Raw genomic sequence first — 288358 nt, 5'->3', positions numbered from 1 at the left:
TAACAAAAATAAAATACAAAATACTGGTTTATTTAATTAAAATACAAGTAATTTGTAATTTGAAAATACAACAGTATATGTAAAATAGTAGTAGTAAAATTGTAGTGGGGACACTAGCAAGTTTGATGCCATTCTGTCTGGAATGTTTTCATTTGATTTTTTTGTAAAAAAAAATCTCGCTGTTTAGCATAACCTTTCACCAGTCGGTTCACCTACGAAGCCGACTCCGTAGCTATAAAAACACCCACATTTAGCTGATAGAAATTCATTTTGTCCTTAGGAATAAAAGTAGCTAATCCGATTTATTGCTAATGAAGTCTTCCATATGTGACAAACCACAAGATGCCACTGCCTGAGCATGCTTGTTGAAATGAACTACAATGCCACTTGCAGGCTAGCAAGTTAATTCGCGAGTTCTAGAGCACAGCAATGCTGCCTGATAATTGCTCTATTTTTCTGTCCTATAATGGCATTCAGTGAACAATATCTGATAGTATGTTTTACTGCATACGTGACCGTATGGCAATTTACACCAAGGACCAAAGCAGATTCTTTTTTCCAGGGATTACTGGTCATGGAAAAATTAAGTTCTCAATGAGTAAGCTAGACCCAAAAGAAGCTGTCATATGATGTACTCGCATCTAGTCAAAGGCAGTGACAGGCTGTATTTAAAAGACTGTAAGACTGTAAGGTGATGAAAGTTCTTAAAATTCAACTCAATTCAATTCCGTTCAGTTTGTATAGCGCAGTTTCACACCATTATATTGTCTGAAGACGCTTTACATTATCCCCGCCCAATGCCCCCTGGGAGCCAGAGGCTACAGTGGCAAGGAAAAACTCCCTAGGAGGAAGAAATCTTGGGAGGAACCAGACTCAATGGGGGAGCCCAACCTCCAGGGGGCAGCAGAGGAAGTCAAAATAGCAAGATGACAAAGTCACACTGTCACAATCAAGATTTAAGTCCCGAAGCGTAGGCCAGGCAGGTGATGGCAGGCAGCAAACAAACAAACATACAGACAAACAAACAAATAAGTAACACAATGCTTTATTAAGTATTTTAAATATATTTAAATAAGGGGTGGCATGGTAGTCAGGACTGTTGCCTCATATCTCTGGGACATGCTCCATGTGTGTGAAGTTTGCATGTTCTCCCTGTGTCATTGTGGGGTTTCCTCCAGCTACTCCGGTTTCCCCTCCTCAGTCCAAAAACACGCTGAGGTTAGTCAGATTGACCAAATTGTCTGTGTGTCCTATGAGGGGTTGGTGCCCCTCAGGAAATTTTCAGCTGAAGAATGTCAAAGCTTAATTTTTAGAACTTCAGTTTTTAAACCTCTTCTGGTTCATCCCCCATCCATCTGCCAGAACCTGCACCTCCATTCCTCTCTGGAGCCATTAGAGGAGTTTTTAACTGTTTAACTTTTTAACTGTGACCAACCTGACCACGGCTATCCTTAACGGGTACATGTGCTTTGGCTGGAGGCCATCTTGTCACTTTCCACACTCTGTTCTCTTCAGAGTGGCACATGGCCCTCATACTAACTGCTAAGTCTCTTCAGGTCAAGAATTCTAGCTCCTGTCATGGGGCAAGAAGAACTTACCCTCTTCCCCTTCATCCATCCTTTTGTGAAAACGATGCTTTATGTTAATGCTGCGTGAGAACAAACAAGGGCTTGCTTTGATGAAGGGATAATTTCAAAGGGTATGGACCTTGACTGAAAATATTAACAACAATAAACACCTTATCTGATCACACTTTACATGTGTGAGATCACAACATGCCATGTACATAAATACACACACACACACACACACACACACACACACACACACACACACACACATACAGAGGATTGTGATTATATCTTTGTGGGGACTCTTTATTTATCTCTATGGGGAAAACTTTAATCCCAACATGACGACCTTAATCCCTACTCAGCCCTAACTGTAGCCATAAGTAACCAAACATAATACAAGTTGTTCGGCATTTTTAGTTTTTTGATTGCATTCACAGATCTTTGTAGGGACCTATAACATCAAAATAACAGGTCTTTATCACATTGTGGGGTACATTTGTAATATAAACATAATCCACACACACACACAGCCTATGGGTTCAAGAGAGGCTTTCTCAATTTGATCATCTTTCTCCTCTTTGCATTGTGGTGAAATTACAGTTTATAAAAGCAGTGTGAGAAAATGCGTGATGATTCAGAACATGTACTTTCTGGCTCTTTATTATTTCTTTTTTTAGGAATACTGAGGGGCAACATTTTGGATTTAATCTCACTTTTGCTTTCCTTTTGGCCAAATCTTATCAGTGTTAGTCTTCTCTTTTGCACATACAAGTTCTCCCCCATGAATAGTTACCATCTTAGAAATATACTATGTGCACATCTCAGTGAACAAAAAAGAGGCCTAAACTATCTCTGAGAGATGGCACTGACCTCAGAAAGGGGGGAACGAGAAGATATAATTATGGAACCCAGTGAAGTATGACAACACTTTCTTTCCCACAGCAGGATGTCAAACAGAATCATAAAACATGTACAAACAGGTGGACACATCTTACGTATCACAACGTACATGTGAAAAATGACACAATGTAAATCTTTTATAACTGCACTTCTAATTAGCAAATTCATATCGGTGTTAGAAGTAAATATGCATGCATATTACTCATTTGGTGTATGCATATTGTTAGGACGCTGTCTTCAGCACCCACAATCCACTGCCACTCCGGCTGACTGACAGGTGGCTGCTCTTCTCCTTCAACCCCTTGGACAGTAGCTACTTCTCAAAACTGCGCCACTCATGCTGTGGACCAAAAATCAAGCACCCTGCACCAAGCCACCTCCTTATATTAACCTACCCGGGGAGCACTAATTGGCCCAGCTGGCTTCACTTTCCCGGTGGCTTGAAGAAGAACAAAAGGCGCAGATTGGGCAGTGCAGTGGAGGACAGTGCCAGACTGCTGCCTAAACCCTGGCTGTAGCAGCACTAAGCTAAATAGGCCCAAATAACTGTTGGCTTCCCTAAGTTAACCAGCACTTAAGCTCTTTATCCTTCCACAGCCCTTCCTGATGTCATTTTCTTTCTCCCCCAGACAACTGAGAGGCAAAACACAGCCCCACCCCTTGGTTGCCTCCCACATCCTAACCCCCCCCCCACCCCTCCAACTGTGTTTCTGCAACTGGGAGAGTGGTTCTTAAGAAGCCTCCGCCTATCGCCTGTGAACTTCTGTGCTTGCTTCCGCAGCCAATATATACGTATGCATCTCTACGACAAAAACAAAACAATTCATTATTCTAATCACTGAACTGCTACCTGGAACTTGAACCCCATCCATCCTTCCATCCATCGATCCATCTTCTACCTGATAATCCTAGTCAGCAGCATAGTGAACTAAAGTTAAACCAGTTTAACCAATTTAAATACCGGTATTATGTACTAAGCTATTAAAAGAGATGAGCCAGATGAGGTGTATTAAGTATTTATAAATAATTAGTAACAAATTCATTTAAGTTAAAACATGTTAACATTGTATTTATTATTGCTGAATGCATTGTGACTTCCAAAAAAGAACATCTCTGACTTTATTGGTGCACCTATGCTAAACTTTAGATCAGCATCAGTTCTTTTGTGCAAGAGGCTTTTTGAATCATGACCACTGCCTGTTGCATTTACCCAGAATCGGTAACACTTCATGCAAATGGTAAAGACAAACATGTTTTTGGAGGGCACTAACAATACAGCCAATCCAAAGTGCCACTTTCTCACTGAAAATATATATGCGATTTGGGGCGGCATGGTGGCGCAGTGGTTAGCACTGTTGCCTCACACCTCTGGGACCCGGGTTCGAGTCTCCGCCTGGGTCACATGTTTGCGGAGTTTGCATGTTCTCCCCATGTCGTCGTGGGGTTTCCTCTGGGTTTCCCCCCACAGTCCAAAAACATGCTGAGGCTAATTGGAGTTGCTAAATTCCCTGTAGGCGCGCATGTGTGCGTGAATGGTGTGTGAGTGTGCCCTGCGATGGGCTGGCCCCCAATCCAGGGTTGTTCCCTGCCTTATGCCCATTGCTTCCGGGATAGGCTCCGGACCCCCCGCGACCCAGTAGGATAAGCGATTTGGAAGATGGATGGATGGATGGATGGAAATAAACCATTTTCATATTCTAAAAAAAAACTATAGGCAACAGTTACCCCAACCCAATTTGAAAGGCTGAATGAGGAACAAGCAACAAAGAGTTAAATAAAAACTCTGCTGTTGGGTCAATTGTGAATTTCTTACTTATGTGTAATGTATGGTCCATTCTGTTAAAGACAATACATTATAGTCATGTGTTAATAAACTATAAAACTATAAAATAGTATTTTAAATGTAGACCCTGAACATGAAGGAATTTGATGATACAACCCAGCTGAAATAAACCTCAATATCTAGAACAAAACAGAATAGGACAGAAAGGACAAACCCTGACATTGTGAGCATTTTTAGGAGATCCAAGCTACAGTATGAATGAGAGAGTCTTTGAACTCACCAGAGCTATTGAAGAAGAAACACGGCTGGAAGAAAGAAAGATGGAGATTGAGAGATCAGAAGATTTTAAGAATTGCATCATCATGCAGTCTCACAAGCATAATATTCCATAAGAGCCTGTGGACTGCAAGTAACAATGCAACTTAGTTGAATGATGCTTGGGCACAATCCATTATTCCAGCGACTTGCAACCACATATCAAGTTCAGGGTCATGGAGTCTATCACAGGTATCCTTGGGCCATGACAGGGAACACACTGGATGGAATAGCAGGCCGACACATGTCACATGCATGACTGCACAACTTAGAAAGACCAGTTAACCTATCTGCCTGTCTTTAAACTCCAAGAGGAAATCAGAGAACCCAGAGGAAACCTGCCTACCGTGGGGAGAACATGCAATCTCCAGGTACAAGGAGCTGAGTTCACCCTTTCGTCTGTGTACTCTTTTATAAACACGTCATAGAAAACCACAACATGTATTACAACAACATAACATTCTCACGACCAAATACCATTCTCACAAATAAAAAGTCATAAAAGTCGTAATAATGAAACTTAGCGCTGAGATGATGATGGATCAGATAACTCTCGAGAAATGCAGACCTCACATTCTGGTCTGTACTTTCCCGTCATATCCATATATGGACATTTTTTGGAACACTATTACATGTTTTTTCACAAATAAACAAGAAAACTGATGTCATATTTTTTTTTGGTAAATTATTACAGATGACAAGTATGAGGCATATCTAAAAGACTGAGTCAAAACCACATCGAACAATATATATATAAAAAATTTTAAATGAGGTTTAATAATAAGGGTTAATAAAACCAGACTCATATGCTGTTGTAACGTCAAGGAAATGATATATGGTTGGTGCTTATTTGTATTTAGGGATTAAGGGAAAAAAATAAAAAATTAAATGGTTTGTATCCTTTTGCAAGCTTTTATGTCAAAAATAATTTAAAGAATTCTGCATGTGCAAAGATGTGTGTGTCACATGCTGCATGGAAGACATCATCTGGTCATGTATAAGAAAAGTGCTGAGATGTTGTAAAAGCCCTCAATGTCCCTATTGTCATTCTCCGACATGTGACAGTGAGGCCAGACTGCCAGGACACAATTTTATTTCAAGCTGCTAAGGTGTGGATACAGTGCCCTGCACAGTGGAGTATTGTCAATGTGTTTGCTTTATAAATGTTCCCAGAGAAACTGCATTCATGAAAGGTGCTTAAAAGCCTTATAGCTACCAGAATGGAGATAGAAGGTGTTTAGTTTCTACACATCTGAGCCATGCGCTGTAAATGTCAAGGTTGTAGTGAAAAGGCCTGGATGTCTTACTGAAGAGGCGTAAGACCTAGGGATTTTGCATTTTTGGGACTGGACAGGAGCAATGAAGGGATTGGAATATATAAATAATATGGAATAATTTTTTAAATAAATTTTAACTTGACAAAGAGCTTACTCGTATCTTGTAATACGAGTATTGTGTATATGCTTTGTCTGCCGAGCGTCACATGACCACAACTGAGCTGGTGGTTGTTCTCTCTCTCTCTTGCTGCGGGATTGTGGGTGATCGTCTCCCATGCTCAGTCTTAGTTGGCGTGCCTCATTCATATAGTCAAAATTTAGCAGAAAAGCACAACCAGAATAAGAGTGTAGCAGTGCAAGCAATGAATCTGTTTAACGACAATGCAGTGTCCACATTTCCGCGAAAAAGATTCCAGAGAGCCAACAGATAGCAGTGATTCGGTTAATTATAGTGAAAGTCGTCCTACAGAATAACCTTCCTCTTCTCCTCTCTCTCGCCTCCCTCACACCATCCTCACATGATTCTTTTGAAAGGTAAAGTGCAGGTTAATTTGTTTTATGAATCTTTACTTTATATTTTGTATGAATCATTTTTATATGAATATTTTTGGGTTGTCGAGCGAACCATCTGAGTTTCCATTAATTCTAATGGGTAAATTTGCTTTGATATATGAGTGCTTTGGATTACGAGTATGTTTCCGCAACGTATTATGCTCGCAGTCCAGGTAATCGGGGAAATGAGGGCTTTATTGTTGGGGAATACATAAAACAAAAGACGGATGGCAAACCAGCACGAAAGACTTCAATGACAGACCTAGGGAAACTAGGACTAAGCAGAAATAACACGAAACAGCTGAACACAATCGGAATTGCACATGTAGTAAATGAGGAGGCGTGGCACTCAGGATCATACAGTACGAGCTGGTCATGACACTGTGTTTCTCCCTCTGTCTCTCACTCTCATGATGTAGCACATGACAGTAATTAAGATGCTGAAAGCCTGTATGGCCGCCATGAAGACTCCTGGGTAATATATTCATCAGGTAATGAAGAAAAGGAGATGTGAACTTGGGCGATGATAGGACTGTAAAATTATTCTTGATGTGGGCAGACTAGAATTAGCAGAAAGTGCCTGTCAAAGTTGAGGGGCTAACATCAACAGAGAACATTTGATTGGGTGTCTTATGAACCGTTGTCAATACCTATCACAAGTGACACTGCAAACATGCACGTCGGCCTTATGAAAACAAGCAAGTTTCAGAACAGCTACATGCATTCATATAAACGGAGTCACTAGCTACTGATAGGGGTGAAACTGAAATCTCAGTGGAAACAGGCTCTGCAGAATTCGAAGGATAAATCTGTTAAAAGGAAGGATGCTAGTGAGAAGAGTCACTATAGGTAGATAACAGATTAGAATTTCCAGATAAATTCCAGAACAAACAATGAAAAATTAAGTACAAAGATAAAGAGAAATATACTCCTTTACTAAAGGTATGATAAAATGCTAGACTTTTGCTAGAAATAATACCCAAAATAAAACAACGTTTGCCTCACCATGACATTTGTAGTAACTACAAGCAATGGGTATTTTTCAGATATCCTTAGCTGATATGGATATAGATGCTATCAGATATCTTTAGTTGACAGGCCTGCCAACTCAAAATGATGAATTGAGAAATAAGGTCTTGAGAGTGACCTGTGTTTTGTATTCTTACAAAGCCAGTTTCTGCTGGAGGGTAGCAGCAGATACCATCGAAGAGCCAAGGAACTGCAGATATTAAAGATGATATACAATTTGTTTTATGCGGGTTAGTTCATTCATATAGAGAAACCTACTACATCATGATATGTGCATGGGAGATTCTATTTGCTGCAGATATGAACTGTTTGCTGGATGGCTAATTCTCTTGATTTCAACATTTTTGCATTAACTTCACAATAGATCTAATATGCTGATACATTAATGAGTGATCACGGCTCTAGCCTTACCATCAGTGACATTGCCAACTCTACACCAAATACGCACATTGTGTACCTGAGCAGTAGCACATGGCCACAGTTGCAAAGTCAGCTTATTATAATCGACTTTGGGCTTGTTTTTCGGTAAAATGGTAGCTGTACACTGGCAAACTTAGCCCAATGCAATCCTACACCGCATAAAAACCATAACTGAAACCATTTATTTTCAAATTATTGCAAGCTTAAATTTTGAAATATTTCTATATCAGACTATAAGCGAGACATTACGACTTTATTCTCTGAATCGTTTAGTATATTATTTTATTTTTATCAATGCCCTAAAATGCGAGAGTGTATCTAAAAACAGAAAGAAAGTGTGTTTATAATTCAACTTGACTCATATGATAATATTAATAAAGACAAAATTTGAACTGACCTGCACACAAATTACCCAAATATTTACAATATTTTTGTTTGACTCACAATCACGGAGCCATCAGGTCACTGTATAAATGAGAATTCTGCGGGCGCCCCTGCTTACCATAAAAATGTCAATCTGTTTTAAGGGAAAGAAAAACCACAAATTATTGTGTTGATATTTTGAATGATATTACTTGGCTTAAATTCCCTGATAAAACGTGACAGAGTGGGCACAGCTGAGGGTAAGACTTGCTACCATATATGACATAAGAACGACATTAGTGGTATTCAAAAATACCACACCGGGTAGCAGCATCTAGCACCAGTCTGAAATAGAGTGGTCACATAGCTGAGACATCCTACTGTAGGCATACGGATTTCAAGGAGATAGAAGTATGTCAAGCTGAAGGTGGACAGATTTCTGAGACAACGCACATCATTTACGAGTGTCAATTTTCAGGTGACTTCCGGGAGAGGTGGGATGTCTGCATACATCCACAAATACTGAGGGTGTGTTCTAAAAATGTGTGCATATCTTCAAGGTGAGACAGGACAGGGGATAGAGAATTACAACAAGCCCGAAAGCATATTTACTATATGTAGAGATAACTGATACATCAATAGGAGCAAGACTAGAGAACAGTCTGTTCTCTGGGATTTGAACAGAACTGCCAATGTCCAGAAGAAAAGCTTGGGGTATTTAATTTGGCTTCAAGTTAAAAACACTTTTAAATACAAATAAATGATATAGGTATTTTTTACCTGAACATAATAATTTACTTCCTAGAAGACTAAATGTAACAAGTAACCTAAGATGCCTGGACAGATCCATTGAAATGCAAAGGAGAGAGACTATAGACATCACCATCTGTCAATCATGAGACACTCGCTCAAGGTCTTCATGGAAATCTCTGAGCATAACCCTTGAAAACTTGGCTATAATTTTGGTTCAGACTCCTTTTCAAAGCTTCTGTGTTTATGGTTTGACCCTATATTTGTCCTAAGCTGTAATCATACCTTTTTCAAATCTTGAAGCATTTTGAGAGAAAAGACTACCCAACAATGGTCCAATTGTATTAGAAGCAGAGAGAGTGAGGGGGAAAAAGAAAAGACTAGTCAAAGTGGAATTAATAGCACGTTTACCTACACAATACCAAAACTCTGCCATATGCTACTTTTATAATGGCATAATACAACTACTTATAATTTAGAATTATACTTAATATTCTTAGTTATTCTAGTCATTCAAAAATAGAACATTAAAATTTATGGAGATATTTTACATAAACTTCTGTTGATGACTAGTAGCATTACAAATGTGAGTTGGAAGATCATGACATCAAAAGCTTCATGGATCTTCCTTGACCTTACAGGATGGACCTTCACACATGGAAGCATTTATACTCTGCTATGTACTGTATAGGGGATTTAAAAAGAAAAATGAAACCAGTGACCTTGAGATTGCCTGGTGACCAGTATAGATGGAATATATGCTTATCCAACTACATTTGGCCCTCACTGTTGGGAGGAACTCCCATCCGGAACATAAATGTCCTCCTTTGAGCCTCCAAACTCTTTCTAAAGCACAGGTATTAGTACAGTTTGGCAGTGAATTGAGAGAATTCATAATACTGCAGAATGTCACACATAATGATCCTGAGACATACCACAACAAACTAGTGCCGAACATACAGAGACCAAATTTACTTTATTCATACACTGAATGGACAATCAGATTCAATTTATTGTAATTTATTCACACAGAAGGTAAACTATCCAAATGATCCTGACTCAGGTCGCACCTGGTCTTGGCAGCAAATGGACCGTATGAAGTGCATCTGTTGCTTCTCTAGGTTACAATCTTTTATATCTGTCTACTTCTGCAGTATTTACTGTCAGTCACAGATACATATCCCAGTATGGCTCTTTTTCTCAAATCAACAAATAGTACAGCAGCATATGGTATGATCTAAATGAACTAAGAGACTAAGAAAGAAAAAAAGCAAATAAAGAGCATAACATTTGTCAGCTGTCACAGCTAACAGAAGGATTCACTTGCATTGTCAGATTTAGCTTTAAAACACTCTAGCAGTTTGCAGAGGAATATTCTGTGATAGGGAGTGTCATCTTAAGGACAATTGGCTTTCATGAAATTACCAGTTGGTGGCAGATGGCAGTATAGTGAAACCATTTTATTACAAGGCAATATTTCTTCTTTAAAATTGAATATTAATCTAATTTTAAAGCGATATATGTCAAAATAAAAACCAGTTTCATTCCCTGGCACTGAACCATTGACAATTGACAACCACTGACAATTACCAGTATCAATGCACTTTCTCCTCTGGTATTGTCATGGTGGATCTCAGTGAAGAGTGAGATTGAAGAACACCCATTGATAACAGTGTGAGGAGCAATGTTTCATAAATGTCATGTCACTTGGCATTAAGAAAATCCTACTGTAGTGTCACTTAATGTTGAAGGATAATGACTGAGCGAGTGGTTCCTGTGTTGAACATCTAAAAGACTGTTGTTTTGGAAAGTTAATGTCAGCCATGAGGAAGATGTCTAATAAAGACCCCAAAACTACCACACACTTTCATTTACAACACTTTTTTCCATTTAATTGATGTCCGTAAGTGACTGGTAGCAACAGTATATATACTGTATCTGTATAGCAAAATACCAATGTAGGTATCCATTTCATTCAGTCCTTAAATAAACAAGTGGGCCAAATGATTTTTTAAAATAGATAGCAGCAGTGTTCATAACTGTTTGCACAATGTATGACACTGCATTTACAGAGAAAAAATAAATGAAAAGAAAGACACGTGATTTTTTTCCCACCATTGTCATCTCTGCTGTTTATACCTGGAACAATCACAGCAAGCCAGGCTAAGGTAAGTATGGAAACTGGGTCACACAGCAGGATTAATATGGAAAGGGTTTGTCCTTCATATTGTTGCTTAGGGAAAAGGAGACAGGAAGTGACCCTTTGTAGGGACCTGCCAGGACAAACAGCTGTTCTCCTGGATGCTTGTTGGCTTCAGCATCTGAGTTTCGTTCTTTTCGCTTTTGCAAAGTTTTATTTGAAAAATCACATGGAAATTTAAGTGCATCTTATAAAAAAATGCTGTTATTAGCATTAAAAAACACTTTAAAAAATGCATTTTCAAATCATATCTGTGACAACTTTGTAAAAAGTTTATGGAAAAAAATTACTAGAAAAAGAAAAGCAAACATACTGTATATATATATATGCATCCAAACATATCCAAAATCCAAAGTTAATTACTGTATGAGAGCAGCACTGTTTGGGATGCTTAGAAATAATTAGTAACATAAACCATGTTATCGTACTGTAAATGGCAGTGAAAGACTACCCTGTCTACAACAGTTGATTATTATAAGCTTTACAACATATTGAAGAATATCTATTACTCATTGCCAAAGTACCAAATGGTCTGAAGATTTAATGAGAAAGGCGACATTTTCATTAAGGTGCAGGAGACTTAAAGGAACTCATTATGAATATTAAAATAATATATTAAATCCTTCTGTGTCTTATAAAGCAAAAATGAATATAACTGATTTTTCGGAAAACTGATAATTATGCTGAATTGATGTGTTTTAAAGAAACACATTTTACAGAGAGCTGCTTTTATAAAATATTTATTGCCAATTTAATACATTAAAAGAATGTCAAACAAGTAGAACTATTACTACACTATGGTATTACTACCATATGAATCTACATAGTCATACGTTAATGTAATAAGATACACAGTCTCTTGTCTTTATCAGTTATTATAAGGAAATTAAGGATCAATCCAGGAAATAATAAGCATGCCATTTGGAGAGGTGTCAGGGGAATGGTCATCTGATCATCTGAACTATAAGGAACTGCCCATTGGCCCAATGACTGAATCCAATTGGACAGCCAAAGCTACTGAATGCCATTTGGAGAGGAGTCAGGGGAAAGGTCATCTGAACTGTAAGGAACCGCCCACTGGCTCAATCACCAGATCCAATTGGACAGCCCAAGCCATTGAAGGCATATAGATCTTTTGTATGCTTTTGAAAAAGTTACTTGGACTTTAAATTATACCAAATTCAATATGACTCCAATTTCAGCTTGCTCACCCTGAACTCTGATGTCACACAGGATTTGTTTTTGGGTGATAAAGCTATATTCATGGATACAATTTGAAACCGGATTGATCTTGATTCAGGAGATGCAGGACAGGTACAAAATAGATGTGCTGCTGCTGGAAATGACAGCATCGTATTTCCTGGACAGCCCTGTTATTTGGTTTGGCTATCTAAGCCGCACTAATCCTATCTCACCAACTTCTACAATTTGAAGTACAATTTCTAGAAAGACTGGATGGATCGCCAGGAAATGCAAAAGTTAATAAATGTGTTTTTAAAATGCTGTTTGTCTTTGTTGTGATATGTAGATCTGAAAGTATACTTATTAATTAATTACACTTTCCACTTATATTTACAGTTTTCAGAATCTTATCTCACCAGTTTGGTAGTTTCTTATACTCCTTTGTGTATGTTTTAATGTCCATGTTTGAAAATTATATTGATATTATTTATATTACTTTTCTTCATACTATATACAATATATTTTATATTATTTATAGTTTTGTTTTATATGTATAGAATATGTGTATTCGCACTTTTTTTGCACTATGACCGAAATTTTTTATCAGAAATGTAACAGATACATTATTGGCAGGGTGAATATTGATGTCTGTTTATGTCTAGAAGCATCTGTGGTTTGGGTTCCATGTAGTGGGCCTCATTTTCAGGAGAAGATCCGGGACGACCTGACTTCTGGGGTCATCGAACAATCTTCCAGTCCATGGGCCTCCCCTGGCATCCTAGCCAAGAAGAAGAATGGCACCAAGTGATCTAACTTGACTACTACTGTCTTAATGTAGTGACTAAGATGAACTCTTATCCCCTGCTGCGTATCGATGATACCTTAGACACCTTTGCCAGCTCACGGTGCTTTAGCTTGCTGCTGTTATTTGCAGGTGGAGCTGACTCTGAAAGTATGGGAGGAGATGGTCTTCACCCTGGGCTAGGGCCTCTGGCATTTCTGGGTTCTTCCCTTCAGGCTCTGCAACGCTCCCAGGACTTTTAAGAAGCTCATTGAGCAGGTGCTGGAGGGGATCCTGGACAGCTGCTGCATCATTTATTTGGACAACTGCACGTGCACGTCTTCGACGACGTATTGACCAACCTGTGGTTAGTGTTCATGGCCATCCAGCAGGCGAATCTCCATCTGAAACTGATGAAGTAGAGCCTCCAACAGAGAGTAGTCAAGTTCCTGGGTCATGTGGTCAATGAGAGGGGCGTTGCAACAGATCCAGACAAGGTAAAGGTCCTGGTGAAGGCCTGAATGGTCCCACGATCAACCTGCAGCAGAGCTTCTTGGGCCTGGACTCCTATTACAGAAGGTTCATCTGTGCCTTTGCAGACACCACTGCCCCTCTGCACCAGCTGACCTGGAAGGAGAATGCCTTCCAGTGGGACCAGGAACAGCAGGCTTCAACCAGCTGCAGGCCACCCTGTGCCAGTCCTGGCCTGCCATACAATGTGGACACGGATGGCAGTAACACTAGCATTGGGACGGGCTGTCATCTTCTTCAGCCACTGTCTCAGTAGGTCTGAAAGGTGGTGGCAGGCCTGACTCATTTGTGTCCGTATGTCTACAGCAGCTGATTCCTCCTGTGGACTGTCCACGACTGGCTCATGGGCCTTTGGGACCCTGAAGTAAAGGTTGCGAGGTGGAGAAGGTGTAATCGTTTCAGATTCGGGTCCAGCACAGGGGCAGGGCCAGTGCCGATGCAGTCCATGTGGCAGCTGTTGGACACAGAGTTGCTCCGAGGAATGCTGCTGGGAATCTATGCTTGGCCCGGTGTTACCAAAATCCTGCACAGGCTCCAGCAGCAGTACTACTGCCTAGGCTGCCTCATTGACATAGAGCTGGTTGTCCACTGCTGTGATGCCTGACCAGCTTGCAAGCATCCCCATGACCATTCAAGGCCTCTCTCCAGCCCATGGGCTTTTGGCAGCCCCATGGTGAGGACATCTGGGGCCCATTCCCAACCACTGCCTTCGGTAATCGATACATCCTCATGACCATCGGCTACTTCACCAAGTGGTCCGGGTCAGATGTGCCACCATGATGGCCAGCAAGCTGGTGGATGAATTCTTCTGCAGGTTCGTGCCACCGAAGAGGTCCACAGCGAGCAGAGGCAAAACGTTGAGTATGCTGTAATGGCAGAGGGCCCATGGAATATCTATGCTTGAAAGCCATGAAAGATGGCAGGTGCAGGCTCCAATTTTGCTGCCCTCTGTCACTGCACTTACAGATTTTGGATTTCTGCTGAATGAGCTTTTATAAGTCTACATTTTCAGGTATAGATTTTCATCCATATAATTTAATGTTTATGTGAAATGGTACTAAATCTGGGGGCGGCATGGTGGTGCAGTGGTTAGCACTGTTACCTCACACCTCTGGGATCCGGGTTCAAGTCTCCGCCTGGGTTACATGTGTGTGGAGTTTGCATGTTCTCCCCATGTCGTCGTGAGGTTTCCTCCGGGTACTCCGGTTTACCCCCACAGTCCAAAAACATGCTGAGGCCAATTGGAGTTGCTAAATTGCCCGTAGGAGTGCATGTGTGAGTGTATGGTGTGTGAGTGTGCCCTGCGATGGGCTGGTCCCCCATCCTGGGTTGTTCCCTGCCTCGTGCCCACTGCTTCCAGGATAGGCTCTGGACCCCCCGCAACCCAGTAGGATAAGTGGTTTGGAAAATGGATGGATGGGTAATAAAATCCATCAAAGATCAAATAAGGTAAGTAGAGTAAATAATGACAAATAGATGGATACTGTTCACAAGGATAAACCTCTAAACGTTTCATGTTTCTCTTTAATGTCACTAGGTGCCATTGCTTCATCTTTCGTGCGATTTGTCTCGAAATTTGAACATCCTCACCCAATACAATGTGCCCACAAAGTTTGAAAAAGATTTTGATATCACTATGCAGTGCTACGTCAGTTTTGGTAACTTGACGGCTTCCAGTTGGTAATCCAAACAACATGCCTGCAAAGTTTGAAAAAGATACATGCAATACTTTTAGAGTTACAGTGTTCACAAGGCGAAGTTTCTTCTAAGGCTGCTGTGTCCTTCCTTTGCCACCATACAGTGCCAATGCTTTATTTTTGGAGCAATATGTCCAAAATCCAAAAAGAAAATTGGCTGTAGATTCTCATTCATGGATTTTTTTGTGAAGCAGTAATAAGATCCATCAAATATTTTTGACTTGTTACATTCAGAATGTCAGTTGTCATCTGCTTCCCTTTGCTGCCATTAAGTGGTGTTGCTTCAGTTTTGGGACATTTTGTCTCAGAATTTAATAACTTCCACTTTGACACCCACACAATTGTTTGAGTTGTCGTCCTAACAGTATCAAATGTCAAAACTGCGCTTTTGTTGCAATCAGTGTGTGGCGCTGCTTCAGTTTCAGTCAGTCCAACTGAAAATGTAATCAGTTGCATTCCAGCTCCCCTACAATGCCTCTGCCAAGTTTGAAAAAGATCCATTAAATTGTTATCAAGTTATCAAGGGATCAAGTGTCAAAACTGCCCTATTTTTGGCTGTCACTGTGCAGTGCTGCTTTAATTTTGGGGTGACCTGTCTCAAAATGCAATAAGTTTTAGTTCCTCATCCATAAAATGCCTATGCAAAGTTTGAAAAAGATCCATCTGGCCTGGGAATAGAACTGGCACAATGCAAGCTTATTTTTGTCCATTCAGTTCAGGGACTCCAGTTTAACTGATTGATTCAGTTCGGAGGCTGTAAAGACATAACGTTTGTTTTATGAGTTTGTCTGATTGACTCAGAGGCTGCATGCAAGTTTATCGGCGTATAATATGATGTATATGCTCACCTACGGTTTACCCATGTCAACCAAGTGAATGGTCAGAAACATAGAGTCATTAGACTGTAATGAAGAATAATGCTACACTAACCAAAACCAAGAAGTAATCGAAATGTAATTTATTTGCTGGGTAGGAACAATGCAGACAATATTCCATTTATTTTGCTGAGGCTTTTACCCAAAACAACATGCATTCCTTTTCAAAAGCAAGGATTGACAGTCTCTGGAGCAATTGGAGGTTAAGATCCTTATTGAAGGGCCCAATGCTGAAACCACTCAGCAACTACAGGGTTTAAATTGGCAACCTTCTGATCACAGGCAAACCATCCCAGTCAACTAAATCACACACTACCCACAACCAGCAATTACACTTTCATCAAAAACACAGCCTACATGGCCACTTAGCCTCGTAACACAACTACTTTACACAAGGTTAAAACAACAGCAAGTAGTCAACGTAGTACATACCCAGCAGAAGGCACATATAGAAATTTTGATAGCTACTGTATACAATAATATATAGGAGCTCTGGCTACAGAGTCTGTACGGATATCTTGTGGATCCTTCCCTACAACTCAAAATGTGATAGTTATTCCCTTTGGAGAGCTTAATTATTGAGTAAAATGTTAGAATTGCCATTTTCCTGAGGATAGGGCAATGGATCAATGGGCAACCAAATCCCAGAACTAACAGTCAGCTGGAAACTTAACAATGGGGTTAAGTTGTTAATGCATAGTAAGTTTTGCAACAAGGCAAGCTTTGCCTAACTTACCATATTTTTATAATGATATGACATACTCTTTTTAGGCTGAGACAATTGTAGCAATTGCACTGAGAAAATTAAAATGAGACTAAACATGAATATGTATATGAATCGCATTTACATTAAATAATGTTTCTCACATTTAAACATTCTCTGTGGATTTATTATTTATTTGTATGACCTAGGACAGGAGACAATTGGTCAAATGGGGAGGGGGAAAGAGGGATTACTTTATGAGCAGAAGGTATTGTGAGAGCCTGCTTGCGGGAGCTGAGATGGTTCAACTCGGTGTGCCAGGGTGAGTGTGTGAGTCCAGTCTAGTTGGAGCTGACTTGACAGTCCCTCCCTCGGGTGAAGCACAGCGCAGAGCCAAAGGAGTACAGGGTCACAGATTCCTATGGGGCCAGCAGTCTTACAAAACATGCACGTAAGAATAGGAAAGAGTTATTAATGTAGATACTTTTCTGGGTTACTCTCTAACAATACAGCTTCCTGCTCATATTTTCTAAGTATCTTGTCTCTTGTATATGGCTGCTCAGGTAAGGCTGGCCTTGTTGAATGAGAAAAGAAGATTAAGTTCTGGGCTGTTTACAGGTCGTTGTAGATGCCTGAAAGTTCACCTCCATGTTTAAGAAAAACGTTCAAAACATCTCAAATGGAATATGAGCAGAAGGACAGCTGATCATATCACACGGCACAACGGAATGTCTGCTTTTAACCATGGTACTCTACTTTGACAGCGGTCTATGGATACAGCGATTACTGCAGGTGACAGTTTTGTAATTATTCTGTCAAACACTTGTCGGTAGATGATGCGCATCTTTCTTGAGTCAATAATTTTTTGCACTCATAAGGACTGAGTCAGTGCTGACCACAGCTGAAGAAGTCCTAGTGGAAGAAGAGAAAAGAAGCATACTGTAAGGCCCTTTTGCCTAATACCGGAAACCTTGGTTACTTCAACATTCCACTAATTATCAACACTTAGTAAATGATGCATGTTTCTGGCCTAAGCGAATGTGTAAATGAGAGATGCTGTCATTAAATCGTAAGTGATAGTCCTCAATGTACCTCAGTGTGTTTAAATGTAATCACATTTTACGAGCTCGCTGCTGCCAGCTGTGCGACTAGCAGTCTTCATTTAGAACGGCAGATCCAAGTCACAATTTCAGCATCAAGCAAAGTGAAAGATTTTGTCTCAAAAATGGTTCAAAAACTGTTGCTGAATAAATTCACAGGTTTTTTCCTTAATAAACTCAGCAAAAAAAGAAACGTCCTCTGACTTTCAACTGTTTTTACTTTCAGTAAACTTAATGTGTAAATAAATTTATTCGTTTGAACACTAAAAGAGTCAACACCATAAGACATAAACTAAAAATGTTTCACAATGTGTCCCTGAATGAAGGGAGGCTCAAAATCAATGGTACCAGTCAGTATCTGGTGTGGCCACCAGCTGCTTGAAGTACTGCAGTGCATCTCCTCCTCCTCCTCATGGACTGGACCAGATTTGTCAGTTCTTGCTGTGAGATGTTACCCCACTCTTCCACCAAGGCACCTGCAAGTTCCTGGACATTTCTGGGGGGAACGGCCCTAGCCCTCACCCTGCGATCCAACAGGTCCCAGACATGCTCAATTGGATTGAGATCCAGGCTCTTCGCTGGCCAGGGCAGAACACTGACATTGCTATCATGCAGAAACTCACGCACAGAACGAGCAGTATGGCTGGTGGCATTGTCCTGCTGGAGGATCATGTCCGGATGAGCATGCATAAAGGGTACCACATGAGGGAGGAGGATGTCTTCCCTGTACCGCAAGGCATTGAGATTGCCTGCAATGACAACAAGCTCAGTCCGATGGTGATGTGAGCACTGATTGTGTGTTCCTGGTGTGACTCGGGCAGTTGTTGTGGCCATCCTGTACCTGTCACGCAGGTGTGATATTCGGATGTACCGATCCTGTGCAGGTGTTGTTACACGTGGTCTTCCACTGCGAGGATGATCAGCTGTCCTTCCTGTCTCCCTGTAGCGCTGTCTTAGGCGTCTCACAGTGCGGACATGGCCCTTATTGCCCTAGCCACATCAGCAGTCCTCATGCCTCCCTGCAGCATGCCTAATGCACGTTCACGCAGATGAGCAGGGACCCTGGGCATCTTTCTTTGGGTGTTTTTCACAGTCGGTAGACAAGTCTCTTTAGTGTCCTGCGTTTTTAGACCTGTGACCTTAAATGCCTACTTTCTGTAAGCTATTAAGGTCTTAATGACCATTCCACAGGTGCATGTTAATTAATTGATTATGGTTAATTGAACATGCATGGAAAACATTGTTTAAACCCTTTACAATGAAGATCTGTAAAGTTATTTGGATTTTTACAAAATTATTGTTGAATTACACAGTCCTGAAAAAGGGATGTTTCTTTTTTTGCTGAGTATATAAAGCAGAACTGCTCTGACAAGACCTGGACTGCAAAGGAAATTATCCTGAACATTAGCAGATACACAATCCTTTCAAGAAACCCTTCATCTATATTCTGAATGTCGTTTAACAAGTTTCCCCCATTAAAAAAATCGTCGTTGCACATATTAGAGATACTCAAGTTAAAATTTCAAAATGTTCCTTTACATTCACCCTGAACTCTCCTTTGAGTTAGTTTCATTTCCTAACATGCATCAGGTACTATATCTACAAACTGTGATAATGAGTTCTGCTCTGCCCTAACAAGACTTTCAGTCAGCCAAGGGATGCCGATTGGCTGCTGCTCAAGCTTTGCCTCATGAACTTTCAGGTTCCTACAGGTTTTCACTACTAATACTGGGTGACGACTTGCTCCTGAAATTGGCTCCTCCTGCATTGTACTATATAACTCAAGGAGAACATCTCAAAAACGTGTTCTGTATATTGGAAAAATACGCACCTACATTTCAGGCATCCATGTTTGATGGATGAGCGAGACACAGATTATTTAAGCAGGAAGTGCAATCATTATGTGTATATATGTGTATTATGTGTCATTGTCATTGTTGACAGACCACAGCACACAATGAAACGTGTCCTCTGCATTTAAGCCATATGTGACACAGCAGCGGGCAGCTAATTCAGCGCCCGGGGAGCAGTGCTTGGGGGCGATACTTTACTCAGGGTACCTCAGTGGTACCTTGCTGGTCAGGGATCTGAACCTGCAGCTTTTTGATTAAAAGCATGCTTCCCTAATTGTAGCGGAGTTTATATTTTCAGTTTTTTTTTACTTTCCTTGGCCGTGGTGTTTCTGTAGGCCTCACACTAACTGGCACCCGATTAGAACAGTGTTTCTCAACCCAGTTCTCGGGGAAGGCCAGGCGGTCCACATTTTTGCTTCCTCCCAGCTGGGAGCAATAACGTGGACTGTCTGGGGGTCCCCGAGGACCCCATCGAGGGTTAGAGGGCAAAGAACTGGTAAAAAGACAAAGTGATGGGGAATTGGCTGCTTTAGTTAGGTTTGTGGGATTTGTAAGGTGCATCCTATGGATTTTGGTCAGCATTTTAAAAATATATCATCTATATTAATAACTAGCCAATCTCAGCTGAGGCGCAGGAGGATAACTGCTCTGATACCATTGTCTACAGATGCAATAGGGCTAGTTCTTTTCGATTCTTTATGCTTGTGTTATGTTTTGGTTGTCCTTCTTACCACAACATACTGTTGCAAACTAAGTGTTCCGCATCCATCGCTGTGACACTAAGATGTGTATTCCCTTGCAAAATCCATTTCATAGTCCATCATATTCAGATACCTAAAGCAAGACATCAGTATTTGCCTCTGTCAACTTTTTTGTCAGAAAAAGGAAAAATGACATAAAATAGATAAGGAAATAGATGAGATAAAAGAGACATAGATTAGTCCTGGTTAGCTGATATCATGTGCTTCACAAAAGTTAAATGTTTATGAATGTTTTCTTAAATAAAGGGACTGCAGCAGGCAACATCAACCATTCTGTAATTCATCAGTTTAATCAGGACACCAAATATCAGGCCTGCAACAGCCAATGTTTCTGTGTTACCCCAGATTGTAGGCCAAGGATAACGTCAACATTATCAGTAGAACAGCGGAGAAGCTATTATTGACAGATAACTGGTTCAAGAAAATGAATTGGTCTCAAATGATAGTGATGACAGTATTCACACCAATAGCCTGATTTCAAAATTGTGAATATTCTTTTTGTAATATCCCAGTAATCCCAGACCTCAGGGATTGGGGGCATTGTGCTGGGAGGTGAAGGGAGAGACGTGCCCCAGTGCAGCCAAAGAGAGACTCAGACATACACAGGGCACAGGACTGGAGATCACATACACTAAAAGGAGAATCTGGCACTCAGGGAAGAACGGGGGAAGTTATTGAACATTTGGTAATTGATTATGGATGCAAGTCCTTGCAATGGACTGAGCGAATTGACTGGGATTTATACACAAAGGAGGATCATGGATAATGCTATGGAAGTGAGCCACAGCTGTCAACATTCAAGAGAGCTGCACTGGTGATTAGGGGCTGTGTTTGTGACTGCAGAGGCGGCTGCAGAAGATGTGCCTTCCACCTTTTAGCAACAGGGTAATGAATCCGTGTCATACTGTTACATTTTAGGCGCTAGAGAAAATTAAGGCTCAGAAGAATATAGATAACCTTACGAATCATCGCACCATCTTTTAAAAGTGACTAACCTCCAAAGGCGAAAGATGGCGATAGGAAAAGTTTCATTTACAATTATTTCAATCAGTCAGAATTTTAATTCGGTAAAATTGTTTCTGGCAAAGGGTGACGCTAAAACTGCAGCTTATCCCAGGAAGCACGGTGCACAAGGTAGAGGAACAATCAGGTTGACATTCCAACACACTGCCGGACACACACAGTTACACACTAAGGATAATTTTAAGACGCCACTACTAGAAACTTACTGTATACAAACATGGGGAAAACTCTACATACACCGTGCAGACATCAAACCCCCAAACCTACACATGTGAGCAAAAGTACTAAAGACTGGGTCATTACGTGACTCTGTGCAACAGTCTCTATAATGCCCATAGTTATTCAATTCAATAAAATTTCACGTGAGTAGTACATTTTCACAACATTACATCGTGTTAGAGATCCGGGTGGGTTTGGTGCGTGGATGTGGCATGATGCAGGCAGATAGGAAGGTGGACAACCCACTTGCGGCTCACCAGACAAAATGAGGTTTATTTAAACAGAAAGACACTATAAATAACTACCAAAACAAAACCAGACCACAAGGGGTCAAAACTGAAAAGGGATAACTAAGGCTAAACGACAAAAGGATTAGGGTTACCAGAAGCAGGTCGACAGGCAGGTAAAGAACTAAACATAAACTACATAATATCTTCGCATAACATACAGACTATGCTGACATCCAATGATCAACAAACCACTTCAGAACAGAAAAGAGGCAGGGACTTAAATACTGAGGGGAAACAAGACTAACAAAGGGCAGGTGAGATTAATCAGAAAGGGTTGGAAAAAACAGGTCGCAGGTGAAACTAACAATTAACTCAAGGAACTAAACAGGGAAACTAAGAACTAACCAAGAAACAGGGAAAACAGAATTTAACATTGGGAATCACAAAAACCGATAACACACAACTAAGGCTCAAAGCAAGGAACCAAAACTGAATACAAAATCACAGGACTAAACTGATACAAAAGAAACACTAGGAACAAAATACAAAAAACAGAGAAAGCAGGATTTGAACACAAGACAGAGAGGCAACAGCATGCTCACTGAGTTCAGCTATGCAGCCAACAAGTAGCAGGTGAAAAAACAAAAACTGACAATAGGAGGGATGGGATGACCAGCAACGCCTGCTGGCCAAACGGGGAAGGGACACAGACTGGAACAACAGGAGCTGACCCTGACACATTGTCTCAAAGTGCTTTACATTTCCTTGCCTAATTCCCCCAGTGAACAAGTCTGAGGTGACAGCAGCAAGGAAAAACTCCCTAGTAGGAAGAAACCTTGGGAGAATTCAGATTCAAAGCGGGACCCATCTTCCAGGGGCCGGCCGAGGAAGTCAAATTCATGCATCCAGTGATTGAATGGCATCTGATGATGGGAGATGCCATGAATTCACCCTGTTGATTTCTGGATTTGTAGAAATATGTATGGTAGATTATTATATTGGAATATGAGAATGTCATGAGGGAAAAGGGTTTTTACCATGGAGTTCACTGACTATGTACAGTAAAAGGGTCTCATAGTGTCATGCAGTCTTTATGGCTTAGATGACCTAGTAAAAGGTGGTTCACAACTTCATTCGTGGCCTGACTCGTCTATTCTGTAAGTGATTCATTAAAAGATCATACCTGTACATAATGAGGCCAAGAAACGATGCATGAAGATTTCAGTGAGGGTAAATCCACTAAGAGTGGAACTCCCAGAAAGGTGAAGATGACTAATTGGGCTGAAACTGCACATTTAGTGCAGTATGTTCGAGTACCTGCAACACAGAAATTATATCACTTCACACAAAAAATAGGACTTATTTTAAAAAAGTCAGTTTGAAAAAGTTTTTATAAGCTGTTAAAATCATCTATCCATCCATCCGTCTTGTAACCACGTATCCTAGTCAGGGTCGTGGGTGTTAAAGAAGTAATACAGTATAACACTTCTGTAATGTACATGATGATTCATTTCAGTAGACTTTCAATAACACTAACACACTGCCTTTTGTTTGGACAATATAACGCAAAGCGTAAACCACAAAGCAGAATTAACAGTTATGGGCGCGTCCAAATCCATTTAGTTATTTTTAAGGCAGAAAAAACAGGCTTTGCATCAACACAAGGTAGAAAAAGGTTGTCCTAACTCTCTTAAATATTCAGAGGTGTGTTTTGGGCGTAACATGCAAGAAACTAATCGGAGTGCTGCGTAGCATCACTTTTAAAAGGCAGTGGCGCATGATTTACTGTTAATTACTATTATAATGGCGTTTGCCTGCCAAGCCAGATCGCTTTGCGGCCAAAGGAAACGGATATGCTGGTGTGCGAAGTGAAAATCTTCTACTGGGAACAGCATTGCTCCACCAAAGCCTTTCGAGGGGAAGCAGGCGTGGGATGAGGTAGCAGAGAGCGTGTTCTTATGTTCTGCTATCACCAGACCATCCTCGCAGTGCTGAAAGCGCTATAATGATGTCAGAAAACGGGGAAGCTCGGTGCTGATCGAGCACAGCGGCTGTGAACTGGGACTTAATTATGCTTGGATGTTGGATTTTATTTGCGGTCTGCAGTTCACAAAATATAAATAAAAGTGCAATCTTTATTCAAACAAAAGACAACCTACAGTTTTAAGGCGTTTTAAAATGTTCAAATAAAATGCAATAGGGCTGTTATTTTTCTACTCTCACAATTTAAATTCCTTACCAGGCTACAGATAATTAACTTCTTCTGCCAGCTGATCCCTCCTTGCCCATGCTGTTGCAGGCGGACTCTCCTATACTGGCATCGGCACATGCAGTTCAGCATCACGCCTACTAAAGTCCTATTACTGTATGTGTACTCATTTATGTCCAACAGACATCCATCACTCGTCGCAATGTTACACAACATGCTAAATGCAACACAAAGTGGTTTTACTAGTTTCTTACCAGCGCATTTCTCATTTTCAGCCCACGTGTTGCATTGCAATTTTCCGCCTGACTTATCTAAATATCTGAAACGCATTTTCAGCAATCCAAATGTCCTTTCAATTACACTACGTGCTTAATTCTGACAATGGATTCAGAAGGATTTTTAAGGTTACGATTTGTTCTTTACTTAATATATATTGCTTTTCATTCGCTGTTTTATTGAACAGTATGATTATGTGAAAAGTCCAATTGTACTCTATAATAAAACATATAGGACAATATATGAGTGCAATTTGAGCACATATCTATATCAATAACGAACGTAAATACCATTTAATAATGCAATACTGACTTGGTTTTTGATGGTCAAATGCGCATGAGACTTTGCTCTGCCCTAAAATAGCAACGCGCTGACAATGCGCCCGGCCCCGCCTCATTTAAAAAAACGCTACTCCTACTATGGAAGATTATAAGCACAAAAATTCAAATGGCAATTCATTTTGCAATTGTCAATTCAATATTCAACCAGAGCATGCATTTGTCATTTCAATATTTAATCTGTGCATGTAATTTGAAAATATATTTTGCAATCGGCAATTCAATGTGCAAAGTGCCTATGAAATCCTTAATTAATTTCATAATGTTTTGAATAAAAAATAGAATGACAATTCACTGAATTGCATTTCGTTTTGCCATGGGCTTTTTGCCTCTTTATTCAAATGGCAATTCATTTGGCAATTGTCAATTCAATATTCAATCAGAGCATGCATTTGTCATTTCAATATTTAATCTGTGCATGTAATTTGAAAATACATTCTGCAATCGGCATTTCAATGTGCAAAGTGCTTATGAAATCCTTAATTCATTTAAAAATATTTTGAATAACAAATAGAATAACAAATCACTGAATTGCATTTCGTATTACCATGGGCTTTTTGCCTCTTTATTCAAATGGCAATGGCGTCCCCGGGAATTGCATTGCATGTTGGGGAGAAAACTCAATTTGCAATTCCCAACTGTCAGACCGCTCATCAAGGTGGACCTTCATTAACGACGTCACTTCCTTGTTTAGGGCCTCGCTACCATTCAACGGATTTGTTCGTTTAGTTAGAATGAGTAAACCCATCAGCAGTAGATGCGTTTGATAGGTTGTTTGTGTTGTCACAGACGGTAGAGGAACTTACAATCTTAACTGGACTTGATACGAGAAGGGTGCAAACTAATGTAGCTCAGGCGTTACATCAAGTCACGCAGTTGGTTACCCTCTGTGACAACACAAACAACCTATCAAACGCATCTACTGCTGATACCCGATTAATTTCCATGTCATCTGCTAAGGCAGAAATATTTACTGCAAGCTCTTCTGCCGCCATTACTCATTCTAACTTTTTTTTTTTTACGTTTTAAAGAACTTTATTTAGAGCAAAACAATTACAAACTCAAACAAACAGTTACTTATAAAAGTCTACATAACAATATATCACACCTCCTGTGGTAAAAGCATGTTATTGCAATGATATAATCAGCATGTTACAATCAAATAAGGAAAAGTGCAACTAGTTATAATTATTACAAATAATAAAAATAATAATAAAAAAAATTAAAAAAAAATAATAAAGAAGATAAAGGGGGTTTACTCATTCTAACTAAACGAACAAATCCGTTGAATGGTAGCGAGGCCCTAAACAAGGAAGTGACGTCGTTAATGAAGGTCCACCTTGATGAGCGGTCTGACAGTTGGGAATTGCAAATTGAGTTTTCTCCCCAGCATGCAATGCAATTCCCGGGGACGCCATTGCCATTTGAATAAAGAGGCAAAAAGCCCATGGTAATACGAAATGCAATTCAGTGATTTGTTATTCTATTTGTTATTCAAAATATTTTTAAATGAATTAAGGATTTCATAAGCACTTTGCACATTGAAATGCCGATTGCAGAATGTATTTTCAAATTACATGCACAGATTAAATATTGAAATGACAAATGCATGCTCTGATTGAATATTGAATTGACAATTGCCAAATGAATTGCCATTTGAATAAAGAGGCAAAAAGCCCATGGCAAAACGAAATGCAATTCAGTGAATTGTCATTCTATTTTTTATTCAAAACATTATGAAATGAATTAAGGATTTCATAGGCACTTTGCACATTGAATTGCCGATTGCAAAATATATTTTCAAATTACATGCACAGATTAAATATTGAAATGACAAATGCATGCTCTGGTTGAATATTGAATTGACAATTGCAAAATGAATTGCCATTTGAATTTTTGTGCTTATAATCTTCCATACTCCTACGGGCGCAGAATCATTTACTATTTTGATGACATGCATGAATGAGGTGAAAATGAGAATGCGATGGTATGAAACTAGCAAAACCACTTTGTGTTGCGTTTTGCGCAGGTGGAAAATGGAGCCCACCATGATTAATGTTTAATGTGCATTGTATGAAATTATTGTTATTCATTAAACAATTTAAAATGGAAATGTTTGCTATATCCGTGTATAAGTTAGTAATGTCATCCTCTGTTTTAATAACATGAATAATATTTCCCCTACTTATCATTTCCATTACCTCAATGTACTAATGCAGTGTAATGTGAAGTAATGGCGAGAAAAAAAATTGCCGTACTCCATGTGACTAGATTGAAAACATCCTGTATATATTGTTCTTTTGTAGGGGTTCTTCAATATTATCTTCATACTTTTTGTACAAAGAGCCATCCATCCATATATACATCCATCCTTCTATCCACACATCCACCCTATTAGCCATCTTCTAACAGCTTATTCTATTTGAGGTAATGGGGGGGGCTGAAGTCTGTCCCAGGGCAGCAGAATAAAGAAGGCCAGAGTTCATCTTGGACTGGGTGAAGCTTTCATGCAATTGATAATCCATATATACAATATTACAAGACTTGTCGACTTACAGTCGTGTTCACTACTGACTCACTGGTCATTTTATTAGCAAAAATCATCATATGTATAGTATACAATCAAATAAAATGATATTATATTTAAGTCATATTGTTTGGTGTTTTTTAACCTTTCCTCACCATTTTAATAGTTCATCGTTGTTATAACTGTGTCCTCTGCGAACAGTAGCCTGAGCACAGGATGAACGGTTGGGTCTCGCAGGGACACTAGTGCTACCAGCAGTTGTGGCAGAAAGTGTCCTACACTCACGCTGGGCAATACTTGCCCTGCCAGATGTAGGACAGTCGTAGCCACATATTTGTAGTCCTGGAAAGGTTGTAAAGTTGAAATAAGTCACATAGGTCATAAGTTGACGACTTACTGTGATGTTATTGCTGAAGCAAAGAACATTTGCTGTGCATGCCAACAAATTGAAATCAAATCGTAAATACTATGAAAAAAAATCACAACTCACATGTAACCATCGCACAGAGCATTACATAATTAATTTATGAACCATAAATGAAAACAAAATATACAGTTACCTCAGGAATATGGGACATGGAGGTCCACATGAGCATACATACATAATAAGACATCAAGTTCTACAAATGATTAATAAAGAAGCTCCTCCGTTGCATGAGAATGTGATGAAGTGGATGACCTGGCTTTACAACATAAACAAAGCTTTAATGTAGCTTGCCAGCTCGATTGTCTTATTTAGTGGCTTTTCATGATCTTTTGACATGTTACCTTTCCACCTCATATGGGGTGATTAAGAACACTAGCCAACTCACAGCTGTGCAAAGCATTCTTATCAAGTGCCATCTGGACAGATATATTTATGTATGCGCTAACTGTTCTCTTTTCACATTAACTTACCGTCCAAAATCACACCACAGATATCTGTAGGAGTCCAATGTTTTATTGTCCATATCATTATTTGAAAAGTGAGATATGCTCATTTATTTTCTTCCTAAAGTTAGAATCCATCTCCTTTGTTTCCTGTGCAATTAGGTCTGGAAAGTTGTTATCCATTAGGCAGGTGCTACATTCTTTCACAATGGAATCAATAATTTTCTTTTATTTAGTGTTATTATCTGAAACTACAATAGTTTATTTAGAGAACTTCTGCAAGAAGCCCATGGCTTGATGACTCGTTAGTGCGCATAGCAAACAGAAACAGAGATAAGGCTGCGCCTTGTCGTCCTCACAAGCAGTATGTGGTGAAAGTTATTGCTTGATTTACCATACATTCTCTGTTGTTTTAGCCTGGGATTTATGCTACCAGTACCCTGCAAACATAGCAAGAAAAACATGTCACTGGAGAGTATATAACACAAGAATCTTGAAAAGAAATCAATATTTATAAAAAAATAACCCTTGCAGGCAAAGCTATCCAAGTTAATCCTGAAATGTGGCACAAACCACATACCATGATATACTACAATATTTAGAAGTAAATCCAAGCTACTAATACTTGAACAGAGATTAATAATAATTTTAATAATTGAGCTGCACAGAAAGTGGGATAAATAGCTCACTACTCGATTTTCTTTGCCAAGTCTGATGGAACAATGGGCGCTTTTGAGGACAAAGATATATGCAGTTTACTCCCCTTGAGTGGTTGCATTTAGCAAGGAGAATTTTATGTTTTTTCTTCTGTTGACTCGTATTCAAAGGCATTCTGAAGCAAAAGCAATGCTGACGCGGAGGAGCACGGAAGCAGAAATAGAGCCATAGTGATTGGCGAGAGGTACATGCGTGGACAGCATGAAATTCAAATGAGGATACGGTTGGTTGCGAGGGAAAGGGCAGATGGGACTGAGGATGGAGAAGAATGAGGAAGCAGCAGACCCTGTGACAGCAGCGCTTCCAGAAAGGCAGCGCCAGCGAGACAGCACCTAAGCCGCCCAACAGGGACGGGTCTGTTACGGGACGAGCGGCGTCCTGCTGTGCCGACGTCCGCTACAGAGGTGGTAGGGGATAGAGCCCCAGGGTCCGAGAGCCTGTTGTTTAGGAGAAGCTGATTATCAGCTCCAAATGGCAACAAATCCGAGGGAGGGAGACATTTGAGAAATGTAGGGTGAAAGGATAGAGAATCAGGCTGGCAGCACAGGTGACAGGGGACTGTCACAATGCTTGGCAAGAAGGCAGGAGACAGTAGTTTGTCAGAATGAAATATGGATGCAAGGAGGCATCACTGGATGAGACAACAATACTGATATTGATCCCCAGTCATCATATTTTGTTGAGTGTTTGGAATTAATCTCACGCCCATATCAAGACTTTTGAGAGGATGGTATTGAAACAGCTTCAACAATACAGACCACCTGGATCCCCTGCAGTTTGTCTACCAGACACACGTAGGTGTGGATGACGCTCTGATCCATTTCACAGAGCCGACTCCCACCTAGACAAAGCTGACAGCACAGTCCGGATCATCTTCTTTGATTTCTCCATTGCCTTTAAAGGGGCAGTTCACTCCAAAAGATAAGTTCAGAAGGGCTTTAGTGCTATCTATCTATCTATCTATCTATCTATCTATCTATCTATCTATCTATCTATCTATCTATCTATCTATCTATCTATCTATCTATCTATCTGTCTATCTGTCTATCTATCTATCTATCTATCTATCTATCTATCTATCTATCTATATCTGCTGGGAATTGCCTAGTTTTAGAGATATCTGCCGTAGAAATGTTGGCCTTCTCTTGAATATAATGGAAGTACATGGCATTCTTTCTGCAGTTATGAAAGTGCCAGAAAAATACATTTGAAAAATCCAACAGCAATGTATCTTACCAGAAATCATGACCCGGTTACTCAAGATGATCCACCAATTTTGTAACGAGTAGATTAATGCACAAACTATTTTCTTCTACCAAACTCCACAAACCAACAGTGCAGAAGATACGAGCAGCTCAGGGACCCTTCCTCCTGTCCCCCTTCCTGTTTACTCTCTAGACAATGGACTCCTGGGACAAGACCAACCCTTGCCATTTACAGACGTTCTCTGCTGACTCCTCCATTTTAGGATTCATTAGGAACACACATGAGTCAGAGTACAGAGGACTAGTAGAGGACTTTGTCTTTCGGTGCAGGGAGAACAAGTACCTGCAAGGACTGCAAGTACCTGGGAATCAACGTGAACAGCAGACTGGACTGTGCAGACAGTGCAGCAGTGCTGTACAAGAAAGGCCAGAGTAGACTCTTCTTTTTGAGAAGACTTGGGTTTGTTAACGTGTAGCAATTTTCGGTGATTGTTTTATCAGTCCATAGTGGACAGCATGCTTTTCTATACCGTGGCCTGCTGGGGATCATGCCATCACTTATCAGTTCAGGTGAAGCCAAACTCCTGAAAACAAACTAATCAGGAAAACCATCTCCATCACAGGACCAACCCTGGACCCTCTGGAGGCAGAAGCAGAAAAATGGATGTCAGCAAAGTAGGACAAAATTATGAACAGTTCTGCCCATCTGCTCCAGGGGGTGCTATCGGGGGGGGGGGGGGGGGTTAACATTAGCCAATGGTTCATTCCACCACAGCGCAGCCAAAAAGCTCTACTAGGGGTTGTTCTGACCAGCTGCCATAAGACACCCCAACACCTCCTTCCCCTAATGTGCTACTACTCATCTACAGCCGCAACACATAAGGAAGCACCCCCATGTTGTTACAGTACAATCCAGTATTTCTAATAATTTGCACATAATAATTATTACTTTTAAATATTTATTTTTAGTATCACATTCTATTTTTCAGAATATTTCATTTATTATCTACACAATTAAATCTGTCTGCACTATATTAACTGTGTTTGCACTATGTGTATTGCCTTTGTACTGTCACTGTTCCCCCCGAGATAAAGTTAATCTTAATATTAATCTCATCACATCTCAAATATCAGTATTAACAGATGATTGACAAGCTTTCCCCCCAAGGTAGGTACATCTCATACAGTATCTCAGCAGCATCATAGACAATATGAATATTTCATCTGACAGAAGCCGTTACCAAGGATTGTCAGCATGTCCACACATGGGCACACTTTAGTAAGACTTGTATGTGTCGGTGGTAAAAAACTGTATAGGTCACATTGTTAAATACCATGCCTGTGGTAAACATTGCATTGTGATCAGAAATCGCCATGTTATTGAACCCTGGAATTTAGTTTTAATTGCAGCTGTTTTGCTAATTATGTAAACATACATAAATTGGCTGAGTGTGTTATTAAGCTGTAATATAACAGGTCAAAGTAAAATAAAGGTTCTCTGGCACGCGTCATTCAAAGGACGTACACCGCAAGCTCTTGCATGAATGTGTAGCCTGTTATCTTTTGAGCCAAGGCCTTCAGTGTGCTGAACACACACTGGAATGAGAGCAAAGTCACCAGCCGCTTTGTAGCATCCCAAAGAGATGCTGCCCTTGTCGTAGAAAAGAGATACAGAAAGCACTGGCAGGAGAGAGTTTTAAAAGGATCCTCGTTTGACCTTTCCTTTGCTGTGCTTTGATTACCTTTTTCCCTTGCACCCCTAGCCTCCCACCTCAAGGATATTCCTCTTTACAGGCCTTCATCAGGCACTCCTCATTATACCAAGGAGGAACATTATTCTAATTTAAATACGCTTCATATTATTGGGGGTTTTCTTTCAAGCCAACTCTGCAATGTAAGGCAATACCCCATGGAGCCCAGTAATAGGATTTTTAGGATCAAAGAGAAAATTATAAGACTGCCAAATTGCTTTCAGTTTTAGACATTGGATTCTTCCTGAAACTGTCCTGGAAACAGAATTTATGCCACTTTGGAGTCTGCATATAATAACAGTAAGCTGCAGAGCGGGACCTTGCTGATGTTCCTCGGCATCTGCACTCACTCACTCCTGTGGGATTGTGTGCTGATCTAGGGCTGATCGAAAAACCGTGCAAGTGTCTAATGGAGTTCATGCTTGAAAGCAATAATTAGCCACATGTACAGTAGAGGAAAGTGGATGTCCATCCAACCACCTTCCAACTGCTTGTTAGATTCAGGGCTAGGAGAAGTTCTGTACACATACAAACACTATAGCCAATTTAGGCATACACTACATGCGATTTAGAGATGCTCATTAACCTAACTGCATGGCTTTGGACTCTGGAAGGAAACTGCGAGTCCCATGAGGAAATCTGCATGTCAAAGTGTGAACATCTTAAGTGTGAACATGCAATTTCCACATGTATGGAGCAGAAGTATGATTTTAGTCCCAACCTTAGAAGCATTGAAGCACCAAGTCACCCTCCTTGAAATAATTATGCATTAATATCCCTACTTTTATGTTAGATCAATATATTATGTACTGTAAGCAAGGAACTTAAGATCTTTCATGTCACTGCTACAGAAGAGCCAAACCTGGTATGTTAGCTGAAAAATTGTGAGAGAACCAGTGTGGAGCAACTTGAACCACCACCACTGTGTAGCACCCAGCTGGATAATGCGACAGCAGCCAATCTGCACCAGTACATTCAGCACAGGGCGGGAGAGAATTCACAGCAAAATGTCTCATCAGAAAGCAGAGCCCTGAGTAAACTCAAAAGAGGGTAACAATAGATGCGAAGGGGTTAATTTGTACACATTCTACAGTAAAATAGCAGGCTACTTTCAGTTATAGATAAATCAGCTCTGCACTCTGATTGTTTTCACCGGTGCTACCCAAGATGCTTTGAAAAAGGAACTTGTTCTAGGTGAATCTTGCAAAAGATGAGCAGGTAGCATTTATTTGTAGCCTGGGTAACGAGACATCCCCAGAATATGGCCTAAGAATTTCTGCTGTAAAACCGCTCAGTGTATCTGAAAACAACATGTCGCAAAGATGTATAAAACAGCCCAACATATGCAATATGTCGAATGCAGCTAATGGGACTGCAGTTTGATGTGCCTGTTATGTCTAAATACAGTGCAAGAAAATTGGTCTTTGACACGCACAGATCAACAAGCCCATTCAACTTAACGCATAAATAATGAATAATAATTTCTCCTGTAAAAACATTGCTTATGCAGTTAAGCACGGTCAAAAGAGAGAGACTTTTTTTCCATCTAGGCTTGAAGTAATTAAAATTCCCACCACAGATTTGATGTGCACATGACGAATCCTTAATGGAATTCAAATTCCTGTTTAAAAATTAGTGGCGTCAATCACTCCTCTGCGCAAAGGTGCAGCTACATTTTTCATGACGTAGAGATCCATCACATACAAGTAGGTGTTATAAAGTCTTAATAGCCAGCAAAATATCTTGTGATTTTTTTGCCATTTGACTGCTGTGCCATATACCACAGGCCTATCTATGCTATATACTGTAGTCAAATTGCTTTGTAATGTAGAAACGTACATATAATCTGGATTACATTATCTGATCGCAAAAATGAAGTACTAGTAATTAAAGCAAATTGCATTTAAAAGTATTTATAGTCAGATTACAGGTAATGCACAGATGGCAGACAAGGTGGAGATTTTACCGCTGGATGTATGGGCATCATTTTACATTCATGGAAGACGAGTCAAAAAACACACTGCTGCAATGCGAGCTTTGTTTTCTGAAAGTCAAAGTGTATTCTACAGAGAAGGATTCAATATCCAGTTTAAAACATGTCTGGAGGTACAGTGCTGTGCAAAAGTCTCAGGCAGTCAAAAGAAGTTTTTGAAGCTGTTGGTCTGGGCAGTAAGTGTACTTTTGTTCAGAACTAAAAACACAATTTACACTAGTAGCCAAAACTGTGGAATCACTTCCAGTTACTTTATTCAACTGTTGTTCCAGTTACTCATGTAATTGTCTAGTGTATGAATTAATCTATCCAAACCAACTAAGACACCTTACATGACATGGGAACACCCCCGACTGGATGGCAGTCTATCACAAAGCATTCATGCCATAACATACACAATCACACACTCACAGCAATTTTGGTCTGGGGATTGGTTAAGTGATGACAGCGCTGATAATATCCAAGGCAATCTCAACCACCATGGCTATCATAGCATACATCAACACCATGCCATTTCATCATGCTTATGGCTGATTGGATAGGATTGGATTCTTCAGCAAGGTAATGACCCGAAACACACCTCAAGAACTGCCTAGTGAAAAAGAGTGATGGACTCAAAGTAATGACCTGGATTTCTCAGCCTCACTACCATAGAACTGTTATTTGACGCACTAGGCTGAAGATGGAAAGCAAAGTAAGCCACAGGCACCGTGCATGACATAATATGTGTCAGCTGATTTCCTGCTGAAACTTAACATAGGATCTCATGTGTGTGACGAACTTATCAAGGCAAATGGCAATTATTTTGAGGAATCAAAGACGTTCCATTTTCTTAAATCCTGCTTTGGTGCTCCTTATGTGTTTTTTTTTTTTTTTACTGTGAAATACAGTATATCTGTATGGTGCAAAATGTTATGAAACAACCTAGTTTTCAGCAAGTGAAAAAATAAATACATAAAAGAATCATTTTGTAATTTACTATGAGCAATGTATTGAAAATCTAGTCCTGTTCAATTGAAATTTATGTTAGCTGTAAGTTATATTGCTTATGTAAGTATATCAATATTGTTACCCAAGCCGCACTGCATAAAAAGACCAGTTACAGTGCGGTTCAGGCTTGCTCTGGTTTTCCACGGCAGAAAGATTGACTTGGTAAGGGCATTGCTGGGTTTGGAAAGGTACAGCGATGTAAAATAGAAGAAATGCTTTCTTGTTCAGACGGTGTACATCGTGATTTACTATGTGCTAATTTCTACTAGCAAGCCTGTGAAAATCTTCTTATTATTATTATTTCTTTACATTATCGTCAAATGCTACTGAAAGTGTTCTCTTTTGTAAATTTGTATTGCGAGTTCATTCCATTCAGCTGTTCTATAGTACTTCTTAAGTAAGTGGTTGGGAATTTTTAAGTTCTGAATTATCGGGAATGCATCAATACATTGCGATGTGCAATGCTACAAATAATGAATAATATACTGAATATGCCTTTCGTTCCTTCAGATAATCCATGCATAACGATGCAGGTCACTGCTATCCCCATGCATTTTGGCAAATAAGATTGTGGTGATGGTTCCAGCTTGAGTGTGATCATGGTTTCAGTCCTGTTTACGGCAGCACAGGTACAACTCAGGTATGTCTCAGTTCTTGGTGGCGGTGGAGAAATCCCATTCGTGCAGTAATCTTGAAGCAGCAACAAAAAAAATCAGTTTTGCAAATGCGTGTGTTGAACCATTTATGCATAGTCCATTGAAGAGATGTGAAACTTAATGTCGTTGTTACGGCATAGTTTGCAAAGCACAGTTGTATTGTGATTTGAAGGTAAAAATATTTTAAAAATATATATATATATATATATATATATATATACATACTTTAGTTGTGACTGTTGATTTTCTATTTTGATAGCTGGCAAACAAGTTATTTTTCCTGAAGAAAATGAACATTGTGGCGATTTTCAAAACAATCAATATGAACTAAAAATGAAGATGGTCGCATCGTGATGATTTTTAAAAATAGATTTTTCCCTCTTGGGAGTTTTTAGATGGCAAGCAGGACTCAGTGGCAAAGTGCTGTGAAGACTTAGGTGGGGGTGCATAGCTGGACCCAAGTGTGGAGTGACCCAGAAATGTGGGGCGGGGGGTTGAAATGGAAGAGAGGAAGCAGGATAAAGCGAAGGATCAACAAACCACTCATCAGGATCCAGGACCTTTGCTTGGAGCAAAGGGCAAAGACAGGAAGCGAGGACTGAGTGGAAAGATAAATCCAGGACCCAGCAAATTAATTTGTTGACCAGCTCTACTGGACTGAAACTTGACACTAGGGAGCACAAAGTTGTGCAGCTGGTGCATTTATATAGGCAGAAGTGCTCATTAACTGCCAGCAGTTTCCCGTCAGGTCAGGGGACACGGTAGACTTCTATCATGATTGAGACCATGCAAATCTGTATTTCCATGCAGAATTGGAAGAGACACAATAACGATGCAATTTAAACATATAAGCCATATAAATGGGAGCCTTTATACTCCAGTGGCCTGCTCAACATATATAAAACGTTAAGGGTTTGTTAAACTGCTCTCTGGTCGTTTTTAAATAGATGCTCATTGTGTAATATGCAAAAAAAAAAAAAACTCAAAATTATGATAATAAATTAATTTGGAAGTAGGAAGAGAAAGATGTGTTAATGCCATGGGGAAAAAAAAGTTAAATGAGTAATACTCTGAAAAACAAAATATTTGAGATGATGTCGACGGTATGAAAAAGACTTCATGGTAGCTGCATAGATTCAAGGAAGTTGTAAAGTGTGAAATGGTGTAAATGTGTGCAGGCAACTATTATACAACATAAGTAGTGACCAAATAAATAAAACCATATGTTGTGAAAGGGTATTATTTTGAGATGAGAGAGAAAATAATGTGCGCACTTAGCAGTAAGGAACAGGTTTATTGTGGAAAGAAAATCCAGGGACCAATGAGAAAACTAGGGAAAAAACAATATTCAAGTAAATAAGAGATTCAGAAATTAAGTATATAACACCTGGCACCTTGGTCGACAGCTTCCTTCAAGTATATATAGTAATATGATCCATCCATCCATCCATTTTCCAAACCGCTTATCCTACTGGGTCGCGGGGGGTCCGGAGCCTATCCCGGAAGCAATGGGCACGAGGCAAGGAACAACCCAGGATGGGGGGCCAGCCCATCGCAGGGCACACTCACACACCATTCACTCTCACATGCACACCTACGGACAATTTAGCAAGTCCGATTAGCCTCGGCATGTTTTTGGACTGTGGGGGGAAACCGGAGTACCCGGAGGAAACCCCACGACAACATGGGGAGAACATGCAAACCCCGGTGGAGACTCGAACCCGGGTCCCAGGTGTCAGGCAACAGTGCTAACCACTAATTGTCACGATCCATGAAAACGAGTGAGGCGAACGGGCAGGTGAGCAGGCAGGAAGCAGGCAGACAGGCGGAATTTGGGGTAAAGTAGGGGTTTATTAAAAGGAGCGGGACAGGCAGGACAGAACAGGAGCACGGACATCTACTAACATCAATGACAGACAAGGGGAACAGGCAAGACCAGGACTTAAATACAACAGGACTAAGCAACGTAATCAGACAGGGCTGGAGACAATCAGGGAAGCACATGTGGGTAATCAGGGGGCGTGGCACACATGAGGAGCCGACGACATGGGGAGAACATGCAAACTCCGCACACATGCGACCCAGACGGAGACTCGAACCCAGAGGTGTGAGGCAACAGTGCTAACCACTGCACCACCATGCCGCCCAGTAATATGATCATCTTTTAAAAATAGATTTTTCTCTCTTGGTTTTACGAAGTTACGATGGACTGATGCAAAGCATCTCAAACAATGCTGGCAATACAATATATCAAAGAGGGAAGACCTGGGGCTGTTCCACAAAGTTAGCTGAGGTAACTCAAGTCATGATTGTCCAATAGGAATGCTTCTTATCTGAGCTCTTATTAGACAATCGTGACTTCTAGATACATTTAAACCAGCTAACTTTGTCGAACAGCCCTTGGAGTAGGATTGGAATTCCCAAATAAGCAATGAGGGGCCAAATCTATTGCTGCATTTTTTGAATATCTGTGCAAAAACTGTATAAATTGTAACCTTGAGGGTTATATTGAACTGTGCTGACTGTGAGTGTGTATCACACTTGCCACTAATTAACAGTCCCTGGGGCTGTGCTCAACAAGACTGCATCTTACCTCACCTGAACGTTTTCCTTGTCTATTCATTTATTTATAAGAAATTATCTAAATGGGAACCTTTATATGGTATTGGTCTTTGCAGAACTGTGTTGGGACTTTTTTTAAGTACCATTAATGGACCTGTCTTCTGACTGGATGGCTAGTTGATGGTGATTAGCATTAGATATTTTGAAATTTAGCCTGTTGCTGATGACCCGAAAAACAACAGTGTTGTCCAAATGCTGTTAGGGGATGTTGCTCCTTCTGCATAGTGAGGAGATGTTCAGTAATTGTAGGACAACATCCAATATATGTGTAGGCAAATTAAATAAGTAATCAAAACTGGTCTTGGGATTTACAGTTTTAGGGGTACTGGGAGAAACAATTAGGTCATATTGGTTTATACATTTTGCAGAGATTGAGAGCCAGATGGATCAAATCAATAGATAAAAAATACTCTTCCTCTTCAGATGGCCACCCAAAACACACATCTCAGACTCTTAGTTATTCTTACTAACTATCTGAAATTGTGCCCTCTCCCTTTATATATTTTATGAAACATGAATGCTTCTGTCATATTTAATTACCTAAAAAATATGAGCTTACTCTTTCCTGGAATAGCCTTGATTAAACAACATTCTAGGTCCTGGCTCTGCTTCTAGGGGATTTGACAACACCTACACTGTACCAAAAGCTTTCAGGTCACTTTGTGTGCCAGGAAAGCCAAGTAATTCAGTTATTTGCTGCTAAGCTTGCAATGCTGAAATAGACAAGTCTTCCCCAATTTAGTTGATCGGCAATGAGACCGTCTCTTGGCAAGGTCTTGAAAAGAAGTCATATTAAAAGGAAATTCAGTTTAACAGCTGTCACCTTAGTCAGTTGCAAAGCTTTTAAGGAGTAGCCAAGATGTGTGCTGTTGGGCTCAGCTGAATTAGAAACATAAGCTTTTACTAAACGTGCTTTTTCTTTTTAAAGTAGGTTTCCTTTTTTTTGGATTCAGCTACTTTGGTACTCATAGTAATGTGACGTCAAGAGAGATGCCATATCTTATAATGAAACCAACAGCTAGCAGGCTGGAAATTATTTAGATGAAACAAAGAAATTCAGTGATATTTAAAGAAACAATTATTGATTTTCCCTTTCCAGCAGTTTTTTTCCCAGGTCAAACATGTGAACCATCACTTTGAAGCTGATGTCAGCAGGAGTTTCATACATCACATGGTGAGGTTTCCTGTTACAACATTCTTGCTTTTTTTACAGTTATGAATCTCATCAAGTTTATGTTCTTGCTAAACATAACTCTTGACTCATCAAATCCTGGTAGACTGAAAACTATATTCTGAAAGAAGTATGGTGGAGTTTATGGGTGTTAATTGGCTAATTTGTGTTATTTGATATAGCATGAACTGAGGAAATGTAACTGACACCAGAGATTCGGAAGCTTTAAATAATAAGAGAACCTTGAAAATGATGAAAGACATTCTTATTGTCGCATTAAGAATACCAATAATTATAACTAGTAAAATCATTATTGTTATTGGTAATTATTTAAGTAAAATAAAGATATTAGTCGACTTTATAGGATTTCATTTTGTAATCTACACTTTCTTGCATCGTGTCTTAAATGGGGGTAAAAACATGATTGGTTTAGTTAGATTAGTTCCCATCATTCCTTTCTGTTTAGTTAGCATCTCCAAAGGACTCAACGATGGCACCTGGTGTCCAAGGTGCACCCCCCTCTGCATTTACTCACCCTATTGGCAGACCTTCAGCTTGGCATCCAGTCAGAATCCTTTCTCTACAGCCAGAGCCAATTGCTGCCTAGTTCAGCCAACTCACATAATGATCTCATAGCTTTTCGGAGGGCCTGTCCTTGGACTCCCATCTTTTTTAGTAGCCTGATGGTAGTCATAGCTACAAATCCTCAGCAGCCGAGCACCACAGGGAGCACCTCTGCCCTCCAGCCCCCCCGTACTGCTTCTGCTGCAAGATCTGAATATTTCATACTCCTGTGGAGAGAGAATGTGAACAATCTGATGCTGCTGGAGTGTTGTTTATAACCTCAACGATGATGGTAACACCTCTAGCATGTTGTACATTAATTATAGCAACAGTATATGGAGTAAGTAAACATGGAGCAGAGCAGACCATCTGTCTCAATTAGTCATGCTGTGAATGTGGAATAGGCTTTACAGAAATTCTGAAGAAACAGTTTTGAGGAATAACATGCTTAACACTTGACATACCTGTATCATTGCATTCATCAGAATGAGTGAAATAAGTTGCAATTTTCAACATTTTGGGAACTCATAATAACGTGCTTCCCCAAGAATTAAGCATTACATATGCTGCAGTTGCAGAACTTGGAAACCCTGTTATTGGTCATTCCCCTGTGATAAAAATGGATTCAATTATGATGTGTTTTCTCACCCGTGAACAATTGTGGAGCTTAAAAGTCTTTAAATTGTTTGTTGGGCAGTATATTTTCACATACTTATTCCGGTCCACCTCTATCAACTGGGGACATGTATGCGGATAGAGAGACTCATTCAGAGGGAATTCAGAAGCCAGTCATTCGCTTCCTTCAAGATATAACAATCATTCATATAGGAAGATTGGATTGTGTGTCTATCAGTGCATAACAGTCTAAGAAAAAAATAAAAATGCATTCTCTTTAGTTCTTGTATGAGTAAAACGGTGTGTAGTAAAGTCAGTGAGGAACATCTAAAAACAGTAAACCAGTCATGGGAAAGAAAATGCTGTCATTGTTACTTTAGATCCACAGCAGTTTGTTCAATTACTCGGTTTACCAGTCGATTACCCGTCATTACTGCTTAACAATGTTATTTCAACTTTTGCCTTCTCATATTTCACAACGAAGCATGAAAAAGCATAAATAAACCACAGAAAATGATCAAGAATTCAATTTAATTCAAGCTAGATCCACTTAGGTGCATCTGAACCAAGATTTTTTTCCCATACATATTTCCGATCACATGTATATAAACACTCACCTAATAAATATTTATTAATCTAGGAACCTCAGCAAACCCATCCACTTTCCTTAACCATTTGTGCTGTGCAGAGAGTTGTGGGGGTCTGGAGCCAATTCCAGAAGCTTTGGGTGCAAGGCAGAGAATAAACCAGGATGGGGGAGCCAACGCATTGCAGGGCACACTCACACACCATTCACACGCACGTTGTTTCACACCTACAGACAGTCTGACAGCTCCAATTCACCTCAGCGTGTTTTTCTACTGTGGGGGGTACACCAGCAACCTGGAGGAAACCCCACGATGACAGAGGGGAGAACATGCAAACTCCACACATGGAAATTTTGGAGACACAAACACAATTTTGTGCAATTACATTGACGTTTGTTGAACGTGAGATTAAGATAAAAATTAATCTTCTAGCACGGTTTATTTTAATGCTGCTTGTGCAATAGAGGGGTGCATGGTGGCTCAGTAGGTAGCACTGCTGTGTCACACCTGCAGGGACTGGGATGTGAGGGTTCCCAGTCTGGTACAGCATTTTCCTCTAAGACTATAAAGAAATGGAGTGTGATTAATTTCTACCTCTAAACTGCACTTGTATGAGTGTGTGTGTTTCTGTATTATGTTTATATCACCAAATGTTCCCCACAATGTAATACAAACCTGTTATTTTGACATTGTGGGGACCATTTTATTTTTTTTTTTTTAAACTAAAAATGCCAAAAGTCTCATATTATGTTTGGTTACTTATGGTTAAGGTTAGGGCTGGGTAGCGGTTAGGGTCATCATGTTGGGATTAGAGTTAGAGAGTCCTCACAAAGATATAATTACAAACCTGTGTGTGTGTGTGTGTGTGTGTGTGTGTGTGTGTGTGTGTGTGTGTGTGTGTGTATGTGTACCTTCTGACAGACTGGCATCCTATCCAGAGTACACCCCTGCTGTGTGACCTACAGTACTTCGAATAGGCTCCAGGACCCCTGGGACCCTGATCAGGATAAGCAGATGGGTGGATGTTTGACACAGGACGTTTGAGGGAAGGGATCAAGCACCAGTCAAATGCTTCATATAATCAAAGGTGGTTTAAGAGGTTAATAAATTGATCTTGGTATACACACTTAAATTTCTTCCTGTGTACTATGAAGGACATTCTTCTAAGGGTATGGCCTGGTTGATAAGCAATGATGTCATATACTGATATGAATATGTATCTGATTACAATATTTATGTTTTGTTTTCTCAAATAATGTGGAATATTAATATTTAAAAATCTGTCTTATACCCTGTATTGTGTCTCTATTTGTGGGAGATGAGTGGAGAGTTGGATCAAAGTATCTTGTAAATAGACTAATTTACTTCTATTTTTTCTCTGTTAGCTGCATTAAAATGTAAATAACTACTCTGCTTAGTAATGCATTAACTTTAGGTAAGTTAAGATTAGCCATGCACCATAGGTTTGAGTAATATAGCTAAATTCCCACAGAAAACAGCCTAATTATTTTCTGCACTATTTTAAACACTAAGGTAATTTCTTAAAATCACATCATCAGTGTTAATATCATCCTGTTCTTAACATGAGGCTCAGATGATGCAAGCGCTCCATCCAGCCCCAGAATCCTTTGCATTCTTCCAAAATGTTTTTGGACTTTCTGAGTGGAAATGTTGTACTCTAGCAAGGTTAATCTGTCATGAAGGATGTTATTCTTAAATTACAAAATGCTAATTAATGTGGAAAGCCTGTCAGCAGTCTTATCCTCTGAAAAATAATAATAATGAATATTAATATTTTATTATTATCCCTGCAAAGAATGTAATGCAAAAAAATTGCCATTAGACCTCAATGGTCCTTAATGGCTCACAAAGAATCCATTGCCTACACATTAAAGCACTTCACATTTTAATATATTTAGGAGCCGTGTTTCTCGGGCCATATATTATACCTCTGGTAACTATTCAGCATAAATATCACATAAGTTATAACATACATTAAAAATAACGAGTCCTGCATTTCAAGCTGATGCCAGATGGCGCCATGCAGTACTAATGGGTTTTTGCTTTTTCACTGCTTAAAGAAAAAAAAATCAGACAGGATATACAGGACATGACACCCTACTTTACTCAAATACTCAAATAACAAGAGGTAGAGTACGAGTCATGAAGAGAATACATGTGATTTCTACTGTGCTATAATTGGGTAATGTCATACAATTATGGTCATTTTAAATATTAGACACTCCAGGCCGGGATTAAAGATTGGTGCTGCTTGGGTGATTCTGCTCATTATCCTACCCATATCCAGCTCACCAGAGAAGATTTGTGAAGGAAATTGCTTTCATTGAAAAAATCCACACACTTCTACTTGATTTGTTGTGCCTCTAAAATGGGGTAACAGACAGGCTTTAGGAGAATCAGACTAATTTCTCAACCAGAGATCAATGCCAGATTTGTATATAAAAATGACAATTTAAAAAAATAAGAAATATTTGAGCAAGTGTTCAAACTGTATACTATATGGACAAAAGTATTGGGACGCGCCTCTTAAGCATGGAATTCAGGTGCTTGATTCAGACCGATTACCATAGATGTATAAAATTAAGCACCATGCAGGCAGACGTGGAAGCATTTTTGAAGGAATGAGTTGTTCTGAAGAGTTCAGTGAATTTAAGCGTGGTATTGTCATAGGATGCCACCTTTACAATAAGTCCGTTGTGAAATTTCTTTCCTGTTAGATATTCCACAGTCAACTGTTAGAGGTATTATTGTAAAGTAGAAGTGTTTAGCAACAAAAGAAACTAAATAAAGTAACAGAGAGGGGTGACCAAGGGCTGAGGTGCATAGTGTGTAAAAGTCCCCAAAGCTCTGTTGACTGAACGGGCACAGAGTTCTAAACCTCCTCTGGCATTAACGCCAAAACAGAAACTGCACTGGGATCTTCATGGAATGGACTTTCATGGCTGAGCAGCTGCATGCAACCCTCACATCACCAAGCGAAATGCCAAGTGTCAGATGGAGTGGTGGTAAAGCACACTGGACTCTGGAGCAGTGGAAACGAGTTCTGTGGAGTAATAGATCACACTTCTCTGTTTGGTAGTCTGATGGATGAGTCTGGGTTTGGTGGATGCCAGGAGATCACTACCAGTCTGACTGCCCTGTACCAACTGAAAAGTTTGGTTGAGGAGGGATAATGGTGTAGGGTTGTTTTTCATGGATTGGGCTAGACCCCTTAGTTCCAATGAAGGAATCTCTTAATGCTTCAGAATACCAAAGCATTTTAGACAATTCTATGCTTCCAACTTTGTGGGAGCAGTTTTGGGAAGGCCTTTTTCTGTTCCAGCATGACTGCGCCCCAGTGCATAAAGCAAGGTCTATAAAGACACGGTTGGGTGAATTTGCTGTGGAAGAATGTGACAAAAATATGAAATTTAGTGAATTTAATATTTTTTTATTTATAAGATTACCTTATATGCCCTTGAAATGTGTCATGTGGTGTGAGAGTGGGAACAGGGGACCCAAATGCAAACCAAATATGTAACTAATACTCTACATGAGATTTAAAGTCGGGGATGGAAGCCAAAGTTGAAAATCGGGGAGTTTGTCCTGGGAGTGAACGGAGAGGCATGTGTAACATCCTGAAAAATGGGAAATGTAAATGAGGTGTAGGAATTATTAGCTCAGGTAAATTTTAATATCTCCACCAATATGTTTTGAAATTAATTAACTTTTAATTATTTAAATTAATTATTATTTAATGCTGATTATTAACCAATTGTTATGCCGAATGGTCGGCTCCTCCAAACTCAATTGCGAATCCCCGTGAGTCTGTTAATGTGAGACTTAAATGCGATTCATTAATAACCAGTATCGCTTAATAACCTGGGTTAGTAGGCTCGTCCAGCGAGCTGCGTCACCAGGTAATGTAAACGATCGGTAGCGAAGCTCCCCTCACGGCCGATGAGAGAGAGTCTCGCGATATTTCAGGCGAGTTTTGAGGTTTCAGAGCGTAGTAGCCAGATCGCACAGAGGCAGGGACTATTGTGAGCACTCAATGACGGAGGCTGAAGTTGTGTAAAAAGACATGCATTTATTCCTACAACTAACATAAGACAGACATTACACCTAACAAACAATAAACATGGAATAACGGAATAGATACAAACGATGTAATCATGAAAATGCAATGACCAGATTTAAAATGATTAACCTAAAAAGGGAAAAACTGTTCTGCAAAGCAAGCAGTTTGTGGAAATACGACCCTAAAGTAATATAGCAGGTGAATAGGACAGTTTAGGTTGTTAGAAAGGAAAGGAAGTTGGTTTACTTGGCTGCAGGAAAAGGGGGGTCTTGGCAGTTGGTTGCAGTGGCTGATGAGCTGATGGGTGATGGCACTCAAGGAGGCGCGGTGTTTGCAGCGGTTGTTGGAGTGGAGCCCTCTGATTCTCTCTCCTGGTGAAGCTTGGGCTGAGTTTCAGTTCTTTGTCCAGTTGGGTCTTCACTGATAGGCTTCAGGAGGGCTGCTTGTGGGCTTCTCTTCTCCTGGGCTGATGGTCTTTGTTTCCTCTCCTCCGCTCTCCTCTGCTCCGCTGATGTTCTACACCTTTCTCTCTCCTTTTCTCCGCTGCTTTGTTCTGAGGTGCCAGGTTTTATAGCATAAGGTTCGTGATTAGGAGTGACCAGGAATTCGAGTCCTGGACCAATGGCTGACCATCCATTTGGCGGGCTTCGGAAGGGGGTCGGTATCAGTCCTTTTGGGATTTATGACCAGACTGACTTCTCTGGTAATGGTGATTTTCATTAGGCTGGTGTAACTTTTGATATGTCCACTTTTGTGGTAACCACCGACCAGTATATATGGTATACAGTATAGGTTACACCTCAACAGATGTATACCCTTTATACAGACATTATATGACATTCTCTTGTCATCAGCACATCTTACACATCTTACACACTCTGCTATCTGTAGGTCATTAAAAGTTTGAGCAATAAAAGTTGGAGTGCTGGCCTCCCTGGTTATCTATGTGTGTGGGGTCACAAACCCCCCTTTGGGGCCTAGGTCGATGTGTGCCTTCTCGTACCAGGGTAGGCCTTGTCTCAGGCCACCTGGAATTTAAGCTTTGTGATATGTGCATGTGTGATCCTACAGAGGACTGTCAGACATGATGCTTCCTCTCTGATCGCGTCACCGATGTATTATTTTCAAAAGTATCTACATAGGTACAAAGTTACACAAAAAAAAAAAAAAATCGGCATTAACTGTCACGGGACGTGCCGGACGGAAGATCGCTCAGGCAGCGCGAGCGATCAGGAACGAGCAGGCAGGCGGGAAACGGGTCAAACGGGGGTTTATTCAACAGACGAAGCACGAACATTCACTAACATCAATGACAGACAAAGGACTCAGGTAAGACACGGACTGAAATACACAGGAATGATCAAAGTAACTAGACACAGCTGGGTACAATCGGGGAAGAACACGTGGGTAAGCAGGGGGCGTGGCACACACGAGGAGCCGACGAGCAGGTCATGACATTAACATTTCTCAGTTTTCTTAAAAAGGGTAAAATCAAATGTGACAGGTAAGTATAAAAATGGTCTATTAACCAATAAACAAACTTAAATAGAAAAGTGAGATTGTACTGAAAATAAATAAAAATATAGAATAAATTTGTCTCTTCATATTACCTATTTCCTGTTGTGGATATTCACTTAAGAAATGAACAGACAGATGAATAAGTAATGAATCACACAAACAAGCACAGCAAAAACCTAATACTGCATATGCATCTTACAGAACTTAACATGAAAAAAACATAGACAATATTTGTTGGACTCATGCTGACCTCATGTCGTTCTGTCCCTGCCATTGGAGGAGAAGTTTTAGCTAGCCAGTTAGCAATATACCGGGGTTAACATCCATTCAATATGTTAATAAAACACAAATTACAGCACAGAAAACATATTCAACATTGTAGACATCAAATGCTCATGCTCTACCTGAAAAAGGGGAAATGTCAATAAGGACTATCAGATACGATGATTTCTCTGCAGTAGTGTCACTGAGAATGAGGCATTGGTCTTAAAGTTTCCCCTTCTGAATTCTGCAGACATAACTAATCAGTCATGAGCAAAAAGGCTCAACAGGTAGATCACGGATTACAGATAGATGAACAACCCAGACAAGTTTCATTTTCATTTTAAAAATTTTAACATTGTCAACCCATTTTTAACATTTTAACCTTTTTGAAGAACTCAGGCATTTTAACCTTTTTAATAACTTCATTTTTATAAGATATTTTACATTTAAATTGTGAATTTATCAACTGTTGATAAATTAACTCCATTTTCTCACAATGACTGTTTTTAAATTGCCATTTTACAGCTTCCTAATAGAATTAGCCTATGACACAGGCACTTGTGCAGAGTCAGGGATAACTTTACAAGCACCAACACTCAGGAGGGGAGCAGGACACATACTTGCTGGGCTGTATGTGAGAACAAGAGGACACTCAGGCACATGGGGAACGGGTTAATCCAGGTAACTAGGCTAGCCAATTAAATACAACGAGAAGCAGGAGTGAGACATAGCTGCATAGTACTTAAAAATGTAATTTAGGATTTAATTTAATTCCTTCCATTTTTGGTTACACCACATGACCATATGACTACACTAAATGATGAGAGGACTGCAGGACATTCAATAATAAATTAATAACAAGACAATAAAGGCATTATCAAATTCTTTATTATTCTATCAATGAGGGCCAAACAAATTTACACAAGAAACACCTTTTAGATTGTAACAGACAAATCAGACAGAATAGTTCAATAGACACACTTAATCATAACTGCAACACATATTAAATACTTAACAGTGAAGGGTAAAGCACAGAAGGCTGATGGAGAACTTTGTGGATTATTACCCATGAATTTCTGAGCTTTATCCAGTCTGGACTACTCAGCTTTAAAAGACTGACTTTTTTTCATAAATGATAAATTGGTTATGAAAGTACAGAAAAACGCAAGGACGTAATATACCCATATGGAATTTGGTTGCATCAAATGATTATATCCACTAGACCTAAATGAAACAAGCACTTGTCCTATTAAAAATTAAATGCAAACAAACACTGAGTGAAAATGGAAGGTATAAACACTGGTCAGTAACTGAAAAAGGCTATGGCATGGTGTGCAAGAGTTTATTAGTCTTGGTTCTCTTACGTCTATGACCATAAACCATAAAAAGGAAAAGGGAAAGAAAGTGAGTCATGAGAAAGATTCACTCTTATTGCAAATAGTTTTGGCCAGTGCAGCATCATTATATTATATCATAATGTCCATCTATCCATCCATTTTCCAAACCGCTTATCCTACTGGGTCACAGGGGGTCCGGAGCCTATCCTGGAAGCTAGGGGCACGAGGAAACAACCCAGGATGGGGGGCCAGCCCATCGCAGGGCAAACACACACAGCATTCACGGACACACGAAATTCTACAGGCAATTTAGTAACTCCAATTAGCCTCAGCATGTTTTTGGACTGTGGGGGGAAACTGGAGTATCCGGAGGAAACCCCACAATGACATAGGAAGAACATGCAAACTTCACCTGTAACCCATCAGTATGTCTTTTTATTGAAACAGACAACTGAAATAAGTACCTTTTAAATATGTTCCTCTGGTTTATATAGGCACTGAGGGATTAAAGAGAAGTAAGAATAAATTTCCTAGGTTACAAAGGAAAGTAGAATGAAAGGCAAGTTCCAATCAGGATAGAGTCACAGGCCATTCTGTTCTGTATTCTGTCTTTCCACAGGTTGCTTTTTCCTGAGACACCGGATCCTTTAGTCTTCCAGTAGTGGAGATTCCATGATACAATGGGATTGTTAAGAAAGGCTTCAGTCCTGATTGCCTCTCATACAGAGGATATAACTAATCCTCTACTCACAACCCCTTCCACCATTCTTCTGAAAATAATTATAAAGTCGCAAATCCAACATGAATACAGTCTTCAGTCACCAGAAGTACTATTACACATAGTCTCTCTCTCGCTCTCTCTCTTTCTCTCACTCTCTCTCTCTCTCACACACACACACACATTTTTCTATCCATATTTTTGTGGGGACTGTCCATTGATTTCTAGGGGCAAAACTCTAATCCCAAAAATACCCCCTACCAAGTCCTAACCTTAACCATGAGTACCCGAACAAAAGAAAAGAAGATTTTTATAAAACTGAGTGGAAACTAAAATAATTATGTCAGAAATTATAGGCTTTAATTAAATTGTGGAGACATTTGGTCCCTACAATGTAATACACTATATTGCCAAAATTATTGGGACACCTGCCTTTAGACACACATGAACTTTAATGACATCCCATTCTTAATACGTAGGCTTTAATATGGAGTTGGCCCACCCTTTGCTGTTTGGCTGTTCACAAGGTTTAGGAGTGTGTTTATGGGAATTTTTCACTATTCTTCCAGAAGAGGATTTGTGTGGTCAGACACTGATATTGGACGAGAAGGCCTAGCTTGAAGTCTCTGCTGTAATTCATCCCAAAGGTGTACTATCAGGTTAAGGTCAGGGCTCTGTGCAGGCCAGTCAAGTTCCTCCACACCAGACTCATCCATGTCCTTATGAACCTTACTTTGTGCACTGGTGCACAGTCATGTTGGAACAGGAAGGGGCCATCCCCAAACTGTCCCCACGAAGCTGGGAGTATGACGTTATCCAAAATGGCTTTGAATGCTGCAGCATTAAAAGTTCCTTCCACTGGGACTAAGGAGCCAATCCCTGAGAAACAACCCCACATCATAATCCACCCTCGACCAAACTTTACTTGCAGTCAGGCAAGTACCGTTCTCCTCGCAACCACCAAATCCAGACTCGTCCATGGGATTGCCAGACAGAGAAGCGTGATTTGTTGCTCCAGAGGATACATTTCCACTGCTCTATAGTCCAGTGGCGGCGTTATTTACACCACTGCATCCAATGCAAAGCATTGGACTTGGTGATGTAAGGCTTGGGTGCAGCTGCTCAGCCATGGAAACACATTCCATGAAGTTCTCTACACACTGTTCTTGAGCTAATCTGAAGGCCACACTAAGTTTGGAGTTCTGTAGCTATTGACTGTGCAGACAGTTGGCGACTTCTGCACACTGTGTGCCTCAGCATGCGTTGTCCCCGCTCTGTGATTTTACGTGGCCTACCACTTCGTGGCTGAGTTGTAATAATGTTTGGTGCTACTTCCAGTAAAAAATATGATAGAATCCCCTACCCTTGTGGGGTGGGGCTGGAACCTATTATAGTTAAAAGGCAGGTACAACCTAGATGGGAGGGCAGTCTATCACAAGACACACAGTCATTCATTTCATTTTATTCTCACAGTTTATTCAGGGCTGGGTCACAGGGGCAGCGGTCAAAGCAGGGAAGCACGGACCTCTCTCATTCCAACCACCTCCTCCAGCTCCTCCGGCAGAATACCAAGATTTTCCCAGGCTAGCTAAAAGATATAATCTCTCCAGAGTGTCCAGGATCAGCCCCAGGGTCACCTCCCAGTTGGACATGCCCAAAACACTTCCCCAGGGAGGTTTCTTTGATAGATGTCTGAACCTCCTTAACTTGCTCCTTTTAATACAGAGGAGCAGTGGCTTTACATTGAGCTCCTTACTGTGTCTCTAAGCCTGAGCCCAGACACCATGCAAAGGGAACTAATTTCTGCTAATTTCTGTCATTTTATCAGTCCCTAGCCAAAACTTGTAACCATAGGTGAGGGTTAGGAACATGGATCAATTGCTCTTTAGTGCAGCAGAACAGTACAGCCTCCACATTACTGCTGATGCTGCATTCATCCACCTCTTGATCTCACTCTTCCTTTTTCCTTCACTTGTGAACAAGCCCCCAGGAAACTTAAAGTCCTCTGCTTGGGGAAACAACCCATCCCCACCCCGGACAGCGCAATCCACCTTTTTCCAGTTGAGAACCATGACCTCAGACTTGGAGGCGCTGATCCTCATCCTGGCTGCTTCATACTCAACTGAAAACTGTACCAGTGCATTCTGTAGGTCACAGCCCAAAGAAGCCAACAGGACCACATCATCTGCCACAAACAAAGATGCAATCCTGAGGACCCCAAATCAAACCCCCTTGCCCACTGGCCACCAGTGGTGGAAAGTAACGAAGTACACTTACTCTGTTACTATACTTGAGTATATTTTTCATATGCCAGCAAATTTACTGTCATATACCTGTATAGTACTTAAGTACATTTCGTCATGGACACTTTTGACTTTTATGTGTTACAGCAAATATTCATACCTCCGACTCTTTTACATTTCAGCCCAGTGTTGCTTAACATTCGTCAATAGAATTGCTGTTTATTTTTAATCAGATGATGGACATTCCGCCCAGTTGTTGTATTCATTCATATATTCAGGCCGGAGCTCATTTTCCTGGCCGAAAAAGACTGCTGGGCCAGAGTTGGGAGCGCGTGACGTCAGGAGGCAGTGTTAGAGTCACTGGAGCGGAAAGCGAAAGTTTACAAAGCAATGTGCAGTGAATAGGAGAAGGCAGCGGTTATCAGGACAACACAGCAAGTTATGAACAGGACTGAAACAATGAAAACGAATAGAGGAAGTCAAAAAGAGAGCTAAATAAAAGCGGTGCTGGCTGCCCTAAAAACAAATATCATGGACTGTTTGGAAACAGACCTTCTAACCAGGGATGAGTTTCCCAAAGCCTTCTTAACACTACGTCACTCGTAAGTTCTATCTATTAACATAGAACTTACGAATGACATAGCATTAAGAAACTCTCCCCAGAAAAGTTCTGTCCGTAAAAGTTGCAAACAGAATTGGTGACAAAGGGCAGCCCTGGTGGAATCCAACACCCACCGGGAACAAGTCTGACTTGTTGCTGGTAATGGGAACCAAACTCTTGCTCCAATTGTACAGGGATCTGATGGCCTGCAACAATGGACCCCGTACCCCAAACTCCTGGAGCACCCCTCACAGGACCCCCCCCCCTCCCCCCAAGGGACACGTTCGTATGATTTTCCAAATCCGCAAAGCACATGTAGACTGTATGGGCAAACTTCCAAAAACACTCTAGTGTCCTTGTCTGGGAAAAAGACGGTCCAGTGTTCCGGCGACCAGAGTGGATTCCACATGATTCCAGGAAGGCTGAAGAGTGTGATCCCCCTAAAATTGGAACACATCCTCTGATCCCCTTTCTTAATGATTGGGACCAGCACCCCAGACTGCCAATCCATGCATCGTCCCCGACATCCATGCAGTGTTGAAGAGGCGCGTCAGCCAAGACAGCCCAGCAACATCAAGAGCTTTCAGGAGCTCGGGGGGAATCTCATCCACCCCCAGAGGCCTATCGCCAAGTCTCATGGGATACAATAACGAGGAATGAGATTTTTCTTAAATGATTTTGAGACTGGTGGATTGTCATAGCATAAGCTGAAGATAGTAAGACATAAAATGCAAAGGCTTTCGGGCCTGTGAGTGACTCAGAGTAAAGAGCTGGAAAAACAAAGAGGGGTAATGAGCGACTTGAGCTGTATAGAGGCTTGTGGCCCCTGTACTGATGTCAGACTTCAGACTTTCCCTGCTCATGTTCTCCAAAGCATTTACTCCAGCTTATCACTGCATCTCAAACATTCACCGAGTCTATAATTCCTACAGAGCCTGGAAACCAAAACTCTTGTTTTTATACTGCCAATTCGCAGCAGCATGTGAAGATTCGCCTTCCATTAGCCATTCTCTTGCCTGACAAACCGTGAAAATCCATTAAAGGTCTGTGGCTGCTCCATACCAGAAATCAGAGTCAAACCACTTCAAAGTGATTCAGTCATTGTATTGCAAGACTGGTTCATTTGTGTTGCTATACAGATGCAGTATGTGCTGAGTCTAATTGAATCAATTTAGCTTTACGCTTCAATATTAATGTTAGCAGGTGGGGAGAAATGGAAAGCAAGCACCTTCTATTACTAATTCCCAACAGGGCTGAGGACTGATTCTCTCCGACAAAATGCCGATAGATTGGGTGGGTATGGGGATTGCGGCAAACAGGATGGACAGAGAGTTCAGGACTGACACTTGAAAAGCTGCTACAGGCAAAGAAAACACTCCGTTAGACTACAGTGCTGTCACTTTGTACCACCACAAAAAACAACATTCAGGTTTTCCTTTGCTGATTTTTTGAATATTATACTCTACTGTTACTGATGCTATAAGAAATATATCTTTCTCTATTCTGCATTCTGAAACATATTGCATGATAATCACAATTACTGACCTCACTATTAATTCTTTAAAAGTGAATTCATCTGTCCATGTCTGTTTGCTTATTTATTTAGTTGTCACATTCCCCCAATCATCAGAACCATTACTGTTTGGTGGCTCTATTTAAAAAAAATATATTTTTGTGTGGGTGTGATTACACCAAGGTTGTGGGTTCAACACCCCTCTCTTGCTCAGTGTGCATCGAAGTAGTGTTTGCATAGTGTCCTTGTGTTCAGCTGGGTATCTTCCAGCTAGTCCAGTATCCTTTCCCAGTCCAAAAACCGTGATTTCAGAAAATTGGCATTTCTAAAATTTTCACTGTGGGCGAATACTTGCCTTCTGACATCCCGTCCATGGTTCTCCTGCCTTGTACCCTGTACTTTCTGGATTAGACTGCAGGCTTGCTGTGGATATCAGAAATAACATCACTGTGTGAAAACCACAAGCACGAGTCACTGTTTTGAAGGTGCTAAAACGTGTGAGAATCACTGCCTCCAAACCAGCCTGGAGCAAAAATGATCGTGACATGGATTTATAAATGAATGAGAATAAATCAGAGAACTCATTACAAGTGTCACGCTCGATCGCGGGCAGAGCGGCGATCGTGCGGGCGAGCAGGCAGAAACGGGCAGACAAGCCGTAATCAGGGCAAACAAGGGGTTTATTACGGATAACGGGGCAGGGAACAGAAGACGCCAACTAACATCAATGACAGACCACGGGTTAGTACAAAACAGGAACTTAAATACATGGAACAAGGCAGCAGGAAACAAGACACGACTGGGCACGATCAGGAAATCACACGTGGGTAATTAGGGGCGTGGCACACACGAGGAGCGGACGGAGCGGGTGTCACAGAACCCCCCCCCAAAGGCGCGCTACACCGGGCGCGCCCAGGAAGGGGGCGACGGACGGGACGAGGGAGAACAGGACCTGAAAAACAAGAACAGAATCAACGCTGGACAGGGAACAGGACTGAGGCACAAAACACAGCGAGGGACAAGACGAAGGACAAAACCTGACAGAGGGTCGGGAAAGCGGAGAGACAGACCAGAAAGGGAGACACAGAGGGAACAGGCGGGACAAAAGGACCGGGAGTGAACGGAGGGAAGCCAGAGGGAGAAGGAGGAACACAAGGAGCAGAGACGGGAGGAACAAAGGAACGAGGAATGGAGAAAGGAGGAGCAAACAAAGGAGGGACCAGGGCAGGAGAGAAGGGAGAGAAGGCGGGGGAACAAAGGGGAGCCCGTGGGAGCCCCAGCGGGCGACGGGAGGCAGCCGGAGGGGCCGCAGGCGGCCGGGAGGCCGGAGCCGGAGGGGACCGAGAAGGGGCAGAGGAGGCAGGGCGAGGGACCCGCGGAGGGGCCAGGGAGGAAGCAGGAGGGAGCACCGGGGAAGGGGACGAGGGAGCAGGAGGGGCCCACGGCGAAGGCCCGGAGGAGGGGGGAGCCGCAGCAGGCGGCGACGTCCGGTGGAGGGCCGGAGGTAGGGGCCCCGCAGGCAACCGAGGAGCCGCCGTCGGGGAGCCCGCAGGCGACCGACCAGGCACCGGAGGGGGGAGCGAGGCAGGGTGACGAGGCATCGGAGGGGGACCCGTAGGCGACAGCCGACCCGGAGGGCCAGGACCTGCAGGCGCCAACCGAGCCAGAGCGCAGGCGAGGGAGGGCGAGCCAGGGGGCAGGGCGGGAGGGACCCCAGTCCGACGTCTGTGTCCCCTCCCTCTGCGGGACACAGACATACCGACCCCCGGTCGGGGTCGATGTCGCCGGGGTGAGGGTGAAGGAGTCACAGGAGCGGGGCCAGGGACAGGAGCGGGGCCAGGGACAGGAGCGGGGCCAGGGACAGGAGCGGGGTCAGCAGGCGGAGGGGGCGCCTCGGGAGCCGCCGCAGCGCGGTCAGGGGGCGCCTCGGGAGCCGCCGCAGCGCGGTCAGGGGGCGCCTCGGGAGCCGCCGCAGCGCGGTCAGGGGGCGCCTCGGGAGCCGCCGCAGCGCGGTCAGGGGCAGGAGCTGGCTGCAGTGGGGGCGCCTGCCCGGGAGCTGCAGCAGATGGCTGCAGTGGGGGCACCTGCCCGGGAGCTGCAGCAGGCGGCTGCAGAGGGGGCGCCTCTGCAGGAACAGGAGCGCGGTCAGGAACAGGAGCACGGTCAGGAACAGGAGCTGGCTGCAGTGGGGGCGCCTGCCCGGGAGCTGCAGCAGGCGGCTGCAGTGGGGGCGCCTGCCCGGGAGCTGCAGCAGGCGGCTGCAGTGGGGGCGCCTGCCCGGGAGCTGCAGCAGGCGGCTGCAGTGGGGGCGCCTGCCCGGGAGCTGCAGCAGGCGGCTGCAGAGGGGGCGCCTCTGCAGGAACAGGAGCGCGGTCAGGAACAGGAGCTGGCTGCAGTGGGGGCGCCTGCCCGGGAGCTGCAGCAGGCGGCTGCAGTGGGGGCGCCTGCCCGGGAGCTGCAGCAGGCGGCTGCAGTGGGGGCGCCTGCCCGGGAGCTGCAGCAGGCGGCTGCAGTGGGGGCGCCTGCCCGGGAGCTGCAGCAGGCGGCTGCAGTGGGGGCGCCTGCCCGGGAGCTGCAGCAGGCTGCAGTGGGGGCGCCTGCCCTGGAGCTGCAGCAGGCTGCAGTGGGGGCGCCTGCCCTGGAGCTGCAGCAGGCGAAGGGGGCTGTGCAGGCAGCGAAGGCGGCTGCGCAGGCAGCGAAGGCGGCTGCGCAGGCGGCTGCACAGGAGCGGGGTCCGCCGGTAATGGCGGCTGCACGGGAGCGGGGTCCGCCGGCAATGGCGGCGGCTGCTCGGGCTGAGCAGGGGCTGCAGGCACAGGAGGCGGCTGCTCGGGCTGAGCAGGGGCTGCAGGCACAGGAGGCGGCTGCTCGGGCTGAGCAGGGGCTGCAGGCACAGGAGGCGGCTGCTCGGGCTGAGCAGGGGCTGCAGGCGGCGGGACCGGCAGGTCCCGTGCGGGCAAGACGGACGTGGTCCCTTTAAGTGTCCGGGGCACACGCGGGATAGCGTCCCGCACCGCGCGGGCCCCCTTGTTGGCCAGCCGCTCCGGCCGGAAGTAGTACCGCTCGAGGGGCGGTAGCAGCTCAGCGGCGGCTGGGTGCTCTCCCCGGACTGGGGAAGCTGCCAGCGCAGGCAGCTTAGCTGCGGTGATGACGTCGAGGTCAGCCGGGGAGTCCTCCAATTCCCCGGTTAGGAGAGAAGCGGGGATGAGCGCGCACGCTCCCAAAACGATTGCAGGGGCGATCGCGTGCTTCTTCTTCTTCTTCCTCCTCTTTGTCACGGTGTCTGCGGGAGGCTGCTCCACGTCCGATAGGACGGACGGCTGGGGAACAACCTCCGGGACGCACCGTGCGTCCAGCCCCAACCTCCGCGCTGTTAGGCGCTGAACCAGCTGGTTGAGGTTGGAGCGCACCTCTCCTAGACGATGCCCGCCCTCCGATGGGGACATCGCCAGCAGGAGATCGCAGCTGTCGGTGGCTAAGTTCAGCGCGACGGGATCCTCCCGTACGTCGGGCTGGTTTAGCCAGTAGTGTACCTCTTGCAGCAGACCGAGACGTTGGCTCTCGGTCTGCTGCTGTGCCTTGTTGAGTTGGTCTGTCATTCTGTCACGCTCGATCGCGGGCAGAGCGGCGATCGTGCGGGCGAGCAGGCAGAAACGGGCAGACAAGCCGTAATCAGGGCAAACAAGGGGTTTATTACGGATAACGGGGCAGGGAACAGAAGACGCCAACTAACATCAATGACAGACCACGGGTTAGTACAAAACAGGAACTTAAATACATGGAACAAGGCAGCAGGAAACAAGACACGACTGGGCACGATCAGGAAATCACACGTGGGTAATTAGGGGCGTGGCACACACGAGGAGCGGACGGAGCGGGTGTCACAACAAGGTCAAATTTGGAATGATAATAGATATGATGAGTTGCAGTTATGTTATGCATAACCTACAAATTTGTCACTTTATTTTATGAAATAACCACACACAATTTTCTAACTCTTAGCTGAGAATTTAATATTGCATAGATGGTAACAGGCAATATTTTAATGACATACTATGGTGCTTCATCGTTAGGGTGGTTAAATATAATTTGCAGATAGAGCTATAAAAGGTCCAGTATAAAATTATTATGTAAAGTGCAAAATTCATTTAATTACAAATTATGTTGCTTATTTACCTTTCGGTTACATAAAAGAATGGATGAAGAGGATCCTTCTGTCATTAGCATTAAACTAAAAAGCAAAATTCTCAAAAAGGTTTGTTGATCCCAGGGGAAATTCATTGAAAAGCAGAGTAACAACATTCAAGGGAGACCAGGATTAGAACCTAGGACCTTTTAAAATATTAATTCTATCAAAATATTAATCATTATTATAATTAAAGCCTTAATAAATATGAAAATAGCAATAAATATAATTACTTATATATGCATGTATGTATATAGTATGTAAATATGTGTGTGTATGGGTGTGTTTGTGTGTGTCCATTCTTAATATTGTAGAATAATTTAAAACCTTAAAACAACATATATGGAAATAATCATTTTTTTGGGGTTGGGGGCTACTCTATGGGGTGGAACTCAGAAGGTTGCCAGTTAAAATCCCATGGTTGGCAGAGGGATCCCACCTGGGATCACTAGGGCCTTGATCAAGGCCCTTAACCCCAATTGTTCCAGGGACTGGTTGACCCTCCTATCTCTTCTACGCCACACATACAAACACACAACAGTAATAGCAGTATGTAAGTTGAATTAGCAGAGCAACTGCACAGTTGTACACAAAATATTGCAATCCACACAACATCTCAGCGTCTCGTTGGCATGTCTGTGACCAGGACAGCAAGTCTTTGTGGTGTGTGGAGAGCCTCTGTATCCAGGGTAATGTCGACATATGACCACAAAGGATGGATTACATCCAACAGCAGTAACTCTGGACACAAGAGAAAGCAGACTGAAATGGATGCCCAAGCACTAACCCAGACTGTATTCAAAAAACATAAAATCACACCTACCCAACTCTCTGCAGAATTAAAGGCACAACTTGACTCTCCTGTTCCCACCAAAACTGTTCATTGGGAGCTCCACAGGATCAATTTTCATGGTCGAGCTACTATAACCAAACCTTTGGTCACTCATGCCAATGCCAAATGTTGGTTTCAATGGTGCCAGTAGCGCAAATCTTGGGCTGTGGACAATGTGAAACATGTATTGTTCTCTAATGAGTCCACCTTCCCTGTCTTTCCCAGATCTGGGAGAGTTACTGTATGGTGTGGAGAAACCTCAAAGAGGCTGACCACCTGGCCTGCTGTATACCCAGAGTGCAGAACGGGGGTGGATCAGTGATGCCAAAGACTACCAAATCATTCTGAAGGACCATGTTCAACCAATGGTTCAAACATTTTACCCTGAAGGTGGTGTTGCATATCGTGATGACAATACACCAGTACACTAGACTGGTGACAGAGTAGTGTGATGACCATGAAAGTGAAGTCGGACATCTCTCATGGTCTGCACAGTCACCAGATCTGAATATTATTGAAACAATTTGGGGTGTTTTGGAGGAGCATGTGATGAAACATGGGTTAAGAAAGGCTAAAAAGTACTTTAATAAGCTTTCTTAAATATATCCATTATTTCATGGACACGTTTGTCCACAGTGACATACAGAAAACAAAGTCAGTCAACGTCCCTGAAACTATAGAATTTAAGAGCCTTGCTCTGCCAACTATGGGATTTGAACCCACATCTTTCTGGACAGGGGTGCGGATACCTAATAAAAATCACCTATATATGCAAAAGAGATCAGTGAAAGATAAGCAATGCTCGAACAATTATAACGGGAGTAAAAAAAGAGAGCTATTTCTGTCTCTTCTCACACCTTTCCTAAAATAGGGACTGAGGAATGACAAAGACCACCACAAACAAGCTAGACGTACTTATGCATTAGGTTGATTAGTCACATTGCCAATTGTTATTCTGCATCGAATGATAACAAGGCAATCCGTGCCAGGATTAATATTCAAACATAAGCAAGCAAGAAATTAAGCCTGCTGGTGAAATGGAAAGTTGGTAATATGTGCAACAAAATGGGGCCTCTAAATATATAGAGAATAAGAGAATAGGTCTTTTTATTGCTAAGATAGTCTAAGAGGAGAAACATTCCGGCACTTTAGGAATAATTAATCCCCAAAGCATTTGTGGCTTTAACCACCCACACAGGTACGCACACAGGTGGCCTGTATTCCAGAAACATCCATCCCTAAGACAAACCAAAAATGCCTCAAGATTTCAGACCTGTAGTATCCCTGTGGAAGGTAATGCATTACTCTGGGGAAACCTCACCTAATGTCCCATGTTTTCCATTCAGAATAAAGCATCGCATTTACAAGCTGTAATGCATTCCAGTATTTAGCATTTTAAACATACTTCCTTCAGGCATTCAGATGTTGCATTTATTTAGGTAAGGGGGCAACATAAAATATTCACTCAATTGAAAATGGTTTCTGAATGCAATGTAATGAATGCCAAAGTGCTTTATTATTTATTTGGTATTCATTCTATGTAATAATACTCAAATTACCCATTCAGTTTTTCATCCTCTGTGTACAGTGTTTGCCTGATATAATAATCACTCTATCTAGAAAAAAAAATCTCATGAAACCAGATAGATAGATAGATAGATAGATAGATAGATAGATATTTTAGATTAGATTAGATTAGATTAGATTAGATTAAACAAACTCAGTGCCTTAAAATTCATCTTCTTCAGTACAGGTTCACAGTGGGCCTGGAGCATATCCCAGCCAGCAAGAGCAGAAGGCAGGAGAACATCCTGGATGGGATGCCAGATCATGACCGATCTCACACACAGACACACAATCACATGCTATGACTACAGAGTGTCTGCCCAGTAAAGACTACACAAAGTGAGCATGCTAATCACACCTACCATGTGGGGGTTCTGGCCACAGAATGTCCCCCTGGCTACCTTGTGTACCCCCCCAAATGTAAAACAAAATGTTAGGCAACTCCTTTAAATATGGTTAAAAAATTGGTCACTACACAGATGTGGTGACTGTTATTTTCCTTCGGGAAATTTGCTTGTATTGCAAGAATGTTATTGTTGGGTGGAGTGAGGTTCAGCTAATCAATCTTCTGTGCCTGTTACCAGGAGGGCGCCTGTCTGAGCCCTGCGTTTGACATAATAATCACATGTCTGTGGGCCCTCAACTCCGAGCTCCAGGGTGCTACACACTGGCTCACCCTGTGCTGTGACCCCAAAGCTTGCTCTCACCTGTATATCGGTCTGTGTTTATCATGGAGAGCAAGATGGAGTTGGCAAGAAGAGAATTTTCCTACATAGATTAATAAAATATCTATAATCCATTTTCTTCTTGAAAGTATACTAATAGGTCATTGGACAGTCAAGGTCCCAAACTAACAGTCAATTTATAATTTTAATGGTGCGATTGTTAAATGTCTTTTTGCACCAATGGGGCAGAACCTTTCAACAAGTCCCTTTCAACAAGTTTACTTATTATATCTTTGTAATTCTATGATACACTGTTTTAAGACTAAAATCATTGATTGTATCACACACAGTATACTACTTAAATGAAATCAAACATAACTGCATTAGCACTACTTAACTTTTCTCCCATTCAGGCATTCTGTGCAAACTTTCCGTGACCTTGGATGGAGCAGATGAGCAGGGAGAGAGAGGGAGAGAGCAGGATGGTTTGTAGGAAGAGTGTCTGAGAGAACCAGCCTGTGGAAATTTCTTAGTCACTAGGGGTTGAGGTGAGATCACCCATTGTGGCAGCATGTTGGTCTGAGCTAAGGCTCGTCAGAATCAGGTTGACAGTCCCCCCCACCAGGGCTGAGAAGTAACACAGGCCTGAAGGAGTACCAGGTCACAGTTACACGTTACAGCATACCATGAAATAACTGTATAAATTCAGCACAAGAAGAGCAGCCTGAGTTTATCTAGCAACATTACAGTATAACAGTTTGACTTTGTGAAGAGTTATTTCAGTATATGAAATCAGCAATGTTGGCCTGGGTTTTATTATAGGCATGAAGAATAAAAAATAACCTGAATTGGGGGGGGGGGGGGCAAACTTCTTAATTTAATACCTTGAGCAATAAATATTCACCAGGTTTACCTCCAAATCATTTCATGTTTCTATACCTGACTGTCAGATTAAATGCCATTAGGTTTCTGCAATATAAAATTCAAGTGAACCATAAATTGTAAAATAATATTTTAGCCTAAAGATATCGTTGTACTCTCACCTGCAGCTGATGATAGATGATGGATTTAATTTACTTTTGGCTAGAAGCCAAACACTCATGGCTCTGGAGCTGAATTGCATGAAACCAAATCACTATGACATTGTTACAGTGCACATCAGACAGAGGTCCCTTTTACCTAAGCAGTTGGTGCCTATCTGACTCATTTAATATGTTTCCTGCTGTTTACAACAAAGACAAAAAAGTTAATTGTTTTTAAAGCTCAAAACAAATTACACAGAGCTGCATGTGGCAGAATACTAAACTTTAGGCTTCTTTCAGTGAAACAACATGTGTACAGAAATAACTACTCCAAGTCATTCTTACAGAAATGTCCAGTGCTGAACAAAACTATGATAATATGTAATATAATCCAACCACCCAACTTCAAGCAGAATATCTTGGTCAAAACGGTAAACATTCCTGTTGTTTTAGAATAATTAATCCCCAAAGCATTTGTGGCTTTGACCACCCACACAAGTCCAAGAATATTCCTCGTCCCTAGTAAAATCCAAGAATGACTCAAGTTTAAGTCCTGTAAAATCCCAGAGGAAGGCAATGCACTACTGTGTGAATGATATCATAGGCTGTAATATCCATCCATCCATCCATCCATTTTCCAAACCGCTTATCCTGCTGAGTCACGGGGGGTCCAGAGCCTATCCCGGAAGTAATGGGCACGAGGCAGGGAACAACCCAGGATGGGAGGCCAGCACATCGTAGGGCACACTACTGCACCATTCACTCACACAGGCACACCTACGGTCAATTTAGCAACTCCAATTAGCCTCAGCATGTTTTTGGACTGTGGGGGGAAACCGGAGTACCCGGTGGAAACCCCACGACAACATGGGGAGAACATGCAAACCCCAGTGGAGACTCGAACCCGGGTCCCAGGTGTCAGGCAACAGTGCTAACCACTAATTGTCACAATCCGTGAAAACGAGTGAGGCGAACGGGCAGGTGAGCAGGCAGGAAGCAGGCAGGAAGCAGGCAGACAGGCGGAATTTGGGGTAAACTAGGGGTTTATTAAAAGGAGCGGGACAGGCAGGACGGGACAGGCAGGACAGAACAGGAGCACGGACATCTACTAACATCAATGACAGACAAGGGGAACAGGCAAGACCAGGACTTAAATACAACAGGACTAAGCAACGTAATCAGACAGGGCTGGAGACAATCAGGGAAGCACATGTGGGTAATCAGGGGGCGTGGCACACATGAGGAGCCGACGAGCAGGTCATGACACTAATTATATTATAATATAATTATAATAATTGTAATTATAATACTAACACTCAGCTTTACCATCACCAATTGAAGATGCATGATATATAAATAAAACCAGTTCCTACACATGCTTAGAAGTATCACATGACTGTATTTGCAAATAGCAACTAGCATGCTTTGAGAGGATTGCTGCTTTCAACTACAATCCTAGCTTTGGCCAGCTCTGGGCGCACAGAAAAGCATTTGTAATGGCCTTTGGGCCAGTTTCTTGTGGAGACAATGAAGCAGTGATGTGTGAAGTCTGACAGTGGAAGTGAACAATGGAGCAAGAGAGGGAACGGGGAAGTCTGAAGTCATGTGACTGGGCCGCTGAGGTGTAGCGAGGGGGTAGGGGGCCCTCTTAAGGCAAGTCACAAGAGCAGAGCAGATTGGAGGAAGAAATGATTATCGGTTTTCAGCACCCATGGGAACCTGCTCAGTGGTCTGGAGCTTATTCGAATGTGTTATGAATAGCATAACTGTAATTACATTGAAATCACTACTTTACTCAGCATAAAATATTTGTAATAAAGAATTTAATTTGAAGCAGCATTACAAAAATAATAACACCATACATTCTGCCTTGAAAACTGTCAGCATGCTGGCAGCCTAGAGTGGAATTTGTAGTGAATTACGATGATTTATAATACATTGTTTAGTACTGCACTGATGTCAAAAGTCACAAAATAGGTTTTGATTTGTGAGCTCATCAAATGGGACTTGTGTGTATTTAAGAATGTATTTTCTGAATGTCATTTTTTCTTTAAAATGAATACTGAAATTATATTTCCTTATAGCCCATTCACTATGTTAGGTGTACTATATTTTCTTATAGGTTTATCTTCTTATTTCTTCTTTATTAGCAATTCAAGAGTTATTGCACATATGGAGCCAATTAAAAAAAAGAGCTAGAAAGAAAAACAAATTTTTGCAAACTTCACTATCAAACATTGCGAGGGCATGAATGCATTGGGGAGGGAGCAGGTTAAGGGATAAGCCCCCCTATCCACCTGTGTTGTAATTTGTTTACCCTTGGATCTGGGGTCTTTAGCACATCTGGTTATCTTACTCCGATCCTCCTCATCTGATCATTGGATGGTTACCCTACCATCATCCTCACCTGGTTATTGTATAGTTACCCTACCCTGATCCTCATATGGTTATTGTATGGTTACCCTACCCCGATCCTCATCTGGTTATTGTATAGTTACCCTACCCCGATCCTCATCTGGTTATTGTATGGTTACCCTACCCCGATCCTCATCTGGTTATTGTATAGTTACCCTACCCCGATCCTCATATGGTTATTGTATAGTTACCCTACCCCGATCCTCATCTGGTTATTGTATAGTTACCCTACCCCGATCCTCATCTGGTTATTGTATAGTTACCCTACCCCGATCCTCATCTGGTTATTGTATAGTTACCCTACCCCGATCCTCATCTGGTTATTGTATGGTTACCCTACCCCGATCCTCATCTGGTTATTGTATGGTTACCCTACCCCGATACTCATCTGGTTATTGTATGGTTACCTTACCCCGATCCTCCTCATCTGATTACTGGATGGTTACCCTACTTTGATTCTCCCCACCTGATTATTAGAGTCACTGCATGAGAGATCACTGTGAGCTGTTGTGCTTTTGCCTGTATACTTAGCATTCCCTCACTGATTTGTTCTGTTTGTTCTGTCTGTGTTTAATGACTTCGTGCCCAATTTCGTGATTTGTTTTTTTCGGATTTCAATTCTGATGTTGTTCTGTCCCTATACAATTTCTCATGGATTGATGATAGATTTTTTTTGGCTTTTTGTGAATAAACCATTACCACATATGTGGAGCTTCACATGATGCCGTATAGTACCTAATTTTGTTAACAGCATATAGATAGCTTTCTGTATATTTGAAGATCAGTGATTCATTGTTGACACCCCACAGTGCACAACAATGAAATGTGTCCTCTGCATTTAACCCATATGTGACATTGTGATATAACAGGGGGCAGCTAATTCAGCATCTGTGGTACCTCAGTGGTACCTTGCAGGTTTGGGATTCGAACCAGCAATCTTTCAATTAAAAGCGCATTTCCCTAACCGCTAGGCCACCACTGCTTCCATTTGCATTGGAGGTAACTGGAAGGAATGGCCTGGTTCTAGTGGTTTGCAAAAGTTAGGCAGAAAAATAGTTCTGTATGTTGCTTGGTTCACATACACAAAATATTATGCGGGTGGAAATAAAATCATGTCATTCCTTTACCATGTTCTGTGGGTCTGGTCTCCATTGAAAAGAAACAGGTTTTTACACTGACATTAGTTTGACTTCAGTGAATATGCATCTTTATGTGTGAGCAGTGAGGTATGCCTGGCAACCATCCTTTAACATAGGTGTGGGAAATTCCTAGAGAGCTGCTGTCATGTATTTTCAGGGGTGCTTCATAATGAGCAACAGAAATGAAACGAAACAGCCAAGAGGCATTCATCCCCCAGCTTTAACAGTGTATTACTGACAGAGGAAACCTGAAATGAAAAAGCATTACTGGAATACTATGCTCTTTACTGTATATTGTTAAGCATGCTTCATCTCAATGTATTGGTATAAGGCATGAACCAAAGCATGAAAACCCAATCCACATTTTCTTACTTTGTTTTTTAATTATGTATTTTGTGCATTGGCTAGAAATTGATTTGTATGTATATATTTTGTACGGCAAACACATTTAGACATCTGCATTAGCAGAAGTGTATCGCTATGCTTGAAGAAGACTGTAATAGAAGCTAATGGATTTTAGTTTCATCTTGACATATCCAATGGGGATATAGGACTTTTTTACATGTATGAGTCATACAGCCTTCTGATGTATTGTTTCAGTTTAACTTTAGATCTTTGAGAATACATCATCAAGAATCAGAAGAACATCAGCCTCCTCCCTTTCTTATGCAGTTATCAGTGGAACCTTCAGCTGCATAACTGCAACATCTTTGATTCAGGTGCACTGCTGTCACTGTGGGGCTTGCAGAGATCCTGGAATGTGTTTGCTTGGACATTAGGTTATTTTAAAAAACACTGGTTCTTAGCAATATGCAGGAAGCAGGAAAGAACATCTGCACCATGAAGACGTGCAACAGACATTGTCCCTGTGTTTCTTTATTTGGGTATGTCCTGCTTTCACATTTTCTTTCAGTAATCCTGTGAATTGGGTTTTGTGTGGACCCATGACATGTGAGCGTGTTGTGTATTAATTTTTTCCCCTGGTATTTTCCAGTATTTTAAATAATATAAACCATTTCCCACAACATTCCACCTATGTAATTTAGTAATGTAACCTAAAGTTTGCCATTTTGCTGACATATTAGAGATTAAATCAAAGTCATACCTTAGAATAAAGAACTGATGCAAAGGAGTTGGCAAAACGGAGAATTAAGACACAAAGCATTCAAGGTTCATCAAACAGGTTCAGCTGTCAGTAGGATGATGGGATGGTAAAAAGAATCAGAATTTGTAATTTTTCTTCATGTGTGCACTTAATGCATAGTTTCTTTGGTCTGTGATTCATCTGTGCACTCCTCTGTTCATATGTATTTTCCCTGGATAATATGACCTCCTTTGTAAGCCTTAAGACATACTAGGGATTGGGGATTGCATGTGAGATTGGAGATTGTGTGTGAGGGTATCACAATGAGATTCTACCTGATTTAACATGAGCACTGTGATGGACTGAAGCACTGTAGACCAGTGTTACGTCCCCTGGCTAGTCTAGGGGGTTGAAGGGACGAACATAAAGATAGATAGTGAAGCAGGAGCCAAGATGGTAAATCTAAAAGGTTTATTTAATGCAGGTGACGAGATTTGGGTTCAGACTGAGGTATAACTTCAGGGAGAGCCAAGGCCAACATAACAAACAAAACATCCCTAATGTAAAAATAAAATAAACCTACCTAACTCCAAAGAAAACAAAACATGCAACCTATAACCATAACCTACCTAACAACACATAAACAGGAGAAAACAGGATGTCAAAACAAAAGGCAGCTCTCCCCTACAAGCAGTACGAACAAGCACATACAAGTCACAAAGGCATACAAGCCAGCACAGGTACGGCAACCAAAATGGCCTGAGGGCTCAGAAACACAGCAACCTAGGCCTTAAGTAGTGCTCTGCTAATTAACAATTAGCTGGACTCCGAGCAGCATCCAATCAGGACAGAGGAGGTGGAGCCTAGACAAAACAAAGTTAGTAGGGAGAAGAGACATCCTCCTGGGGGATGTAACAACCAGGATTCACTGGATTATTTTGTGGGTGGATGCATTTGTCACGTCTGCACACAAGAAGATCGACCGAGAATGCAGCCTGTGCCAGGAAATCCCTCACAGGGAAGGTTTATTGCACTACACAGGGCAGACTGTGGACGTGGACAGGCAAAAATGATAAAACAAGAAGCACAGGACTAAGAGATACTAGTATACATGACTAACAGAGGAGTAAACACAAGGCAGCTGTAGCTGGTTAACTAAGAGGTAAGACTAACAAGCTTCAGGAGCGACTGATTAGAAGCCACGCCCGAGGGAAACGCAGGGATCAGACAAACAGGGTGAAGCTGGACATGACGGCATTGTGCGGGATGTATGTTTATACTGTATATGCAAGCTTAAATTACAAAGCTCTGCGGAACTTAAAAAGTAAGCATTCCTGAAATGGAAAAATAACATTAAATCAATATTCAGGCTTGTAATGACATGGTTATATTTATAGTATTTATAGACCTTAACCTTGATTTGTTTTGCTTTTTTTTTGGTCAAGAGGCAAGTCACGAACAAAGCAAATATTGTTTACAAACTGACTAGCTTGGTGTAAGGAGGATAAATTGCAAACATTTGGCTGTGCAGTTCTGGCAACCAGGATAAGTGGCTGAAAGATTGTTGGATAGATGGATGGATGGATGTCGTTAATATGTATCCTTTCTAATGCAACCCAAGACATACTGAAATAGTATGTTATTCCGGAGGGTATTATCATATATATTTGAATAATACAATGGTGGACTGAGTGAAATAATTGTGTCAGGAATCAATGAGTTAAGAAAGATTATTCGATTAAAAATTCATAGTAAAAAAAAAAACTTTGATATTATGATTTAATGCAAAAAAGCTCTTCCTGATTATACTTTGTGAGGTGATTTTTAAATGTAGAGAACAACACAAATGTCATAAATTAAACACTAACATGATGTTTGGGAAGAGGCAACATGTCTGCAACAGCTGGAGACAGACACTTCAAATCACAGAAGACTTGCCCAGTTAGAAAAATTAACAGAAAAATCTCAAATGTTACCAAGCAGAAAATAAAGTTTTGAAACAAGTCACACACCATAATCAGTGTTTTTATGTGCTTATGAATACATAAATGCGGTTCTTTGATTATTTGACAGTTTCATTTTTATTAAGAAAACTATTATATAGTTTTATATAAACTACTATAATATATGATTTTCCTGGCCAACAAGCTATAGCTTTGGAAAATTTGTATCAGAACAATTTGCACAAGGATTTTCCTTGGGAGTATGAAGCTCACAATGTACTTACTTTCGAGACACTTTATGGCTTGAGTTTAAATATTTATAACTTATTGCATACAGCTGGATATTTCCTGAGGAACATCAGGTTAAGTACATTGCGACCGAGTGGACAGGACTGCGTTACCCATAGAAAGGAATCCTCCAGGGATCTTCATCAGCACTTTTGGAACAAAAACACAAAAGAGCTGCATGAGTTAAACAACACCTGTGTGATTATTTTGTGCTTAAAGCTTCTCTCTCCACCTTAAAAACAGCATAATGCATTTCTCCTTAAAATCAAGATAGCAGTGTTTGCTCACCTTTGAATCCACATTATATAGAAAATAATGATGTGTCTTTAATTTCCTTGTTAATTTACTAATTGTTTAAAAGGAGATTAAGAAATGTCCTCATCCCTACCTTCTCCTTGTTTCAAGCGAAGACCTTTACAAGATACTCCAAATCAACTGGATTCTGTCTGCACAATGGCAACTAATTCTCCCAATGACTTCCTCTCCCCCATCTAAGTCTTTCTCATCAAGACCATCAAATACTCTTTGAGTTATCACATTCACAAGGTCAACTGTTATCTGCAGTCACCCTTCCTTTTGCTGCCATTAAGTGGCATTGCTTCAATTTTGGGACAATTTGTCTACAAATTTGATCAATTCCACATATTCACCTATACATTGTTGACTGCAAAGTGTCTTCAAAAAAGCAGTTTTTGCACTACCAAAGAAGTGTCTGTGGGGGCGACAAACTTGCACTAAAAGCATATGTATTCCCCTTTTATGGAAAACAATTTTAATGAAAATCAGCCTACAATGAGTGGAAAATTCTAATCAAATTAAATGAGTAAGATTTAACATACATGCAGAACTAGCTAGTCTGCATAAGAGAAGCCACAGTATGCATATCTAAAGCATTCTAAAATGATTAATTTGATTGCTTGTTAAAGAACCACAATGAAAACAGTGAAATCAGCAAACAATTTAAACACTACACCTTTTTGTAAATAAATTAGTTAGTTGCTCAAGTTAATTAATAATTTGCGAGTACCAAAATGTCTTCCCCTTGAGAAGTAATAACTGAAGTAGCACTTTCATAGCAAACGTCTGTCATAAATTATTCCACATGTTCAAAGGAGAATGCAGAGGAGTAATGGTGCTTTTAGACCTACTTGAACGCAGGTCTCACACCTTCACTGTAACTGTATATAAAGCTCCAAGAAAAGGGAACAAGAACAAAACCAAAATAAACTTTTAGAATATTAAAAGTTTAAGAATAAGACATGGGGCGGCATGGTGGTGCAGTGGTTAGCACCACTAGGACCCAAGTTTGAGTCTCCGCTTGGGTTACATGTGTGTGGAGTTTGCATGTTCTCCCCATGTCATCGTGGGGTTTCCTCCGGGTACTCCGGTTTCCCCCCACAGTCCAAAGACATGCTGAGGCTAATTGGAGTTGCTAAATTGCCTGTAGGTGTGCATGTGTGAGTGAATGGTGTGTGAGTACGCCCTGCGATGGGCTGACCCCCCATCCTGGGTTGTTCCCTGCCTCGTGCCCATTGCTTCCGGGATAGGCTCCGGACCCCCAGCGACCCTGTAGGATAAGCGGTTTGGAAAATGGATGGATGGAATAAGAAGTATGAATGCCTTTAGGTGACCTAGACCTGACTCGAATCCTATTTAGAAACTTTGGACGGACTGTAAAACTATCGTCTATAAAGTAATGCACAAGCAAGACCACCAGGAAGAATGGCTTTCTGTAGGTGCTCAGAAAAAGGACAGAAACTCCATTTAGTGGAGAGTCACACAGTCATATTTTCAATCTCAGTAATTCCCGAAATGTGTTTCCAGTACTGAATTCTGAATTATTCAGTCAAAACAATGACATAAACATAGGTAGATTGGAGGACATAATGAAGTATATCCAATTTAGAGTCTTCCTTGTAGCCTAGTACAATCCAAGCCTACAGGCATTTTCCTTTGAGCACAATTTATTTAAGACTTGTCAAGAGACAAAGTATATAAACAATTCCATTTGGAGAATAGCATGACTCAAGCAAAGAACACACTTTTTAAAGAGTGAAATAAAAATAACATTAATAAAACTGCCATATAATGTTTTCCAGAGTATGTTTATGGCTTATGGTTACAGTGATGCTTATAGAGACAAATACAAACGTCTCCAAAACTGTCTGTAATGCATACATTGTCAATATTTAAGCAGTTTTCAAAAAGCACATTGATGAATATGGATCTTACACTTTTTTGGAGCAGGACAGCAGAATAAAATTCAGATCATTCTGGCCTCATTCTGCTCCTGGCATTTAGAATGCTTGGCGTGCCCTCTGTAGTGTTGCTGGTATTGATGCCAGTATTTAGGTTTTATAGCTCTAGTAGTGATGAATTAGGGTAAATGCAAACAAGACAAGAGTAGTATTTTTATTGTGTGTTCACAAAAGTTTAATTACACAGAGCGAATCATGATGTGCACATCTTGCCCTTAAAATATAGTCCTCACATTGTAACATATATCTAGGACTTGCCATGAATTATAAAAAAGTGAACTGAAAATTTTTAAGAATAGTTAGAGGAGTCAAATGATTTGCATTCTGTAAATGTGGGATAACTGACATACACACAAATGAAAATCCAGTTTCTGTAACTACGCAAGATTTGAGCACAAGGTATGTAAAAGATTTTATATTTTTGGGAATTGCCTCCATTCCGACTTGTCAAATGAAAGGAGAATTTGTAAATGGGGCAGGGGGGTCCAGGAGCCATAGGGTGAATGTAGTGTGGAGAAGGTCGCTTTATGATAGCAGATGAACATGTTATTGTATATTGGATATGACACCTTTGATTTGGAATTTATTCTACTAAACCCCTTTATAACTACTGAGCACAAATAATGCAGTATTATGCTCTTAATTATGTATTAATTTACTTCAAACTAAGTCTTAATTACATACTGATCTCATGTTAATTCATCATTAATGAATCATGACGGATGTTTTATCCTCAGCAGTTACTATATTTATTACTATATCTGTTAATTCTGTAAACATTTGTGAACTACTGAAGGCACTACTGAAGGAACAAATAATGAATAATGTGAAAGACTGACGTCATGTTCTTTCATCATTAATGAATCATGATGCATCTATAATCTCAAGTAGCCTCTATGTTTGTTCAAGATTTGTACTTCAGTAGTAACTTAGTAAATACTACTGAATACAACTGTATTTGTACCACCCCAAATGATAATTGTTCTTTTTGCTTTCATATCTTTTTTTAGTCTTAGTTCTTGTTCCTAAAAACAGAACCTGAGAATTACATGTATGTTACTAATATTTTTTCATATCAGCAAACAAATATTAGACTAATGCTAACTCGATCAAAATATTTATTCAAGTAAGGACACAATCTCAGTACCCCAATGGGGAAAAAGTAATTTTGTAAGCTGTTTTATCATGACATTGCGATGAGCGCTTTGGGGTGATTCTGTTGTGAAAGGCACTATAGGAAAATAAATTGAATTGAACTGAGTTTCACAACTAACCAAAAAAGACAGGACTATAATCTTTGCAAGGTATATATTTCATCCTCACATTCTGAATGTGCAGCGACTTGGCTACAGTCACTCGCAAAATGATAATAAAAGATTTGGAACACGCTATTAATTTCTCCCCCCCGATTCCTCTATTTCCGACACTCCAGTGCGTAGCCTCCATTCTGTATAACCTATTAGGCAAATTTCTGTAATGCAGACAAACATTAAAACATATGAACTGTATTTAACCATTTGTTTGGATTTAGTTAAGGGGGGGGAGTTTTCAGGCCAGGAGAGCACACATGTTATTAAATCATTTTCTTCACTGCAAATGGCTCCACATCTTTTCATGTAGTGAAGTACTGTAACATCACCCCAGATCGGCACCAGCTTGGGTTCTGTACATGAAAGAGTACTTACCTTCTCATTATTCTCTGATTATTGATCAGGACATAGATTTTCTTGTACAACAGGACTTCTTAATCTTGCATGGTTATGACATATATATTCGTCTAATGTAATGTTAGCTCATAATTTAATAAACTGCAGAGAGCTGACAATTCTGACTTAATCCATTCTTTTAGCTGAGTTTCAGTTGAAAATGTTTCAAAAATATGTCCCCATCAACTGTACTGTAGTCCACCCCCAATATAGGCATATAATATAATCTAATTTAAAGAGTTTTTTGAATAATAATGGATAATATCATTGTCACTATCACTAATTTCCTACCCTGTACTTATGGCTATCTGGTAAAATTCATATTTTCCGCTCAATAATGTCATGGAATTTTTTTAAGAATAAATGTAACCTTGATGCAAATATATGTAAATATTAAGGTCTATGGGTAATTCATTAATTGGAAAGTACATTGCACATAGAATCCTAAATTCCTTAACATATATTTTAATTATACCCTGCTAGATAAATGGATTTTTTTCTCTTTCCAGCTATACATTAATAATTGCAGTGATGGATGCCTTTCTGCTTCCTCCTCATCTCTGTCATCATGAACATCACAAATAAACTCAAGTCCTAAAGAGAATCGACATGTTTGTGTAAATAAAACCCAGCAGAAACATTACAATGTCAACAGAAAACACCCACACAATATTTGGTGAGTAGTGCACTCTTATTACCAACAAAGAAGGAAGAAAAAACATATAATTTTCCTTGAAATATGAAATTTTAAATGCATTCCATACTGTTCCCCAAAGATGAAAATGTAATTGCATTCAGTCGGCTCTCACTGATAAATTCTAGAAAGGGAAATATTTTCCTGTTTCACATTGTAGGGAGAAAATGTTTGCGATTTAAATGCATAGGCTACTGATAAAAGACCTAAATTTCCTTCAGATGTTCGAACAGCCTTTTGCACACAAATACCTTCCTCACAGCCACTGTATCACATGACCAAGATGTTGTTCTGACAGGAAGCTGGTAAGAGTTGTGGCAGTCTGCCAAAACAAACAAAAAAAAACCGTTAGAAAAAAGAAACAGAGAGAATTAAAGAGGCTACCTTGGTCATCCAAATGGATGTCAAAATAAACCTTTCCTGCAACTTTTGCTTACTTATTCCAAATTCTTATATAACACTTTTATACCGATATGAGTGAATTTGCCCACGCAGGTGGCATTAGAGATTCCTCAGAGCTAACTTCCTTTTCTTATTTACTTTTCTCGGCCAATCAAACCGAATGAACTAACCCAAATATGCACATTTACCCAATACCAACAAAAAGAATTCAAGCCCCAAACCAACACTTTCCCTGCCAATAAATTGATGAAACCAGAGGAGCTGCAAAGGAAAACTGAAGTTCATTGCAACACCAGCGAAACGAATCAATCAAGACAGACTTTAATGTGTGTCTCTGTGTTCATCAGTCAAACCTAATGAGCAATAATGTTGCTGATGAGACTGAAGATAGAATTTATCCAGGCAGCACCTCAGCAGTCACTCCCATTTGGGATACACTGGAAATGTGTGAATGCGGGCAATGCCGTCTGTACCTCCATTAAATCTGTGCCACACTGTGACGTTTTCCAGCATGTGGGGACAGAATCTAGATGACTGAGAGGCTTCATCTGCTACCAGGAGAGGAGAGAAAGGCATCATCAGTCTTGAAAGTCCCCCACACATTCATTATTCCTGGAATGTTCTTTATAAAGGTTCTACCTGGTCCAAAACAATCTAAAATATGAATATATTAATATATCATTGACCTGATACATAAAATAGACGTTAAATAAATTATAGTCTTGTAATATAGCCGTGTGACCAAAAGTTTTGCATTAATTCAGTATTCATTAATTAAAGGTTAGTATTAATTGAAAAGCTAAGCAGCATAATGACTTTGTTAAGATAATCAAGTCATTAGTCTGCATTAGCAGCTTGTTTTAATTCCAGGTCATTGTCCATCATTTTTTCAAATCACTTTTTCAGTACAGGGTCAGGGTGAGAATGAAAACTGGAGAAGTCAGAGGAACATTAAGCCCAATTCAGTGTAATTAATCTGTTCCATATACAGTTTGATCAGCCCTCTTGCTTGCTGCTCCCTTTCTAAATCAGTAGCCTGAACATTGGGAGAATATCTGCAGAAAGTCAGCATTATGGAGCTCATATTTCCTTATTTTATCAGAGGGCCTGAATTAGTATCAACATACTCTCTGTGGTCGCTGTGAACAGTTTAATATTACACACTATTCTTAGATTATTTTATACAAAATGTAGAGCTGTCAAAAAATGTATTAATTGCACATTTGCAATGAATTAATCGCAATTAATCATGTTTAAAAACTAATTAAATGTTTTTCTTCTCAAGACTAAAGCTTGTTATGATGCTCATTTAAATGTAAAATCACCAAATTAATGTAGAATAATTACAAAGGATGTATATTTCACACACCATTGTTTAATAGTATATTTAAACACAGAATTATACACAGAACCATGCAGTCTTGTAAGAGCTTGTCTCTGTACAATCTTTTTTCTTTCTGACATATTTTAAACATGCTTACAAACAACGCACAATGAATAACACTGAGATCAGTCTAATGGTTTAATTTGGTTTGTGGCTACAAAACATGGCAGTTCTGCACTATAATGCACTGTGCAATGATGTCAGATGTCTTATAATGCACTGCGCGATGACGTCAGATGTCCCATAATGCACTGCGCGATGACATCAGATGTCCCATAATGCACTGTGCGATGATGTCGGTCGCCAAGCTCTTTAATATTGTTATTATTATTATTATAGCTGCATATTTTGCAGGTGTGCCTCCCAAGCTCAAGAGCACTACAGCAAACAGCATCTGCTACCTCCACACCCCCCATCTGTTAAGGTACCATGTCAAAACGACCATTTCTGCACTTTATCCCCATTTTAGAGGGATAAAGCTTAGGGCTAAAAGTTATGTAAGTTGATAGTAACCTTTATTTTCTTTCAATGGCTCAGTATCTGAGGAAAGCTGTTCAAATGCCCTTTTATGTTATTGAATGCTATTCTACTGTTGGTTATAATGTGGCCGGACTTGGTATATAACATTGGCATCAGCAAACAAATAATGCCTCACATTATAAGAGCCAATAAGGTTTCTAAATTTAACAGTGAGGATTTCATAAAATGTGCTTCGATTTAGTAGTATTAATACTGGTTTGCCTTTGATATTTAACGTGTATACACTCAGTCCAAAGTTTTCACACATCACAGGTTTTTACCACATCCATTTATTTTATAACTGTTTATTCTTGTTAAGCATTGAAAAGTTGAGTGAACAACTATAAATGAAAATATAAATAAAATTAAATGTTTCCTAAATAACACGAGAAGAGTATGTAACAGTGCATGTCTGTCATCCTATTAACTGGTTGTTTGGTGGTGGCATAGTGAAATTCAAGCCTGGCCCTTAATTTTAAATGCACTAATTAACTGTTTCATTCTATGAAACAGTGCAGTATTTAATATCCCTTGTAAAAACAATGCCTCGAATTTTCTCTGCTGGTATAACTGCTAGAGGAGTTTATTTTGATGAATCATAGATATGACATTTTCTTGCTAATAAAGGTACTCAAATTGTGAACATTCTGCAAATTGTTAGCAAAGAATATTGACTGTATTTTTAGTAAATGTTAAGTGAGTAACATGCAAATGTAGAACATCTGTGTGTGATTGGTAGTGTGTATTTCATGGCGGTTAACATTGATTTATTGTGTTAAAGATTTCAGTAATTTTTATTAGTATTTTAATGTTCCATTGTACAAAAATGAAATCTCATCATTTTCATAATTATAAGTAAATCACTCTTTAAGCAGTGATTACATTTATGCCACCAGTTAATCTTCTTATAAATTAGTAGTTACTCAACTTGACTGGAGTTCATATAGACTCAACTCATAGTTTTAATTAAAACAAATGAAGAATAGCTTTACTGTCCTTCTCCTTCAAGCATCAGACTCTCCCAAAACAAAGGAAATTATGTCAGAAAGCTTGTCAGAAAACTAGGTTAAACATGCAAAATTCAATTTATTCATACTGTACTTTTAGAAATGGAACCATACTAATCCATCCATCCTTCTCACATGGGTCCAGAAGCTACCACACTAATCTTATTTTTTAATTTAATAAATGAATGAATCTTTTGAGAGCTACTGCAGCTCCTTGTATGTGGAGTCTCTGTTTTCCTCCTTGTGTCATGCAGGTGTCCTTTGACTTTTCTGATTTCATCCTACAGTAAAAAGACACGCAGTCAGGCTGAATGGAATCCCGAAATTGGCTATAGTGTATGATTGTGAGTGTTTGTGTGACCATGACCAGGCTCCAATCCCCCCCCCCACCCAAGAATCCGATCCATTATTCAAGATTTTTTACTTTCCTCTTGAAAAATCAGTACACAGGCATCCTTACTCCGCCATCCAGTCAGTAACATGTAACAGAATTAGACAAGACAAGACAAGACAAAAGCTCTCACAAAGAGGGTGAATGAATCCTTACTTTTTTATTTATACTAAAGAGGCATCTTATTTTTATATATATACACACACACACTGTGCATTTACTTCACCGGATTTATAGTCAAAAATATTGTACATTGATCTTTTTATCTGTTTATAGAATATTAGTTTGCAATGTAGTTCAGGAGGCTAACATAATTTCAAATCAAGACCTGAACTGTAATAAATGTTTATTTTAAGAATTTAGAAGAAGTTAAAGGATGTTAAAAATTGAGCCTGATGCAGGTGTGTGATGTAAGGCTGGAAGCTGTCTTTACCATGAAACTGACTTTCCCTGAATGTCTGCCTTAGTGGAAATGGCAGTGTGGTGACACCAGCCTTGCTGCTCCTCATGTATAATTCTCTCTGTATTTTCTGATGTAGCGGGTAAACAAAAGAGGGTGACAGCATCCAAATCACATGGAATCACAGTCAATCATTTGCACAATTTACTGAAGACTATGGAATTCATTACCACTCTCAATGAACTGCGGAACAAAACCCAAGGCTAAGATGCTCTCTGTTGTATGTTTATCAATTCATTCACTTTGGTTTTTGTAAGAACTCGTGTGGTGATGTAGACCTAAGGACCATTAGGTCACATGGTTGATGTGGTTGACTTTAGTAATCATTATATTTGGATGGGAAAAGCATATTAAACGTGGAAATATGGTTTTTAAGCAGGATATCAAGATGCTTAAATGAAATGCACCAAAACACAGCATGTTACTGTAGCTTTGGTGAACAAAAACAGGTATGTTTGAGGCATACTGAACATGGCCTGTTCTGGAGGGAAGTAACTAAGATCTTTCCTACGAAAATGAACTGTAATGGCTAAAGAGTGCATTCCATGAAAATTCTATCATATAAAATCTTAATTGACTAAATGCAGCTTATTTGAAATAATAAATGAATGAAAGTACAAGGCCAATTTTGTTTGACCTAAAAGTGTCGAATGCTATGGAGATGGAAAAACTTATTGTCATGAGTCACAGATGAAGGCAAGAAATATATGAAAACAGTAGTGAACATCAAATGAAGGATACCAATGGTGAACAGGATCTTATATAATGGTATGAGGTTGAAGAAAACAACCATAAATGAACTTTTCCCTGTGTGTGTAAATTTCTGTCTGTATTAAGAATGTGTGATGCATTTGTTCTGATTCATTGCTGTTGGGAGCTATAACCAATCCAGCTTTACATCATAAGCTCCTAATTCTGAACTGTTTTTTTTCCTGTCTGGAAAGATTTGTTGCGCAGACATTGATGCAATCCTCTACATCATCAATGATGTATTGGCAGAAAGTAATGACATGCGTGTATAGAAGCGGCACAGTGACTCACAACTCCATGATTAGGGGTTTGAATCACAGCTCCATCCGGTGTGTGTCGAGTTCTCCATGTGTTATGTGGGTTTTTTCCGTGTCCTCTGGTTCTCTCCCTCTTTCGAAATGCATAATGATCACAATGAAATGCGTAATGATCACAAGCGAGTGTATGCGCATTATGTGTGTGCCCTGCAATGGCCTTACTATGTGCAGAGGCTGGAAGACAGAGCTGTCCTTCAGAAAGTGCTCCCCAACCTCTTCCATGCATGCGTTTCTCCTAGCTCCTGAAAATGATTGGGCAAAGACAACACAGGTACAGGTAAGGACACAGGTGTGTGCATCTTGGCCCAGTTCCTTAACCATTCATGCCTGATCTGAGGTGAGGCAGAGGATAAGCTCAGAATCAATCGTGTGCTCAAGCACACAGCTGTAGGTTTGAAGAGGTTAACGCTCTGTAATCTCTCTTTACTCTTTTTACAAGATACAGAACATTGCATGGGACACAGGACAACAACCAAACACTGACATGTATGCATCCTGTATATTATAATTTATGTATATCTACGGACCTTGCAACGTGTGCATTATAGTAGAGAACAACTGGGGAAAATAGCATCCAGACAAGTGTCCATTTCTACAGGTGAGGTTTATGTATCAATAAAATGTAAAGTAATATCCTGTCATCCAAACATGGACTGGTGTAATAGCTACAATTTTCTGTGTTAACTTGAGTTGCTCATACCTTACACCGCTTCACCCTCAGTGAACAGAAACAAATCAAATCACTGCTCTGCCATTCAAAATGTGTGAAAAGGAAAATTAAGATCGTGCAATAAGGACCTCATTAAGCAGCTTTTAGAATTCATAAGAAAACAAAAACATACACGTAGATGTATTTTAATTTCAAAATCCTGAGCATTTTACACTTTACTCCTCAGACTGCTGGGACTGAAGGCTTCAATTCCAACCCCACTTTGTCTGTATGTTCACCATCTGATTCAGGTCCAAAGGGATGTAGTTAGGCAAACTGCCATCTCTAAATTTTCCAGTTTTATAATGGTTACAATGTTTACAATAAGTGAGGCAAGCAATGGGATTACGTTTCTGAAGCACGTATGAGTCTTCTAAGACTGAAATAGAGACCATGCACTTTTGTTAGTTAGTTTATTAAAAAGGAAGTTGACAAGTCAAAAGAAGTTATTTTGTTAACATATAGACAAAATTCTATAACAAACTGGCATCTCGTCCACTCCCTAGCCCGCCTTATGGTGAACGATTCCTGGCAATGGTACGCCTTTTATCTCTAGGAAAAATATCAAGAGTGATATAGTAATATAAAAAGTCATAGAAACTTAAAATATAACAAGGAAAGTAGTGACACTGCTGTTAAAAACATGCTGTGTGTTCTGCTCCATTTAAATGTTGTTAAACAATGTCCCACTGCAAACTAATGAATTTTAATCAGTCTGTAGAAAGTCCCAAAGTTTTGCCACTCCGTGAAAATTCTTTTGAGCGAAGCGTTATTTGCATGAAAGTCTACCAACTACTGGGGCCCCTAAAGTTGTCTTTCACAGCTTTAATGACTCAGTCGTCAAGTGCCTTATACAAGCTGCAGGTAGACTAACAATCACACCAGGTGTGGGAGAGAAAGGCATCAAATGCGAGGGTGTGAATTATCATTATGAAAATGAAGAAAGATCTGGGAAACTGTTATCATTTTCAGTGTTTTTTTTCTTCCTGGTAATATTCCTTCTTACTTATAACATTCTTTTGCAGTAGCATGGAGTGGCAGGATATAAAGGATAAATAAATTTAAACTTCCATTTCCACATGTATTAAACACTAATACTATTTTTTGCATATCTTCACAGAGTTCATACTAACTCACTATTGGCAACTTAGAGCTCATATTCACCACCAACTGAAATCACACCCGGAGGAGAAAATATGCACAGATGCAGTGAGTACATGGACACCACAGAGTGAGAATGAAAATCTAATCTCCAAACTGGAGCTGTGATACTACAGCGCTATCCACTGAGCCCCTGTTCTGAACAATAGACATTTTACATATTCTTTTAGTTTTTGCACACAAAGATACAGCATTTTTTGCCTAATAAAAACATAAAAAATACAATGTTTCAGTGGGAAAACTGCGTTATACACAATGCCAGTGTCACAGGTAACTTATGATAATCTCCATAACACTGAAGCTTGTTTCTTTATCAGATGTTGAAGAAATGTATGCACATACGCCTATGGCACCTGCAAAACAAAAAAACAATTAAAACCATTGGTATAGAGGAAAAGGTGTCCCCTCACTTCCTCACAAACAGAGGTACCTGCACTCAGATCCATACCAAAAGTGCAAATCAATTCCATTAAGAAGTTTGGAGTTAAATATTTAAGGTTACCTGGTACAGTACATGAAATTCAATTCTCTTGATAAATGCCAAAGTAATGGTAGCGAAGTCTAGTGATGTGTGGCTGCACAGGCTACGAGGCCCATGATCTGAAGGTCACTGATCCCAATCCCATGTATGCAAGAATGATGTCACTGCTGGAACCTTGAGCAAAGCCCTTAACCCCGATTGCTCCAGGGATGCTGCCTGATCCCAATCTTTGATCCTCACTTGTATGTCACTCTGGCTAAAAGAATCAGTCCAATAAATGAATGAGAGTGTGTCCTGGAGGCCTGGGATATCATTAATATCTGCTTTTATGATTCATAGGCTCCCTGGAGACTGTAAACGTGTAGCGCAGAATCGCTGCTCAGCCCGATCCCGGCCATAAATAAACAAACAAGCATAAAGAGCATGTGTTCTTATATCTAACACATAGATCTAGTGTGTATACAAACATTTCAGACATTTCTGCCATTAAAATCAAGTTTGAAAAATTCTTTTATATATGTATTATTTGCCATTGAAGTATTATTGTAACACAAACAATATTATAGATGAAATGCACTGTATATAGGGAAGCAATGACAGTGATGGTTTAATGCCATAATGTAAACTGGCATAACTTAATTACTGGAAAGAGTAACAGAATATAGAAGCCAATTACTGTCTGAAGTAAAGGTGCTAGTCTGGAGGAATTTTTTTCCTGTATCATTAATGCATTTGGTAGACATATTTTATTTAACTTAGCTGAAATCCCATATCACACCTGGGTCACTTTCATTTTAATACTGATGACTACTCAATGTGTTTGCATAGCTGGATTGTGAATCACTCCACAGTATGTAAACAGAGTGAAGTCTAAATCACACACAAAGTACTGAGAAAACGAGTACTTCATTTCTTAAAGTATTAGCTTTATCAACACTTTGTGTATGTCACTTCATAATCCAGTTGGCTAAGGCACAGAACATTGCGTATTGGGCTGCCTGTAGCCTCATCCAAACGTCTTTTACTGAGTAAAAATCTATTATGATGTAACAGATAACTCCATATGAAACAATAATTATTTTAGCAAGCAGTGATGTGGACACTGTCAACTGCTTTTCAAATAAAAAAAAGTCACAGGTAGTGACTTCTCATATTCTCCATCCATCCATCCATTTTCCAAACCGCTTATTCTACTGGGTCGCGGGGGGTCCGGAGCCTATCCCGGAAGCAATGGGCACGAGGCAGGGAACAACCCAGGATGGGGGGCCAGCCCATCGCAGGGCACACTCACACACCATTCATGCACACATGCACACCTATGGGCAATTTAACAAGTCCAATTAGCCTCAGCATGTTTTTGGACTGTGGGTGGGAAACCGGAGTATCCGGAGGAAACCCCATGATGACATGGGGAGAAAATGAAAACTCCACACGCATGTGACCCAGGCGGAGACTCAAACCCGGGTCCCGAGAGATGTGAGGCAATAGTGCTAACCACTGCACTACCTTCTCACATTCTCTTCCAAGATAAACTAAAAGTCTTATACTTAAAGTCCATTTACCACTGATGTATTATCATTATGCTAAGAATGGACTAGGCATTAAAATAAACATGTCTGAGACAGCCTATATTTTTAAGATAAATTATCTAATCATTAATGTAAGTTCTTTTTTTGTGCGATTTCATTCTGAGTTTCAAAATTCCTACTGATAAGATGTTTACTTCGTTAATGAACTCCTAAAACTTAAGTCTATGCATATTTCTGCTTTATTCAAAGGTACTCCTTCCCATTGATATAACAAACATTTTATTTAACCTTAAAAATACACAAGTTTTGCTGTTTTAGATGGCTATTTAGTGGCTATTAATGAAATCATATGAATGATTAGATAATATTCAAAAACCACCATTCATTTTGACGTAGAAATATAAATTTAAAAGTACCCTGTAGTGTTACAAAAGGTACAATGTAGTGAAACGTCACTACATTGACAATTGTCTTAACTTGTTACAGTAACTTGAATATGTGAAAATTTCAATTTTATTTTCAATACAAGCTTACTTTCTCAACTGGATGCCTCATAAGCAATACTCTCCCTGCCAAGTTGTTCAGGACATTTCACTCTGATTGGGCAAGCAGCAAATTTGTCATTGCTGCCAACATTTGCTAACCAGCAGGCATTTGACAGATCTTTCAAATATCTAATGAAGTAACCAGCTGAGATCATCTGGCTAACTTAGCTGATGTTACCAGCTAAGTCCATCTAATATGATGTGTCATGGTAATAATGTAGTTCATATAAACACAGGAATCGGCTCACATTTGAAGAGCCTCGTTTAAAGCTCATGAAGATCAAAAGCACCATATTCAGATCTATCCTCCTCGGCCCACCTGCTCTTAGCACATCACCCTGTTCACACACATACATCCTTCAACAGTAGAACCAATATTTTTAAATGCTGATGTTCACGAACCTGCTTACGAGGCCTAATAACGCAATCATTTTAAAGGAACTCCTCCATATGGACAGACTGGTAGAGCAGGACATGTAGGGAACACAGCTGGGGAGGCGGGGCAGCAATGACGTCTCAACAACACCCAGAAGGCAAGCAGCTGGCATTCCTCCTGAAGTGCCACCTGCCAGTGCCAACCATAACACGTCAGGATGCATGCCATCTTTGCAGAAGGAAAAGTCTGGTGCTATCTGTTTGCACCTATTATTGCACATATATCTTCAGTTCATTTCTTTTTTATTTACATTTATTTATTTCCTTAGTATCCTTTTTAGGATGCATTGTTTGTTAACTGTATATTTCCTGTCCAGCTGAACACAATCGACCTGGCTCTCCCCAGCCTTTAAAGAACATTTCCACACTATGGTTTGGAGTCTGTGCTAAGGGACCTACCTGGCTCAATCCATGAGGAGCTGCATGAAAACTCCACACCCCCAACTGACTGATGGGCACTAAGGATGCCACACACAAACACCCCCTTCCTCCCCAACACCCTCACTGTACTACCTGTACTACAATTAAGAACACCTTTCTGGGGACTAAATGGATTCTGTAGTTCCAGCTCCTTATTGCACATGACAGTGCAAAATGCACTATAATTATGTATTTAATCCTACTCGCAATGGGAGAACAACAAATGAATGAAGAGCATTGTCACTTAGCAGCTTAGTTCATAATTATGAAACTTTTCAGTCATGCATCAGAATCGACAGATATAATTAAGAATGTTATTTAAATAGGAAAAAAAAGTGCCTGACTCAGTGAAATGTGGCTGACATCCTGTGGAGCCAGAATAGAACACGATCTCTCTTCTGCATTTTACACATGATTTAATATCTTACTGTATAATCTCTGGTGTGTTTCATTGCCATTACAAGCTACCAGTTCTTAATTACGTAATTACTTTATTATTATTACATTTTTATTGGTGTGATACGCAAGAGGTCCAGCAGATTGCATCTTAGCTAATTTAGGCTTAGTTGCTCTGGGAGTATAGTGCAAACATGGGAGAGATCTGGTTCATGGGCTGCAGAATCACACACCAAGAGAGCTAGGAAACAGATTAGCTTTGGTGGTCCAGAGAAAGAAATAAGGAAAAGGACAGACTGCAACTGAATCAGAGGAGTGAGCCAGTTGTGTTCCCAAGTGTAATTCACTGATCCAAATAAGGGAAATAACGGCATATCAGGGAAATAAAACTGAAAATGGAATAAAAGTGAAAATTGTTTTTTCGGAACACTAGAACATTTGTGAGTTTGCAGTCCCCTATCTGAAACATCAAAATTATTTCATTTCCGTGTTCTATGAAAGGCCAAACCCTCATCTTTTCCAGCTGACACAATCATGAAGATGTGAGTGTGATCTGGAAATGCGGTAATGGAATATTCTGCTGAGTTCCCTCTTGTGTATAATTGCCAAATTTTGAAAGAGTAATATACAGTGCCTTATGCAACATAATGGATGTACTAGCTGTCTGTGTCTGTATCATTTCTAGGAAATGAAGGGTAGGGTTAATGAAGACACTTCTTCTGGCATCTCACTTTATGAAATGAAATTTAAAATTTTATTTAATTATATTTTATTAAAACATTCGGCAACGCTTTACATTAACTGCACATTCATAATGCTTTTATATTGCATTCATAAAACGTTCAGTACACCTTCGTAATGTATTCATTAAGTATTCAGAAATCATTCATAAACATCATGCATGTATACCTTAACATCCTAACATCCATTAACAGCTGTATTATACATTAATAACAAACATTATAATTCTTTAATCATGTAATGTTTGTTATTGATGTATATTAAAGCTGTTAAGGGATGTTAGGATGTTATGGTGTACTTGCATGTTTATGAATGTTCTATGAATGCATTATGAAGGTGCACTGAATGTTCTATGAATGCATTATGAAGGTGCACTGAATGTTCTATGAATGCATTATGAAGGTGCACTGAATGTTCTATGAATGCATTATGTATGCATTATGAGGATGCACTTAATATAAAGCGTTACTAAACTGCCTGTGATCCTGACCAGAATAACTAGTTGGAATGTGTGGATGGATGGATGGATGGATGGATGGATGGATTATTGCAGCTGAAATATTTTCATTGCAATGTATTCAGATGTTTGGGCTCAAAGTTTACCGTATATACCAAAATCTCTAAAAACTTAGCAAAATTGAAATACAGAGTTTTTTTACTTGTTTGTGAAGAAGTTTTTCTATGTGTAGCCTTCTGACAGATGACAGGTTACATTTTTTCTAAATGTTGTCAATAAAATTCAAGCAAAGGTTTTACTTCCTTTTCTGTCCTAAAAAATGTTCCAGTGCAACTTTGGCCTTGTTTGACTCACAGTCTTGCTAAAATGAGACCTTGGGATAGATTCTGCTATGCTTGACTTTCTGATTCTCTTGGCTGGCTCTGAAAAAAGCAAAATGCACGACTTAAAGATGTTCTAATATCACATAATCTGATCACAGGGTCTTTTCCAGGATTTTTAAATACAACTGGAGCTTTTTGTTACTAACATTATATAGGTTTTAATATGATTAATTTTTAGAACTGGTCTTATTTTTCTGGATATTTAAGAAAGTGTATTTTAAATAACTTTATAACAGTTTTTTAAAGGTCCTTAATCTGCTTTTTCAGTTTTTGTTTGAAATTCAGCACTTCAACAAGGAACTTGACAGATGTAAATGTTAAATATGACTGCAGGTTTTTAGTGCTTTTAGCACATATACTGGTTTCATATTTATTGGTTTCATCTGGCTCCTATTCCCACTTTCACTGCCCAGCCCCATATAATTCGCTTCTGTATACTTGTCAAACTGTAGACGGTTTCAAAGAGATTTTATTTATTAATGTTTGAGAATCACTATAAATATATTTTGCTTTTACAAAAGGCAGAAGGTCATATTGACAATACCAAATCATTTCTGTTTTTATAAGACAACAGGAGAAAAAAAATGTGTGCCGATGTCTTCTGGTGATCAAAGCGTAACATTTCTGGTCCATCTTCACACTTACACAGTGCAGTATCAAGGCCAGCTTCGGATTCTCTGCCAGAAAGGAGAAGTTTCCTACCCTTGGAGGTGTGAGACAAGTGTGCTGACATCCCAATGTTAAATTATTCTGAAAAGTTTATGATGCACCTGATACAAAATTTCTATTAATAATAATAATTTTTAAGAAATCACAAAAAGCTTTTCATGTTATGCGTGACTGACCTGAAATTACTTTTGATTACGTTTTTCAGCACCTAAAAATGAGACACTTCACAAGTGAACCAGAAAGTACACAAAGGGTATAATTAACTTGATGTGGGAACTAGTCATGTTGCTGGTGGTTGCTGGAGTTATTCTGCATCGAAGGAGTCAAGTGGCATGTATGAAAAATTATGTGCAGTAAAATGTTCTCAGAATGGCTGTTATTTGTCAGTTTTTATGCTTTTTGGCAGTAATTTTGAACATCTGAATTTCTAAGTCATTCTAATGTTTAAACCTAAGAACCAAAAAGGTCAGATCTTTTATTTATTTTGTGAGTTATTTTTTCACCCTGCTCTCTTCTTTTCTGTTATATTTGCCTTGAATGGAATTATCATTATTACCTTGTATAATTACTCTAAAATGAAAGCCTGACCTTCTGCTTCCTGTGTTTTCTGCATCTATTTGCTGACCTATAAAAACTGCTATTTTCAAAATGGATCTTCTTATATATTATCCATCCATTTTCCAAACCGCTTATCCTACTGGGTCGCGGGGGACCGGAGCCTATCACGGAAGCAATGGGCACAAGGCAGGGAACAACCCTGGATGGGGGGCCAGCCCATCGCAGGGAACACTCACACACCACTCAGTCACACATGCACACCTACGGGCAATTCAGCAACTCCAATTAGCTTCAGCATGTTTTTGGACTGTGGGGGGAAACCGGAGTACCCGGAGGAAACCCCACGACGACATGGAGAGAACATGCAAACTCCACACACATGTAACCCAGGTGGTGGCTCGAACCCGGGTCCCAGAGGTGTGAGGCAACAGTGCTAACCACTGCACCACCATGCTGCCCCTCTTATATGTTATAACAGTCAGTATCACTATATCAGTATAGGCATCACTATAAATCCCAAAGACATGTTGGTAAAACTTGTCTTTGTGGATATATCAATACAAGTTAATACTACAAAAAACAAAAACTTAAGGCATAAGGTCAGGATATGTACCATAGATTGTAGGTAAATATCTAATTAATAAACCCAGAGACAGAAACACAAACTCTATTTGTTAAGCTGCAGGGTGCTTTTATAGCCCTGTAAAATGAATTCAGTTCTATTCAATTACTCCAAGAACTCCACTTGAATCTCTGACATGGGTAAATATTGGTTTGTCTCTTTTTATTTACAAAATCTTCTGAAGGCTGGTGCTTGTACAAAATTGCTGTCTTTGCAGTTAATGTTGTTCTACATAGAGAGACTGACACCGTGTCTCCACTGTGGAATATGCTGCTGCCAGTCTAACGTATCTGTGACAGACTTACTCTTTCACCCCAATTTTCACGAGAAAAACAGACGCATTCGAAAAATTTACTGATTGCTAAAAAGGTTTTCACGGTGCTATTTAAGTAATTTGGTAGCTTGCTAAAGGGTAAGACAGTAACTATCCTACAAGTAATATCCACAACCTCCCGGTCATATTAGTGTTGTATAGTAATTGCTATTTTATGTAAGCACAGCGGGTGAAGACAGGGAGGGGGCAGTCGATGGCATTTTAATAGGCTTCATTTTGTGCATTAAGGCAAGCGGGTCTTACCAAAAAAATAAAAAGTGTCCCCTCAGATATTAGATGACCTCTACATTCATCGTATAGACATTATCCCCACCTGCAGGAACAGGAAAGGATGCTCCATTTCACATACATGCAAGCTGCTATTATTACATTACCTAGATTTGTATTTTTATCCAGTGAAACCTGAACTGAAAGTGTGCAATGCAACTGCAAGATATTTACTGCAGTATGAGGTAATTAAATATCAGAATATTTATTAGGTTAAAGCATTAAGTTGCTTTTTCCAGTACAAAATCCTTCCTGAAAACAATGTCTGGACGTGAAGCACATTACGATGGTGGTATGTGAGTTTTAGAAGTACTTAGTTCACCTATTTTAACCTTTGAGTACCTGCCCCTCAACCTGCACTGTTATTATGCCTTCAGTAAATAAAATAACTTTGTTCTTAAGAAGGAAAACCCTTTATTGTACCAGAATCAGAATTATTGTAATGACCACGCAATGAAGGTCAGGAGGGTTGCCAACTCTCACACATCTGGTGTGACACTCATGATTTCAGACTCTCATGCTCATGCAAGAAGTCTTATTGCAAATCTATGTTATTCCATTAGAAATCTAACATTAGCTACATCAAAAGGGTTGGGGTACAAAACTGAACTCCATAGGAAACCAGAAAAAAAAATGAACCATGAGGAATCAAAATGAAGAAGGTAGAAACCAAACACTAACTCGATATCTAGGGGAACAAGAAGGAAACAAGGCAAGGACCCTCACAGGAAGCACAGCAAAACAGCACAGTGACACAAACACAATGATCAACTGAGGAACGGAGCATGGGCAGGGACTTACAGTAAATGCACACATGATGGGCATCAACGAGAGACAGGTGTGGGCAGTTAACGCTAAGGACCGGGACAACTGAGGAACAATAGGAGGTAATCAATGGAAACAAAAGATTCGAACATCGGGGAAGACTAGATAACATAAGCTACTGAACATTATAGGTGTGACGCCCGCTCCGTCCGCTCCTCGTGTGTGCCACGCCCCCTAATTACCCACGTGTGATTTCCTGATCGTGCCTAGTCGTGTCTTGTTTCCTGCTGCCTTGTTTCATGTATTTAAGTTCCTGATTTGTACTAACCCGTGTCTGTCATTGATGTTTGTTTGCGTGAGATCCCCGGTCCTGTTATTAAATTCCTGGTTTACCCCGACTTCTGCCTGTCCGCCTGCTTCCTGCCCGTTCGATCGCCGCTCTGCCCGCGATCGCAGCGTATCTCCCGTGACAATAGGAAACAGGGAAAACTATACTAAGATGTTTTTTTTAAGACGGGATGTTTTGGTGGGTAGCCCCCTATACTGTAGTGTTGTTTAGAGAGCATCAGCTGAAAGAGGCAGTGAGCAGGGTGTGGGGAGTCACAGATGTCCCCTCCGCCCACCGCCGTTTAATAGTGTGATTGTGATATACTAATTTGACTGATGGGAGGCAGCTTCCAATAATCTTGGATGATTTATTGACAATGCACTAAATTTTCTGGTGTGTGTGACTGGAAGCTACCGTAGCAAACTGCGATGGATGAAGTGAGCATGCTCTCAGTGATGCCTGTATAAGACTGAAGGTGGTGGTTTCGTTTTATTTAGAATTTTTTTGAGCTATGAATTTTTATTGAGTCTCTGTTGGGTATTTTCTGGTAGCATGGTCTGAATTGATGTTTCATTTCAGGGCATGTTCAGTGTCCATGTATTAAAGTCTGGGCTGAGTCGATGAATAAGTGCTGGGTGACTCCTGATGTTGCGTTGTGTGGTGGAAGGCTAAGTTAACAGCATCCTCTACAGATGTGTTGGTTCAGTAAGCAAACTGGTAAGTACCAAGCAGAAGGGTGCTATGGGATTTCAAATAGGAGTGGATGATATGCTCAAATGACTTCATGACCACAGATGTTTAGGCAATTGGACTGTAGTCATTAAGGCAGGAGATCCTAGCTTATTTTGATACAGGGATTATGATTGAGTTCTTGAAACACTGTGGAACTGTACACCGGTGAAGTGAGGTGTCGAAGATATTTGTAAAGATCAGAGCGAGTTGAGCTGCACAGTGGTTTAGCACAACAGGATTGATCCCGTCTGGGCTTGCTGCTTTGCTGTTCATTTTCGTGGATGTGAACTCCTTCTCCTACATTTAAAATGGAAGGGGCGAGTGTGGATAAGGTATGGCTGGAGATTGTTCAGACCTCACAAAGACCTTACTCACTTAGTCTGGGAGGTCAGTATCAATATCTAGTGTGGAGGAGGGACTTTTCCTGTAACTGGTCATGTCCTTCAGTCACAGTATTTCAAGATAATTCTTGTGTTGTTAGATGCAATATGTTGTTCCAGTTTTATGGCATAATTTGTCTTGGCTTTCCTGATTGCAGACGTTAGCTCATATTTGGCAATGGTGTATTGCTCCCTGGCCCTGCTGATAAAAACAGTTCTGTTTCTTAAATAGAACTTGGATGTTTTTGGTGAACCAAGGTTTATTATTACTGCAGTGTTTCAGTGTTTTAATGGGAATGCACAGTTCCGCGTAAACGTTGATGATGTCACAATGTCAGTGAGCTTGTTGAGTCTGTCAGCACCTGCACCAATTATGTCCCAATCAGTGCATTCAAAAAATCCTCTCAGAATTTCAATTCGGTTGTCCAGGTCTTGATGCATTTGAATGACAAATGGTGGCCGTAAGTTTCTGTATGTATTTTGGAATGAGGAGCAGCATGGCATGATCAGACTTCACTAGCGGAACCCATAGGAACAAATGATAAGCTTCGCTATCTGAAACATCGTTGGTTCTCATGTCCCTCTTGCGGGACATGACATCTGTTGTTTATAGTTAGGGAGTTCGGTGGATGGTTTATTATTTATTATATATATCTATGACTCTGCACATTTTCACTTGGGGATGTACTCACTTTTGTTGCCAGCGGTTTAGACATTAATGGCTGTGTGTTTAGTTATTTTGAGGAGTCAGCAAATTCACACTGTTACACAAGCTGTACACTGACTACTTTACATTGTGTCAGTGTCATATCTTCAGTGTTGTCCCATGAAAAGATATAAAAAAATATTTACAAGAATGGGAGGGGTGTACTCACTGTTGTGAGATACTATATATATTGAGTATTCATGTCCAGAACCTTGCTGTTGTACCTTTGTAGTAATCCCTGTTTGAACTGATGTTCTGTACCCTTGTTACTAGGATACTTTGGTGTTTGAACCTTTTGCTATCGGTTGATTGCCCTCATTTGTTCAGTGTTCCTAGTCCTTAGTATTTAATTGCCCACACCTGTTTCTGGTTGAACCTTATCATGTGTGTATTGAAGTGTCTGTCTATGTTCTATTCTTTCGTTGGTCATTGAGTGTGTCTGTGTTCGTTTCTGGTTTGCTGTGTTCCCATGTGAGTTGTTTCCCTTGTGTTCTCTGTATGTCCCCCTTATTGAATCACCCTACCATGTTAGTGTTTTGCTTTTCTACCTGCTTTATTTTGATCCCTTTTGGGCCTTTTGTTTTGTGGTTCTCTTTTGTGTTCGGTTTGTTAAACCACTTCATCACCAAGTCTCGGTCAGGCAGATAGCTGAACAGTTCTTATAGTCCTTGTTGCTTTGGATTAGAAGGAGGAGTTCGATTTTTTTTTTTTTTTTTTTTTTTTTTTTTTTTTTTTTGTTTTTTTTTAGTTTTTTATTTCTGAGAGATAATAGACAGCAGTAGTGCCAGTGAGAAGGGTTTGGCTGAACAGTGGATGACCTCTAGTAGGATGACCTCCACTGTGGAGTGGGACATCACATGATCTCCACTATGGGATGGGAAATCACGTGACCTCTACTAGGAGGATATCCAATGTGGAGTGGGAAATCACATGACCTCCACTCCCTGCCTGGACAATGTACTATGGAAGAGAGCTCAGTAGGCTAGACTAGGCTAGGCTAACTTTAACTCTTTAAAAAACTTTAACATCACATCCAGCACTACTGTACGGTCATGTGATTTCAAACCTCCTGGTGGAGGTATATTCTCAGTTATAGAGAATAATAGGATATAATCATAGTGGAGATAATATCCTTTAATACTTTATCATTGTGATTATATGTTCTTAGTAATAAAAAGACTATATATATATATATATATATATATACACACTGTGTGTGTGTGTAGTATATTATCTACACACGTTATCCATTTATTAAATTATCCTTGTTATTATAATACTACTATTAATACAATAATTTTATCCTATACCCTATAATAATTTCATATCCATTGCTAAATTTGCATGCTGTCATGTCCAAAACAAGTGTGAAAGTCATGAGCTTTCTGGCCTGCAGTGGAGGTCTTCTTAATGATGCCCACCCAGTGTTCCGGAGCCAGGTCGTCTTGGTGCCAGTAGTGGTGGCCACTATGGGCACTTCCTGAACCTGGGGAGAACACCGGCTCCTTACTTTCTCCGGCCAATCTATGCCTCCGGGAGGCTGGGTAGCCAGGTGTGCTGTTCATGACCAGTATTTCCGCAGGTAACATTAAAAAAACTATATGGTTTCAAGACTACGTTCAAATTGTCTGTGTGGGATAAATTCTCCCATCAGGTACGCATGACGACTTAATAACACATAACGTAGACAGAAGTACGAGCGACAAAAGCAAAGCTTGTACTGGGGCAAACCACACAACCCCCATGAGCTGTGGCCACACATTATATCTTATTACATACTGTACATTTTATGTCTTTTTATAATAAGAAATGAGTAATATGGCAACAAGAGTAGTTTACTTAAGGAAAACTTGAATTCCCATTCTCTTCAAGATAAAAATATAGGCAACCCCCCCCCCCCCCCCCCATAATGTGAGAATAATCTCACATTGTACCATAGGTACTGCATCCTGTGGAACAAATCTAAAATAAAAACATTGCTATCCACTCTGATTTATAATAAAGCATATTTAAAATAGATAGCACCATAACTATTTGTAAGGGATGCGTGTGATGGCCGGAGAGAAGGCCAAACAATGGTAGCATGGTGATACCGCTTTGACCTGCATGCTCAAACACAGCTGGCTGAGGCTTTCATCCAGGTTTATGTATATACAGTACATTTATACATTTGTTACATTTCATTATTATTTGGTTTGGTTCTTCATCAGTTTATGTCCATGAAATTCACAAGGCACATCATTTAATCATTTTATTTATCTGGATGTTAATTTAATAACATAAGAATATGTCAGCGTGGTACAGACCACAGTCATGGTACAGAGAAGCCCTGGAGATAAACAAACAGTTTAACCTGGTTCCCAAGACCTGATCAAAGTGGACTCTGGAAGTGAGGGTTTGACCCTGGGTCCGGACTACTTAGGGAGCAGATGCCTGAATGGGCCGTCTTGGTGACGAAGTCCTGTTTCCCTGGAAGTTGCCCTGCACTGGATGCCACCTGAGGCAAGCTACCCCCCCCCCCCCACCTTCACCTATCTGATCTGACACCTTTGCACATCTACACAATAAACTGATGACTATCCAGACTGCCTCCGGTCTCTGTCCCGTACTACAATATGTATCTGTATTTATCTCCATAGGCAGTGAGCAAAATAATTTTTTTTACTGCATACATACTGCTTTTTGTACCCTCATGAAAAAGCTGATCATCTCAATTCAGTATAATGTCATATATTAATGAGTCTTAATAGTTCAGAGGAAATGTTTTATATATTATGTTTCAATAATTAAGAAGCAGACGGGAAAACACAAATATTTGATCAATTTTAATAATATTTGCGAAATTAGAATGGGATTCCTTATGGGATTCCTCTACAGTATGTGACCATGTGAAAAAAAAAACCTTAATTTTGAAGTGTTTGAATCACAATTACAAAAGCAGTTGCAATACTAAGGCTACATCCACACTAATACATGAAAAAAAAAATTAGAGGAGTTTCCGAAAGAAAAGATATGAGTCCACACTACCGTTCAGTAGCCTTGAAAATAACTTCTGCGTTCACACTGCTCCGTGTAAAAGGTATATGATGTACTGTAGCTATAAGAGTGCTTGTTAATGTATATATCTTGAATAATTTATTTTGACTTTGATAAGTAATAAAGTTCACTTGTTATATACACTTGACTGTCGATTAATCTCTTACACGTATGTTTAAAGTAAATGCAAATATTTTATTTAGCAAAAGTGAAACTGTAGCATGACAAAGACAAAGCTGTACATAAAAGGAACTACCACAACAACAACACAGGTATCCAGAAATTTAGTCACTACACGTCTCACTCTCCTCCTCAGTTTCAGTGTACTCTGATGTTCGACGGCTGGATGTCTTTATCATAAGCTAGAGCTGCACATAAACTTGGCTCAGGTACTGCCTTGTTTTGAAACCAAAACAGTTGTAAACAGCATACAATGTACACGAAACACGCTTTAGCTGCATACAAATAAGCAAAACAACATATGCCAGGTAGCGAACGTCCTGTACATCCTCCACGTTCACATGTGGCTTACTTCAAGGAATAGCATTCTTCATTCCCCTGATGAATAACCAATTAAGAAAAGAGACATCAAAACGAAGAAGGCTAATCGGGAAAGGGTAACAAGCTAAGTACGAACCAATCGGAGCTCACTGATGTAGGCATGACAAAACTTTTACAATTATAACCGTCCGCACTAATGCGTTTACAGAAAGTTAGTTGTTGGAGAGCGGGGAAAATTTTCTCCATTTCTGGGAAAAAAGATCCTTGGTAGTGTGGATTGAAGGCTGAATCGGTAGAAAAAATTTGTGTTACTAAACAAAAACATTCTGGTGTGAACTTTATTAGGGTGAAGTCTAATTAACAGTATGTTTTCTTGAAATAACGACATAATTTAGTGGCACAATAAGCTACAGGTTTTAAAAGGACTTGCAGCTTATACTGTATACAGTTTACATTGATATCTGAAGGTTACTCTCTTCTATATGTCCACTGTTATGTAGATGGCAGTGTCAAGCTTAGCATATTTCACTTAGTGGAATAACACCCAAGGATATAAACAATGTATGTATATTTGCATGTGGGTGTGAAGGTTTGTTTCTGATCCACAGTGGAGATCCCCCTAGTAGAAGTTGCCCAGTATTCAGTATTTTTGTTATCATTTTATCTACACATGTTATGTACAGTGATATGGCATGACTGTCCTGTGGCATCACAATATGTTTATTGTTGTAATTATTCCGAGAAAATTATTTCAAAACAAATTTGTTATCTCAAGATAATGAGATAATTATCATGTCATCTCAGGGTACCAGCATTAAAAAAATTGCAAGCATGACTGTTCTTGGCTTCCGTAGTGGACATTTAACAGGATAGTGTAGTATTTTGTGGTAGGATTATATAAAATAAAAAATTGTATGACAGTAACGCCAACTGTTTTGAACAATTAAAAAGATTATAAGAAGTTGAAGTTATTCAGGAAATCGCTATATAAACTCAGTGAGCACTTAATTAGGAAAACCTATGCACCTTCATATTCATGCAATTATCTAATCAGCCAATCATGGGTCAGCTGCACAATTTATAAAATCATGCAGATACAGGTCAGGAGCTTGAGTTAATGTTCACATCAAACACCTGAATCGGGCGAAAATGGTGAAATTGACTGTGGCATGATTATTGGTGCCAGACAGGTTGGTTTTAGTATTTCTGCAACAGGCGCTTAGAATTTACAGAGAAATGGTGCAAAAAAAAAAAAAAAAAACATCCAGTGGCAGTTCTGGATGGAAATTCCTTATTGATGAGGAGGGTCAGAGGAGAATTGCCAGACTGGTTTGAGCTCACAGGAATGCTATGGTAACTGAGAACTGCTTTGTACAACTGTGGTGAGCAGAAAAGCATCACAGAATGCACATTATACGTTGTTTAATTACTCATAAAACTGTTTTCACTGTAGCTAAGCTGATGTGTAAAATTGGGCGTTTTGTCGCGGGGACTGGTGATGAAGCTTACGCATCAGCTTCGACCGCCACCGACAGCGGCAATTAGTTGATTGCTTTAAGAGCGAACAATGATATTTAACAATGGCTGATACACACTAGAAAAAAGCATGGTCTCAAAACCGGTTACAAGACTGAATTAGCATCTCTGTGATGCAACCCAGCAGCTTCCCTTCCCCTGGTGATATGAACTAGCGCTTTCACACCACCGGAACATTTTTCTGGAACCAGAACCTTTTTCTGGGACCTTTTTAACAGGAACATGGTCCAATTGTACAGTTCCTTGGAGGCTGTTCCAGAATCCGTTTTAGCAGGTACTCCAGAGTGGGTATATGTCATTGGAAAACAAACTACTGGAGAGGCACTTACAGCGATAGCCTGCTGATTGGTTGACCACAAGCACGGCTGAACTTGGAGGTTACATGGAAGTGCAGAATAAAACAAAAATTGAGCAGATGGAATTATTTTGTACCCCACTTACGTTCAACGCATCAATTAATACATTTTTTTTCTTGTCTTCATATTTCTGCATCGAAAAATTTGATTGCCTATTAGCACGATAACATTAAATTGTTAATTAATGTTACATTGTTTTTTATGCTGTTGAAAATGAAAGATTGATCTGCAGTCCAGAGACTTGTAAACCGGGACCAGGTTCCGGAATTTCGGTGTGAAAGACCTAATGATGCCTCTATTGCCACAGTGCACACTACAGTATTCATGCAGGGGCGTCATGTCACGGTCTGACCAGCTGGTCCCACTATTGCTCCAGTGGGTCTGGTCAAGGTTTGGTGTGACCTTTAGCAAGTTCTAGTAATAATGCCGGGAACACCTTTGACCATGAAGCCCAGGTGGGAAAGCCAACCAGGATGCCCTCGTGACTGGTGATAGCTGTTAGGCAGCTGGTCCCACAGAACTCTGTAACCCTGAATTTCTTTGGGCCTCCACTGTTTCCCAAATTTCGTATATTAGCTTTTTCAGACATTGTGCAGGCACCCACTCATGCCCCACATCATGTCTGCCAAGTCAGCAATTATCTGGTTTGTGTACATAAACCATAGTCTGTATACTCATTTAAACTCAAAGTATTACCTTGTAAATAGTCTGTAGAGTTTGGAGACTACCCCAGTACTTTTGATGTACAGTACTTTTGAAGTACTGATGTACAGTACTTTTTATTACCCTGCACCTAATTTAAGGTTTATATTGAAATAATAGAAATTTGCCGTAAGATATCTTGCGTGAGCATGAAACTCAGAAAGCGTGATGACTTGGCAACCCTGTTAATCCTAGTGAAGTTTGTTGAGAGGCAATGACTGACCAAGTGTCCAGCATTTCTTTTTTGCATAATAATCTAAGCAAATGTCTTATAATAATAATAATTTGGTTTATGAATCCCCACGTCTAAAATTCTCATTCTAATACATTGCGGACCTTGGTCTCCAAATAAAGACGATTAGAGAGTGTTTGGCTTCCTTGGAGTAAGTATGTTTTAAGAGAGACAGAACATTTGATGAACAGGTTCAGTTTAGGCTTCAGCAGTATGCTGTCTAATTTTTCATGCCATTATACTGTCCAGACATTATACCAGTATACTCTATGGTATTTTCAAAATGAATGATATTGCGGTATTTTGAAATCTTGGTAATAAAATTTGCAGACCAGGGGGTCCCCCACAGTAATTTTGCCTATAAAATACCACAGAATACCATATTACTGTAATATTGCCTAAGCCTAGGTCAGTTGATAAACACACTTTTAAAACACACAACCACCAAGAAAGTAGCACTTGGACTATTAATAATAATAATAATAATAATAATAATAATAATAATGCATTTTATTTATAGATACTATTCAAAGCACTGAAGGATGCCTTCCAAAGACAGTAAAATCAAATGACACACAATAGCAAACAATCAGCAATAAACTGTATCAAGACAATCAAAAGACAAGACATGCAGTAGCAATCAATTATTAAATCAATCAAGGGAAAAATCTGAAACAATAAACTTAAAAAAAGCTATAAAATGCCTGACAGAGTGTAACCAAGTGGAATGACAGGGTTAGTCTGAACATTATCTGGAGTCTTTAAAGTGTGAAGCAGAATCTTGAAGTCAATACGGCATCTAACAGGTGGCCGATGAAGTTGCTGGAGGACAGAAATAATACGTTCTGTGGAAGAGCTGAAGTTTGTAGAAGGGACCAGAAAGGATAGCATTGCAGTAATTGATGTGAGATGTAACCAGAGCATGTACAAGAATAGCAGTGCTCACTGTGTGGACAGCAAGAAATTAAGTGATGCACATGGAAGGAAAAGGTAATGTTACAGTCAGAAATAGTTCTGCTTGTTTAGAAATTAGATTAATGTAAGCTTCAAAAATATAAGCACGCTTTTAAGATATATTTTAAAAGTATCCCACTTAAATTTCATAAAGCAACTGGATTCTAAAACTGTTTTAAAAATGTGAGCTGAATAGAGAATACATCTGACTGCCCAATGACCTATTAGAATATTTTCAAGGAGATCAGAAGGAGATCACAGCCCTGTAATAAAACCAATATCCCCAAGGAAAGCAACAGTCACCACATCTGGGTAGTGACCACTGTACCACATTCAAAGGAGGTATCCATCATTTGGTATGGTATTTAAGGAGGGGTCCACAAGGCAGTCTATAGACAGAACCTCAACATGGTAGATGTGACTGGCCTATTCACCATGTGTAGCCTTTACTGAGGAGACACTCTGTAGCTCCCACATAGTACTGTTTGATGAGCATCTGTAGCCAGACCTCTCTCGCAACTAATGTATATATCTTCAGCTGAGGTATGTACTTTGATTCTGGCTGTTGGTGTATGCAATGTAGTTAATGGTGATGTGGCCACTTAGACTAGTCATGGATGAGGTTGGACTCTGTATTCCATGTGCATTATGATTAGTGGATGTCTTGAAATGTATGTAACTTCTATAACTTGTATAACTAGCAGTTTCTGGCCAGGATTAAATACATACTTGTGTGGAATAAGATAATTGAGCATTACCACCTAACAACTCTAGCTTTCTGAATAATCACTGTTTGGAAGAACCAGCCCAACCATATGGAATGGATTGAGGAGGCTAAAATTGCATTCCAACAGTCCTCACCACTGAATCAGTCCTTCACACCCCAGAGTTCAACCTACCCTTCTGGTTGTAAGTTTTGTAAATATTCTCTTCCAAGACTGTGGGTGTGAGAAACATCCAGTGCTGTATGTTTTCTGGAAGCTTACGCCTGCCAAACAAAGGAATGTCAGTGCCAAGCAGGAGACCCTGGCTATGAAATGGACCGTCCGCATGTTGAGGTGTTACTTCCTTCACCCTCATTACTGGCCACACACTTCTGCAGTAGATGATCAGGGCCAAAGACACCAATGATTCACAATCTCCAGGATTAATTAAATTTCCTTCCATGGTTTCTCCAATCATCAGCTCATCACTGAACCTAAAGTACGCATGGGATTTCCGCCTCCATCAATCAAAGGACTATTTTTGCTGAAAAGTGTTCCAGAATTTTATTACAAACAGTTTAGGAGTTGTACGAAAGCATTACAAGAATGACCAAGTGTTGTGAAGGCCAAGACTGGTCCCATTCCTTATTACTTCCATGATATTGATGCAGTGTTAGATATTTCCATTATTACAGTGTCGTGGTGCGGCATGGCACAGGTGGGAAAAAATGTGATGATCCATTTGTGGTTGTGAGACAGGGGTTTATTAATAAACAGAACTGAACATGAAAGGTGAAACCACAAGCTAACACTACAAGGGAGCAGGACTAGGAACGCTGCAAAGAAACATATGCACAGTAACATGGGGCACAATGGCTAACTAGACAATAGAGCGGAGCAAGCACTTAAATACACACAAGACCTGAAACTGAGGAAACAGAGGGAAATAATATACTAGGAAAATAAACAGGAAAACAAAGTACACAATAAAACCAAAACAGAACACAAGGAGGGCAAACCTAGAACAGGAAACATAAAAGACTGGGAAACAGAAAGTCATTAATACAAAGAAACAGATGAGGCTCATTAGCCAGCATCAAACCCATGACTGGAATGCAGTCCAGGGAGCAGGGGAAACACGCAAGGGTTTGACAGTTAGACAGAATGACCTCTCAATCAGCCAATAACAGTGGGTCCCCACAACTGGAATTGAAAACTAGTTTTATTATTGGCTGATTGAGAGGTCATTCCAAAAACCCGCACACACACTGACCATCCGTGGAACAGGTTCCCCACCCCTGACCTAGTGCACAGGAATTCATAACAGTACCATCAACAAGCACAAATACTGGGCACGATCTTTATTTTTTACCACATACCACTTGCCACAATGGTCAAACCGTACATATTATTCTTCTCTTAGAAGCTTAAAGTAACAATATTTTACTCCAGGTCAATCATTTAATTAAATACTCCATACCCTAAAAGACATATCCTTGTAAATTATTGATTGTAATAACTTTATGTGGTTAACCGTGATTTAATAATATGGTGCACAAACTTCAGAGCGAAATAATGACCCAAATCTATTAACCTCGGGCACCACAGACAAAGGATGATCAAAGAATATTTCTATTTACCTTTAACTGCACTGAAAAGAGAAAAAAGGAAAACTAATTCCTCTAGATATTCGTAAAGCCAAAGCATTTAACCTTTCTATGATGTCTAAAAATCACTGTGGTATTTTGCTAAATCTATTCAAAAGATGATGAGATTCACATAATTGGCTTCAGTGATTGCCGAATAATAGTATTATAATCCATTATCTTCCAATTAATTAATTCTTAGTTATTTAATTGACATTAGCCCCCTCATTATCCTTGTCAAATAAGTCACATGCACGTTTTATTCGATTTTTCTGGGTTTCTAACATGCCTGGTAGCTCTTTCGCACAGTGGATTCTTCCCCTGCCTCTGTCGTCTACTCCTTGCAGCTGCTGAACAGTGGTTAGGTCAGACCATGGATGATTCCAAGGCTTTGAAGGTTTGATATTAGTTGAAACCCATAAGGGAAGTTTTCCTGCCCAGTTGATCAATATGCTTCTTGAAAAACGTTTGCTGTCTGTCTTGGGCAAATGTATTGTTCCCTGGTTGCTCAGTGTTCTCATTGAGGCATTATATTACCTCAGTAATGGTCCGTGTACAAACCTTAATGAAGCAGGAATCTCAGTGCACCGCACCAGTAACAGCAGGCACACATTGATGTGGAGCTGGAGATAGAGATGTAAGGAGAGCACTCGGCAGTGTCTGCCGCTTGGCTACTAAACCAGGGCAGATCTCCATGGGTTTAGCGCTTTGGTGTTCTGGGAAATGTTTTTATTTATTTATTTATTTATTTTTTAGTTCCAGACAATATGACCTGAGGCAAATAAGAAAGTCAAACAATACAGTTCACCTGCTATGAGTATTTATTATAAAGCAGTGGGGTACAAGTTAACACATGCATACTGAGAATGGAACCTTACAGATTTGCCCTGGTAATGGGCTCATGCTCAGCAGATTCAATCATGCCTTTCCTCCCTCCCTGAGAGAAGGTAGACTTAGTCAGTCAGACTTCTATCCTGTCAGGTTTTATCAAACCTCACTCTTGCTTCCCAAATCCCTGTCTCCTAGTTTTATTTTTTGCTGTTTCTGGTGTTTTTCGTTCACTCTGACTGATTAAACAGTTCTGTTTTTTGACAATGATACTCGATTCATTTTTAGTTCAATAAATAACTCAATAAAAAAAATCACATTAAAACTGAAACTGACATTAGACACAAAATGAGTTATTCCTCGGTATGTATTGTCTGGTAGAAGGACCAAACATTTTTGAACAACTAAAACTGAGAATGTTTAATGAAATTATCTGCGCCTGATTCTCATCTCTAGTGTGTATGACTCCATTACTTAGATCACCCTGTTCTGCAGGATACTGTATATCTCTTTGGGTAGAGGCTCGTACAAGATGTAAGAATTTCATAAGTTGTGTTGCTGCAATGGTGTTCAGTGACATGGCACCTCATTCATTTCAAAAGCTCTACCTATTAATTGCCACTGCATGTTTTTTTTGTTTTGTTTGACTGACAGGTAATACTAATCAAATGTGTTTAGTCTGAACATGACATTGGCTGAACACATTCTTCCACTGAGTTTAATTTCAGTAATTTCTTGACCAGCAAACTGGGACTAATTATCAGAGATTGATTTAATTGATCTAATTCAGCCTCCCTTTTATTTTCATGCTAACATTTACCCAGCCTTTATTTAATGGCTACAGTGGTGTGAAAAACAGATAAAAACATGTCCCCTGCTTTTCTGCTGGAAAAATTCATTATTTTGTTTTACTTACCCTATACGTAATATTTATTCAAGGATACAAACAGCTAATAATGCATGGTGCAAAGCTAAATGGCTTCTGTATTTCTGTGCTAAATTATTTTATAATAATTTATAAAAGGTTTTTACACAATTTATACAAGGTTTTTTTTCCTTGTAACCGAACACACACATGCACACATGCAGTCTGATTCATTGTTATTTGATTTGTTGAGTTAATACATAATCTTTGTATCAGTATATGAAAGCTCAGCTTCTTGAATGTGATATTCTGACAGTTCATCCACTCAAGCTCAGATCAAGGCCTTACAGACCTCGTATTCCATACCTTATTATCCTGGAGGAACTCACCAGTCTGGAAATGCTTGAGCTCTTCATAAGTAGTTCTCTTAAACTCCCAATCATATTTTACACACACACACACACACACATACACGCACACACACACACACACACACACAGTGTATATATATAATTTCATATTTAAATGTGAATATGGTGCCAAATATTTAAACACAAGTTATATATATTTTGATATATTATCTGTTACATTTCAATCGAAATGAATGTTCTCCTTTGTAGTCATCACAATTTCATGCAGTTTGTTGTTTTAAAAATAACTGAAATAAGCTATTCATAATGTACAAGACATTATGCAGAAGGTCAATAGCACTCCATGACGTCCTGGTAACCTTTGTTCCTTCAATACTCCTCATAAAATATTCTTGGCATGGCTTTTCTCCCGCAACAACATTCACTCTGCTCCTTTTGAGCCTGACCTTTTTTTCCCCGTCTAATGAAACACATTTCCTGCAGTTTGCTCCATAATATGTTCTTACCAAAACAGCCAGTGAAAGTCTGGCTCCGGGACCTGGATCATCGTGGAATGACAGCAAGCCCTGTTCTTGATCTTACATTCTTTTTAGCAAATTATTTTGCATGAGGCATGTTTGCATTGTCATTTCTATTTTTACCATTTTATACTATTAAATGTTGACGGAATAAATCAATATCATGGGCGGAAGACATTTCAGCTGGGAGTCTGTGATGTCTACTGTACTGTGTCTCGGCAATTCCTAAGTCTGCTACATTACTATATCATATTCTCAAGTGGTATGAAGTTGCTATTTTTGTGTAAAACAGCAAACAAACATCTTCTTATTGACTACTACACATTATTGACTGCTGCCCATTAACATACATCTTGTTCAGGAAGTAAACTACAGACAGTTTTGAGGCAGTATGAGGTGAATCAATGACAAGTTATCCTGAACAATAAAACCCATCTGGCACTGATTGGGCTTATTACCGGAAATGAACTTAAAAGGGCCCACTGGCTGACGTGAGGACGAGAGTTGGATTGCTTCACATATGCAGTGCTTTTAAGCTAATTATTCTTCATATTTTTATCCCTGTATTCAGATATTCGGTTTATCATCCTTAAAGGGAGACCATGTGTTGTGTTTTAATTTTGAGTCCTAATGTTTTTATTTCTTCAATTTTCTATTATGTACATAACAAAATTGAACTTTATCAATAAGCAGTTTTTGTTTAAAAGGAAAAAAAAGATAATATCCCTGTTTCCTTTTACGTTTAGTATTAGTCAATGTTTAATGTCATCATTCTCCTTACATTTATGGTGTAATAACATTTATTGATTTTCTTATGAATCTCCTGTACAATTTACTAAAAGCCAGCTAAATCACAAAGAGAAGTGCTTTAGCCTAAGCGTTGGAGCAATAATACGAGGTTATAAGCAATAATACGAGGTTCACTGTTAAGTGCACGACACATTAATTTAAACATTACTCTGTGTGGTACTCTACAGTTTCCCCTGATAGCTATTTACTGGAGTGTGGCCAGTAAGGTATTTTAATACTGGTTTGAGTACAGAGACAAAAAAAATCTAATGTATCTTCACATATTCAGAGATAACTAATCTAGGCATAAAGGGGAATACCTAAGAAAAGAAAGAATCAGATATTACATCAGGGGTCTCCATCTCCGGTCCTGGAGAGCTACTATCCAGTAGGTTTTCTGTCCCACTTGGCTTCTGTGGAGCCACACTGGTTCCTGGTATTTACCTGAGAGCAGGTGTGGCTCATCAGAAGCCAGGTATGATAGAAAACCTACTGGACGGTAGCCCTCCAGGCAGGGACGGATTATGGGTTGTGTGGGCCCCTGGGCAAAACGTTCGTGAGGCCCCCCCCACCACCACAACCACCACAATTCAAGGGCCCTTGGCAGCCAAAAGCCCTCCCTATAGGGTCAGGGGCCCTTGTAGGCAGAGGATCAAAGAATAAAGCCACTCTAAAATAGACAAACGAAAATACATTGTTGATAAGCGTTGCAAATTGTTTTGGGCTAGGGGCCCCATGGGCCCCCTGCACCCCAAGGGCCCCTGGGCAGCAGCCCCGCTGGCCCGGTCCGTAATCCGTCCCTGCCTCCAGGACCGGAGTTGGAGACCCCTATTCTACGTCATATTTCTGTCATTTTCTTTCCTCCTTATCCACATTTCATATTACGTTTCCATTAGTAAGTTTAAATAAACCGCCGTATGACTGAACCACCAAGACATGAGAAGGATGTTTTAAAAGGGAAACTTTCACGTGGATGAAGCTGTGGTGACTCAGGTGCTCAGAAATGACCAAGGGCTTTTCATGAATACTAAAGCAATTATTCCTCAATGAGATGGGCAGATACTTGACTTATTATAAACGACTTTTTCAAATATTGTAAAGTGTAGGCTGATCAATGTTTTTGAGTAGTATGAAATATTACAGGAAAACAGAATAAATATTGGATGTCTATGGAAAAACGGTGTGTCTGTCACCCATACATTTGATTTCAGTGTGCTACCTGTTAATATGAGCACTATTAAAATACTGAATTCCACCTAGAGACACTCCTTTCCTCTATGTAAACTGCAGAGTAACACATTCCTATTTCCCTTTGCAGTATTACTTTTCTGCAGATATATATCTCTTGTTCGGAGTTTAGCTATTAGGCAATATCCATGACTAAGAGCCCTCCCCCTATACCAAGAATCTTCTCTCAGGCAATATCTACATCTGAGAGACCCCCATCAGCAGGGGCCAATTACACATCAACACTGAGGGCTTTTTTGGTTTTTAATCTCGCCTTTGCCTTCTTCATATGTTCCGCGCAAAGAAGCAGCCGTTCCACTCCTGCACTTCCAGGTGAGCTCCAGAGCCACCTCTACTGTCAAAGGGCTTCAACCTCTCCGTGAAAAATGAACACTGATGCTCTCTCTCTTCAAGAGAGCTGGCAGGAAACTTTCCTTTTTTCCACCATGGCCCAGATCCTTGTATTTGCCTTGCGTCTCTGGAGCACAGAGCGGCCATCCAGAGCAGTGCCTCGCTCTCCGTGCCTCTCGCGGTGATTATCACAGGACTATTATAATTCCGCTCCATTAACAGAGAACACATTCTTAACTTACGTCAAATCCCTTCTTTGCAAATTGCTGAACGAACAGAGACACAAAAGCACCGATCTCTCCTACACCCCCCCGCCCCCCCTCCCTCCCCAGATTCTACCCCTCGGCGCAACTCTGTCCCCTCTCCCTCCCTCCCATACTACCTCCCCTCACAGATATTGAGTGAGAAGCGAGGAGTCATGGGGAGTAGAGGCTGGGGGGGGGGGTGGTATCCAGGAGTTACCATATGATGTCGTTTCTTTGTAATAGTGGGCCAGCCTCGCTTTAAGCCATGTGATACCCCTCTGTTTCCAGCAAGGCTCCGCTGAAGCACACAGACCCTCTACTTCCAAAGGAAACAGAGCTCTGGCATAGCGGCTGCTTTCCAGCAGGAGCAGAATGATCCTTCAGTGAACAGGGTCTCGCTTATGTATGCGGGAGCAGGCGGAGAGACGGAAAGCCTCGCAGTCTCCCCCATAAATCTGGCATGATTTAAAAAAAAAAAAAAAAGGTGAAACTGAGCAGCCTTGTAAATATTAGCCAGTTTACTTACAGAGAAGCGGCGTCAGCTGTGAGATCTCAGCCTGCACGCTGGCAGGATTGGAGACTGAGCAGGGGACAGAGGGAAAGTGAAGAGTTTGCCTCAAACCCCAAATGGAACTTGTGGAATTCCCCATTTAAGAGGAATGGATCTATTTAAGACGATGTGTTAAATGATTTAGATGCACACTATCTGCTTTCCTGCTCCTGGCTGGATTACTCAGGTAAGAGGCTTCAGTCTATGTGGGACTTTTTGTCACATATTATAAGGGGAACAGAAACGCATTCTTACATCTCCCTCAGACTAATACTAAATGGCAAGAACATGCCAAATTTCAAGGACAGGGATCAAGGCAAAGACAACTGATTGTCTTAGTAGAGCAATTAAAGGAGGGAAATGAAGTTACTTTAAATTAAAAAGTAAACGTTTAAAGTCCTAAGAAAGTTATTGTTTCAATTTTTTTTTCCTGTTGAACTACTAATATTCACTGCCTCTTTGACAGCAATTAAAAGATGGATGGATGGATGTTTTTTGTTTCTGAAATTCTGTAAAGAATATAATTAAAATGCATTGTTTTACGTATTACGGAGATTGTTCAGAGTTCATTGCCTATGCCTGGTAATTCATAAGGGCTACAGTGAAAAAAATAAAATTAAACTTTATATAGAATGAAAATTCTCCTACATGCAGTCATGTGCAGAGAGTCGTGAGAACTTGAGACTTGTTTTTTTTTTTTAGACATCTGAGTGACAGATGAGTAAGACTGACCTGCAGGGATTGCAAATCATTAAATGCACATGCACACATGCATACCCTTGCACACATACTTACAGTCGACAACTGTGACAATGTAATACATATTATGTTCAGCAGAAATGCATGCTGCTTGTTTGCAGTGCAACTGCAAGGTGATGAAAGAACACAGTGTTTTTTTTTCACCTAAGTTTCACTAAAGGGAATAGTCCAGTTCTCCGTGCAGGAAAGGCTCAACTGATAAAAAACCATAAAGGTAAAATATAATGAGTTGAGAATAATGATGTGCATTATGTTGCACAATGAATATTCAGTGTATGTTTAATGCTAAGGACGATAAAGCAGGTGATCAGCTTTTTTGGAAAATTAGGTAAAGTGTCATTGTTAATCAAATGCTACTTAATGTTTGCCCTCATTCTTTTACTACGTTGAACTAAAACAAAATCTTTTGCTTCTTTGTGTGTTTTTTTTGCACACAACACCTTTTTATTTGAATTACTGACACAGTCTAGACAGTCTGCTTCCTAATTACAAATAAGACCTGTGAACTAATTTTGTTAGGTGTGAACGTGTAGATGGCATTACCTTTATTTGGAGCCGAATCAGTTGATTACAAAATGAAATGGGGTCTAAGGCATTAGGTGCTGCTGGTGTAACCTTCATTGATAATCATGGTCCTTCTTCGCTGTCATATATGGTATCAAACTCGTACCCTCTAGGTCAGGGGTCACCAACCTTTTTGAAACCGAGAGCTACTTCGCGGGTACTGAGCCATACGAAGGGTTACCAATTTCAAACGCCCTCCTAAACTTATCTAAACTTCATGTACAATAAACATGTTTTAAATTCAGTTTTTTTAGATATTGTCATTTTCAAATCTATATAAATGCAAATGTGATTGAAGAAGAATAGCAACAGGATAAATTTCAATTTTAGACGCTGCTCACTGGTGAGTTGTGCTATTTGTAGAACAGGTCCGCGGGCGACTCATGTGGTCCTTGGGGGCATCCTGGTGCCCGGGGCACCATGTTGGTGACCTCTGCTCTAGGGAGTTTATGCTTCAAAAGCACTAGAAGCTTAGTTGAAGCTGTGGCCAGTGTGACTTTGCTTACTATCTATGGGTGTTGCACCTCAAAGCAGTAGGTGGCTTTATCATAAATATCAGAGATTGTGAGCCCCAGCAAACAAAGTATAATAGTAATGTGCCAAAAACTGCTTTAACTCATTGTATGTATAATATAGTAGTAAAATTTCTCTTGAATGAAATCTGAGTCACAATAACAAAACTAACAATAAATTTCACTATACGTAATTTAATTTTCAACATATGCTGCTCAAATATACTTAGCTGTGTGACATATGTGATCTTATTTGATAATCATTATATCTCATATCAACACCTGTATTTTTTTTTTATATGCAATATCCTTGTTTGCTCGTCGTGTCTCTTTATAAATTCTGACACCACGTTGTCAAGCCTGAGCTCCCCCTATAGAGGGAGAAACTGCGAATGTGTGCTTGTGCTTGTATTGTAGAGCCAGGATATCGCTAAACCTTCCCTGTTCTGGCCCACAGATGTGGTCAGTCATGTCCTGGTTGCTTTGCTTGTGGATTAGTGTGAGCTCATTGCTGATGTGCCATGCCAGTCTGTACGATACACTCCAGCAACACCGCATGACCCGACCAGGAATAAACACCATTCAGATCTTGGGTAAGTGTCAAATTCTCTCATTCTTTTTCTCTCCAGTCAAAGACGTGTGCATCTTCCCAATCTACACAACCACTCCAAAGGCTTGTAATGCTATACCTGCAAGTGCCTCTGCCTTTGTTTTTAAATTATATTTAGCTCCTTTATCAGGGCAGTAGATAAGTTAGACTTTATGCTTCATGACAGTCAGATAACTCCCTGAAAAGACTATGCAAATTGCATGTGATCCAGCAAGATACCAAACTTATTATGTCCCTCAGCCTGACTGGCAGGTCCCCTATTTCTGTTCTCCAGTGCTGTATGTATTTCCAGTCAATCTCCAGAAAGGGATTCAAGCAGATACCCTGTATGTCACTGTTCCACTTCATTGTATAGTATGAACATACTGTATACCTGAACGAATTTCCCCCATGATCAAATCTATCTATCTATCTATCTATCTATCTATCTATCTATCTATCTATCTATCTATCTATCTATCTATCTATCTATCTGGAAATACTTTCTAATAGGTCGCGGGTGCAAAATGGTCATAGTCATTTTGCAACATTCGTGGATGTTTTGTACAAAGCCTGTGTTTTTTAGTTTAATCTGGTGTAAACCTGAAACTAACTCTACAGTCTACTATCTACAGTATACCTTCAGGTGCACCCCAGAAGGTAAAAATGGAAAATAATAATAATAATAATTTCATGTCCTATTAGGAGCATTAGTTTCAGGATTCTTTTCTTAAAATGCAGAGAATCTAAATCTAACTAGCAGCAGATGGGAAGTTAACTGGGTCATGAGTGACAAATCCCTTTGTGATTGCGCCAGCAAGTCAAAGCACCTCCTTAGCTATACTCCTGACCACACATGTGCACACACAGAAATGCCCTCCTAAGCACTAAGTTCAAACAATGTGTGATAGTAACAGAAATGTTTTAAATATGCTCAGAGGTGCATAAAGGTTGTGAATTGTGCTGTGTTCCTGTACAGTGGGTTTATGTGTAATCTGTTAAAAGGGTTATGGGTACAATCAGCATTCATGAAAGAATTCTCCGCTTTTCATTGAACTAGTAAGTCTGAAGTAATCAGATTTAGAATGCCATCTATCTGCTTTTTACTTCAGCAAACAATGCTGATGAACAGCTGTAGAAACTGCAGAAGCTTCGTGATGTATCCCATCCTGATATGACGAGTACGTCTGTCAGTGGAGGCATCGCTACAAAGCTAATATCCACTTTGTAGGAGAAATGCACCTTTCCCAGGATCACTAAAGTAATTGTGCAGTGTTCACCGGTATTGTTGCAGGTACTCACACAATTTTAGATCTGGAAGAAAATAAGCTGGAGGTATTTGAATAAGCTTACATTCAAATGAATCTGCAATACAATATCTGGGATTCACTTGCCATAATGTTGTTTTAGTAGGATGGATTTTTTGTCTCACACAGTACTTTCTAGATGTACATTATTTTAGTTTTATATATCAAAGATCAGACAATGTGATATTATTACATTGTTGTTTTAATAATGCATTTTCCAAAGCTTACTTTTCACACACACACACACACACACACACACACACACACACACACACACACACACTTAATGTATCAAATGTATATGTGTAGGCTGAGTCCCTTTTTCTAACATGGACAAGATGGATAGCATTTCTATTCAGGGCAGCCAATTTGAGTCTTTTACAAAAATAATCTTGCACCCCAGCAAATAGACGCACATTAAGTCCTACTTTGAATACAATAGCCTATTGTCCTGTCTATAGTGCTATTTGGAAGTAGTAGTACAATTTCCAGTTCTTTTTTTAAGCGCCTTTTTTTTCAATTTTACTACATGATAGTGAGACTCACTGACAGTTACTCAAGGGATTTAAACACACTCATACGGCGTTACGTGTAAGGAAAGTGTAACCAGATATGCGGATATGAAAACAGGCAGCCTTGTACTTCATAGCTGCAGTATCTGCTGCAGGGGGAATGGTGCCGTTTCTGGATTGGTAAGTTTATTAAAACGGACAGGTCATGATTTGTGAGCTCCATCAGCTGCATGTAATGGCTCACTGGCCCACTCATTTGAGCTGCCCCCTCCAGACACAAGTTCACAATGGCTGGAATTACTACTGAGAGTTGAGATTACAATGATTTAACGGCTCATAAGGTTATTGGCAGTTTCACAACATACTTTCATTGTATTCCAAAACCTTCACTTTGCTCCAAAAAATTTGCAAAAACTGGGAAGATACACATTAATTTTTACAATAACATGAAATACCTCTTCTCCAAAATACTAAAATGCTACTTCTGAAATGCATAGAAAAAAATGGATATTTATCGTAGCAATAATAACAAGAATAATAATAATAATAATAATAATAATAATAATAATAATAATAATGCCTTTATGGTATCTCATTACATTTATCTACTATTGGGTATCCATGATGCATGCCATGATGCATTTCACTCATTTAATGTGGCATCACATGGACCATTGACCTTTCTTTAGGATAGTATACAATAGTTTTCGTATTTTCTTAAAAAAATATTTCTCATCTAATAATTCTTCCAGTTATGTGTTGTACTACATTTGTTTGCATCTGTGAAATCACAGAAAATCAGATTTCACACAAAATGTTTTCATCACAAGAATCAATTGTTTGTGCAGTATTTTTGAAATGCTCATTTGATGTGCACTAGGGGTGGTGAATCTACTGTCAACAACACAAAATATGGGTTAACTGCAAGACTGCAAGGTTATTCTCCAAGCAAGGTTCATGGCAAAATTGTCTGGACTGCCATGTGGTTGATATCAATGAAAGAAATGTTGTTTATCTGAAGCAAAAAATGGAGACAAAAATGAAAAAAAATGTTGCTTTGGCCTGCAATGAAAACATGAAGCCCCAAAGTTATTTTTACTGTAAGCAGTAGCTTGAATCTTCCTTGCTGTCTTGCTGTCTAGGTTCTCTGTGGTTGATTATATCGATTATATTTTGGCCATTTTGTTGAGTAGAAAATTTTGCTAACAACACAAAGAATGTGGGTTCAAATCCCAGGGAGCACACATCGATAGTATCCCTTCCTTCTGTTGTAAGTCGCTTTGGATAAAAGCATCAGATAAGTGAATGTAATGGAAATGTACCTCTTTTCTATGTTGTTTTCTACAATGTTTGGTATTTTTACTATATCTTCCAATAGGCATATTTATTATTGGCAGATTCTAATACGAGTTTTTGGTTTCATGATGGGGCGGCATGGTGGCGCAGTGGTTAGCACTGTTGCCTCACACCTCTGGGACCCGGGTTTGAGTCTCCGCCTGGGTCACATGTGTGCGGAGTTTGCATGTTCTCCCCATGTCGTCGTGGGGTTTCCTCCGGGTACTCCAGTTTCCCCCCACAGTCCAAAAACATGCTGAGGTTAATTGGACTTGCTAAATTGCCTGTAGGTGTGCATGTGTGCGTGAATGATGTGTGAGTGTGCCCTGCGATGGGCTGCCCCCCCATCCTGGGTTGTTCCCTGCCTCGTGCCCATTGCTTCCGGGATAGGCTCCGGACCCCCCACGACCCAGTAGGATAAGTGGTTTGGAAAATGGATGGATGGATGAGTGGGTTTCATGATGGCCCCCTTTTCTTCTTTTGTGCTACACAGGATCCAGGGTCTATTAAATGCTGCTTTGCGTTATTCACCAGATCATATTACATTGTGGCAAAGCTGCAGAGATTCGTATGTCAGGTTTATCACTTCCAGTTTACGGATTCGATTGTATTTCCTGCCGCAAGTCTTTGATAGCACTGTTAGTTTCATCCTTTGAATCAATAAATAAATAAAATTTATGCTTTAAACTTTGCAATCACATGCTGGTGATTGTTTTCTCAGAGTTGACTCATGTCAGTTGTTCATGACCTACAGCTCGTGATTTTCAGTGTGAGATAGCACATTGTTTCAGTTTATTCTTGTGATTTTTTTCACTTTTATGTCACTTTTATTGTTACGGTTCCTGTTTCTTTCACACGACATGTGTTTTGAAATAATGCTTCACTACCTGGATGATTCTGTTCTGCAGGAGCCCTCGTTAAAATCTATGTTCAAATTTAGCCTAGTGACTTTTTCTAGGCAATTAAGCAATTATAAAGCAATTAAAAATTCTTTCTGAATCTTTGCATTTGTAGGTAACTACAGCCAAAACGTATTCAATTATTTAATAAGTGATTATTCACTTTGGCCAATGCACAAGCAAGCAAATAAAAAAAGTCAAACAGAAAAGTATGTTTTAATGTTAGAGGGGTTAAATGTGTCAGGCAGATGATTGGATTAAAAGAGCTAAAATCCTTTTCCGCTACATGAACACTATTATAGCAATTGATGCCTGGAAGTACATTAAATTTGAGGTAAATTAATGGAAAACAATAACAGAAAAGTGAAATCCCCTTACATGCAAATAAACTAGATGTGCAGTGGCTTCGAAGATTTTTTCATTTAATTATTTTGCAAATGGTAACATGGGTTAAGAAATTGCATGACTATTATGTGAAGTGGTGCTGTATAAACCTAACGTGGTAGCTGAACAGAAATCTCTTCTTTTACCTGTGAAATATGAAAATATCTATATCTGGTTCAAATCCAGAAAATACTAATCGGAAAAAAAAGCAAATTAGGGAAATATTTTTATACATGATTCAATTTAATTTTGTACTTTTCTTTTCCCCAGTGCTGAAAAGCAGGGGTAAACAAGTGAAAGCTGCTCAATTCTTTTCCATCACTCTCAAGGATGATGTGAAGACCTTTCTGATGCAAATCTATTGATTTCAGCCTGTCGTTTCCATACCTGGAACAGCAGCATGCCAGTAAACAGAACTGATATAAAATTATTTCCATTTCTCTGAAAGTGAAAGCCAGACATATAATAAACAATTCAATTCTCACGTTAAATATCAGCGACGTCCCTTGCAGCCAGGTTTTACTGAAATTCCTAATTCAGTTCTACCTGTTCCCCTCTGTCTACAGAATGCCATGGACTTTCAAGAAGAGAGCCTGACAAGCTCTCTCTTCTCAACCACTGTTCAGGGTGGTTTTCACATAAGCAGTGGCCAATATCAGTTGACAGTTATTAGTGCAGTGAAGGAAATTTTAACACATGCTTCACGCTCCCCAACGCTCGCTGGTCCTAAGACTGCTTGAAATGGATCAGATGAAACAATTTGTCATGGATTAGTTCTTGTAAATGCTCTTTGTAATTATTGAGGTTGTGACTGAAGAAGCAGGCAACTGCAATTGGGGAGGGGGGGGGGGGTTCATGGTGAGGATCAACAAAACATTCAGCTCTGTATTGTCCTTTTAATAAGGAATGAACATGACCATCAGGGGATCGCATAATATGCGGCCAAAATGATTTTCCTGTGCATTGTACTTTCAATAAAGTGCTTTCAATTATTTCTAATTGTGATTTTTTGGTTTTCAGAATATATATATATATATATATATATATATATATATATATATATATATATATATATGTATATATACAGAAAGTTTTTTTTTCTCCTTTTGTATTGGCCCCATTATTTAGCCAGACAGTATTAAACCAGGAGCACAGTGTTCAGTGTTTTTTTTCTTGACATGCATTTGCTTTGGCTGTTTCTAAACATTCAACCATCCATCACCATTTACCTGAGATGGGGTCACTATGTGCCCAGAGCCCATCCCTTCTATGGGATTCTAGGTCATCACAGAACTCTATGAACAGTTTATCGGCTGCACCTAAGTACCTAGCACCACGTCGCCCTGCTGCAGGGGAAAAGCATGCAAACATGCTCCATAAAAAGGAAGCAAATCAAACCCATCAGTGTCCAGGCTGAACTACTGCCTTTCTAGATTTATTATTATTTATTTATTTATTTATTTATTTATTTATTTTGGGGGGGGTATTGTAGCTGTTAAAAGTATTTTTTTTTTATTTCAAAATAAAAATAATGCTTCAGTGAGTAGCACTATCATCTCACCCCTCCAAGGCTGGGGGTTCAACTCCCACCTCTGTTCTTTGTGTGTCTGTTTTCTTCCCATAACGTGCACGTTTCCTCCAACAGCCCAGAGACATGCAGTTCAGCTAATTAAGGTCTCTAAATGGGCCACCAAGTGTGTGTGTTGGGTCAAGTCATTATCACATTGTGGGGAGTGTAATGTCCCTACAATGTGATAAAAGTCTGTTCCTTGTGGGGACATTTGTGTATGTATATGTTTATGTCCTTAATGGATTCACATCCAAACCAGGGTGAACTTCAGCCGCGTGACCAGTGCCATGTGGGATACGGATGGAAGATGGATGAATAATAATAATGATATGATTATAAAAACGTATGATAACTTGCATAGATCCCCGGTTGCATCACCATGACTCCAAAGGATATACTTCAATTCTATATTTCTACACCATTTCTATGGTTGTGACTTTTACATAGATGCTTTAAAATTTAATTTCAGCCTTAATGTTTTCTCTCTCTCTCTGTCAGAAATATTTTCTGAAGTAACCATTTTGTTCAAGCAGAACATTTCCTTCCAATTTGTCCTGCTATGGCGTATTTGTGATCCCCAGGCTGTGTTAGATTTCCTGTGTCTCGATTGCTTAGAGGAACATGTGATAACAAGAAGGCTTGCAGCTCTTCCTACTGTGTAATTCAGAGAATGTGCATATATTCAAGCTGAGATATTATATTAGTTCATTTCTTTCTGGCAAAAGAGTATCTGTTTCAGAATGTAAAAGGTGCTCACTGATCACTGGTTTAATGGCTGGGGAAAATGCATATATGGATTTAAGATGCATCGGCTCATTAGCTGTTCATACCAGCTTTCCATTTATAAGACATTTCCCTATTGTGTTAGTCATGGGTAATATATTACTGCTTGGTTCAAGAGAAGATGAAAAATATGGCTCATATTTATTCTCCTTACCTGCCCTGGGACACGGGAAGCTAAAGTTTTTGTAAGAATAGCTTTATTCCTCGAGCGTAGACTTTCAAAGTTATGTGACACTGAAACACACTCATTTTTGTAAATATGTGTCCCATGTTGCACAGGGCAGGAAGCTGAATAGGATGTCAGTCCATCACAGGGCACATCAACATCACAGGCTGAGAGACACCGAATCACCTAAATGAACTGCGGGAGAAATCCACACAAAATGGAGAAAGAATCTGACCCCCCCCCCCCCCCCCCCACACACACACACACACACAAATATAGGTGAGAATCAAACCCCCCAGTGCTGGAGGTGTGAAGTTTCAGTGACACTCACTGAGCCATATAATGTCATTAACAAAGAAGCATGAATGTAATTTCTGCAAATAATAATATGAATGACCGTAATTGAATCTCCAGCTGGAACAATGGGTAGATGAGCACTGCGAAGAAGAAACAGTGTGTTTACGAAGAGTCTCTGCTGTTGCTGTGTCTCTCAGGGCGTGGAATCCATCCACCTTTCCTGACCACTTCAGTCATGGGAGAGTGGGACCAAACCCCCCAGTGCCGCACATGGACACCTCCTGCTTCGGCTGACACTCTGTGTGCTTCAACCTGCCCAAACTGTGCATATGGTGCATGACATGAAAAGAAGAAAAAAAAGGCAGAAAATGAATAAATACAGTGCTCATGTCACATAAGTCAGATCGTTTGGGGGGGGGGGTGGTCAGAAAAAGTGGGGGAAACATACGCAATATTTTGTTACATTAGTCTATGCTGCAGGGATTCTTTGACAATCAAAGGTGTCCTGCTCACTCTTATAGGGCTGTTTGTTTATTCGCTGTCAGGGGCGTTACACACAGTGCGCTGGAGGGTGTCTCTGTTGACTTCCATTATTTTGTTTGTTTGTATGATAGATGCTTTCAAATGAAAAAGGGACAGGTATAGCTTATCATTTTACCGTTTTACCACTAAATGAAATTAAATTTAGCTATTCTGTTTAACTACTCAGATAGGCAACAGCAGTTAATGGTCTGGGATTGTATCCAGTACTTTTATAGCCTCTAGTCTCACTTCAACAGACTTCCCTTGCCCCCCCCCCCCCCCCCCCCCCATGGCACAACACCTCACCCCAAGGGATGCAAATACTCATCCATTTCTAAAATTCCATGGAGACCCCCTTATGTAAATGTAACATCTGGCACTGAAGCTGCAGGGAGGTCTGGATAAACACAGTATCAGCTTTGTCATTGATTTGTTTAAGTGGCATGATGGATAAAAAAATATATATACATATACTGTATATACATACACTCACAGACCCTGGCTAGGTATGCCTGTCTAACTGCTCGACGAAGCACATATCTAATCAGCCAATCATATGTCAGCAGCACTATATATAAAACAATGCATATATAAAACAGGTCAGGAGCTTCAATTAATGCATACATCAAACATCAGAATGGGGTAAAAAGGAGATTTAAATGACTATGAACATGGCATGGTTGTTGGTGCCAGATAAACAGGTACTGTATGAGTATTTCAGAAACTGCTAATCTACTGGGATTTTCACGCACAACCATCTCTAGGGTTTACAGAAAATGGGGCAAAAACCGAAAAACATCCAGTGAGCAGCTGTCCCCTAGACAAAAATACTTTGATAGCAGAGGTCAGAGAACAATGACCAGACTGTTCATGCTGATAGAAAGGCTACAGTAACTCAAATAACCGCTCGTTACAACCAATATATGCCGAAGAGCATCTCTGAATGCACAACACGTCAAACCTTGAAGCAGATGGACTAGAGCAACAGAAGATCACACTGGGTGCCACTCCTCTCAGCTGAGAACAGGTACAGACTCACCAAAATTGGAAAATGGAAGATTGGAAAAACATTGCCTGGTCAAATGAGTCTCTATTTCCGCTGTAACATTCAGATTGGAGGGTTAGTATGAAAGCATGGCTCCATCCTGCCTTGTATGAACAATTCATGCTGCTGCTGCTGGGGGTGTAACGGTGTGGGGGGTATTTTTTGTTGCCGCACTTTCGGCCCCTTAATACCAATTCCCCATTGTTTAAATTCCACAGCCTACCTGAGTCTTGTTGCTGACCGTGTCCATCTTTTATGACCACAGTGTACCCAGCTTCTAACGGCTACTTCCAGCAGAATAACGCAGCAGGTCACAAAGTTCATATCATCTCACACTGGTTTCTTGAACACGAGTTCACTGTACTCAAATGGCCTCCACAGTCACCAGATTCCAATCCAATAGAGCACCTGTGGGATGTGGTGGAACAGGAGATTTGCATCATGAAGGTGCAGCTGACAAATTTGCAGCAACTGTGTGATGCTATAATGTCAACATGGACCTAAGTTTCTGAGGAATATTTCAAGATCCTTGTTGAATCTGTGCCTCAAAGATTTAAGGCAGTTCCGAAGGCAAAAGTGGGTCCAACCTGATACTAGCAAAGCGTACCTAAGAAATTAGCCGTTGAGTGTATATTTGCTGCTTCTTTTAGTTTTGGTGAAATACAAGTTCTGTAATGTATTTCATGGAAATAAAAATCAGCAACACTCTCCAGAAATGGGAAAGTGTTATTGTCACCAAAGGTGTTGTATGAATTCTTCTGGGGTTTGTGGTTTCTGTATGGATGTGTGTGTGTGTGTTTTTTTAGATGACTACATGTCTGACTCCCCCCCCCAACACTCAGCACTACAGACTCTGAAATCATACCATTTCATGGTACATTTTCATTTCAGAGGCAAAGGGCAATGGGATAGTATCTGCTGTGAGCATAGATCTACAGTAAGTGTTGGCCAATATACTGTGGATATCAGTCCTTTTTTCCCACTGAAGGATGCCTGCTATTTGTCACAATTCGCAGAGCTCTGACCAAGCATGGGACTTGGGGCCCTGAGTAGCTGGCTGGGGTTGGTCTGCATCTGTCACTGGCGTGTGCAACAGCATTCCAGGCAAAACAGCCAGACCCCGCAGTTGGACACAGATATGCCAGTGGGCAGATGCTGCACACCTAAATGACCAAAACCCACTGTGCTGCACCAAGTCTGCGAATGGGCATATTTACATCTCTTGAGCAGCTGAGTGCACTCAAGCGGTCCTTAGTACATTCTGCACCTTTGGTTTCACAACTTCGAAACCAACAACGTTTGTTTGTGTACTCTGATGACTCAGTTTAGTTTGCAATCTATGAGGGAAAATAACATGTGTTGCTGTATATCCCATAGTAATCTACAGTGTGGGCTGTGAATTGAGAGATGAGTTTTATATTGATGTAGATGTCTTTCAGTGCATTGCCTACTTGTGAACTTGCAAAAATAGCTCACGATTGCATGCTGAATGTTGTGGGAGTGGGAGTGTGGGGGCAGCTGGGTGGGTGTGAGAGTTTTTTTTTTCCCCAGAATTCATTTGTGTGAAATTTTTCCTGCTCTCCGACTGGAAGCTATTCACTGTCATTTGGTCTCACAAAGATGCTGCTTGTTAAAAAAGTCTAAATTCAATTCTTAAAACCCATTCCCCATTTTCAAGAGCACATAAATTAACATATTCATATCATTATTCCTCTTTAATGCTTTTTGTTAGGGCTGTAACAGTGTTTTCTTTTGTCACAGTAACAAATTCATTTTGTAAGGTTTGAATGAAGGGATATATATATATATATATATATATATATATATATATATATATATATATATATATACAGACACACATACACACACTCACACACACAGACATACATACTATATATACACAGTTAATCTGTGCTGGAAGAATACAGTAATAAAGGTGGCAGGTCTGTCAAGAAGGACAGCAATACTGTCTATATAAAAACCAAGCATAATATCATATGGAACCTCTAGTGAGGCGATATTAAACTTATGTTTGCAAAAACAATATTTTTCACATGCAAAAAACAACGTCACGTTTCACTGAATTTATCTGTAATTACCATCTGATCTTATGCAGGTCTGACTGTTTATCTGTCAGAAAGACTCAGTTCCTTCCCATAGGTTTAAATGCAAGGTGTCGCCTGCTGAAACTTATAAAAGATACATATCATGGTAGAAAGCAAAAAAATTAGATGAGTAAGTCACTGCCCACACCTGCTGGCTGTACTCAATTACAGGTTATAGCAGGTGTATTCACAAAGAAATATACAGTAAGATCTGCAAAAGAACAATGCTGATTAAGAGAGACTCGTAGAGGCAAGAATCTAACAGGAAATGAGCAACAGCCCAGTAAGTATCAGCATATAAATGGAACAGTAGGAGGGTAAAAGGTGACTCACAGACTGACAAAAAAGTTTTCCTGTTCCATGAACAATCGACATAAAGTCTCCTTTAAGGGCACGATACTCCTGCTAAGCTGCAGTGAAGATGCCTCCATTGCCTTGCCCTGGGTTTGCATACAGCACATTGAAGGTGTCCACTGTGTTTTTAGCAGACCTTTAAAACAATACAAATCACAATGAACTCCCCTGATGCACTGTTAATCCACCAAACACAGCGATGTCCCTAGGTTAAGGAATCAACAATAGAATGTTTGATATCATCAGCTTCAGTTATTCATTGTAGTAATGACTTGCATTGCGAATGTGATTTTTCTAATATCATCTTTTCAGTCTTTCAACTTCTATTTTAAAGAATTATCCTGGTTTGAGATCTTTGTTGTGATAACTTAGAAATTATCAGGACTGATAAAAATGGTCATTATTTGATTCTATAACAACAATCAAACTGGCAACTTCGCTTCAGTGAAAATACTGGAATAGTATACAATTAAAAATTAGAAACACACTGAAACATTGTACAATTATCAGTTTTACCCTCTGGAGTCGACGGCATCGTCGGCGATGCTCTGTATCTTTCTCGTGTATTTCAATTCATAACTTGCTGAAATCGTATTGTAGAACCATGAATAAAGACTCAAGGGCTTCTTCTACAGACATACCAGGGAAATTATATTGAACAGAAGTAGCTTTTGAAAGACAGAGAAGGATATTGTCAAAATTGACTTTGTCCTTTTCTATTATTTGAACAAATATTGGGGAAGAGAACAGAGAACATCTTGAATATTTGCCTTTACTGTGAGGTGGATAAACATCCTATAATGTCTTCATTCATTAAGACTAAAAATTACTCCATCAAATTCAAGGTGCTTGTTATTTGACGTGAACAGCTTTCACTGCCTCCAATCAGGCGTATTGCAGACATTTGGTATTAACTGCAATCTGAAAATGGAAATCAAAAATGGACAAGCATCTGTGTAGACATATTATGTTGTTTTGCAAAAAAAAAAGATAATAAAAATTGGTTATAGTTATAAAAATGGTTCTTTTCTGCAACCCATAAAACAAAACCAGTTTTTACCATACAGCAAATATTACTGTTTATCACGAATTATTAACTATTTAAATATTATGTGATGATACATCATTTTAATTTCAAATCATTACAATTAAAAGGTTGACAAACAAGAACACATTAAATTTTCCTATGCTAACAGTCTTGCATACACTAAAAATGGCACTTTGTGTGCGTTAGAGTGTGTGTGTGTTTGTGTATGTGTGTGTGTGTGTGTTTGTAATATTATATTTGCTTTCGTGCTCTGTGGATATTCTTTCTATTTGTAGAAACTGACATAAAATACATTTTGAATTCCTTATATACAAATTTGACTCATCTGTAAATTTCAATTACAGATGTTGCCTTTAGTTCTTACCTTATTTTTAGACTACATTTGACTTTCATATTTCGTCTAGAAATGCTCCAGGATACACCTAAATTCATTTTATATCAGAGCAGTTTCTGAAGTAATAGGACACTGAACATCCTTCAGTGGGGCAGTCAAAGCTGCAAGATAAAGTTTGTGAATGCTTTGAAATTATCTGGTATTTTACATTAACTGGTCATAAAATTTGATCCAAACTTCATCTAGGTTATCATAATGAACAAACAAATGTAATACACCAATTGTTGTATTGTTCTTGTACATATTTAATGCATCATTCAAACATTTACAGTGTTCACAAAATAAGTTAACTCCTGGATTTAACTGGTTGAACCTGCTGTGGTAGCAATAACCTCAAACATGTACTTCCGGCTGCTGTGGATCAGACTTGCAGAACATTCAGCTGGAGTTTATTCTTCCTTACAGAACTGCTTCAGCTCAGCCATATTCTTTGGATGTCGGGTGTGACCAGCTCTCTTGATATCATTCCACATGATCTCTTCTGGGTTTCTGAATGCACTCTGATTCGGCCATTTCCTCTTTGGAAACCACTCTGTAATAGATTGACTTCAATGCTGATGGTCACCATCCAGCTGCATCACCAAGCTTCTGCTGATTTTCCTGTCACATACCTTGATAATCATAGGAATTAACTTTCCCCTTGATGATGACAAGCTGTCTGAGCCCTGGGGCAGCAAAGCAGCCCATAACTCGGTCCTTCCTCCACTGTACTTTACCATTGGGGTGCTGTTTTCATGTTGGTATGAGGTCCCCTTTTACACCATATACGGTGCTGCCTGTTCATCTTGAACTATTCAGTCTGTTTCATCAGTTCACAAAACATTTACTCAGTATCGCTGAGTGCAAATGTTGTCTTTGGCAAACTTCAGACACACAGAATGTTTTTATTTTTCTTCTCCAAAAGTCAGCAGCCTCCAATGTGGTGTCCTGCCATGGAAACCATGCCACATCAATATTCGGCGTATGGTAGACTCATGAACAGAGATGTTAACCAGTTCCAAAGATCCCAAATGCTGTTACTGCAACATTCCTTTTTCCTCATTGAGTATTATATTTTTTTCCTTTTGGAGTCATCGTTGCTAGACACCCAGTTCTAGGGAAAGTAGCCACAGTACTAAATTATCTCCATTTACAGACAATTTGTGTAACTGTGGACTTATGAATATCGTATCTCTTTGAAATTGCTTTGTAACCCTTACCAGCTTTATGCAAATCAGCAATTTTTGATCGCAGGTCTCCTGAGATCTCCTCTCTTTTGGGAGCCATGGTTCATAACAGCAGAAATTAGTGAAATCAAAATGTTTCAGTGATTTTCATAAGTCAGTATAGCTGTCAGCCACACCTCACATCTCATTTCATTGATTGGTGTTCAGGTTTGCTAACAACTGAGTCCATTTAACTTTAGTTGAAGTCATTAGCCTAGGGATGCACAGAAGAACAATGCAGTCATTTGTGCGTTATCAATTAAAACAGGTTGTGTTTGTTGATTATTGTAACATATATGAAGATCAGATTGCATTTTATTACCAATTCGTGCAGAAAACCTGGCAAATCCAAAAGGTTGAAATACTTTTATTCTTGCAGCTGTATACAAAAATAGTCCCTGAGTGATTTTAGATAGCTGGAATGAATCTGTAAGGAAGAATGTATATGAATGTGCATGAACATGTAGCAAGCTGAAAGAGACACAGCTGTAATGGCTGCCAGAGGTGCTCTCACCAAATGGTAAGCTAACTGCTATTTAATCAGTGTAAGGAGCTGCCCACCCAATGGCCCCATGATGGAATCCAATTGGGCAGCTGAAGGCTCTGAATGTATATACAGTAGGTCCCTACTGAAAAGTTACCTAACCTATAAATAAAACCACATTAAATCTGTCTTTAATTTATATAATTAAGGAATTGCTTTAAGATGTTTTAGTTATGATCTCTGGATAATTTAGGTTGTTCCATTTGCTTCAAGGCTTTTCTTACTTTTAACTTAACTTGTTCACTCAAGATTACAAGGTCAAACATGATTTACATTTAACCAATAAAGCATTATCCACAGACACAATATACTGTATAGCCAGTTTGGTGTTTGGTTCAGGGATTGCAGGGTGGCTACAAACTATCAGTGGTTGGTCATTTCGGTGCATGGACTCAGGACTCAGAATAAAGTCAGTGATTGAACCCAGAGGCTTAGCATGTCTTTGAGTTCAGTTCAGCAGCAGGGAAGTTTATCACAGTACAAGGTAGCTGCTTACCTCCAACTATCAAGCAATTAGTCAGAAAACTGGAATGTATAATGCACAGTGCTCTTACACCATGCTGTAGTGTGTACTTAATCAAGGCCAGGAATTATGTTAACTCCATTCCTGGTGGAAGTTACGGTAACACTTTCCTTAAGCTGTCATCTATATTGCATTATAGATACCTTCATAATTATCATCGGTATAGGAATCAATAAAGAATTACAGCATCTTTTACTGACGGTCGTAAGGCATTATCATCTTAATTGTAGTACTTCATAAGCTCCACTGAAGCTCTCATCTATAATGCACTATAAAGACCTTTATAATCCATTTCAATGGTTGTTATAAATATTAAGTATGCTTTGTACTGCATTATGAAGGTATAGTCATGTGAAAAAGAAAGTAACTGACAAGGTGTTATGTATCAGGCCATAATAAAAAACCATCTGGTTCTTATATGTCTTAATATTAGGTAAATACAACATCAGATTAAATGGATAGAACACATATTACACCGTGCCATTATTTTTTTTAACAAAAGCTAAGCCAAAATGTAGAAGCAGTGTGTGAAAAATTAAGTACGCCCTTACTGCTTCTATAGGATTTAAGAGGGTAAGTAGCAGCCAGGTGCTGCAACTCAAATGCATTTGGTTAATTGATCATCAGTTAGTGTGAACACCTCTGGAAAAGCAGAAGTTTGGGCAGTTTGCTGGTCCGGAGCGTTCAGGTGTGTGCTAACACGATGACAAGGAGGAAAGACATCAGCAATGATCTTACAAAAGCAATTGTTGCTGCCCATCAATCCGGAGAGCGTTATAAGGCCATTTCCAAACAATTTGAAGTCCATCATTCTACAGTGAGAAAGACTATTCACAAGTGGAAAATATTCAAGACAGTCGCCAGTCTTCCCAGGAGTGGGTGTTCCAGCAAGGTCAAACTATGCAATGCTCAGAGAAACTGCAAAAAAAATTCTAAGATCTAAGAGCTACATCTTGGATTCTACAGGCCTTGGTTAGCATGTTAAATGTTAAACTTCATGACAGTACAATTAGAAAAAGACTGAACAAGTATGGCTTGTTTGGAGGGATTGGCAGGAGAAAGCATCCCCTTTCTAAAAAGAACGTGTCAGCATGGCTTAGGTTTACGAAGTTGCATCGGAACAAACCACAAGACATCTGGAACAATGTCCTTTGGACAGACAGGATCAATCAAAATTCAAAACCAAGACAGAGACATCAATCATCAATCAACACATAACTGAAGTGGCCAGTTAGTTACCTAATTGCACTATACACATAAAGCACTGCATATCCCAGTGGATAAAAATCCCTAACTTTCTATATTATCCTTTAACTATATACTGTTTCAAGCTTGACACCATTGTACCAGTTGCACTGGGACCATTCAGATGATCCCAAACATGAATATACTGTAGTCATGTCTGTTTGGTTTAGAAAAGTAAAATACAACATTTAGTAAAAAAAAAAAAAAAAAAAAAACTGATGTAATTCAGGCGTTTATTAATAATGATGTTTCGGTTTGCACTGAATTATTTGTGGGTAATTTTTTCACGATTGATCATTACTGCATTCTTAATGACACTCCAAATGTTCCTCCATCCAAGGCGCAAACATTACGAGCAATTTTAAAAAACCAATTACCTCAACTGCATATCTTTAAACTGTAGAAGGAAACCAAAATCCCTTTCTGACAGCAGGAGAGCACAAACAAGCAAAGCAGAGATGGGATTTGAAAGGCAATAATTCCCTCTGAGTCAATATGCCACCTGTGTCATACCTAACTGGTATAAACTCAGTCATTACAGAAGTTGCGACAAATACCTGGAGGCATCACAAGTAGTGCCAGAGATTAATGATGGGTCTGTGATGCAGAGGGGAGCAGGATAGAAGCACCACCACGGCAGGTGAAGGGAGCAAAAACACTGCCGCTTTTCATCATGTGGCATACAGGGGGGTCATTACCGATGCTGGTAGGTATAATGGCAGGTATAGTTGCACTAGCAGTCTTATTTATGGTAGTCTTGACTAAAGGAATATGATTTCCATCTGGATTTAAGTACTGAGACTGGGGCAGCATCTCTCACAAACAATATGCTGACACACTATTCCATAGAGTCCAGTGCCTGACAGCTCTACCACTAAGTCTTTTTATCTATGTCAGGGAATGTCGAGAAGGCCTGCCTTCTCTGAATGAAAGATGTATCCTTCGGGATTGTGCACAGTGATCAGATCAATTAGATAAGCAGGGGCCTGATCCCCGAGTGCCTTGGAAGTAAGAAGAATGATTTAAAAGTTTATCCTGTACTTAACCAGATGGCAGTGACACTGGAATAAGTGTAAGCACCTTCATTTGTGATACTTCTCTTGGGCTTAACGGTTGCACCGCCGGCTGATCTCATGGCCTTAAAGGAATTATCAGTATTGCCCTGTTCTGACATTATTCACAGGGCTGTGACACTCAGTCCAAAAACAGCAATGCTATAACTTTACGTGCTTAAAGAAAAAAAAAGTAAATGAATTAATCAATGTATTTATCAATCAATCTATTTTCTGTAACTGCGTGTCCTATTTAGGCTTGTGGGGGGAGGGTTTGGAGGCAGGGAACAATCCAGGATGGGGCACCAACCCATCACAGGGCCAGACTGTTTATATGGCATGTAAAAGTGGAACATGCAGTTATATGTCACTTTAAATAGATGAATCCCATATGCTGAATACTCCCGTATTCAAACACGCTGCTATTTATTGCTATGCAAAATGCAAATTCCAATCTAAGACAAATTCTCCCTTCACCTATTTGTTAGCCTAGTTACGAGCACATTTACCACTAAAGGGGGTCAAAGCAAACTTTTTTTTTCCCAGAGAATGTTAATTATAATCACTTGTCTTTCTGTGGGACATATGGAAAAGGTCACCAATGGAAATACTGTCCACAGTACATCTTATCTGAGTCAGCAGATATTGTGAAAGCTCACTATGCATGAGAGCAACGCTGTTAGAAATCCATGGGATACCAGTGGATGATTTTTAAAAGATCTTGTGGGGCATCACCATTCAAAGGAAATGTTAGCTCGCAACAGAAAAGGGCGTCCAGCGAGGGGAACAATGACCGATGTTCACAAAGAAAAAGCTGATAGCCAATGTGATTCCATCGCAGTCCATGAGCAGAATGACAGCCTGCAGAAACCTTGTCAAGAGCCAGCCGCTGTATGGGTTATCAGGAGCTGCTATCACACTGAGAAGGCCCATATGAGCTCTGTCACTGATAAAAGAGAGAACAGAGGTGCTACTGAAGTTATTATAGTATTAGGAAACAGGACCATGACTGTAAGGTATGTAGGAAACTGACACTCAACATTTCAAACATAATTTATTAAGCCTTAGAACCTGCTTCTCGCTGTCAAAGCATCATAGCAGGTCCTCATTTAGGCAGCGTATGTGGCGAGGTGAATTGAGTATGTGTGTTTCTGGGAATGCATGTCTAACTTGTGGATGTTCTGACATTTTCAAATTATGAAAAGTACCTTGAGAGCTTATCCATACAAAACGTGTATGATAGAGCTCATCTTTTCCTGCGATGTTTTAATTGGTTCATCTGCATGTTAAACCAGGTGGGGGTTAGGGGAGGATAAGATCCATCCCCCACTTACTTTGCATAAAATATTCCCAACTATAAGATCTTTAATTGCTCTCCTTGAAAAATAAACAGATTATTCATTGATTAACTGATTGGCTTTTTTTTCCTTCTTGAATTTTTATGAATGCCATTTTGCTAGATAAAGTAAATACAAAGGGCTAGTTTGACTTTTGGTGAGACAGCAAAACAGCGAACCTTGACATCAGCTGTTCTCTATTTACATATATCCATCTATTCCTCCACTCAGCCTTCTAGGGGGTCACAGTGTGCCTGTTCTAGTGAGCAGGGTGTGCAAAGTAGGGAAACCCTTAAATCACATATCATTTTACTGCATTTTACTCTCTCACAGATAGATTCTTTCCCTTCTACACTTTAGAAATATTAGTGGATTTACATGTCAGAATGAGGGAACCTTCATATGCTTATCCTTTTACTCTAGGTCTAGTTTCAAACCTGCAATCAATCCTGTAGATTGACAGCAATTATCAATGATTGCCAAATGCAATTGCTATTCTGAATTAATGGTGAAACAAGCTCACTTATACAAAAAAGCAGGAACTCATAGGTTGGAAAACCCTCCAGAATGCTACAAAACTTAACGTTACTTAAGCTCCCAATATATGCAATAAATTTGAGTATCATTTTACATGTTATTTCCACAGATGGTTTGTTTTGCCAGTGAGCTTTACATAGTTACACCGATCAAGACATTTGTTTACAGAGCGAAGGGTATGTCTGTGTGTTTTTCATCACAGTTTGTTCAGAGAGGCACATGCTATTAAACGTAAATGTCATGTAAATATTGGGCTTGGTAAGCAAGGCTGTTCGTGTTCACACATCCTCCTGCCAGATGGTGAGGTTGTACTCACCCATCGCTGTCTTTCTGAAAAACAAGGCATTTCTTCAATAACAGCTTTTAAATCACAGCAGACGTGGCCTATCCTGACCTCACTGCCTCTTCCTCCCTTACTCACCCGGCGCACTCTTGTCTTGTCCTGACTATGTCCTGTTCTGATGGAGCTCAGATTTGTTCACATAGGTTTGTTACCATGGCGCCAGCACAGGGCGTCGGCGGGAGATGCCAGCAGGAGATGCCATAAGGCACCTGGCATGCTTCACGAGGGCTTTGTCCAGGATGGAGGTCAGACTGCTGGGGCTACATTTACATGATGCTATGCAATAGAGCTCATTTCTCACTAGACTACAATGAGTAGGTACATCTGTAATAGCAAACACATTTGGGCCAGTTAAAAACAATAATAATAATAACGTTAAAGTTCTTAACAGAAAATGAATCCAGTATTTTTCGCTGAAGCAGAAGTTATAATTGGAGGTGATTTCCTAAATAGCGTCGTCCCTCGTTCTCTTTTTAAGTATTGTGAAGGAAAATATTAGGAGAGAGAAGAGTGCAGTGGGATGTGAAACCTTCCATTTTATAAGGGTAAAGGTAAAGCAAGCAAGGAATTAATGTTGTCTAAAGTTCGCTTTATCTTGCCATCATAATAACAGATGTGCTTTAATTTGCCGTCATGGTCACAGAATACACATGCTTTAGAAAATATTTCAGAAATCAATCCTTCTGAAGATGTTAGGAAGGCCGTTGTTTGAAGTGAGGAAAAACAGGTGCCTGTACTCCCTTTGTTATTCAGTACCAGGTGCCAGTACTCCTCTTGTTATTCAGTTCCAGGTGCCAGTACTCCTCTTGTTATTCAGTTCCAGGTGCCAGTACTCCTCTTGTTATTCAGTTCCAGGTGCCAGTACTCCTCTTGTTATTCAGTTCCAGGTGCCAGTACTCCTCTTGTTATTCAGTTCCAGGTGCCGGTACTCGCCTTGTTATTCAGTATCAGGTGCATGTACTCCCTTTGTTATTCAGCAGCAGCAGATACCGAGAGGTGTTGGTACTCTGAAGAAAAAAACAAAGAGGTTCTAGTACTGTGTACTGGTGAGTACTGGCCCACATCAAGCACTAAGGCTACTGTGTGTCATGCAATTGAAGCTTTTATGCTACACTGAAAACAAATGTTATATAATATTAGTAGGGCTGTATATCAGTAAATGGTTAAATATGTATGGATATGGTTTGGTGTTAATGGTTCTTTTATCGGTTGCACTATCGGTTTATCGGATAAAATCAGGAACATGTCACCAGTAAAAAGCTGGTTGAGATTTAAACCCTTTCTTTCTTTAAAATATAATGCAATACAGTGTCTGTATTCAAAATTTTTTAGTTGTGTAACATACTATCTAAAGAAGAGATATAAGACAACATACAATCACGCACATATACTTTTTTCTGCTTTTGCTGGTTTGAGGGGCAATAAAACCTATATTTCTTAGTTCCATTATTAATATTGAGATATTTGTCACATTCTCAGTTTCTATAGATGTTGGGTTTGTGCTTTACCCCACTGCCAGTTCAGGAAAACAACTGGGTCTAATCTGGTCCCCCTGTTATAAAAGCTTTGGCTACACCTCTGTTAGGAAGACCATAATGACTTATGTGGCATGGAATTTGGGTGACAGCAGCCATGATTCATTCACATGGTTTCAGTGGTAAGGATAATGTTTGTAGTTATATTTGGCTGTGTGATGTAAAGCAAGCATCCTGGAAAAGTCCAGGATTTAGTTGCAAGATGGATGAGGTACTTCTTGGTCAAGCTGAGGTTTATGTACTTCCGAGGGACCCAGGAAGCAGTTATTTGGTCAAATTTGCAGAATTTCATTTCAGTCTTTCTTACAGTGACAAACAAAGATTGATTCTGTTTATCAAGGTGCTGTGTCAAAATGTCCTGCATTGTTACTGTAAATATCAGGGAATTATAGAATCATAGACAAAAGCTGGAATTTAGCACAAGAGTTAAAGAAAGATGAGGAGGCAAGTAGCCCTGATTGCTACATAAAGCAAAGCTCTTCATAACTTTATGAATTATTGGGTTTGTGAAGATTCCCATGTTATTTATAAAGGTCACCTTACTGACACAGCCTTAAGAAAGAGTTTGGCTTTCTAACCTGAAGACATTAACCACTGTGAAGCAACATGCTACTTTGCCACGGTATATGGAATAAAGTGCCCTCCGTACTCACTCACCGAGTAACATCATCCAAACCATACAAAATTGGCAGCAACAAGTGGCAGATTTCAAGATTGCTGCAAAATTAGCTCCAGTGTTTAAAAAAAGAGTTCATTGTATTTGATGTTGCAGCTTTGGAAACCTACATCATTCAGTTCAATTTGGATTACTGCACTGGCAGCCCGATCCAAGCACTACTGGGCATTTTACTGGGAAGTGGCATGTTTAAGGTCCTCCATAACTAGAGCCTTGACATTCATGCCACTTTCTCTTGGCTCTGGCCTGATGTGACGCTTCAGAAATGTAATTTCCGGCATCACCCTGTGGGAGCAACCATGTGGCTACGAATGATGACGGTAAGGGAAGCTTGGCTTCATTTTGGGATGGTGGTGCCATGGTAACAAACCTATGTGAACTACCAACCACCCTTCATGCTAGTCTGGACTTGGGCATCTTTTTAGATGAAAGTTGCTGCCACCAACACTCTGGCACAAGTTCCATATAACCTCTTAACATTGCCTTCAGGAAGCCATATAGCAAGCTGAAGCTTTGGAGGGCATCCTGGACGACCCTGGTACTGCTGAGATACCACACAGTGCCACACATGCAGCTTCTGATGATGGTGGACAGGTCATTTAAAAGATTGAGATAGTGAGGGATATTTTGAAACACTTTACACAGTTACCAAGGACACTCCAACAAAGAATATAGTCAACCAACTGGTGGACTCTGCACCACCACGAAGAAATCTCCCAGGCCATGAGGGGAACATTCCAGAATGTAAACACTACAAACCAAATACTTCCCAAATGGACCAGGCAAATCTTACAGTACAAAGGGGGTGGATCACAGACTTCTTTGACATCTGCTATACCGTCGGCCTACTACAGCCTGAGGCAATTCCAGATGTAATGGTCTGGCGACAGACTGGTACACAACTGGAGTAAGACTGGGCAGATGGCCTAGATACTTGGTCATCATGTTCTGTTCCTGTGCCATTCAACAATCCCTGTATTTGGCTGACATCACATAAATGATTGTATCATCGCCCTTGGTGAACTCACCAGGCTGGGGGTAGTGACTGACACAGTACAGTGCCAAGTCCCAGCACAAGGACCACCAATAAGAACAGCCTCCCAGGCCCTGCCAGGGGATTAACTACTGCGCCAGCCAACTACTACTTCAGCCTTTTGGCTTCCATTCAGCTGAATAAGGATGGAGTCCTATGGAGCACTGCAAGATGACACTGTGGCACCAGTGAACGCAAGATACAGGCAGTCCCCTGGTTATGAAGCAGATCCGCTCCCTCATTCTGTCCAGTAATAATGCAGTACATAATCATAATAATGCAGCAAAATTTATAATAACTGCATATGGTCCTGTACTGTACCAACAAACTTCTGAGGCCATGAAATGTTTTAATGAGCATCACAGTAGTGCATGCGTTTGTTATTATGAACTATTTAAATCAAATTTTGAATATAATAGGCATCATCACAGTCCAAGTTGTCGGTAAGACGGACGCTCTTAACCTGGGGACTGCCTGTCCATCACTTCCGGTTCGCAGATTTGCCCCACATTAGCAGTTCTGGCTTTCCAACGCACAGCCACTAACATACCACCAGCTGATTAGACTCCTAATAAAAAATCCTGGGGCCTCATTTCTCAACCTTTGCCTAAATATGCTGCAATGGGTATTGCCTTTTCCCAATTTGACCAAAATGGTGCTGTAAATATGCAATTTTTTCCCAACAAGTTTTGTATGATAAATCTAGGATTATACGTAAAAATCTGCATTAGCACATTTTGGGCCTCTTTGATAAATGAGACCCCTGGTCAAGCACCAAGGTCTTTGCCAATGACCTTGACCAGACCCTAAGGCATAAGTGGGAGGGACTCAAACCACAGGAGTAAAATTAGTAGAAGCTATTCTGTTTAAGATTTATCATTCAGCCGGGAGTGTTGCTTGCACAATGTGAAGTGACATTCTCATGGTAAGATGGGAACCCTAGCACCAACACTGAAATGATAAGAGAGTGCCCATCATTTTTACGTGGGCGGGGGGGGGGGGGCATTTAGGACAATTCCAAGGGCCCCCAAATGACAGAAACTTGGAAGATAATTGGAATGGTCTGGGTTAAAGGCCCTAAATCTTCAGAAGTGACCCTGACTGTAACTACAGAACAGCTACTGAAGGGAAGGAATTTCTTACCTGTCAGTCTGAACAGTGATGTCATTTGAGTCCAAAATATTTGGTTGGCTGTACTGTTATCTGTGAAAATCTTTCTGCACCTACAAAATAATGGGGCACTTGGAGACTTAAACTGCACTGTAAAATGGTGGTGTTGCTCATATCTTATTAGCAGGCTGTTTGGGATCTGCATCTTGCCGTTATCTTCCTTTCCTTCTCAACTGCTGTGCAGGGGTCCACAGGGTGCATGATCATTGCCCTTATGATGAAGAGAAAACTCTGGTGGATTTGGTCATGGGATATTCATTGGCAGCCAGGACCAAAATTCACATATACTCTAAAACCACATGGACCTCAATGATCAATGGATCTCATTATGCAGATGATCTTTATTTCTGAAATGTGCTTGTGCTTTCATTACGCATACTCATACTGCTGGTTTCATATTTAACACTCAGTTTATTATTACCTACATAGCCCTGTGATAGCAAAGTTGCTAGTGCAGCAGCGAATAAGTGGAGAGCTTGTTTGCAAACATGGCCAGTTTAAAAAGGAGTCATTTACTCTTGTGGTCAGTGTTTGCATGTACTGTATGAGATGCACTACTTTTCCCACGTGAACATGGAATGCATTATGCAAATAAGAGCTTATTTGTTGATGAATTTTTGTGCTGTGCCCCAGGGCTGTAGTTATTTATGATGTTTCAATCACAGTGAAAAAGTTTATACACTTTATACACCTTATTAATCATTTTAACATGTAGTATTATCTTATGATTTATTTTTTCACTTAAACAAATCAGGCTCTTTGTGTGAATAGTGGTGGGACTGCTCTTATAAATTACCCTAGTGGATAAGAGAGAGAATTAATCCGGGTCTCCGATATGGGCATTTTTTTTTTTGAAGTTTTACAGGTAAATACTGTGTTATTATGATAAGTTTGCATGCACTACTGCCTGTATAATCTACCATCAAACCGCAGCTTCTGATTATGTGTATTTACTCCTGTGCTATAGTATTAAACTTTAACTCGTTTGTGTATGATTTAAACAGACTTCATAGCTGCAGTCTGTTTTGTATTTGTAGAGAAATGAATGTTTGTTCTACATCGATTTATGTTGAAAAATGTTGTAATAATGTTGCCCCTTTAAGAGTGGAGCAGTTTTATAATAAGAAAGTCTTGTACATACAGCCACAGAAAAAAATAAGAGACCACAGCACAGTTTTTTTGTTTTATTTATTTCTCAGTTTATGGGTAAGTCTGTGAGTTGTGTGTGTGGGTGTGTAGCATACACACACACACACACACACACAGTATGTATTGAAAACTGCAGCCTGGTTCTTCTCTGTTTCTCATTAATGAAGATCTTCTTCCAGTCCTGCTTCTGGGAGCATGATATGAATTGGTCTAGCAGTGCACTTCACACCTGCAATTGATGTTTCTCATTCCTTTTGAAGGTCACTTGATGTCATACTGCGATTCATGAGAAACTGTGACATAAGTTAGCAATCATCTCTGGCATTAGAAAGCCACTTCCGCCCTTTACCTGGCTGGTTTCTGGTTATTCCCTGTGTCTCCTGCTTCACCTTATTCTTATGTACTGCTGTCTTAGAAATTTTGAACCTTGATGCATCCTGCTGTTCGGTGTAGCCTTCAGCCAGCACAACCAGTATTGAATCAGGACTTAAAAATGCAAATTTGTTTTAAAGTATAGTGTGATCTCAATTTTTGGCTGTAGTTTGATTATTGGAAAAGGAGGAAATTCTGTTAGGGCTCTCAATTTGCCTTACAGACATTGTTTTGGATAAAATAATTTGTAGGATAAACGTGCAGCGTTGAAAGAACAGATGCGAGTACGGAATGTTATTAAGCCACATCAATACTGCAATCAGAAATTGCTCAAATAAACACATCAATATGTATCATTTACCAGATTGGAACCAAAATAGTATATTCATTGCTCACTGATAATTATTATGTTCACCATACCATTTCAGATTGAAAGTAAAATATAAAATAAAACATAGTTACAGTACTACAACCTTTTGCTCAAATCGCCAACGGATTCACAAGCAACTTTGCTGTACAGAAAACTAAAAAGTAAACATGCAGAAATTTCTAACTCTGCAACTGAAACAAAGACAATGGTAGAAAAACAAAACACTAGAGCCCCCCCCCCCTTTTTATCATAGAGAATGCGTAGGTCAGGCCCCTAGTCAGCTGCAGAGCCACGGTCCATCACAAACACATGTGCTATTTTCATGGCACATCCATGAGTTGCCCCTTCGTATGACATGTCAGGGGTCTGTGTCACACTCTACTTTATGGCCCTTGACCTCCCCGACTACAAGGAGGAGGGGTGGTCAGGATTACAAAATGGCACCTGGGAGAATGTGAGAGCAAAAGTTCCCAGTAAATAACACATGTAATTCCATCCACCACGTGCCCAACTCGACTGTCCAGCCTGTCCACTGCATTATCAGCTCTGCATCTTAACATGATGTCACAAGGAAGGGCTGCCAGTCAAGCTGAGGATGTACAGGCTTGGAGACTCAGGGAGCTGTGACATAAATAACAAGGACACTTCAGCACGCGGAATGCCGTCACTGCTGAGTGCTGAGGAGACAAAGCAATAAGGGATATGTGCTGCTGGGAGTATTCAAATTCAACCATTAAAATACAAAGAGGGAAGGTATTTATCAGCTAACACTGGCCGGAGGTCTGTCACATGGCATGCTACCTGCTAGAGTCACACGCAGAAAAAACACGGATGTTAAAGTAAGCGATGCTGCCCTTTAATATCTTACTTCTTTAAAGCTGTTAAAGAAAACTGTAATATGGTTTTGATAGAGGTGAGGAAAATATACAGTTTCATGAAAATATTGTTTAGACCTGTTTCTTATGCATGTGGCAATATGTATGTACTATACATATACTGTAAATGTATACACATGTTTATTTACATACAGAGAAAATTGTATTGTCTCTGGGGTTCCAAGGATCAACTGGCTGTCCAAATAAATAGACCAGTGAAAAGTTTTATGTTTTTTTGTTTGTTTTTTTGTGTAATGCCGTTTCCTGTCATGCTGTCTGTGGCATGATTTCATTAGCATTCAGATTCACCACTTCAGATGGTTTGTTTTTCCATGAGAATTATGATATATTTTCTATAAGACTTTTACTAAATGAGCCCATACCCACAATGCCAACAAGAGCAGGAAGTAGGACACAGAGACCCAGAGATATAAACCAAAAGACTAAACACTATTAAAATAAACAGCTAGGAATAGGCTTGAGAGAGAACCAAAGCACATGCTCAGGACTGGGAGCTCAATGAGACTGAGCCTCGGAAAAAGCAAACTGCTCAGTCTAAATAAAACATGGAACATTAAGCGTTTGGAAGACAGATGGATGGATTTATAGTATTAATATTGAAGCTTGTGCAGTACATTATATATTATGTAGGCATCTATGCATTCACCTATCAGTTTTTCACAACTGCTTCTCCAGTGCTGGATCATGTGGTCCATCACAAGATGCACTGAGCAAAAGGCAGCCCCTGGATGGAATCGCAGTCCATATACCGTAGTAAAGATATTTTTCACTAAATTGTCATAATCTAATGACATATGATCGATTTTTTGAAGATTTTTGGTATGTATTACCATTATCATACACTTTCAAAAGATACTAACCTCAGTAAGAACTAAAATGATTGCCGCGGGTAGCTGATAAAGATGTCCAGTAAAGGATGAAATGCAGGAGTACATGCTAAAGTACATAAAAGATCACTAACCAAAGACAATCTATAAAAGGCTATATTGTCCTGCTTAGGAAAACATTTAAGTAGCTAACTAGGAAACAAAATGGGAATCTTTGTGTGTGGAAGGCACAGCTTACTTGTTGTTCATTCAATATGCCTTTTATATAAACAGAAACAGAACAGCAGATGTTTACAATCTCATTAACACTCTCAGTGTGTGTTTGCCTTATGTCATGTTCATGTGACAGCACCTGGTCTCAGTTCTGAGTGTATTGTTTTCATTCACTATGATGGCGGCATGGGAAGATGTCATTACAGCATAATTCCTATGCTGCCTCCCATCATCTGTTTCTAATTCCAACCTTCGCCTACATGAATGTGTCATTGTTTTTAGCCGATGCGTTTGCTGTGGAAATGATCACAAATTTGTGGTTGCTCATCGCACCTCATTTTCCAACTGCTTTTCCTGGTGAGGGTTGCGGCGGCACTTCACACTTGGCAGAATGTCCTTACCACTTCGCACTTGGTGTCGAATCACTCAAGTACATGCTGGAGGACATGGCTAGGTCAGGACAAAAGGACGACATCATCTGCAGATAACAGGCTTGTCATTTCTCCCCCCCCCCTTATACTGGATGTCTTTGTAGCCATAGCTACACCTTGATATCCGTTCATGAAAATCGCAACCAGGATCGTGAACTTAGCATGCTGAAGGGGTTTGCATGCCTTAACAATCCACTGACCTATGCGATCTGCTGGTTTGGTTTCTGGTAGGGCTTCCCTTGGTGAACAGCTTTGTGGGGAGAGGCTAGACAAACCATTATACAACAAAAATGTCCAATGAAAAGTAGGGAGAAGATCCAGTGTATCCCGCACAGAATACAGTAATTGGGACCCATCCCTGCAACTCGGTCTGGAGCAAGCATTTTTTTTTCTGATTTTGCCATATGCCTTAAGGTTTTGCCTGCACACTATCTGCCTTTGAGAAGATGTGGCCACAATTCTACAGGGCTTCGAGAATGAGGCCACTTACTTAAGCTAAACATCGTATCACAATGCTCTCCAAAGGAACAGAAAAAGAGTGCTGGTAATTTGTTCCTTGGCCTGTTGTTTGTTACAGTAAATTCATTCTCTGCTTTGCTTCTGTTGTTGAACCATTGTGTGCCACTTTATGGAAGAAAATGGCATTCTCTTGGTCGGATGAGGTATAGACTGCTTTGGTAATGTCAAAGAGCCGCTGATGGATAGTTCAGCCCAAACTTTGTTAGATCCTGGCCAATTCCACAGACGCTTCTGATTATGGCCTGATACAACCTTATAACACAGAATAAACTGTTACATTTGCATCATGTATGTACACTGCAGCTGAATGAAATGATCCAACTGTCAAGACAGAAGTTCTTCGATATGAATGGCCAGTAGAAAAATGGAGAACCTTTTTGGTTGAAACTTAATACTGTGTATGGACAATCAAGTGTTGACCACATTACTTACTTCTAAAGACCACACCAGAATGCATACCGTGTGTTGGACAGTGAACTTGCTTTGTATCCGTTAGGATGTTACCTACAGACCAGGCTGTCACAGCTCCGTTGTTCAGTTTTTCTCTTGTTTTCATTTTGCATATCCAGATGGATAGATGCATTTGTCAAGCAAAAGATTTCGTCCTGCCAAATTTGTCAGTCCTCTGACAATACTTTCAGGCTTTCTCCTGCTCCTATTCAGCCTGTACTACTTCCAGCTGAGACCTGGAGCTACCTGGACCAGCCGTTATGCACTCTCCCGAATAGATTACAGCAAGCAGCCTGAACTTGCTTTTGTGTCTTTGGTCAGCACACAAAAGTGATTGGTTTCCTCGCACCTGTCGTGGGTCAACATGGAAGCTCAAAGTGTTTTGTTATTGATAATGGGTTGCAATTTACTGCTGCTGACTTTTTAAATCTAGGGATATTAAATATGTGCGTACATAAGTTTACCATCCTGTTGCCAATATTGCAACTGAGCAAAGTATTCAATGACTGCAAGACCCAGTTAAACCAGCCACTAATTTTCTCTATGTCTACAATGCAACACCTACTTCAGCCACTGGTGTGTCTCTGTTCGAGTTTCTATCCTCACCTTGGTGTCATACCTCCTTTGCTTGTTTGTGGACAGTAAACATGGACGCACACATCTATTCTCTGATAATTGCAACCAAGTCAACGTCAAACTTTCAAAGCATAACCAAAGTTCCAAGAGCCACTGGGAGTTAAAGAGAAATGGAGAAAAAACAATTACATCCCATCTATTGAAATGAAATGGTACACATGGTATAACTACGTACTACATATTGAGTACAATTGGATCTGCACAGTCAAGTTGCCACAAGTGGCAGCTAATTAGCCTGGGCCAGCATTAGCCTGTGATACATTTTCTAAGGGACTCCAGTGTTAATTGTGGATTGATGTTCTGCTGTTGGGTTGCTTCAGGTCCAGATAACTGTGGATCATTTTTGTGGTCTTTTTTTATCACCATCATACATGTCTTCATCTTAAAAAGTGCTAAAAACAAATGTGTCATCAATACTACTTTTATGTTTATGATTTTAGAGTTTTTGATCTGGTTAGTGCAAGAAGAAGAAAATGAGTTCTGTGCATATATGGATGTACTGCATTACAATGAGTCAATGAGTGTTAAATGGGTGAATTTCCCAGTTCCTTTTTGAACATATATATATGCAAATGGCTTAACTGAACAATAATTAAAATCAATTGTATACTATGTGATTAGTTATATTGTATTTTAGAAAATGAATAGGGATTATTATAATACTGCCTTGCACCCATAGCCTTGAGGATAGGCTCTGGAACCACCCCCCACCCCCCATGACCCTGAATAGGACAAGTGGTTTCAGAAAATGGATGGATGGCTGGTTATTATAATGGTAAAAACAATGAGGACTTACTGCTAAAATAAAGTAATTAGCCACCATGTAGCTCGAGATTTCTATTACATTTCAATTAAAAGATGCTTAGGTCTCTCAGCAAAATAGAAACACTGCAATATATTGTTTTGTGACTTTTTCAGTTATACCTGGACTTTTGTTACTGAATAACAAAAATGACTGCCGTTCTTTCATAATTGGCTCCCCAGCCAGAATATTTCTGAAAGCTACATTTAGTGGGGAAGCACTCAATTAAATAATTAAATACATGTATATTGGTTTAAAAAGTCAGTGATGGATTGACTAGCTGTATGAGGTGTTCTAGAGACCTAGGATGATTTTAGCAGAGGTTCTGAAATGGCTAAGCTGACACACTTTGACAGGCATGATATCATAGTTTTACACCAACATGAGGATAATCTAAACATCATTTTCTTTGCCTGCCTTTGACTGTACCTTTGCACAGTACAGTACATACCCACACAGACACACTCACACAGTCTGTAATTATATCTTTGTGAGGACTTTTGGCATTTTGTAGTTTTGTGGCTACCTGAAAAATAATAGGTTTGTAATTACGATGTGGGGAACATTTCGTATTATATATATATATGTGTGTGTGTGTGTGTGTGTGTGTGTGTATGTGCATTAAAAACATGATCTATTTTTTTATTGATATGATTTATTTCTTTATTACTAAATTTCTTGAAATGTCTCAACTCCATGTTTAGTTATTCTTTCAGTAGAATTTTAGTGGACTTATTTGTTTTTTAAATACCTATATTACAAAATAGGTTACACAACACGGAGCTGAAAAATAGTTGGTAAACGTAAGATATGTTGGCAAATGTACTGTAACACACTTATTCTAAAATGCATCAGTTACAATGACTTTATTTTTTTAAATTCAACAAAACAACCGGGAATAAGGATTTATTTCAACCTTGCATCACTAACAATGTATAATAAAGAAACCCTGTGGTTGTTTAATTAAAATGCACATTCAGCACCGCAGTTTGTGGTGAAGATGTTTATGTGCTAAATTAGTTTCTATTGCCTACAGGTTAAATAATTTCACAGTGCCTGTCACTTGATTTTACCAGCTGTTCACAACATGAGATGTCCAATAAGAAGGTCCCTGTGGCCTTAATAAATGGCCTAGACAAGTCCCAGAATTCCTAGGGCAGTCATCCAAGAGTATCCCTAGGAGACAGCAACTCCAGGTCAGGAGTCTGACACCTTATGGCAGCCAGATGGACATGGATTGGTCCTGTGATAGCAAGACATTTGTTATTCCTTGAAGCAATCAAATTCCTAAAAATATGTGACTAGTCTCCAAATGGCAACAAGTTACAGAACATTATGCATCATTACTTTAGATTTTTTTTTCACTTTTTCCATCTAGTCATGTGCATATCTACATTATGAAAAATCCCTTTTACCGATTGAATGGTAACATAAATATTTATACATTCTTGTGGCTTAGGATGTTCTTAACAAAAAAAACTAAATATAATGCTCTTCATTCATCTTAAATAATATCAAAGTCTGGATTAAGGAAATTTATGTGAAGCTGATGAAATCATTACGGAAAAGTCCGAGAGCTCAGATGCTGCACATCTGCGAAATTTCAGACCGAAAAGGGCAGCGAGACCCTGGATGAAAAGTGCCTGTTGGAGAGAAGACAGGGAGGTCAGTAAGGATTTGGTTTAGGTCATATCAGTATTAACAGACAGTAAGAAAAGACAGGGTGTGAGAGAAGAAAATAACAAGATGATGGAGAAACTGCAGTGAAGTACATGCTAGTCGTGTGTATCAATGAGTCAGCAACTCAGTATGAATGGACTGAATGAGCTAAACAGTAGGCAGAAGGTAGTAGTAACAGTTGTGATAAAACTACTATTCAGCTTAATTCTCCGACTGCTAATTTGGAGGGAAGAATTTAATAAAAAAAGTCTTGAAGGAAGCCAGTGAAATGTGGTAATTGACAAGGCATAATAAAGTGGCAAACAAATTGGAAAAAGTCGGCAGGGTAACACTTTAGTTTAGGGGACATGAAAAATGTAGTAGTGCACGCTTAATTAATGCATTCATTAACCAGTAACTAAGTGTTTAAGTACTGATCCCACGTTCATTCATCATTAACCAATCATGACAGTTCATATATTTAATGGGGAAAAGTATATTAGTTGATTATGTGCTCTTCAGTGGTTAATTAAGCAATTTTTGCCCCCTCAAGTGATATTGCCATTATTAACTAATTAGTTAACTGATAACTAATATACTGTACCTGTATGCCCCTCCAGCACAAAACCATACGGCAGTCACACGGCCCTATTTATTAGATATTTTTTGTGGATTTTTTTGTGCTCTTTCATTTGATACCATAATCCTAATTTCTAATTTTTGACCCAAGTGTACAGTTTTGTGCTGTACACACAATTATGAGGGAAGGTAACCCCAGAGTTCAGCCACACATGCTGTCTAACACAGCGGGGGGGGGGGACGTGCCACCCGTACTGCGCAGAGGGTGGGCGGGGGCACGCGCCAGGAAAGCGTTCCGTGTGCAAGCCGCATGTTCCCCCGTCCGCTAATTACGGATGGTCGTCGCGCGAGGAACCGTACATCTCATAGCGCGAGGCAGCTTCTAGCGCTCGCTGCGCTTTAACGTCACCGTTACCCGTGTGCTCTGCTCGAGAGCAAAGCTCTTTGTGATATTGTGACCCTCCAGCACAAAACTGTACACTTGGGTCAAAATTTTGAAATTAGGATTGTGGTATCAAATGGAAGAGCACAAAGAAATATCTAAAAATACGGCCATGCGACTTCCGTACGGTTTTGTGCTGGAGGGTCACATATAGTGTCATGATTGGCTAATGATGAACAAGCGTGGGATCAGTACATAACTAGCACTTATTGGTTAGTTAATGCATTGTACTACTACATAATTGGTGTCCCCAAAAGTACAGTATGACCTCCAGCAGTAAAAAAGAGCATGATATTGAAAAGTCGAAGCCATCAAAACATGCAATTTATCATGTTGGATGATTGTGAAAATTCTCGCAATTAATGATTTTCCTTGAGCATCCAGAAGTTTGCTCTGATTTCAGAACAGATTAAACTGGTGCATAAAGCGATCCTCTCATTTTTAAATGTGGGCCATAATACCTCAAAAAACATGAGAACTAATGCCAATCAATTTTTCAATCAAATGCCCAGCTAGACTGCTTAAGAATGCAGAGTAAAGAAAACAGGCACCTGAACCCAGAATGAGACATGGCTGAATCAGAACTCCGGACTAGGGGGTGTGGCTGCAATGAAGGGGCGGAGTCCAGCTTCACCTTCCTATAGATGCCTAAGGCTTCAGAGGACGTCCATGAGGTCGGGGTGTTAGCCTGTCTGGATGCTGCTGCTGGCATTTTGCAGTTAACAAATGATCCCAGATATCTATAACTGGTACCCAAAACTGCTGTTCTGTGCCATAACCATCCCAGTCTACCAGGTACTGTAGTCAATCATTAAGGGAGGGAGGCACAGGGAGGTGTGAAACAACAAGTTTTGGGCATATACTGCAAACAAGATAAATTGGTACCAATCTGACTGATTATGAGAACAATAAGAAAGCAAGAACCACCCGATGTCCTGATTGATGCATTTGCACTGTGCTTTGGACTGGGGGTGATATCCTGATGGCAGGTTCAATGTTACTCTCATCCAGAATCTGGCAGAAAACTGGGGTCCCTGATCTCGAACAATATCCTCTGGCATCCAGAAGACATTCTTAAATATGTCAGTGAGCTGCAGAGGCCTGAGGGAAGAATTTGCAGGGTCTTTGATGGGGCGCAGTTTGGGAATGATGAGACATAATTTATAATATCTTCCTCTAAGGAAGCCCACCAGAAACAATGACTCATCTGCTTGGTTGTTCTTTGAATTCCTGGATGCCTGGTGCTCAAGGACACAAATTGAAGCTGGTACATTCTGGCAATTCACAGAAGTAGATGGCAGAGCTTGATCACCTTGTAGTGTATGACTGATATCATCTCGTATGTCCCGTCTTACCGCACGTGGCCCAGTGGACTAAGCCTGTGTGCTTGTAATCAGAAGGTCACCAGTCAAAACCAAGCCTCAGCACGTCTGCAAGTCCTTGAGCAAGGCCCTTAACCCCCCCAGCTCCCTGGGTGCCCCAACAGGTGGCTGCCCTTTGTGGACAGCTTACTGTACAAAGAGCTAGTTGAGGAAGGCGTAAAGACAATTTCCCCACTGGGATTGATAAAGGCCTGGCACCTGCAGGCGTACAGTATGATGAAATAGGACTGATTCCAGTTCTTCCCAGCTGCCAGGGCTGGAAGATGGTCATCTAGCTGTATTTACAGTACAGCTGTATGTATTCATCCAACATATGCAATTCTCCCTTACATGCCATCTCTTTCTGTGGGTCCAAGTTCACCCTTGAGTTTAGATTGTCACTTCCCAGTGAATTCTGAAGCTGGGCACAATTGCTAGTGGAGTTCAAAAAACTGGTTCCCAACGTCTTTTCCTTGGATGGGACGGTCACATCCTTTGTTTGTGTTTCCTACCAACACAGCAAAGAAGCAAACGACAGAGTTGTGTTGATGGTACAATACCGTTGCCCACTCTCGAGCTCTCCCAGTAAGTTACAATTGGTAGCCAGCAGGGATTTGTTATACCGAATAAACAGACTGCACTGCATGAGGAATCCCCTGCAGTGTTTGTCCAAAACAATCGTAATACTCCAGAGTAAGGAAAACAGGAGTCAAGAATTGTAAGGATGATGGCAACTGAGGAGGATTGTGGAGTCAGCACAGGAGAGGAAAAGCAAACACCTATCAAATCCTCCAAACGCTGCTCCAGGTGAGCCAGCATGCTGTTATGCTTTGCTGGATCCATGCTTGTGGGCAAGGTATTCGGCATTATGGATACCTCAGAGACTGGGAATTAAACTGCAGAGCAGACCGACATCAGAGAAAAGACGGAGAAGCTGGGTCAGAAATGTAAACAGAAGCTGGAAAGGCAGGCCAGTCAGTCCTGCACGGGGTGCAGGATAAGTCAAGCACATGTGTAGGCAGGAGTAACCTTGGGTGAATAGGGATGGAACAGCTATCCAATATTCAGGGGATTCGGGGTCTCACTTACACAGAACCACATGTGAGGAGAATCAGGCACTCAGGGGAAAGCAAGGAGCAAGAGAAATGCTCCTGATTGCGCACTGGAACAACAATACCTCGCATTGAGGGAACCATTGGAGTAAGCAAGGCAGTTTGGTGAAACCTGAAACCAGAATGAGATACAGCTGAATCAGTACTCTGGTGAAGGAGAACAAATGAGGGAGTGTGGCTGAGGGTGAATCCACCCTTATAATAGGAAGATTTATTATATTTAAAGGAAGCCCTAGTAAGGCAATGGCAGTGAAGATGTGCCATAAAACTTTTGCATTAAGGCAGGGGTGCACTAGACATTTTATACCCCATGAAAGTATGTCATACTGGGCTCACAAACCAGACTAATCCAATTATGTTCCAGTTTTTTTAGGGCCTCTGTCACCCCCCCCCCCCCCTTTATGGTCCATCTCTATAAAAGGATATTAAAATAAAATATGAACGTTTTACTGAACGTTGTTGTGTTGCGGGTGGAGTTATGCAACAGAAACGGTTCTATTCCCAACTCATGCAACCTAATTGCTGTTGGGAAGATGGTCAATGTTGTCTGTACCTGAAAGTTTCAGGTAAATTTCACGTGTCCCAGAAGAGGGTATTCTACGCTTCCACATCTAACAATCACCAGACCAATAAATGTTAATGCATCGAACAATGCTTATTAGAGTAATAAACATAAAGTAAAAATTGTGTAAATTGTATATTTTCTGTTTGAAGACTGCTATTTTAAGAATATTTATCTTTTCTCAATTAAAACCATAATTTTAGATTGTTTTCCCAATTACATTTGACCTTAAACTGATATCAGTTTAAATGCCATAAAATTATTGTATTCACATTACATGTCATTATACACAAAACCGAGGTGACAGACTATTAATATGTGGGAATAAAGTGCTGACAAAATGCCCTAGAGATTTTGGTCAGTATTGACATGATTGCATCACATAATTGCTGCGGATTTGTCAGCTGTACATTCATGCTGAGTATCTCTATTTCCATCACATCCCAAAGGTGTTCTATTGGATTCAGAGCTGGTGAGGCAATTGCAGCACAATTAACTCTGTCATATTCAAGAAATCAATTTGAGATTTCTTGGACTTTGTACATGTTATCCTACCATTACAAGGTGGGTAAATTGTGGCCATAAAGGGATGCACATTGTCAGGGGCAATATTGAGACAGGCTGTGGTATGTAAATAATGCTCGACTGGTATAAGGCGACCCAGTGTGTGCCAAGAAAACATTCTCCACATCATTGCAGCATCACCACCGCGTTGTATGCGTTATATCAATCAAGCATTATTTACATGCCACAGCCTGTCTCAATAGTGCTGAATATTGAATATGTTCTTATGCAGTTGACACAAGGCAGTTCATGAATTCATGCTGTTTATGCCAAATCCTGACTCTACCATATCCATGTTCCATATGAAATTGAGATTCATCAGGCCTGACAACGATATTCTTCACCTGTACACTTTTGGTGAGCCCACTGTGGCCTCTGTTTCCTCTTCTTAATTTACAAAAAGGATATCCAATGTGGTTTTCTGCTACAAGGTTCTGCTCTGGAACAAGGTTCAAGCTGGTGTGCATTCAGAAATGCTTTTCTGCTCACCGTGGTTGTAAAGATGGTTATTTGAGTTACTGTAGCTTTCCTGTCAGCTTGAACCAGACTGGCCATTCTTCAATCATCAACAGATCTTTCCACCTACAGAGCTGACAATCACTGGATTGTTTTTCACACCATTCTGTGTAAACTGTATATAAGGGCTATTCAAACCATGGTCCTTAAGGGCCAAGCACAGCTGATTTTCCAGCTTTTCCCTACCTGTCAGCCAGGTGTGAAGTCTCTGGCCAATCAGAATCAGTCATTTTTAAACACGGCCTGGAGATTTGAGGAGCACTGCTCTAGAATCTGTTGCATGTGAAAATCCCTGGAGATCAGCAGTTTCTCAACACTTGTCATAGATGTATATTTTCCCTCATTCTGATGTTTGATCAGAACATTGTCTGAACCTCTTTACCCAGGTCTATGTTGTGCTATGCACGGAGCAGCCACCCTGATTGGCTGGTTAGGTATTTGCTTGAACAATGAAGTTGTATGGTTGTGCTTTCAAATATTTTACACTGATTGAAATTCGAGCATCAGGCAATAAAACCGCTGCAGTGGTATTAATCCCCCTTTCATCTATAGTACTAGCTATGCTGGTTTTGTTAGACAATTCCATTTTCTGGGTGGATAACAATACATGCAGGGTATCCTAAAATAAGGTGATTTAATATAGCAAAAAATAAATAAATAAAATAAAAAATAAGCATGAATTGTGTGAATCACTCTCATGGTGTTAACATTCAGGTGAAAGCAGTATTTCCATTTATTAAATTTCCAAAAAATGGAAAAGCAACAAAAAGTGCCCTTTACTACAGTACATTCCAGAGGCACTGGAAATTTATTTTTAATGTTTTTATAAATGGTGCAGAGTTACAGCAAATAGAATCCCCTGTTGTATGTAGTGTGTTTACGTATATTTATGTTGGCAAAACCAAATCACAAAAATACCATACTGTGCAAAACTCAAATGAAATGTTTAAGGCTATTTATCTGGGTAGTAAGTGCACATTTTAATAGAACAAAAAATATATAATTTAACATATGAACATATGAAAATTACAACACAATAAAAACTACTAAAAATGTCTTCTGTTCTCTAATTAATGAACTTAATTAGATAAAAACGAGATATTGAATAGATATATGAGGTAGGGTTAGTGGTCAGGTCACAAAACACACGGGTGTGTTGTACGGTTGTTGGAAATAACAGGGTTATTTTAGCAGAGGTTTTGAAATGGCTAAGCTGACACACTTTGCTAGGCGTAACAGCATAGTTTTACACCAACATGACAGTTATTTAAACATATTTTTTTGGCTGCCTAAGACTTTTGCACAGTACTGTATATAATAATTTCTTATTCTCATTGTTTGGTGTAGGACTGAAATGATAATAATAATAATAATAATAATGTTGCAATTCATATTCTTTTGTAACTAAAAGAAAGGAAATATAACCCTTGTTATACACAAATGAATATGCATTGTGCTGGAAATTAGAAAAATAAGTATAAAAATAAATTACTTGATTTAATTTCAAATACATAGCTTTGTGTGTATAATCGAATATAAATTATTGCAACCAATGGACATTGCAGTTCTTTGGAAATAGGATTTAACAAGGTTTAAATTTAATAGTACAGTTAGGCTTGCTGGGTCAGCGCGGTGGTACAATGATTAGCACTGTTGCCTTGTACTTCAGGTTAAAGTCTCCAGTCAAGGCTCCATGTGTGTGGCATCTGCATGTTCTTCATGGGGTTTCCTCCAGGTACTCCGGTTTCCCCCCACAGTCCAAAGACATGCTGAAGTTAACTGAAGTTACCAAATTGCCCATACAGGTGTGCTTGTGTGACTGTGCCCTACGATTGGTTGGTGATCCATCCTAGGTTGCTTCCTCCCTTGCGCCCATAGGTTCCAGAACCCCGGTGACCCTGAATAAGACAAGTGGTTACAGAAGAAGGATGGGTGGGTGGGTGAATAAATATATGGTTGCCTTTTAACTCTCCACCTGTTGAATGAATGTTCAAAGGCCAAAGATACTTTCAAAGGCTTTTGTAGTCTGTTTTCTACCTCTAAAATAAATTTGCATTTTCATATTGTAGTTGCATTTTAAAATACCTTGGTTTGTTGTCCTGATTTACTTTGCATAGATGCACTGCTTGGGTAGTATCTAATGTTTAATATCTTCCTGGTTAGTATTTTAACAGTATGTTCAGAAGTAATTTGATTATCTTGAATTATGAGATGTTGGTGAGGACCTCTGTTACCTGGTCGGCACATGAGTACCTGTCTTGGATTTGGGGCTCACATTGCCGGTGCACAGTGCCGTTACTTCCGCGGATGATATGGCCTTAATTGCTGTCTTGTTCAAATGAGCACAGAAGCCATTTCGTTTTTGTTATAATTTTTCACAAAAAAAAACTTAAAAACATCCATGGATTCAACGTACCTGCTGATAATATTACTTCACGTACTTGCACTATATATTTTGGAGAAAATTGATTTATCTGACTATCAGGAGAGTCTAACAATTCCTGCATATTTTATCATTGAATGAAATGTAGAACCAGATAATATTGCATAGTATACTGAAATCACGAGGCTGATTAAATATAGCTTGAGTTAATTTTGTTCAGCCGTAAGATGATGTTTTTAAGCTGTCCCCAGAGATGATAACTGTTGCCTTGCTGCTACAACCTACTACATAAATAAAAGAGACTCAAAAGTTACGAGGGCGAGTCATTTCTTTATGCAGAAATACACTTTACAGATCCAGTTAGCAAGCAGTGTATACCAAAGTCACCAGGTCATTGACATAATCATACACTGTTTTGAAGCTCCAATATTGAAAATTAAATTAAATAAACAGTGAGGGTTAGATAAAAACAGCTTCCTTGATGACAATGATCATCTGCATCACGAGGCAGGTCTGCATCACGAGGCAGGATTTCTTGCTTAGCCAAGTAAGTTGTCAGATTTACAGTAGTCAGGGTTAAATGGCCTTCATCTTTGTTCACGTGTATTTATCCCAGACGACCGTAAATCATCCTGTTCCATGAAATGGGCCCCTGCTCCCCATTAAATAATCAGCAGCAGGTCAGTTGTCCAAGGAATCAGCAGGCAGTTGTGAGGTGAGATGCTGGTTGCTCTCCACTGTAACACGCCGACCAGCAGCTCCACATAGCCACTTAGCGAGCTGACAATACAGGTTGCTACATTATTGTTCGCCGTAGACTTTGTCATCACATACTCTACATACAAAGGTACTTTATGCCTATTTCTGTTTTTATAACTTACAATCACTCCGAAAAAGAAGAAAAATAAACACATAAAGACAAGCTTAATAGTTTACTGCCACACTTTACTTGCTGCTTATCACTGTCTCACCAGTCTACCACACAGCTTTTTTTATTGCATATCCCATAATAACCTTCTTCACTCTTATTGGTTAAACAGCTTATTCTTTGTTTTCCACCAACAATATACAGTACAGGACATAATGCTCTTTAACATGAACTGTATTTGATGCATATTATTATATGTAAAGGTACAACCCTTTCCAGTCTGTAGAATGAGAAACGGAAATGGACCTGGCATGGTTTGAGTAGAAGTTCTGTAAAAAGTTCTGAATTATGCCTCCAAACCTCAGTCAAGGCATAATGCTACAACGAACCAAACACAGCAAAGCTAGATAACACCACTGGTGTGTGAAGGTGCCCTGTGATGCCTTGTGCCCATAGCTTCTGGGACTGGAACCCTGAATAGTACATGCGGGTACAGAAAATGGATGGACAGATGAACATCAAAGTTTCAAGTGAGAACATCTCACCGTTGTTGTAGTTGCTGCAGGATGATCAATTCATTCATCAAGTAAATCCTTACGAAATGCCTGACGTTATGCAAGAAGAGGACAAGCTTTCAAAGGCTAGTTTGTAACGTCACGTATGCTTTGCACAGATAGAGCGGCAAGCTCTAAAACACAGAAAACAATAATACCACTACAGTAGATGTAATGAGTAATTTAAAATTTGTATACTCAAATGATAGTGCACTATTGTTTACCTGTACTGTACTATTTGCACAGAGTCATTGTTGCTGTTGCTTAACATTGTGTATTGTTTTATTTTTTTTCACATTTTATGTACCCCTCCAGTATTTACTGTTAACTGTTTATTGTTCAACTGTTCTTTGATCTAGCTATCTGATGATGTACAGTGATTTGTCTTAATGGTAATATAATTATAGCTTGGTTCTCAGTTTCTTACTGAAATAGGTCTCGTTAATCTAAAAACTAGTGGCCCGAGATGGGAAAAATATGATTGGTCATGAAACTGAGGGAGTTAAGCAGAAGGAGTATAAACGTTGGTGAGCGTTCTTCAAAACCTTGAGATGTTTGGTTCAGTCAAAAGAGATTAAACAAGCTTTACCTGCGTCTCATCTTTCAGATCAGGTCTTTTTTATGACACATTATCTTATGACCAGATCCACCAACAATGGAAAGAAACAGAGTTTGGCTTTTTATATTTACAGTAACCATGATACAAGCATCACAAATAAACTGCCAGACTCCAAAACTACATTCTCAGGTCCAATACAAGTGGCACAAAATCTAGTTATTAAGACTTCATTGACAGGACACAGAAGAAAATCAGAGAATGCTTAACATCATCTTTACGGTGGAGAATTGTTAGGTTTGGTCAGGAGCTCGGGGGCTACATGAAAAGGGCAAGATGGAAGGACTGCACTCCTCATAAAGTAGAGAAATGGAAGGAAGGCAGGGAAGCGGCACACAAGAGAAGAATGCTGAGATACTGTTGAGTGCAGAGAAGGTAGCTAGAATCCCTGCATTTACCCAGTGGAAAGTTCTGTGACATCACCGTTAATATAGGAGTGAGTGGAACAACTCTGAGGACAGTACAGAATACGTTGTGGGAAGGTTTGGAAATTGACTGAGAAGGAGAAATAGGAGCCGGGGTCAAGGAACCCCTAATCAAACAAACAGGCTGTAAAGGGTGGCAAGGAGACATCTGACCTGCCACTAAGAGGCAGGGATAAACAGAAAATCACTGGCAGTCCACCGGCGAATGACCCTCTACATGGTTTCCAGACACTAGTGGAAGTAAAGACTTCTAGGTAAATGTTATGTTTGACTTTTATCCACACTCAACCATAGTTGTGAAGAAAGTCAATACTGTATGTACACAACATTTAACAGAATAGAGCTCCTTATTATGGCAGTCTTTGGAACTTTCCACAGACTTATTTCAATGCACACATCTTTACACAGAACTCAAACACTAATGCACAAACACAGAAACACTTTGTGACAACAGTAAACACCAGGTTCTTAACAGATAAACATTTGAGATGCACCTAGGAATCTGACTAATCTGTCTAACGTGCAGTTTACATGCAGTAAACAAAACTATAAATACTGGGGCAGATGTGGAGCATTAAATAAATAAGTGTAGAGCTCCCACACAAGGGAAGCTCATTGTGAAATAAGCAAATAACGTTTGAACATGCTTCAGGCGATGAGTGTCAACAGTTACTGCTATCGTACTACAAAGCAGAATCTCTTTGATAGGAAAATGTAGGACTTTTTGGGTTGCTTTTCACATGATGCTTACTGCCAGATCAAATTGTTGCAAATGTGTTGTTTCTCTGGTAATATCAGCATCTGAAAAGCAAGGACCGCATGAAAGTGATTATGATTATGATTTTCAACAAATGCAACTGCAAGGCAAAAAGACAAGAAATCAGAAATATCAACTTGAGGTATACATATTTATTTTAACCATAGTCTGCAATATTTCAGTGTTAAAAACCACATCATCACAGATGGCAATGTACATACAGTAGGTAAGTCCTCTAGTGTAAAGAACCCTGAAAATTAACTATCTAGCAGTAGGAAAAGCATAAATGGTTAAACTGGTCAAGAGACAAATGTCTGACACAATCTTTTCCAGCAATGGTGCAGATCTTCATATTCTTTGGAGTCTATGCCATAGCATGTAAGGGTCAGATTGGCTACATGTTTTGAGCATTACTATTCAAAATACCTCTAATCAATAAAGAAAGATCCCTTTCATGTGGTCTTTATTGTATATATACTAGTGCATTTAAAGTTAAAGGAGATCCTGGAATTTGACTATGCCATCACCACACATCCAGTTAACAGGATGTCAAACATGCACTGTTACATACTCTTTCCATGTTATAAAGGAAACTTGTTTTACTTAACTCATATTTTCATTCAACTTTCCAATGCATAACAAGAATAAAAAATCTGCATTTTATGAAATAAATGAAAAACTGCTAAAAATCTGTGGTGTACAAAACCTTTGACCGGTAGTGAAGCTCGTTGCTGTTCTTACTTTGTTGCACATATGTGGTTATTTCAATTTACAGTAAATTATGGGAAAAATGTTTCAAGAATCAGTCATGGACAAAGCATGTAAGCACGAGAGCAGATTTGCAGCTATAGATATCTTCAGGCTTGCATTGATATTCTAATGTACGGTGCTCACAGCAGGTCTTAGGATTCTAGCTTAATTCAGTAAAAATATCGCATTAATTTGCTTACAAAACGTATACAGTACTGTATACACTACATTCCCAAAACTACCGGGGCACCCCTCCAAATCATTGAATTCAGGTGTTCCAATCACTTCCTTGGCCATGGGTGTATGCAATCAAGCACCTAGGCATGCAAACTGCCTCTGCAAACATTTGCGAAAGAAAGACTAACTGTCAAGAGCTCAGTGAATTCAAGTGTGGTGCCGTGATAAAATGCCACCTGTGAAATAAGTCCATTCGTGAAATTTCCTCACTACTAAAAATTCCACGGTCAACTGTTATGGTATTATAATAAAGTGGGAGCAATTAGGAACAGCAACTCAGCCACGAAGTGGTAGGTCATGTTAAATTACAGTGCGGGGACAACGCATGCTGTGGCACACAGTGTGCAGAAGTTGCTGGCTATCTACAGAGTCAATAGCTAAAGAATTCCAAACTTCACGTGGCCTTCAGATTAGCTCAAGAACAATGCGTAGAGAACTTCATGGAATTGGTTTCCATGGCAGAGCTGCTAGATCCAATCGTCATATCACCAAGTGTAATGAAAAGTGTCGGATGCAGTGGTGTAAAGCGCGTTGGCAATGGACTGCAGAGCAGTGGAGACGTGTTCTCTGGAGTGACGAATCATGTTTCTCTGTCTGGCAATTTGAAGGATGAGTCTGTATTTGGCGGTTGCCAGGAGAACGGTACTTGCCTGACTGCATTATGGTGTGGGGTTGTTTTTCAGGGGTTGGACTTGGTCCCTTAGTTCCAGTGAAAGGAACTCTTAATGTTGCAGCACGCACAATTTCATGCTCCCACCTTTGGGGAAACAGTTTGCGCAACATGACTGCACACCAGCGCACAAAGCAAGGTCCATAAGGACATGGATGACCAAGTCTGGTGTGGAACTTGACTGGCCTACGCAAAGTCCTGACTTCAACCTGATAGAACACCTTTGGGATGAATTAGAGAGGTCAGCCAGTCCTTCTCATCCAATATCAGTGCCTGACCTCACAAATGCTCTGGAAGAATGGTCAAAAATTCCCATAAACACACTCCTAAACCTTGTGGACAGCCTTCCCAGAATAGTTGGAGCTGTTATAGCTGCAAAGGGTGGGCCAACTCCATATTAAAGCCTACAGTATGTATTAAGAATGGGATGTCATTAAAGTTCATGTGTGTGTAAAGGCAGGTGTCCCAATACCTTTGACAATATAGTGTATCATACTAGAAAGAATGGGAAGTTTTGAAGTAAGACATTAATTTCAAGTACTAATAAATTGAAAACCAAATTACAGTTCTAAAAGAGTTGTTCTGAGGTCCATTGACAAGCAGTCTCATTGTGTGCTTTTTAATTAGTAACACCGTTGGAATAACATAACGCACCAAACATTTGTTTTTAGTATCCTTTTGGGAACCAAAGACTACAATTGCAATTAACAGCAAAATGGCAATAACAGAACTGAATGAGTCACAAATTATGACGCTTAAAAAAAATAAAATGTCTGTGTGGAGGATATGTGCAGATACCTTAAACATGACAATGGACTTCTGTTATGAAATCAGTAAAATTGTGACATTATCACAGAATTAAGCAAGCATCCCAAGACTTTCTGGGAGCACTGTACACTCCCAGGAGCACTGTGTGGAAAGTTCTGTTAATTTTTGTAGAACATGGTCCTATATTTAATAAAGGATGTCCTGCAATATTAGCGCTAAAAAGTCTTTGTCAATTATTTGTAAATTTGGACCAAACAGCAATTTCCCACAGTGCAAAACCAAATGTTAGAGTTATATATTTGTAAAGCAGTCCAAATATTTAATTCATGTTTATTGATAATTGATTCTGCAGCCAGCATGGTGGTGCAGTGGTTAGCACTGTTGCCTCACACCTCTGGGACCCGGGTTCAAATCTCTGCCTGGGAGACATGTGTGTGGAGTTTGCATGTTCTCCCCATGTCGTTGTGGGGTTTCCTCCGGGTACTCCGGTTTCCCCCCACAGTCCAAAAACATGCTGAAGCTAATTGGAGTTACTAAATTGCCCATAGGTGTGCATGTGTGAGTGTGCCCTGTGAGTGTGCTGGCCCCCCATCCTGGGTTGTTCCCTTCCTCGTGCCCATTGCTTCTGGGATAGGCTCCGGATCCCCCCGCAACCCAGTAGGATAAGTGGTTTGGAAAATGGATAGATGGATGATTCTGCAGCCTATGAAGGGTCAGACTGAATAAAAATAGTTGTCAAAGACCTTTGGACTGTGCCATACTGTATATGTTCATTACAAGAGAAAATATAACACAAGGTTATAGTTGTCGTAGGGAAAATTTATCACGACATATGAAGATATATTGTGATAATTTGCCAAACCTGAGTGAGAGACTATAACATGCATTACAGTAATTAGCAAATCAGATGAAACCTTTAACATTATGATCCAGTTACATAGTTACTGCTTAATTAGCCTATTTGAACATTTTGTTGATGGTAAAAATACATGCAAATGAAATAAAAATATATTCATATGTATGTAATAAAATAGAATAGGACAGGCACATTTGTAGGGATAACTACAGTACAAAGGTATAAAAACAAGGATCCATACAAAAACATATAAATGCTTAATTAACAAGGGTATAAAAACATAGTTTGTAAATAATACAAAATTTCCCCATGACGAGTGGGATGCTCAGATTTCAGTTGCCTGGTTTACTCCATTCAGCCAAACGGTGGCTCAGGAAACAGGGAAAGACACTAGGAACAGAGACGGGTGGTATACCATAAGGAGACACAGGGAAAACAGGATGTGAGTGACACCTGCTGGCCAAACGAGGAAACAATAGACAAGGCAGGGATTGATTCTGACAAATATAGTGTCTTTTCAAAGGTATAATGGAGGACATTATAAGCTACAAGCATTTCAGTAAGTCTTGGACTAACTTTCTCAAGCCACTAAAATGCATCCTGTTCAAATTTTCGAAGCTGAATTGCAAATATATACAATTTACTGGCCACTTCATTAGGTGCAGCTTGCTAGTACTGGGTTGTAGCCCCTTTTGCCTTCAGGACTGCATTAATTCTTCGTGGCATAGATTCAACAAGGTTCTTGAAACATTCCTCAGAGACTTTGGTCCATGTTGACATTATAGCATCACACAGTTGCTGCAGATTAGTCAGCTGCACCTTCATGATGCAAATCCCATTTAACTACATCCCATAGGTTCTCTACTGGATTGAGTTCTGGTGACTGTGGAGTCTGTTTCAGTACAATGCACTCATTATGTTCAAGAAACCATTCCGAGATGATATGAGGTTTGTGACATGGAACATTATTCCTGCTGGAAGTAGCCTTTACAAGCTGGATACACAGATCATAAAGGGATGGACATGGTCAGCAATAATATTGAGGTTGACTATGACATTTGAATGATGCTGAATTGATACTAAGGGGGTCACCATGTGCCAAGTAAATATCCTCCACACCATTACATCACCAGCAGCAGCCTGAATTGATGTTATAAGGCAGGATGGATCCATGCTTTTATTTTGTTTATGTTAAATTCTGATCCTACCATCTTAATTTCGCAGCAGAACTTGAGACTCATCTGACCATGCAGCATTTTTCTGGTCTTCCAATGTTCAACTTTGGTGAGTCTGTGCCCACTGTTGCTTCAGTTGCCTGTTCTCAGCTGACAGGAGTGGCACCTGGTGTGGGCTTCTGCTGATCTAGCCCATCTGCTTCAAGGTTTGACGAGTTGTGCATCCAGAAATGTTCACATTCCTTGGTTGTAATGAGTGGTTGAGTTACTGCTGTATACTGTATAAGTCTCTCCATTCTTCTCCAACGTCTTCGATCAACAAGATATTTTTTCCTAGAAAACCGCCGCTCACTGATTTTTTTGTCTGTTCTGGCCCATTCTTTGTAAACCTTAGAGATGGCTGTGCATGAAAACCCCAGTAGATTTCTGAAATACCAACAACCATGCAACAAACATTCAAAGTCACTTAAACCACCTTTCTTCCCCATGCTGTTTTATGTGAACCTGAACTGAAACTCCTGACCTGTAGCTGCATAATTTTAAACATTGTGCTGCTTAGCTGTCATTACAGTAGTAGATTAGCTATTTGCGTCCAAGAGCAGTTGATCGGGGGTACCGAATGAATAGACCAGTCAGCGTATAAACTCAAAGTATCTGTGTTTCTGTGTTTTCAGTGTTGAAGAAAGACAACTCCCTTGAATTCCCAAAATGTTTGGGAATTATAGCAAGACATATTCCTAAGCAGGATTCCCCGGGTTTTGCTGGTAATTGGTAGTTGGAATATGTCAGCACTGTATGCATGTGCTTGTTTCAAATGCTTCAGTTTCCACCCACGTTCCTAAGACATGCTGTGCGTGAGCATTTAGTAAAAAATGGATGGACGTTTATAAACTTCAAAGTGTTCATATGCCTGAAGACATAGTGTATTTGATATATACTTGCCACCCACTTACCTGGTAGCTCCACACTGTTGCCATGTTGAATAAAACAGTGTTTCCTCAGGAGGCTAAACTCTGACAGGAGAATCAGTGTCACTCTCACCACTGGCAAAAACACCCCCACAAACTTCCGTCTATAGTTATCTAAGGAACCTAAATTGGTTTCTTTAATTGTTAACCCTTCCCACAGGAGCTAGAAATCAATAAATTTTAAAGATGTGGATTCCTAACATTTTGAGACAAATAAGCATGGTACCCTAGGAGTGATGCTCAAGGACCCTGGAGAGAGGGTTAGAAATTGTAGGTGATCGTAGAACAACAGTCAGTTACATGTTTAGCAGAAAGTGCAGAAAAGTAAAAGACACTCAAGCGATTTCAGAGTGGTACAATACCCTAGCACCCTTTTAAGAGCCAAATTATGGGCTGGCTGATAATAGAGGCATAAAGGACGGCTCACATCACCAAAACAATATACTGTAACAGCACATCTCTCAATATACCTTTCCATTTACTGCTTTCTCTTGCAGTCATACATTTAAACCTAATTTAATGACTGAAACAGTACCTGATTAGCAGTCTAAATAAAGCAAGCTGGCTCTGTTTCGTGACTCAATGCTTCTATTCTTTGCTTCATGCTTGGGCATCAAACAGCGTTTTACACTCATAGAGCAAAGTTAGTGCGAAGTATTGTGAATTTCAGTTTAAAAAGCCAAATCATGCCAATTAAAATCCTGCACGTCTTCTTCCCCACCCAAGTAACAAAGGATTATCGAGGATAGGTTTGTAGTGAGCCTATCCCATGAAGCACAGAAGACTAAGCAGGATGCACAGGGTGAAATGCTGAACAGTGCCAGGGACATATAAATAGGAAACTTTTATCTGTATCTAGAATTGGGTGTTTCAAGCACAAAAAAAAATCAGTTACAGCCCCCATAAAGTACTGAATTTAAATAATAATTGAGTAGTGACTAAAAAAGGTGAACCAGGTCTTTAACATCCATTCAGAGATAATGCCTTATTTTCTGCAAGTGTCTCGGGTGATAAAATGTGGCTGCAGCGATTATCGTGTACGTCGAAAATGGTGTACGGATGAGCCAGAACACCATGGCCCTTGCAAACAGATGTGAGATCCATCCATTTAAATTCATTTCAAAGGCTTGCAATCTTTCTGAAAGGGATTCAGGAGCTAGAACAAAAAAAAATTCCAATTTTATTGGAGTTAACGAGAAATTTGACAGCACCTGGATTTTAATGTCCCAGAGACAGGATTTTAATCTGAGGTAAGACTCAAAGCACTTATTTTGGTCCCACTGAGACCTGGATTATCAGAAGCAATGCAAGTTAAAGTGAACTGCAGAGGTTCCAGTATACAATTTTAGTGATGCTTCGGCGTGTCAGTTAACAATATATCACAGTTTCTCTTTGCAGTGCATTCATATAGCACATAGCTGGGAGTCTGTGGTACGCAAATGCATCATACTGTGGGCATTTTGAATGCAGTTAAGGCCCAGGGCGTGCTCGGTTATTATGCACATACTGTACATAGCATAAAAATAATGTTCAACAGCATACAATATTTAGGCAAAGCTATTTAAATAAGACAGAATGAGATTGTGTGTGTATCGGGAAGTAGAAAATGAGAAGGGGCACAGCAGCCGGTGAGATGCAGGTGCCAATGTTTCAATGATAGCAATCCTGCTGAGGTATTAAAAATATAATAATAAAGTCTGTTAGTCGGAAACAAGAAGGTTACTGATTGTAGAGGGCTGTGGATTATCTGCTGTGAGTTTCAAAATACAATGGTTGTGCCAAAATTTCAGAATATAAAACTGACCAAACTTTGTCATGGATAGGGTGTAACAGCTGAGGAAGTTCCCCTCGAGTCACTGAAAAGCAAAGATTGATTGATTGATTGATGGACAGGTGGTCAGGCAGCATATGAAATTAGAACATCATTGTCCTCCCTCTTCCGCATCAGTCTGCCCATCTATGGATGGGTTTGTTTAGTTGAAATTTGCCTCACACCATAAAGCTAGGATTGTCCAGGACTGTTTCTGGAGACGTGACAGGGAATTCATCTTACTGCTGTGGCCTGCACAGCCACAAGATCTCAATCCAAATGAGCATCTGAGTGAAGAAGAGAACAAACTCTACAAGGTAGTGCTTCTTTGGAGCAAAAGTGAGAGAAACTGACTATTAACTCAGTATATTTTACAAAGAGGCCTCTTTGGGATTGTTGGTAATTGACGTTATTAAAATCCAGCCCTATGTGAATTCAGTGCTTGTTAATGAATATCAGATGTCCCTGACTGTCCTTAATGAACTGGAGGGAAGAGGCTACTGGTAAGAAAACAAAGAGTGACCGACCTGAGGAGGACAAGGATTCAACATGTTCCTGTTGTGTGAAAAAAGGTTTGAATTTACTTAAATTTAATTAATAAGGAAACGAATGCATCTAATTTTATTTAGCAGAGTGTTTCTCAGTCCTCTAAGACGCCAAGACAGTCCACATTTCTGATCCCTTGGAGCCAAACAAGACACCAAATACTTGCTACAGGGAGCAAAAATGTAGACTGTCTAGATGTCCATAAAAACTGGGTTGAAAAACACTGATTAGCTGATGCTGTTGCCCAAAGCAATGTACAAGTGAGACAGATAATACGCTGAAATACTGATTGTTGTTTATTGAAACGATGTTTATTTCCTCAAAATCCTGAAAATGGGTTTTGGTCTTTAACAAACCCTGCCCTTTCTCAATATATGAAGTGTTTTTTTATGTTTTTAATAGGCAAAAAAACTGGTTCATTTTTTGGAGAAAAGTAACAATAATGTCCTTAAAAAAGTTAAATGAACAACAAGAATCTCTGTCCTTTTCTATCCATTCAGAAAATTTGCTGAGCATTACTGGTGATGAATTTATATCAAGATTATCAGTGAAATGGAACATTAACACAGCTCTTAAAAGCAATAAGCATACAACTACTTTGGGCTTCATGTTGTATTAGATATACTGAGGTAAACATCAGTCAGCCGTGATATATTTATTTTAATAATGGCCAATTCAGAGTCTCATCAGTCAGCATTTCCATTGTCATTGAGGGATAGGCTCATTTAGAGCAAGGCATGGCCACGTATGCTGGCAGAGTGAAGAAACCTTCCCGGGAGAGACTATAGTTAGTACAACATTTTCAGAATATTCAACACTGTAGACATACTCAGTCATTTAATTCCAAGAGACCTTCCATCTTCTCACTTGGATACTTTCCTTGCCCTACACTAAACCTTGCTCCTTTGCTACTCCAGTCTTTTCACACGTTGGAAAAAACTTCATTATTAATTATCTGTAACACCTGTTACACTTCTATTGTGAATATTTTTGAATCAAACATACCAAAAGCTTCATTATCACCATATATTTCGAAACATTATCATCATTAAAATTTCACTGGAGTTTACCATGTATTTTGCAAAATAATAACAGTAAACCCTGCTTGAGTAAAGGTAAAAGAAGCCTGCAATTTAATATTTTATAACACCGAAGACATTGCTACGTTGTTAAGAGTTCTTTTAAAACAGCTGGTTGAATCCAGCCATGCTCATACTTCATAAAGGCATTTCAGTAATTCCTTAATAAAGGCCTATCCTCATGCCTAACGGCATGCCTTAGCTGTGACTGCACTCATGATTTAGCTTTACCTCTTACTGCTTCTTGCATTAGTATTGCGTTACAATGATCTTATCTAAGTGTTTTGAAGTGATTGAGATACTCATTAGGATAACGAATTGAACCAAAAGCGAGTCCATGGTATAAAATATTAATCAATTCAGTGCTGCTAATAAATCATTTATGACCAATTGTATAGTATTTTAACATTAAGTTTAGTTGCCTTACCTTACTGCCTCCCACAGCTGTTAAGTGTGCATGCTTAACTGTATCTTAGAGGCAATTACTAAACAAATTACATTTTCCCTTTGGTGTGGCACTGTGCCCCGTGAGTTGCATTGTAGCCTCACACAACCAGAACTGTAATTTCATTTTGTACCCCTGCCTAATACATATGGACTATCTCCCCAAGTTTGTGTGAGTTTAATCTAAGTACTGAGAAGGAAAACATATCCTTAGGTGAATTGTCTCCACATTGCCAATAGTGTGTGCTTCTTTGTGAGCGTTTGCTCTGTGATGGCCTGGCATTCTGTGCATTGTGTCCCTGGCCTCCTGCCCTCTGTTTTCTGGGATGAGCTCCAGGCTTAGTGCAACCATTTACTGGGTAAGCACTTATAGAGGATAGATGGAAGTTTTTCTCAGAAGTGCAACAGCAGTGCCTTTGCTGGCATTAAACTGTAGATCTCTCACGCCACGGACTGTACCTCAGATGCACTCAGATGCACTGTGTGCTTTTCTATAGAGAAGTAAAACTGTGCTCCTACACTGTGTTTGAGCCTGAGATCCAACAACTCAAAACGCTGCCCCACAGCTGATAAAAACTGAAGGAAGTGCATAGCCTTGCTGTATAACACTGTGGGCTCCTTTGATAAATTGATACTTTTGAGCTTATCGCAACGCAGAAGTGCTGTCCTGCAATTCTTTTATGGTTTCAGTGTTTCAAGTCACACATTCTGCACAAGGATGTGTTTTCCCCCAAGACTTCTGCTGCTTAACATAATCTTATTCTCCATGGTTAGATGGGTATGGCAGACTGCCCAAAACATTTTTTGAAATTAAAGGAACTTAATTTTCCAGAATAAATTATATATATATCTTCCTTTGATAGAATAACTTAATTAAGTACAAAATTAATCATTTCATGTACTGTATATGACACAGAATGAATTCTCTCGTTTCTAGCATGATGAAGTCCTAGATGGCCAAGAGAACTTCTCTCTTTATTCTTGCCATAATGGCTTGAAGAGCCTGTCAAATATAAGAGTAAGAGAATTTTAGTTTAGCTTGGGTTTTATTTATCTATTAACTTTGTTTAGTGCAGTTCAGGTCTCTGCTTAAGATCTCCGCTTAATCTTTTTCCCTTGCACCACCCAGACCCAACTAATATAATACAAATATAGAGAAATCTCAGTGTACTTAGCAAAACATAAACCATACTGTCAGAACTTGGTTTCTTTGTACGCAAATAACAATGATTACAGAGAATCATGGGATAGATTTCATCTGGTTCCAGTGAAGCTTGCTTGGTCATTTAATAAAGTTTTAAGTTTTACTCTAACAATGTGTGTATGAATCTAAATTATGATGATGGTGATGACACTCAACATATGCATATAATATTTTAGGCCATGACTCAGTTGCAGAGTTGGAGGTGAGTTTTTTGAGCGTCTCTTTATTGGAACACTAACATATATTTGCAATGACATTAGTATTATTTAAACAAAATCCCAAATTCTCATCCTAGCTAATAGACCAAAGGTGACGATTCTATAATTAGATTCCAAAGTAGAAGAATATTGTGTAAAACACAATGCTGTTGAACATTTCAGACTGTTATATTAGAGATGTATATTAATTCTAGTCGGTGTCACCTCCTCTTGTAAACAAAAGCACACACTCTTTGACATGTTTAGTTTCAGTTTGTTAGATGAGCTAACTTAATGATGCTGCTTATTACAAGTAGCTGTATACTGTGGTCCATCACGCTACCATTGGACAGAGTGGGGATATTGCATGGATAAAGCGAAAAGGATTTTTAATCACCTTGGAGTGTTTGTTGAGCATGCATTGGCTGTGTCTGGAAAGGTTATAACATTTAATGAAATAAATTAGAAATTAAAATGAAAAACCATGCTTTGTGTAAAAAAAAAAAAAAACTACTGTATAGGGTTAGAGTAGAATTATGCCTTTAAAACACAATACAAATATCACTAATCCAAAGCAATTTTTCTCACACTCTCATTTGGCTCATGAAAGGAATCAGTCTTTTGGGAATATTTTAAATTCGGTAATGCTGTGTATAGTTGCATTAGGGTGTAGAAATTGTGTTATAAAATGTTTAAGAACAGATATTAACACATATGTGAATTTGGCCCCCTATACGTTTCAGATTTGAACGAAACTGGCCTCAATTGTTTGTGCCACATTTGTTTCATTGAAAATTTTGTTTGTGCTGCTTTAGTTTCTGAGATGGTCAAGTGACATCACCGTGCAGCTGCCTTTCCATCTGCATCTCATTTTGACCAAACAGCTCTCAATCATTTGTGCAGAGTGTGTTTCATTGAAATTTTCAAATGTGCTGCTTTCTTAGATAAAAATGTTTGTTTACATGATGACGTCATCACTGTCCATCTCCTGTCCAAATTCCATCTCCCTGTGATGTGTTACTCAGCTGTTTGGCCCATGATGCATTTTCAAGTTACTGTGTAAGTTTCAAGTTCACCCACACTGCTGCAGAGGGCTATTTCACCCTGCTTTGTTTCAACACTGAACACCACTAGTTGACTAGTCTCTCCCAATCTGAGAAACCTACAGTACTGTAACAAATGAACAATGCAGTTTAGGCCTAAACCATTCACTGATTTGTAGACCATAAGTAGTACTTTGAATTCTGTAGAACACAGGAAGTCAGTGTATGGATCTGAGAACTAGAGTAATGTGCTTCTCTCTTTTTGGTGTTAATGAGGATTCTAGCATTTTAATGAGTTGATGCTGTTTTGTGGTCTTTTGGGGTAGACCAGAAAGGAGACCATTACAGTAGTCCAATCTATTGGAGATAGATGTGGTTGTTGTTCCTCGTCTATTATAAGACCAAGGTTTTTTACTTGGCCTGTAGTCTTTAGAGCCCTAGTGCCCAGAAATGCTTTTAATTTGAGTCTTTCAGTTTCGTTACCAAAAAGCATTATTTCAGTATTTGATAATTGAAGGAAATTCTGTTGCATCCAGTCATTGTCTTGAGATACAGACACAGTGAATCTATTGAACTATAGTCATTTGGCGACAGAGCTAAGTAAATCTGGGTACAATATCATCCAGATAACTATGATAAGCTAACTTGCTGTCTCTAAGAATTTGGTCAAGTGGGAGCATACAGAGATTAAATAAGTGGGGGCCCAGATCTGATCCTTGAGGGAGGGACTCCATAAGCCATGGCAGTAGGTTTAGACTCATAACTGCCTATAGTGACAAAATAATCCCTGCCTTCTAGGTACAATTTGAGCCATTTAATTGAGCCAGTGTATATGACAGACCTCCCCAGTTTTATGTAGTCTTTGTAACAGTATTTTATGATCAGCCATATCAAAGACCACACTGAGGTCTAGTAACACCAGGATGGTTTATTTACCTGAATCCACATTTACACAAATGTCATTTACTACCTTCATTAGTAACGAATGACTGCTCCAATGTCTTAATTTATGCATAAAGATATATAGATATAACTTCCATAAATTAGTATCTTGTATTTTCATTGATGTGCCATTTTTTTTGGGAAGGGTAACTGGAGAGATCAGAAAATTGAAGAAAATACAGAAGCGATACTAGATCCCTAGTATGAGCAGTAGGAATACTGAGACCTTTGCTGATAACCAAGTCCTGTCTATGACCTCGAAAATGAGTAGGACCATTTACATGCTGTGATAAATCAAACGTCAAAGAGGGCAAGAAATTCTTCATAAAGGTGTCATTGGGATTATCTATGTGAATATTAAAATCACCAGCTATAAGAAAACTGTCAAAATCCATGGAGATGACAGAGAGGAAATCAAAAAATGCATCAATAAAGTTACCTGAGTATTTTGGAGGTCTGTAGGCAATTGCTAATAAAACTTGTCGTCTGCCCTTGATTATCGCATTGAGACATTCAGGGGAGGCAAATTCACCCAGCAATGTTTGCTTACACTGGTATGCAAGACTCTGACTACGCCAACCTCTGTGTATCTGCTCCTCTACCATCTCAGAGATGATACAGGACAATACACACACATAGTAGCAGATTCTCATTTCATCCCCAGAACAAATACAGGATGGAACTGCACCAGTCACACTACCTCACATATTGCGCTTATCTTACAAAACCAGCAAGCCTTTAAATCAGCTCTTATATTTTGTCCATATTGTATACACATATTATGTTTTACATATTATTTTCTCTTATTCAGCTGTTACTAGTTGCTGCTACTTACCATGAAAGTGCAAAAGCATTTATAGTTAAATTAAATGAACAATAATAATAGATGACTGCAGTACAAGTGACTATCATGTGTAATTCTCCCCATTTTATGTTCTGTACCTTTCTTGCCGTATAAGACCCAGTGGTACCCTGTGAATATTCCTTTCAGAATCATCAATATTTTTGATAACACTTTACATGAAGTGCACCTTCATAATGCATTCATAGAACATTCAGTGCACCTTCATAATGCATTCATAAGCAGCTTGCAAGTACATCATAACATCCTAACATCCCTTAACAGCTTTAATATGCATTAATAACAAACATTACATGATTATACAATTATAATGTTTGTTATTATTATATAATGTTTCTTATTAATGTATATCACAGCTGTTAAGGGATGTTAGGATGGTAAGGTGCTTACATGATGCTTATGAATGTTTTATGAATACTTAATGAATACGTTATGAAGGTGTGCTGAACATTTATGAATGTAATATAAAAGTATTATGAAGGTGCACTAAATGTAAAGCATTACCATATTTTTAATATCCATACCACTTATTCCGTGTTATTTTATATTATATATTATGCAAGTTGCTTTTCACTCTTGTGTATTAAATCACATATGGAAAGTTGGCGTGCATAATCTCCATTAACAATAAAGACTTTGAATCCTTTAGTTGAAGTGCCCTGGATCAATGCTTTCCTGCCAGTCTACTCAATGTCAGTAGGATCCTTCATAGTGAGATTTAACAATAAAGTCACACTATGGGAGCCACCCTGCTTGTCCACGTTTATCTCTGTCCGTGGTGCTGAAAACTCTCTTTCCTGTGGTGCATCCCAACCGCTCTCCCTGCTGCTGAAGCTCTCAGTATGAAAAATGGGAGCAAGGCCAGAGAAACAACAATAAAAAGATCCATTAGAGGTAAACTCATTTAATATAATTTAAGCAAATTAATTTAATGTATCCAACTCTGCTTTGTGTACTCCAGCAGTAAATTTGCCATTGTTTCTAAAATGAACTGATTTTGACACAGACTGTTTTCTAATAAGAGGGGGAGTAATTATAACGTCGAAGAATGTCCATGTGTCAGTGTTCATGGGGCCCGGGTGGTTCATTTGCCGATTCTGCAAACAATGTTCGATACTGACAAAAAGCACTTGATGACTGAGTGGTCGATCCAAGTCAGAAGATCTCAGATGCAAGTGTCCTTTTCAGGTGCCTGTACCATCGCTGCTCTTTGGTTACATGGATCGAAGAGATTTTTGTTATTTAAATTTTAATTTACTTAGCATGCTTGTCAGTGTAGATCAGGGGTGACCAATGTTATCAAAGGGCCGGTGTGTATGCAGGTTTTTGGGATAACCTGTAGGTCAGCTGTTCAAACCCAGGTGTGAGGACTCTTAAGCCAATCAGTTCTCTAATTAGTAATCTAATTATGGAGTTGCAGCGAAAACCCACATACACACTGGCCCTACCCATGGTGTAGATGTTTGTCTAGTGGGAGGTGGTCATTTTTGTAACATTTTCTATAAATGCAAAACAACCACACTGTATAGACCTCAAGGGAATTAACATCTCATTGAATCCACAAAATGGTATTAACCAGTGAGCAAGTGAGTGAGCGGCGTTAACCAAGTTGACGTTGTGCAGAACTGCAGTGACACAAACTTGATGCTGTAATAAAAAAATCTCTGATCTACAGCATTAAGTTTGCAGGTGTGTGTTCATATTTATAAAGCATTTCTGAACTTCATTGCAGGTCAGAATGAGCATTCTGGCTTTCCCCATTGTCCCAGATTATCAATCATTTCAGCATTATGAGGAACAAGCCATCAGCCTCTCAGCAAGCCAGATGAGGATCTTGTGGAAAAAAAATCCCATTTTCTGCTACATCTTTGACATGACAGCTCGGTGACAAGCTTTGAGGCTGTACAGACTTCATTTTTTTTTTTTATCGTTCTTCCTCATTTATTCCATACCATGGAACTTAAAACGGCACACTCTCTGCTCTCCATGCTGTGTGGCAGCTTTACATCTCAATATAGTACCACCCCCCCCCCGCAACATCACTGATTCTTGTGACACATATAAGACACTGCAGAGTGATTGCAGCACTTGGGGGCATGTAGATTGTGTGGAGACTCTGCGTTTGTCACTAGCAATGTTGTGGGAATTGTGCAAAAAAAAAAAAAAAGCTAGATCTAGTCTGCAGGGGAATGTTTCGTATATATACTAGACAGAATTTATGCAACAACATTACACTTTGATGGAACAATAAGGAAATTGTTTAGCTTTTGCTCTCAATGGGTGGTTTGATTGTTTAGCCTTTGGCTAATATGCTGTGAGGCAACACTTGTGAAGTTGATGTCCCAAGTGGATTTGAGGCATCTTAACAATGGTAACGGAAAGAAAACAGATGTTATTGAATTGTGCTTATGTTTTACTAAAACAGACGAGTAGTTCTTGGATGTTTAATTTTTAAAATAATATCCTTTACTGACCTTTCGAATAAGAATTGAAAAATAAGGTCCACTCAGGTGTGAATAATGATACCTTCACATCTCATATGCAATTCTTTCTTGTGATCATTGGTACTGGTAACATATGTGAACCAAGATATCGGCAAACCCAGCCACCTTTTCATCAGTATTTGCAGAATATGATTAGATTTATAACTGCACCTTCATAACTGCATGATGGATGGATGTGTATATTGGTGCTCTGTCTCTAAAGTTAACTGTTGTGCCTATATATCTTCCAGCTCAGTCAAGAGTATATATTGTACATGTCATAATTATGTAGTATTTGGACTGTCCCTGGTACCCTGGTCAATAACTCCCCCTCGTTCCAGTGTGTTAGAGATGCACCAATCCCATTTTTCTGTCCCAATACCCGGGCTTTGGGTATTGGCTGATACCGAGTACCGATCTGACACCAGTGTTTAATAAGCTGTAGTATTTTGCCCCGCTGTGTGGAAGAGTCTGTCATTATTCTGTTATGCTGCATACATACACACACGTACACACAATGACAATTATGTAGATTTATGTCTAATCTTTTTCTTTTTCTGCGACTTTAACAAGGAACCTATTCAATAACAGCTGCTTTTGCCTCCTTTTCGATTTCGCGGAACTGTGGACATTTCATTGTCATTAGAGTCATCGCTCGCATTGTTACGCCCTTATTCAGGTGGTGCTTTTCTACTAAATTTTGACTATATGAGTGAGGAACGCCAACTGAGACCAAGCATGGGAAATAATTACCCAGAATCCCACAGCAAGAGATGGTTCTTCTCTCTATCGGCTCAGTTCTCTGCCCAGCATCACGTAATCACAAGGCGTAAACGTAATACTCGTATTGCAAGATCTCGCTCATTTATCAAGTTAAAATTTATTTACATTTTTTGCTCATCTTGCAAAACACTCACAGACCAAGTTTCTCGCAATCCAAGGTTTTACTGTACATGTATTTAGTTTTCAACTCAGCCACCTTTATATAAGGATTCCCAATACTCAGCTTGAAAGGTCTTCACAGAGAAACAAAACCTTAACTGTAAAGGATGATTTCCTGTATACTTCTGTGTCAAATTGGCACCGTAAGTACAATGTAGTCGTGGACCCTGTAGGGAAGGCCAACAGAGCCAAAATGATTTAAACTTTTCGCCTAGAGGTGGTATTATTTCACACCTACAGACGTAAGAAATGCACACCTAAAGACAACAATAATTCGCACGTTAATATTTTTTCCTCTACTGACTTTCAAAATAAAAGCACCATTAACTTCTAACTACAAACACTAAAACAAAATCGAATCCTCGATTTTAAATCAATACTTATGTTTAATCAATTGGGCTATGATTACAGTTTAAAAGAAAATTGCGAACAGCCATTTTTCTTTGTGTCCCAAATAAAGCAGCAGAGTCTTCTATCTAACCATGAACACCTCCATTAAGTATGTGTGTCGGTCATGAACGTGTTGGTTCTATGAGCCAGCTCCTTTTTTGTAAATGATGGAAGTCGGCCACCTCTAAAAATTGATTTCTTTCCTTTTTTTTTTCTTTCTTTCTTTTTGCTAATTAATACAAGGCAGAATAATGGGATAATCTTTCACCACACTGCTCAGTCACAGGTACTCCATGTGCTGAGGCTGTTTTGCAAGTATTTTTTTATTTATTAGGTGGCACACCGTGTTCTGTTTTGAGTGTGATTTGTTGGGAATAGTTTGTGTTTTTGGATAGTAATTTTTTTTTTTTATTTGATATTGACATAACAATTAAGGACCAGAAACACTGCATTGTGTTTGTAGTGAAACACAAATTTACAGCATTAAATACACATGTTTAGTAGTGTATGTAAGGTTAGGAACTCAAGCATTTGGTGCGACATGTTTTCAGACTCTCACGCTCACACAAGAAATCTTACGGCAAATATACATTATTCCATTGTAAACCTAAAATTAGGTACATCAAAAGCATCGGGGTAGTTTGCAGACCATACAGACTATTTGTAAGGTAATAAAACTGTTAGGCCTACATAAATGCAAATGCATATGCATGTGTGTGCAGACTTGTCTTGAATTGAAAATCTCACACCAGCCAGCTGACCAAAGCTGGCAACACTGATGTTTTTACATTAATGTTTTAATACCAAATTCTGGTATTATGGAAATTTTAAGGTTTGGTAGGTTAAGTATATTGAATAATTTAAGTGATATACCCGCACATATATCAGTTGTAGGTCAAAACATTGCTAATTTTGGCTAAATTCTAGAAACCAGAAGTGGTATTAAATGAAGAGCCGTTTCAGAGCTGAAAGAATCGGCCCTTATTGCTGAACTCAGTAATAGCCAACATTCCCATCATTAGTGTAAGGTCGTCATGATCGCGCAAAGAAGCTGTAATCAAATACTTTACAAAGTGCTGAGTTTCATACCTGCGGGTAAGACCTGTATTATCTCATAGTCATGGCACGTTTGAGCATGTATAATACGGACCAGAGAATATTATATATTCATAACTGACAAAATATGTGAACTTTCCTACTGTAATATTGAATATTGATATAATGTTTGTTTTTCCTATGGCATAACACACACGTGGAGCAATGCAGTATGACTGCAAATTACATTAGAATGATGTACGTTGAAACTAGATTTGTTGTATTTCCTATTTTCTGTATTAAAAAATAACAGCACACATTGGTTTTGTGTTTATATGTTGTTTTTTATAACTTTAAATCGAAGCCAAATGAAAACAGTGGGCATACCCTATAATTACGCTAAAGTTACTGTAACGTTTATGATGATAGTTTAATTGTTACAACCTGGAATAAAGATGGGAACTTTGATAATTGTGGAATAGGTCACGATTAAATAGAAGATAACAAGTAGTGATATAAAAATGGAAACAGTGACAAAAATCCATTCCCAACGTTGGTTAGATACACTAACTGCAGCTCCACTAAGCAGATTAGTCTGAACAGGCAAACACACAGTTCTCAGTCGATTATTTTAATTGTGAGAAGGTATGAAAGAATTTACAACCTGAAGCATTAGTTATATCTAACATTAAATAACATGTTTAGTTATGTTAGATACAATTAATACTTCAGTTTCATTTTCTCTAGTTTCTCCAGATTTTGCACTAAAGTTCATTGTTGCGGTCAATCTCTGCTAACATTATCAAACTCCGTGTACTTTGCACTGTGGTACGTCTTTAGATGTTTGATTGTATTGCTTGCATTAAATGACGTGCTGTCCCTTCCTCCCCTTGACACTTCAGCAGAAAAAAAGCTTACAGTCTGCTTTACTTCTGTCGCCATCCCTTATCTTAAAATATGTCCAAATGGGTATGGAGCCTATCCAGGAGGCTATGGGAGCAAGGCAGAGAACAGCCCAGGATGGGGTGCGAACCCATCACAAAGCACACTCATACATGCACACCTATTGGCAATTCGGTAACCTCAGCATGTTTTTGAACTGTGAGGGGAAAGTGGAGAACCTGGAGAAAACCCACAATGAAATGGGGAAAACATACAAACTCTATACATGGAGCCATGGCAGTCACATGAACCCAGGTCCAAGAGGTGTGAGGCAACAGTGCTGCCCCTACCACATGATATGACCCCACATAAACATTTATTCAGCTACTGTTGTCTGACAATACTACCAAAACATAACTGCTTTTATAAGCTACAGCACACCTGTTAAGTACTATTATTACTGTGCTTGTTTTTGTATTTTATCTTTTTTTTTTTATTTTTAATTGATGCAACAATAACAATACAAGACTAGCCTTTCCAGTTTTCAACATCAAAACACTGCGAGTTTGATTTCTGCCGCAGTGAATCTCAGCTGTTTTGGTCAATAACAGCACTGGTACCCCCCAGGGGTGTATTGGGTGCTTGCGATTTACTGGATGACTGGGCTTCATTGACAAGCTCCTCCAGTTTGTGCTTATCACTGTGCACATTGGGGTCAATTCTCCCATCAAGCACTTAAAAAGTTACGCGCTCTTGAGCCAAGCCTGCTCTCTGCTAATCAGCATGGACACGCCCAAAGCACTTAACCCAAAAAAGAAGGCACGACCGTGCAAGAAGTATAATTAATTCATCAAGCAATAAAAGTGGGTTACACCCTCAATGATTCTGGTAACAAGCAAAACATGGAACATGAACTATTTCATTTACTGTTACAACATAACTGAAATACGGAAAACCCTTTTATTCTGAAACTAAAAGCAGAGTGCTAGCCTACTACACTTATATTTAGTCATTCTCAGGAACATGACAATGCTTGGAAAAAAAAATGTTGTGCAGAGCAATTGACATTATTGAAACTTAGGTATATAAAATGTATGTCACTTATAGCTCTGACCATTTTTTCTAGACACTACCATTAAACTTTTAACTAGATAAATAACACAAATAACACAAAACTAAAAATGTTTGAACTAAAATTGTTCAACTGAACTACAAGTAACCTACAATAGACAATCACTATTATTAGTTGTATGTTCATTTGCCCATAACATGTTTAAGAATGAAGCAATATACTTTGGCTGTTTTTCCCCTCTTCATTCAGAACAACTCTGTCAACCTAAACAGGCAAATACTCCTAACCAATACATATGACATTTAAATGTTTGTATTATTATTAGTAGTGGTAGCATTCATAACATTTAAAATGCATTGCTGATAAAATATGTAATTACTTGCATAGTCCAAACATGCTTATATGCTACTATGTAGGTAGCGATGAATTACAAACTAATTGCTAGTCACTGGCACTAAAAACCTACACACCTACCTCAATAAGTATGAAATGGTTACAAATTAGGCAAATCTCCTGGGCTGGTAGTTCCATTGGGGACCCGTCACCTAGCATATGTAGTGTATGTATGAAGTGTACAGTATGTACGTGTATGAAAATATTGGACAAATTGGAATTCAAAACAGAACGTTTCACAATCCACCCAGAAACATGCGATGCATTCAGTGTCAGTCAGTTGAATTGCATTAAGAGGAGGACTTTGGATTGCGTATATACTATTTCTTTAGAAATTATTTCTTACTCATTTTAATTAAAATAATAATGCTTTAATTGACGAGTCACTTAGCCTAGCTGATCTACCTACTAGGCATGTAGACAAGGCATTTCCTACCTAATGGTAATATACTTTGTATATACTTATATATTTCTGTATACGATTTAGTTCTGTAATTTTTATACAACTGTTGTATAATTTTTATGTAATTATGTAAATTATTCCCAAGCATTTTGGATTGTAGCATTTTTTCTAAATATATGATACGTGTCAGGAAGTTTCATTTGTTACATTTGGCTTTCTGAAGACTGCAGCATTGCATTTGTCCGTATAGAGGAGCGTGACCCTAACCCTAACACTCCAGAGCGCATAGTGAAGAATGCACTTAAGGGCATTTAAATCAATGGCAGAATGTACAAAAGGGTCATTTACATGCGACACGCCCATTTTCTGATGTTTTCCACCCAAAGAGCATACCTAGAACGTAAACCCCGCATCCTTTTCTGACTTAAGTGCAAGAATTGACCCCAGTACGATAAACCAGCCAACTGACCACAGTGCATGTCACAGAGAATTCTTAATATGGAAATAAAACACCCAAAAGGCAACTAGATATAACCAAAAAGCAAAAAGGGTAGGGAAAATACATACTCCAAGTTCTCAGCCTCAACTGCTGACCTTGCAAAAACAAAACTGGTTAGTCATAAATCACAATAATTTCTGAAATGAGTTGTAATATATTTTAGGCAAATAAAGTTCTGTATGGTTCATTGGTTTTATGCTGATATGCTTTACATTCATCAGGTCTCTACTAGGTATTTGAAGTGATGAACTAGAGCTTGCGACTCATCAAAAGCTGTGCCCTGAATGCTCTCCCAAATCCATTGCTCATTAAGGGCTGAATTTAGTAAGGTCACTCAAGGGAAGCACATACTGTAGCAAGGTCATCCAGAAGAATCAGCCTTCCCCGAGGTCACCACTGCAGTATCTCTGAAAGGCTCCCCCACCCTATGCTGTCTGGCATAGTAAGGGGATTCTTGGCTGCTTTATATTTTACTTTATTTACAATCAAGGCAACTGGGAATGTTATTGTCTATTTCTATATACATAACAACAAATTGAAATTACAGGATGAAGATATAAATTAAACCCATGTTATCTGAGGAGCAAATACAGAACATCCATTTATTTTAATAAATTGTTTTTAATAAGATTATTTTTTAAAATATCCAAAACACAGCACATCAGTTCAGTCCTAATCTTCCCGATTTTTTCCACATTCCTATAACCCCAGAGGCCACAGCCTCACTTTGTCCTGTTAATAAGATATTTGTATAATTAATTGGAATAATATTAAAATTGCATTGGAAAGTATCTGACTTTGTATTTGTTTTTATTTTCTCTCTTCAGTGTTCCAATGTACAGCACTTTGTGTCAGCTATGGTTAAAGTGCTTTATAAGTAAAGATGGTATGGTATGGTACAAAAAAAACGTAAAAATAGCAGGACTGCTTTTCAGCCACACAACTGTGCCGCCCCATAACATTATCATAGATTATTATGGTTTGAAATGAAAAAAATAAAGAAAAGCAATTCATACATAAATAAATACATTTCTTGATGATTGCCTGTTATTACAATGTCAGCGGCAGAAAACAAGTTCAGTGGAAACAGAAATCATATATATATTTTTTTTAGCTAAAACAGAAACGTTACTTAGGCTTTTACAATAATGAAGAACCTAGTGTATCACATATTTCTTTTTAAGTCATTATGCAGCATTATCATGTAACATTCAAATCAAAATAGTGTTTCCATTTCACTGGTCACACTGGTTCTCATCTCCATGTGTGTGCACGTTCTCCCTGTGATGTTACGGGGGTTTTCTCCAGGTACTCTGCCTTCCCCTCACAGTTCAGAAACCTGCTGAGGTTAATTGCGTGAGTGTGCACTGTCATGGGATAGCACCCCATCTTGAGTTGTTCCCTGCTATGAGCCCATAGGCTCTGGATCCCCTATGAGCCTGAATAAGACAAGAGGCTTCAGAAAGTAGATGGACGTTCAAGATAACTCTACAATGTGACATTGGACTCAGAGTATTTGGAATTTTGAAAATGTTTCACATACATACATACACACGCATACAAGAAAAGACTGAATTGAAATTAAAATTGTGGAGAAGTTCTTGCTGGTACAGCTCCTGCAGGGAAACAGGCTATGGTATTACTATGGCACGTGTCACAGAGGCATTATAATGTCCGTATGGCCAAGTGACACGCGCGCGGTGCTTATTACCAAGGAAAGCATGCAGCACTTGTCACCTGACTCCCAAGAGCTGAAGATGAATTCCAACAAAGCCGCTACTCCACCCCCAGAAACAGAAATAAAAATATGTCGATGAGCTATAAAACCTAATAGGGCATTTCAACACCTTCCTAAACCAGGAAATGATTTTAAGGAAAGTCTAACTCGTAAAGAAAATGATTATTTTATGAGGGCAATGTCATTTTGTAACGTTGTTTTGTTTTATCACACTTTGCCACCGAGGCATTATATGCTCGTATGGCCAAATGACAAAGCTGTCATCGTAACACAGATGTCATCTTATCGACATAAAATATTCACAGCTATCGTTAAGCAGACAGATTTTTTTTTGGCCACAGCATACAAGACTCCTTCCTCAGACAAACAAATGAACAACTTAGTGTCACTAGTCTGGCAGTTTTCAAACTAATAAATAGTCACCTGTTTTCTATGAGAAAATGAATTCTGGATGGGACGTTTCCTATCTGGGCTCTAAAAAAATGAGGGGGTGACATGTCAAAAACCAAAAGCATTTCAACACCTGAAAGAAACTCAAAAACATCTACCTTAAATAGCAAGTAGCTGAGTCCTAAACTCAGAGCTGTGGTGTTCTGTGCAGTCTATCGTGTCCTTTAGCCACCTGTCTGGACAGTGTCTTCTTGTGGTGTAGTGACATCATTCCATTTCGAGCTGGCTAACATGAGGAAAGTACAGAGCAACTTAGCAAAGACTGACATCTATCAGCAGAAATAAAGAAAAGCTGTTTATGATTAACCTCCATTTGATTTCAGCGTTTCAAAATTGGGAAAACTTACTAGGGTGTATTCAGAAAAAAAATCAATACACCAAAAATGAATGAATTTTATTACCTAGTGAGTAGTAAGATTTGAAATTTTTAACATTTTTACAGAGGGAAATGAAAAACAAAATATATGGCCATAATGCCAACATAAAATAATTCATTGCTTGTTTGACTATGGGCATCAAGTCATTTTCCTGATGTCTATCAGTTGTTTGCTATACTGTATATACAATGCATGAGTTCCATAAAAAACGTCTGTTGCAAACTGGCTCATTCCATTTGATGATGTAAAGGCAAGGTCTTATCACCTAAAGAGGCAGGTGAAAGGGAAATAACTAAATGTGTATAGCCTAACCTGTTGAAATACACATATACCTGTTGTACATAGCAGCTAACATCAAAAACATGGCATTCAAAGTTAGGGCGACAGCATCGCCTACTTAGTTCATGACTACCGGGTATCAATACCTATTTGATAAAACAGAAGCGCTATACAGTATGATACGGCATTAATCACTTTTAATTCTGTTCTTATCTTTCGGTGAAACAACAAAGCCAGCATTTTGGGTGCAGAGCAATGAGGGTGCAGCATATGGAGCAAGTAGATCTCTAAGACAAATCGGTGCAATTGTATTCAAGGCCTTAAAGGTGAGATGTTTTATATTCTACTCTAAAAGCGAAATGAGGCCAAAAGTAGGGAGGCAGAAGCAAGACTGATACATTCACAAGTTTTATGTTTTGTAAGAACTCTTGCAGATGCAATCTGCAGTTAAAAACAGTTTAGGGAAACATTTATGCAGCCTGATAGCAGAGTGGTGCAATAATCTAGGGTAAGGAATGCATGGTGCGGCTTTTCTACGTCATTCAGGGACACTAAGCATTTATCTGACCTTGCCAACATTCCCCATAATGAAACAAGGATATTTTTGATATATTTATAATGTAAGCACCAACTGTTAAGCTGTCATTAGATACAACACAAGTCATTTATTTAAGTGATCCCATTTACAATAAAATGACCCAGATTCATCTAAAATTGTTATAATATATGTCTGAATCATTTAGATCTGCTTGCATCATTTCTGCAATATTGGAATTCAGCAGAAAGAAATTCTAGCATAGTGCAGCATATGTTGGCTGAAGAGCAGGAACTTCATACCTGACCACTGAGGATTTCAACAATTCAAACTAGTAATGACCTCATAGACCAAACAAAAATCTAGAAAGTAACTGTCCACTTATACCAGCAGTTATTTTTTTGGTCTTTTCCAATAAATCATGGAAATCATAAAGCAATAGTAAAGCCACCATTCCCAAGAAACCCCACCCAGCATATCCAAATAATTAACACCCAGCTGCACTAACCTCAACAGTTATGAAGTGCTTTGAGAGACAAAAATCACATCTGCTCCACACTGCCCAACACACTGGACCCACTGCAATTTGCTTATTGTCAAAACAGATCAATAGACAATACAATAGCTCTCATCCTGCACCCTGAACGGCAAGAAGGGGAACTACACGTGGTTCCTGTTCATTGATTACAGCTTTGCTTTTAACACAATATGAAGCTTTTCAGCAAGCCGAAGGATTTGGTCCTGAATACCACTCTATGCAACTGGGGTCTGAACATTCTCACAGGGAGATCCCAGGCAGTCTGAGTAGGTGGACACACATCATCAAGCCACATCCTTAATACAAGAACCCCCAAGGGTTCTGTGCTGAGCCCCCTGCTCTACTCCCTATACATGCATGACTGTGCAACCACATTCAGTATGAAATGACCTACAAGGAGGAGTGGAGAACCTGGAAAAACAAACAAATCTCCTCCTAAACATCAGAAAACCAAAAGATATGATTGTAAACTTCAGGAGGATATGGGTGAGGCACTACAACCCCCTCAAAATAAATATGTGACCTCTGAAGAGGGCAGAGGTGGAAAGTTCCGGCCTAGAAAGTATAAATCCAGACCAACTAACCAACTGAGTAGTCTGTGAATGTGACTCCTTGTACTCAACTGGTTGGTTGAAACAAAAACTTTCTATGCTGGAAGTTTCCACCTCTGGAAGGGGGTGCCCAGCTTCACGTACCTGATTGTCCACATGATGGAGGACCTGATATGGAAAACACACACCATTGTGCTTGTTAAAAGGGCATATCGTATCAATGCTTCTACCATCTCAAGGTGCTTAAGAAACTCAGACTGGACCCCAAGATCCTGAAGATGTTTTATACCTGGACGATCAAGACCATTGTGACTGGGAGCATCACTTCCTCGTTTGGGAGATGCACCAACAGCCCTGCACAGAGTGAGGCGTGAGCTGAGCTCAAATCTCCCGACCCAGTAGGCCACCCACAGGAAGCGGTGCGGTGACAAAAAAGTGAAAAAGATAAAAGACCCTACCCACCCCAACAATGGCCCCCTCTCACTGCAGTGTTCAGGGACCTGCTACTGCAGTCTGAAGGTCAAAACCGAGGGATGAGGAAACGCTTCTACCCTCAGGCTGTTGGTATTCTAAAATGAGGACTCAAATAGCTAACAAGTAATAATGGTAATTGATACTTTATTAATCCCCCTGGGGAAATTGTCTTTTTTACGCCTCCCTCAACTTGCTCTTTGTAAACTAAGTTGTCTGCAAAGGGCAGCCACCTGTAGAGGCACCCAGCGAGCTGGGGGTTAAGGGCCTTGCTCAAGGAACCACAGATGTGCTGAGGCTGGGATTAAACCAGCAACCTTGTGATTACAGGCACACAGACTTAGCCCACTGCGCCACACGCGGCCCCGAAGTAGGAGACTGGAATGATCAGAACGGCATTCTGGCACCTTCACTTAATTAATTAATAAATAAATAAATAAATAAATCTGATCGACAGGTCCAAGGATAATAAAATATTGAGCGAGTTCATTTTTCACGTGCTGCAGCCAGACGTTCCTTCCAGATGGTGCCCTTGAGACATTATGTCCACATTACTATATTTTCCTTTAAAAACTTTAGGTGTTTCATTCAAACCCATTTCCACAAATGTATAAAATCAAGCGCCAAGCTGTGCAGTCAGGTTTATAAACATCTGTGAAAGAATGGGACGTTCAGAAGAGCTCAGTTATTTAAAGCATAGTGCTGTCCTGGGATGACACCTTTACAATGAGTCAGTTCGTGATTTTTTTTCCCTGCTAGATATTTCACGGTCAACTCTAAGTGGTATTATTACAAAGTGGGAGCATTTAGGAACAATAGAAACTCTGCCACACAGTGGCAGAACATGTAAACAGAGTGGGGTCACAGACTGCTGAGGTGCTTAGTGTGTAAAAGACGCAGTAGCTACGGAGTTCCAAACTTCCTCTGATATTAACCCCAGCACAAAAACTATGCACCAGGATCTTCATGGAATTGGTATCCACGGCCGAGTAGCTACATGCAAGCCTCACATCACCAAGAGCAATTCCACTGGAATCTGGAGCAGTGGAAATGTGTTCTGTGGAATGACGAATCACCTTCTTTGTCTAGCAGTCTCATGTACAAATATGGCTTTGGGGGATGCCAGGAGAACGTTACCTGCCTGATTGTATTTAACCAGCTGTAAAGTTTGGTGGAGGAGGGATAATGTATGAGATTGTTTTTCAGGGCTTGGGCTAGGCCCCTTATTTCCAGTGAAGGGAACCCTTAATGCTTCAGCATACCAAGACTTTTTTGACAATTCTGTGGTTCAACCTTTGTGTGAACATTTTGGGGAAGGCCCTTTTCTGGTCTAGCATGACTGTGCCTCAGTGCACAAAGGTCCACAAAGACATAGTTGAGTGAGTTCAGTGTGGAAGAACTTGATTTTCCCTTTACAGAGCCCTGACCTCAACCCCATTGAACACCTTTGGAATGAACTATAATGTAGATAATGTAGATATAACTAGGCCTTCATGCCCAACATCAGTGCCTGACCTCACTAATGTCTCACAAAAGAATGGCAGCTGTTACAGCTTATCTGCAAAGTCGAGACCAACTCCATACTGATGCCTATGGATTTAGAATGGGATGTTATAAAATTTCCTGTAGGTGTAATGGCCAGGTGTCCCAATACTTTTGTCCATGTTCTGTTTTAGCCTACGTTGGGTATCTATGCATCTACACGGTGGCTGGTTTCTTTTGTTTCTATTTGTTTCTTATAATTTGTTTCTTTTTTTGCAAATATGCAGTAATCACACAGTGTAACATCCTATTTCACTGCATGCAGGTCAGCAACAGTGAAAGCACCAATGAAAGCAGCTTCTCCATAAGCACTATATTGGAATACGCTTTACTTCCATGCAGGATGACCAGGTGACGAATCAGACAATGAGAGGGTGTAATTAATGTGATCAAATCAGGGATGCTATTAGAGTCTGCATTTTCAGTGATCCAAACTGCTATTCTAAAACGACGTTTTCAAAAGCATACAGCTGTGAGAGTGTTTAAAAAAATTCTCCATTTTGGGGGGACTGAAAACTCCAGGGTAGAGTGAACAAAAGGCAAAAACAGAGACTAATGTCTGCATTTTTAAATGAAAAAGCATCAGTATGGACATAGCCTGAGACTCAACAAATCAGTAAGTAATGTCACCCCACCAGTCTGGTGCCACACTCAACATATGGCTTTTTTCCCTCCCTTCCTTTCACTGGGATGACGTCCTGCAGATAAACTCATGGTTGCAATACTAGCTAGATACAGATGGGGGGCGAGCATAAAATGAGTTGCTTTTTTTCTGAAGTGGTAGGTAATTTAAAATGCGACGTTTCAACAAACCTTGACAAATATCAGCAAACATATAAGCAGTTTCACGTACAGTCTGGGTATCTGTCTTGCTAGCTACTGGCGTGCTAGCTGACACTTTGGCAAGCTTGGCCAGAGTGACGTTAGGTCGCGCTAAGAAGCAGACCAAGCATATGGGTGAGGGCTGCGACCACCGGCGATGAATATCAACTACAGTGGTCTGTTGGCGTTCTCTGTCAGCGCAGGCGAGGGGGTGGGCGCTGCTAATATGGGGAGCTTAAAGTTCCCTCAAACTGCGATGAGTATTTGCATTTCGCAGTTAAAAAGTACATTATTAATATGTGCCCTTTTCCCTGATGCACCCATACACTGTCAGAAAGTCACACATTTTTATCAACCCACTGTCACTGCACAACTTTTTTAACTGTTGATATGCTCTCTGAATTAATTGTATGTTTTCTTATTTTATTATTTCATTTGTGTTTATTGTTATCATTTGAAACACTTGTTTTTCTTTCTATTGCCAGCCTCGTCTAGCACATTCCTGGAAGCCAGTGGAAAAGCATTTCACTGCATCGTAATACAGTGTGTGATTGTGTATGTGACAAATAAAACTTGAAACTTGAGAACAGCGGCATTATCACAATCAGAGGAGAGAAGAATTATTCATTGTTCTGGCTAGCAGTTCCATGCTATGGTGTACATGCTATCCAGTGCATACTACACATATCAAGGGTAGAAAAATGCTGGGTAAGACAGCTCAGTAAATCTGGATAGATGTGCTTTTTACAATAGCTTCAGAACTGTGTTATATATGAAACTAATTTAGCAAAAGCCATATATATACTAGAGTAGATTAACTTTTATACGTACCTGGCTGCTGTATGTAATCTCTGAGTCAAATTTATTCCATTTCCCAATTAAGCTGCTATATTTGTATGAAAGACAATTTGTCAGCAGTGTGGATTTCTTTGACACATGGCTTACATTTTAGACTCTTTCTTGGCAAATGAGTAACACCATTGTACCAAAAATGACTGTCATGTCTACCCCAACATCTATTCTAATAATCTATAAAGCCTTGACTATTTCAGGCAGGGATACAGTAAGCGAACCAGGGGAAGGGTGGGGGGAGGGGGTGTTTAATATGGATTCATCCTCTGCCCCGATTAGTACAGTATACCTTCATTTTTAAATTATTAAATTGTGCCTCCTTCCGCCCTCATATCAAAATATTGCCATTGATTTCATGTGCATCATTCAATCAACCGATGGAGATACACATACATATAGCGTATTGGTGTAAAGAGCCAAACAGTAAAAGTACTGCTAGTTTGAGATTCTAATGAGTGACTAATAAGTGCAGCTTATGATTGGAGTAAGAGCTAAGCATTACATTACAAATGCAAGAGCCTAATAGGAGAGCTGTTCAGATTAAAACTTCAACACGGCTGACTCCAATCGTGTTGTGCACACGCAACTCACATGCACGGCTCACTCAGATCCTGTAGCGACAGCATACCTAGTGGAGGTCACTAGTGTTCTACAGCAATCTCATCACGGTACATGAAATTCCTACCAGCAAACATTACCGATCACAAATGCAAGTTCAAACCACGATTCCACCAATATACAGTAGTACAAAATACTGTACTTCTCCTCATCCCTTGCTATAGTACCTGGGTGCCCAGTATGTATGTATGCGACCTGGGTATCGATCAAGTGTGTACCCTCAACACAATTCTAGTCATTTAAATATGAGATATGCACTTATTGTTCAGATTAATAGCTTTTATAAACATCATTTCTAGGATGGTTTTGATGCAATCATTTTCCAGGTGATTACAGTATAAATCCAAATTACTTTTATTTGAAAGGTCAGAAATCTAAATATTGGAGTTGGCTGACAGTAAAAGTACTTAATTAAATAAGATTTAATTAAACTATACTGTACTGAAATGAATTGAATAAAATTGAACACTGAGCACATTCTAGCTGTACATGTTCAGACTCACTCTTTCTTCAAGCATTTCTAGATGGAAGCACGAGATAGGACAATTAATATGCATAAAAACGGAGTTCACAGAGAGGTTGTTTCACATGCACGATTTTATCACTTCAAAGAATTTTTCACTTTAAAATACTAAACCCTACGTTGTAAAAGCACATGGAGTACTCTTATCTCATCCAGATTTTGCTTTTCACTCAAGACTTACTATGGGGTCCAAGTTTTCCCAAGTTTTTTTTTGGAGCTCAGCATTTGGATGGAGGAAATGGAAATCCAGACAGGCTAATGTGCTTCTGTGCTGCAGGCAACTGCATGACCACCCAAATCTTTAGTTTTATGCAGCACCAGCTATGGGCTAATATTACTGTAGGATGGGGTCGTAGGGAGGCTTTACAGCTTGATAAAAACCTAATATGGTTTTCAGAGCAAGGCAATGAGCGAAAAATAAGGAACTGCCCTAGCTATTTGGTGCAGCAGGTAATATTGTGGAACTCACGACTGAAACCTTTGTGGCTTATTTAACTCACAACTGTACCATTCAGCACATTTTAAACTAAATTCTTTCAGTTATAAAGTACCACAGTTCGCTAGGTCACTCTGTAACAGTATTCAGTAACCTTAACCTACTGGCAGTATTAACCTTAACCTATTGGCAGGACCATTTTAACTGATTCACGGCAAGTATTAAAATAGTCCCCAAAAGATGTAATCAGCTAAATATGCACATTCTCAAACAGAGAACATGTCCCGTTCTGTGTTTGAACTGGAAAGGTTTTGTCAAAGTGGTGTCCCAGCAAAAAGTGAGCCTGAGGTACATTGAGAAATCTCCCGAAGACTTATCAACGGTGAATAGTTCTGCTCGGTTCTGTTTGAACTCGCAATTGTGAAATTCTGAGTTCCTAGTTGCACAATACTGTCCAACTTATCTGTGGAAGCGCTGCTATGGAGTTTTATGCACAAAACACTAATGTGCTGTTATCAATTGCTACTGCTAACAATGGCTAACAATTAACCGGGCTAGAACTGGATTTCATGCTGAGTCGGATTATTTATCAGATTTAAGGTAGTTCAGGCTAAATATAAGTGAATGAAGATAAAGGTCATTTAAACCGAGAATCCGCAAAGTTGTCCGAATGAGCAAGAAATTTTGCTTTTTGAAATGGGTCCCTGGAGTTGTTAAATGGCTTTCCAACTTGCTGTACTGGAACCTGTTTAACTCATGTACAGTATGACATCATTCCCAGTTCCGAGTTCCAACCTCCGAGGTAAATGGATCGCAGCATTAAAGTGTAAAAATTTCGCTCCTCAGTGCCGGGTAATTTATCCAAGTGAGATATCAGCAAGCACCAAATGCTCTTCTGTTTATCACCTGTGAACCTTTATTTGTATGTAAAACAGGCAGACCTTGGGCCCAGTAGGTGTGAGTCTGCCACAACTGAGATGTTCCAAGGTGCCCTTGCATTTGCTAATTCTCTCCATTGGGCCCAGCAGTGCCAGACGGCTAGGATGGTATCATCACGGGTAGATAATGAGACAGAGTGATTGATAGGAGAATGGCACATTAATGCAGCTAAAAGTTAACCCCAGACAAACGCGAGTTCATGTGGTGTTCCTAATCGGAGTTTGTTAGCTGAGGAGCAGTGGGAGAAAGGGGAACCTCCCATTCTTGGATCACTCTACAGTCTATAAAAGGCCATTCCCTGCAGTATGTTGCTCGTAAATTTGACAGCAGCAGTTAAGGTTCTGCAGAATGAAATAAGAAAAGTAAATTTCAATTTGGGAATGACCATATAATGTTACTTTATAAAAAGGAGAAAAGGGCTGTGGTATGTACCATGACAGAGACAACTGCTCGGAATAGAATGGGTCCAACTTGTTAATTATGGTGTGATTTGTGATATCTTCAGGTCAGCATATACATTAATGATATCTCTGAATGGAAATGGTAACCCAGGGTAACCCATCTGTCATGTGATATAAAACGCAGGGTCAGAGCGGCTGAAGGCCGCAAAAGGAGCTCTAACTAGTCAGAGCCGAGGCAGAAACTCAAGGAGGTTCGGCAGGTCAGACAGGGGAATTACCTTCAACAAGGATCCCCCTCCTCTTCATGCCAAAACCTTCATATATCAGAATAAGCTCAGTAACAACTGTCTAACAAAGTATACCTCTGCTGATTGAGGTGTTGGAATCCAGTGCTGGATGTTTCTTGCACGCTGTAATTCTGCAGCCTCACACTGAGTTTTTAACGTTCCTGAACCTTTAGGGAATCGCCTCGCCTGAATAAGCGACAGAGTACAGGCATTGGGGCTGGGATATAAATGTGGGCATCATACCAAAACGTGTATGTGCGTGTATCTGTGAGGCAGACAGTGTTGTGTAAAGCCAATGCTCCTGCTTTGTCTCTTTGGATCATTCAGGCTTTTGGTTGCCATGTCAACACCTTTCTCCCTTTGCACTGCATACACAGACCATTTAAGAATCGATGCAAAATTGCTTGGAAATCACCTTGGACACATGCTATCCTGGAGGCTTTACAAGATTTATCAGGGTAATAGCAGAACTTGAGTTGCTATCCATAGAGAAAGTTGTCACAACACATTAACATGGGTTGCTTCTGGAACATTTCGGTTTTCTGCATTTGATTTAGAGTAGGGTATATTTATTCCTTTAACATAAAAACACAAGTGCACGCTCTTAAGTGAGGTATATTTGATCACAGATAATCAGTGTACATAATAGGAAAACCACGAGTCAACCCATCTTCTGTAATTGCTTGTCCTATTCAGGGTCGTGGGGGGTCTGGAGCCTATCTTAAGGGCTTTTGGTACAAGGCAGGGAGATACCCAGGATGGGGCACCAACCCATCACAGGGCACACTCACATATGCACATCCATGGGCATCTTAACTGGTTAACTCCAGTTAACCTCAGCATGTTTTTCGACTGTGGAAGGGAAACCCGAGTACCTGGAGAAAACCCCACAATGACATAAAGGGAGAACTTGCAAACTCCACACACATGGGACCTTGACGGATATCTGAACCTTGGTCCCAGTGTTGTGAGGGAACAGTGCTAATCACTGCTCCACCATGTTCCACCACATGTATTCAAATTTACATATTATAAATTTTTCCCTATTTAGATATGCTCTAAATATTTAAACATTCATTCATTGATAGTATTCCACCAGGACACAGAACACTGGAGGTTTTGCAGAGGATTTGGTTAATTTTCAAAAATGATACTATAAACTATATATTTCCGACTTTTTACAATAATCATTCATTGTCAGCAGCCATTCTACCTGCAGTTCAGACTTGGTTATCCATCTGAGCATCAGCAGGTTTGGGCCTGGCCAGCACTTGGATGGAAGCCCATTCTGTGGTCTGTGTAGATCCCAAAATCCCACTGCAGTGACGGGGACACTGTGCTCTCGAAATGGTGCCATCCTTCGGATGAGATGTAAAACCAAGGCCTTGAATCTCCAGGGCCATGAAAGAGTAGGACTGGTATCCTGGCTAAATTTGTCCACTGTGACCCTTTCAAACCTGACATCATAATCATCCGCCGTATCTAATTGCTGAATTCTCTCCTGGCCCTTCATCACCTCCGTTACTGTGTGGTGAGTGTACTGGTGCAGAATGATTGTTGTTGCATCATCCAGGTAGGCGCTAGACAGTGGTAGTGTTTCAAGCGGCTCCCCATTGACTCTACAAAGCATTACATAAATGTAACATTCATTCATTAATGCATTTCATTTGCATGGAAAAAAAAACAATTGTTATCATGACATCAAAAAGTTGGGAACCTCTACTCTAAATGACAGAGACAATCTGCTGACCTAAAGCTATCAATGGCCCACAATACTCTACAGTACATCCATTTCACTATCCAATCTTCACCATCATTATTAAAAAAAGATCAATAAAAAAAATACCTCTGGAAATGGTTATCTGCAGTGCCCAACTGAGATTTTGTGCCCAACTGAGATTCTGGAATTTATCAGAGAAGGTCATTAAAGTCATCAAACCAAAGAATTATAAATATGGGAAGTATAGTTCTTTTGATTTCTGAAAAAATAATACAAAAGGAATGTCACTGGTTCTTCTCATAGCATATTTTTTTTTAGCTGACCGCTATTTCAAATTGTCTAATACAAACTCTGTGTGGAGGTTTCACAGGATCAAAGAGAATTCTTTTATGCAAGCTTTGGTTTATGAATCCAAAGTCTGAGCTTGAGAAGATATATTTTAATTAAGGTACTCCCAAATGGGTGATAAAAAGTTGGAAGCAGGAATAGTTAACAGTACTTCCCTTTTAAGGATCTGAGGGCACACTTTTTTCAGAAATCTAGTTCTTCGATTACTGCCTTGCTGGCCATCATATCACTCTAAACTAAAATGTTTATTCTTTTCATTTGAGACCTGTAGATGAAACATCTTATATAAACCAAAGTCACATCAATGTTTGAATAGGCCAGCAGTTTCTAACTTACATTCCCTGCAGTAATAGGATGTGTAAATTTGGATATTTAAAGGAAAGCTAACTGGAACATCTTATGATTATACAGTATTACCAATGACTTTTTGCAAGCTGTCGGAAGGCCTAAGAACTCACTTCTAAAAACTTAAGTGATGAAGATACAGTAATACAGTAATAGTATAGTGTGTTATTCCAGAGTGTCAATATTTCCTCATATTCTTATGAAATGAACTCATTAGATGTAATTCCTATGGCCGGGCATAGACATTTCTTTGTCACTAAAATATTTCCTTAGCAAAAAATATTCAATTCTGCGAGTAAATGATATGTCTACTGTTTGCTTCACCAACTATGCTAAATTGCTGTACTAAATGATTAAGTTTGACATTTGGACACCATTTCAAAGTATGATTCAAAAAAATATAACATTTTAGTTTGTTCCACTAACAGTATAATTCCATAATGAAGGCTGGGTGAAACATTGAAATTTATAATGGCATGTAGAAAATGTCCTAACAGTTATGGCTGAAAATCTGTTTTGCCTAAAGCAAAGTCTGACTTTTACTAGACCACAGATTCTATTACTCAACCCTCATCTCCAGTTAATGCTGCCCTATTTGCAATATAGTAAATCAATGCATGTGCTTGTCAGGCACCTCCAATCAAAAGCCTTAGAAGTGACCTACAGAACTGTAACACCTACACATTTCATACAGTTGTCTTTCTGAAGTACTGAAGGATACTTTACCTAAAAATAATAAAACATTGTTGAATGCATTAAATGCATTTAAGGTTAACTTTCACCAATCACCAATGCACTGGGCAGAGAGCTGGACCCGGAGAGACTGGAACTGGGCCAAATGTGTCTCAGCACATACAGTAGCTGTGCGCCATTGTGCACATTTACCGGCAGTTACGCAACCTGTCAATCAATGAGGTATCTGTGCCTCTGCACGAGTCCAAAAATAGGAAACTTGGTTGTCTGATAAATTGAGTGCCATGGCTTCACTGGTGACGTCAAGTACAGCCGCAACATTTTTCCCCATATAAATCTCATTCATCCTGTTCTACTGTACCACACTCTGACCAAGACGTCTGTGGAATGATATATTCAAACTTCAACTTTGTATTAATTCCATAATATGGTTATTTTGTTAATTTGGGGCATGCTGAGTAGCACAGGTGCCATACAGAAAATGTGATAAAAACCTGTTATTTTGGTGTGGAGACCATTGGCGGCTGGTGAAAAAAATTCTTGGCGGGGCTGACGTACCAACAGATTTCCCTTCCTAGTCCAGTATAAGCATTCAAATGAACAGTCAAAAAATGACAACAATTTCACAATCATAATTTAATTTCCTTAGTTGACTGGGTGATTTCAAGGGTTATTTCAGGCTTCTCGGGCCCCAGCTCCTTAAACGTGGATTTTTTTCCACCATCGCCCTACTCTTAAAAGGGTAATTCAATAACGATCTCACCGAACTTGCAGGAAGCTGTCCCTCAACTGTCGTCATCGCCATCAACACTCTCGGACTGACTGACCTGATAGCAATCCAAAACTTTCCTGCATTATCTGTAGCAGGGGCGAAATTTCCAGCACCCCAAAACCATTTAATTTGGTGATGCTGAAAGGGGAAATCTTATGTTCTGCTAGCAACCATACACGATTGGCTACTTCACTGCACTTCTGGGGTGCTTTGATGAGTGCCCAAGAAGAGAAATGATTGGTGGAAATCTGACAGTGGAAACTCACTGTTGAATGAGAGTCAGCTGGTGGAAATGTTGATTATATAATTCAGATTGCATGTAGGCACACACTATTAATTAACACATCTGGGAGGGCGGCGCCCGAGCGCCCCCTATGGGCCAGACCAAAATTGGTATAGACCAATTTTTTGGTTCCCACAAGAGGAAACTCAGTTTCATATAATTTCGAAAGTATTGTATTTTGTTTGGTTACTTATGGCTAAGCTTCAGGCTGGGCAGGGGTTAAGGTTGTCATTGTTGTGATTAGAGTTTTTCCCATAGAAATGACATGTGTGTCTGTGTGTTAGGGGGGAGGGGGGCATGTAAGTGTATGTATCTATGTATGTAATTTGGAATAATGTCAATGCTTTTCTTTCCTGCGCATGTTACTTTCAATGGATTGGCATCCTATCCATATTTTTCATTCACCAATGATCTGATCTCATCATGGGACACTCGTTCGACATCGACACCGCAACTGCAGCTCCTGTTTCGAAATTATTTACAATTCTGATATATATCTCAATCCTGCACTATGTGGATTGCTGAAAAAATCAGACTGTATCAGCAAACACGACTGCTAGCGAGTTATATTTGTGTATGTGGAGTATCACTTATAGCATACACAGGATTTCTTTAAAGCATAGATTTAAAAAAAAAAAAAAGCTATCACTAAACCAAAAATGAAATTGCTGGAAATCCTTTCATTAAACCCAATGGAGCAGACCCCCCATCTATACTCCAAGTCACTAATTAGATTCTGCCGTGAGTTCTGACCGGTTCACAATATTTCTCTGTGGTAAACCCAAATCCGAGGCCTTTACGGATCACAAACAACTTCTGTTAAAGTTTAGTTAGTATTCAGAACATCACTGATATTAACTACTTATTTTTTGTTATATTACACAGATTCTTTCCATTTTGCCGCATGTTGGGAAGCAGGCACTGCGCACCCATTTCGTACACCAGGCATTTCCATCAGTGAATAAGGTGACACTAACGCTGTTGGAGCTGAATTATTATCTGCTATTCAATGACAGCATACTGTAGATGGAAGGCCAGGAGAAAGTTAGGGCAGTTTTACCAACCCACACAACTGCATGTAGCATAGGTGGGATTCCTGGAATAATATTTGGACTTAATTTTGATGAAAGTGGGCTGATGATATATATTGCCAAGTAGCTTAGTCATAACTCACAAATCAAAACAGCAAACAATAATAAAAAAATAAATAAATCACAGTTTCCCAAACTTGTTCGTCTTTTAAGCGAAGCCTACAGTAAATACATTGTAGGCATCAACACAGGAGCGTCACTGGAGATTTATGAAAGGGGGGGGGGGTTAGGTCTGTGCTTGGGGGGTGTCTGATTTTAATGAGAATACATGGAGGCACACAATTAGTGTACATTTATTTATTGTTGGGATCGGGGTGGTTAGGAGATCATTCTACATCTTACCCCCCCCCCCCCCACCCCCACAAAAAAAAAAAACTGCCCTAGCAATGCCCCAGTTCAGAAATTCTATTTGAAAAGAGAAAAAAAACCTTGTATTCAAATTTTCTGAAACTGGCAGACTAACATCAATTTCTGGATGATGCTTAAGCTGAAAATATTATAGATTTCTGTGCTTGTATCCAGTACCCATGCAAAGTTCTTCACTTACCATCTTAGTCCACTGCAGCTTGCTGAAAGCTGAAAGATTCATAACTGATGTTGATTTTTCCATGCATGGTAAGTGCTCTCTGCAAAATAGAGTACTACATAAACTTAGGACAGTCTCCCCATGGGTCAGTAACTACTACCTTGGTGGAAAAATATGAAATAAATACATTTATATGGCTTAACTTTAAAAAGTTGTCATGTTTCCACTGGAAGTCCTGATTCAATATTTGTGTCCTTAAAAGAGAAAATAGTAATGTACCATTATTTAATGATAATTACCTTTTATAGTCCTAGTCGCAACTCTCCAAGTACATTGAATGAAAGGTTACAAATTAGACCCTACTCATCCATTCTCCCAAATGAGCCACTGCCACCAAATGCTTAGTACCCGAGTCCCTCAGATGTGCTCTTGACTGATGGATCACTGACACAGTGTCATTCCCTGGAGTGTCTCAAGAGCACCGAGTAGTAATATTCAGTGTTCCGCTGCCTATCAGTAAATGAATCCCTGGCTATTATATGTAATTGCACTTACACAATTTTATCTTCCCATTAACCTTCTGCAGTCTTCCTAAATATCCTACCTGGCTTAGTTTTTAATTAAGCTGAATTAATCCTGGCTGGGACAACATTCCAGCTGAGCCGAAGAGAGAGGCAGAAATTTATGTGGCTCAAGATATTGTCTCAAGTGGACATGTTGATTTATTCATACTGGATTTATACTGAAAGAAAAGCAAAGTCTGCCCAAAATTTCTAAATCGTTTCCAATTTGGTTAATACTGGGACATGTGCTTTAGTCACGTGAATCTCTTTGGTTGTACAGGCAAAAGTTGGGGTAAGTGAGGTCACTGTTACTGACTTCCACAAGTGACTCAGCCCACTACACCAATTTTCATGGCCATGGTCTAATATACAATTTTGGGATGCTGCTTGAGATTTTGAGCCCCATGGAAACATATCATATTGGACCCCCAGACCAGACTATCCCAATTATGTTCTAAATTTTTAGGGCCCTAGTTATTCAGTGGTCCTTGGAATCATCTGAACAACTTCTTCATGGTGCATCTGGCTACTGTTTCTCCTCCACGAAAGTGTTTATTCACCAAATGTCTGTGCTCAGACTATGATGTTAGGTCAAGTCAGGCAGTAAAGCATGCACTGCTAAGCACATTGCTGCGCCCACCACATAACGAATCCATTGATCCTGGTTGGTGAAGTCAGAGGTACCCTAAGTTGTCTTCCATACTTTGGTTGTGATGGTCTTTTGCGCAACCGTTTAATGAACTTTAAGGGATTTCTTAAGTATAAGATCAAGACAAATTTAAACTTAAATACTTAAGAGAACGTTTTAAGGAAACCGCAAGGATTGATGTGATTTGTGTGCAAACAAATTTATTTTAAGGAAAATATTAACTTAAGGCGTAATTGGGAGTACCACAGCACTCACAGTGACAGTGTACAGGCCAGCCATGACATCCAGCAACTTCGGGGGGATCCCGCAAAGTCCCAGGATATTCCACAGGGCAGCTCGATCAACAATGGCTGCAAGGAAATCCCGCCGATATTCAAACTTGTGCTTGATGAGTATCGTCAGTGCCAGGAAAGGTTCTGTAATAGACTTCTTAAGTGCAAAACCAGACAGCTCTGGTCGCTGGTAGGTGAGCAAGTGATCACAAATCACATTTGGGTCAGCAGTTGAACCCAAGTCGGCAAGCTTCTCATACAAACTGCACGCAAACTCATTAGAAACAGACTGATCTTGGAGTCTGACGAGGTCCAGCCTCATTCTCCGAGTAGATGGTAGCCTACTGGACCTAAGGCGAATCTTCAGAGTAGCAACAACAAGTCTATGGTCAGAATTCACAAACTGGGCACTTCTCTATACCTCGCAATTCTATAAGATCCTCCAGTATCTGCCCACGAGGATGTGATTGATCTCCTATTGGAGTACCAAGTCCAGTGATGTGTCTCAGAGCACTGGAACCAGGATCCAGCAACCCGCATACCCAGATCTATTGTAAAGTTAGGGAACATGAAGCTACTTTCACCACAGTCGCTAGAGCTAAAGTTATGTATATCCTACTGCCTCTCTTTTGGTTCTCGTTCTCTAAGAAAACAGCAGCCTTGTAGGATATGGTATTCAAATACCTTTTGGTCGGCACTGAGACTATTCAACTGCTTCTCCATGCTCTTGGTTGTTCTTTTCAGATTTGAATTCTGAACCCTAGGCATTAAAAATACATTAGTACTATATATCATAGACTAACATTCAAAAGTTTGGGGTCACTCAAATTTCCTTGCTTTTAAAAAAAAATAAATAAAAATAAAAAATCAAAATAACTTCAGATTGATCAGAAATACTGCAGACACATTTTAAATGTTGTATATGACTGTCATAGCTGGAAATGACGGGTTTTTAATGGAATATCTACATAGGTGTACAGAGGCCCATTATCAGCAACAATTAGTCCTGTGTTCCAGTGGAATGTTGTGTTTGCTAATGCAAGTTTATCATTTTAAAAGGTCAATTGATCATTAGAAAAACCTTTTGCAGTTATGGTTGCACAGATGAACATTGCTGTGCTGATTAAGGAAGCAATAACACTGGCCTTCTTTGGACTAGTTGAGTATCTGGAGCATCAGCAATTGTGGGTTCAATTACAAGCTCAAAATGGTCAGAGGCAAAGAACTTTCTTCTGAAACTCAGTCTATTGTTGTTCTGAGAAATAAAGGCTATTCCCATTGAGAAATTGCCAGGAAACTGAAGATCTCGTACAGTGTTGTGTACTACTCCCTTCACAGAGCAGCACAAACTGGCTCCAACCACAACAGAAAGAGGAGAGGGAGGCCCCAGTGCACAAGTGAGTAAGAGGATAAATATATTAGGAGTATGCAATTTAAGAAACAGATGCGTCACAGGTCTTCAACTGGCAGCTTTATTAAATAGTACCCGCAAAAGACCAGTCTCAACGTCAACAGTGTGGAGGCAACTCTGGGATGCTGGTCTTCTAGACAGAACTGCAAAGAAAAAGCCATATCTCAGAATGGCCATTAAAAAGAAAAGACTGAGACGGGCAAATGAACGGAGACACTGGACAAAGGAAGACTGGAAAAAGTGCTATGGATAGATGAATCTACTGTAAGTTTGAGGTGTTCGGATCACAGGAAGGAGCATTTGTGAGACGCAGATCAAATGAATGACAGCCTTCCTTCTTCAAGGATCTGCTTCATTCCATTTTTCAATGCCATGCCAGACTCTGTTGGACGGTGCTTAATTGGAGCCAATTTCAGCCAACTTGACTGAATGGTACGTAAGAAGTGCCCATCAAGCCATTCCCACTTGTGGGAGATGCTTCAGGAAGCACCGGGTGAAATCTTGTGAGATTATCTCAACAAACTGACATCTAGAACGGCCAAGATCTATAAAGCTTAGGACTTGAAGACATGAACCCTGCAAGTTGCCAGGTGATCTCCAAGGAGCGTTACTGTCGTTGCTCTGGAGAAAGCTCCTTGGAAGCTAACTTGGATGTAGAACCTGCCCACTGCATCACTACTCAATTACAAGCCATTTTTCCTGTTTTCATGGATATTTCTTTTTTTTAGTTAATTTTATTTAAGTCTTTTGTTACTTTTATCTTCATTGCACAAAACCAATCTTCAGAGAAATAACCAAAAAACATTTTATTGATCTAAAATCATCTATCAGGTTTACCAAAAATAAGGCAGTTTTTAGTATTAATATTTTCCTTTTTAGTTGACTGGCTGCAGTTATGCTGGGGGAGTAGAGGAACGCACTTCTACAACAATACTGAGAAGGAAATTGCTATTCATATACCAACTGTGTTAGATACCAACATACTCAGTGCAACCTGTAATATGCATGAGTTTCAGTGCTTTTGTGTGAGAATTTCTGCGATGAATAAATACTTTATTTGCATAATTCCAGTACATTTGCTTAGTGTGACTGAGCCACCCCAGCTCACATCGCTGTCAGTGTAGCTCTTCTTAGCCTGTTCAGTATGTCCACCTCCCATACTGTAGATATCCAAAACCACCCACCTCCTTGAGTGAGTGGAGGTTTATAATCACCCGTGACAAAGGGGACACGGGAGGTCAGATGCAAACTATGCAAGAATGCATGAGTCATGATGTCTGTCCCCCCCCACCCCATACTTTTTTCTGCCAAGTGCCTTTTGAGCACGCCCCTCAACATTAGAGCCACCTGCAAATGGGTATGGAGTAGTATATACTCCTGAGATTTACATGCTGCTCCACCGGTTACTTACTCCTTCTTAATCTATATAAGCTCTAGGCTTCATCGCTTGAAAAACAGCAGTATTCACTCATCCTATCACAGGTCAGTAGGCACTCAACTCACAAAAGTCACTGTAACACAATGAGTGGAGAAAATGCAACCTACCCAATGAAACACACATTAGTCTACATTCTATTTACTTCCCTCCACAGATGGATAATGTGGTTTAGTGGGAATCCAGTGTGGGTTCCCATTGCAGGACCTTGAAGTTCCACTGCAGAACGGATATGAAATATATGATGGCCCTTGTACATCATTCCCTGTGATGTTAGAGGAAACACGCCAGCAGCAATGGAATCCGAAACGACTCAGCCCATTACTGCCTTCCTCAAACTCATTTTTGTGTGCCAGAATACAGAACTATAGCTTTTGACCTATGAACTTACGGATGCTGTAGCATGCAAATGAACCAGAACAACCCCAAAAATGTTCCATCTTTAAAAATGTGCGGAAAGAGAACACCTGCAGGAAGCATGTCATGAGAACTATTAAGCTTATTTAATTTAAAATCATTCTTAAAATAGGGGAAAGGGTTATAATGAAATCCGAAATTAAAGGAACCTTTAATACTGATGTTCAAAAAAGTTCTCCGATAAGTGACAGGAAGCTTGGGAAAACTGAATGGTTTTCACTTATGCCTGATCTACTAGTGATGCTGCCTGCTGACTCGTTTAATAAATTTGTCTGGATTTCAAGCAGTAGATTAATTTAAAGCTATAATATTAAAGCTTAACGTAAGGGTTTTGCAATTACAACTTTAGTTTCAAACTTTAGTAGAAAATGTTTTGTATACTGTTATTTCAATCCAATCATTTACATATAAATTGCTTGATGAAGCAAAAAAAAATGCAGTAAAACGATGTGAGAACTTAAAAAAATGAAGCTCTTCAAATGAAATACATGTATTATAGAAACTTAAATACAATAATCATATTTAAATGCATTTTCTGGTTTTTATGTTTTAATGCATGTCTGTGCAAGGGTTATTTTGTACACAACGAGCAATTCTGCCACCATTATTTAACAAACGTAATCTTTTAGAACAAATTACTTAATTTATGTATTGCTTATTACCCAGAGTTGCCTACTGGCAATATTTCATGAAGAAATTGTGAATCAAAAGACAGTATTTTTCAATTATACTCATCACCTTTGCGTCTTGTAGTTCATAGCTATCTTTTCTGCAAAGTATCAACTGACTAATTCACAGATCTGGATGTTGTGGGAGCAATCTGGATTATGAAATTACCTTGAGGTTCTACTAATGCATAGTTCCTTCTACAACTTAAACTAAAGTCTTTAATTGCTAGGCTGAAACAGCAATTCAAATGATTTCTTCATGCTTCTTGAGTAGAGGACAGTAAGAGGATTACTGGTGCCCTCTAAGGGTTAATATTAACATAGTGTAGCTGACACTTGGTCCTCTTCTCACGGCTGCCTGAATATTCTCAGATATACGTAGCTAATTAGGTGGCTGATTTCACCGCAGTTAATAGATGATGCCCTCTGGTGCTGAACATCAAAACCCCTAATGAACTTCTGTTCATCTCAGTTGTCACGACCCAGTTAAGTTTTTACAAAACCCATGACAGTACCTGACCATGTCTGAAAATCTACGCAACTCAACAGCATTTTGTGGTGGGCACAGAAAATTCATGGATTGCTGAGCCTATCGCTGATACTGGGTGCATCTCACCCTGACCTGCTTATTTACCTACAAAAGTTAACATCGCTTTTCCAAACTCACACTGAGCCAAATTTATTGTGAGCGATGTATCCTTGAATTTACCAAAAGTGTGCTTATCCCAGGACTGTGAATACACAACATTGTCCAAATACGCTTCACAGATATCTACGTTCGCTATAAAACTTTCCACATGAGTCTTTGAAAAGTGGCAGGACCATTTCTTAAACCGAAAGGTGAAACAGAAAGAGAATACTATAGGAAGTGGTCTGGGGTGACAAAGTAGAGATTTCAGCAGCATGTGGCATTAATGGTACCTGCTAATAATTGCCTCATCCCATCCAGAGTCTAAACAGTAAATGCAGATCATGGACCTAATCTTTTCAGCGCTTCCTGTGACTTGGCCGTAGGTGCTGGAAACCCATCGTCATTTTGTTTAATTTGTGTAACTTGCACAAACACCCTCGAGGTAAAATTTGTTCCCTGGTCCTTTTGAATATTTTTAAGTAGGCTGAACTTCACAGAGCAGAACTTTGCAGGGGCTTTTATTGTTCTTTTAGCTATGCATAGGAATAGTAGTTGCACATATAAAATATTAATAAATACTATTTAACTAATACAACTGGAGGTCACAGTGTTCCTCTACAAAGCAAAACTGTGTCGCTTTCTGGAACTTCCACTCCATCCTTTACAGTGATCGAGAGCATGCTGGTTCAATCCAGGTACATTTCATTGACTAGATATCACTTTACTTCTCTAGTAATTCCCTAAATAATTCTGCCAGGTTTAATCAGGCCAAGATTCATTTGGAATAATTGCTGCTAATTTTAATGTTCGCATTAATACATGTTACAGCAAATTATTTCATTTTTTATTCCTTATTTCCTATGGTAGAAAATGCCATCTGAAGTTAACGATGAGTATTGATTTTGAGAGAGAGAGAGAGAGAAATAAAACAGCACCGTCAATAAAGTTTCAGTAAAAAAAAAATACTACTGTTGTAAACTGTAGCTTTTATTCATTTATATGTTTGATTGTTTTAGCACAGCATGAACTTTCACATGCCCAAGGGTCTAGTTGGCCTGCTTTGGTTTACAATTTTCCTGCTGATATTCAAATTTAAATTTATTGAAGCGTATGTCTTTTGATATGCACATTCACACATGCACAATAAACAAAGTCCATTGTGCTACTGAATTGCATATTATGCTTTGGAGTCATGTTACAGAACCAGTTATTGACGATGAAACCTCCCGAGTTCATTAGAGGATAATGTTGCCTACTGCCCCCTGCTGGGATCCCAGGACACTTCTTTTCCAAAGACATGTTCCAGGTCTATTAAAGCAGTGGTTCGCAGCCTTTTTGAACTGACCAAATTGTTACCATGCCAGCTCAGTCCCAACCCTATATCAAGTATAGGTTTAAATTAAAGCTATGATGAAGCACGCAGTGCACTATACAATTTACGCCAACCTTTACCTTACCTCACACATCTGATTGGACGTTCCAGTGAATTTTAAATGAAGCATCAATGGTTTGGCTTATGGATTGGTTGAGTGTTTACTAGTTTTACGCTAAACAGTTGCATTTATATAGGTTAATTCTAGGATTGGGGCTGAGACATGTGATCGTGTACCAGCATAGGAGCTTCCTGGCTTTAATATGCTTACATTTCCAACTCTGCTTCACGACCATTTCAGAACCTGTTGTGACCCAAATTTGGATTGTGTCCCATGGGTAGAAAAATCGCTGCACTGAAGTATCACACATATAAACTCACACACTATTAATTACAGTAACTGGAATCCAAAAAAGGAGGATATGACCAGTTGTTATTCTTCTTGGCGATTCCACGTCAAGGATAAAAAAGGAAAAGTAGAATGTTTATTGTCATTTTGTTTTAAGGTGAATGTATATCCACCCTGAGAAATATGAGCAGACTGGGCAATCTTCACCTGACATATGAAGCTCACCAAGGGTTTGACTGCCTGACAGGCGGCTAATGAACCGGGGAAAAGATTTTGTTGAAACAGGATTGTTTTGGGTAATCATGTTCGCCCGCTGAGAATATGCGGGCAGCGGTCTCCTATCATCAGGTGATTCTTTATGCCAATTTTTGATGTGCCTCCCTCACAAAGATTTGTCCGGTTGGTGGTGATGTATGCAAGGCAATTTATCGTGCTTGAAAAGGAGACAGGAGGAAGACCTCTGCAATCATGGGGCCTGCGCAAAGACTTCGTGTTTTGAGCTGATAATGGGATTGATGAATGGGTTCAATAATTAGGCTGCCTGCTTTCCTGGGTTCAGTCAGTCAGCAGCAGTTGAACATCTGCCTGCAAAACACCTGTGCAGGGGAGCTGGCCTTCTGGGAGCCAAAACAAAAAATAATGGCGGGGCCCTAAGGCCAAAAAGCTTTGTTAATGAATGACGGACGAGGATTCATTATTTTTCAATGAGTATGACAACACTGGCAAAAGAAGACACCCAAGATATGGATTGTCAGCCATTATGTTTAAACAGTTACTTTGTAGGTGAGGCATTAACTGTGTCTGAAGAGTTTTTTTTTTTTTTTTAGTGGATCATTCATGACTAGTTTGCATGCAGTAGAAATTATTTTTTAGTTCTTTTTTCTTCCCTGCAGAGGCAAAAATACAACATCCTGACAAATGCAAGACAGTTTTCTAGGCCAGGGTCACCCGAGCCAAGCCTGAGAACTTACAGGGTGTGCTAGTTTTTTGCTCAGTGTCAGCTCGAAATTCATAATTGCTCAACATGCAAATTAGCTGACCTTGTTTTTGGTGTCAATTAGATGTTAATAAACCCGTCCGCCAACCCCCCCACCCAGAACATGGAAACAGAATAGTTTATGGGATTTCTCCAAATTGTAATATTTCATCAGCAGATATCAACTATTTGAATCCAGTATATTAAGCATGAAGTGTCCTAAAATGGATGTACTGGTGAATTACATTTACAGTACTTATAATTTATTCTGGAAATCATTGCAGAGACCCCATAATGTTCAAGAAATATCTCTTAAGCCCTTTTTCTTAATGTGCTGCCCGCCTGAGGTTGGCGGTTTCTCATTGTTTGCAATTGACCCCAACAGATGATGCACATACTTAATTAACCAATTATGATTCATGAAACCATCTAGCTGAAATATAATTCTGTATGCCAACGTTTTCCTGTTTTTCTGATCAATCAGCGTGCATGAATTACAGCAATGCAGTAATATCATAACATTTGGAGAAGTTTAAGATGTCAAAATCTTGAGCTCATTCCGCCTGCAATCTGTGGAAACTGCTCAACAGGCAGGCGGAATACAAACTGACGTTTACAGTTTGTATAAGCATGCTCATTATCTTCTCGTTGTGCTCCTACCAAATCTTTGTTTCCTGGAGAATACCGGCAATTAACAGAACTAACAGGGTAAATGGTGGTGGTGCTATTGCTGTTATTATTGCAGGTTGTTCATTTCAGAAAAAAAAAAAAAAACAGAAATTAAATTTTAAGCATTTCAAGGGCATCTTATGTATTCCGCAATGTTTTTTTTTTTTAAAGCGATGTCTAGAGCATAGAGCCAGGCTTCACAGACATTAAAGCCAGGATCAAGTAACCCAGGCGTGAACTCTGCAGCTTTGGAATTTTTCATTTTATTTAAATCTTTTAAGGCATCATTTATTTGCTGTGCAACAGGGAAATACTTCCTGTATAAATTTGAAAATGCACACCATGAGAAGGGACGAACTGCAACAGCAGAGCAGGAATTGTTTGAATCTCAAGTAGGGGTCGTAAGGTGTCGGGCGTGGATGGCTCTGCTGCAGCGTCTACTCCTACAGTAGCTCTCTAGACCACGGCTCAGGTTTAAGTGACAGGCAGCTCTAGACAAGTGTGGGAACACTACATAATAATCAGGCCACAAATATGAATATACAGAGATATATATAAATATATATAAATATATAAATATACCCATCTATATATACAGTACTACCAAAAGTCTGCATATGAAATCTATTCCACATGGGTGCCTGCAGCTGTATGCTTGTATCCATTGTACATACCCTTGGCAATTAGACTTATGTCTGCAAGATGAACACAAAAAGAGGAGTTGGACTGCATGATTTTATGTAAAATATGAATCACTTTTTCCACTCAGAATTGAGATCGCACTTCTCTCACAATTCTTGAGCAACATATTTCTCTCGTTATTTGGCATTACATATTGGCTATATGAAGTTGGAAAAATAGTATGCAGATGCACAATATATCTGTTAACATACCGATATTACCAGCTGAGATTTATACTTTATCAATATTCAAATTTAGCAGTACCAGAGCTAAAGACAAGTACAAAAAGAATGTGTTGCAAAGTTCCGGCTCAAATGATATGTTTATAATTTATAAAATTTGGCCTGTTTTCTACTGAATAAGAAATTATTCTGCTAATCTATAATGACAAGCTCAGTGTGTTTTAGTGGCCGCAATCCCCATTCCCTCACTGCTCCCCCTCAGCAAGTGGCACAGACGTTAGCCGGTTACCGATAGTGACATTAGACAAAACTAGTACAAACATTTCCTGATGAAAATGCTTGATTGCAGGCCACATAAAAGTAGAAAGACACTGAGAAAGGATGAAGGAATGACAAACGTGTGCCTTGCTTCAGCAGTGGAGTGTTTGTTTAATGGTTTTAATCAGTCATTGAGTTTATTATATAAAGTTTGATTGTTGTAGCTTTAAAACCATGAGTATAATAAAAATCTATGGATTTATGTGGAATACACGCGTACTTAATGGGTGGAATATTTGAGAGGTTAAACAGTGTTTCTAGGTGAAAAACTATAGGAAGAGATAGGTGCCGCAGTTTTGGGAGGAAGAAAAAAAAAAAAAAAAAAAAAAAAAAAAAGTCAAATAATGACAAATCACAAATATAACAGGACTGTCATCTCGACTTTGCAGAAAAAGGAGTACACTCCTGGGTTTTATCAGACGACTGATTTGCAAATACAAGAAATGCTTAACATAATAAAGAGGAGTCAGTTTCAGTTATTATACCTGTTCTTTTGTGTAACGCAGTTCTCTTACAATACATGGCTCAATAGCATATACGTTTGGCTATTTAGTACCTCATCAAGACAGTTAAAGTTCATCAGCAGCTCATTTAAATACATGAAATTGCTGGGGTGCCTATGACAACCAATTTGCGAAATGGATCGGTGTTCATCTAGCCATTCAATAAGAATTGGTAACACTTAAGGCCATGTTTTTAGTTATTTATAAACGCATTCAAAATACATCATGATACATTCATAAAGCAATATAAACATATAATCATGGCATGAAATATTTATTTAAAAAAAGCACAACACATTATAGCCATGTTTATTATCCATTATGGCTGCCTTATGAAGCTCTCATTTATAGTGCATTATAAATACCTTCATAATGCAGTACAAAGCATCCTGAAGTGTGCCAGAAGACATGCACTGTAGCGAAACAGAACTTGTTCTTCAAGAAAAGTATCTCAGTGCAGCTGTACAGTTCTCGTTCATTTATTTTACTTAGTAATTGGGTATTTATCTGTAGTGTAGCCTTTTGAAAAGCAGAGCACAGACAGTGAGAACTTTTCAAACATAATTTGAATGCATAAATAAAATCAATGCATTATACATGATGAATTCTGAATAATTCTGGAATAATTTAAAAGAATACAGAGGGACTAAGTTCTCCCAATGTAAAAGAGTACAATATCAGATCGGTCACAAAAAAAACTAATTCATGTACAGTTAGAGTTATACAAGTAATCATATAGTATACACACATTATGTACTACTGTATATTACTATAATATTATGAAGCTAACCTGCAGTACATGTACAGTTTATATATCAGATATTAAAATACATTTGTATTTTGTTTTTTTTGTATTCATATAAACAGTGTCAAATAATTTATGAAGGGCTGCTTGATTCCCAATCACTCATTAAAAATAATTGATACACACTTTGCTTTCTTTGTTGGAATTTTACAGGAATTATCTGCTTTATATCACAACCTCAGTGCTTCAGGCTTCAAGATTTGTTACAATATAAATTCCAGTGCGACTGGTGGCACAGCTATGGTACCACAAGTACAGGTGTAGCAATTTAAAAATGTGTGTGTGACAAGCTGACTTCTAAGGAATGTTTGTTTTCGTTCCCCTTAAGTGCGATAAATTCCATTCTTTTTCCATGAGCTTAACTTCACAGCAGGAAGGAAAATATGAGGTAGAATTTAATGTCAGATTTTTTTTTATGTTCAAATCTGAACAGGAATTGGATTTGGACAGGGCTGTACAGAGGCTTCTTGAGGGACAGGCACCGCCCAGAGAGGGTGGGGGGGGGGGGGGTGTGTCAACCGTGAAAGATGTTGAGTAAGGTAAAAAGGGGCACTTGGTACCTTTAAAGAGAGCCATACAGCTCAGGGAAAAGGGCAGGGTCTTGTGACCTCCCCACCCACGTGCTTACATTTGGTCATAAGCAATATGACACTCTGATAAGCATGTTCCTGGAATCCAGTATTACAGCATCAGATCACTTGGAATTTACTGGAAATGCAGACACTACATCATGAAGCAGGAAACAGCAGAAGGGGAAACCAAAACAGGAGACAGAGCCAAGGCGGCATCGCACAGCACCTCAAAGAGGTGAATGTGTGTCATACTCAAAGTCTTAGCTCAGTGCAGTTGTCCGCTGTCGTTAGGATGTTCACAGCTGTGTGTTCTTGGTGCTGTCAATAGTGAGTAAACACTCACTTTTCTTCATCTTTCCCCCTTTTGTTTTATCCAAACTATCCCTCACTTTTTCCTTCTAGTTAATTGGAACCAAACCAATCGGCACATGCAAAATTGCCACGTGTTACAGTATAAGCATTCAGGACACTGCTGTCAAGAGAGCTTCAAAATTAATATGAGTAGCACATACACCCTGCATACTTTACTTAAAGAAACACGTCTACATGCAGCTCTGATTTTAGAAACAAGGCAGCTTGAAAACAATATCACGATTTTCAATTAATTGCTTTGTGTGGGCACATACTGGTTTTTGGACAGTCTCAGTAAATACACTCAGCAATTTAAATGGTCTTTCCTCACCTTTTTTTATTAGCAGTTCTACATGCAGTACAATAGTGTTATAGGATAAATGTGAGGAAAATGTGTAAATGAACAGTTACAATAAATATTTGGTCAGGCTAAGATTAAAACACATTTATACAGTATAGACTAAATCATGTGGAGCTGGAATTCAGAAATCCTTTGGAGTCTAAGCCCCTACCATCCCCCAGCACCCACATGGAACTGTTTCATATCTTAGTATCTTGCTAAGATCATAATGCAGTCTTAGGGAAATAAATACGCTCACAACTGCATCACACAGACGCAAGAGTGACTGGATCATATTTCTGTACCCATCTTTCCTCAAGGATTTACACAGATTTCTCCATTTCTATTACGGGATGCTTGACGAAATATTAGCACAAAGTATTTAATGTGTCATTGGTGCACAGCTTCCACGCATCTGGACATACATTCTACAAGTGTCTGGAATGTTAAAGGTGAAGCATCATTTTCCCCTGAGAAACTACACGAGTCTCCCATAGGTGTTCATTTGGGATAAGATCTTGGATAGTGATAGTGTACAGTTTATTTAACATGTGACCACTCATGCCAGATGGATGGGCAAATTGCAGAAGATGGTACTAAGAAATGCTTCACTGTGATTTGACCACCCTTCACGCTATCTTTGTATTTGTTGACATATTCATGAACTCGAAGTAACATTTACATCAACAAAAATATTGCTGAATATAACTTAATGACGTGCATGGTAAATATAGATCTGTCTATTCAGATATGGGTACTAATGTACTACACTTTAGCAAGTTATTTTAACAGTGCATACTTTGTACTATTACTTGAGCATATCTACAGAAACGCATACAGTACGTTTACTCCATTACGTTCTGTGTCTCTCAGTACTGGCTACTTCCTCCCACATCTTTCACCTTTTGATGATGTCAGTTCAGCCCTTGAGCAAGACCCCTAACCCTCAGCTCCACAGATGCTGCTGTAGGTGGCTGCTAAGCTCGCTCTCACCTACATGTATCATAAAGAGCAGAAGCAGGAAGACTAAAAGGGAATTTCCCCCCGTGAGCTAATTAAAATGGTACTATTATTACTCTTAGATCCTGGATTTCTCAGTTCTTCAAAACTTCTGTTGGATTGGCTGTCAGTGCAACCAATCAGGAAGCTCAAACCTGCTCAGAGCAGGTGTATTTCATGTAAACAAGATTAAATGACAGATACAGCTCTGTCCACTCAGGAAACCCATCCAAGCATGGCTCCACCTCATGAGAGCATCCGATTGGTGCGATCACAAGTAGAGCAGGTCATATTATGGCATTATATTACATGTTAGTCAATGCAGTTACTACATCACAGAAAAATGCAAATTCATGCCATTTGAGTTACATTTATACAGTATTCGGCAAATAAGAACAGCGATCCAAATCTTTTAGAATATCAGGATGAATTGCTTCTTGAGCATTACCGCTTGAGTCAAGAGGGAATAATGTTGCGTTTACTAGCTCTATATATTACAGCAGGAGCCAAACTCGCAGTCACATTCACCATAAGAGTGGTCAGATACTATGTCCTCATCCAACAGTATATTAATATAATGTAAAGAATATATTATATCATTCAAGTTTCATGATATGACGAAAATGCATGCAGTTGTAATGGTGATGTAGCAGCATCTGAATATTAAACTGATTCCCTCAAAAAAGATGCATGTACAATTTCAAATATTTCCAAAGCAATTTCATTCTTTGAGTTTTGACAACTTTAACAACAAAAACTAATTTAGCTCATATATGGAAAATAGTTTTAATCTATCATTTAATTTGAGATTCGTTATGGGGTAGGGACTTACTTTACCACCAAATCGAACGATGCGAGTCTGACTTGCAAAATTTATGCACAAATTCAGTTGATGCTACATAAAAACAGTTGCTGTTGACAGTTAAATAAAATACCTCACTTACAGATGTGTGTGGCTGTCATGGATCCGGGCGGGTTTTGATCAGGGATAAGGCATCATGCAGGCGGAACAGAAAATGTGGACAACCCACTTGCGGCTCACCGGACAAACAGGGTTTATTAACTGAACAAAAAAAAAAAAGAAAAAAAAAAAAAAACTAGAAAACAAAGGAACCACGAAGGGTCAAATTTAAATGGGAAAAACAAAGACTAATTACAACAAGGGGCAGGTAAGCGAGCAGGTAACAAAGACCACAGGATAAGATATAACACAAACATCAATGATTTCAGGAAGAACAGAACATGATCAGGAACTTAAATACAAAACTAAACCGGGTAATGACACAACAGGAGTGAGAGACAATTAACCAATCCAGGAAGAGGCAGGGCAATGAGCAATCAGGTAAACACAGAAGGGCAGGCACAAAAACAGGCAACAGCTGAAACTAATAATTAAACTCAGGGAACTCAAACTAACAAAGAAACTAAGAAACAGAATCTACACCAGGGGAACAACAGATAGGAAAAAACAGAAGCACGGGGCACAAAACATGAAGCCAAAACCAAATACAATTCACAAGATGCAGGAACAAGAAAACTCATACAATGAAACACTAGGGAACAAAATACAAAAAAAGAGGTGGGATTCAAACACAGGACAGAAGGGTTTACACACAACCACATGCTCAACAAGGAGAGCTACAACGTGGGCTGGCCCTGACATGTGGATAATGCATTTTTTTTTACAATGTAGTGTATTAATTTATTACATGTAAACATCAACCAGGAAATTCTTAAGAATAATAGTAATTATTTACAGAAACACAAACATATCCAGATTGGTATAATAAGATTGAAACAACAGTTTTAGGTTATTGAACCTAAAACTGGTAAAAATTATACGTTCATGCGTTGCTTAATCATAGGGGTACATTCTGAGAAATGCACTGTTGTGAGAGCATCATAGAGCCTACTATACACCTGGGCGTCTAAATAACAATAAAAAGTACCGTATAGTAAATAGCGAGTAACAGATGCTTATTATCATTATTGCGTAATATTTATTGTGCAAAATTTATGTGCTATATTTTATTATGACTGGTAGTGCCGTAAGTTTGCGTACACCAGTATCACTGCAAGTATTGCCGCATATTCGCCACATAACGACGTTACGATGGCTTTGACGTCACTAGGCAATAGAAATTTCCACCACTGTCATACTACTGTATATACTGTATGTGGTCTGTTGTTGATTGAAGGTCATTATGTGGTGCAAGACTGTTTTATCTATAACTGGCTAGCTGATAAACAAACGAGAAATGCTATTTTCACTTTTCATAAAAGTCATTTGAAAATTGATGGTAAAAGAGGGAAGGTGTTGACCAGCAACAAGGTGGGTGAACATGCTATTGGGAAGCTTGAAAAACCAGACAGATGATAGGACAACCAGGGAAATATATATGATGGACAAGCACAGAAGAAGCTTCCATCTGATCAATTCAAAGAGGATGTGATTTAATACATACAATAAGGGACTGAGTATAAAAGAGTTGTCCTTTGGCAATTACAGTGGAAAAGCTGACGGAAAGTGTTCCTCTCTATTCAGCTCTTATAGCAGCAGAGCTGGCTCTCTGTCCAGTAACAGCATGAGCGAGGCACTCATGTCCATTTTTCAACTTATTTGGCAGCACTCTTATAGATCCTGGCATGTGTCACCCTGTTTACGATCGATGGCACCTCTTACACATCTATTTGACTCTCTTTCTGGTTCCCATCATTTTTCAGCCCATAAAACATGATTTTTTTGAATTACTACTGTCCGTAAAAAGTTATGAGGCATTATTGTCTCTACATGGGGAAAAAATATACTGAAGTTCCTAAGTGACTCAGGATTTGACTGTGAATCAGAGAAATTAATAAGAGCAAGATGGTTGTAATGAATTAACATTCAAATAAATTTAACTGAATTTTAAAAAAGAAAAATAAGAATGGACATGTTTTCCTTATATCCTTAAGTGGGTCTTTTAAGGATATAATGGTAGTCATATTTTTCAGCATTAAGTAACACGAAGGTCAAGGAGGAGATTATTTCATCCTTCATATGTCAGAAAATGATGTAGAGACACAGATTAAAATGCTGGCCCACCAATCACTGCACAATGCTGAAGCACAGGGGTTTGGTGCCTCTTCTCTATACGCCATTTCAGCAAAGGGCCAAGCGCTGTAAGTTGAATACTGTGGCACTGCATTCTGGATACTGTGGTAGTTTTTTTTACGCATGCAAAATTACCAGTGTGGCTAGCTTCATAAATTCAGACCCTATCCCAGAAGCTATGGGCACAAGGCAGGGAACAACCCAGGATGGGGGGCCAGCCCATCACAGGGCAAAAAATATAAATTGATTCCTCAAAAGTAAATTTTGTCAATAATACATAATTCCTATTGTTAGAGGTATACTGATATGCACAGATCTACATAACATCTCTCTTTCAATATGCCTTACAAACACAAAAACATTGAAGTCAGGCTACATTTACACTATTACAAGTGTATCGTTCAGTATATAATCCAGTGGTTCTTCATTCTGTTCCTGGAGGACCCCCTGCCAGAATGTCTTCATTCCAACCCCAGCTTAATCAGGCTCAGATGGTCCTTAATAGGCTAATGATGAACGTGGCTGGTTGAAAGCAGTGTGGGTTGGAATGAAAACATTCTGGCAGAGGTCCTCCAGGAACAGGATTGAGAATCACTGATATAATCTATATTCCTATTAGTTCTGTGCAGTGGAGATTTATTAATGACTTAAATTAAAGAGTTAGTAGGTTTAATAAACTATAGGGTAAATTTAGTGTAACATGAATTTATTGAAGACAGATAAAGTTGTGGAAAGTTACTTGTCCATTTATATTAACTGAATAAATGATGATCATTCTCTTACTGGGAGAAAACATAATATCTGTTACTGTTAAGCACATATACCATGCAGGCTAGATAGAAGACTTTTCTTTATCTTTTTTGTCTGTTTGTTTTTTGTTTCTTTTCATAGAAGGAGGTACATGTGAGGTCATTGCTGCTCACAGGTGCTGCAACAAAAACCGAATTGAGGAGCGATCCCAGACGGTGAAGTGCTCCTGTCTTCCGGGCAAAGTAGCAGGAACAACAAGGAACAAGCCTTCCTGTGTCGATGGTGAGTCCCACTCTCCCCAGAGCAAAAAACCAATGTCTATTATGACAAACATGAATTTTCCTTTCGTGGTTTTGTGCAATCCATATTAATCACACTGCCTCAGTAAGTTTGTATTTTTTATTAATTACATGACTTAAAATAAGGAGTTAGGAGGTTGAATAAATTATAGGGTAAATTTAGTGTAACATGAATTTATTGAGAACAGTTATCTTGTGCAAAGAAACACTAATTCACAAGGCTCTTTGGCCAGCAAGATCCTAAGCAATTGCTTATGTGTGCCTTATAGTACAACCTCCTATGACTGTGGATTTAATGTTACAGTACCTCAGAATGCAGTTCTGACAACATATGGGGGAGAATTTCTCTAATCTCTTTCTATCATAAATGGAAGAACGCAGAAATACTCTCAGCAGGTTGGGTGATTGCGATTGTCCTGAGAGATATGGTTTCCTATCACAAATGAGACATATCATTTTAAAAAATCTAAATATGCATCTTTGTTCAAGGACAAGTCAGAATTGGTTCTATCCTGGACCATAATTCTACAAGATTAATTTTCCTGATATATTTTTTTGAACAAGAATATTCCAGATAAATCCACATTCCATAAATTTGGGAATGTTCCTTTTTTCATCCTGCACCTTTCCCTAACACGTTGCTTTGACTGTTGATCCTGGACAGGTCGGATTCATACATGGAATCTGTCTGGAGAATGACTAAAAGAAAATGCATAATTCACCTACCACAGCTTGGATTATGTCTGAAAAAGCATCAAGCAAATAAGACAGAATCGACTGTTACCTGCGAGTTAAAATCTTTTTTATTCTGTTAGTAAATGAGGTTTCTTCACTGCAGTCAGCTATCTCTGGGACCGCAATGGCCCAGATAGATGCAGATCTTGCATTCTTGGTTATTAATGCCCCGTCAGTTTGAGTAATGGTACTAGGAGGACAGTTATGTGCCCATAGGAGAATTGATGGGCTCTGTCCCCATGACACAACCTGCCAGAAACAATGCATTGGATATACTTTTTTAAATGCAGATAGCTACATTTGGAGAGGGAAAGAAAATGAATGAGGGCAGGAAACTAAGGGAAGGGGGGGTTTCTCCTTATCTAGAATTTTTTAAAGAAACTTAGGACCAGGGTTTTACATTACACTAGTGTGTGCACTTAACTAGCTCAACACGCTTCAAATAGTTTTCAATCTAACAAAAATTAATGTTTGACATTTTAGTTTTATATTAGGAAAAAAATGTAAGCTATCTATATTGCATGCTATAAGTAAAATGTATTTAATCTGACCATGGTGGCTTGTGTACAGGATCGATTTTGGCTAATCTGCTATCATCAAGGGCTCCATTATAATGATCTGAAGCACATGGTCTGAAGCACATGGTCCAAGTTCATTTAGGGTGTGCCCAAAGTCACTTCTGCTAGTGTACATACAGTAATAATAAAGTACATTGTACGCTATTATATAGTACTCTGTAGTACCGTACTCTCTCATATGAAAGTAATTATGATGTTTTAGCCTAATTCTCAAGAAATGAGCAATGAAAAAATATCATGTATCAAGGGATGATGAGCAATGAAAATCGTGCTTTTTTGTCCCTCGAAGGAAGAAGGAAAAATGAAAAAAAAAGAACTACTGTTACACATTTTACAATGAAAAATGTTGTATCATGAACCTATACATAACCTGCAATGAGCAAAATATATTTGTCTAAAAATATCTTACCTTTTTGTTGGCACTCATCAGCCTGTACTCACTGTACTCACTGTACTCACTTGGCACACAGTTTGAAACTTATGAATCATTTCTTTTTTTCGAACCGTGGTAAACTGCAGATACAGGGCAACCACAGTAATAATTAGCCAGTTTCATTCATCATTACTGTGTCATGGTTAGGGATGTATACGGAAATACAGGACAAATTGCTAGATGGTTTTAGGAAAATTTGTTTTTCAGGGGGCTGAGACAAACAATAGGGGAGCTGAAGGCTGCCCAAATAGGGTCTATAACCACCTTTGGAGTACAGTACTGTAAAATAATGTGCAATGTACTTTATTATTACTGTATTTAATGTCGGTAATGTCTCAATGTGCATGATTTATCAATTATCATAGGTAAGTGCACAAATTATCACAGTATATACTGGGTCTGAGGATGATTCTCTATACAATTATCACATTGTAATCTTTTTATTTTTAATCTTTCGCATGTTTATGCGCTGCTCTGTCCCTGTGTGTATAACTAGTCGTGTACGCACACTGTGCATGCGCCTATGTAAGTGTATGTTACAATCTTGATGATGCACTCTTAAAATAACTATGAAATACTGACTTTAGACCAGATTTTTGTTGGTGGATCATGTCATCACTTTCCGCTGCCTGAAGAGCCATGCGCCAACAATTCAGCTGACTCCATCGAGTTTTTTTATCAACACACCCGTTGGCGCACAGATGCGTGCAAATGTATTTGCCTTGTAAAGGAGCCATATTATGCTTTTTTGTTTTTCCCTTTTTTCAGGTTTAGTTTTTGATCTCTTCCGCTAGATGTAAACAGTCTGCAAAATCTTAAGTACACGCCAAAGGGAGTAACAGGGAGAACAGAAACTACTTTTCGCAAATCTCCCTGAGAAATGCCTCATTGGAATTTCAGCCCATACAATTGTAACATGGTGAGGTCACTTCGTTACATAATTGTTATTGGCCGCCTACCTCCAAGGATTTGTCTGCAGACTGCAAGACAGGGGTGGTACGTGTAAGGCAAGCTGACCAATAAGAGCACACTGGGCTAATATGGGGTGGGGATTAAAGCTCTAACAGAGTATTTCAGACAGTTGTAGACAGAGTGAATACAGATTTATAGTATGAGAAAAATTATATGTTTTTGGAACATTGAACCATGCATATCTATTCTAATAGGTCCCAAAAATTAAATGGTGGTGAAAATGAGCATAATAAAGCCCCTTTAAATAACAGGAAAATGACACCTGCATCAGGATCATGCTAGCAAGGACTGTGTTGTCCCTGGAACCGCTTTGCGCCAGGTGTACAATAGCACCGCAAGAGTTTGTCACAGAAAGCCGGTGTGGGCATGGTGACTGCATTACCCCAGGTTACCAATCCTGAGCTATTCCCACAAAAGAAAGACACTACAGTTCAGAAGATAACTTGTGCTCGGGATTGGAGAAGCATCTCAGTAGCTAAATGCCAGTGATTAAGAAAAAGTTCTTCACATCCTCGATGCTAGTGTGATACATCAAAGTGGCGGGATAAAGATGTGATGCGAAGCTCCTAATATTCTACTGATGTAGCTCGTGGCGAGGCATCGAGGCTGTAAGACTCAAGCATGACTCTCACAATCTGATGGGGTGGAAGTGTGTCTGGACGGAGACACGGCAGGCGGTGGCAGGCAGCCACCTGGGGTGTACCGTCAGCTGGCTGCGAGCTGAAACTCCAGATCGTGAGCTTGTTTGGTCAACAATGCTCAGGTGCAAATCGAGAGCCCATCAGAATCTAAACCAAGCGGAGGAGAAGGAGCAGATGCTCAGTGCTGCTTGTTTCAGGGTATGGGATTCAGGCTGTAGCTCTAGCTTCATTTATCTGCAATTCTTGTGTGTTATTTTGCTAAATAAGAACTGAAACATTCCGGTATCTTTACCTCTACAGAGCTGAACATACTTTGATGTGAGATGCAGCATTAATGGGTTTTCCCAGCCAACATAGCTTGGGACTGTCAACATCAGTCACAGCTGGACAGAATGTGAGTGTGGAGTGCGCGGTAGGCAGTGTGACAGTGGAAAATGAAGCAGCCATCACACAGGGACGATAACACTGTGACACAGACCCTCCTATCGTCACGCACATACAGAAATGCCCTGGAAATGGAAATGGCTGTTCTCCTTTCAGTCACTGCGAGTTAATAAATATTAACTATGACTACAAGCATTGTATGTCTCATAGCTACAGATTAGGTCTGTCTTAGCACGAAGCAAATATTGCAGTTACAGGAAAAATATGACATACAATAGTGTGATAATTTTGTACAAAAAGGTCAGCTTTATTCACTGTATTGTGTTTTTTTTTCCGGATTTAAAGAGGTCAGTGGCCTTTGGGGATACCTGTGATGTATGCTACCTTGAACATGTGCATTAATGCATTAATAAATAATGAGAAGGAGAGAGAAGTGGAGCATTATGGACTGTCTGCCACTGGGAGCCTCGATTCCATAAGGTGACCATTACGCACTCAGCCAGTGCCAAAGCTGCTGTTCTAAAATCCTTGTGGAGAAAAACAGAATGCTCCTTTCTGGGAAGTGCGGCTGTGTGTCCGCTTTTGGTGTAAGAGGCCTGATGATGTCATGGTCTGGAAGTCACAGGGTGCTTTGGGAATACAGGAAAGTCGAAACCCACAGAAAAGCATGAGACCACCATTCATCAAAAGGCAGTGGTGACGGGTCAAACTGTGAAGCTAGTTCTGAGCGCCACGCAGTCAATTGGATTTAAACCATTCACAAAAGCTGCTTCCTCCTATAAAGAAAGCTTCAATCTGCCAGCAGAAGGAAGGGGAGACATTCTGTTTTTAAAACATTCTAAGAATGGTCCAGCTGTCATAGTATGTATGATTTACGTAAATGCTCAGTTTTTAATAGCAGAATATCATGATAAAGCACTAGATAACTAACAGGAGTTTTGGTCTGGAACAAAACAGCTCTAAAAAGGACCACTATTTTCCTAACAAACATGCAATCTAAAAACTTTATTTACAAATCTTAGCCTATATTCACAAAGCCATATAGGATATATAATTACTCAGCTGAGTGGAGTTAAGGTCATGTTGAAATGCAAAGGTATTAGAAAGGAACAGGCATTCACACTTAGAGCACAATCTGTGTGAGGCTGACTTTAAAATGAGGATGAATTATAAGCCATTGAGACAGAACGTAAACACACATGAGGAGACTGCAGAAATGTCAGACTTGGCCATTACTGGCCGCTGTGTATTGATTGGTAATTGGTAAATCAACAGCCTCGCCAAGCTCAGCAAAGATTTAAAACTTAATTGCATTTTCCTTCTCATTCCAACTGGAAGTAGTCGATAGCTGGCACAAAAAAGACTTTAAAAGCTCTCAGAATAATTGGTATCTTGTTTTGGTTTCACTGGCATACAATACTAATCTCTAGGGATCCAGGGGCGGGCAAAACACTCTCCAGCATGTCTGAGACATTTGAATGCTAATCATCACTGTCTCAGGCAGAATAAGACTTTACGGTGTCTTGCAGCCTGCAATTCTCTCACTCTGAGTGTATTAAACATTGAGCATGCAGCATCTTCACCAGAGATGGCTCTTTCTCTCCAAAGCCCTGGAAGAAACATGATAACGCTTGTCAAACAGACTACAAATGGTGGAGGTACTTGTTCCTCTTGGTAGTGTGCTTTGCTCCAAAAGTATAACTTGTGGATGGGGAGGGGGAGACATTTCATGTGCATTAAGATGTGGCTTCACCATGTGCGGTTGATGTTTTTAAGTTATTTTACAATTTCATGGTTTTGTATGGGTGACTACAAAAAAGTAGTCATATAAGTAATATAAATTGTTTCGAAAGGAGAAACTTGCACATAGATGTGCTTCCTGAGTCAATTACGGAATTTACATTCCATGGGGCATGTTATATGAAAATTGACTTGAAAGACCATTTAGGTAAACTGGATAGAGGAATAGAGCTCTCTGGCTCTGAGAGAGGGGAGATTTTGGGAAACATTTCGCGGGAGAATGGCTGGCTGCCATTTGTCACAGGACACAAAGACTAAGGTGACGCTGATATGGAAGCAAAAGGAAGAGCATCAAGGAGTAACTGTGGATGAAAGTGCAAACTCCATGGCTGTGACTTCCAGGCATGACAAGGAAAGAACAGTGAAGGAACTCCGAGTCAGCTCACTGTATGTGTCACATTATGTCATGAACAGGTAGTTCCATCAAACGTTGTGCAGTGCATGAATATCTTATTACACCTAAAAAGTGAACGAAGGGCTGCAAGTCAACGTAGCGTCTCTTGAGTAGTGAAAACACAGCAAGTTAAAGTGCGATGCTAACCGACGGATTTTTACAGGTTGGAGTGCTTCCCATGGTGCAGGATTTTGGCAGCTTTCATACGCGTGAGGTGTATTTTCGTGTCATGATATAGGTCCTTTCAACCTTTTATGAGGCAAAGTAAATGTCAGCAAATACAAAGCTGTTCTGTGTGATCGCATTTATTCTGTCTCATACTAAGGTATTTCTCTGTCTTGAGAGTGAATTTTTCAAGGATGGCAATCTCTGCACCCACGAGGCATGTCTCTGAATGTTGTCTCTGAATGGTGCGATCACTATGAAAATTATATAAGCCATATGTCATCCAGTGCCATTCACCAACGTGTTCCGCCATCATCAATAAAGATTAAATAAAATTCGGCCTGGAAGAATGGTGTGCTGTTCTTCCTCAAGAGATTTTTAGAATCTGTGTCAAGTTCTTCGTTTCCAGTACGCGGCTCCCTATTAAGTCATTTTATGCTGATGCTGTCATGCCATGCTGCTATGCTGTCAGGTACCTGATATCTATTTTAAGATTAATAATTATTTTTTTAAAACAGAATGTTATCGAGTTCTCAGAAATCATAGTTTAAACCTTACTTTTGTATTTCTGCCATATTTATATTGTGTAACAAACACATATCGTCACTTTAGAAGATCCTGAGCATGCAATTCAGTATTAGATGACTGCATTTAAATCGCTATACCATATTATTTTTCTCATGGACTGAAATATTCCCACTGCTGAATACCATCAAAAATATTTATATAAATTATATTACTCATATTTCAGTGCGTCGGGTTTAGTTTTTGATCTCTTCCTCTGCATTTGATTTCAAAGGTCAATAGCTATGTGTAGGTATTGTTCGTTCCTCCTTCCATCTAAAAAGGATAATAGTGATAAATATAGTCTTCCTCTGTTGTACTAAAAATGTTTTCTAGGCCATCTTTAAAAAGGGAAATAAGATGTACTCAAGTATCTTTTGTGACAATTCAACCACAAATATAGAATGACATCACATTTTTTTAAAGAGGCGAATATTCAGCTGCATACTGTTTGTTTGTAGGTGAATTTAATTATCCAATGTGCTCCCATTCTGAACAATTGTGCATTGTTTAATTGTGGAGAGCTAAATTTATAGCTTTAGAGTGTTTGTAATTATGTAAGTAAGTAAACACTGCTGGACTGTATAATAAAAGTCACCAATGTTCAGGTCACTACTACTGAGTTTTAAACTTACTTCTTGTGAACAAGCTAATGCTTAATCCTCTGCAGCACTGGTTGTTATGCATGTGTTACTATTATGTCTAAGTTAGGCAAATCTATACAAAAATTGTCACACTAAAGTAGATTTAAGAGGCTGCTTTTCCATGGACTAATCAGGGGGGAGAAGAAAAGCAGAAGAGCCCGAGGCCTTACACACCCTATGGCTGGCACTGCCTCAGGATGAAAATCAGGCCCTGCTGCAGGAGAGTAAGACAGACAGAGAGACAGACAGACAGACAGACAGACAGACAGAGAGACAGACAGACAGACAGAGAGACAGACAAACAGACAGAGAGACAAACAGAGAGAAAGACAGAGAGACAGACAGACAGACAGAGAAACAAACAGACAGACAAAGACAGACAGAGAGACAAACAGAGAGACAGACAGACAGATAGAGACACAGACAGAGAAACAGAGACAGACAGACAGAGAGACAGACAGACAGACAGAGAGAGAAACAAACAGAGAGATAGATAGATAGATAGATAGATAGATAGATAGATAGATAGATAGATAGATAGATAGATAGATAGATAGATAGATAGATAGATAGATTACTAGACTGATTGATTGATAAACCAAGACCATTGTAATTTGTTTTTGGTACAATATATTATACTATGCAGTACAATTTGTACATAGACCACAGCAGAAACTGCACATATTATCAGCAAAATACAATTATAACAATACATCCATCCATTTTCCGAACCGCTTATCCTACTGGGTTGCGGGGGACCGGAGCCTATCCCGGAAGCAATGGGCACGAGGCAGGGAACAGCCCAGGATGGGGGGCCAGCCCATCACAGGGCACACTCACACACCATTCACTCACACATGCATACCTACGTGCAATTTAGCAACTCCAATTAGCCTCAGCATGTTTTTTTGACTGTGGGGGGAAACCGGAGTACCCGGAGGAAACCCCACGATGACATGGGGAGAACATGCAAACTCCACACACATGTGACCCAGGCAGAGACTCGAACCCGGGTCCCAGAGGTGTGAGGCAACAGTGCTAACCACTGCACCACCATGCCACCCCTATAACAATACAATGATACAATATTATAAAATACAATACAACACAATGCAATACCATACAGCACAATACAATATTACACACAACATAAAAATGTATGAGTTCTGAGTAGTATACATGTTAGTAGGAGGGGATGAAAGGGAGGAGTTTAGAGTCCAGATAGCTATGGGGAAAAAAACTGATGGTGGAATGTTTAGTCTTAGGGGGCAGTGACCTGTAGCGCCTCCCTGAGGGAAAGTGCTGAAAGGGATGTCGAGCCCATTGTTTGGGGTGAGAGATGATCTTTGCTGGCTTTAATGTCTAATGAATATGTAGACATTCAGCCTGCCTATGGTTTTGGATGCGTTATTTGCAATCCTTTTTTCTGTGTTTGACTGTCTGAGCTGCCATACCACACTACAAAGATGTAATGACTCATTAATAGTGGAGTAGAACAGAACAAGATGTTGATGCTGAATCCAATACTTTTTAAGCTGCCTAAGGAAGTAAACTCTTTCTTGAGCTTTTCAAATGATGTATTCAATGCTAGATTTCCATTTCTGGTTATTGCTAAATGATGTTCCGAGGATTTTAAAGGAGTCAGTAGCAGTGATGGGGAACTCTGTTTAGTTCTATAGGTATTTTAGGACTCGGCATGCATTGCAAATCAATAATGAGGTTCTGGGTCTTGGCTGTATTGAGCAGGAGGTCTTGGTCAGGCACACGGTGCCAAGCACAGACAGAGAGACGACTGATGCTGTTTTTTTTTTTTTTTGAGGAAATAAAAATTTAAACTTGGAAAGCGTTAAGTTAGGGCAGAGTCAGATAGTGGACATGGGGACAGCCGAGAGTCTGCCATGCACTAGTGGAGTGTAAAGTGCGGCGTTTTTGAAAAAGAGACCTGACAAAACACCTGAGTGTGTCTGGGAACCATACATAGAGGCCATTTCTAAAAAGATAAGTGAAACAGCCATGCATTGTGATTACTCTACATCCTAAAATGGTGCAGGATTCGGTTACTCTCGGGGCTTCAAAACTGATGATGTTCGTGTTATCTTTCCGTTCCAGAAGTGTGAGCTTAGGGCCTTTTGTTCGCTGTTTAGACAAATGTCAACACATGTTATTACGGTATTGTCTTGATTCCAAACTAAAAAACCTACTTTGGGGAAGAGAAAGCGGTCTTGCACCTGAAAAGGATGCCTGTGTGTTGTTGTATGGGTTTGTGGCTAACCCTTCTATTGGGAATATGTCCTGTGTGCTCCCATTCAAGTGTAAAATGACATAACATTTACATTTGTCCCACAATTAAATTAAACTAAGCTTTATTTGCTATTTATACAGGTAAGGGAAGGGGTGCATAAGGCTGGCAGTGATTGGAGAGGGGTGCTATTGATTAATAGTTATCCTGTACTCCAGGGTACCCAAAAATCTGGGGAAATTCTTCAGAAATGATTATGGTTTCATGTGGTACAAAAAAACATAAGGAAAACTAGGAAAATGTGTCTCAGCCACCCCTCCTGAAGATATCTGTCAGTAGAAAAACAGTACACAACCATTGTACAGAGAGCGTAAAGATGTATAGGCAAGTTGTATACTACAAATACATTCTTTTTTATGCATCTTAAAACTTAGTCGCCTGCCTTTCAGTCAGCTGGAACCTTAGAATCCTTGCACAACACACAGCTGTAGCCTCCTGTCACTTTCTGAAACGTGTGGTGGGACTAATTTCACTTCTGAATGGAGAATATCATCAGGCGCAGCATGTCACATAGAAAGCAGCTGAGAAAGTCACGTTGAATTTCAGACAACTCCCATATTTTCCTGGTTAATAAGTAAGCATGTCTGATTTTGACAGAGATGCTTCTTTTCTGGCTTATTGAACTGCTTTTAAGCTTCGTAGCAAACTGACAGCAGAGAAAGGGCAGCTGCTGAAAGCAATCACACACGATGTTCAATATCTAATCTGGTTCTGGTTGCACTGGGACAATACAGGCCAGGCAGACAGGCCGAGCACAGACAGGGAGACGGCGGGTGCCTGGTTTTTCTTTATTTTTTTTTGTTGAGGAAATTAAAATTTAAACTTGGAAAGCATTAAGAAGTCAACCACAGTCTGCTGTCCAGCCCTCCTGCAGCTCCGGAAGGTCTTCTGAAAGCACAAATGGGACAAGATTGTGCACTTTGATGGAATGAGTGGGGTCATCTACATCCATTTTGATAGCTGTGAAGGATCTCTCTTCTTCTGTTCTGTAGCTTAGCTCGTAACCTCTGTCCAGCCCTGAATGTCCCCTTCAAGCATCCTACTGATGGAGCTCAATCAGGAAAATGCTCTTAGTGAACAACTTTTAAAAATGCACCCAATTGCCATGTGTCCTGTTTTCAAGTGCATTTTAAGTTAATTGGTCTTTTGAATACTGGAGTATCAGGAGTTAGTTCATCCATCTTGCAAACTTTTATCGTGGTCAGGGTTACAGTGGGGCCTGGAGCTCATCCAAGGCAGCACAAGCTGGGGTACATGGGATGCCAGCATCACACACACACACACACACACACACACACACTCTCACACGTTTGTATTCATATCTTCTTATGGGCAAAACCCTTATCCCAACAATGCCAACCATAACCCCTACCCAGCCCTAACCTTAAGCATAAGTAACCAAACAAAATGTTTTGGCATTTTCCGTTTTTTGATAGCAGTCACAGCTTTTCATAAATCTGAGATTCCCCTTGTGGGGGCTGAAAAAACGGTCGCCACAATATCAAAATAACAGATTTTTTTTCACATTGTGGGGACCAAATGTCCCCACAATGTAATATATACCTAACCCATACACACACACACACACACACACACACAATCATGCATTATGGCAAATTTAGATACACCACTTAGCCTGGGTGCATACCTTTGAAATGCAGGAAGAGTTCCACATGACAAACGAGAAACATGCTCTTGCACTGAGCCTCCACGTCAACCCAGAATGTAAATCAGGTCATATAACAGCTCTCCCTCTTGCATACTTTAGCAACTTTTTTACTGACAAATCTTGCATATCTCTCAGACTTACATACTGATTTAGATACCGTAAGCCTCAAACTCATTTTCAACCCAAGCTGTATTTGGGCCATACCTTTCCACAAATTAGAGCACCAGCAATAACAAATGTATAAACACACTCTATTTGATCACTTGGGATGTAACGATACACTCAACTCACGATTCGATACGATTCTGAATTCACAATACGATTTGCTCACGGTTTTTTGGCAGAATGAGCTGCAGGCAAATTTTTGAGTTTTTTTTTTTTGCCGATTCTACTTCATGAGTATGAAGAAAAAAAAAACATTCAATTGAAATTTTGTTTCCTTGCCTCTTTTTGCACTTAGACACCCTGACAATCAATCGTTATAAGAGCCAAGGAGGACATTAGTTGGCTACCACCAATTCAGAATCCATCCTTCTCAGAAACATTTACATCACATGGCTGTGATCTATATGACACTGACTGCTATGCACTGACTACCTTTGTTTAAGAAGTAGACTCCTTTTTGCAGGCGCTACAAATTCATACCAATTTCCAGGGAAGACTCTACCTGTCTGCTTAGTATACAGGATATGTTTCCAGTAATCGTCAGCTGACAAATAAAGATGTGTTAAACCCAGTTAAACTCTCTTACTGAGAAATGGCCCTATTCTGAGGCTCGACTTAAAGTGCATTTTTCAGGAACAGTTTTTTGTAAAATCACCCAGCTAAAAAGCAGGGTGATTTAACAAGGGCAAAGCAGACAGAAGCTGATGTAAGAATTCTTTAACTGAACTTCTGTAACACAAGCAGCACATACTCACATTAACATGAAGCTTTGTATAACTTGAACATTTTTTTTGCCCAGAAATGTGTGTGTGTGCGCACGTGTGTGTGTCTATAGATAGATAGATAGATAGATAGATAGATAGATAGATAGATAGAAACATGTTATTATGTAACTTCACAAACAGCCAAGCTAGCACTATTGCAAGTGTTCATCGCTGAATACTGTATATTACATTAACAATCTGATTGATAACTTGCCAGGCTGATGTGAATTTTGAAAACTGAATTTGCATTTCTTATCAAGGTAGTCATTACAAAAAAGGAAATTACACCAGGAAATTACTTCAGCAGCTTAAAAGTAATTTACCGCCAAACAAATTCCTCCCAATCAGTTCTAATGCAGATCATGGATTGGTCAGTTCAATGAGGCCAATAATTTGAAAAATTATTTAAAATAATCTGAACATGATATCTCAACAAAGTTTCCAAGACAAGCAAAATAAAGGACTTTCACTGATGCAACATTAGGGCAAAACAGCAGAAATTAATATTCCCATAACAAGTACTACAAGTAGGGGCGGCATGGTGGTGCGGTGGTTAGCACTGTTGCCTCACACCTTTGGGCCCCCGGGTTTGAGTTACACGTGTGTGGAGTTTGCATGTTCTCCCCATGTTATCGTGGGGTTTCCTCCAGGTACTTCGGTTTCCCCCCATAGTCCAAAGACATGCTGAGGCTAATTGGAGTTACTAAAACTGCCCATAGCTGAGTGTGAGAGTGTGCCCTGCGATGGGCTGCCCCCCTCATCTTGGGTTGTTTCCTGCCTCGTGCCTGTAGCTTCTGGGATAGGCTCCGGACCCTCTGTGACCCAGAAGGATAAGCGGGTTAGGAAATGGATGGAAGTACAACATTTAATTTTTTTCTTTGTTTCCCATAATGCAATACCTTGATATGATGGTAGCTTAGCCATTAGTAGCATGGGTGACGTTACTCTGCCATTGTGATGCCCTCGGACTTGTGCTTCCGCAGCATCCATCGTAATTGGGAAGTGGTGGTGCGAGATGGAGCCCTGTCTGGAGGGAGAGGAGTGCAAGACTCTCCCAGACAACTCCGGCTGGATGTGCTCATCTGGAAACAAGATCAAGACCACCAGGGTAAGCTGTTGACCGCTATCGTCCTGCAACTTAACTTGAACATGCAGAAGCATGCATCAACAGTGTATACAGACCCACACATAGACATAACTAGTTCTCCATTAATTGTAGATTAGGTTTTATGAAAAAAGGAAGCTATACAATCCATAAGATTGCAGTCATTAATATTTAAACAATAAAAATCATGTAGAGTAATGGAGACTGAAGCGTATTCCTTGCAAAAGAAAACCTTCACCAAGCAGTAATGGATCACAGAGAATCCTTTAGCATCCTACATTATAAGTCAGTAGCACCTTGGACAGAAAAAGGATGTAATCTGAATGCTTCGATGGGATTGAGATAAAAAGAAACTAAAACAGACAACATTAAATGTCAGCGGGGAGCAAAGATCCAGTCTAATCTCTTACACATATCACAATCCTGCTGTGATCTCACCAGGGAGAACATTGCAGAAACAAGCTGTGTTGGGAGTTCTACCTATCATAAAGATAATAGGGAATAGTAGCAAAAAGTTGTGAAGGTGATATACTGTTTTCCTGAGGAATGTTTAAACCATTCTACACACAAGCTGAGAAAGGGATCACAACGCATTGTCTTTACCTTTTGTCAATCTCCACGTCGGACCAAAAGGCAGGTTGACATGTAAACAAGGGGCTAGGGTAAAAGCGATGATGTTTCAAAAGTATTGTCCTCCCCTTCCCCTGGTTGTGTGATCTTCCAAGTCCAGCTAGAGAGACAAGAGGTTGAAAGGATGTGACCATTTTTCAGCTTTCCAAGGTAAGATATATGATTCCCGCCTCTAAATGTCTACTGAAACCCTAAGCCTTCAACATGTAAATTGCACTCTCACACAATTTCACAGTATAGTGTTACTCTAGTATTTTACTGTATATACACTATATTTTGTATTATACACTATATTATAACACAGCCGTAATGCCACAAAAACTGAATTAGACAAATGTAGTTGTAAAAAACTTGATATATTATAATTACGAAGCATTATTGTGTTATAGATGGTTCTTACAGCACTGAATTCATATTTATCATTTCTTTTAAGCACCAGTAAACTAGAAATAAAAACATGAACAAAAGTAGTAACTTTGAGTAATGGTTCCTGCTTATAGAAGTAAAAAAACAGTCTCTGAGCATTGGGCTTGTATATAACATGTCCTGGTCCCTTCCCTTGCAGAAAACTCAGCCATATACATCCTATTAGCTGTGAATCTCAAGTGTGCAAATACTGCCAGCAAGGAGACCACCACCTGGGGAGGTGGGTTTTATCTTCTGACCAGCTTACTTAGTCACACGATGCTCCACTGAACAAAATACTATGTTTGGCTCGCTCTTCCATATTTGCTTACAACTTCAGATTCCTATTTACTTAGGGGGGCACAGTGTGTGTTTATCACCATGCTGAGCGAGTGTAATAAGGTGTGACCAAAGCCATATGTAATATGGCATCTTCCATATGAGCACTTTCACACACTGACTCAAGGTTGGTTTTCGCAGAATTAGGTTTGAAAAGGCTTAATATGTCAACACATTCAGAGAGACCCAATCGGCTTTCTGACAGTGTATGAATGGGACTGCCCCTTTGCTAACCTTTAGCTTCATTTCTCATACAAATTATGGGATTTGAATTTTACCAAGGGTGTGGAGTAGGGGGAGAAGAAGGGACAAAATCTCTACTTCATTAATCTGCCTATTAACAACTATTTGTTATCAGCACTGATTTTGCTCTAACTTTGCCTATTCATCAAATTCAAACCATACTGAAATCATCGTAAAAATAAAGCAATTGTTCTGAATCATTTAAATCTTTATCATTTTCATCAAATGAGGACAGGCGTTGGGAGAATGAAAAGGGGCTCTATCTGACTAAAACTGAACAGGGGATGGAAAACAGCCAGGACCATGAAGAGTTTAAACAAGTAGGCTAGTATGGAAAAGGACACAGGCAGACAAGAGGAATGACATCAATGACTGGAGGAGACAGGAGAGCGAAGCAGACATAACGAGCAGCACGTAAGAGTACCCCCCCCCGAAGCGTGCCCTGTGGGCATGAAAATCACACACAGGGCCAGGGACAGACGGGACACTGGACAGTACAGATCAGAATAGGACCGACAGGGTACATGCAACAGGACACAATGAAGGACATGGAACAGGCAAGGGTTGGACTAAAAGGACAATAAGGAAAACCAACAATGAACAGGACCACACAGATGTAACAGATTAAACATGGGACAGAACCAGGGACCAGAGGGACAAACGCCAAACATCAACAGGGAGCAGGAGAGACAGAGACTGAGACAAACTGAATAAACCACACCTGGGAACACCAGATGGACAAAACCCAGGACACAGAACAAGATACATGACATAATTGAGGGCATGAAGCAGACCAAGTCAAAACCAGGAACAGCAGAGAGGACACCCAACAAGACACACCAGGACAGGGCGGACAGGTAGAGAAGCCGCGGTGACAGGGAAGGAAACACAACAGAGGGTCACTGGGGACAAAGGCTAGCACAAAACAAAGGCAGGACAGGGACCAAGGTTTGACCGAAGGAAGTGGGGAACATTCCGGGTCAACCTATGGCCACTTAAAAAAAAAAAATTGGTTCTCGTCCCCTCCCGACCCGCCGAAATGCCCCCAACCGGAATTTTTTATTTTTTTTATTTCGTTAAAATCGCATGGAAAATGCCCAAGAATGACGAAATTTGAATTTCCCGCGCATTCCCCATCGACGATTGATCCACATTGTGTAATCCTAGTCTTGGAATGGTTTCATGAACCTAAATTTGTCTCTACCTGAGATGGGCTGGTGCAAAGATTTAAATCTGGGGAAGTGATGTGGTACATGTTCTTAAGTACTTGTTTGTATAGTTGCATTTCCTTGTTCAACCATTCAGGTTCCTGTATTTAGTAAATTCCTCGTGTTTTAACATGTTTTAATACACTTTCTTTCTAGATATATATTTTAAAATCTTGGTTGTTCATTTAGAATGGGAATGACAAACAGAATATTGGTTTCAAATAGTATCATTTTTATATTCACGAATGAAACATCAGCATAAAGTATCCAAAACCATAGTTGGGAAGGCATTTATGAGATACACATGGATCAAGGAATTTACATTCTTGTATTTTCTTACATTTAATATATTTGAAACGCAACAAACTGGAAGAACTGAGGAGGCGTACTAAGTAGGTCTGCTCTCTTCGGTATGTATTTTCAAATATGTATTTTCTTACATATTTGAAAGTCCAAACAGTCAATCAAAATTTGTAAAAAAAAAATTTAAAAATTAAAAAATCCCGCCCGCCCTACCCACCCCCTCCAAAAAAAAAGGACGAGAACCAATTTTTTTTAAGTGGCCTAATCTGGCCTGGTGGCAACCATGGAGTCAGGCGTCGGTCCGGTGGCAATGGTGGAGTGGCAACCTGCAGGGGATGAGGAGACCACCAGTGGGACACACTGGAGACAAGGCGGGTGCCGATGGAACACCTGGAGACAAGGCAGGAGCTTAAGGGACAGCAGGAGATGAGGTTGGAGCTGACAGGACACCTGGAGACAAGGAGGGTGCAGCCGGGAATCCTGGAAGCGAGAAGAGGACAGCCGAGACACCGGGTACGATTACTGGGTTTCCCTGCGGGACAGCATGGCTGCTGTGAGACTGAGGACTCAGGCATGCAGAGTGGCCCTCTCTGGGCTGAGAGCCTGGAGCATAGTCAGAGTCGCCCACTCTCTGGACCAGGCGCCTAGAGCACAGGTAGAGCGACCCTCTCTGGGCTGAGAGCCTGGAGCATAGTCAGAGTCACCCACTCTCTGGACCAGGCGCCTAGAGCACAGGTAGAGCGACCCTCTCTGGACCGGGTGCATCAGAGGCAAGGATGGGTTCGGGAATGTTGGTCAGTGGCCTCTCCTGGGTCCGGCTCTAGAGGCACTAGCCACGGGCACAGCCAGCTTACTCTGCTTTTTCCTCCTATGGCTGCTGCAGAGAGGTGGCAGACTGAACAATTTCACACTGTGGAGAGGCGGCAGGTTGAGTGGTCTCATGCTAAACAATGGGCTAATAAGTGCTGAACTTTCTCTGCCTGTTGGGGATCCATGTCCGGGGTGAGTCTCACTAGCCCCTTTCTTGCATCCTGGAAGAGATCTTCAGCCTTGGGGATCCTCCAGACCATGGGATTACTCCTTCACTCCAGGAGAGAACCAAGGAGGGAGAAGAAGTCAGCTTGAAGGTGTGGTGCCTGGCTGTCCTCACCTGGGAACCTCTTTAGTCCTCACATTCGAGGCAGCCAGGGTATCCAGCCTGCTGGATGCAAGGAGGTATGGAAGCTGGAGTGGGGGTGCAAGCTGCTGGGGATTTTTGGGAGTCCAGTCATTCTTTCGTGAGTGAAAACCAAAGGACTCGAAGGCAGGTGATGAGAAAAAAGGGGCTTTATTTGACCAAAACTGAAAAGGGGCTGGCAAACAAATGGGACCGCGATGGGTCAAAAGGAGAAGGTCAGTACTGGGATGGATGGAGTGATGTCAATGAGCAGACTGGGGCTGACGAGATACACAGGTACTTAAATACAAACACTAACAAGGGGTAACAAGCAAGAGCGGTAGCTCATCGAGGCCACGTCAGGGAGGAGAAAGGAGGGTCAGGCGGACATGACGGACAGGACGTAACAAAATGCTCATATAATATCCAAATCAAGGTTTCTTGTTTCAAAATCTCATGATAGCAACTGCAAATAATATATAAAAAAGCCAAGAAGTGTGAGGTTGAAGTTGCTCCTATCAGAGGCAGATACATGACAAAATGTTATATTTGGTGGACTAAGCACTGGTATCACAAACAAGAAAAGGTCAAACAGCAACACATCACCATTGCAGGAAATTCTCTACAGAACGCACTATGCCCAACATAAAGAAGTGGGCAGATCAAAAAATAGAGGGAAATAAACAGCATGCTGTGCACAGGGCCAGTGCAACTGTAACTGTTTGGGGTAAAACCACACCTGCGCCATCACACTTCAACATGCGTATAGCATCTGTAATAGGGGAAGCCCTATTATTTGGTGCCCTGTCTGAGCAGTTGGGAGACAGTGATGTGGTACGTGAAACTCAAAATTAATGAACCATGAACTGACCCAGGCAATCAAGCTACGATATTTTCCAATGCCATATCGGCGTCACAGTTGAATTGCACAGTAATAGAATGAAACTGCTTTTCGATTGACAAAAGCAGCTTGATTTGCATTAGGTGCCCTATCAGAATGTGATTGCAGTCGATTGCCCCAATTACATTAGGCGTGAAGGAGCTGATGGTTGTGTGGGATATCCGCGATCTGTTTGCCAGTTTCATTTGGTAGGTGCCTGTTACCATAAAGCCAAGCATAGTCAGGACCTGTATATGAACAGGTGTAGCCCAAGTTAGTCTTCCTAATGCAGAGCCCACCCCAGCACTTAATTGTAAAAGATTGGCTCTTGGAAGCCTAAATCGGATAAGAAAACAGCCACCATTCTGGACAAAATTAGATAACATGATAAACTTTATTGGTCGCAGGGGAAATCCTTGAGCATGCAGCAGCATGGTATGTAGAATAGATTAACATACTGTACTTCAAATGCAAATCAAGCAAAGTGCAAAGACATTACATATAGTCCAAACAAGTAGAAAAGTAAAAATAATTTTGTCAGTCCTTGAAATCCTTCTCTTTATTATAGAGTCACAAGCAGGAACTCCATTATGTCATATTGCATTTTCATAACTATAGTCTATTTGTTCTATGCATGCAACACCTAATTCACACTTCTGCATCTAGTAATAATTACAGCTTTTTTTCCATTCATTGGAACAGGTGACACGATGTATCATTTGACATATCAAATTGAATTCTCCAAGGCAAACACATAGTATTTGGTTTACGGAAATAAATGAAAGATCCATAACCTTTTTTAGATTTACTCTTTCACTTCTATTACAGCGAAGTTTGATGACATGAATTGCTGGCAACTCCCCCACTTTACAGTGGGTGTCTTATTTTCCTAAATTGTGCAAAATGTTGCATATGCATAGCGCTGAGGATCTGCATAGTTTTATGTCAAGTTTGGTTTGCTGAATTTTGCACGGGAAGTTGTGTGCACCCATTTTGGGGGGGGGGGTTTGTGTGTATGCAACTCTGATAAATGAGGTTCCATGTTCTGAGCCACTGTAGTAGAGCCGAGATTTTTCCCTCCTAGTACTGACATCCATATTCTTGAAACTCCGCTAAAACCATATTTGGCAAATCAAGACAATTTTCAAATTATGTAAAAATATATGTGATATGCATTTCATATTTGAGAAAAAGGGATGATGTAATTATGGATAAATGAAAATAAAACATTAGTTTCTTCAGTTTTCTGTGTTGTATGGTGCATCCATAAAAAGGAATGATAACATGATTTTTATCTGTCAGACAGTACAGACACTAACTGGGTTACGATGGTCCATGTTATTTTGACTTTATGATGGGTAAATATTTTTCACTTTCAGTACATTATTCAACAAATTAGATGAGATATTCAATATTTTATTATAACATTTTGCCCAACTGTAGGCAAATGTAAGTGTTTAAAGCATGTTCAAGGTAGGCTAGGCTAGGCTATGATATTTGTTAGGTTAGGTGTACTGTATTAAAATGCATTTTCACCTTACCATACGTTGATAGGTTTATCGGAACATATCCCCATCATAACATGCAGAGAGGTTGTAATAGTAATGACACTTTTATTTATTCTTCAAGCCGTCACACTGTTTTATCTAAAATATTAAAGAGGCATTTAGTTACATTTACGCTCAATATTAATTTATTAGGTTCTACAGAAAAAAATATATTAGTAAACGATTTGTAACAATCTTCATCACAATTAAAGGCATTCTTAAATTTACAGAAATGTATCACTATGGCTGAATAACTGAACTGAGGTCTGACATAACCAGCTGTACATTTCTTTATTCTCATGATTCAGGTTGTGAATCCCTCATTAGAGGGACAATAAGAGTTACAGGGGCCTGGCTGTCCTCACCTTCTTTTGGAAAGAAATCACCTCACAAACAGGAGTGGGGTATTATTGTTTTTGTAAGGCAGTGTGTCACGATCGTGGGTTGAGCAGACAGGCGATCGTGCAGGCAGGCGTGCAAGGACCAGGCAAACAGGCAGAGATCAGGGTAAACTGAGGGTTTAATGGGGGGTAACAGGGACTAGAGCCGACAAACCACACTAAACTCACACCTAACCACAATGACGGACCAGGGGAACAGGTAAGACCAGGACTTAAATAGGACGTGACTAATCGAAATAAGCAGACACAGATGGAGACGATCAGGGAAGCACACGTGGGTAATCAGGGGGCGTGGCACACACGAGGAGCGGACGAGCCGGGCATGACACAGTGAAGGGGTTTGGACACACACAGACACACACACACACACACACACACACACACACAGATACACACCTGTCATACACAGCACAGACATTCTCTCTTCCTGTTTGTCTTAATCACAATTTACATATTACTTTGTATTTTAAAAGCAGAACCTAGCACATCCGAAAAATTATAATAACATGACAATTGTTTAATGTGTCTTTTTAGTCAGGAAGAAAACCCAGGAGGTTATCAAGCAAATGACACATTTATTTGCTGAATGTCGGATATGTACATATCAAAGACAGCCTCTAAACAGTGTCCTGCATGGCACTAGCTATACATATTTCATATATGAAAAGCATAAGGTGCCTCATAAAATCCAAACAAGCTGAAGAACAACCTGTAATCTAAGCCATCTGCTGTTCAGTTTCAGAGCAAAATGATTTGCTGGCAGATTAACTAGTAGTAAAATACACATTTTACAAATCATGAGAAAAACAAAATAGGGAAATTCGGTGTGAAGTATAATCATAAATGAAAATATTGTCTTTAAAAAAGTAGTTTCTCCTGTTATATATATAAATTAACTTTCAATCATACCAAACATGTCTGAAATATTTTTCAGCACTGGATTTTAAGATGGAGGCATGGTGGTGCAGTGGTTAGCACTGTTGCCTCACACCTCTGGGACCCAGGTTCGAGTCTCCGCCTGGGTTACATGTGTGTGGAGTTTGCATGTTCTCCCCATGTCGTCGTGGGGTTTCCTCCGGGTACTCCGGTTTCCCCCACAGTCCAAAAACATGCTGAGGCTAATTGGAGTTGCTAAATTGCCTGCATGTGTGAGTGAATGGTGTGTGAGTGTGCCCGGCGATGGGCTGGCCCCCCATCCTGGGTTGTTCCCTGCCTTGTGCCCATTGCTTCCGGGATGGGCTCTGAACCCCCGCGACCCAGTAGGATAAGCGGTTTTGGAAAATAGATGGATGGATTGATGGATTTTAAGATCTTCTTGAACCCAACTACTGGTGTATTTATGCATTAATATATGTAAATGTTCACAAATACATCATATGTGCAAATATGAATGGTGCTTAATAAATCCATCCTTCCATCCATTTTCCAAACCGCTTATCCTACTGGGTAGCGGGGGGTCTGGAGCCTATTCCGGAAGCAATGGGCTTGAAGCAGGGAACAACTCAGGATGGGGGGCCAGCCCATTGCAGGGCACACTCACACACCATTCACGCACACATGCATGCATACCTATGGGCAATTTAGCAACTCCAAGTAGCCTCACCATGTTTTTGGACTGGGGGGGGGGGGGGACAGGAGTACCCGGAGGAAACCCCACAACGACATGGGGAGAACATGCAAACTTCACATACATGTGACCCAGGGGAGACTCGAACCCGGGTCCCAGAGGTGTGAGGCAACAGTGCTAACCACTGCACCACCATGCTGCCCCACCATGCTGCCCCAGCTTAATAAATATCTAAATAATTTTAAAGTGAACTGTAATTTTGTTTTGTACCACAGATATGATAAGTATTTATATGCAAATGCAATACTTCGATATTTTCATAACAGAGCATAGTTTCGATGTCACAACCAGTAGCAAAAGGAGTCAAAACCAGGTGCCAGAAGAACAAAACAGTAAAAAAAAGCCTAAACAGGAGCAGGGAAAAACCAAAACAGACAGCAGGGGGTCAAAACAAGAAGGCTACTGCAGGGAAATACTTGGGCAGACACGTGCACTGACGTTAATCACAGAACTGGGGAACACTTCTGTACAAGAGTAATGAGGGAGCAAATGAGAGGCAGTTGGAGTGAGTAACACAAGGGCAACAAGAGGGAAGACAAACGCTTAACAGGCAAGGCTTGTTAGGGCCATGATAGGGAGGAAACAAGAGAATCAGATGGGCAGGGCGTGACAGTGCCCCCCCCCCCCCCGCAGAAGTGTGTCCTCTGGGCTCGAAGGACCAACAGAGGAGGGGACCAAAGGGATCAAACAACAGAACTGGAGACAAATGGGTCTCCAGTCTAGGTAGGGAATGACAGGGCACATGGTGGACAGGACAGAACCACATAAGACATTTACATTTACAGGATTTGCCAGACGCCCTTAGCCAGAGCGACTTACATAAGTGCTTGAGACTCTGCGATGAATTTCCGATGCTAGTTCAATAAGGACCCAAGCTATGAATACCATCTGTCTGAAAACTCCGTTGAGAAGTGCATAATTTTTTATTTATTTTTTAAACACACGCACACACACACCAGAAAAGAGCCGAGTAAGAATACAGAAGTACTACGTCAGGTATTTCTGAAAAAGGAATGTTTTGAGTCGTCGCTTGAAGACATTCAAGGATTCAGCTGTTCGGACATCTAGGGGGAGTTCATTCCACCAATTAGGTGCCAGAACAGAGAAGAGCCGAGATGTGTGTCTTCCTTGTGCCTTGAGGGGAGGTGGGACCAGTCGAGCAGTGCTGGAGGATCAGAGAGATCGTGGTGCAGTGCGGGGTGTGATGAGGTCCTTTAGGTAGGCTGGTGCCAGAGAATTTTTGGCTTTGTATGCGAGCATCAGTGTTTTGAATCTGATGCGGGCAGCTACAGGAAGCCAGTGGAGGGAGCGCAGCAAAGGAGTGGTGTGGGAGAACTTGGGAAGGTTGAAAACAAGACGAGCAGCTGCATTCTGAATCAGTTGGAGGGGACGGATGGTGCTCAGTGGTAAACCCGCTAGAAGCGAGTTGCAGTAGTCAAGGCGTGAGATGACGAGGGACTGGACGAGTATCTGGGTAGCCTGAGTGGAAAGAAATGGACGTATCCTCCTGATGTTAAAGAGGAGAAGCCAACAAGAGCGAGAAAGACTGGTGATATGTGGGGAAAATGACAACCGATCATCTATGGTAACTCCAAGGTTTCTAGCAGAAACCGAAGGACGGATCAGGGAGTTGTCGAAAGAGATCGCAAGGTCCTGGAGGGGGGATGAGTCAGCCGGGATGTAAAGCAGCTCAGTTTTACTAGTGTTGAGTTTTAGCTGGTGAGTGGTCATCCAAGATGAGATGTCTGCCAAGCATGCAGAGATCTTAGAGGAGACATGAGTGTCTGAGGGAGGGAATGAGAGGATGACTTGAGTGTCATCGGCATAGCAATGGTAGGAGAAGCCATGTGAGGATATAACTTCGCCAAGAGATTTAGTATAGAGGGAGAATAAGAGAGGGCCGAGAACCGAGCCCCGAGGGACACCGGTGGAAAGACAACGTGGAGTAGATGTGGATCCATTCCATGTCACTTGGTATGTTCGGCCTTCTAGGTAGGAAGCCAGCCAGTGCCAGGCCAAGCCACCAATGCCAAAACTCCTAAGAATGGATAGGAGAGTTTTGTGGTTGACCGTGTCAAATGCTGCTGATAGGTCAAGAAGGATGAGGACAGATGACAGTTTGGCTGATCTGGCAGCATGTAGCTTCTCAGTGACTGCTAAGAGGGCAGTCTCTGTAGAGTGAGCTGCTTTAAAGCCAGACTGATTAGGATCCTGGAGGTTGTTCTGAGAGAGATAGAGAGAAAGCTGGTTGTAGACTGTACGTTCGAGGATTTTTGAAAGGAAGGAAAGAAGCGATACTGGTCGGTAGCTGCAAGTGTCTGAGGGATTTAGAGTGGGTTTTTTTAGGATGGGAATGACCCTGGCTATTTTTAATGCTGTTGGTACATGACCGGAGGTTATGGAGCCATTAATGATAGTCGTGATGAAGGGGAGAAGGTCTAGAGAGATTGTCTGAAACAATGCAGAAGGGATTGGATCAAGTGGGCAGGTGGTAGGGTTGGAAGATGAGATGACTTTCATGATCTCATCTGCCGTAAGACCGGAAAACTGGGCCAGTGAGGGAGGAGGGAAATCCTTAGTGTGTAGTGTAGTGGATGAGGGAGAGAATGTCTGACAGATTCTGTCAATCTTCTCGGCAAAGAAGTTGGCAAAATCTTCAGCAGTCAGGAAGGAAGGAGCAGGAGGAGGCGGAGGGTTGAGTAGAGACAAAAATATGTTGTGGAGTTTGCGAGGATCTCGTGAGGATAATTCTAGTTTGTCTTTGTAAAAGGCAGTTTTAGCTGCAGTCACGTCCATAGAGAATTTGGATAGCAGAGTACGGTAGGATGACAGATCTGCATCAAGCTTAGATTTCTTCCATGTCCTCTCTGCTACCCGCAATTCTCTTCGGTTGGTACGTAATGCAGCTGAAAGCCAAGGAGTAGGCCGACAAGACAAGACAAGGTGGTACACTAGATGGATAACAACAGACATGAGACCAGACACAGGACACCACTAGGGGCAATGAATAGACCAGGGAAAGACTAGGGACAGCCAGGGAGACAACACAAAGGACACCCACCAGAACAGGACACATAGGTTAAGGCACCACAAGGACAGAGACAAATGCACAGGACAGGACCAAAGGGGGTCCAGACCAAGCTAAAGGCAGGCCAGGACCATGGAACAAGGGGATTGCAGAACTGGAGCAGAGACAGGAACAGGAGAAGGAGGAGCTGCAGTTACCGCAGGGCCATACCTGGAGGGCAGAGGGGATTCTCTTCCCTGGACTAGGAGAGGTGTCAGAGTGGACCTCTCTGGACAGAACTGGGTCTGGGTGGCTGGTCCGAACAGCATTCCCCCATTTCCCTCTCTTGGAGACAGACTCGGCCAGCCCATCTTCCATATCCCAGCCAACACATTTGACTGCACCGGGACTTCAGACCAGGTCGGTGCGGATATGGAACCAAGGCAGGAGCCCACAGAGCATGACTTAAGGCAAGGCCCAGAGTGTCCCACTGTCCCACACAAGTCCTCCAGCTGGGCATCATCAGGGTCAAACCACCTCAGGCTGGCTTCGACCGGGAGTAAGACATTGGTTTAGCCGCAGCTGGAGTTGGGCAGATGCCTGGGCGATGACAGGAGATGATATGGCACTCACCTGGGTGATGATGAGGTGGGCTCCTGGACAACAACAGGAAAAGATGAGATGAGCGCTGATGGGACCTCAGGGGATAACAAGGTGGGTGCGAGGCAGACACTGACTAGACACCAGGGGACAGCAAGGCAGGCACTGAATGGACATCAGAGGACTGTGAGGTAGGTGCCAACTGGACATTGGGGAGCAGGGCCAGATCCAAGGGGACAGCAAGAAGCAAGTCGGGTGAAGCAAGAACATCTGGAGGCAAACGGGGTGAAGATGGGACACCTGGAGGTGAGCAAAACATAGCTGGGATACCTGGATTCAAGCAAGGCGCAACCAGGACACCTGGAGACAGATAGGACAGAGCCACAACAACTGGAGCACGAGCAAAGCGGCCCTCTCTGGACTGGGAGTCTGCAGCACAAGGGTTGCTGGCCTCTTTGGTCCAGAAGCTTGGTGTGCAGCCGAAATGGCACTCACAGGATCAGGCACAGAGGTGGGCTCTCCTGGGCCGAGTGCGGAAGCGGCCTTTTTCTAGTTTTCTGTGGATTGGAGGCTAGCTGTGGTGAGCCAAAGAGTAGACAGGTTCTCACTGTGCCACAAGTCTGGAGCACGGACTGGGCAGCACTTTTGTAAGCCAGGAGCCTGAGCTATAGCAATGGCGTGGATGGGATTGGGGTCAGGCTCTGGTGTGAGTTCAGCCTACTTCTTCAGGGATTGCCTCCTTCGGTGGGAGATGGCAGAGAGCTTCGGGGAGTGAGCATGTGGATGCACAGCAAGCGGTGGGGAGCCAGCAGGCAGGTCTGCAAGAAGTGGTGGGACTGCAGCTGGCCCCAGAAAAGTAGCATACTGTCCTGTTTCTGGTGGTGAAAAGGAGGCAGACTGCCTCATGGTCAACAGTGGGGAATTTGGTGGACTCTGTCTCTGTGGTGGACTCCACATCCCCGGGGAGCAGCATGCTCACATCTTCCCTGAGGACCTCCAAGAGGACCTTGCCATCATCTCTTTCTTCTCAAATTCCTCAGAGAGGGTTTCTGTGCACCCATGTAACTCCTGGAGATGGGCCGTTCTCTCATGAGCAGAGCTAGGTAAGCCTGGAACAACAGGCATCAATCAGACCTGGGGGGATCCTTGATAGCTCTTCCTGGGGTGGGCAGAGGGTCCTTGAAGCTGGGACCCTGGTGGGAGAAGACCTAGGTAGCTTGCTGAGACCTGTCATTCTGTCATGACCAGTAGTCAAAGGAGTCGAAAACAGGTATCTGAAGTACAAAAGTGGTTTGGATGAAATCAAAACGGGAGCAGGGAAAAACCAAAACCATGAGCGGTCAAAACAAGAAGGCTACTGCAGGGAAGGATTGATGTTAATGACAGGACGCGGGAACACAGAAACACTAGGAAGCAGTTTTGTACAAGACTAATGAGTGAACAAATAAGAGGCAGCTGGAGTGAGTAACAAATGCACAGGAACGAGAGGTAAGACAAACCCATAACTGACGTGGCTCATTAGGGCCATGCTAGGGAGGAAAAAGGAGGGGCAGATGGGCAGGGCATGACAACAGACACGTAACATAAATGAAATGTGAGATTGAAGCAGTGGCAAAACACTTGTCAAGCATTTACTCTCAATTATTTGAAAGTATTCATTCGGTTTCTACAACCAGCCCAACATGAAGTGACAGCAAGGCGGTTATGTTCTGCTACTTACTATGAATCTTATTCATACTTCAAAATGACCTCTTAAGTCATTAATTGGATCCAAATTATGAAATGACTATATTCTTTTCAAAACCGTGCTGTTTACAAACTTCATTACATAAAATGTAACACATATTTAATTTGGTGCTAAAACAAAAGATTGTTACCAGCTGTGTGACGTTGGTGCCCCTTATTGCCATCTTCATTGATGCAAACTGTCGCAACCTACGGGACAAAGCACTAGAGAGCAGGTATTGTGGTGAAACAAAAGGGGTTTTATTGACCTGAAGGAACAGAGACTGTAAAGAAACAGGATTGCGAGGGATCAAAACGGGAGGACTGGAACAAGAGAGGGTGCAAGAAACAAGAAGGTGTGATGATGATGACTGGACTAGGAATGATGAGACAGACAGGTTCTTAAGTACAGTACAAAGACTAACAAGAGGATAACAAGAGGCAGCTGGGAGTGAACTTCACATAGCGGTTAGGAACGACAGGCAAGACAAGGGGGGTAAGCGAGTAACAGCTTGGGTTTTTAGGGTCATGACAGGGAGGAGATGGCCAGAGACATGACACAAATAATTTTTGGTCTTCAGCAGTCATGGTTGAATAACCTATTATCATCTCAGAAAACATGCAATGGACGTGAATGATATTTTGAAAAATACAATTAAAGCATCTTGATTCATTGAGATGGGTTTTGCATATATATATAAATTTAGACTACTTACTATCAAGCAAAAAAATGTACATTTTAAGAAAATCAGCCGGTTATGCTCTGTTTCCAGTTTATTATCTCCCATTATTTATTCTCAGCAGCAATCACTCAGATGCATGTTTCATTAAAAGCATATTAAATAGGATAAGACTGTCAGTAATTTGCCTAAATACATTTTATTTTGAAATCAGGAGTCCTGCTGCAATTTCTGACAGTAAGCGTCTGTGCATTATGCTGTTTCGGTGAGCTTTCTTAGAATTACATCAGTTTTGAAGGAAAAAAACACAGAACACACCAACTAGTTGTTGTTTTGTTTCTCTCCATTGACAAGCAGAACTACATTTTCAAGATTTTTTAAAGCAGATAGTTAGTGTGAAAAAATCCCCGACCTTTGAGATGACAACCAGATCCACAGGATACAAGGACTGGATTTTATTTGCCAGCCGCATAGTACGAATGAGTAAGGGAGCCGAACAATATGCAAATGTGTGTTGTGTTCCCCAACTGAAATGAGCAGCCAGTACACACCCTGAGGACTGGGCCACCCCTCCAACACTACATAAAGCCTAACTGAAAGGAGGGGTTAGTCTCTGACCTCACGCTTGCACTGAAATGTCCAGGCCCTCCCACATGTTTTTTTTATATATATACAATATTATTATTGAAATTCTTCAAACATGACAAGGAGCAGGCTGTGGTGTGGAAGCACTGGGTTTGGGTAACTCCCTGTAATTCTTATGCTAAAATGATTAAAGTTTCAAACAATAGGTGGTACCTGCAGTTATTCCTTCTACACTCCTGTCATCTCACCATCAGTTGCAGATTAGGAAAAAAAGGCATGTTTGTCAAAAGATTTGAAAAATTGGGAGGAGTACCATGCTGAGAACATGTGAACATCTTTGACTGTTCGGAATGAGCAAAGTAAGCTGCAAGTAAATATAAGTAAACAACTGCCATTTGCATCTACAAACTGAGCAAAAAGAAATCACTAAGTATCACATAAGAAATTGCCTAGACATCAACTAGACAGAGGTAAAAAGATAAAAATGGCAAAAAAAATCTTTGAAATTTGTTTCCATATATTATTACATACACAAGCATGTTTTAAACCCTTTATGTAAAATATTAATGAATATTTTGTTTTTGTATGTTAGGCACGAAAGAACTGTGCTATGTATTAAATTGATTTAATTTGTTAGACTGATGTTATGATAGTGGTAATTTTATATATTTCATTGCATTTTATTTCCATAAAAATATAGAAATATAATCACTTCACATAATTATAACAATGACATCTATAATAACCTGACAATAAATCTTGTTCAGACTATAAGTCTGAATAATTATTTTCATAATAATTTGTTTAAACATATTACCTCTTGCAAAACTGCTGATTGTAGTCAAAACATAAAATAAGGAACTAGCCTCAATATTTTTTGTTAATTTGTCCATTTGTCAAAGGTTCTTTCTTGGAATTGTTGAAGTCCAACATTAAAAATTGTCATTTATGAATTTTGGCATTTTTCCCCCAGTATATACACATACATTTCTGTTCCTGTTCAACTTTCAACACATTAGAGTTTAATTATAACACACAGTTCTACAGCTTCCACATTGTAAACATTTTTTGATCTTTTGTCTTTGTTTGTAGATTAACAAGCGGACATAATGAAGACATCTTTCAAAGGCATATGGACAAGATCCATCGCTGACAAGGGCTACATATTGCAGGTGGTCACACAAGGTCATCATTAAAAGACAGGATTGATTTTAGGGAAAAATCGAGCTTGCCTGAGGCTATATTTTGCCAAGGATTTTCCACCCAGGATAATAGATTTTGATCAACAGCTCTATCCCGGGTGTGAGAGCCCTCTGTCTTGTCCATTTAAACGTCATAAACGATATACAGGAGTAGTGGGGCACGATGGAACATACAATGGAACATTCAATGGAGAGATACATTGTTTCCTCAATTGAAGTACGCATCTGAATTCCAAAGCTTTAAAGTTTGGATAGTTTCTGGGTGGACTGTTGTGGATCTCTGCCCTCCGCCAGCTCTCTAACTCCGCAAGCGTGACAAACACTCCTTGCGCAAAAAAAAACTGTCTGGACAATGGTCGCATCTTATGCTTTTCCTCCCATGTCTGATGGGAACCAAAGGAACAATGGGTCCATGTGTAGCTCAGTCAGTGTCCTTCCGAAAGACATTTGTGTAACGTTCTTTGTTGGCATGTTCTGTTCAGTTCACTAGTGCTTCATTTGTGTCCAGAGACACTGTAGATACATCTGTGATCTTCACCCTTGTGTACAGCAACAAGCGTGACTAGAGACATCAGCAGCATTCATCCTGAGAACAAGACTATTTCCAGTCCAGGGATGTGTGGCACATGCTTGAAGAATTCCATTTTCTTTTTTAATCGACCATTTACTTTACCTGTCTAGCCAGAGGAATACCAGCTTAGGCTCAAGACTGGAATGCTTTGGTTTATTTGACAAGACATTCATTGTAAAAGAAATGTACATTGGCTAGCATAGATGGAGAAACAGATATTGACTTAAGAGATCTAAAATCAATGCAAACAGTAGTCAAGTTCTGCTTGTTCTTGTACTGTTACACTAACCTGCTTTACAAATGAACTAAAATGCAGTAACTTCATTTTAACTGTCTTTTGCCAACATTTACAGAGTTTTATGTTTGCTCAACATATTATCTATAATTTGATGACATGTACTGATTTTATCGGCTTCACTTAGGATATTTACAAAAGAAAAATAAACCTGCTCCATATTTCCATAACATTTACTATTGACATTATAGATTTTAACACCGAAGAAAACGATTGATACTAATTTAAACTGCTATCTTTAAATGAAAGCTGAAAATTGACATTTCTAAGGTGTGCAGTAATGACAAGCATATCATGAACATTAAAATGAAATATATTACATTCAATTATGGCTTGTAATTATTTCTGATTTTAATGGCATGATTATTTTCCAAAAGAATTTATTAAAAGATATATGCTCAACTGTGACCCTCAAAAGGACAAGTGATTTGAAGATGATAATGAGGATAATACTGACACTAATTAATTTAGCTTGATGTGTTCAATTTACACTGTATGTAACTGGTGTTAGCAAATATTTCTTCCAGATTGTTAAATGAAATTAGTAAAAAATGAGGGATATTATGAAAATGCTAAAGTGGAATTTCACACATTTTGATTAATGTTTGTTATATGATATTTACTGTTGTAGAAATCTGTATCAATCAATATACATTTTTTAATTATTTACACACCTTATTAGACTGACAAACTGGGAACACATGCAGGTGAATCTTAAATACTAACAGAACCAAACTGACAGTATGCAGGTCACAAAAGCTTACTCCCCACAGTGTTCAAATACAAATTGGAGAGTACATGTCTCACAGAGGTCCAGCTTCTCTATTCATTGTGTGCAAAACAGTGTTCTTAGAATATATTCCACAACAAACAAAGATGCATAAATTCACCTGAATATAATTCAAGGATTGCGGCCTTGATTATTATTCAACAGAAACTCTTTTCTGGTATTTCTTTACTGACAAAAGTGTCACAGATAAAAGCAATTAACATGTGAATATCATTATAAAGCATGCAGAGATTGCTTCTGCTCATATTTAAAAATATAAATCACAGCTGATGAGGTATAAAATATGGAATATTAAAAAGAGAAAAAAACGAAACTTTTGTTGGTACCGACTTGTAATTTTACATCTTTCGAAAGTAAAAGAAAGATTCTTTGCGATACTCAGCATCACCTATGTAAGAAGAGGATCAACAGGGAAAACTGTGCTTATTTTGAGCGGGAACTACCTAAGTGACAGGTTTCCTGTCCACCTCAGACTCCAGTTCTGAAGGGCAGATGTCAAGGGACTAGACAGGCCGCTGACCAGTCCTCCTTGCGGTTGAGCACAGCAGCAGTACAGGCACCGTATTACATTCAGCCTTGTGCTGCAGGAAACCTATCCAGGGTCAGTTTTGAAACTGCACTCTAAATCGGCCAGCCTGGTGTGGCATGTCAGCGGCCCTATTAAAATTTTTGCAGAAATGACCATATATGGGCAGTACAGTGTCGCAGTCCTACATTAATTATTCATGAGTACGCTAGATGCTAAACCGAACATGACATGTAGACAGCTAATCAAAGTAGTAGAAGCTCTAAAGCCTGTTTTCTCCCACTGAGAGGACCTTATGGTGATTTCAGCACCAGGGTCATCAAGAGCCTAAATCTGCTGACCAGCTGAATATTGCGAAGTCTGTCAGTTGGTCGGACCCCGCAGTGTGCTCCTTATGACAGTAAATTCTTGAAGAACCTGAAACTCTGAAAAACTGTCTGTCAGCACTGACTCATTTAGATTTTGAAATTTTTCTCTCTGTGATCAATGCTAGCTTTCTAAAGATTGTTAAATGCCATCGTGTAATTCTACCTTGCCTTTTCTAGACATCTTGCAGGACATGAGAAATACCATCATCCAATCCTATGAGATTTTATAATTTTCCTTTCAATCCCTGAAAGAAGATTTGGCAAATCTATGAACAATTAAAAGAAAGCTTAGAACATTCCTGATTTTATGTGCAAAATAAATATTGAACTGTAAACTTGTGCTCTCAAGTAATGAAAATACAACCAGGCGTCCATGTCTAAAAAATAGTAGTGTTTTGTAAATGTCTTTATTTCTTTTGCTTCCCTTTTAAGTGAAATGCTTTTAAATAAGTACCTGTGTTGTGTTTCTAACATTAGGTGCCTGCCACTGGAGTCTGTTCTGAATTAAGCCTCTTTTGTTGATATAAAATCCAGCAACCTGAAATTCAAATGCATTTGATTAGAAGTGCAAGGTAGGAAACATTTATATTATTAAACTTGCAGTGGGATACCACAGCAGTCAACACTTCACAAGCATTCATGATCCATTAGCAAAAGGTAACTCCTACCAAGAAAGAAAAAGCATGAATGAAACTCTGGAGTGTCTTAAAGGTCAGTCATATCCCCCCTTCAGTATTTTCATTCAAAATCAAGCAGAGGAAGGTAGCAGATCTGAAAGGATATACAATGTGTACAACGGTCACTGAGGTTTCTTTTCTTATATTATATGGATTTGCCTTTGCATCGATCACAAGTGTTTTCATTTGAACATATAAAATGTTACCAATGGCTGTTTTCAGGCTTTGATAAATAGAAGCGAGACAGCAGGAGACTGTCTTTGTGTTCAGTTATCAGGATAAATACACCTATTAAAAATACTTGCGCTGAAACCTTTCACAGAACTCATTGTGTAATCAAAGAGAATGTTTTTCTACACATGGAAAACAGAAAACAGTAATTGCTATTGTACCTTTAAATGTAATAATCACATAAAAAGATATATCATACCTGTGAGAAATCCAAGTCAACATTAAAAACTAGAGGTTACAGTATAATCTTCTTCCCTGAATGCCTGAGGATGACGGAAGCGACTTGCCCTTGACTTACAGACTGACTCAGAATCACACGATAATTTGATTGATACATTGATTTAGTGAATGACAGGCACTGTGTTAATAACCCCAAAAATAACAATTTATGAAGCATCAGTAAGCATTTGGGGGACTGATCATGCTGTTTTTTGGGGGGGAGAGACAAGAAAACATCCTTAACAGCAGCTATCGACAAGATTAAAAACAATATTACACAAGGTGCCTGGAGCTAGACAACCAAGGTGCTGTTACTGAACAATATAGATTGGTAACTTTAGAGAGACACAGTTGGATTGAGACACTTTTACATGAGAGAGTAGCCATTTTCATTTGGCTATATACTCCCTCTCTCGCCTTATGGTCGGCATCAGTATTCACTTCCTGATGAAAAGATCTCACAGCCTTGACACTTCTGGGTTCCCACACTCCTTTGAAAGTCTGACAACTGTCATTTTTACTGACACAATAATAAAAAGCATTTGGTGGAAGTGGTAAATATTTGATTGTACTAGACTAGCTTGGATTTTTACTGGTGTGCCATTAAAACAGACCTTTCAAAGTAACTCATTATGTCAATAAATTTAATGAAAAGTTGAAAGGCATTTTTAAGCTTTGTTTAATAAATCCTGTCATTCTGCACATCATCGCATGTCAATGAAAAACCAATTGTGGGAATATCTAAAGCACTAAGTTCATCTCTACCAAGTGATAATGTTCTAAGGGACACATACACTATGGAGGAAGAACCTGCAGAAGTACCTGAAGAAGAATTCCACGCTCTGTTGGACCGAAGCACTGGATCATCCTTATCATCCCCAGGCTTATGCAGATGTGTCATTTTTTATGGTTGTGATGTTGAGGTCCATTCCTTCCAGGGCTTTACTATTTGCTGCTTTTCATTCTACTTCATCTCCAGAATGTCATCTTTTTGCACTGCATCAGGACCCCAGATTTAGGGGACAAACAGATAATGTAATTACAGAGAGCCCTCAGTCTTTAGGTGCCACAGTATCTTGTGCTCAGGCCGGGGGAGGAGGCGCAGGTATTCAAGCTGGGGAGTGCAAACCTGGAATAGTTCTCTGAGGAGAAAGAAAACCTGACGAACTCCGATGTTCTTTCATCCGGCGTTTCAAAAATTTCACATGTAAGGAAAATAAAAATCAGATAGTTACTGTGAGTATCAGAATGGCTAAGACACATTATCTAAATAATTTTGAATGTAGTATGATTGTTGGTGCCAGACATGGTGATTTTGGTGAGTTAGAAAGGGCCACCCCTATTTATATACTGCAGTGGCTACAATTCACATAAGATGGTACCATAAAGGAGAAACATCTAGCCAGCAGCAATTCTGTCACCGAAAACACCTTGTTAATGAGAGGGGTCAGAAGATAATGATCAGACTCGTTAAGGCTAATAGGAAGGCCACAAGTGCAAAAATAATAACCCAGTACAACAGTAATGTGCATAGAGACACCTCCGAATGCACTATTTGTCAACCCTAGAAATGGTTTTGTACAAAAGGGGATCCTGTTACTATGTAGCTGTATTGTTTGCAGAACCTAACTAACTTAATTCCAGTTAGTTGACGTGGACCTGCTGGGTGGAACCATTATATATTCTTCTGTCCGCTGGCAGATAGGGAGCCCAGTAGTGACTCTTGGAACGATAAAGTGCCTAATGTGTAAAGATCCATGTGGATACAGCATCTTAAAAAGGGTTGGGCAATACTGGTCATCACTGCATGTGCCAACACCCTCCTCCATCAAACCACTTCCAGTAGGATGCCCCTTATTTTCGAAGTTTTCAAATTTGTAACTCTCACCCCTCCAAGTTTTCTTGTTGGAAAATAATTAGCGCAAAAAGTAATTTTAACTATTTTTCGAGACTACGCAAATACTGTAAAATTTGTATTTTGTTTTTGTGGGTGTCACGGGTGTACGGCAGCGATCGCGGGCAGAGCGGCGATCGTGCGGGCAAGCGGGGAAGCAGGAAGCAGGCAGGCAGGCAGGATTCGGGACGAAACAAGGGGTTTAATCAAAATCCAGGGCAGGGAACACAGGACGGCTACAGGCACGGACAAACGCTGGGTAACATCAATGACAGACAAGGCAAACAGGTAAGACCAGGACTTAAATAAGACAGGACCAAGCAAAGTAAATGGACAAAGCTGGAGACGATCAGGGAAGCACACGTGGGTAATCAGGGGGCGTGGCACACACGAGGAGCGGACGGAGCGGGCGTCACAGTGGGCACGATAGGTTGTCAGCACATTGAAACGCATTAACGGTAGCATCCTTTTCTTTATTAAAAAGAAATAAAGTGCAGAAACTTGTTTTATTTTTACAAAATTCCGTTGTAACTCGGCAATCAGGTAATCAAAATATTATTATTGGAGATGAGATCTATTAACGGTATTTATGAGACAATTTGTCAGTTCCAGTTTTAACTGAAGCAATGTTAATACTCTAAATCAGGGGTCTCCAAACGTTTTTCATTCAAGTGTTACTTTAGAAAAACACTTTAGTGGTCGAGTGCTATTGATATTCTATATTTATTCCATCCCATCCATCCATTTTCCAAACCGCTTATCCTATTGGGTCGCGGGGGGTCCGGAGCCTATCCTGGAAGCAATGGGCACGAGGCAGTCTATATTTATTCATTTATTTTATTTAATGCCTAACATTTTAGAAAAAGAAACCCCCTGCGCTGCAAACGAGAAACACACGTTTACCATTCACATTCCTGAAAAAAATCTCTTTTCCATTTCTCATGAAAATAATGTTTTTTTTGTGTGTCTTTCCATTGCCATTTTCTTCCATGATGACATTTTAAGTCTAACTAGCTGCTAATTTGTGTTATTAACAGTTGCCATTGGTCATTATCTCCTGGAAAGGGGAGGGGCGTCCATGTATTGACTGGAATAACGCAGGGTTGCTAACCACAATTTGTTTGATTTTCTTTCTGAATCTTCTGATTTTCTTTCTGGATTTTTCTTTGAGTTTTGTCAGGTATTCCTTTTTATTGCTTTTGTGACCTTTAGGTGTGAGCCTTAGGGAGGCTCGAAATGCAACATGCTGGCGACCCCCATTTGAAATACTATCACTCACCTTAATGGCATATACTGTTCATTCACCAGAACTGTGAGAAGTGTCTGAACTACCTGCACTAAGTCTTTGGACAATAGTAGACTTTGTGCCATCTGGAAAGAGTCCTGTGCTCACATAATCAGCAGAGCAAACAATGCCTGTTCTGCATCTTTCATCAGCAGATAGCAGGGAAAAACCCTTTTAGCTTTAATACTCACAAGTTCATGCCCAATATCTTCAACCATCAAGTAGTCAAGACTTGCTGCCCATATCTTTGGATCGACTTGAAGAAATGAGTCAGGAATGGATAAATTAAATAAGAAATTCTTTGATTTCTTGGAAACAAAGTTGTGCAGTTTACTCTGAATGCCAGCTGAGTCAATTATTAGTCCCTTTGAAAAATCTTCTGGTGGCTTCCCTTTCAAGTGCTGCAGCCATCAGGTTTTTTCTCCTGCATCCAGAAGAAGGAGATTGCAACAAGCTCTTCCCTCAAGTGCTAGAGTTGGCCACAGGGCTTTTTCAGGGCACCTGTTGCACATCAGAGTGCATTAGCCTTGAGCACACCCTAAACACAATCCAAACTGAGATTTTTCTACCCAAAGAGTGACTTTTTAGGGGGTGAGAGCAAGATTTGACAAAACTTTTCAGGTCAGCTTCCAGAGTGTCAAGGGTCAACCCTAGAACAGAGCTAGAAATTCTACCAACTCTATCAACTATTCATTGGTAGATCATCCCTAGTGGCTTACTGAACACAATTAAACTTCTCACACAAAATCCTGCTCTGGGTTTTCTTATACAGGGCAGAACAATTTACTGTTTAAATGGCCCTTCAGTTGCATGTATGACTGCACTACCTCTTCCTCTTATAGGCTCCCTGGTACGACAGAATTCCTCAACCAACACCTTTATCCTACTGATGTTAGGTTCTATATAAGCCTCCAGTACTTCTATTCACATGGAGGAATCATCAGAAAATATCTGTAGGTGTCACAGCTTGGATTAATGCATGAAGTTTACCATGTAGATATTGAAAAAGACATTTTTCTAGAATCCACCCACGTTGATCAGTACCGTCACTGACACACAGCCCTGAAGCCTCACAAACTGTTGTCTGTTTGTTAGACTGTTGATGTTGAAGAACACTCAGTACATTTACATGCACGCTAAGAAAATCAAATTATTGTGTTAGTCCGACTAAAAGCAGACTTTTAAAGTACATGTAAACATGTTAGTCCGACTGAAATCGCACTAAATCATGTTTCTCATAGTCGGACTAAGACACGCAGATAATGCGACTGGGAGTTGACTTACTCCTGCATGTATATGTCCAGTCGGACTGAAACTGGCCTAGGTGTTCTGATAATGCTCCACAGTCCCCTCTGGGCTTTGAACCAGAAGTAACAGAAAAAGCTAGTACACAGAAGAAGCTTGGAGCATAGCAGAGGTTGCATTGTTGGTGAACTCCAGCACATATGACAGTGTCATCTGCCAAGTACAACATACAGTATGAAATGTGCAGAACTACAAAGCTGTCCAATTCACTGCTCAACTAGAGGGTGCTTTTCAACTGTACCATGCTTCAAGAAGGTACCTAAAGTACAGTACTTCAAGGTGTACATAAAAACTGGTATCGCCACCAAATGACTTCACAACATGAGGCAGGGTATTTTGCACTGAATTTGAAAAATGGCTGGGAGATGTACAATATTAAGACTCTAGTCTTAGTCTAGTCATGTTATGCAGATCCAGTTCTTACATTGCTAGTCAGATAAGAAAAGCCAGATCTTAATCTATCTTCTGTTTGGTACTGATATTACAGCGCGGGCAGTTTAAGTCTCGCTAAAACATTTTTACTCTGTCATAGGAACTTAGCAAGTTTTGAAATTTTAATGATTATTGCTTTTTAAGATTATCTAGTATAAGTTTACCTCCGCTGCTTTTGCATGAGCGCTGCATGTCATTTTCAGCCCTGCTGTTTAAATCACTCCAAGAAGGGTTCGTAAGAATTTATGTTGAACTCCATTAAATACCCCAATATTTATAACAACAAAATCACATTGCAATATTTGAAAAATTTCCAATACCGTGCTGTAGCATATCATAGTATAATATAGTATATTATACAAAGTACTTTATTTCTTGTTATACTATCGTGATCTTGTTCTATCTTCTTTCAACCAAATCACAATAAAAGTTTGTGTCAATTCATTTGTCCTTGCGTCCATTATTATTAATTCAGTTACAAATATAATTATATTTTTATGTCTGTGATGTAATAGGTCACCTGGTAAAAGTCCAATACTAACAAGCTGAAAAGAACCATATCGCCACCTATTGTAGCAGAATCGGACATACTTCAGTCAATAAATCGGTTCCCCTCCCGTGTATGTATACTGGGACCAGGAGAGCAGTTGGATTAAATGGCGTAAATGTAGTCAAGCTATAACCGTAACTCGACTTAGCTGTGCATGTAAATGTACAGTGTAGGGGCCCCAACCTGCATCTCTTCCATCCTGTTTCCCAGTCTGTGAATGGATGGTGTTTGAAGCACTGGAGAGGCTGAAGAACATGATACAGACTGTACTGCTCACACTGTGAGGAGCCTAGAGCTGTGAGGGAGTGGACAAAGGAGGTTGAGGAAGCCTTTCCTCCCTTAGTGAGGAGAGGGAGTGGGAGTATGTAAATCAGTGTATCACCTACCCCTTTATGTACCTATAGGCAAACTGCAGATGGTCCAGATGGCGTCCCTTGAAATGCAACCATTCGAAAGTCTCCATCATATCTGTAGTTAAATCTACCCATCTGTGATCTGTAGGGGCGCAATGCGTGATGTTGTGGAACCTTCTGCAAGGTCAATGAAAAGTTGAACAGGCACTTGCTTTGAACACCCTTGGATTAACCCTATCAGGCATCGCCTTATCTGTATATTCACTGGGTCCACAGTGACGCACATTCTGCAGAGGAAAATGGGACTTGAGGTCTTGAAGGTGATATGCTGTGTGACATGGTGGAAAGGAAAGTTAGCAGGGGGTTGATGGAGGGGGTTGTGAGGAATGGGTGAAGCAGGTGGACGAGGCCCGGTCAGTGTGTGGTCTGAACTACATCCACCTATTACAGTGGAGTGGAGAGTGCTAAAGGAAGGCTGGACTGAAATACAGTTATCAAAACTGTTGAAGAACAGAATTAACTCACTGGCCTTATCCAACTTCCCCTGGTTTGATTGTAGCCAGTAATTTTCTTCATTCCACTTTATATGTCCTTCGAGTTGTTCTACTGGAGCTTGTGTTGGCCCTTCTTTCTGAGCTCTGCCTTCACACCCTCTTATGACCTGGGGCTCTGAAACGCAAAGGCTTACCCAGGCTGAAGCCCTGGCACCTTTGATAAAAAAAAGGCTTCAACTCGTCTAATGAGCCCCACTTCCCAGCCCGGTCAACAACTGCACCACTGAGGAAAATAGTAAAGGGAGGAAATGCTTCCCCAACTGCTTTTGTCCACTCCCTCAGAGCTCAAGGCTCTTCAGATAACATCATAAGGCTACTGAAACTGTATTTGTATATAACACTATGCTCAATTTACACAAATCTTTACAAAGCAGGTACTTTGACACAGAAGGCAAAAAGTATAAAAGTAATCTTGTAATTTAGTGATAAATTTTTTTATGTCCCAGGTACATGTTCTGATAATTAAAATACATACCTAAAGGAGAAAAACTGACACAATGTTTATCTATTCGTCAGTCATACAGTCATCCCTCTGTTTTTGCACTGTATGAGCTACGAAAGCTCGCCACAATATAATGAGCTATCTGTTTGAGTGTTGGTATTACAATTAACGGATGTGTTCTACTCAATAAGAAATAGCCAGGTCAAATTTTGCACAGCGCCTCTCATGACCTGCTCGTCCAATCCTCTCGTGTGCCACGCCCCCCTGTGTGCCACGCCCCCCTGTGTGCCACGCCCCCTCATTAACCTCATGTGCAATTCTGACTGTTATCAGCTGTTTCTTGTTATTCCCATTGAGTCCTGTGTATTTCAGTCTGCGTTTGAGTTCTTTTCCCCAGTCCTGTCATTGAAGTCTACACCCTGTTGTACCTTGTCTGCCTGACTCTGATTCCGCGCTCCCTGCCCGCTCGCCCCGCACGTGGCATGACAGCTCCTCTTTCATTCTTACCAATTTATTTTTTTTTCAGTTGAAGTGTTAAGACCATTAAAGTTGCTTTCATTGATTAATTTATATTACGTTTTTATATATTATGTTAAAGAGATGCATAGTGTGAAATGGTAAATATTTTTTGTTTCAGAAAAGGCTATATTTTGTGTGAACATATAAAAGGCAGTTGTGAAAGAGTTAAGCAAGCATTGCTTTTGGTTATAAAATTGTGAAATTTGATAGTATATTTAAATTTTGATTCATTATTGGGGTTAGGCGACCCTTACATTTTTCCCATTAAAAACTGGAATCCTTGAACATAATTCCCATTATAATTAATGGGAATTATGTTTAAAATATAGAAATTTTCAGGTTATATAAGGCTTTTCAAGAAGGACGTCTGTAAACCAAGAGACTACTGTATTCTGATCTAAAGTCAAGTATTTGCCTAAGCAATTGAAAAGAAGCAGAAAAATAGTCTACTGTGCCAAACATTCTTTCCTTACAAACACATCTGACGTTTCCCTGCTAGAAAGAAAAAAACAAGCCACCTAAATACATAGCTTCTCATCCTCCATTCTATGCTCCAACACCCATTGTCAAAAGAAATCAAAAGTCAGATTACTCACAGTGCAGCACTTACAAAGCACCTGGGAAAACAGTTTGCAAATATTAGTGTGAAACCTCTAGGCACTCAATGTACGAATCTGAGCATGTCACAATCTCGACAAGAAAAGCATGAATCTTTATAGGGGAATTCATAAAAAACATGCTGCATTGCTGTACTGAAAACAGCTTTCTGCAGCTGGTTGTCATGACGCCACATTTTCATAGAGATGGGTAGAAAGAGAATGTATAGTAATTCAGCAATATCCACTATTGTCACACTAAGGTTAGCATATATATATATATATATATATTTTTTTTTAATAATTCCTACACTCAGAACAAGATAAGGAGTTATAATAGAGATGGATGGAATTTTAAAATAATGATTTCTATTGTCGTATCATTTATCTTCCTTAACTGCTTAACCTGCACTTGGGCATGGTGAGCCTGGAGGCTGTCCCCAAGAGCAAAGGGCACGAGGCAAGGGAATGTTCTGGATGGGCTCCCAGTCCGCTGCAGAGCACGAACACCATGGGCAATTTAGATAGGATTCCGAGTCCCAGCCCTTGGAGTGTGAAGCTGCAATGCAGCCCACCAACCACCGCATTGCAGATCACAACATTTTGTATATTTATATGTATTTGATGATATGATTGCTCAGGACATTAGCAGGAATTAAACAGATAGATAAGGTGACTTAAACATTTAAGGATGTCATAGCGTAAAAGTTAAGTTTTCTGGGCAAACTCACAGACAGCTTTGTACAGAAAGAAGAGTCCATGCTGTTCCACTCAATGTTAATGGCTTCAAACAGTTGATGAGTAGTTGGAAAATGTTTCCTGGTTAGTTTTTGTTTAATTTAAGTTCAAATACTATCTATAGAATTAAATCTGGATATATACATATATCACATTTTGTCCACAATTTACCTAAAAATGGACTTGAAAGTGTTCTTCCAGAGTGCAGAGGGGGTACTATGGTCAGACTGGAATTCAGGTCTGAGCATCTTCATCCACTTTCTGTTAGGAGTTCCACAGCAGCAAAGCATAATTGGCATGTTGAAGAGAGGGTTTAAGTCACTTGGGATATCTTAGCCATCTGTCAAATGAGAGGCCTATCAGGAATCTGAAGGTTGTCCCTTACAGGCCGTGAACGATGCACCCCTCAAACAATCACTTCTGACTCTCCTGTGTGGTGAAAATAAATCAATCAGCTTGGTAGAGTATTATATACGGAAGCAGAGAACACCCAGGCAGGCAGACATCCAATCAATTGGGAGGGAAGTTTTTGGTTAAAGCCAGACTGGGTATCTCATCTACCGACATATAAACACAAGCCTGTCTGGTCCCTTTCTTCACTGTCGATGACTGATGTTGTTTCTCCAATCAGAGCTGACCCTATGGCAGGAAGAGAATGGATTCAGCCTTTAAAGGACCTGGACATCTACAGGACAAGGGGACGGGTGGCAGGTTGATGATAGCATAGTCTAGTGAAGAGTCGGAAACAACAAAATTGGCTTGAAAATCAGTGAAAAGGAAATTTGTGGCAGAAACTCAGGTAGTCACGGAATAAAGTCAATTTTGGTCATTCAAAGTGAGTAAAAGCCATTTTCATGGAGAACAGCGGATGGCAAAAGCAGGCCATCTATCCATGGACTGCTTCAAGTGTTCAAAGTAGGGATTTATGTGAATGCAAAAGCGCCGAGATGTGCACTTTGCATTCAGGATGCTCCCTCAGACGGGCTGCTCAGAATGCGAATGACTGAATCTTTTCTGGCTTAGATAGGAAATGGGACTTTGCATTTCATTGCACCTCCAGGGCAGATCTTAGTGGTTTTCCACATTGTTGGTGCAGCAATGGAATAAAAGCTTACATGGGGAAAAAAAACAGAAATTAAATGTACTGTTTCCCATTTTTTATTTTGGTGAACAATAATAGTTTGTTTTCAACAAGGTTAAAAGGCTGCAAAATAAACAATCTTGATTTTTTTTCTCCTTTTTGGGTACAAATGTGAAGTGTGAGCAGATTATCTAGTGGTGGGTCAAATGGATCTCAGAATGGCTTTGAGATTAATACTTTTGGGACTGTGTTGTACAGAAGAATCCTTCTATCTGCTTATAGGCTTAGATGCTACAATTTGGTCAGAAAGCTGGAATACTTTGGTAACACTTTACTTAATGCAGTTATCACTCAATGCACTATAAATACCTTCATAAGACACTACAAAGCATCTTTAATTCTTATACTGACCAATATAATTCATTATGAAGGTATCTAGAGTGCATTATAGATGAGTGCTTCATAGAGTATTCATAATGCATAATAAACATGACTATAATGTGGTATGCCTTTTTATAAAGTTATCGCCATGTTTATAATACTTTATGAATGCATTATGAATGTATTATGAATTTATCTATAATGCATTATGATGTCTACTTTAAGTAAAGTGTTCAGCATGACCTAACATTAAGTAGGACATTTGTGCAACGCACATAGAGACAAATCTACAAAATCATGCAGACTGTCTTCCCAACCTGGACAAGGTCCAGAAGTTATAAATAAATAACTAATTTCTTTTCAGTCTCATTACTGTATTCACTATCAGCTTTGAAAACCACATTCAACGGAGCATTTTCCAGTTTTTTAATTGCATCTTTTGTTTAAACCTGCATTTTTGCACCTCATTACCAAATGAACAGAAACCGATTTGTTCCTCAGGGAATGGTTTTGTGTGGCACACCAGCCTGCTTTTTGCTCATTTCTAAGCATTCGCTTCATATTTGGCATCTTGAAAGAAGCAAATAATGACGATGTTTTAATGTGTTTTTGTAGCAGTTCACAGTAGACTCGTGTCATTTCTAATATATTTCCCATAGCATTTTACAGCAAGCTAATTACTTTTTTTTATTATTAAAAATAGCTTCTTGAGACAGCGGCGGCCCAGGCATGAAAAACACCAAGCGGCATTCAGCCATGTTTGAGCTCTGGTGTTTGACACGGTTTGTCTGCTTTTATGGAGATCAGACAATAGAGAGAAGTACAGAAGCAGGACAGTACTTACAGTTTCTAACACAATCTCACACTGAAACCGTTCATCGCAATAATCCTCATTTTTCTTCTTGAATCATATCCAGTGCCGGTCAACTCATTAGGCGACATACTGTAGGTGGCCACCCATGTAGCTGGGAGAGTGAGTGGAGTTACAAAGGAAAGCCTCATTCATACCAAGCTCTCCTCCTGTACCCTAGCAACAGTGTGCACCATAATATAAGATATCAGCTGTCTCAACAAAACTGGCCTTCTTTATGTCATTGCATATGCATAAATCTTGCATGAAAAATGAATCTCAGACGGCATTTCTGAGAGAACGCAGAAAAAGCAGAAAGCTTTTCTAATATTATTTTTCTTTTTTCATATCTGTATATTTATTTCTATAACCAGTCCCTCCTGGGATCTGAGTCTGCAGCCACTTACTTACAAGTCCAGCTTCTTTTCCCCTACTCCACCTGCTGCACTAATTGGGCTCAGTGCAAAGCTGCACTGGTGATGATGAATGTAACCATTTCTGGCCGCTGACATGGAGCCGTTTGCGCTAACGCTCAGCAGTCCTCGAGAGCTGCAACGTGTCCTGCCTCACAGCTTCTATACAAGTTCGGGCCAGTTCATTCGATAGCATAAAAGGCTTTAAAGTAGCACAGGACATATTTAGACCTGACTGCTACCTGGCTAGTGATACAGTGGCTGAGATGCTGACACTCACACAGAAAAACTGCTTCAAGTCTGATTTGAAGTGAAGGACAAATTTTCCATAATGTTTCATCAAAATAAATTTTATAACCCTTTTTAAAATGTTATGTTTCTGATTACCGTAATTCCTGAAATAGTGCCCGGAATCTTTATTTATCTAAGCTGCAGAAATCAGCTTTATTTGAGACAGGCCTCCATTAGAGGCAGGCCTTTATTTACCTAAACTGCAGAAGTGACAGGCCTTTATTTAAGGCAGACCAGCATTAGAGGGAGGCCTTTATTTACCTAAGCCGTAGAAGTAACAGTTATTTATTTGAGGCAGGCTTGTATTAGAGGCAGGCCTTTATTTACCTAGGTCACAGAAATAACAGGCCTTTATTGGAGGTATTTTTGGAGTATTTTTAATTCCCTCTGTTACTGTGTTACCTTGTTAATATAAATTCAACAGTATGCATAAATTAATCAAAAGCCACTATTGTGTCAGTTTGAACCCTATAAAACTTACTGGATACATTTATTAATATATATTCTCTTAAACTGTAAAATGGTAGACTACAGTATTGCAAGGGCATCAAAACTGTAAGAGCTGGCTAAGAGTACCAGTAATTAACTCCTAAAAGTGTATTTTTAAAAGTCAACTTTCCATCAACTTACCAAATGGCACATTTCACTAGTTACTACAAACATTAACATTAATAGATATTCACTTTTTACACCACAGTCAAATATCTAATAATTATCAGATTTAGCTGCAAACAAAATCCGAATAGAAAAATTTGAATATTATATAATACAAACAACATCAATCTTTGTCTTACAGTACACAGCCTCTAACTTACAGTAGATTCTGCAAACTAAACATATTGGTATAGATACCAAGCGCTAAAATAGATATACATTTCTATCTTAACGGGAGATGCTTTTTCTGTGTCCTGTGATAACCTTTTCAGGGTATGTTTTGTGTTGTTTCTTTATGAATTTTTCTTTAAATGTGCATACGAATGCTTCCTGTCTGTTTCATCCATAGGAAGCCTTTATAAATGACTCCCCATAAATTTATCCACAATTTTTTTTTGTTTTTTTTGTCCCCAGCCTGTATTAGGGGCCCGGTCTTTATTTGTTCATGTTGACCATGCCCTCAGGCATTATCTGAGACCTGGCTTTTAACTGAATCCCAGTTTTTATTTCAGGATATATGGTATGTTATAGCTGTACAGTATGTCTTTTTTAATAAGAACTCCATAGATAGATAGCATATGTCTATTTGGCATATATAAACATCATTCTTTTTCAAAGGTTCTGGTTGCTGCTGTACAGCACTAGTTTTGTTTGTGGTATACAACATATTCCTGAAGCTTCCCAGAGTAGGGATGTTTATCCCCATTTGGACAATGCAAACACTGAGTACAGGATGATGAGGGAGATGTGTAAGGTTTGTGGGGAATGTTTCTGGTCTGAGGTTTGATTACTTGAACAGAGAGGACTAAATAAGTCCTCCCTGAAACAGCAGATCCGCATATATATCAAGTTTGAATATACAAGTTGAGTTCTGTAACACAAAGCACACACTGGGGAGTGTATACATCATAGCATGGCGGACGGACAGCTGTGTCTGGGGACTTCAGACTTATTGATGAGGTGCTTGCAGTGCAGTCGGACACCACAAAAAGCTGCATACTCCCTTGAATACCCATTCATATTACACAAGTCCATGTGATGAATGAGGGTTGGTCACCTTTCTAAAGACCAGCCATGCCCATGTGCTGCAGAGAGATTTTGTTGCGTTTATGGCAATGCCTGGTTTTCATTGCCAAGGTCACCTAGAAAAGAAAGTGGATACGGCCGTCTTGATAATTAAGGCAGGATCTCAGCCATGATTTTCGAACTAGATTTAGTAAATTTTGCGTTGTGTTACCATAAAAAAAATCCATCAAGGTACATGCCTACAGTAGCACACATGGGGCAGTGTGTGGCTTTGCAGGTTAGACTCTGTGCCTGTAATTGCAAGATCACTGGGTCAAATCCTGTGGCTGGAAGATGTCACGATTAGGCCTTGTGACCTTTACACCTTGAGCAAAGCCCTTAACCGCTGATGTTTCTGGGCTGCTGGATGCTGCCGGACCTGGTGTTCTGACCTCCAAGTTTGCTCTCACCTGTTTATGTGTCTCACAGAGAGCGAGGTGGATTATATAAAAGTTTGGATGAAGTACCTGTAACTGCACCATCTATGCGTCCAAATATATGCTGGCTTGTTACAGATATAAAACAAACCAGAGGTGCAATTTTTCTTGGTCCTCGTAGGCAAAAGATCCTGAATAATATCTGAAGAAGCACCATCGTATGACTCTTTAACAATGCACATAACCGGATCCATTAAAAAGCTTCAGCTTAGAAAATAAATAAAAAAATACCGAATGTATCACTCTAACATCATCATGCAAGCCAAAAAGATTAATTTATTTCATAGTTCCTCGAAATGACAATTTTAAAAATTCTAGTCATGCATATAATAATATTACACATAGGATGTATGGGAAGGGAACACATTCCTTTTTACTTTTTACCAGCTATACAGAAGAACTGGCAGCAATGAGAAGTTTGCCTTTTCTATGTAACACCAAAGGCTGTGTTCTCCATAGCAAGTATTTCCTCTTTATGCACAATCTCAAAGCACTCTTTCTTCTGTCAGAACCACACTCACTGCCAGGACACATGGCCCATTAGAATATAACATTGGCATTAAATTATGCTGTTTTTAAAGCTTCAATATAGCATGACTGGGGCACAAATAATACCAGCAGCAGTAAGACAAACACTACATCACCAGTCATTTATAGAGCCCAAGACAAAAAGATAATAGCTATATTGAATCACAGAAGAGAAACCTAATGGCGACTAAATGGACTAAATGCTATTCAAGTGTATAGTTGACCTTAAAAAGCCCTGAGTGTATAATTTGTGAGATGAAAGTGCATTTGTGTGAGTGCCCTGCCATTGACTGATATCCTGTTCAAGGTGCACCCTGTCTTATGGCCCGTACTCCTTAAGATGGATTCTCTAATACCATGACCCTAATAGAATTAGTGGTCAATGAGGATTAAGTAATGGAAATTAGAACCACCCAAAGCCGAACTATGAACTGTTCATTACTTCAGGAAACCTCAGGACCTGATTTTAACCAATTACAAGATTCTCTTTAAATAAAAAAAGTTAAGTCTGAAATCGAGATCATCGTTTACTTTTTGGGGGACTACCGTTCATATTAAATTCACATAGTTTTCTGGTGACTTCCAAATCGGGTAAACTTGACCATATACTGGAACAAATAAATCGGAATTGTATAGCTGTGGGGTTTGGAAACATTTGTAAAGCATGCAGTGGAGCTGTCAAACTGGCATTTAGGGCCAGATTATGAAAAACTGGCAGCAGCTGGTATGGTAGTGATTAAGAATATTATGAATAAAAATTCTGGAAACTAAAATTCTAAAGGTCTAAAGTCCTTGAAGCTACCAAAGCTACTTCAACAAATATCCAGTTCTATAAATGGTCAAATCTGTAACCTTTTATTCCCTGAAGTGAGCCCAGGACTCTCAGAGCTCATAGATCTGCCTTTTATTCACTTCAGTACAGAGACAAATGTGGTCTTACTGTCATGACTAGAATTCTGAGTATTTGCGTAAAAACTAATTTATGGACTCATATACCTAGTCTGAGACAGAGCACGTTAACCTGGGCCAACCATCTATAATACCAGGTATTCTGTCCATTAGCTCTTAAGGTAGCTCACTGTTGGAAACTGGTAGCCAATGGGACTTGGGGCTGATGACTGAATGGGTGGCACTCAGATAGGGTGTACAAGAAGGCAGATTCAGGTGCAGAGGACCAGAATAACGGTAAGCAGGTCATAGGAAAAGAAGCTGAAACTCAAAACTAAAATACTCATGCAAAACTTCCAGAATTGCATACTTGTTTGCTATGTAGTAGGTGAAATATAGTATGAGAGGCGAGCAGTATGTTCAGATCCTCAGCATGGGTGAAACAATAGGCAAACAGTACCCAGATAACATTCTGCAAAAATCCTAAGTGTGCAACCGACAGATGCTACACTATCTCCAGACCAATGGACCAGAGATGAACATTGCTTGCTCAGAAATTTGTAAAGATAGCAGAGAAAGTCTCTGTCCAAAGAATCTCTGTCCAAATTTAACTGGAAAACAACTGCTTACCTAAGTTGACTCAAATATGTATCCCCTAGATCATTTTTAAACTTTCATGGGGTTCAAACATGAGGTTGAGGAATTTTACAACATGGTGACTGCAGTGTATGAATGCATAGATACTGTACTCACACTTACAAACAGTAAATATTACATTAACGGCCCACAAGTAGACTTCTAACAAAATTCTAGTATGCGGCTTTGGATGCATCCCAACAACAAGTTGCCCAGCACAACAACTGTGGAGCTCTAGCTAATCTGAACCATGAACCCAACAACTGAGCACCAGTTAACCAGGGGCAGAAAGGTAAGACACCGCTCGAATATGGACCCTGAAACAAGACCCACTATGTCAGTGATCACTCTGGGAACCCTGAGAAAAACCTCAGGAGAAACACTAACATACTAAACCAAGGCCTACAAACAAGACACTGAATCAAATACTGCCCTGAGGCCTACACTCTAAGAGCAATGATGATGACTGTGCAGTGAGCAATGTGCTGTTTAAATAACATTCAGAGCTAATTGCCAATAGCTTAGACACTGTAGGGTCAATTACCTGATTAACAATCACGAACAGGTGTGGCACTTATCTATTTAACATATAAACTCCATTTGAACATTACACACTCATTGGTTTTGTCTTGTTTGTTGTTCGCCTTAACTCAATCTAAGTTGAGTTGTTCTAACTGTTTTATGGATCAGCCATCAGTGACAGTTTCTCAATGATTCTGTCAAGTACCTGTTAAGGTCTAAGGCAAATTCTTCTGAAAATCCACCTACCTGAGTAGACATTTATACTTGCTGCAAATGCATTCTTTACACCCTTATGTTTTTATGCATTTGATTTATTTGTCAGAAAATAAATAGCCAGCAATCATGAACTCCATCTAAGCGTAACTCTATGAATGACAGACAGCAAGTAAGTCATTACTATCCATTTTTATGTTTTCCAAAATCACGCTGCAGTGGATGGTATCAAAATGATTATCCCAGTGTGTTATGAGCTGATCGCCCGATCCTCCTGCGTGCCACGCCCCCCTCGTTACCTCATGTGAATTCCTGATTCTGCATTTCCATCCCTGAGTCATGTGTATTTAGTCTGCGTTCAAGTCAGTTTACCAAAGTCCGGTCATTGAAGTGTACTGAAGTGTTTATGTGCTTTGTCCACATTAAACCCCGTTTTGGGACATCTGCCCGCTCCCGGCTCGCTCGCCCTGCGCATGGACGTCACACAGTGTTGATAATGCTCATTAATAAATAATTATTCAGAGTGTTTCCTCCACTATATTTATTTCAATTCACTAGTTAACACTACCTGCCGATGCGATAATGAAAATGTTTAAAATTAAATATTATTCAGTTGCAATGTTATGTATTCATTTTTTAATATTTATGCATACTGCTCATTTGCTGGAAAATGATTAATGCATACATGACCAAAAAAGGCAACATTTCAGTACAGAAATATACATTGTTTCTAAAAAACCAGAATAGGCTCATTATTTTGGTCATTTAATTAATGAGTTAGTTCCTTATGCAATTTAGCCAAAGTACATTTTTAATCAGATTCAAAATACAGTATAAATCTCCATCTATTTCCTATAAGCTCTTTTATTTAGTTTTTTTATGCTAGAAGCCTTGGCTGGTGCACTTGACCAATGACCCCTTCTTAGTGTGATTACATTGTGGATAATGTCACCTGTATCAATCCAAAATCCAAAGCACTGCAATTTTGTTACAGCAAATAAAAAAATGGGTTCATCTGGAGCACTGACCATAAGATTGTAGCTGTAGTTGGATATTTGTATCATTCTATTTCCTCCCTGTTCATATCAGGAAGCAGCTCAGCATCTTAGATAACGACTCAATGTCCTCATGATCTTGGAGCCATGAGAGAAGATGAGCTACACTGAAATGTCATTCTCCGGCAGCTTCTTCTCTGATTTCTCAGTATGAAACTCTGTAAAGACAGCGAGGATAAAAATGTTGGGTTCCCATCCCTAGGCAGCTGGTGTGTTCCAGGTCACCTATCTATATTTTGGCCACTTCAATCTGAATTTTATGTCAATTACATTAGCCCCCTATCCATGAATGATATGTCCCAAACCAGCCATGGATAGCCAAAACCGTTGATAATAGCGAACCACCGACAGACCTCATATATAATGTGATTATAAGCACTTTTATGGTGCCAACCCTAGCGGCGCTCCCTGATGTCCTGCCAGCACCTGATCTGCCTGTCCAGCCCATGCCAGTTCTGCCTGTCCTGGCGGTTGCTGCACTGACCAGCAAGGCTCCAGTCACGATGGTGCCCCCTGCTGATCCTGAATCAGCGGTTCCTGTGCTGCTCCCTGATGGTCCTGAGTCGGCGGTTCCTGTGGCACCCCCTGCTGGTCCTGAGTCGGTGGTTCCTGCGGCGTCCGAGGTGCCTGCCACTGCCCCGCCTCCAGATACTGCTGTGCTCCCTGCACCACCCGAGCTCTCTGCCGCGCCTGCTGCACCACCCGCTGCACCGCCCAAGGTGCCTGCTCCGCCACCCGATGCGCCACCCCCACCTGCTTCACCCCAGGCCCCTGCTTCGCCTGTCCCTGAGGGTCCTGCTACGGCGCCTGCACCGCCTCCAGCTACGCCCAAGGTTCTGGGTATGCCCAAGGATCCAGCTACATCCATACTTCCTGCTCCACCCACTCCTCCTGTCCCTGCCCCACCTGTCCTTGAAGCTGCTGCTCCGGCAATGCCTGCGGTTCCGCACGAGGTCCTTCTGCCTCTGCCTGTCCATTCCGCCCAAACCTGTGACTCCTGCCCCTGAGTCCCTGTCCCTGACCCTACTCCAGTCCCCCCGACTCCAGCTCCAGTCCCCAAGGAGGTTAGGCTGACCACCGCTCCTTCCTCCCTGGAGGAGGAGGAGCTCGAGTGGGACCCCTCGGGGACCTCCCTCATGACTTCTCCATCCTCGCCCTGGCGTGGTCGTCCAGCCTTGGTCCCCCTCCAACGCCTCATCAGTCGCCTGCGGGTTCCCCTGCTGTGGCTACTCAGTCGCCTGCAGGTCCCCCCGACTTTGGTGCGTCGGCGAACATCACCATTGCCTGCTGCGGCTCCCCCTCCCTCCTTGCCTTCGCCGGTGTCCCCTCCGGCTTCCTCCTCATCCCATACGCCTGTCCCTCGCCCTGCCTCCTCGGCCCCTCTGGGGTCCCCTCCTGCTCCAACCTCCCGGGTGGCTGCTGCCCGTCGCCTGCTGTGGCTCCCTTGGGCTCCCCTTTGTCTCTCAACCTTTCCCATCTGGCCTCCTCAGTTTCATCCTTGTCCCTCTGTGCCTCCTGTGTTTGTTCCCCCTGTTCCTTGCCGACCTTTGTTGCTCCGCCTCCTTCCTTCGTTCCTCCTATGTCTGCTCCTTGTCCCCCTGTGGTCCCTCCATTCGCTCCTGGCTCTTTTGTTCCTCCGTTCCTTGTGTCTGTGTATCCCTTCCTGGTCTGTCTGTCATATGGGGTAGACCCAAATGTAGCAGTTTTGGGAGAGACACTGAATTTATTGGGCTAAACACCTAACTACACATGGAACGACAATGACTGAACTGTCATCACTGATGACAGCCACATATGTACACAGTACAGGGCTAGCAAATGAGAGACAGTTGTGAAGGAGCAAGGCATTGGGGCTGGGGACAAAGTGATTGTGGGATGACCAGCGACCTCTGCTGGCAAAATGGGGACAAGATGGAGACAGACCATGAAGAATGAAGGAGAAATGAAAATCATACTTTTTATACCCCTCAAAGAACAAAAGACCAATGAAAAAAACAAATTACACATTTTACAATTTATTATTCTTTTTTTATATACAGTGGATAACTGGAGAGATACTATAGTCAAGAAACGGTATGTTTCAGACATCCTAAACAGCTGTTTAACACTTTAAGCAAATGATCATCTTAAACTGGTTAGAGGATATCCTAAAGTTTTCAACAGCATGAAAAATATAATATACTTTTGTTTTGAAAATGGGGCTACATTTCATTTTAAGTGATGTATGTTTTAATTAGTTCTATTGTATCGTTTTGGAAAATTTAAAAAGGAGCCTGTGGCCACCAGTTATAAATGCTACTCCTTTGTCTCAGAATGATGGTGGATCTTGTTAGCATGAGTTCATCCCGCCTACTCCTGTGGTACCACCCACACCCTCCGGGAGACTTACTTTACAACTAAATATCTCACTTGTGTGGAATAGTCTGACAAGCAGGATTTTTCTTAAGTGATGAGCAGGGCTACCTTTTTGTGCTTCTAGTGAATGTAAAACAAATGCTTCAGGGGACCCCATAAGCATTTCCCACACCCCTTACTGTCATAATTTTTCTGAAGATTCATGAAGTGTGATGACAGGGGCTCAAAGCACCCAGTTAACACATTTTTACTGACTTTCATAACCATAAAACAAAAATGATTAACTGGAGTAGAATTAATAGGTGAAATAATAGTAATAAAACATAAATAATTTGATATATCCCGGAGAGTTGTAGCACTGTAGTTGCCTTGACTCTGACGTGATACTTGTGCAACATGGACTTAGACCAGGACTCAACCGGATTATGACCTAGAGTTGGACTGTACATCCATGTATTCATCTTCCATCCAGTATACAGCCCCCATTGTGGAAGTGCGAGGAAACAGTAATTTGCGCTGAGAATCAGTGTATGTATATGTAAATATGTATACTCCCCCTTACTTGTATAGCTCTTATCTTGTTCTGCATTGCCCCATGGTTCTGAGGAATTAAATTTTGTATCACTGGTCTGCCATGTATAGATGAATAAAATTTACTTGACTTGATCTGTATGCCGTCCCAATATTTTTATCTTGTACTTTGTTAATAGAACTCGTCGCGATATTGCAACAGGTTCTGGATTGTTTTGATTTAATTGAATAATTTGCATAATTGACTTGTGGCGTGGAGCTGACATGATGGGTTTTACATGTTCCTGTGGTAGGTCGGAGATTTTTTTACTTTTTTTGCAGAACTGGTACAGTACCTGTCACTTGGTTTTTCTCCTGGTTTGGGTAGCAGGTAAGGTAGCTGTCTATTTTTGACTTGGAAATACCTGTGGAAAGATTAACTTTTTTCTGGTACTGCCTACGCTCTTTGAATACCTACACACAGACACTAAGTACCACAAACTCATGCTTGTACTTGGATTATGGACATATACATCATCATACATAAATCATGGCTACATATTACTTTTTTATCAGTTTACCTTTGCAAGCTTGTATATTGTTTTGGCTCATTTGCCATGTCCTACAAGCCAGTCGTGACAATATCACAGGGCTGTGGATGAATTCGAATCATCAAGAACTTTCAGCAGGTCCAACAGAAAGCCTGTTTGTTAGATTAATCATTAGAACCTGACAAATGCAAAATGTGTCGATTTACTCACCCATTAATTTCAGGCTCGTAACTTGGATAGGGATAATGCACAGAGATGAATCGCATATCATTGGAATTGATCCAGTTATCCAAGTTACAACGTTGTCCAGAGGGATCTTCTGCACAATAAGGCATATATTTTAAACATTTTCCACCAAAACACACCCCTAATAATCCATGAAACATCAATATTATTCACATTAGATAGAAAACGAAGCACATATTTGCTTCTGCAATGATACGCATACTACCCTACTGGGTAAAAAACATATTTATTTTATAATTCATATGCCTATAAATAAAGTGATAAATTGGCTGGAGTTCTACTAGAAATAACAAGAAAACGCAACATTCTATATTTATTACGAAGACAGTTATTTGATATTTTCATATTATTTATTGACAAAAGTTTGTATAAGGATGTTTGATGTGAAACTCTGTCAAAACAGTTGAAATAGAACGTACCCATTGTGGAACATGTAAACACAATGACGTGCTGCAGCATTGGTTTGTTGTTTGAGACTAAAATGCTAACTAAAAGTTCTGAAATGTCACTTTACCAATCGTAGCCTATATAGGTGGCAAAAAGACAGCAATAAAGCATTCAGCATTAGACTCTAAAACTGTCGGATATGTCTGTGTTTATCCAGTAGATCGTAAACTAAGCAATGCTTTTCTATTTCAATTTCTTCCAGATGTTATAAAGTGCTATATGATCAGATATCAAAGATATTCATTTCCGCCTGGCACTAACCATGTATTCCTTCACAATGCTAAGGTCCCCAATGAAACCCCTGCATTCCCACATCACAGAGACTCTAATCTCAACATATATAAGATGATATTTGTAGTGCCTGCAAATTTTTATGTGAGATGAGACAAAAAAATGAGAAATTTGTTTCTTCTCATAAAAAGGATGGTATCAAGATTGTGTCAATATTTACACAGCAAATTATGACAAATTTGAGTTGCTGAGAATGTGCTGAAAACAAACACGTACTGCATATGTGGCTAACTTATATACATACCATGCAATAAGCCAAAAATGAAAGGGATAGAAAAATGGACAGGGTTCAAGGGGTTAGAGAAACTGCACCTCTGATGGGTTTCCTTACAATACAAACAAAGCGAACTGAAAAGCAATAAAGAGGGAACCACTTTACAATAGGGGCGGCATGGTGGTGCAGTGGTTAGCACTGTTGCCTCACACCTCTGGGACCCGGGTTCGAATCTCCACCTGGGTCACATGTGTGTGGAGTTTGCATGTTCTCCCCATGTCGTCGTGGGGTTTCCTCCGGGTACTCCGGTTTCCCCCCACAGTCCAAAAACATGCTGAGGCTAATTGGACTTGCTAAATTGCCCGTAGGAATGCATGTGAGAGTGAATGGTGTGTGAGTGTGCCCTGCGATGGGCTGGCCCCCCATCCTGGGTTGTTCCCAGCCTCGTGCCCATTGCTTCCGGGATAGGCTCCGGACCCCCCGCGACCCAATAGGATAAGCGGTTTGGAAAATGGATGGATTATAAGCACTTTACAATAAGGCTACCTGTTGCCACTTATAAATGATAGTCACTCATTAATAACAAGAAAACTGTGTTATAACTTGTTTATAGTTGTTTATTAATGGTTTACAAAGTGTTACAACCAAATTAATAACTGGATTATAAACCATACATAAACCCTTTATAAGGGTAGTCCTATTGAAAAGTGGTAGCGAAGAAGAGAACTGTTCCCAATTAGCCTAAATTTCCTTAGTCTCCTCGGTGGGTGATGAACAGCCACAAATTGTCTCTCTCTGTCTTGCAGCATTGAATATGTAACGTCCAGTATCTGGAAATCCCACTTGCATTTGTGCATGTTAGTGTTCATATCCATGCTTGGCCCACGATGCGTGGACTCGACCAACAGTTATTAACGAGTGGTTTTAGAGTCAAATGGATTAGCAAGCTAGCTTGCCATATTCAAAAGGACGGTACAGACTACTAACAATGGTCTGCAACTCACCAACTTTGGAGTAGAGCATACTCGGGCAGTCCTGAAGTGTACCAAAGGGTGCATGAGCAATCTTCCCAGAGATGGCAAGGCAAGGACACTACTCTATTTGGACACAGGAAACCATACCAGACGTAGCCTCTCTCTCAAGCTCACCACCCTGGCCATTAGCTAACTTTTTATGGACCAGCACTGTTACTGAACCTCTCTATAATACACCGCCCCAACTCCAATTAGCTCTCTATCCACACGGTACTTGTGTTTTTTTTTTGCCTCACCCATCCTCAGTCAGGCCTTTTTTTCAGTCACAGAACTGCAGAGTCAACCTCCTGCTTTTCAAAATAAAAGTACTGAAAAAAAGTGTGCAATAATGTTATACGCAGCGTTATGGCAATTCTTCCTGGTCCTACAGCAAAGCATCTTAAACCTATGACACTACCACTACTATACCTAATGAATGGTATGGAGTTCTTACTGTGGAGTTAAGAATTAACACCTGGTCTGAAAAGAATGTTGTTCTTTTGGCTCATTGGTCCATAGAATATTGCTTCAGAACTCATTATGCAAGTATTTTTTGGAAAACTTAAGGTAACCATTCATGTTCTCTGGACTGAGCAATAGTTTCTGCTTTGTTTCTCTGTGTTTCTACCCAGTGTCATAAACACCCATATTTTCAATACTGTAAATATAATCAATATATTTTCAATAAGTATATTGAATACTATTACGACCCTCATGCAGACCGCGACTTAATTATCACGTAACCTTATTCATTGCATTTGGTTTCCTGAGTTTTCCGTCGTTACTGTTTTGAATACTAATTCATACAAAGGTAATAAAAATAATTGATCTCGGGAAAACTAAGAACCCATCTCAACGAACTCAGCTCATTGTCTCCCTGACTTTAGATGTGGTCACAGAAGGACTGGTCCAAATAAAATGAGTGAGACATCCTGAAGCAGTGTCAGAGAACCAAATTAAAGACACACATTCCCAGCCAGCACATCGCAAACCACAGCCTCCAAACTGGGGACAAAATATTTATATGACATGTAAAAGCTTTTTCGCCTTAAATGTCATCTTATCTAAAATGCCAACAAGGATTCACCTAAGTTGAATTTTTCACATTTTTGTTCTCTTTTTAAAGGAAATAAAGATCAACTGTCCTGTTTACTAATGCGCGTGGCACTCAAAGATAAGGGAAAGGTAGTTCACATAGAGGACATGCACTAGGAATGACAACACGGAGTCAAATGTAATACCTGCAAAATTGGTGATATTGGCAGTCAGACTGACTAAATTTAATACACAAAAAAACGGGGCATCAGTAACAGATGTCACCAATCATACCAAGCTTTGAATGATATACATGTAAATGCCAGTTCAAATTACGAAAACGTATCTGTTCATCTTTTCTGAGAATGCCGGTGCTAGAATCTGCTTATGCAAGCATACATACTTTTACATTCATTGGCCTGTTTCTTGGGTATACCTGCTTGCCAATAGTCTGGTCCTCCAGACAGTAAATCATCTGGCTGCAGCTGAATACATGCAGAACACGGGCAGGGTCAAGAGGCTTGGTGACTGTTTATTTGCAGGGGTGACTTTAAGCTTGCCTCTGCTACTCTTGATAATTCTCTGTTCTGGTGCTGCATGCTATGCTATATAGTTTATCCACTACTGTGAAATGAAATCAAATACAAAAGAACATAAGAATGAGTTGGCAACGTAGTCGCCTCTGCTTAAAAGGATGCTTAAATAAAAGACACGCCAAACCTCTGACAACCCCCCGACAAAAAAAAAAGCATGATAAAATAAATTGACAGGAAAATCAGAAATTTAAGAGAATTATAATGACTAAGATGTGTGATCTGTGTGACTCTGAATGTGGTGTGAAGATGGTGACAGACATAGAGGTTCCAGCATCTTTCCTGGGATTCTCACACACCACAGTGTCTGGAGTTTATAGAGAATACTGCAATAAACAAAAAACTAAAAAAATCATCCGGTCAGTAGCAGTTCCATGGGTGAAAACATATTGTTAATGAGAGGGGTCAGGGGATAATGGCTAGAATCGTTAAAGATAAGAAGAAGGCCAAAAATACTAAAATAACAGCCCTGTAGAACTCTGGTGAGTGGAAATGTTTCTCTGAACATATAACTTGTCTATTATTGAATACTGGGTATGTACTGTAGTATATATTTTTGTGGATAACATATAAGATGTTATGTAAGTCATGTCCAGCAATTCTGCTAGAAGAGAGTTTTTATGCTCTTTGTACTCAGTAAACTGTATCATTAGCAAGACTGTAAACAGGTCTAATTTTGCATATCAGAGCCAAGGACTGAATGCAGTCCATGTGCATGTTCTCCAGCAATTTCAAAGTCAAGGCAACTGAGAGAAATGGATTTTAATTAAAACTAACGTCAGTCACCCTAGTGAGACCTCTCTGGTTTCAATCTGAATTTTTCACAGTGACAGCACAGGGGACTCTGTTGGAACTTAATTGTCCAGCTTCAGCAATCAGAAAGCATAGAAATCCTCACAAAACAAAAGGCATGTGGAACCACAACAAGCTTCAGCTCTACATTTCAAAATATGAAAGACGTGCTATTTCAATTTAAACATCACAATTACTACTTTCCAAACTTTTCTTGACCAAGGAAACTCAAACTAATGATCTACATTGTTTTGGCTGGCCTATTATTGTTTATGGAAGCAATAAAAATCACAGCATGTTGGACTAGTAGTGATATTTATCACTATTGAACCACATTTTATTCCAATAAACAAAAAATGGCTTTACCGCATGTATGCCACTCCACTTACAATGCACACAAATGCAGTTATATGCAGAATTTACACTTGGTACCAAACGAACATGCTGCCACAGTGCCCATGGGTACCCCCAGCACTGCATTGTCCAGGGGGTTACCCAGCCTGGTATCCCCAAAAATTTCTAGTAGCACTCTGGGCAGTGCCAAGTGCATAGCTGCTGGGTCCCAGGTCCCCCACCATCCTCCTTAGTCTAGACTATCGGGGTGATCACCTTTGGTCCTGGAGAAGGGTGCTCCGTGTAGGCCAGGGGTTAGTATCAAAATTCAGTACAACAGTCTTTTGACGTTCTGGCATACGCATCTTGTACAACACAATGGAGTATCGCTGCAGGACATCCCTGGGGCCCCTCCAGTGGCTGTCCAAATTGAGTGACTGCCACTTCTCCCTGATGCAGCAGTACACCCAAATAAATTCCCCAGGCTAGAAGGCCTGTCCCCGGCCTCAGACGTCATATGCAATGTTACTGCCTGGCCATGGCTATGATGTTGCCTGGCAGTGGTCCAGTCCCAGTGCCGCTGGCAACTTGGGGGGCCAAGCCAAGCACCAGCTCCACCGGGTCTGCAGCTTATGGCCAAACATGACAGCAGCAGGGGTGCTAGACACTGTAAGTCCACAGGACCAGTGGAAGGTGGACATCCCAGTCATGCCGGTACTGGTCAATGGTGAAACCGCTCCACCAGCCCCGTCACTCTGAGGATGAAGTGTGGTGGTGCGGGTCTTCACGATCCCCGGCCACTGGCATGTCAGTCGCTCACCGAACACCGGTACTTCAAAGTTCCTCCCCAGGCTATTGTGCAGCTCCTTTGGGGGCCCAAAGTGGGAGAAAAACGTTTTGAGGAGCTTCAATGCCATGGGGGAGGTGCTCCGGTCATGATCCATGCACACCTTGGACCACTTCGTAAAAGAATGCATGGCCATGAGTGTGCAGCAGTTTCCAGCCTCAGCGCAGGGAAAGGGGCCCAGGGTGTCCACCCCACACGTTCCACCAGGTATGGCTGCTGGGGAGCCTAGGACTGCTGGCTGGGGCCCTTCCAAGCCGTGCACACGTCACAGCAATTGCGGAACAGCTGGGCGTCCTGCCAGCAGCTTTCCCAGCGTCTTCTTCGCCCTGAAGTGTCTGGCCCTGACTCCATGCATCATCCTCAGCATGATGGGGCACAAGCTCTGGGGCCTCAGTCAGTACATTTACAAGCATAGCTTGTAAGTCGATTTACGGTTATACTGTAGCTCGACTAGGCTATTAAATTGAACTACTGTCCTTGTCGCTGTATACAACACATGATCTACACAATAGGGGAATCGATTTATTAACCGGGTTCGAGTCTCCGCCTGGGTTACATGTCTGTGGAGTTTGCATGTTCTCCCCATGTCGCCGTGGGGTTTCCTCCAGGTACTCCGGTTTCCCCCCACAGTCCAAAAACATGCCGAAGCTAATTGGAGTTACTAAATTGCCCATAGGTGTGCATGTGTGAGTGACTGGTGTGTGAGTGTGCCCTGCGATGGGCTGGCCCCCCATCCTGGGTTGTTCTCTGCCTCATGCCCATTGCTTCCGGGATAGGCTCAGGACCCCTCGCGACCCAGTAGGATAAGCGGTTTGGAAAATGGATGGATGGATGGATACTATGACAGCATGAAATCTCTCATTGGTGGAGACCTTTCCTTGAGTAGTCGCCCTTTTCCCCTGCCGCACGGATATCCCTCCTCACTTCTTCCTCCACTACCGCAGCCCTGCAGGACCACATGTCTGTACTGAAGCAGAGGATTGCCCCCTGCACCGCAATGGTGGCCCCCAGGTGAACTAGCAAGTCCAGGCCGATGCAGGCGCCAGCAATGCCAGCTAGCCAGACCTCCTACACCACCGCGTGTCCTGCCAGCTGTCTTTTTCCCCCTCATGGCCATGCGCACACCCATCATTGAGGTCCTGACTTCAACCTTGCTCTCACCTGCATGTGTAACTGATATAAGAGCAAGATGGGATATGTGAAAACCAAAGGAATTTCGTGTACTTGCAAAAATCACAATGAATATTTTGGAGCTGCAATACAGACACTCGTCTCTGTAAGAAAGACATCTGAGCCACATGGTGTCAACTATTTTGTGCTGGTGTGATGAGTCACCTTTTCAACTCGGCCCACGCCTCCGCGACACTAGGATTTTTCCCTGTCACCATGCCATTTGGACAGTATAAATGATCACCCCTGCTTTAGCTACAGACTTGACAAGGTTTAGTTAAGTTAAGCCAGTAAATCTGAAAGCAGGCGTGCATTCCTCTGATAGCTGTGATGTGCTGTTGACGCCTCAGGCCTCTAAGGCAGTACTTGTACCAGTGTTGTGCAAAACCGTAATACAACCCCCAAAAACGAAAAGCCCTTGAATAAAAACAACTGAAACAGCAAATACTGGAGGCATGACAGAAATGGAATCTGGAAGCAGATATCCCATTAAATTAAACAAGGTCCAAAGATTCTAAATTTCTGTGTATTGCTTGGAATGACTCTACATCATATACATGCTTTTCTCCCACTCTTTAAATAGGTGTTTTTAATCACAAAAGAAAAATTGCTTTATCAAAGGTAGAGGTCAGAGATTGAAAAAAATCATATCACATATAATTTTATTTTAATGGCAATGTATAATCACAAGAATCATTTCAAAGTATTGTACAAAACAGCACCACCCTTAGGTTGTTAAAAGGAACTTCAGTGAAGCAAAAACATTTCTGCTTCGCAAAACTGATAGATGTCAACGTATTTCTCATCACCTTTTTAAACCCAACCATTCTTGACACAAAGATAACCGACACACATTTAACCATTCACACAGTTCCATCCATCAAGCAAGATGAACTCACTTATTTGCTAATATTCCTACTTTTCAGATGTGTTTTCCTCCTATGATGATGATTTTGGCTTTTGTTGGTGTGTTTGGTTTGCACGTGTAATGTAGAGCAGAACAGCAATGTAAAGATGTGTAGTGTACTTATATTTTTATCAAGTCACTGCATTAATTTAGCTTGTTTTTCTAACATGACGAAAGAAGCTGATGGCAGCAAGAAGAAAAATATTAAGTCAGTTTGACCTTTGACCCAGAATTTCCCAGGCATCACGTGAAAAAAATCTCATTCACATTCCTCTTTGCAATGAATATGTCAAAACTCAAGGCAAGGGGGTAATTGAATTTGAATGCATGCGGCCAAAGTTACTATTAATAATAAGAATAAATATGACATAATTCATTTCATTTATGGGATTTTCAAGAACCCATAGACGTTTGCAACTGGAGAGAGAACATAGTGCAGAGTAAGGCAGTAATAAACACAAGAAAATAAAAAATAGAAAACAATTCACCAGAAGAAAATACGCAGACAATGATAAAAAAAAAAGTACGAATAAAGAAATGAGAACATTATATCGTAAGAAATAAAGTAGTAGCTGTACAAATGGAGGTGAAAATGTAGCAAGTTAAAAAAAAAAACAATGAATTAAAAACAGTTATGAAGACAGGCTAGGCAGGGCAGACAGTGCTAGCAGAGCACAGAGGACACTGATCAAAGTGAAGAATATGCAACGGAAGGGAACTAGAACACTTTGGGGGAGCATGAGGGAGTTATAGACATGCGGGAGAAGGGAATTCCATAGACAGGGAGCTAACCAAGAGTATCTCTGGGTGTAGGACAGAAAACACAGCAAGGAGCCCAAAAGAGGAAGAAGGTGGAGTATGAGGAGGCAGCTAAGAGAAGATCAGACAGATTGAGGAGACGATTCCTGAAGCAGATCCAAAATTTCATAGGGAGCCAATGTAGGTCAAGAGGAACAGGAATTATGATGATGGGCCTTCGTATGGGTGATGAAACAGGCTTTGTTTACAATCCCTTGGGAAAAAAGACACTAAAGTACAAAGAAACTACAAACACTCCCGTTTTTTACCCTATGTGGAAAAACGTGGGCTGACTAATCCTTTTCCTTTTGAATCATTTAAGGACTATCTCTCAACTGCCGGCTCAGTTTACTCCCTCATAGCGGTAATTCAGTCATTTTCACCCACTCCTCACAGACCGGTTTTTAAAGACTTTCATAATTTTGATGACTAATATTACTAGTAAAAATCTAAATACTCTAGTTAAAATTTGTGTAAGGGTGGAACCTGCTATTGGTAACAGCTTCCCTCCATTGTAAATATCTTAATTAAAACAAATAATTTCTAATAGTGCTTTCATAGTAATATGACTTAAAAGTTACTTCCATCAAAATATGTCTGCACGTTGACTAAAGTTGCACATAAGCAGGACTTATTCGATTCATAGGCACATTTGATTCATTGTGTAGAAACACTGAGTCTATACATGAAGGAAATAGCATAACCCAGCAATACTAGAAAGAAAAGCCCTGGCCGATATTATTTATGCAGGGGCTGATACAACAGATTTACATTAAGCTGCTTTTCTCGAAAATGACTTACATTTTCTGCTACTGGGTGTTTGACAATTTCCCGACAATTCTGCAGAAGAGCTGCCTGTTATGATAGCTGTGACCAGTCTTGTTTTATTGTTGATGCCGGTGCTGTCCACAGGTACATATGTTCTTTGCCTTATTTTATTATGCTGTCATTGATAACGTTCCTGGGGTTGCTTTGTACTGTATCTGGAAAATTCCATTTTTGTTTAACCAGCTAAGCATAAACACTATACCCTTTTCCCTTCTATTCTGATTCCTACTCAGGACTCTTTGAGTGATTTATTATAAGGTAAAGTACAGTACAGACAATAAGCTGTTCCACTTACTATTTTCACAGCTGTGCGACAAATAATTACCTAAAAATCAGTGTCTGTTATTTCGATCATAGTGTGTGATTATCTGAGTGTATGCCCTGTAATGGAATGGCATCCTATCCAGGATTCCCCCTGCCTCATGTTCTGAGTTTTCTAGGATAAGCTCCAGGTATACTGTGACCCTGTACTGGGCAGTGATTGGATCTGCAGGTTTGGACTCTGTTCTTGTGAACAGAAGGTCAACAGTTCAAAGAAATTTTACTTTTGGGCCCTTAAGCAAATTGCGCCAGGCACCCTGGCTGACCTTCCTCTCTGATCTTCACTTGTATGTTGCTTTGGACAAAACCAACTGCTGAATAAATAAATGTACTGGAAAAGCAGTTTGGAACACGGGTAGATACATCAGTAAAAACTGCTAAGTATATTTTTGAACTTCTAAACCCATAACTGAACCCGTAAGACACTTAACCTGACTTGTGCCAATAAAATATCTAGCAAATATTCCTGGAAGAAATCCCCAGTCAAGTGAATGTACAATAAACAAATACTTTTTTCTTTAAACTTTAATCAAATAGCAACACAGGATCTACAGATGGTGTACCATTTGAGCTGGAGTGCTGGTTCAGTCCCATGGAAGAGTGACATTGTGGATGTCACTTACAAACTGTAAGATTGTGAGGGCAGACTTCACCCTACAATCATACACAGGCCAGCGTGGAGAATTGACTCATTGTTGGACTTTGACTTTGCCCTTGCCCACAGTTTACACCTTGATTTTACCATGCAAACCCACTCTATCCTTTTCAATAATGTCAGCATGCCCGGGGGAGATGGGCTTCAGATATACGACTACAATCTATGTTAGGTTTGTGTTTCTTCCTCGTACTCAAAATTGGCCTCAGTAATGCCCGGCGGATTCACTATGAAAGATACAGAACATGCTCTTAGTTCGTGTAATCTGTTGCATCTGTTTCATGACAACAAAAAGTTAAAAAGCAAAAGGTACAATCACAGAATATGTGACTCGACTCAAACCAGAAAGTTAGCGTTTCATAGGGAATCTTTGTTATATCTCACATGTGGTTTTAATTTAAAACTGAATATTTAGCACTCTTAACTGAAAATATTGTGGATCACTAATCTGCCTAAAAATACCAAGATATTGTTTTTGGTCCATTTAGCTCAAGGGGAGTGACTACACATTGGGCCATGCAGTTGCCCAAGTCATAAAGTACGTGAGATCTAGATTTGCTAGCTGACTATGACTACGTTTACATGCGATAACCTGATTAAGGTGTTTCTATGTGTTTTTAAACACCTGATTATGGAGCCAGTCATTTAAACACAATAAGTGTGTTATCAAAAACACATGTAAATTTCATACTCTGGTATTTTGCAATACCATTAATAATTTGCTCTTTTTATAAATGTAGAGCAGTCTTAAGAATTTGTGGTGTGTTGATACTAATCAGCCACCGTAGTGTTTCAAAACCAATTTTGCATTTTATTCACAATTAAAACCGGAACACCAATTGATCTGCTGCCCATACAGCGTGATATGATGGATTGCCAGGCCAAATCAGTTCAATTGCTTTGAAATAACTTGCGGTAGGAGGAGTCAGCCATTGTATTTTTTCCTGATTTTTTTTCAGCACATATTAAGCTGTCAGCTAAGATGATCATACGACAGGTCTTGGTAGATACAATCCAAACGAGGCAAGCTAATACGCCTATCATTGTGCAAGTTCTGTTAGCTCATTTACACTCGAAATTGTGCTATTTTTAGGATTACAGTAATACAGTTTTTTTTTCCATAATGTAAGTATAACACTCATGCAGGCGGCCCTGAATAGAAGCGGATCTGACTTGGATGTGTGGCACACTCCAAAGTCCCAGGAGATGGTGCTTTTCCAAAATGTAAACAGCTGCGTTCTTTAAATACTTTCTTGGACAACACAGTGCTCCAGCAAGCATTACCGCATCGCACAGGCCCACTCACGCTTACGGTGCATGTGTCTCAGCAGGTGCATTCAGGAGCCACATGGGTGGCAGCGAAAAAAAGTAGCTGGGAGGCAGCTGCATATCTATCAGTCTCTCTCTCTTTCTCTCTCTTTCTCTCTCTCTCTCTCTCTATCTATCATCTATCTATCTAATCATCATTAATAAACAGTATGGAAGATGGAAGGGGTTTCTAGCTATTTATACATTTTCCTTTTTTTATTCTCTATTATTTGCAACCTGGTATACCACATGACAGGATAGCATACACACAAAGAAACATGAAATTCTTCATGATATATCTTATATCTTATTGCTCTTCTAATGAAAACTTCTGCAGAGAAAATGGTCTCCTGGTCAGAGTAACAGGGAAGCTGGACTATAACCCAGACAGAAGAGGGCAGAAGGCTGAGGTGCAAGCCAGACTGGATGGACCTGATAGCATGCACACACCATGGACAATTTAGAGAACACAAGTTACCTAACAATAGGAGGAAACTAGTGTAATAAGGGGAAGAACATGAAAAATCTCCCCACACAGAAAGGTCAGGATTTGAACCCCCAATCGCCAATTGTATAAGGCAACTCTGCTACACCATAAGATGTCATACAATCCCTATGTTCAAAAAATAATTAAAAACACAATGCATGAATTCTTTTTAATCCATTGTGCCAGGAAAAAATTTTACACTTTTAAACCTGTTAGAGATACAAACAACAGAAATTTAAAACATCAGAAATACAAAGCTGAATTTAAAGTAACACGCCTGCATGCTTTTCCCCTTGTTCTCTCCATTGAGTGGCTCTAACGAGCCACACCTGTTACTTGTTTAATCGTACTTCTCATTACAGTCCTTATGTGGATCATCTGAGGGGCCTCTTGTCTGCTCCCTCATCAGTGATGTATATAGTGCCTCCCTGTCTCAAGCTTCCCAGTGCAATCATTGACGCTGCTTCATCAACATGCATGTGCCTACATGTGCTCTTTAGTGTGTCCTGTGCTCTCGCCTGATCCTCCCTGCCCCGTTTTGACCCCTTGTGGTCCATTTCCTTTTGCCGTACCTGTAATTTCATTTAATACAGCCCCTTTTGGCTTTCCCCACTCTTGCCTTCACCTCTGTCCTTACCTGCAACGTGACAACATAAGTTTAAACAAGTAGATTGGTGTTTTCTTTGAGACATTAAGTGAAGCAGAGCTTCACCAAAAAAGGAAAGAAAAGAAAGAAATTGAATTCATATCGCACAAAATACCACTGTAATGCCAAAGTATAATCACAATGACCATTTCGATTCAAAAAGGTGTGGCTATTTATAAAATCTCTAGCAAAGTATTTGCAAAGCAACAGCACCCTAAAGTCGTTAAGAGGGACTTCAGTGAAACTAAACCATTTCTGCTTCACTAAACTCAAAGGGCTCTATTTTGTGTAAAGCGGACCTAATAATTACGGCTGTATCGAAATCTATTTCACTATTTTGACAGCGGAAAAACCAGATTTATCTTAGCTCTCTTAATTATTCAGTGGGGTGTTTTGGGCATGATCTACTGTGGATTGCTATTACAATGGCGTGCTTGCCAAGAAAGCCAGATCGCTTTTCAGCCAAGGAAACGGACATGCTGGTGCCCAAAGTGAAAATGTGGGAGCATATCATCTATTGGAGCAGCGCTGCTCCACCTAAGTCTTTCAAGGTGAGGCAGGTATGGGGTGAGATAACAGCAAGTGTGTCCTCGTTTTCAGGTATCACCAGACCATCCGCTCCGTGCCGACGGTGGTATAATGATCAGAAAGGACAGGGAAGCTCGCTACTGAACGGGAGCAGCGCCTGCGAATGAGGACTTAATTATGTTTGTATGTTTTATTTTTTATTTTGGGTCTGCAGTTCGCAAAATGTAAATGAAAGTGTGATCTTTGTTCTAACAAAAAACAACCTATAGTTTTTAATCCTCTGGGGTATAGCGGTAGGGAACACACTTTCACTGACTGGGGCATGGTCACACATTTCATTCAATATCATAAACTTAATTCATGGCAAATAAATTATTTCTTATATATTTGTTTTGGCATTAAACTCATCGTAATCTTAGTGTACTTTGTAAATATGTCAGATTTATGTGGTTTGTAATTTGACATCAAAGTATAGACATTGCAAAATGCAGTTTGAAACACGTGCAGAAACATTATAAAAGTACGTTTCATGTTCCTACAATAAGATTTCTGCACGTTATGAATTGAAATACACGAGAAAGATATGCGGCATCGCCAACGATGCCGTCGACTCCGGAAGGTTAAGGGGTTTTCATGATGTTAAAATAAAAGGCAATAGAGTTTGTTATATTGTTATACATATGAGCAGACGCTGGAGGCTCCTGCAGAACTGCCGGATTTAACAAACTCTAGAAGAAGTGCCCAGTTTGTGAATTATGACCACAGACTTGTTGTTGCTACTCAAAAGATTCAGCTTAGGTCCAGCAGGCTACCACTAACTAGGAGAATCAGTCTGGATTTGTTTCTGATTAGTTTGCCCGCAGTTCATGTGAGGAACTTGCAGATTTGGCGATTGCCAACTCTAATGTGATGTGCGAGACCTTCCGTGATAAGACCCTGAAGGTTGCCGAGGGTTGTGTGGGTGCTGCCGGTCTTCCCAGATGGAGGCATTTCATCTCACAGGACAAGCTGGATATTATCAAGGGGACTTGGATGCACAACTTGGTGGCAACTCCAGTCTGTACCAGGAACTGAGGAGGAAGGTTGTGACACACTATCTGTGGTCTAGTGAACCCCATCCTGCATACAGAGGAATCGAAGCATTGCATACATTTGAATCTGGCCCTCAGAGACTTGCAGTCAGGGTGGGTAAAGGAACAGTCCTTACGGGTGACACCGAGGTTGTGTCCCACTGGGCCGGCTACATTGAGCAATTGTTTTAAGCTGACCCTCTGGCTAGGATGTTGGACATTTCTTGGTCCACAATTCTTGAGGCTGATCCTCCAATCAGCTGTGAACCACCCAGTCTCACTGAGACTGCATGATTGGTGAATCAGCTGGGGGTAGGGAAGGCCACAGGGATCTGGAAAGGAAAAGGTGATCACCTGGATAACAGCAACAACAGGGGGATAACACTGCTCTCAGTGCCGGGTAAGGTCCTTGCTAGGGCCATCCTTAACAAGATCCGTGATCACTTGCTTGCCTACCAGTGACCAATGCAGTCTGGTTGTACCCATAAGAAGTCTACCATCGACCCCATCCTGGTGCTGATGGTTCTCATCGAATGCAAGCATGAATGTCGGCAGAGGTTCTTTGCAGCCTTTGTCGATTTTCATAAAGCATTTGAGTCAGTAGATCGAGTTGTTGGACATCATGGCTGGCCTGTACATTGGTATTGTGAGTGCTTTGCAAAGTGCAGAACCTCTATGTTCTTCCCAGTTGATTCTGGGGTTCACCAAGGGTGTGTTCTTGCTCCTACTCTGTTCAATGCTTGCATGGACTGGGTGTTGGGCAGGGTTGTCGGTTCCTGCAGTTGTAGGGTATCTGTTGGTGAAGAAAGATTTACTGATCTTGACTTCGATGCTGTGATCTTCCTGGAGTCAATGGAGGTTCTGATTGGGGCCCTCAAGAGACTGAGCGAGGAGACTGAGTGTCTGGGATTTTAAGTGTCCTGGCCAAGATCCAGGCTTTTAATGACACAGCCATCAGTAGTGTGTCTGTCTGGGGGATGAATTTCGACCTCATAAAGAGATTCACTTACCTTGACAGCGACATTCATGTCTCTGGTGACTCTTCTTATGAAGTCGGTAAATGGATTGGGAGATCATGGGGGGTTATGAGGTCACTGGAAAGGGGTGTGTGGCTTCCGATTTCTTTGCAAGAGGACGAAGGTCCAGGTCTTTAGAGTCCTGGTGCTCCCTGCCTTGCTATATGGCTGTGAGACAAGGATGCTATCCAGTGAGCTGAGACAAAGACTGAACTCTTTCAGTTTTGTGTCTTTTCAGAGAATCCTTGGGTATTGCTGGTTTGACTTTGTGTCAAACAATTGGTTGCTAGAGCAGTCCCAAATGAGACCGACCCTTCTTTCTAAAAATTAATGTTACTTTCGATAAAAGCAGCTGCTAAATAAATAAAATGTAAACAAGCAAGTAATTGTGTGTGCAAAAACAATTATCTTTTTTCTCTTTTTGGCTTAAGTATGAAACTTCGGAGGAAGTAGTCCAAAAAGCTTTAGAAAACTGCTTCATTATTATTATATTATATTAACAGAAAACTAGACATATCTGGAACAAACAAAAACCATTGAATAGTGGGCAATATTACATACATTTTAATAGATTATGACCAAATCATTACAGACATTATTGATTATTTTAAGGTGGGAGAAAAATCCACACAAGCACTGTATAATTTGTTTTTCACTATGTACATCCAGGCTGTCAGTTAACTTTGCCTATGCCCATGCAATCAGCCAATCAGCCTTCAATGTTTATACTCACACCAAGCATACAGCCAATTAAGCGTTTATATCTGCATGCACACTATGCTGACAGCCGCTCCATGTGCATACTCAAATTCACAACCTGCCATCAGCCAATAAGGCCTGGAAATGTGTGTTCACATCCAGCAAGTCGGAAAATCCCTATAGGAAATGAGTACACACCCTTTTAAAGTCACCAATCCTGCAGGAATACTTGCATTTGCATCTTACTGTACACTCAGCCACATGCACAATGAATATGCACATTCACGCATTGTGGCCAGCCAATCCCTCCAGCATATGTGCATCCAGGCCTTGCAGCCAGCCAATCCTTCTTGTAGATGCATATTCACACGTTGTTAGAATTCAGTATTCCCTGCCTGGGTTTGCACATTCACCTCCTGCAGGAAGCCAGTCACACTTGCATACTGTATGTTCATCAACATCCTAGCTGTTAGCCAATCCCTGCTTGTATATGGCAATTTTCATCAGAGTCTGAATCAGACATCTTTTATCTAAACAAAATCAGAAAGCAAAGCATGCTTTCATTTATAGACACAAATAAAAGCATGCTACTGCACAGAAACAAAACAGAACAGGAATCTTCGGACTAAATACATGATACAAGGATTAGATGCAGTGCAAAGGTCTTAGGTAGTCACTGAAAATAATGTTTAAATGATCTTCATGTTGATATAAAACTATGACATTATACTGACACCAATATATAGAGTAAACTGGTTAAATTTTCAGACGACGCCAAGGTGGGTGGTGTAGTAGATACTGGACTACAGAGGCTACAACGGGATCTTGATTTATTTACCGACTGGGCTGATAACTGGCAGATGAAATTTAACATAGATAAATGTAAGGTAATCCATGCAGGGAGCAGAAATATAAAGGACAGATATTTTATGGGTTCCACTGAAATAAAGGTAGCCGATTATGAGAAAGATCTCGGTGTGTATGTTGATGCTTCCATGTCCCACTCGCCAGTGTAGGGAAGCAATAAAAAGGGCAATAGGATGTTACATCTCTAGGTGTGTGGAGTTTAAGTCAAGGGAGGTGATGCTATGATTATATAATTCCTTGGTAAGACCCCACCTAGAATATTGTGTGCAGGTTTGGTCACCATACCTTAAAAAGGACATTGCTGCTTTGGAAAAGGTGCAACGTAGGGCTACAAGAATGAGTCCTGGTCTTAGAGGAAAGTCTTATGAGGAGAAGTTAGCTGAGCTGAATCTGTTCAGCCTTGAGCAAAGGAGACTAAGGGGGGGACATGATCCAGGTATATAATATTCTAACGGGTCTGGTTGTTGTTCAGCCAAATGGCTACTTCAATATTAGTTTACATACTAGAACTCGTGGTCATAAGTGGAAATTAGCTGGAGAACATTTTCAAATGTATCTAAGAAAGCACTTTACACAGCGTGTAGAGTATGTAATAGTCTTCCTGCTAGTGTAGCGCAAGCTAAAACCCTGGGATCCTTTAAATCAGAGCTATATAAGATATTAACAACTCTGAGCTATTAGTTAAGTCCTCGTCCCCAAATTAACTTGATTAGCCGAATGGCCTCCTCTCGTTTGTAAATTTTTATGTTCTTATGTCTGTCAAAGTATATCAATTTACCCATTTAAAAACATCTCCTAAAATCACGCCAGTATGTGTTTCAACCATCCATCCATTTTGACTCAACCACTACCCCACCTTGTTTCACTAATCAATACCCCATTGAGGTATTCAATAAATCAAGGTAATTAATTGAGCTGGTGGAGAAATTTAACAAATATACAGAATGGCTGCGGTGCCCCCTAAGGAAGGGTTTGGGAACCAAATCAGAGTTTATCTAGTCATCTACAGCAGCAAGATACAGTAAAATAAAAAGATGAAATGAGTATTAATTGTTACTGTTACCGTTAATTTGCATTTGTTGTTTTTTTTCCTGAGCAAATATTCACATACTACCAAAATAAACAATTTATTTGACTGTCCAACACTTTTGCACAGAACTATAAGTGACTAAAAAATGTGCTATGACCTGTGATATTAGGCCATTACTTTCATTCTGTATACATTTTTCACCATTTCAAAAACGATGGACAGTGTTCTTACTTTTGTTATACGCACTAGTGTTCTAACGACTATTTTCTAACCATGTCTTGAGTCCCTTGGCAGGACAACAGTCTTCTAAAAGTGTGTCAAAAAAATCCTAAAATAAAAAAGAAAGAAATGACAGCGACAAAAAAAAACGCCATGAAATAAAAAGTAGCGAGCTAATGGCTTCAGGAGGGTTCGCTCAGATTCCCTGGCTGTAGATTTCGCTTTTCATTATTCCCTGGCTCCTTCTGCTAGGTGTCTTTTTTAAATGACTGCGGCAAATGACACCATCGGTGAGGAATCTCACACGGCAGGTTCTCTTATTATTAAACATGACTACTCTCTCCCGTGGAAGTAAAAATAAATGAATAAGAGTTTACATGAAAGACTTGAATGCAATTACAGCAGCGGGCGACTGCTGGAAGCAGCCTAGAAGCCAAGGAAAGTTATGGATGAGCAGAAAGCTGTATTTCTAAAGGTGGGAAGGTGCAGCCAAATGAAAGAGAATTTCCAGCCTGAGTAGTCACTCAACAGCAATCCCCACCACGCATCCTATTTTGGAAAGATCTGTCAAATTGAATTATTGTGGATGTTGATGTTCTGATTACAAGATGATAAGCTACTTTACGGGCACCTCTTTTAGATTGTTGAAATATACATCTCTGAAGATGAATATAATCTAATCCAGTTATTAAAGCAGTCCAGTGAAGCAAATTGAAAAACTACTTTGGCCATCATAGTAAACAAGGCAACAGTGAGGATGCTGCATAAGGTGCTGCAAAGCTAGTATCTATAATTACTAAAATCCAGGCTTAGAATACATTAAAATTAATCTGTGGAACCAGCAATAGTACTGTTGCCCTGGTTATGACTCATAGTAACAAACATTATTTTTGATACCATGAGCAAATTCCAATTTTATGAGTCTTTATATCTTGTCTTTTGTGCAAATGATGAATTTCATACTCTGCCACTAATGGCAGATTTCTAAACCACAGCCAAAAGCAAACAAACAAACAAATAAATAAATGCCTCAATAACTTTTTAACTAATAAAATTCTTCTAGCAATTCAGATATCAGTAACTTTTTGAAGAACAGAAGCAATTCTTGTTAGGTTTTACTGTTGATATGATGTGATTATAATTGTAATGTAAAACTGAGTATTTATTCTGAGCAAATACTTTTGCACGACATTGTTTAGCTAGCAGATAAATGCTTTTAATGAATGTGCCAGGTGTCCTGTTTTAACGTTGTTCTGGGCACTTTTTAATTGATACCACCACTATTATTGTCATTGATCGTTTACTCTTTAAAAAAATCAACTTAACATAAAGTCAAAAGGGAAATAGTAAATGAATTATTTCTCAGCATTCCAGTCGAATTTAAGGCAAATTGTATTCATTTTCTTTCTCTCTTTTTCTTTGAGGTCAGTATTTTTAAAGTAATATTTCAGAATATCGATCTGTTTAAGGTAGGGTAATATATGATCATTTTCTGCTCAGTATTTTTCAAATTTTACCTTAAATTCACGTACTATATTTTCCTTAAGAGTAAATAGCTTTCATTGTCCATTGTCACAATGTGCTTTATTCATAATATGATGCTTTAAATGAGTGGAACTGCAGGCCTTTATCTCAGAGGCAGAGGAGAAATACTTTGATCCAATGACCTGAATTTCAAAAGCAGCTTAAAAGTGAATTGCAGTGAAGAATTTGGATTTGTAAACAAGAAACCTTACAGAGCATAAACTACCCAGGAAGAAAATTTATGCCAATGACAAAAAAAATCAGCTGAAAATACTTTATGCATATCTTTTTATGGAGAGAAATTCTATGTTTGCAAAAGAAACACCCCAGGCTATGAAAAAATGATTTATGGGAATAGAATTCTCCTGGGAGATGAATCAGCTGGACCATCTCTTTCCTGAGCGCACATACAGCGATGTTCAACTGTGGGGGTTCTTACTTAAATTCAATGTCTGGAAATTATATCTCACTTATAGGAAGGTAGTTCTGAATGTCAGCTTTTGTTCAGATTTTTTTTCCTCAATAGTTCTTTCTTCTGTGAGTCACCTACTCTCCTCTACAGGTCCACACTGTTGTCTCTGATCGAGTCCCATATCTCAATTCTCGGGTTTCCTCCTCATACGCTTGCCACTGGTCGGCGGTTTGTACATTTCTCAGTGGCTTTCTGTTCACACACTACCTACCTGCTTTGTGTTCGCACACTTCCCTCTGGGTTCCTCTTCACACGCTCACAGTGTCCACACACAAAAACACCATTAGATTTGCGAAACAGACACAGACACACAGACACCCATATGCTAGTTTTGACCTTGTTTCTGATGATACGGCAGCAGTCTGTGAGATCAAGATGTTTCTTGCACACCTCTCCATCCATATGGGGCTGCATGTAGCTTTTGCCAAACAATGGAGACTGGGCACAAGGCAGCAAAGGAGAGCAGGGGTCAGCAATGACCCGTGCCTCATGCTGACAGGTGGGACACACAGGTGAGTGCTAACACAGCTCTGCTCCAATGGGTCACACCTGCCATAGGCTGACTGCTAAATTATTTAATTCTAGCACGTGACAGATGCTGTCTAGAAGTATAAGAGCATGCTAATGCACTTTAATGTTTTAACGTTTCAAAATGTTGAAGTACGCTGGCGGCTGGTGAAACTGAGTCATTATCAAAGCCTTTATGGTCACAGATGAGAATTAGTCTGACCCCATGTCATTCACCTCAAGAAGATTCAAACAGTGCCTGCAAGAACTACATTTCTACATTTTCTGGGAAAAAAATGTATTTTAACTAAGACATGTACAGTATATGAACCTATATTTAAAGACACGCAAAGGTGAAACAGAAAAAGAAATCAGTACCATGTACACCCTCTGAAGGTCAGAAGTCACCAGTCATTTTCATGAGTTTATAGCATTTGCATCCATCTATCCACCAATCTTCTGGGTTCTTGTCCTGAATGCTGTATATAAATCTATAAATCTGTACAGTATATAAACCTTTTATGTGGTTGTTAAGAATTGACCATCATGCCATGAGTAGCTAAATTCATGAAAAACCTTCTTAAGGGTCAATTGTTACCGATACTTCTCACAGATATCAAATATTACTTATTTATATAGCTTATTGAACCACTTTGAGGGTACTGTATAGAATTGATGTATAACATTGGCTGGAAAAGAAATTATGCAGTAGGGTGGAAGTAATGGTTGTTCCAATTTTTTTTATTGATTAATAGCTTGTCTCACACTTTGTTGTGTTATTATTGTATCACTGCTGTCTATTATTTAGTCTGATTCCACAGCACATTACGAATTAACAGAATTATCATCATCATCATCTTCATCATCACCAAATGTAACTTTACATTGTATCCATAGAAACTAACTAAGTCCAGAGGCTGATACTGCACCTCTCTCTCTGGACCAGAAACCCACACAAACCATCTGCACAGTACATGAAGTGGTGCAGGAATGGACGTCATGAAAGAAAAAGGTTCATACAGTACAAGTTGTCATCACCTGTCTCTGCACAGACCAAACCACAAACTCTGAAAAGAATATTACTGTGACTGAAGAAGGAAAACTGGCATTGAGTCGATTACATATGAGATCTGTCTCCTCTCTTCAGCAGGACCCCGGCCTCCATATTTAATTATGAGAAAATATTAAAACTCTGGTCCCAAAATTCGAAGGAGGGAAGGAAAAGGTAAAGAGAAGAAGAAGAGCAGAGAAAATAATTGTTGGAAAAAACAATAAAGCTCAAGCTGAAGCACAGTGTGGGACAGCACAATAGATTCCAGAGGCCCAAACAATATTATGTGTAACACTGTGCAAAGAAATTCTCGCTGCATTAAGCATTTCATCATGCCAGGTGTTAGCCCATCCCATGTAGTTAAATCTCTAACTATGCTGTTGAAATAATACTGATACCCCCCCCCCACACACACACACACACTGCTCCAGTCTTGTCCACACCTTGTCTATTCAAAATTTATAGTCATAAAAATTTGAGAAAGGGGAAAAAAATCTACCAAAGCAGAATATTAGGAAACCACTGATGATGATGGTCTCTGCTGTTCTACTGTGAGATGTGAAGTCATGAGAAGTGTGAATGGAAAACGATATGGATATTACTGAAAACTAGTAGTGCATCGATTACATTGATGTATTACCTGAGCAGTGATCATAAGCCTGTGACTTGTGATACACTGAAGTCGACCGTTCCTCAGTGAGCACAAAGAGGTGCTGGGGGCATTTCTAAGTGGGACAATGAGATGTGAAAAGGGCCAGCTCTCCTTCACAGGCTCTCTGTGCAAGTTTCAAACAGATCAGCTACAGCTGCTAGCAGAAATTGTCTTCAGCAGGAAGTTGGGCAACTTAGGAGAAACGGTCACTGGTCCATAATGAGCTAGTCTGCGGGGAGTAAGGATGGTGTGCTGTTTGCCGCTGTTACTTTTTTCCACTGCCAGCTTCATATTTGCATTTTTTTCTGCATTCTTCATTTTGTCTAAATTAAGACTGCCCCCTAATGGATAATCATTTCACTTCAACTTGTCTCATGGAGAAACTGATGATAATTTTCTGCAGCAGGGTTTAAAACTAGATGAGTCTTGGTTTCATTTAATTTCTTTGAAAATATTGTGACTTAAAGGCATGGATTTTCTATGTAATAATGTTATCAGAAAATTATTACGTACATGAGAAATATTTTACTTGCAGAAGTGTAGTCTTTTCAACTAATACCCATATATGCTCATGTGCAGTAGTGATGTTATCACAAAATGCCAAGGCTGTGAGTTTTGTCTATGTGGAGTTGCCCGGTCTCCAAGACATGATGTTGAGATGAATGGGACAATGTGTGGCTCAGCAAGGTGGGAATGCTGGGGTGCTGGACACTTGCCCTGTGCTGTGACCACCAAGATTGCTGTAATCTGTGTCTGTGTGTCTCATGGGGAGCAAGATGGGGAGGCAAAAAGACAAATAAAGTTTCTCTATTATATATACTCTGACTTAGTATGTTTCCTTCAATGTACTGGTAGTCCATTGATAAGTTCGGTTTTCCTAGACTCACAATCACAATTTCCCAGAGTCACAATTATATTGAATGACCACATGTGTGCAGAATTTTTACACAAGAATTATTCCTGGAGATGAGTTTGCATGTTCTCTCCATGTCGTTGTGGGGTTTCCTCTGGGTTCCTCAGTTTACCCCACAGTCCAAAAACATGCTAAGGTGAACTGGAGTTACCAAATTGCCTGTTGGTGAGAGTGTGCAAGTGTGCCTTGCAGTAGGCTGGTGCCCCATCCTGAATTGTAACCTGCTTTGTACCAAAAAGCTGTGGAGCTCCTGCGATCCTGAATAGGACAAGTGTTTGCAAAAAATGCATGGAGTCTGGAGAGGGAAGTATCTACAGTTTCCAGTTTTACTCTAAACAGAAAGAACTCAGACAAAATACTGAGCATGCTCTATTTTTCAAACAATCCATATCTTAACTCGAGAATAATCTGGACAGAAACTATTCATGGGAAGAGAAGATACAAGCAAAACACATGCTTGCCTAATGATTCTGCACACAGTGTATTTCTGAATAAGTGTTATTCATAAAGGATTGACATTTTCATCTAGAATAGTAGTACTGTATAACAGAAAACATTCATTATGCTGAAGTCTTAACATGTAATATTAAGGTAAAACAATTTCCTTCAGCTTAAGTGCTCTGCTGGGCTTTAAATATTAAAAGACACATACTGTATGACTTTTCAGTTGCTGTGGCACAAATCGATTGAGGTGGGGAACGTTATGCAGATCACTTGAGTCACATTTTTATATAGCTGAACATGAATAGTTTGTTATGGAGTCAGCTCCATATAGAGGCCCTCTTTGGTATGCAAATACACCACATGCATGTGTATGCGTCAGGCGCACTGGAACAGTACTGGGGCAGAACAAAGTGAAGTAGTAGGCCACAGGATAGTACCTTAAAAAGTGAATCAAAGAAAAAAGGCTTTTGGAATCCTAGAGATACAACAATGCAGGCTTGGATAAACACAAACGTTCATTCACAGAAACACACAAATCTTGCAACAGGGTTATAATACTGCAGGTCGAGGAAGCTCTATTGTAAAAGAGAAGTGCTGACAAGGTCTTTGATGTTTTCAGCTTTAAATGCAGTGTTTTTGGAGAAGAGGGCTCCAGAAAACATCTTTTTAATTCCCTTTATGATTTTAAATTAGATTACGATGGAATTCCTGATCCTTCTCAGAAAATGAGCTGAATTTCTTTGGTATTTGCACAAATATGAGGACAGT

At 40.1% G+C, this 288358-nt stretch overlaps 1 protein-coding gene across 3 annotated transcripts; it reads left to right on the top strand.

Annotated features, from left to right (window-relative positions):
* Positions 1 to 106188: 106188 nt before the first annotated feature.
* Positions 106189 to 239928, top strand: LOC125745456 (chemokine-like protein TAFA-1). Of its 3 annotated transcripts, none has more exons than XR_007398674.1 (7): positions 106189 to 106728; positions 108834 to 108969; positions 208885 to 209025; positions 222233 to 222357; positions 223085 to 223134; positions 223550 to 223630; positions 238783 to 239928. XR_007398674.1 is itself a non-coding variant. In XM_049018361.1 (5 exons), exons 1-5 carry the CDS (start codon positions 106687 to 106689, stop codon positions 238798 to 238800), a joined length of 462 nt encoding a protein of 153 aa, XP_048874318.1. In that variant the 5' UTR covers positions 106189 to 106686; the 3' UTR covers positions 238801 to 239928. The 3 variants fall into 3 exon arrangements, 1 of the variants encoding a protein (XP_048874318.1); XR_007398675.1 differs by having other exon boundaries at positions 223080 to 223134; XM_049018361.1 differs by lacking the exons at positions 223085 to 223134; positions 223550 to 223630.
* Positions 239929 to 288358: the final 48430 nt, after the last annotated feature.

The sequence above is a fragment of the Brienomyrus brachyistius genome, chromosome 6, assembly GCF_023856365.1.
Source record: "Brienomyrus brachyistius isolate T26 chromosome 6, BBRACH_0.4, whole genome shotgun sequence".
In the NCBI taxonomy this organism is placed as follows: domain Eukaryota; kingdom Metazoa; phylum Chordata; class Actinopteri; order Osteoglossiformes; family Mormyridae; genus Brienomyrus; species Brienomyrus brachyistius.
This window is presented reverse-complemented; position numbering and strand designations above follow the sequence as displayed.

Coding starts and splice junctions, on each gene's coding strand:
- LOC125745456 (XM_049018361.1), top strand. CDS start 106,687: ATGCACACTATCTGCTTTCCTGCTCCTGGCTGGATTACTCAG. Junction 106,729..108,833: donor CTCCTGGCTGGATTACTCAG/GTAAGAGGCTTC, acceptor TCTGGCCCACAG/ATGTGGTCAGTCATGTCCTG. Junction 209,026..222,232: donor CAAGCCTTCCTGTGTCGATG/GTGAGTCCCACT, acceptor GTGCTTCCGCAG/CATCCATCGTAATTGGGAAG.